This window comes from Hyla sarda, chromosome 4, assembly GCF_029499605.1.
Source record: "Hyla sarda isolate aHylSar1 chromosome 4, aHylSar1.hap1, whole genome shotgun sequence".
In the NCBI taxonomy this organism is placed as follows: domain Eukaryota; kingdom Metazoa; phylum Chordata; class Amphibia; order Anura; family Hylidae; genus Hyla; species Hyla sarda.
In genome coordinates, this window is record NC_079192.1 from 355,730,412 (window position 1) to 356,018,769 (window position 288,358).

The following is a 288,358-nucleotide window of genomic DNA, read 5'->3' on the forward strand; positions in this document are numbered from 1 at the left end:
TCTGCACTATAAATTCATGCTTAAATCCTATTACTCCGCTCTTCATCTCGCCAAACAAACATATTTTACCTCCCTCATCTCCTCTCTGTCTAGCAACCCAAAACGCCTTTTTGACACGTTCAACTCTCTCCTTCGGCCTAAAGTACAGACCCCAATCACTGATCTCTGTGCTGAAGACCTGGCCAAATGCTTCAAAACTAAAATCGATGACATTCGTGATGAAATCCTCTCCCAGTCCCCTAAAAGTTCTGATCCAATTCCCAGCCACGTCTCCTCTTCATCACTCTCAGTTTTTGAGTCTGTAACGCAGGATTAGGTTTCCAAGCTCCTCTCCTCCGCCCGCCCCACTACCTGCTCTACTGACCCCATGCCTTCACACCAGTCTCTCTCTCCTGCTATCAGCTGTCACCTAAAATCTTTAACCTCTCCCTCTCTTCTGGGGTCTTTCCCTCCTCCTTCAAGCACTCTATCATAACCCCACTATTGAAAAAACCATCTCTGGACCCATCCTGTGCAGCCAACTATCGACCCGTCTCAAATCTCCCCTTTATCTCCAAACTCCTGGAACGCTTGGTCTACTCCCGCCTTATCCGCTATCTCTCCGAGAACTCTCTCCTTGACCCCTTACAGTCTGGTTTCCGCTCCCTTCACTCCACAGAAACGGCCCTAACCAAAGTCACTAACGATCTTCTGACGGCCAAATCAAATGGCAATATCTCTTTACTGATTCTCTTGGACCTGTCTGCGGCTTTTGACACTGTGGATCACCAACTCCTCCTCAGTAGTCTCCGCTCCATCGGTCTCAAGGACTCTGCTCTCGCCTGGTTTTCCTCCTATCTCCCTGGCCGCTTCTTTAGCGTCTCATTTTCTGGCTCTACTTCTTCTCCTCTTCGCCTTGCTGTCGGGGTTCCCCAGGGATCGGTCCTGGGTCCTCTACTCTTTTCACTCTTCACATCCCTCATTGGAAAAACAAATCAGTAGATTTGGTTTCCAGTACCACCTCTACGCTGATGACACCCAACTCTATACCTCCTCCGCCAACATCACCCCTGCACTCCTACAGAATACCAGTGACTGTCTCTCTGCCGTCTCAGACATCATGTCCTCTTTATATCTGAAACTAAATCTTTCTATCTTCTTGTCTTTTCTCCATCAACTGATACTGTACCTAACCCTGACATTTCCATCTCGGTATGTGGTACTACCATAACTCCTGGGCAGCAGGCTCGCTGTCTTGGAGTTATACTTGACTTTGATCTTTCTTTCACTCCCCATATTCAGTCTCTTTCACGTTCTTGTCACCTGCAACTCAAAAACATTTCAAGAATCCGCCCGTTTCTCTCTACTGAAACTGCTAAAACTCTCATTATTGCTTTGATTCACTCCCGCCTCGACTACTGTAACTCTTTACTAATAGGCCTTCCTTTATCCAAACTTTCTCCTCTCCAGTCCATCCTTAATGCCGCAGCCAGACTCATCTTCCTCTCCAGCCGCTACACCGATGCCTCCTCCCTGTGCCAGTCACTACACTGGTTACCAATTCAGTCCAGAATACAGTACAAAATCCTCAGTCTCACACACAAAGCTCTCCACAATGCTGCACCTCCTCTCTCATCTCCGTCTACCATCCTACACGTTCAATCCGATCTGCTAATGATCTTCTATAATTCGAACTTCTCGCTCCCGTCTCCAAGACTTCACTCGTGCTGCATCGGTTCTTTGGAATGCTATCCCTCAATCCCTCAGACTCAACAACAACATCCATAGTTTCAAACGTGGCCTAAAAACACATCTATTCAGACAGGCCTATAACATTCTCTAATTGGACTCAACATATCCTCAATATATCCCCACACCTCTTGTTTGAATAGTTATTGTGTAATTTTATGTCTGATACTTGTTTTTGTTTGAACCCCAATTATTGTAAGCGCTATATAAATAAATAAATAGAAGGTGAGTGAGACACAGGCTTGCCCAAATCCTATGGTAGCAAATCCTGGATAGGTCTTTGCCCTTGGTTTGGGGAGTATCCAGGGGGCTCTTGAGTGCCATGTGGGCCATTGGGTTGTTGGTATTGGTAATTGGGCAAGTATTGACCTTGTTGGTATCCAGATCTTCTTGGGGACCTGCAAACATGTTTATAGTGGCCAGGCTTGAGGAAGTTGTAGCAGACTACAGGATGGCGCCCTCCTGGCAGCGGGCGGTTGGTGGGGAGATCCCCAGTCATCATAAGAGGGGTAGGTTTCTTGGTGAGAGCTTGGCTATCTGTGCGTGCTAGAACAAGGCCCTTGTTTACCGGGTCTTTTAGGCCATTAACAAATGCAGAAGATAACATTTATGAATGTGATTTGTTGGATGCGTCAAATCCAAGATCATGAAAGAGTTGCTTGAGTCGGGCATAGTATTTTTCAACAGATCCACCTTTGTCCTGGCCAATATCATGGACACTAGTTGCTTGATCTACTAATCTGTCTTGGGCCCATTTTTATAGGTGCACACAGAAGTAGGTACCTGACTGGTAGGTAGTTTCCTCAGGGTAGTGTCCTTTCTCGAGATGCGGTTCCATAATTGGCCAGTAAGCATCACCAGCCTTAATCTGACATAGGCTCCGTAGATCCTTAACTCCTTCAGGATGTAGGGTGTACCTGTACACCCTACGCCCAGCCCCGGTGTTTAAAACGGGGTCACACCATGACCCCGCATCACACTGGGTCGGTCCCAGCTGCTAACGATAGCCGGGACCCTGGGCTAATAGCATGCGGCACCAATCGTTGTGCCGCGTGCTATTAACTTTTTAGACATGGCGATCAAAGTTGATTGGTGCATCTAAAAATTTAAGTAAACGCTTCCCGGCAGCTCAGTCGGGCTGATTGGGACATCGCGATAAAATCGCGAGGTCCCCATCAGCTAGGATGCGAGCGGAGACCCCCTTACCTTGCTCTGTTGCGTCCGATCAGCGTTTGATTGCTCCAAGCCTGAGCTACAGGCTTGAGCAATCGAGCACTATCTCGCTGATCCATGCAAAGCTATGGCTTTGCAGGGATCAGGGTAAAAGATCAGTCTGTGCAGTGTTATAGCCCCCTATGGGAGCTATAACACTGCAAAAAAAAAAAAAAAAGTGGAAAAAAAAAAAGTTAACAAAAGGTCACTTAACCCCTTCATGACCCAGCCCATTTTCACCTTCATGACCTGGGCATTTTTTGAAAATCTGACCACTGTCACTTTAAACATTAATAACTTTGGAATGCTTTTACTTATCATTCTGATTCCGAGATTGTTTTTTCGTGACATATTCTACTTTATGTTATCGGTAAAATTTCACTGATATTTGTATCCTTTCTCTGTAAAAAATCTAAAAATTTCATGAAAATTTTGAAAATTTAGCATTTTTCTAACTTTGAAAGTCTCTGCTTGAAAGGAAAATGGATATTCCAAATAAATTACATATTGATTCACATATACAATATGTCTACTTTGTGTTTGCATTAAAAAATTGACAAGTTTTTACTTTTGGAAGACACCAGAGGGCTTCAAAGTTCCGCAGCAATTTTCCAATTTTTCACTAAATTTTGAAACTCGCTTTTTTTCAGGGACCAGTTCAGGTTTGAAGTGGATTTGAAGGGTCTTCATATTAGAAATACCCCATAAATGACCCCATTATAAAAACTGCACCCCCGAAAGTATTCAAAATGACATTCAGTAAGCGTTTTAACCCTTTATGGGTTTCACAGGAATAGCAGCAAAGTGAAGGAGAAAATTCTAAATCTTCATTTTTTACACTCGCATTTTCTTGTAGACCCAATTTTTGAATTTTTACAAGGGGTAAAAGGAGAGAAATCACCCTAAAATTTGTAACCCAATTTCTCTCGAGTAAGGAAATACCTCATATGCGTATGTAAAGTGTTCGGCGGGTGCACTACAGGGCTCAGAAGGGAAGGAGCGACAATGGGATTTTGGAGAGTGAGTTTTTCTGAAAGGGTTTTTGGGGGGCATGTCCCATTTAGGAAGCCCCTATGGTGCCAGAACAGTGGACCCCCCCCACATGTGACCCCATTTTGGAAACTATACCCCTCATGGAATTTAATAAGGGGTGCAGTGAGCATTTACACCCCACTGGCGTTTGACAGATATTTGAAACAGTGGACTGTGCAAATCAAAAATTTAATTTTTCATTTTCACAGACCACTGTTCCAAAAATCTGTCATACACCAGTGGGGTGTAAATGCTCACTGCACCCCTTATTACATTCCGTGAGGGGTGTAGTTTCCAAAATGGGGTCACATGTGGATATTTATTGTTTTGCGTTTGTCAGAACTGCTGTAACAATCAGCCACCCCTGTGCAAATCGCCTCAAATGTACATGGTGCACTCTCCCTTCTGGGCCTTGTTGTGCGCCCCCAGAGCACTTTGCGCCCACATATGGGGTATCTCCGTACTCAGGAGAAATTGCGTTACAAATTTAGAGGGTCTTTTTTCCCTTTTACCTCTTGTGAAAATGAAAAGTATAGGGCAACACCAGCATGTCAGTGTAAAAAATTTATTTTTTTACACTAACATGCTGGTGTAGACCCCAACTTCACCTTTTCATAAGGGGTTAAAGAAGAAAAAGCCCCCCAAAATTTGTAAGGCAATTTCTCCCGAGTACGGCGATACCCCATATGTGTCCCAAAACTGTTGCTCTGAAATACGACAGGGCTCCAAAGTGAGAGAGCGCCATGCGCATTTGAGGGCTGAATTAGGGATTTGCATAGGGGTGGACATAGGGGTATTCTACGCCAGTGATTCCCAAACAGGGTGCCTCCAGCTGTTGCAAAACTCCCAGCATGCCTGGACAGTCAATGGCTGTCCGGCAATACTGGGAGTTATTATTTTGCAACAGCTGGAGGCTCCGTTTTGGAAACAGTAGCGTACCAGACGTTTTTCATTTTTTGGGGGGAGGGGGGCTGTGTAGGGGTATGTGTATATGTAGTGTTTTTTACTTTTTATTTTAGGTTAGTGTCAGTGTAGTGTAGTGTTTTTAGGGTACAGTCGCATGGGCAAAGGTTCACAGCAAGTTTGCCGCTGTAAGTTTGAGCTGCAGCGCAAAATTTGCGCCATCTCAAACTTGCAGCACTCACTGTAAACCTCCGCCCATGTGAGTGTACCCTGTACATTCACATTGGGGGGAGGGGGCAAACATCCAGCTGTTGCAAACTCCGAGCATGCCCTTGAGCTGTCCGTGCATGCTGGGAGTTGTAGTTTTGCAACAGCTGGAGGAACACTGGTTTGGAAACACTAAGTTAAGTAATAAACTTTCAAGTGTTTTGCAACCAAACTTAGTGTTTCCAAACCAGTGTGCCTCCAGCTGTTGCAAAACTACAACTCCCAGCATGCATGGTCTGTCAGTGCATGCTGGGAGTTATAGTTTAGCAACAATTGCAACAGCTGGAGGCACTGAGGTAGGAAACGGACAATGTTTCCCAACTAGTGTGCCTCCAGTTGTTGCAAAACTACAACTCCCAGCATGCCCAGACTGCCAAGGCATGCTGGAAGTTGTAGTTCGGCAATATCTGAAGGATCAGATGTTGCCGAACTACAACTTCCAGCATGCTTGGGCAGTCTGGGCATGCTGGGAGTTGTAGTTTTGCAACATCTGGAGGTCCACAGTTTGGAGACCACTGTATAATGGTCTCCAATCTGTGGTCTTCCAGATGTTAGAGAACTACAACTCCCAGCATGCCTGGACAGACTGAGCATGCTGAGATTTGTAGTTTTGCAACATCTGGAAGAGCACAGATTGGAGACCATTATACAGTGGTCTCCAAACTGTGGACCTCCAGATGTTGCAAAACTACAACTCCCAGCATGCCCAGAAAGCCAAAGGCTGTCTGGGCATGCTGGGAGTTGCAGTTTTGAAACTCTCAGAGGCAGCAGTGAGATCGCTTTACGGCGATCTCACTGCTGCCAATGAAGATGCTGCACTGCTGCCGGAAACTCACCTCCGGGACGCAGCGCAGCCGGGACCGCACGGAGGACGCTGGGACCGCTCGGGACACCGCTCCGACGGGTAAGTGACGCCGGGGGACGGGTCAGGGACACTTAGCAGAGCGGTGTGTGTCCCGATCCCCGTGATCGGGACTTACACACCGCGCTGCTAAGTATTCTGATAGCGAAACGCTGCTATCAGCTAGTCAGATTTGACCAGCTGATAGCAGCGATCGCTGGGGGGGGGGTGGGGGACGAAACCCCCCGTGGTCGCACGGTAAGATGGCTGGCTATCAGTGATAGCCACCATCTTTCCGGGCGCTGCGGGGTGCCGCGAGTAGCGGCAGTAATATCCATGACGTACCTGTATGTCATGGGTCGGGAACACCTTGCCACCCATGACGTACAGGTATGTCATAGGTCGGGAAGGGGTTAACCCCTTAGGGACCAGGCCATTTTACACCTCAGGACCAGAGCGTTTTTTTGCACATCTGACCACTGTCACTATAAACATTAATAACTTTGGAATGCTTTTAGTTATCATTCTGATTCCGAGATTGTTTTTTCATGACATATTCTACTTTAACATAGTGGTAAAATTTTATGGTAACTTGCATCCTTTCTTCGTGAAAAATCCCAAAATTTGATGAAAAATTTGCATTTTTCTAACTTTGAAGCTCTCTGCTTGTAAGGAAAATGGATATTCCAAATAAAAAAAATTTTGATTCACATATACAATATGTCTACTTTATGTTTGCATCATAAAATTTACGTGTTTTTACTTTTGGAAGACATCAGAGGGCTTCAAAGTTCAGCAGCAATTTTCCAATTTTTCACAAAATTTTCAAACTCACTATTTTTCAGGGACCAGTTCAGGTTTGAAGTGAATTTGAAGGGTCTTCATATTAGAAATACCCCACAAATGACCCCATTATAAAAACTGCACCCCCCAAAGTATTCAAAATGGCATTCAGTCAGCATTTTAACCCTTTAGGTGTTTCACAGGAATAGCAGCAAAGTGAAGGAGAAAATTCACAATCTTCATTTTTTACACTCGCATGTTCTTGTAGACCCAATTTTTTTATTTTTACAAGGGGTAAAAGGAGAAAATTTATACTTATATTTGTAGCCCAATTTCTCTCGAGTAAACACATACCTCATATGTCCATGTAAATTGTTCGGCGGGCGCAGTAGAGGGCTCAGAAGCGAAGGAGCGACAAGGGGATTTTGGAGAGTACGTTTTTCTGAAATGGTTTTTGGGGGGCATGTTGCATTTAGGAAGCCCCTATGGTGCCAGAACAGCAAAAAAAAAAAAACACATGCCATACCATTTTGGAAACTAGACCCCTTGAGGAACGTAACAAGGAATTAAGTGAGCCTTAATACCCCACAGGTGTTTCACGACTTTTGCATATGTAAAAACAAATTATTATTTTTTCACTAAAATGTGTGTTTCCCCCCAAATTTCACATTTTTGCAAGGGTTAATAGCAGAAAAGACCCCCCAAAATTTGTAACCCCATCTCTTCTGAGTATGGAGGTACCCCATAAGTTGACCTAAAGTGCACTACGGGTGAACTACAATGCACAGAAGAGAAGGAGTCATATTTGGCTTTTTGAGAGCAAATTTTGCTCGGGGGGCATGTCGCATTTAGGAAGCCCCTATGGTGCCAGAACAGCAAAAAAAAAAACAAAAAAAAAACATGGCATACCATTTTGGAAACTAGACCCCTTGAGGAACGTAACAAGGAATAAAGCGAGCCTTAATACCCCACAGGGGTTTCACGACTTTTGCATTTTTAAAAACAAATTTTCACAAAAATGTGTTTCCCCCCAAATTTCACATTTTTGCAAGGGTTAATAACAGAAAAGACCCCCCAAAATTTGTAACCCCATCTCTTCTGAGTATGGAAATACCCCATGGACGTCAAGTGCTCTGCTGGCGCACTACAATGCTCAGAAGAGAAGGAGCGCCATTGAGCTTTTGGGAAAAAAATAGTTTGGAATGGAAGTCAGGGGCCATGTGCGTTTACAAAGCCCCCCGTGGTGCCAGAACAGTAGAACCCCCCACATGTGACCCTATTTTGGAAACTACACCCCTCACAGAATTTAATAAGGGGTGCAGTGAGTATTTACACCCCACTGGCTTTTGACAGATCTTTGGAACAGTGGGCTGTGCAAATGAAAAATAAAATTTTTCATTTTCACGGACCACTGTTCCAAAAATCTGTCAGACACCTGTGGGGCGTAAATGCTCACTGTACCCCTTATTACATTCCGTGAGGGGTGTAGTCTCCAAAATGGGGTCACATGTGGGTATTTTTTTTGGGGGGGGGGGGGGTTTATGTCAGAACCGCTGTAAAATCAGCCACCCCTGTGCAAATCACCAATTTAGACCTCAAATCACCAATTTAGACCTCAAATGTACATGATGCGCTCATTACCACTCCGCAATAGGCATAAAAAGGCTTTGTTTTTCTATGGACATAATCATATACAGGCCTGATTTTTGAGGGACAAAGATGTGCTTTTTAATGGCACCCTTTATTTTACTATATAATGTGTTGCAAAGCAAAAATAGAAAAATTATGTTGTTGTGAAACAACAACAGTTTAGGTCAACAATGCATTCCAAAAGACTTCCGACCCTTTTACTTTTTTTATATTTTGTTGAAGCCTTGTGCTAAATTAAAATAATCAACCTCACCCCCCCAATCAATCTGCAGGTAATACCCCATAATGGCAATGTGAAAACAGAATGTTAGACCTTTTTACAAGTTTATTAAAAAGAAAAAACTAAAGTTTTGCATTGCCATAAGTATTCAGTATTGTTTTGTCACCTGAAAGTTAGCTCTGGGGCCTTCCATTTCTCTTGACCATATCTTGATCATTTGTTTCCGCACCTAGTTTTACATGATTTGTAAAGAAACAACCATCAATGTACAGGTCTTGCAGGTGACAATGCAGATCAAAGCAAAAACCTAGCCATCATGTAAAAGAACTGACTGTAGAGCTCAGGCAGATGATTGTGGGAAGGCACAGATCTGGAAGCAGGGCCGGATTAAGAGAATCATGGGCCTGGTGCTGAAGATTTTGGTGGGCCTAAAGTTGACACGACACAACAGCTGGGTTGCGGCTATTTGTGGGTGGTAGTGCGATGCCATTTACTTACATTATGTGCAAACAGCATGATACACAGAGTGTGACGTAGGTATGTATTTAATTAAGTTGTTGACTAGGTAGGTAGCTGGGTAGGTTGTAAGCTTGCTGGGTAAATAGTTAGGTAAGTAGGTAGCTAAGTAGCCATGTAGGTAGCTATCCATGTACGTAGGTAGGTAGATAGGCAGGTAGGTTGCTAGCTATCTAGCTAGCTATAATCCCTATCAGAGCCATTTTTACACATTGGTGGGCCCAGCGCAAAACTGTAGAGGAATAGTGGTGCAGTTGCCCATAACAACCAATCCGACTGCTTCTTGCCTTTTGAGAAATGAAAGAAGCTATCTGATTGGTTGCTATTGGCAACTGAACCACTCTTCCTCTACACAGGTTTTCACAAATCTTCCCCAGAATGTTGATAAATGGGTTTTAAACCCATTCAAGATGCATGTAAAAATGTGTGCATCTTGATCACACAAAAAAAAAATACAACACATTTTTACATGCACGCTGCAAAGATGCTACATGTAAAAGCTCTTACATTGGTAAAATGGTTTTGACTCACAGGAGACGTCTTCTCTGATCAAAGTCATCCTCTGTTCTTTTCCATCTGGCTCAAACCATTATGGCAATATCTTCCAGCAATGACTTGTTTCTGCAGAATTGTCAGGCAAACATTTTAGGAGCAGTAATGCAACCTTGGCACCTCCATAGAAAAACTCCATCTATAGTGCCCAGAAAAGTAATAATGCCCTTTTTGTACCCCCATACAGTAGGTAGGCAGACCACCACATAGTAAATAGACCCCCCCCCCCCATTGGGTAAGCAGGTATGAAAAGCCTGGATTATTGATCCCACTGCGCCAATAATTCCGCCGTGGAGGAAGTAGGCCCTTCCTCCACCTTAATAGTGCCCCCTTTGCAATACCACTTTTCCCCACAAAAGACAGATAGGTAGATCTACACAATGGTGACACTTATCAATGTTGGTGTGAGAGGTAAAACATTGTGATAGCTTTGTGTAAAAATTGTGCACACAAAGAAATAAAATAAAATAAAAACACGAAAGCCGCAACTTTGGCAACTGCGCAGAATTTAGAACTAGAGTTAACCCCTTCCTGATCTATGACGTACCGGTACATTATGGGACAGGTGAGGGGAATATGGCGCAGACCCGCATCGGCAGATTCTCGCTTCTATCAGCTGGTGGTAATGGCTTATGATAGCCCCCTGGGGGGTGCTGATTTTTGGTCACACCATGTCTCAAAAAAAACGACTAAAAACTGAAGAAAAAGTCACATATGTGCACAAATGTGGCACCATTAAAAACTACAGTTAATGGTGCAATAAATATACCAAAATAAACACACACAAAAAATACAAGTTATAGAGGTCAGAACACGCCATTGAACAATTATCTTTTTTTATTTATTTTTTTTACCTTAAAAAACAAAAATATCCATGTTTGGTAATTTTAATTAAATTATTGCCCCATAAAATTGCGCAGTTTCATATATTTTTTTTATTTTGCCATACATATTTTTTTTATATGACAAAATAGTGTGGCAATAAAAAGTACAACTTGTCCTACAAAAAAAAGCTCTTGTACAACTTTGTTAGTGAAAAACACTAAAAGTTACAGACTTAGAATGTGAACAAAAAAAATAAATAATAAATTTGCTGGGTCATAAAGGGGTTAACACCAGAAAAATGGTTTACATCCATTTATAAATGTCCCGCATTGTGGCCCTGCTATAAAGATGATATGATATATGAACAGAAGCTTGGAAATCACACCTAGCTTCACATTTAGCTTTTCTATGCTTCTAAATGACATATCTTTTTTTTTTTTTATATTTTTATTGGTTTGTAATAGCTGATCTTTTATAAGCATATATGCCATTCAGGAGCTTGGAAAAGCTAGGTGAGAAATTGTTGCCTAGCTTCTCCATGCTCCTGAATGACATATCGGTTAATAAAACTTTTATAAGCAGATGTGCCATTAAGAAGCGTGGAGGTATATCTGCTTATAGGCATACTGTATGTTTATAATTGATGATTTATGATATGTCATAATAGCTGATCTATTATAAAACACATGCCTATAAGCAGATATGCCATTCAGGATCATAGAAAAGCTAGGCGAAAATTTTTCACCTAGCTTTTCCGAGTTTCTGAATGGCATATCTGTTTATAGGCATAAATATTTATAATAAAATATATTTTATAAGCAGATATGCCATTTAGGAGCTTGGAAATGCTAGTTGAGAACTTGTTGCCAAGCTTTTCTTTGATCCTGAATGGCATATCTGCTAATAGGCATGAGGTTATAATAGCTGATCTATTATAACATATAATGAATCAGCAATTATAAACATATGCCTATAAGAAGATATGCAATTAAAGAGCATGGAAAAGCTAGATGAGAAATTGTCACCTAACTTTTCCATGCTCCCAAATGGCAGCTTGTTGATAACAGCTGACATCATAAGTTCTATTAGTAATAATAGATCAGCTATTATAAACAGATATGTCATTCAGAAGCATGGAAAAGTTAGGTGACAATTTTTTTAACCTAGCTTTTCCAAGCTCCTGAATGGCTTAAAGGCATATATGGTTATAATAGCTGATCTATTATAACTTATAATTCAGCAATTATAAACATATGCCTATAAGCAGATAGGCCATTCAGGAGCATGGAAAAGCTAGATAAAAAATAATCACCTATATTTTCCATGCTCCTGAATGCCGGCATGCTAATAACAGTTGAGCCCATGCTGACTTACCTCTCTAGGAGCTTTTCCAGCAGTATCTTCTGTCACAGAAGCGCCACTTCTGGACTCACAGCGATTTCCCAATCACAACGCGATTTCCCAATCGCAGCTTTTAATTTACTGCACGGCAGGGCCCAGGGGAGGAGTATGTACTGCCCGTGCAGTACGGAACGATGTGTGGCAGCGCTGCGCACTGCCGCGTGTCACATGACCTGTCACATGACCTGTCAGTTCTGTGAAGGAAAGGGCCGGCCTGCAAGATCTCTTCTTGTGGTGCCGGCCCTTTCATGAGGCGCTGGCCCTTTCATGATAGGATCTCTGTTTAGGGGTGCGGGAAGGGTACTGGGAGCGGCCTATGCAGGGCTGGCACTGGGCCTATTTTCACGTAGGGGCCTGGAGCTGCAGCTCCCTCCGGCCCTACGTTAATCCGGCCCTGTCTGGAAGGTACAAACACTTCTTCTGCACTCAAGTTCCCAGGAGCACAGGACTTCCATAATCCTTGAAGAAGATTGTACAACAGGACTCATAGCTGCGCCACCATGCTAAGCAAATTAGGGGGAAGGGCCTTGATAAGCAATCTGACAACCTAATGGTCACTCTGGCTGAGCTCCAAAGATCCTGTGTGCAGATGGGAAAAAGTTCCAGAAGGTCCACCAATGGCCATCAATCTGGGCTCCATGGCAAAGTGTCCAGAAAGAAACCTCTCATTAGTGAAAGACGCATGAAGGCTGCCTAAAGTTTACAAAAAAAGAGTAAACATCTTAAAGGGGTCCTCCACTGGTTAACATTTTTTTTTAAATCAACTGGTGCCAGAAAGTTAAAGTACTTTTCTTTTTTAATTTCTTCTGTCTGACCACAGTAGTGGCAGCACCATGCTGTCTGAGTGATTTTCAGTGGCTGGGATAGTCGACCTAATGCTGCCGTAATTGCCCACTGGCCCCTGTTTTGCTTATCACGCACAGGTAGGTTTAGCGCTAGGTCCCGTGCCATTTGAGAAACCTTGGCATTGGTGTGCGGGCTCTGTTATGTCCTTCATATAAGGATATACTGGCGAATGTCTCAAATTTTAACATTAGTGTTGAGAGATAGCCAACATCACTGTATACATCTACCACAGTAGTGCACCTAAATTCCTGTATTGTATTGTTCTAATTGTTACACATCCACACCGTCTATCTGGTGTAGGATTCTATTGTGGCACTTTTAGTTCACTGCAGGCATCCTCCATTGTATGCATTTTTATGCTGGGGATCGCCCCTAGCAACAGACTACAAGGGCAGGATCTGCTCCCCCAGTTTGAATGCACAACAGCATTTAAGGTTGAGCACCTCCAGCCATTTGAGACCACGTTTTTTGTTGTTGTTTAAATTTTATACTTGGAGCTGTGTTAACTCCATATGTAATGCGCCTTGAACATTTTCCAGGCAGCATTATGGTAGCACCTGTGAGGCCATGCACCTATATTAGCCAACCTAGGTGGGGCTTGCAGTTTGCCTCCCTCCTCCCATTGTATGTGTGCTTAGCCATGCTGGAGGGTACCTGGGAGGACTCTGTAAGTCGACCTAATGATGCTGTAATTGCCCACTTGCCCATGTTTTGCTCATCATGCACAGGTAGGTTTAGCGCTAGGTCCCGTGCCATATGAGAAACCTTGGCGTTTGTGTGCGGGCTCTGGTAGGTCCTTCATATAAGGATATACTGGCAAATGTCTAGGGATAGCCAATGTCACTGTATACATTTACCACAGTAGTGCACCTAAATTCCTGTTTTGTAGTGGCTGGGATTGGTAGACTGGTCAGGGTTGAGAGAAATCTAAATAGAGCTAAGTACAGAGGCAGGGATATTCTTAACTTCTTAAGGGTATGTTCACACTGCCGAATACCCGCGGAATTCCGCTAGTAAAATTCCGCACAGCGAACGTTAGCATCTTTGTGAATGGGTCTTCCGCGAGACCCGTTCACACTGCGGAATTTCAGCGGCGGACAATTCCGCCACTGAAATTGTTCAGCGTGAAGAAAGAACATGTTCATTCTTTGCGCAGAAGTCTGTGAGCACTGCATAGCCATTAATGGTGACGGCGCAGTGCCGCGTGGTCCTACCGCCGCCGCCGGCTGCCAGGCTGAATCTCCGCTCGCTGAATTTCGTGAGCGGAGATTCAGCTACAGTTCCGCAGTGTGAACATACCATAAGGACGCAAGGCGTACCTCTATGCCCTGCGCCCAGTCCTGGTATTTAAAACGGAGTGACCCCGTATCATACCAGGTCGGTCCCGGCGGCTTATGATAGCGATCGTTGTGCCGCGTGCTATTAACCCTTTAGACGAATCCCGTTATTGAATAATCTCCTGATTCGTTATCTGCGGCAGTGCATGAATAAATGAAGCTGACATGTCCCGCATGTCATTCATTTACCGCCGCCCCCGACATGTCCCTGATGCTGCTCTACTCCTAGTGCAATTAGTGCAGCACCGGGACATGTCTATTCTTTGCTGCTCATCTCTGTACTCGACGGAGATGAGCAGCAGAGAATAGACATGTCCCGCCGCTGCGCTAATTGCGCTAGAAGTAGAGCAGCAGGGACAAGTCGGGCGGCGGCGGTGAATGGAGGAATCGGGCCAATACTAGCAATTTGCATGGTATTGGGGACTCGTTCAGAGTCCCCGATACCAAAACCGATACCTGCTTCTCCCGTTCTCCTGTCCGCATCCCGTCTCATGGAGGAGCATGCGACACACACATCACTCCCAGCGTAATGCTACGGAGGAAGCAGAGTGACGTGTATGTCACATGCTGCTCCATAGGACGACATGATGCGGACTGGAGAACGGGGCAGAGGACAGCCGCAGGTGAGTGCTATCTACAAGGGTGGGGGCTGCAGTCTACTGGAGGGGCTGCTACTAATGGCTGTAATGGCTGTGCATGGGAGGTATCTGCAGAGCATTGCACCCTAGTGTCATCTACAGGCACCCGGATGCAATGCTCTGCATATACCCCCATGTGTATAGTAGTGCAAGTGTGTACTACATGCACACTGCTATACACATGGTAGTATGTGTAGAGCATTGCATCCTAGTGTCTGTACTACAGACACAAGGGTGCAACGCTCTACATATACCCCTATGTGTATATCGGTAAGCAGTGCACACCGCTCTACCAGTGGGGGTTTGTGCAGAGCATTCCACCCTTGTGTCTGTAGTACAGACACATGGGTGCAATGCTATGCACATACCCCCATGGGTAAAACAGTCTGTATGTAGTACATATACACTTATAAACACATGGGGGGTGCAGAGCATTACATCCTAGTGTCTGTACTACAGACATGGGTCGGGTGCAATGCTCTGCAGTCTGCAAATACCCCCATGTGTATAGGAGTGCTATAGAAAAAAGTGTAAAGTAAAAACAAATGAAATGTAAATAAACCGCCCCCCAATAAAAATTAGCTCCACCTTTTCCTATTGCTATAGAAAAATTGTAAAAAAAAAAAATCACATATGTGATACTGCCGAATGGCTAATTGTCTGAACTATTAAAATTAAATGTTAGTAAATAATTAACATTTTATTTTAATAGTTCAGACAGTTACCCATGCAGCAGTATCAAACTTACGATGGTTTCTGTACAGGATCATTAATAATGACCCTGTATAGCAATGGGGTAAACCTAAACAAAAAAACAAAAACAAGTCAAAAATTGTTGTTTGGTCACATGCTGGAATACTTTTAATTGTATTGTATTATTGTATTGTACATAATTCTTCAAGTAGAATCAGCTGAACCCCTTATTTTGGCATTTTTACGTTTTTTCCGATTAATCGAAAAATAATCGACAACTAATCGATTATTAAAATAATAGTTAGCTGCAGCCCTACTAATATGGCATAATTTATATGGCTGCAAGTCCTATCCCGTTCAAGTGATCAGAGTTGCGGTCAGGCCAGAGCTTGCAGATGAAACATGCCCTTATTAGGCTAGGGAAAAAGTATTAGACTAAGAGAGAAAAGTTGGGTCGTCTTTAATCTGTGTGCAATGTTTAGGTTACTTGAGTCAGCAGGCCATATTTGCTGTGCAGGGGTTATGCTACCCGACAGCTCCATGTGAAAGGTTGCAGTTCTGTGTATCCCTATCATGTTTGTCTCAAGCCGGATTGACACTGACAACAGCGAAGGTGAACAGCATTTTGGTAGTAGTATAGGATTTGTACTGTTAAAAGAAACAATGAAATATATCACACACAAAAGCCATAATTGGGAATGTTTTAATGACTAAGCTTAAAATGGAGAGGAAAAAAAAAAGTATATTACAAAAAATATAAAACAAAATGCACAACAAAATGAAATTACATGATCAACTCACTAAGTATGGGTCCATAAAAGAAACATTTTGTCTCAAAATACAATGAAGATATACACATACATACCTGATTTATAGCTCTCACAACTCCACAATGAGAACATAGGAAATTATGACAATTCATATCTTTACTATACATTGTTAATGTGCTCATAAGTTTATCTGTGAATGTGCATTTATACTTTGAAGATATAACATCTATTAGGTTCTCTACAGCATTCACAGAGATTTGACATTTAAAAATATCAATGATAAAATGGCAAAAGAGAACATGTTAAGCCAGAAATGTGGAGGGAATAAAAGTAAAGGTTCAACAATATCTTATCAAATGTAACATTTTATTTGTTTGAGGCCCCTCAGGATTGTTGTCAAGGCCTAGAAAGATTGTCCAGAGACTACTGGGTTTATTAGGCTGAAACCAACAATGAAATATTTGTAGACCATAAAAAGGTACAACATGATAAAGTGAACCATTCTGTGCCAAAACTTAAAGGGGTACTCCCATGGAAAACTTTTATGAATTTTTTTTTTTTTTAAAGGAACTGGTGCCAGAAAGTCAAACGGATTTATAAATTACTTCTATTAAAAAATCTTAATCCTTCCCATACTTTTTAGGGGCTGTATAATACAGAGGAAATGGTTTTCTTTTTGGATTTCTGACGTCTTGACCACAGTGCTCTCTGCTGACCTCTGCAGTCCATTTTAGGAACTGTCCAATAAGAATAGCATTTCCTCTGTAGTATATAGCCCCTTAAAAGTGGCTTAAAATGGTTTAAAAAAATGGTTTTTAAACTAACTGGCAACAGAAAGTTATACAGATTTGTAAATTACTTCTATTTAAAAATGTTATGCCTTCTAGTTGTAATCAGCTTCTGTATGCCAGGGAGACATGTAGTCTTTCCAGGTAGACAATGTGCTCTCTGATGCCACCTACGTATAGGTCAGGGACTCTCCAGAGCAGTTCAGATTTACTATGAGGATTGGCCCATGTTCTAGACAGTCACAAACAAAGATGGCAGGAGAGAGCATGTCTCTTTCTGGAAAGACTACATGACTTTCTTCAGGGAATACAGCAGCTCATAAATAGAAAGACTTGATATATTTTTAAACAAAAGTCATTTAAAAAATCTGTATTACTTTCTTTTACCAATTGATTTGAAACTTTTTTTTCTCTGGAGTAGGAGTACTGCTATAAATTGCTATAAATGTGTTTTAACAATGCTTACAGCGGGAAACTGGATTAAAAAAAATGCTTTGAATTTTTGCCCAAAACACAGGGAAATGTGCAAATTTTTTTTGCCAAAATGTGGTTTGTATAAAACATTGTGAGACTTTTACAGGCCAGAAAACTGACATGTAAGCTTTGATAAAATTTCCTCATAATTTTCAAAATGTGTGTCAAAAAGTTAATTTATATTAATGTCTTCCCTTGGTAGACCACAGACATTAAAGAGGACATGTCGGCTCTACTGACATCTTCATTTTAGTGAATACTTTACTTAAAACACTGCATTATATTGTCTTTTATTACTCCTGGAAATGCCCTTGCCAATAGGATTTGTTCCTGCACACTATCAGCACTGACTGTACTGTGTGCAAAAGATTCGGGACAAATCTCATTGATAAGTAAAATGAAAGCAACCAATACTTTTTACTACAGAATAAAAAAAAGTTAAAGTCTGTCAAAAAGATATAAAAACAAAAAGAAATGTGCCTAACAGAATTGTATAAAAATACATAAGCGAACACACACACAATATTAACCCCTTAAGGACTAAGCCCATTTTCACCTTAAAGGGGTACTCCGGTGAAAAACTTTTTTTTTTGAACTGGTGTCAGAAAGTTAAACAGATTTGTAAATTGCTTCTATTAAAAAATCTTAATCCTTTCAGTACTTTTTAGCTTAGTTTGCTACAGAGGAAAATCTTTATTTTTTTTATTTCTTTTTTGGGTTGCCCACATTTCTCTCTGCTGACACCTGATGCCCGTATCGGGAACTGTCCAGAGCAGGAGAAAATCCCCATAGCAAACCTATGCTACTCTGGACAGTTCCTTACATGGACAGGTGTCAGCAGAGAGCACTGTGGACAACACAAAAAAAATGTAAAAAAAATTCATAAAGATTTTCCTCTGTAGCAAACAGCTGCTAAAAAGTACTGAAAGGATTAAGATTTTTAATAGAAGCAATTTACAAATCTGTTTATCTTTCTGGCACCAGTTCATAAAAAAAAAAAAAAGTTTTCCACCGGAGTACCCAAAACTATTTTCGTTTTTTCCTCCTCCCCTTCTAAAAATCATAACGCGTTCAATTTTTGCACCTAGAGACTCCAATAAAGGCTTGTTTTTTTGCGTCACCAATTGTACTTTGTAATGACATCAATCATTTCATAACAAAATCTGTAGCAAAATAAAAATAAACGTATTTGTGGGGTTACATAAAAAAAAAAAAACACCATTTTGCTACTTGAGCTTCCGTTTCTACACTGCACTTTTCAGTAAAAATTACACCTTATCTTTATTCTGTAGGTCCAAGCGGTTAGAAGGATACCCAATTTGTGTAGGTTTTATTGTTTTTTACTACTTAAAAAAAAAAATTATCTACAGGCACCAAAATTAGTATTTTTAAAATTGTCATCCTCTGACCCCTACAACTTATTTTTTTTATTTTTCAGCATACAGGGCTTTTTGAGGGCTCATTTATTTGCGCCGTGGTCTGCAGTTTTTATTGGTACCATTTTTGTTTTGATTGGACTTTTTGATTGCTTTTTATTATTATTTTTATGGTATATGAAGTGACCAAAAATCGAAATTTTTGGAATTTGGCATTTTTTTTTACGTGTACGCTATAAACCCTGCAGTTTAACTACCCCTATATTTTAATAGTTCGGCCATTTATGCACACGGCGGTACCACATATGATAAATTTTGTTTTTTATTACATTAATTTTATTTAAAAAATTGGAAAAAAGGGGGTAATTTAAACTTTTATTAGGGGAAGGACTTATTCACATTAACTTTTTTCTTTTTACACTTTTTACAATTTTTTTTAGCCCTCTTAGGGGGAGATACTATGCAATCTTCTGATTGCATATATGCCATAGCATAGCATTGATAAGTGTCTGCATGGCAGGCTTGGAGCAATAGGTCACCGATCAGAATGCATGGAGCCAGGTAAGTGCCCTCTCAGCTGACTGAGACTTCGTCGCGATAGTCCCGATCAGCTGCCGGGATTCTTTCACTTTCATTTTAGATGCCGCAATCAACTTTGAAACTTTGATCGTGGCATCTAAAGGGTTGATGCCGAGCATTGGCCCGATCGGTGATGCCCGGAATAAACCCTGGGTTAGGACCCACTGGGTTTAAAGCATTCTCTCGTGAGAACACTTTAAACCCCGGTAAAAGGGACTCAGGACGTATAGATACGCCCTTAGTCCTTAAAGGGGTACTCCGATGAAAAACTTTTTTTTTTTTTTTAAGTCAACTGGTGCCAGAAAGTTAAACAGATTTGTAAATTACTTCTATTAAAAAATCTTAATCCTTCATGTACTTATTAGCTGCTGAATACTACAATGGAAATTCTTTTCCATTTGAAACACAGAGCTGTCTGCTGATATCACAAGCACAGTGCTCTCTGTTGACATCTCTGTCCATTTTAGGTACTGTCCAGTACTAGGAGAAAATCCCCATAGCAAACATATGCTGCCCTGGGCACTTCCTAAAATGGACAGAGATGTCAGCAGAGAGCACTGTGCTTGTGATGTCAGCAGACAGCTCTGTGTTTCAAAAAGAAAAGAATTCCCGCTGTAGTATTCAGCAGCTAATAAGTACAGGAAGGATTAAGATTTTTTAATAGAAGTAATTTACAAATCTGTTTAACTTTCTGGCACCAGTTGATTTAAAAAAAAAAGTTTTTCACCGGAGTACCCCTTTAAGTACCAGGACTCCCTGCATCCATAAGTGGTTAAGGCTGCTAAAGCGCCTCAGTAGGAAGAACTAACCTGTTAACTCCTGGAGGACAAAGACATTTCTGGTTTTAAGGGAACCTGTCGTCACTTTCATGCTGACTGAACAACAAGTCATTGGGGTGGTCCCTGGTGGCTTCTTTCCACCCCACCAATGTTTATTGAAAGACATATCCATTAGCTAAACCGGGAGAGATGTATCAAAGACAGAGGGGAAGTGAGGAGCCACCAGGGAAAGCCCCAATAACTTGTTTCAGGCAGCATGAAAGTGATGACAGGTTCAATTTAAAGGGGACTTGTCACAGTGATTCAAGGATTGGGGAAATTTCTTAAATCTATTTAATAAAAAAAATAAAAAGTTGCCCATGGCAACCAATCACTGCACAGTTTTCATACTCATTGAGAGGCATAGGTGTTTACCAATCAAAACACCCATGTTAAAATTGCAACACAGAGATGCGCACAACAGAGATCTGCTGGATGCTATAACAAACCAAGGCAGCCTCTTTTAGACTGCTTTTAAAAATGAGGCTCACCTTTTGTTTCAAAGCTATGCATTATCCACCAACCCCCGGCACCATCTTTTCAGAAATACAGATATTTTACTATGTGTAATCTTCCCTCAATGTATGTCAGGTGGGTGGAAACTATTTCAAAAAGGGGTGTGATTAATATGCTCAGGGGGTGTCTGAATAAGAGGCTGAAGGGGAGTAAACCAGACTCCATTCACAAAAGCAATTCAGCCAGTGAAGAACCATTTTTTTTTTTTTAACAACAAACATCTTATTTGAGGCTTTTAACTTAATTTTAACATAAAAACATGAAGTGTGAATTATGACAGTTCATTACTGCCTGTGTATTTAAAACTTAAGTTATGCCCTATGAGACACTGTGACTAGCCAGTCCTAATGCACCTCATCATCTCGTGATCTCATGCCAGCTCCGATAGGGACAGTGTAAAGCAAATCTTCTGTGTGTGGGGGGGGGGGTTAAACCTCTGGGAACAGCATTTTCTCCAGCTGTTATACCAGAGAAATAGAGTTCACACACTTCTTACCTTTATAAATTATAGTTTATTATTCAATTAAAACATGATTACAATACTATATGCATGATTAACGAAAAAGTGCACAGAGGAGAAGAGTGCAAATGCCTGTGTAATATTTATCACTTTGTACAGACACTTTCCCTGGATTGTGCAGATGTAATGTACTAACTGATAAATAGGCAATACTAGGATGTTACACGATAATAATAATGTTAAGAGTACATTGATGCACCATCCAGTATAAGGGGTAATCACTATAGGGGAGATTTATCAAAACCTGTGTAGAGGAAAAGTTGACCAGTTACCCATAGCAACCAATCAGATTGCTTCTTTCAATTTTTTAGAGGCCCTTTTCTAAAACGTAAGAAGCGATCTGATTGGTTGCTATGGGCAACTGGACCATTTTCCTCTACACAGGTTTAGATAAATCTCACCCTATATTTTTATATTGTATATGTAGTGGCATTTCTTGCATTGTAGAATCTTTTTTGTTAAATATATTTTCTATTGATGTGGTTTTGTATGTCTTGCACTAGCACTTTGTGGTGGTAACTACAGAACAGTTAAATATTATGAGCCTGGAAATATACTTACTAGATCTGAGACAACATGATTTAAAAAGTACCTGTCACCAAATAAACTTTTCTAAACTAAGGGTGGGTTCACACTACGTTTTCAGTGTAAGGGTGCCAGATCCGGTTGGGGGGAGTGAAAACCGGGCATCCCATATCCCAGCCGAACCCGGTCCGTATCTAATGCATTTCAATGAGCCGACCGGAGTCAAACTGTGACTCTGGTCGGCACATTTTTGCCCCGTATCCGGTTTTCTGACCAGATCTAAAACGTGATATACCATGGTTTTAGGTTTGGTCAAAAAACCGGATACGGAGAAAAAATGTGCCGACCGGAGTCACAGTTTGACTCTGGTCGGTCATTGAAATGCATTCGATAAGGGCCAGGTCCGGCTGGGAAACGGGAGTGCCCGGTTTTGCTACCCCCAACCGGATCCGGCAGCCGTACAGTGGAAACAAAGTGTGAACCCACCCTAACTCAGGCTATGTTCCCTAAGTACTCCTAACACTCCTCCCACACTTAAAAAAAAAAAAAAATCAACAGCTTTAAAAAGCTGTGTATCTTACCTCACATAGTGCAATCTCCCAGCAGAAGAAAGGGGATGTTTCCCAGCAGGCATGACATCACTGAAGCTTGTAGGGGGACCACTTCCGCCCTCACATCTTTTTAGTGCTGTAATGAATAGAAGACCTCAGGCTCTGTGCATGTTTCAGTGGGCCTCTCTGCATCTTTCAGTGAGGCTCTGTGCCGCTGTCAATCAAGCTCAGTGCAGAGAAGCACTTCCTGAGTTTGGTCTCCTGCCAGGCCGGGAGGAGACCAAACTTACTGTATTAATTGTGGCAGGGAACAGAACAGAGCCTCCTAGTGGCCATTTTTTCTATTACATTTTAAAAATATTTATGTTGAAAATTTTAACGCCTTAAAGGGGTATTCCGCCCCTAACATCTTATCCCCTATCCAAAGGATAGGGAATAAGATGTCTGACCCCCGGGATCTCAGCTGCAGCACCCCGCTGTAATTACTGCACAGAGCAAACTTGCTCTGTGCGTAATGACGGGCGTTACAGTGTTCGTGCATAGAGACATCATGGCCCCTTCTATAGACTTGCATTAAGGGGACAGGCTGTGACGTCACGATGCTCTGGCCCCTGTATTGCCTGCCATTATGCAAAGAGCGAGTTTGCTCTGTGCAGTAATGACAGCTGGGTGGTGCAGCCGAGATCCCAGGGGTCCCCAGCAGCGGGACCCCCATGATTAGACATCTTATCCCCTATCCTTTGGAGAGGGGATAAGATGTCTAGGGGCGCAGTACCCCTTTGAGGACCGGGCTATTTTTCATTTTTGCACATTAGTTTTTTCCTCCTCACCTTCTAAAAATCATAACTTTCAATTTTCCAAATACAGACCCATATGAGGGCTTGATTTTTGCGCCACCAATTTTACTTAATCTACGGCAAAACCAGAAAAATAAATAAAAATGCCAATTTGTAACTTTTGAGGGATTAAGATTCTACGCTGTGCACTGTTCGGTAAAAAATGACACCATATCATTATTCTGTAGGTCCATATGGTTACAAGGATACCTAATTTATTTAGATTTTATTTTACTACCTAAAACAAACAACAACTACATGCACCAAAGTTAGAATGTTTAAAATTGTCATCTTCTGACCCCTATAAATTAATTTTTCCATATACAGGGATGTATGAGGGCTAATTTTTTGAGCCGTGATCTGAAGTTTTTATTGGTACAATCTTTATTTTGATGGGACTTTTATGGACTTTGGTATTTTTCTTACATAAACGCCATTGACCGTGCGGTTTAATTAACGTTATATTTTTATAGTTCGGTCATTTGCGCACGCGGCAATATGAAATGTTTATTTTTATTATGTTTACATATTTTTTATATTGAATTTTGGAAAAGGGGGGTGATTCAAACTTTTAATATGGAAGGGGTTAATTTTTTATTTTTTTTTTACACATTTTATTAGTCCCCTTAGGGGACTTTTAGGAAGAATCATTAGATTCCTCGTACAGATCAGTGTAGTTCCATAGAACTACACTGATCTGTGTGCTCTGCGTTCGATTGATATAGCCTGGTTCAGACAGGCTCTATCAATAACAAGGCCGCACTCCCCCACGATCGTTCTGTGGGGGGGCGATCCACTCCACTGGACCATCAGGGACTGATTAAAGGTCCCTTAAGAAGCTGCTGTCAGCTTTCACAGCGGCAACCTAAAGAGTTAATTGCTGGCCACAGCGATCGCCGCATGTCGGCTATTAACGGCAGCCCCCAGCTACAGGAATCAGCTGGGTGTCGGCCAGTATGGTGCAGGCTCGAGTCATGAGGCCATGCCATACACTGGTTGCTGCCTCAGGGCGAGCCAGCTCGTCCTTAGACGGCAACCGGTTAAAAACAAGTGAATGGGAAAGTGCCTGCTAATTACACAAGGAACACTATATTAAAAGTTTTATTTGGTGAAAGATACTAAAGATGAGCGAACTTACAGTAAATTTGATTCCTCACGAACTTCTCGGCTCGGCAGTTGCCGACTTTAGTCTGCATAAATTAGTTCAGCTTTCAGATGCTCCTGTGGGCTGGAAAAGGTGGATACAGTCCTAGGAGACTCTTTCCTAGGACTGTATCCACCTTTTCCAGCCCACCGGAGCACCTGAAAGCTGAACTAATTTATGAAGGATAAGTCAGCAACTGCCGAGCCGAGAAGTTTGTGACGAATCGAATTTACTGTAAGTTTGCTCATCTCTAAAGGTCCTCTTTAAAGGGGTACTCCACTAGAATACATTTTATTTTAAATCAACCGGTGTCAAAGTTAAACAGATCTGTAAATTATTTCTATTAAAAAAATCTTAATCCTTCTAGTACTTATCAGCTGCTTAATGCTTCAGAGTAAGTTCTTTTCGAATTTTTCTGTCTGACCACAGTGCTCTCTGCTGACACATCTGTCCATTTTAGGACCTGTCCAGAGCAGCATATGTTTGCTATGGGGATTTTCTCCTGCTCTGGACAGTTCCTAAAATAGACAAAGGTGTCAGCAGAGAGCCCTGTGGTCAGGCCGAAAGGAAATTCAAAAAGAAAAGACGAAACAAGGCAAAGAGTGGATCCTGCACTGCAAACCACCTAAATCCCGTTGCGGGAAATGTCTCTGCCGGCAACAATATACCTGCGGGGGTACACTGAGGGTGCACTCCAAAATGAACAGGCTGCTCCTCTGCGTCTACCCGCTGTATGTTGTAACGGATACTGAATAAAGACTTTGTTTGGCAAGAATACCTGAGTGAGTGCATCTGCCTTTTTTTCCTTTATTGCATCAAAAAGAAAAGAACTTCCTCTGTATACAACAGCTGATAAGTACTGGAAGGGTTAATTTTTTTAATAGAAGTAATTTACAAATCTTTTTACCTTTCTGACACCAGTTGATTTAAAAGAAAATATTTTCCAGGAGAGCACCCCTTTAACTATTCAGAAGAGCACTGTAAGCATTCTCTGTTTTGGTATACTAATGTGGGTGAGACAGCTTTGGAAGAGTTAAGGCTTCCAAAATGATGCGCCAGTCCTTACCAGCGCGCACATGATGTACCTGAAGGCGGCTCATAATTGCTGCTCAGAGGTCCGTTAGTGAAGAGACACGTGGCATCACAGTGAGCTGCCGAGGGAGCTGCGTACATGCGCCGCGGGGTAGCGGCACCGGAAATTACGGACATACTATAAGGCCACAGGGAACAGCCACATGCACGGCCTCTTAAAAAAGATCCCAGAAACAGAAGTCAGAGTGCACTGGCTGTTCCCTATTATGTGTAAAAATCTTCATAACACTACCTAACCCCTTAAGGACTCAGCCCATTTTGGCCTTAAAGGGGTACTCCACCCCTAGACATCTTATCCCCTATACAACAGATAGGGGATAAGATGTCTGATCGCGGGGGTCCTGCCGCTGGGGACCCCTGCAATATAGCATGCGGCACCCACCTGTTTTTCTCCTCGCCTTCAGCAGCCTGGACCTGCCGCGAATGATCCCGAGCATGGCTCAGATGCTCGCGGTTATGTATAGGATGAAAATGTACATCCTCGTGCATTAACCCCTTAAGGAGGAAGCCCATTTGTGCCTTAAGGACGCTGACAATTTTATTCTTACGTTTTAATTTTTTTGCTCCTCGCCTTCAAAACATCATAACTCTTTTATATTTTCATCCACAGACTAGTATGAGGGCTTGTTTTTTGCGCAACCAGTTGTCCGTTGTAATGCCATCACTCACCTTACCATAAAATGTATGGCGCAACCAAAAAAAATACTATTTGTGTGGGGAAATTAAAAGAAAACCGCAATTTTGCAAATTTTGGAAGGTTTCGTTTTCACGCCGTACGATTTACGGTAAAAATGACATGTGTTCTTTATTCTTTGCAATTTTTTTTTTAAGCGCAACAGTAATAGAAAAGTATATTATATGGGTATCATTTTAATCGTATTGACCCAAACAGTTTAACTAAACTAGTACGTTTAAAATCCCCCTATTTTGAAGACCTATAACTATTTCATTTATCCGTATAAGCGGCGGTATGAGGGCTAATTTTTTGTGCAGTGAGCTGTACTTTTTATTGATACCATATTTGCTCATAGAAAACTTTTAATACTTTAAAAAAAAAAATTATTGGAATAAAATGTTATAAAAAAGCAGCTATTTTGGATTTTTTTTTTACGTTCACGCTGTTCCCCGTACGGTATCATTAACATTTTATTTTAATAGTTGGGATATTTACGCACGCGGTGATACCAAATATGTATATAAAACATTTTTTTTTTTTTTTTTTACACTTTTTGGGGGTGAAATAGGGAAAATGGGACAATTTAAGTTTTTATTGGGGGAGGGTTTTTTTCAAATTTTCTTCACTTTTATTTTTTACTTTTATTTTTACACTTTAATAGTCCCCATAGGGGACTATTCATAGCAATCAGTTGATTGCTAATACTGTTCAGTGCTATGTATAGGACATAGCACTGATCAGCATTATCGGTCATTTTCTGCTCTGGTCTGCTCGATCGCAGACCAGAGCAGAAGACCCCGGGTGACGGCCGGAGCAAGGTGAGGGGACCTCCAGCCGCCATGATGGATGATCAGATCGCTGCGGGCGATCCGATCATCCATTAAAAGTACCGCGATGCTGCAGATGCCGTGATCTGTATTGATCACGGCATCTGAGGGGTTAATGGCGGACATCCGTGCGATCGCGGATGTCCTCCATTACGGGCGGGTCCCTGGCTGCTATCAGCAGCTGGGACCTGCCATGTATGACGCGAGCATGGCTCCGATGCTCGCAGTTATGCATAGGACGTAAATGTACGTCCTGGTGCGTAAAGTACCACCTCACCAGGACGTACGTGTATGTCCTACGTCGTTAAGGGGTTAAGTACCAGAACATACATTTAAGTCATGTGTCGTTAAAGGGGTACTCCGCTGGAAAACGTACTTTATTTTTATTTTTTTAAATCAACTGGTGCCAGAATGTCGAACAGATTTGTAAATGACTTCTATTTAAAAATCTTAATCCTTTAAGTACTTATCAGCTGCTGTATACTACAGAGGAAGTTATTTTCTTTCTGTCTGTCCACACTGCTCTCTGCTGACACCTCTGTCCATGTCAGGAACTTTACAGAGTAGAAGCAAATCCCCATAGCAAACCTATCCTGCTCTGGACAGTTCCTGACATGGACAGAGGTGTCAGCAGAGACCACTGTGGTCAGAGAGAAAGGACATTCAAAAAAAATAAATAACTTCCTCCGTAGTATATAGCATCTGATAAGTACTAAAAGGATTAAGATTTTTTTTTATAGAAGTCATTTACAAATCTGTTTAACTTTCTGACACCAGTTGATTGGTGAATGGGGGACCTCAGTATGAGGAAATATATGCTCTACTCAATAAATATATATATGTCCAAGAGTAAATAGAGTTCAATAGTGCCTCACCTATTGTGATACAGCATAAGGATATTTATAACAGTCATTTGCACTTTCTTCTCTGTGCACTTTTTAATTTTGGATATTGTCATTTTGGAACTTTAATCATGCATATAGTATTGTTGTAATCATGTTTTAATTGACTAATACACCATAATTTTTACCGGTAAGCAGCGTGTGAACTCAATTTCTCTGGTATAACATATTTCAGAGTTCTGCTAAATACATAATGATAAGATCTTAATTAAAAGATGCCTCCAGGATGTAACAACCTATCCTCTATCCTAAGGATAGGGGATAAGTGTCAAATCAGAGGGAGTCCAACCGCTGGGGCCCCCCGCGATCTCCCGAATGGCCCCCCCGGCTCCCTGCATGGAACAAGCGTTTTTGACCACAGCACGAAGCTGCGGCCGCCCCTCCATGCAGTTCTATGGCAGAGCCAGAGATTGCCAAAAGCAGCGCTCCGGCTCTCCCATAGAGATGCATGGAGGGGGAGTGTCGGCCGCCACTTCCTGTGGTGTTCAAAAATGCTCGTTCCGTGCAGGGAGCCGCAACGCCGTTCGGGAAATCGCGGGGGCCCCAGCAGTTGGACCACCCGCGATCTAACACTTATCCCCTATCCTTAGGTATCCTTTAAAAGGATGCCACAGGTTTAATTAATGTAATATACAACATTCATGTTGATTGGCACACATTTTTATAGAACTACAGTATTTTTATTTTTTCCAGCTGTTAGCATTGGAAGGCAGCTGTCAATCACAGCCACTTCTGAGTTGATGACGCACCCTCATCATCATGTACAAGTATACAGTGATGCAGGAAACAGAACTTTAACGTGTATGTGACAATGCAAAAGAGGTTGAATATTAGAATAAAAACCTCTAAGTATATTAGTGACAGGAAAATAAAACTGAAAAATTATAAAAAGCAGTAATATGGTAAATAATAATATTCATGGAGGTAAGGTCCACTTGAATATCTACTTTTGTTCAATATTTGCAGATTAGCCTTACCGCTAGTTGATGCTAATATTTAGGTGAATTTGCACAACTACAAATAAAAAAGGGAATGGGTCCAGATGGTACTCTGATTTGTGACTGCTACACCAGATTGTTAAAAAAAAAAAAAAAAAAAAACGAACTACGGCAAAATAATTTATTTCATTTCTATGAGAGCGCCGATGATGGCAGAGTGCTGTACACGGGTAATGCCGGGTCCCCTACTGGTGATTGCGCGGGGGGGTCCCCTGAATTCAGCGAGCAGAGATTCCGTCTGGCGGCTGCCGCCAAAAGATACTTTGGCGCTAGGTCCGCGGGGCACTGATTGACGGCTATGCAGTGCTCGCGGAATCCGTGCAAAGAATTAACATTTTCAGTGGCGGAATTGTCCGCCGCTGAAATCGCGCAGTGTGAACTGTGGTCACTAGTCCTATGTCAAACTTCTTAAACATTTCCAGGAGGAAGAAGAGAAATATGTAACAATACAGAGTTCTAAGAAAAAAAATTCTAGAATGTTTTTAATATGGGGAATTTAAGTATTTACTCAAACTGATATGTGATGAGAGACAACAGCTCCACTTTAAAACATCTGAAAAACTAGAGCCACCAAGTGTAAAAATTAAGCGCTGGGATAAATACATTAGAATTTCAATAGAGTTTTCACATATTCTTGTGAAATATGTAATTTGTGATAAAATCTGGCTTCATAGAAGGCACATTAACCATCCTCCTATACCCCATAACATATACATATCATAAATAATGCTCACAACTTAGGTTGCTCATGGAAATTACACAACACCAAGGTGGATGTGTTGTATTACAAAAAAATTTTTTTTAGATATATGAGGAGAACAACAGATTTTCTGTCAGTGGAAATATATTGCAATGCTTTCAATCCATTCAGCTCCCAGAAGGTGACAAAACAAAGAGTAGACATCCAGTTGAGCATAACTACTAGGAAGTATGATCAGCATGTGAGGTTGGAAAGGACATTTCCTTAGTTGCATGTGACGTGATAAAGGTCCAAATTGTACACATGAACAACTGTCCAGACCATTGTGTCCTATGCATCGCTGGCACACATGAAGGCTTGCTGCTTTTTTCCTAATAAGAAAAGCATGAAACATGATACACGTTCATAATTTAAAAAAATTCCTTTATAAGAAAACAAACAAAACACAATGGAATTCAACCTCATGCGAGATGAAGATACAGTAACACAACCATTTAGGAACTTAGAAGACACAGGTTAGGAAAATTGCCTAAAAGAAACCACTGTGCCCTGTGCTTGCATAGGAATGTTTTCATAGCCTTACTGAATTTCTACATCAGTTTGTCAATATGTCACCTATGGACCCAATAAGCTCAAAGAAGTTACACAATTGTTGTAACAGCCTTGCCCAGATAGATTGTAAATGAGTAGAGGCAAATTGTTGACATAAAACCTAAAACATAAAATAAAAAAAATAAAAAAAACAACAAAGGTTAATCAAAGAACTGTTAAGATTGTTGTGCCCTTTAAAAGGAAATGTGTAGTCTAGATTTTTTTTTCCATCGATTACAGCTAGAAACTGAAACATGTTCTTTTTTCTAATTAATAAAAAAAAAAAATGTGTACATTATTATGCCATCTTGCCTAAGATGTTTTTAACAACATTTAGAGATATGATTTACAGTAAGCCCCATGGACATAACCACCAATAGACAGAAGCTGTCTTTGTAATATGAATAGGAAAGACTAATGGACATGCTCTGTGTCCTTTACTGAGGTCATTCCACAGGCATGGGGAGGTAGAGTTCTCAGCTTCAGCTAATGACACTACTTGTACACTACTGCTGGAAAACTGAAAATGTCTGGCTGGTCCACATATGACTCTGCAACATGCACTTACACTTTCTAGCACCACTGTATGTCTGCAGTGTGACCAAAGTGATTACTATTCAAAAGTGGAAAAGTGAATGTAGTAAAAGCAAAATTAAAGCATAACTCCTGCAAAATCGTCAGACTGAGCAACCCAATTGATTTGGAATGGGCTCGTGCAATGAACTTGCAGAACGTTGGATGGTTGCCTTGGCAACTGTACTGCCCAGTATAGAATGCATCTTTCAACACCTGATTTAAAAAGCAGGCAGAAACTTAACTTTACTGTTATGCTTTAAAGACAAAAGTTTATATTTTTTAGATAGTCGTGCTCATTTATTTAGATGTTGGATTCAGAAGTCCTTGTACAAAGATTCTTTTAAAATTATTTATATTACTTTTATTATTACAACCTTACAGTTGTGGCATGGATGAAGACATTGATTTGAACTTTAAAAAAAAAATAAAAAATAAATAAAAATAGAAGCTATCTCAAAACCTCCCTTTCCCTTTTCAAAAGGAAAGTAAGACTATACCATGCTGCTAAATTCTTTATTTCCTTTTTTTTTTTCAGATAAAATACAAAAAAATTTAAAAAGATAGTCCTGAAAATGCACTAGATGTATCAGAGTGGTTCATTCTGTTTGATGAATTTAGTGCATCTTTAGATGATCTAGTGTAAGCTGGTTTAAGTTTTAAACCATCTATTAGTGGGCCTACTTTACAAAGCTAAATGCACCAGAATTTTAGCATGTGTGTCACATTTATGTTTCCACCCCCATTTCAACTAAGCCACATCCACTTTTTTTTAAATTTGCATTTAATGTAAGCATTTTATATTTTTTTTTTGGTTGCACCAGAATGCAATAGTAAGTCTATCCCAAAGAATGCAGGATGTTAAAAAGGGTTATCCAGGAATATAAAAACAGAGCAAATTTCTTTCAGAAATAGTTCCACATCTGTCCCCTGGTTGTGTGTGGTATTACAACTTGGCTCCATTCACTTCAACTGGAACTGAGCTGCAGAACTACACCCAACCTGGAGACAGACAGGGAGTGGTTTTGAAAGAAATTAGCTCTGTTTTTCTATTCCTGGATAACCCCCTTAACATATGAACGATGTCTTAATGTCAACTCCATTGTAGGAAACAAGAATGTTTTATATTAGGAAAATGTAAAAGATTAAAAATATGCAAATTAGTTCTATCATAACACAACGGCAGTCATTTACTAAGGGTGTTGGGTTTTTACTAGTTTGAAATGCTGTTTCCAACTTGCAGGATTCCACTCTATTTACTATGGAGATTCCCAGATTTACAAGTCAGGAAAATTTTCACCAATGGTAAATATGTCGAGTTGTGAAGCCATGCCCTCTTTCCAGTCAACCATGCCCCCTTTCCAGTCAACCATGCCCCCTTTCTGACAGACCACACACCCTTTTTAAAGGTTGACGATCTGTAGGTTTATTTTGGCGTGTTGCACCAAATAAATCTTGGCCAGACAATTTGTGGCGCAATGCACCAAATTGTGGGGCACGACCAAAGCAAAGCAGTCGGGTTTACAATAGTAAATGAGGGCCAATATTATAACTAAATGGCCAATTCATCATCTGCAAGATCGCTCTGAAAATTGGTCACAAATCCATGCAAGTAAACTTCATACACTGTGGTCTCTACGTGAAAGATGTGTGCAAGCTTGTTTAAAAAAATAAAATAAAGATTCCTAACCTAACTAGTTGCTATAGACATGTAAACATGTTTGCTTGGGCACTAGTATTTAGAAATGTCTCCCATCATTTACTCGGAATAAACCAAAGTTATTTTAAAAAGTTACATTGATCTATATACAAAAGTGCTACGAATGGGATGAAGTTTTACATGTAAATGATTAGGTCAAGCTGCCTGTGTATATAATTATATGTTTGGCATATGTTACATTTTTTGGCTACATAATATGACCATAAATTGATTTTACGCCACATTAGTTACTATTTGGTGTTATCCTTCATCTACTTAGTATACTCTTGGAACAAAACTGTAAATGCTATATATAACGGTTTCTATATAAAGGAGATCACAAACACTGCATGCAACGGTTAATAAAATAAGGCAATCCCTTTTACCGCAAAAAAAAGTTACACAAGCCAGCAAAAAGACGCATAAGAAAACTGAAAAGATAAAGTTACCAAATCTGTATGGCACAAACTCATAGTAATAAGCTAATAGACGGACTTCTTGTAAAAGAGTGAACAGAGTATCTAATCTAAGTTTTAGAGAAACCTAGGCGATCATACAGACATTTGATATTTTCTTCTATTTATGTATACACATACATAAAACTGTGACGTCCATCTACTCGACAGGATGTTTGACGTCTGTATCCACAACAGAATGGAGGCCCCTGCTAAGTGCTGTGGGGTAAGGAAAAGCTGCATTGTTGCTTGTGTAACCTAGATTTGCAAGCCGTGATAGAGCTTTTATGCTACCTGGAGGTCTTCCTGGGCTGACTTTGTATCCAGCAGCTTTGGTTGTGCCCAATGGTCTGCCAGGACTTGTTTTAAAGCCAGCAGCTTTGGTGGTTCCCAGAGGTCTGCCAGTGCTGGTTCTGTAACCGGCCAATTTGGTGGTACCAGATGGCCTCCCACGTTTGCCAGATCTGCCAAGGGTCTTCTTTTTCTTTAAATCACTTTTTGTGTCCAGGTCCCTGCTGCTTGTGGTCTGCAAATGTGCCTCATTGATGGTTTCCTGTGTCTGACAGGAGATGTTCTTGTGGCTAACGGTATGGCTGTATTTACTTGGCTGAGTGGCGTACAAGCCAAATTGCTCCACACTTCTCATGCTGTCTTGACCAAGGCAGGAAGACTTGCCACTTCCACAAAAAGCCACACTGTTATTTGTGACAGGACGCATCATTTTCTATTAAGAAAGAGCAAACAAATCTTGTAACACTAAGCAATTATACAACAGAACATTCAGAACCACACCGTACAAATTAACTCAGTCTGCATCAAATAGGAATTTACTTATTTGTGTGTACAGTGAAACCTCCCAAAAAGACCAACGAGAGGGGGATCTAGACCACTTGTTTTTCTCCCACAGATTACCCCTTTATCTGACAAAAACACACTTTAATGAACAAATATTCCAGCTACTACCCCTTAAGGACAGACCAAATTTTTACCTTAATGACCAAGCTCTTTTTTTTTTTTTTTTGTCATGCGTCTCTTTAACCTCTTAAGGACTCAGGGTTTTTCCGTTTTTGCACTTTCGTTTTTTCCTCCTTACCTTTTAAAAATCATAACCCTTTCAATTTTCCACCTAAAAATCCATATTATGGCTTATTTTTTGCGTCGCCAATTCTACTTTGCAGTGACATTACTCATTTTACCCAAAAATGCACGGCGAAACGGAAAAAAAAAATCATTGTGCGACAAAATCGAAAAAAAAAACGCCATTTTGTAACTTTTGGGGGCTTCCGTTTCTACGCAGTGCATATTTTGGTAAAAATCACACCTTATTATTCTGTAGGTCCATACGGTTAAAATGATACCCTACTTATATAGGTTTGATTTTGTCGCACTTCTGGAAAAAATCATAACTACATGCAGGAAAATTTATACGTTTAAAAATGTCATCTTCTGACCCCTATAACTTTTTTATTTTTCTATGTACAGGGCGGTATGAGGACTAATTTTTTGCGCCGTGATCTGAAGTTTTTATCGGTATGATTTTTGTTTTGATCGGACTTTTTGATCACTTTTTATTCATTTTTTTAATGGTATAAAAAGTGACCAAAATACGCTTTTTTGGACTTTGGAATTTTTTTGCGCATACGCCATTGACCGTGCGGTTTAATTAATGATATATTTTTATAGTTCGGACATTTACGCATGCGGCGATACCACATATGTTTATTTTATTTTTATTTTTACGGGAAAAGGGGGGTGATTGAAACTTTTATTAGGGAAGGGGTTAAATGACCTTTATTAACACTTTTTTTTTACATTTTTTTGCAGTGTTATAGGTCCCATAGGGACCTATAACACTGCACACACTGATCTCCTATGCTGATCACTGGCGTGTATTAACACGCCTGTGATCAGCATTATCGGCGCTTGACTGCTCCTGCCTGGATCTCAGGCACGGAGCAGTCATTCGTCGATCGGACACCGAGGAGGCAGGTAAGGGCCCTCCCGGTGTACGGTCAGCTGTTCGGGACGCCGCGATTTCACTGCGGTGGTCCCGAACAGCCCGACTGAGCAGCCGGGTCACTTTCAGTTTAGAAGCGGCGGTCAGCTTTGACCGCCGCTTCTAAAGGGTTAATACCGCACATCGCCGCAATCGGCGATGTGTGGTATTAGCCGCGGGTCCCGGCCGTTGATGAGCGCCGGGACCGACGCGATATGATGCAGGATCGCGGGAGCCGGCGCAGGACGTAAATATATGTCCTGCGTCGTTAAGGGGTTAAATGGTAAAAACATTAGAATGCTTTTACTGAGCAGAACGATTCTGAGTTTTTTTTGTGACATATTGTACTTTATATAAGAGGTTCATTTTGTTGACCCATGCAGCATTTTTTTGTGAAAAACTCATATAGGGAAAAACTGGAAAATTTCTGGCTTTTTAAATTATTTTTTTTATGGTGCTCACTGTGCGGTAAAAGTGATGTTATATTTATTCTGTGGGTTGGTACGATTATGGCAATACCCATTTTATATAGCTATTTATGTTCTTTTTCCTTTTATGAGCAAAATAATTTTTTCCCCTTTTTGTGTTATTTTCCGACAGCCGTAACTTTTTTATTTTTGTCCAATGCCATTGAGTAAGGGCTTATTTTTTGCAAGACAAGCTATACTTTTCATTGGTATCATTTTTGCAATACATGCTACCTTTTGATCTTTTTTATACCGCTATTTGTACCAAGTTGGTGAATTTTTTTTTTTTACGGTGTTCACCATGTACGATAATTTACATTATAGCTTTATAGTACATGTCATTATGGACAAGGCAATACCTAGTATGTATATGATTTTTTAAATGATAATACAGGGCTTTTATTGGGAAAGGGGCATTTATTTTAATTTTTTTTACACTTCATACTTTTATTGAAGAACCTTTTATTATTTTTCACTTTTTACAGGTTATGCTATGCTGCAATACATTTGTACTACAGCAAAGTATAACCTGATGAGCTGCACACACTACAGCCTGTGCGATCCAGCCTGTGGCTGGATCTCACAGGCTTCAGTAGCTGACAGACAGAAGGCCATCAGCTGGCCTCCTGCTGCCATAGCAACCAATGGCAACCCACGATCGTATCGCGGCACAGCCATGAAAACTGATCATGGCATCTATAGGATTAATGGCAGAAGCGGCGGGACCCCGGGCTGTGATTGACAGCTGGGTCCCGCTGCTGATCTCCTGAGCTGCGCACGGCAAAGCAGGAGATCTGCAGGACATATGCATACGTCCCAGCGCTCGAACGTGTCGGGTAATGGAACGTATGCATACCTCCTGTAGCGGGAAGGGGTTAAAAAAAAAAAAAAAACACATACTAATAATAATAATAATTTTAATTGTACTTGTGATTCATATTTTCCAAAATAAATTGTCCTAAATTATAGAATTAGTAAGGGACATTCCCCTCTGCATAGCCATCAATAATTTATATGTTCTAATCAAGGCAAAGTTTCATTCATAATATCTCTAAGCGGGAAAAAACATATCTTGTATTTATTATACTCATGGTTATGTATACCAACTGCATATATGCTATATACTGTTGATATCTATACTGCCATCTTGTGGACAATTTTGCATACCATTGTGAACAAGGGCTGTATACTCCCATCTAGTGGGTAAATTTAGGTATTACTGTTACATCATATTGATCTGCATATTTTATCGTGTTTTATATTTCTATATTTTAATTAATAAATTGTATATCTATTTTTACATATTTTATTGTTGAGGTCTTATTTGTGCAACGATCTTCCTATGTTCCAAATATTAACAAATAATAGAGGCATTTATTGTGTCGGCCTCTGAGTATCTCACTTGTTTAAATTTTTTTATCCGTGGTCCTCATATTTTTATTTTTGAGATATAACGTTTATTACTTTATCTTCCTCGCGTAAAATTAAACGACAAAGCAGAAATAAAAAAATAAACCAATTTTTGCTATTTTAACACTAATAGGTTGCATATATTTATAATTTCTGACCAAATAGTTTATAAAACTTCTACTTTCAGATGTCTACTTTATTTTGAAAGCATTTCTTTTGTTCTTAATCAACATTTTAAATGAATTAGAAGCCTAACAATTTAACTTGAAATTTTAAAAATTTGAAAAGAACATCTTTATGTGCTATGCAATGTTTTAAGAAATTTGAATGTGGTACAACTGCCCCCCCCCCCCAATGACCCTGTTTTAAAAACTAGACCCATCAAGTTGTTTGCTAGGGGGTACAGTGAGTATTTTAACACCATAGTTTTTTGGCAGGAATTATTACAAAGTCAGTTTTTTTTTAATTTGAAATTAGCTTTTTTTCACAAATGAATCATTTGTGGGACATCTTTTTTTGTACATAGCTTCTGATATTGAAAGAAATGCACCCTATATTTTATTGAGCTGCTCGATCCGTGTTTGGAAATACCCCTGCTTAGGCCATATTTGGTTCCTTGGCTGAGTGGTAGGACCTAGAAGAAGAGGAGTGCCATTTGGCTTTCAGGGCATCATTTGAGGCCAAATGGATTATAGGCCGCAGTTCATGCCTGCAAAGGGTTTTGGCTGCCAGAACCATAAACAACCCCTACAAGTGACCCCATTTTGGAAACTACACCCCCTAAAGTATTCACCTAAACCAAAAGTGAGTACTTTGAGTCCTTTTTGTGTGGCTGGAATGGTTACAAATTCAGTGGAAAAATTTTAATTTTCTTTCTTTTTTTTTTCACAAATGCATCATTTGTGGGACATATTTTTTGTACATTGCATCTGAAAAGTAGAAAATGCGCCCGATATTTTATTACGCTGTTCGTCCCGTGTTCGGTAATACCCCCGCTAAGGCCATATTTGGTTGCATGGCTACATGGTGGGAGCCAAAAGGAGAGGAGCACCATTTGGCTTTCAGGATATCATTATACAAATTATAGGCTGCACTTCATCTTGCAAAGCATTCTGTCAGAACAAGACTGCATCCCCAGAAGTGTCCCAATTTCCGAAACCATGCCCCCTAAAATATTCACCTAGGGCAAAAGTGAGTAAGTTGAGCCCTTATTGTGTGGCTAGAATTATTTCAAATCAGTGGAAAAAAATAGCAATTAGCTTTTTTCCCCACAAATTCTTTATTTGTGGGACATCATTTTGGTACGCCACTTCTGAAATGGAGGAAATGCACCCATATTTTATCATGCTGTTCGTCCTGGGCTGGGCAGTACCCCTACTTAGGCCATATCTGGTTGACTGACCGCCTGGTAGGACCAAGAAAGAGAGGAGCCCCCTTTTTCTTTCAGGGCATCATTATATGAATTATAGACCCCACCTCATGCCTGCAAAGGATCAGAGCTGTCAGAACAATACTGCATCCCTACAAGTGTATTGCTGGACCAGTGACCGCTCTGATTGTTCCTTGGTCGGTTGTGGGAATAAGCACCCACTCATGGCCAATATACATCCATCACTGGGCATTAAAAAAAAACAAAAAAAAAAAACTGGTTTATTTCATTTCTGCAGTATAGGTGTCTGTTGCCATGTCAAAAAAAAGATGCCAATGTATACTATAGCAGTCTCAGTATATGTCAGTATCACTTTTTTTGACATGATGCTTGCGGATACCTCTAGCATACTGTTGAAACGCAGTATGAACAGGATGCAGTGTAGGGTCACATAGAGCATATTCGCTGCATATTTCACACTGCGGCAGCCACAAGAGCGAGATCACTGCTGCGGCTTATTTATTTATTTATATTTTTACACTTACCGTATATACTCGAGTATAAGCCGACCCGAGTATAAGCCGAGACCCCTAATTTTAACCCAAAATCCCAGGAAAAGTTATTGACTCGAGTATAAGCCTAGGGTGGGAAATACATCATCCCCCCTGTCATCATCCAGACCCGTCATTAACATCCTCATCATCATCACCGCCTGTCATCATCCAGACCCTCATCATCATCACCTGTCATCATCCCCTTGTCATCATCCCACACATCCCCCCTTCATCATCCCCTTGTCATCATCCCCACCCCCCTTCATCATCCCCTTGTCATCATCCCCACCCCCCTTCATCATCCCCTTGTCATCATCCCACACCCCCCTTCATCATCCTCTTCTCATCATCCGCCCTCAGTGGTCTTCAACCTGCGGACCTCCAGAGGTTTCAAAACTACAACTCCCAGCAAGCCCGGTCAGCCATCGGCTGTCCGGGCTTGCTGGGAGTTGTAGTTTTGAAACCTCCGGAGGTCCGCAGGTTGAAGACCACTGCGGCCTTCGACATCATCCAGCCCCCTCTCACCCCCTTTAGTTCTGTACAGTACTCACCTCCGCTCGGCGCTGGTCCGGTGCTGCAAGGCTGTCCGGAGAGGAGGTGGTCCGGTGGGATAGTGGTTCCGGGCTGCTATCTTCACCGGGGGCGCCTCTTCTCCGCGCTTCCGGGCCCGGAATAGAGGCGTTGCCTTGACAATGACGCAGAAGTACGTTGGCAATGAACGTACCTCTGCGTCGTTGTCAAGGCAACGTGACTATTCTGGGGCCGGGGCCGAAGCGCTTAGAAGAGGCCTCCCCGGTGAAGATAGCAGTCCGGAACCACTATCCCACCGGACCACCTCCTCTCCGGACAGTCCTGCAGCACCGGACCAGAGGTGAGTACTGCACAGAACTAAAGGGGGGTGAGAGGGGGCTGGATGATGTCGAAGGCCGCAGTGGTCTTCAACCTGCGGACCTCCGGAGGTTTCAAAACTACAACTCCCAGCAAGCCCGGACAGCCGATGGCTGCCCGGGCTTGCTGGGAGTTGTAGTTTTGAAACCTCTGGAGGTCCGCAGGTTGAAAGACCACTGCGGGTGGAGAGTTCACTCGAGTATAAGCCGAGGGGGGTGTTTTCAGCACGAAAAATCGTGCTGAAAAACTCGGCTTATACTCGAGTATATACGGTATCTATTTAATTTTTTTTTACAATTTTTTTTTTTTTTTATGCTTTGGAATACTTAGTATTCCAAAGCATTGCAGTTATATGCTGCCTGCCAGTTTTCCACTGGCAGGCAGCATATCAGGACGTGCCTTGTCCTGACAGGCAATAACAGGGGCAGACCTGGAGGTCCTTGTAAAGACCCCCAGCTGCCCAGTTAACTAGCAGCACCCTGTGATCGTTGCGGGGTGCTACAGGAGAGAGTGACAGAGGGAGCCCCCTCTCTCTGTCAAAACACTTACAGCCCATGGTCACTTCCGACTGTGGCTGTAAGGGTTAAACAGCCGGGACCGAAGTTTACTTTAATTAGAGGGAAGCCAAGCTGTGGGCTATGAGTGAGATGGGAAGCCATGCTGGGGACCAGGGCTGAGATGGGAAGCAATGCTGAGGATTCAAAGTGAAATGGTGGGGTCTAGCTATAAAAATAAGACAGGAACAAAATAGGGAGCAATACTGAGAAAGAAATTGAGCCATGCTGGGGACAAGGAATGAAATGGGAAGCCATGTTGGGGACAAGGACTAGAATGGGGAGTTCTACTTGAGAACATGAATTAAATGGTAAGCCATGCTAAAGACAATGAATGAAATGGGGTGCCATGCTAGGGAACAGGAATGAGATGGGGAGCCATGCAGGGACTAGAAATACAATTGGAAGCCGTGCTGGGGAACAGGAATGAGATGGAGGGACGCACAGGGTCAAGAAATAAAATAGGAAGACATGGAGAGGACAAGGAATGAGATGGGAGGCCATGTTAGGGACTGGAAAATGAATGAAATGGGCAGTCATGCTGTCAACAAGAGATGAAATGGTAAGCAAAAAAAAAATGGGGAACAAAAATGAAATGGGGAGCCATGCAGGGACTAGAAATACAATGGAAAGCCATAACCCCCCCAGCCTACTCATGATAGTGAAATAAATAACATACTACAGCACACTATTCCATACAAAAGGTATACAGATTTTTTTTTTTTTAACAAAAAAACCTATTAGAGATATATCCCACTGTATGCTTAAAGGGGAACTCTGGTGGAACAAGTGGAAAACAAATGTTTTCAAATCTACTGGTTTCAGAAAGTTAAACATTTGTAAATTATTTCTATTTCAAAATCTGAAGCCTTCCAGTACTTATCAGCTGCTGTATAGTATAGAGAAAATTGTGTCTTTCTTTCCCGTGTGACAACAGTGCTCTCCTCTGTCCGTGTCAAGAATTGTTCAGATTAGAAGCAAATCTCCATAGCAAACCTCTCCTGCTCTGGACAGTTCCTGAAATGGACAGATGTGTCAGCAGAGAGCACTGTCAGACAGAAAAGAAGTACACAAATTTCTCTGTAGTATACAACAGCTGATAAGTAATTGAAGGGTTAAGATTTTTAAATAGAAGTAATTTACAAATCTGTTTTTTTCCACTGGAATTCCCCTTTAATCCCTAAACGGGTATATCAGAAGTATATGTTGGGAGATCTTTCCAACATTCTTCTTCAGTATAAGGCTCTTAACATGATGTTAACAGAGCCTGAGGGATAATGAAAAACATCATTCAAGTATGCATATCAGGCAAACAGTATGTATCTACAAAAGCATAAAAGAATCCTATAACTCTCCAATAATTATAACTAATTATAAATGGTGCTATTCGTAGGAATCAGATTACCACTGACATCTGTATATACTGTAGAGAAGAGCAAGGACCTTTGGTGATGTCACATGAGGGAGGAGTTACACGTGTAAAATGTATTTTTCCTCCAGACCACCTCTTTAAAGGGGTAGTCTGGAGGAAAAATAAATTTTACACGCGCAACTCCTCCCTCATGTGACATCACCAAAGGTCCTTGCTCCTCTCTACAGTATATACAGATGTCAGTGGTAATCTAATTCCTCAAAATAGCACAATTTATAATTATTGGAGAGTTTTAGGATTCTTTTATACTCCCCAACTTCTCTGTTTCGGAATGTCACATTGTAGTGATTGACAGGTCTAACTCTCGCCGGGAAACCACGAGGCAGTGACCTTTACAGTGGAGATTCTCAAAGACACAGAGTGGTGATATTACCAGACACCCTGCCGATCCTGTAACACAACCAAAACCCCAGTCGTAAAAATACAGTAATCTGGACGGGACTGAATATTGCAACCCCGTCCCTGCACATCGCTTGAAGTACCTGCAGCGCGTTGCTAACTGGCCGAGATTAAATATGATAACCTGGTCCCTGCATATGGCGCTCTGTGCACTTTGGATATCTGCAGCACCATCACAAACTTATTGGCACTAGAGAGGTACACAGTATCCTGTGCGAAAGAGGGGGTAAGAGGTGTTCGAGTGATTTCTATATCTCCTTATAATATGAAAATGGAACTGCCTTTTTCTATTCTGGAACTTTTATATCTATTTGAAAAGAGACTACACACGGCAAATAAAGACCCTTTCACACTACAGGTATCATCCTGTAAAAAACATTATTAAAAAAGTCCTGAAAACGGCAGTCAAAGAATCCCATTCATGTCAATGGGATTTTTTGAACATCCTTTTGCATCAGGCATGTCTGTTTTTACTAATGTCCGTTGTGGTCAGGTTGACGTGTGGATGTGATAATGTGTAATAATAATACAATACAAAAGTGAAGATAATAGTAATGATACTACAATACAATTATGTGTAATAATAATACAACTTAATAAGCCTGAGGTGTGCCTGGGAGGCCGTATAAGGTAGCCTGAAAGAAGAGGGCCACCCCAAGGGATAATATGAGAAGTGAAACCCTGAAGAAAAAAAAAAAGAGGGAGGGAGAGTGGGATAAGCACAGCGATGCCGGAGAAGAGATCTAAGCCCCAAAGTCTCTGCTTAAATAACGCCCAGACCCCTCCCACAAATCAGGTTAACTGTTTTCAGCTAACCTCCACTTGTGGTCGGATTAACATGTGTGGATGTGTCATAATGTGCAATAATACAATACAAAAGTGAAGATAATAGTACTGATACTACAATACAAATATGTGTAATAATAATACAACTTAATAAGCCTAAGGTGTGCCTGGGAGGCTGTATAAGGTAGCCTGAAAGAATAGGGCAAAAAAAATAAAAATAAAATAAACTGCTGCTGGTAGAAGAAAGTATTTATTTAAACAGTGAACTTACACATTAGCCAACTGGCTGAAAGCTCTAGCCATTTCTACCTGCGGATCGGGAATGTAACTATGAAAGCAAGGTGAGCTCCGCAGACCCAACTTTTTGATAATATGAGATGGGATAGCATGCCTTGATGCAGAAGATGCAGCCCCGATCCTGAACAAATGACCAGACACCGTGGCTGGATCCATACCTGCACTGCGGGCTAATATACGGACATGCTTCACGAAATCCTTGGAAGTCATTGGCGAGACTGGGAAGGGGAGTAACGGAAAATCAGGAGATTTGTTGTGAAGTAATCTTAACAGTTGCTGGAGAACCTTCACCGGGCACCACTGGTTAAAGGTTGGATAGCTGCTGATTTCGACACATTTTAGTTGCTGCGTTTTAGTGTGGCCTAATGATCGCTTGAACCCCGGCCCGGCAGGTGATAAGTGTTTGATTTGTAGTGTCCCAGAGTTTTATGTAATCTTGGTAAACTCACCCGGTCTAAGGAACCCATAGAAGGCCAAGTATATAGCCGCCATCAAGGCTATAGTATATAGCACAATCAAGGATATTGCTGAAGAGTTGGAAATCAGCGGCAGATACAGGGACTCTGGAGGGTGGCCTCAGTTTCTCTGATATTTGGATCCCATTCAAGGCTGCCTTGATCGGGTGAGCCCCAAGGATAGAGGGAAGACTAGGATAACAGAGAACGGAAGTGTTGTATGCCGGCTAAATATAATCTAATGGAACTATGGGACAATTTGAGGGATGAGTGGCAAAATGACACAAAAGCTACTGTATATCAAAAGGGGAGGTAGATGGATACTTGTGTAAAATTTTTATAAAAGCATTCCATTCAACTTTGTAGGATCTAGCTGTGTTTGTGGCTAGTGAACGGTTGATCAGGTTTATGGCCCCTAAAACATGACCGCTTAGTCCAACATAAATGAGCTGAGAGGGGGGGGGGGGGGGGGGGGGGGGGCCGTGTGGCCACTCTGTCCACCTCTGGCGTAACTTAATTCCTACTCCCTTCTATGTAGACACATTCTATATGAAACTCCCTCATGAGAGCCGCGTGCACTAATCTGCGAAAAAAATACATGATGGTGAGAGACCTAGATCTTCCCTTGCAGATGATGTCCCAGGTGGACATGCTGTCAGTATGGAACATGACTGACTTTCCCTGCCACAAATGACCCCACGTTTGCACAGCTGCGACTATTGGCACAATCTCTAAAAGGGCCGAAGTGGTGGAAAAATTGGGTAGAGCAAGGAACTCAGGGGACCACAACTAAGCTAACCAATGTGTACCGAAAATGGCCGCGCAACTCACCGAGGCTGCTGCGTCAATGACCACCACGAGTTAAAATTGGTCGGCTAATAAGATGAACATTGAAACCCTGTCCCAGCCTGTCAAGAACTGGTCCCACATTATCAAGTCAGCTCTAGCTGCCTGGTCAAGGACAACCGGGGAATCCATCTCGGGGCTGAAGGCAGCAAGGCAAGTAACCTGGCAACAAAAGCCCTGCCCTGAAGAATAATCCTCAAGGCGAAGTTCAGCATACCCAAAAGCCTCAAGAGCTGATGTCTGTCCGGGAACGAGTCATGCTGTGTATCACTGCCTGGATGTGTTCTAAGTTCTCTCGGGGAAGTCTAGCCACCATGTCGACAGTATCTAGTATTACCCCCAAAAAGGTAAGAGACGTAGCAGGACCCTCAAGTTTCTTCTCTGCCACCGGAATATTAAAAAACTGACAGAAGAGCCTGTAAATCTTTGGGCTCACTATTCAGACTTTCCAGCATCATCAAAATCGTTCAAATAATGTAAAACGTTGGCACAGAACCATTGGTTAATCAAAGACCATTCTAATGCCGTGGCAAAGGTATCTAACAGCCGGGAATTGCTCTTGGCACCGAACGTGAGGCGAGTGGCAAAATAATAACGTTCCCTCCCCACTTTATACCGTGCCATTGCCATAACTCAGGGTGTATTGGCAATAACTTGAAGGCATCAGAAATATCCACCTTTGACAGCCAGGTACCAAGATTCAATATTCGCTGGATGGCTACATCCACAGATGTGTACTTCATTGTGAATTCCTCAGAAGGTATCAAGGGATTTATGCTAGGAATGAACAAAGAATGGGGAGAGGACAAGTCATAAATCAGACAGTATTTATTAGAAAACTTCCCGCAAGCTATGCCAATGGGACTAACCCTCCACTGGTTGAAAGGAGCCCTGGAAAATGGTCCAATTACAAAACCTTTTGAAACTTTGTTCCTTAACAACTCAGCCACAACTTCAGGATTTCTGGATGCTGACTGTAAATCTTGACACTCAACTGAGAACCTGGGTATTGACCCCATCTAGTCATGCCTCTGATCCTGATTTTTTAGGGAACTGTGTAATAAATAAAGTGGCAGCGGCCTTGGCAGAAAAGGAACCATTATAATCGTAAAAGGCAAATCCTCCATACTTGTAACCCAAGTCTACCAATAAGTGGAGGTACTGGTCTAATTCTATGCGTCTGTTGGGGCTAACTGCGCATACCACATCCCGATAGAGAACAAATGCTAAAACAAACTCAGGGATGTTTTGTTTCCTATTAAGTCTAGGGTCTCTGGCTTTGACGATAACCGAAACGTCGCCGCAGGCAAAAGTCTTGTTATCCAGGACATCTTGCGAAGCCATCAGGAGAGAGGGCAAGTTGACATATTTTCCCTCAAGGATGTCTTTCCTGATGGCTTCGGGTATAAAAAGAGCCGGGATAAGACTGACCGATGGAGAGGACGTACCTAGGGAGATTAACCCAAAGGACTGCTCGGTGGTGGATACAACGTTCCCTGACCCTGACAAGACAGGGGCAGCTGTGGGAATAGTAGGCATAGCAGGGGAGGCAGGTGCAGTGTTTGTACCGGGACCTGTGGAACCGGCCACAACAGCGGAAACCGCTAGTGTAGCGGGCACCGTAGATCCAGGAGAAGCCGCTGGTGCTGGGGTGGTAGTGCGAGATTCCAGGGCTATCAATCTATCCTGCATTTCCTGCACAGAAGTGGATAGTGAATTTAGGATCGTGTGAATCTGAACTAAAGACACAGGGTCATGGTCGGGCCGATCTTGAGGATCTGGAGTCCCCTGAGAGCATAGCATTCTAAACAATTCGGCTTTCCTTGCCGTAGCAGGGAAAGGGATCCCCCGATGACGGAGTTCAGCCGTGATTTTTGGGATAGTCCAGGTTCTGAGCGACATCACACTCCCACAAGCTGAAGATTGAGCAGCTGCCCCTTCCATGCTCTCAGAGACGTGAGACATCCCCTAGAAAACAATAATGCGCTATCAGAAAATGACCTACCCTAGGAACCCACTAAAAGACAGGAAGAAGACAAACATGAAGCGCATGGATTGAAACTCAATCTGCCTCGAGAAGTGCTCGGGGACAAGACAAGGCAACTATAAATACCAGAATATGAGGTGCGAGGACTGTCCAGGGCAGTCCACCTCTACTGGCACTGTGAGCCCACCCCCTTTATATTTAACTAACCACACCCTGAAAGAGAAAAGAGGCAATAAGCCTCTGAAAGACGTAAGAAGCGTGCCTAAAGATAACGCCCTTATTTGTATGTATTTTATTTTATTTTTTAAATCACCGCAACGGGGCTAGTATAGCCCTGATACTTACGATTCACACTTGGGCACACTAAGAAAGGATATAAAATAATACTCCGTATCAATCGCTGGACCGACCGGCATCAATATCAATAATAAAACCTTGAAATAAAAGCTGGTAATAGACCTCTAAGCTGGGAATGAAGATAGGAAAGGGTGACCTATAAATGATAAGAAAGGTAGAAGGAAACCATGAAACAAGCTGTCCGCAATGCATATCTCAGAGATCAATAGACCTCCTTAAAGAGGTATTCCAGGAAAAAACTTTTTTTTTTTTGATATATCAACTGTCTCCAGAAAGTTAAACAGATTTGTAAATTACTTCTATAAAAAAATCTTAATTCTTTCAGTACTTATGAGCTTCTGAAGTTAAGGTTGTTCTTTTCTGTCTAAGTGCTCTCTGATGACACGTGTCTCGGGAACCGCCCAGTTTAGAAGCAAATCCCCATGGCAAACCTCTTCTAAACTGGGCGGTTCCCGAGACACGTGTCATCAGAGAGCACTTAGACAGAGAAGAACAACCTTAACTTCAGAAGCTCATAAGTACTGAAAGGATTAAGATTTTTTTTTTATAGAAGTAATTTACAAATCTGTTTAACTTTCTGGAGCCAGTTGATATATAAAAAAAAATAAAAAAAAAAGTCCTGGATAACCCCTATATCCCCTACAGGACCCATGACGTAACGGTACATCCCAACACCCTGGGTCTTAAGGACCAGGGACGTACATTTACGTCATGGGCAGTTCTAGTCCCCGCCGTGCGCCGGCAAGCATCCCGTGCAAATGCCCAGGGGGGTCATCAGACACCCCCCCCCCCCCGTGTCGGCGATCACGGCAAATCGCAAGTGAATTCACACTTGCGATTTGCGCGATTCCGGGTCATTATGGGTCTATAGTGACCCGGAAAGTAAGGCGGATCGCGGGTGTCTAAGACACCCAGGATCCCCCTGAAGCGATAGGAGTGAGGTGGCAGGGTTGCCACCCCTCCTATCCCTGCTATTGGTGGTCTAGACGCGACCACCAATAGCAGATCGGGGGCGGGGGGGGGGGGGGGGTTTACTTTCGTTTTCCCCGTCCTGCCCTCCCACAATAGGCGGGGCAGGACGGGGAAACAACGGGGACTGGCGCCGAATATCCACTTACCGATCCAGGCGGGCGACCGAGATCGGCGGACGGCGATGACGTGCGGCTGGATCCGACGGAAGCCGGTGAGTTGCCTAGCAACATCTGGAGGGTACGGTTTGAGACCATTATACAGTGGTCTCTAACTGTAGCCCTCCAGATGTTGCAAAACTACAACTCCCAGCATGCCCAGACAGCTGTTTGGGCATGCTGGAATATGTAGTTTTTCAACAGCTGGAGGGCTACAGTTTAAGACCACTATATAGTGGTCCCTAAACTGTAGCCCTCCAGATCTTGCAAAACTACAACTCCTAGCATGCTCAAACAACTGTTTGCTGTCAGGGCATGCTGGGAATTGTAGTTTTGCAACAGCTGGAGGACCACAGTTTGGAGATCACTTTGCAGTGTTCTCTAAAACTGTAGCCCTCCAGATGTTGCAAAACTGCAAATCCCAGCATGTTCAAACAGCAATCAGCTGTCTCGGCATGCTGGGAGTTGTAGTTGCGTACCTCCAGCTATTGCATGACTACATCTCCCAGCATGCCCTTCGGCAATCAGTACATGCTGGGAGTTGTAGTTTTGCAACAGCTGGAGGCACACTGGTTAGAAAATACTGAGTTAGGTAACAGAACCTAACTGAAGGTTTTCCAACCAGTGTGTCTCCAGCTGTTGCAAAAGTACAACCCCCAGCATGCACGGTCTGTCAGTACATGCTTGGAGTTTTAGTTTTGAAACAGCTGGAGGTTTGCCCCCCCCCCCCCCCAATGAGAACGTACAGGGTACATTCAAACGGGCGGCAGGCTTACAGTAAGTTTCCTGCTTCAAGTTTGGGCTGCGGCAAATTTTTCGCTGCAGCTGAAACTTCTAGCGAGAAACTCACCGAAACACGTCAGTGTGAATGTACCCCAAAAACACTACACTACACTAACACATAATAAAGGGTAAAACACTACATATACACCCCCTTACACTGTCCCCCCCCCCCCCCCCAATAAAAATGAAAAACGTATTGTATGGCAGTGTTTCCAAAACGGAGCCTCCAGCTGTTGCAAAACAACAACTTCCAGCATTTCCGGACAGCCACTGACTGTCCAGGCATGCTGGGAATTTAGCAACAGCTGGAGGCACCCTGTTTGGGAATCACTGGTGTAGAATACCCCTATGTCCACCCCTATGCAATCCCTAATTTAGTCCTCAAATGCGCATGGCGCTCTCTCACTTCGGAGCCCTGTCGTATTTCAAGGAAACAGTTTAGGGCCACATATGGGGTATCTCCGTACTCGGAAGAAATTGCACTACAAATTTTGGGGGGCTTATGAAAAGGAAAAGTTGGGGCTACACCAGCTTGTTAGTGTAAAAAAATAAAAAAAATTTACACTAACATGCTGGTGTTGCCCTTTACTTTTTATTTTCACAAGCGTTAAAAGGAAAAAAAGACCCCCAAAATTTGTAACGCAATTTCTCCTGAGAACAGAAATACCCCATATGTGGGCGTAAAATGCTTTGCGGGCGCACAACAAGGATCAGGAGTGAGAGCGCACCATGTACATTTGAGGTCTAAATTGGTGATTTGCACAGGGGTGGCTGATTTTACAGCGGTTCTGACATAAACGCAAAAAAATAAATACCCACATGTGATCCCATTTTGGAAACTACACCCCTCACGTAATGTAATAAGGGGTACAGTGAGGATTTACGCCCCACAGGTGTCTGACAGATTTTTGGAACAGTGGTCCGTTCCCAAAGGGGAACAAATATAAACGATTAAAATTAAATCCTACATGGCTGACACATGATGTTAAAAGAGCAATAAACAACAAAAAAATTGCCTTCAAAAAATACAAATCTGATGGGTCAGCGATAACATTTAAACAGTACAAAGAGCTTAATAAAATCTGTAAAAATGTAATAAAAACAGCAAAAATTCAAAACGAGAGACAGGTGGCCAAAGAAAGCAAAACTAATCCGAAATATTTTTTTAGATATATAAATGCAAAAAAAAAAAGGACAGAGCATGTAGGACCCCTTAATAATGATAATGGGGAGGTTGTCACAGGCGATCAAGAGAAGGCGGAGCTACTGAATGGGTTCTTTAGTTCTGTATATACTAGGGAAAAAGGAGCTGACATTGGCCAGGTCAGTGCTGGTAACACATCATGTAATGTACTGAACTGGCTTAATGTAGAGATGGTACAAGGTAAGTTAAGTGATATAAATGTAAGCAAATCCCCAGGACCGGATGGATTACACCCAAGAGTTCTTAGAGAGGTAAGTTCAGTAATATCTGTACCCCTGTTCATGATATTTAGAGATTCTATGGTGTCTGGTATTGTGCCAAGGGACTGGCGCAAGGCGAATGTGGTGCCAATCTTCAAGAAGGGCTCTAGGTCTTCCCCAGGAAACTATAGACCGGTAAGTTTAACGTGCATTGTGGGTAAATTGTTTGAAGGACTTATAAGGGATTACATACAGGAATACATAGGGGATAATTGTATTATAAGTGATAGCCAGCATGGGTTTACTAAGGATAGAAGTTGTCAAACCAATCTAATTTGCTTTTATGAAGAGGTGAGTAGAAGCCTTGACAGAGGAATGGCTGTGGATATAGTGTTTCTGGATTTTGCTAAAGCATTTGATACTGTCCCTCACAGACGTCTGACAGGTAAGTTAAGGTCCTTGGGCTTGGAAACTTTAGTTTGTAACTGGATTGAACACTGGCTCATGGATCGTACCCAGAGAGTGGTGGTCAATGATTCGTACTCTGATTGGTCCCCGGTAATTAGTGGTGTACCCCAAGGTTCAGTACTGGGCCCGCTATTGTTTAATTTATTTATCAATGATATAGAGGATGGTATTAACAGCTCTGTTTCTATCTTTGCAGATGACACCAAGCTTTGTAGCACGGTACAGTCTATAGAGGATGTGCATAAGTTACAGGATGACTTGGATAGACTGAGTGTCTGGGCATCCACTTGGCAAATGAGGTTCAATGTGGATAAATGTAAAGTTATGCATCTGGGTACTAAGAACATGCATGCATCGTATGTCTTAGGGGGGATTAAACTGGCAGAGTCACTGGTAGAGAAGGATCTGGGTGTACTTGTAGATCACAGACTACAGAATAGCATGCAATGTCAGGCTGCTGCTTCCAAAGCCGGCAGGATATTGTCATGTATAAAAAGAGGCATGGACTCAAGGGACAGGGACATAATACTCCCCCTTTATAAAGCATTGGTACGGCCTCACCTGGAATATGCTGTTCAGTTTTGGGCACCTGTCCATAAAAGGGACACTGCGGAGTTGGAAAGGGTGCAGAGACGTGCGACTAAACTAATATGGGGCATGGAACATCTTAGCTATGAGGAGCGATTAAAGGAGTTACAATTGTTTAGTCTTGAGAAGAGACGTTTAAGGGGGGATATGATAAACGTATATAAGTATATTAATGGCCCATACAAAAAATATGGAGAAAAACTGTTCCAGGTTAAACCCCCCCAAAGGACGAGGGGACACTCCCTCCGTCTGGAGAAGAAAAGGTTTAGTCTCAAGGGGCGACACGCCTTCTTTACCGTGAGGACTGTGAATTTATGGAACGGTCTACCTCAGGAACTGGTCACAGCAGGAACAATTAACAGCTTTAAAACAGGATTAGATACATTTATGGAACAAAATAACATTAATGCTTATGAAGAAATATAAAATCCCATCCCTTCCCCAATATCGCGCCACACCCCTACCCCTTAATTCCCTGGTTGAACTTGATGGACATATGTCTCTTTTTTCGACCGTACTGACTAAAATGAAAAATTTTATTTTTCAATTGCACAGCCCACTGTTCCAAAGATCTGTCAAACGCCAGTGGGGTGTAAATACTGCACCCCTTATTAAATTCTGTGAGGGGTGTAGTTTCCAAAATAGGGTCACATGTGGGGGGGGGTTCCACTGTTCTGGCACCACGGGGGGCTTTGTAAACGCACATGGCCCCTGACTTCCATTCCAAACAATTTTTTGTAGTGCGCCAGCAGAGCACTTGACGTCCACACATGGGGTATTTCCATACTCAAGAGATGGGGTTACAAATTTTTTTAAATTTTTTTTTTACATATGCAAAAGTCGTGAAACCCCTATGGGGTATTAAGGCTCGCTTTATTCCTTGTTACGTTCCTCAAGGGGTCTAGTTTCCAAAATGGTATGCCATGTGTTTTTTTTTTTTTTGCTGTTCTGGCACCATAGGGGCTTCCTAAATGCGACATGCCCCCCAAGCAAAATTTGCTCTCAAAAAGCCAAATATGACTCCTCCTCTTCTGAGCATTGTAGTTCGCCAGTAGTGCACTTCAGGTCAACTTATGGGGTACCTCCATACTCAGAAGAGATGGGGTTAAAAATTTTGGGGGGTCTTTTCTGCTATTAACCCTTGCAAAAATTTGAAATTTAGGGGGGAAACACACATTTTAGTGAAAAAATAATAATTTTTTTTTACATATGCAAAAGTCGTGAAACACCTGTGGGGTATTAAGGCTCACTTAATTCCTTGTTACGTTCCTCAAGGGGTCTAGTTTCCAAAATGGTATGACATGTGTTTTTTTTTTTTTTTTTTTTTGCTGTTCTGGCACCATAGGGGCTTCCTAAATGCAACATGCCCCCCAAAAACCATTTCAGAAAAACGTACTCTCCAAAATCCCCTTGTCGCTCCTTCGCTTCTGAGCCCGCCGAACAATTTACATAGACATATGAGGTATGTGCTTACTCGAGAGAAATTGGGCTACAAAAACAAGTATACATTTTCTCCCTTTACCCCTTGTAAAAATAAAAAAATTGGGTCTACAAGAACATGCGAGTGTAAAAAATGAAGATTGTGAATTTTCTCCTTCACTTTGCTGCTATTCTTGTGAAACACCTTAAGGGTTAAAACGCTAACAATGTCATTTTGAATACTTTGGGGGGTGCAGTTTTTATAATGGGGTCATTTGTGGGGTATTTCTAATATGAAGACCCTTCAAATCCACTTCAAACCTGAACTGGTCCCTGAAAAATAGTGAGTTTGAAAATTTTGTGAAAAATTGGAAAACTGCTGCTGAACTTTGAAGCCCTCTGGTGTCTTCCAAAAGTAAAAACATGTCAATTTTATAATGCAAACATAAATTAGACATATTGTATATGTGAATCAAATTTTTTTTATTTGCAATATCCATTTTCCTTACCAGCAGAGAGCTTCAAAGTTAGAAAAATGCAAAATTTTAAAATTTTTCATCAAATTTGGGGATTTTTCACCAAGAAAGGATGCAAGTTACCATAAAATTTTACCACTATGTTTAAGTAGAATATGTCACGAAAATACTATCTCGGAATCAGAATGATGACTAAAAGCATTCCAGAGTTATTAATGTTTAAAGTGACAGTGGTCAGATGTGCAAAAAACGCTCTGGTCCTAAGGTGTAAAATGGCCTGGTCCTTAAGGGGTTTAATAAGAAGGAATACATACTCAGGTGGCCCTAAAGCAGCTGAAATGGAAAATGGGTCAATCTTGAAGTGCAAAATATTGACAAGGAAATCTGAAATAAAAGATGCTGAGTGTATAATACCATGAAAAAAATTTACTACATCACATGACTAACTCAATAAGAACTGCCGTGTGTACTAAACAAAGCAACATCACTATAACTCCCAGCCCCACAACAGTTGACCGCGCGGAAAACCCTAACCAGATGAGAAATTTAGGGTAACACCAGAATTTTAGTGAAAATTTTTTTTTCTTCATTTTCCCATCCAACTTTAACAAAAATTCGTCAAACACCTGTGGGCACACTATACCCCATGTTACATTCCGTGAGGGGTGTAGTTTCCAAAATGGGGTCACATGTTAGCATTTATTTTTTGCATTTATGTCAGAACCAGCCACCCCTGTGCAAATCACCAATTTAGGCCTCAAACGTACATAGTGCACTATCACTCCTGATCCTTGTTGTGCGCCCGCAGAGCATTTTATGCCCACATATGGGGTATTTCTGTATTCAGGAGAAATTGCGTTACAAATTTTGGGGGTCTTTTTTTCCTTTTAATGCTTGTGAAAATAAAAAGTAAGTAACAATGTAGGGGAGTATATATGTAGTGTTTTAACCTTTATTTTGTGTTAGTGTAGTGTAGTGTTTTTAGGGTACATTCGCACTGGCGTGTTACGGTGAGTTTCCCGCTAGGAGTTTGCGCTGTGGCGAAATCTCATTGTAAACTCGCCCGTGCGAATGTACCCTGTACCTTCACATGGGGGGGGCAAACCTCCAGCTGTTTCAAAACTACAACTCCCAGCATATACTGACAGACCGTGCATGCAGGGAGTTGTACTTTTGTGACAGCTGGAGGAACATTGGTTGGAAAACCTAAAGTTTGGTTCTGTAATCTAACTCAGTATTTTCCAACCAGTGTGCCTCCAGCTGTTGCAAAACTACAACTCCCAGCATGTACTAATCGCTGAAGGGCTTGCTGGAAGATGTAGTTATGCAACAGCTGGAGGTACGTAACTACAACTCCCAGCATACAGAGACAGCTGTTTGCTGTTTGGAGATCAGTGTGCAGTGGTTTCTAAACTGTGGCCCTCCAGGTGTTGCAAAACTACGAATCCCAGCATGCCCACACCGCATACAGCTGTCTAGGCAAGCTGTGGGTTGTAGTTTTGCAACATCTGGAGGGCTACAGTTTAGAGACCACTGCATAGTGGTCCCAGACTGTAGCCCTCCAGATGTTGCTAGGCAACTCACCAGCTTCCGTAGGATCCAGAGAGCCGCATCGCCCGTCCTCTTCTGCCGCCGATCGCTACCCGCTGCCGCAACCGATGGGTAAGTGGACCTTTGGCGTCGGTACTCCTCTGTTTCCCCGTTCTGCCCTGCCTATTGTGGGTGGGCAAAACGGGAAGAGACGAAAGTTAACCCCCTCCCGCCCCCGATCTGCTATTGGTCGTCGCTTCTATACGACCAATAGCAGGGATAGGTGGAGTGGCACCGCTGCCACCTCACTCCGATCCCTTCAGGGGGATCTTGGGTGTCTTGGACAACCGCGTTCCCCCTTATTTTCCGAGTCACCATGAATTCACCGGCGATTTGCGGTGATCGCCGACATGGGGAGGGTCTGATGACCCCCCTGGGCATTTGTGCGGGGTGTCTGCTGATCAATATCAGCAGTCACCTCGGTCCGGTCCCCACCTGGCGGGGACCGAAATTCCCACGGGCGTACAGGTACGCCCTTGGTCCTTAATTACCAGGGAGCGAAGGCGTACCTGTATGCCTGTGGTCCCTAAGTGGTTAATATGAGCTTACCAAAAATCACCAATAATTCAATTTGGTAATGTTTTGCATTTCAACTGATTTCTTGTATTGTTTAGATTTTAAAAAATATATATTTTTAGTAAATAAGTCACTTTCTAAATGTTTACATTGCTCTATCTTTTGGACTAATTGATTCCTATCCCCCTCCACAGTTTATTTTTCTAAGCTGTCCCACCTACTATTTTTTTTTTCAAGTGTTTTACAAAGACCTCCACCAAGGAGCTTAAAGGGGTACTCCGGTGGAATTTTTTTTTTATCAACTGGTGCCAGAGAGCTTAACAGATTTGTAAATTACTTCCAATTAAAAATCTAAATCCTTCCAGTAAAGTGGTCCCTCAACATCCGTTACAAATGAACCATTATTTGTTGAAACCATCGTATGTTGAAGGATCCGTGCAATGTAAAGTATAGGACAGTGGTCTACAACCTGCGGACCTCCAGATGTTGCAAAACTACAACACCCAGCATGCGGACAGCCAATGGCTGTCCGGGCATGCTGGGAGTTGTAGTTTTGCAACATCTGGAGGTCCGCAGGTTGAAGACCACTGGTAGAGGAAGTTGTACTTCCCTGTCCCCGCCACTCTGGACCGTTACCGCTGCCCTGGATGTCGCCCTCCATCGCTGTCGCCGCGTCCCCGGGGTGTCCCCGACGCTCCGGTAAGGCCTCTGCTTCCCTGGCATCTTCTCTCTCTGTCGCCGCCATCACGTCGTTAAGCACGCCACTCCTATTGGATAACGGGACGGCGTGCGCAGCGACGTGATGACGACGGAGAGCGCTGACCATGCAGGGGATCCCAGAGAGGATGCGCCGGAGCCGCGAGGACAAGTAAGAGACCCTCACCGGATCACAAGGGGCACCGTAAACGGCTATCCAGCAGCAGCTGAAGCAGTCTGCGCTGCCGGATAGCCGTTTATGTGATGGCCCCGACATAGAAAAGCATCGTATGTTGATGCTGCCTTCAACATGCGATTGCCCCTGAGAGGCCATCGTATGTTGAAATGATCGTATTTCGGGGCCATCGTAGGTCGGGGGGGGGTCACTGTACTGGAATTCTGCTGCTGCTGAATTCTCCACAGGAAGTTGTATTTCATCCTAAAATGATTTTCAGTCTGACCACAGAGCTCTATGCTGACACTTGTGTCCATGTCAGGAACTGTCTAGAGTACATGAAAATCCCCATAGCCTACCTCTCCTGCTCTGGACAGTTCCTAATACGGACAGAGGTGTCAGCAGAGAGCACTGGGGTAAGGCAGAAAAGAAATTCAAAAAGAAAAGAACTTTCTCTGGAGCATACAGCAGCTAATAAGTACTGGAAGGATTAAGATTTTTAAATAGAAGTAATTCCCAAATCTGTAACTTTCTGGCGCCAGTTGATAAAAAAATAAAAAAATAAATTGTATTTCCACCAGAGTACCCCTTTAAGATCCCACTTCTATTTTGAAGGCCTTTTCTTGCCCCTCAGGATCATTAATCATTGTTTTCTGTTCAATATACTGAGTTTGATTAACTGTTATGATTGAAGTAGTGCATCAATATATCTAAGGGTATGGGCTGGTTTACGGCGATTTTTTTGGCTGCGAGGCTGAGCCATGGAAGATTATCTGCAGCAGATTACAGTGACTTATAGTGATATACAGTGAATAAATTCTGCTGCGGAAAATAAAGATGCGTAAAACTTGCTGTTAACTCGCCTGTGTGAATGTAAAGCTACTTTCACACTATGGTTCATAAATCCGTTATAAAACATCCGTTATATTCAATTCTATACTGATTTAACAAATGTTATATAATGGATGAATAAAACGATTATAACGGATGAATAGATTTCTAACGCCCGTTAATTAAACGGATAAATGTTTATCCGTTAATACCTTATTATTAACGTCCGTTATATTCACCTTTGTATGACCTCTCCCTACCTGCACACCTTGCAACAGCTGAAGCTCCTCCTCCTACCTGAAGGGGAGGGTATAAAAGGATGCCACAATGATCCTGCCGCAGTCTGCATTTCAGCATTGAGAGGGTGAGTACTATCGGTTGCTTTGGGGGGGGGCAGGAGGGTGCACTACTCTGCCTCCTGGAGGGGGGGGGGGGTGCAGGAGGGTACACTGCTCTGGTTCTTGGGCTGTTAATAGAGCGCTGTTGAAGTGCTATCAGGGGTGCTATCAGGCGGATGGCGGCGGATGAGTACGGATACCCAGAACAGACCATACTGCTGCCTCCTGCTGTCTGACCAGGAAGTAGAGGGGGTGTGACAGGGAGTGTGAGCACTACTCAACTTTCCCATGTGACTTCAGTAGTGTTTAGTCTCTACTGAGCATGCTTAGTAGCACTAACGGACATGAAAAACTAAAATCTGCATTCTCATTTGTGTAGGGCTTTAGGGGTGCTGTACTGACTTTAGTTTTTTTTCACATCTTCTACACTGTGGCATTTTTTCTTTAAAGATTTCTTTAATGTCTTTATAAACATACAGAAACTGTACAAATGGCAGTAAACTTATAACTCATAATACCAAATTACAAAATGCAACTTATAACTGTTAAATAAGAATTACAAAAATCAAACAGTGGTATCCTCTAAATGGTAACCTGCCTTGATATTTTGTTCATCCAGAAAAAATGGATCGCAAAAACCAGGGTGGGTAAATGATTCACGTACATGCACTCCAGGCAGATCCTGACGTCGAAACATGGCAATGTCAAATAGACTGTAGTTAGAAGAAATCCAGAATAATGTACACGCCCACAGTCTGATGTTCTAATGAAGTGCAGTCAGCAAATGGCCACATAAAATGCATAAGGGCAACCAACTTCTGGGTACAGATTTCAACCTGTATAAAAAAGAGAAAAAATGTTTAATTTTATTTTTTTATTTTTATAATTAACAACTGCAATATACTCTATACTAAAAGCACATTTTATATACATATATATATATATATATATATATATACACACATATATATATATATATACACACATATATATACATATATACACACATATATATACATATATACACACATATATATACATATATACACATATATATATACATATATATACACATATATATACACATATATATACATATACATATATATACATATACATATACATACATATACATATACATACATATACATATACATACATATACATATACATATACACACATATATATATATATACATATACACATATATATATATATACATATATATATATATATATATACACACCGTATATACTCGAGTATAGGCCGAGTTTTTCAGCACGATTTTTCGTGCTGAAAACACCCCCCTCGGCTTATACTCGAGTGAACTCCCCCACCCGCAGTGGTCTTCAACCTGCGGACCTCCAGAGGTTTCAAAACTACAACTCCCAGCAAGCCCGGGCAGCCATCGGCTGTCCGGGCTTGCTGGGAGTTGTAGTTTTGAAACCTCCGGAGGTCCGCAGGTTGAAGACCACTGCGGCCTTCAACATCATCCAGCCCCCTCTCACCCCCTTTAGTTCTGAGTACTCACCTCCGCTCGGCGCTGGTCCTGCAGGACTGTCCGGTGAGGAGGTGGTCCGGTGGGATACTGGTTCCGGGCTGCTATCTTCACCGGGGAAGCCTCTTCTAAGCGCTTCGGGCCCGGCCTCAGAATAGTCACGTTGCCGTGACAACGACGCATAGGTGCGTTCATTGCCAACGTACTCCTGCGTCATTGTCAAGGCAACGCCTCTATTCCGGGCCGGAAGCGCGGAGAAGAGGCGCCCCCGGTGAAGATAGCAGCCCGGACCACCTCCTCACCGGACAGCCCTGCAGGACCGGACCAGCGCCGAGCGGAGGTGAGTACTCAGAACTAAAGGGGGGTGAGAGGGGGCTGGATGATGTTGAAGGCCGCAGTGGTCTTCAACCTGCGGACCTCCGGAGGTTTCAAAACTACAACTCCCAGCAAGCCCGGACAGCCGATGGCTGCCCGGGCTTGCTGGGAGTTGTAGTTTTGAAACCTCTGGAGGTCCGCAGGTTGAAGACCACTGAGGGCGAATGATGAGAAGAGGATGATGAAGGGGGGGTGTGGGGATGATGAAGGGGGGTGGGGATGATGAAGGGGGGATGTGTGGGATGATAAGGGGATGATGAAGGGGGGATGTGCGGGATGATAAGGGGATGATGAAGGGGGGATGTGTGGGATGATAAGGGGATGATGAAGGGGGGGATGTGTGGGATAAGAGGATGATGAAGGGGGGATGTGTGGGATGATGACAAGGGGATGATGATGAGGATGTTAATGACGGGTCTGGATGATGACAGGGGGGGATGAGGTATTTCCCACCCTAGGCTTATACTCGAGTCAATAACTTTTCCTGGGATTTTGGGTTGAAATTAGGGGTCTCGGCTTATACTCGGGTCGGCTTATACTCGAGTATATACGGTATATATATATATATATATATATATATATATATATATATATATATATATATATATATATATACGGTATATATATATATATATATATATATATATATATATATATATATATATATATATGGGAATATGCAAATCAGCTCATTACATCACCTTTTCAGGCGATGTTCCCTGGTATCAGCTTAGCTCCAGTTACGGAATATCAAGAGCTAATCGGGATTAATGCCAAGCCAGAACTCTCCCTCTCTCTCGGGATTAATGCCTACCCAGAATGTCTGCGGAGTGCTTAGTGGCCCTTGAAAGCTCCGTCACACCAGGAGTGGTGAACTCTCCCTGAGTTAAATACTCATCCCGTTTAGTTTATATTATTATATACACACACACACACACACCACTAACTGGTAAGTCATCTGACAATTCATGCATTCAGAATTATTTCTGCACTCAATACTCCATATTAAGAATGTGAAAATATAATTTTCGAAATTTTTGCCAATTTATTAAAACTTTAAAACTAAAACTTGCATGGACATGCCGAAGCACTGCAAAGATAATCATCCGTAAATGTTGGCACCCCTGAAATTTTTCAAGAAAATTAATAATTTTTTACAGAAAAGGACTGCAGTAACACATGTTTTGTATACACGTTTATTGCCTTTGTGTTTATTGGAACTAAACCAATAAAGGGAGGAAAAAAGCTAATTGCACATAAAGGCCCTCACTTACTATTGCAAACCAGACATGTTTTGTCAGGTTTGTGTGCCAGATTCTGGCGCATTGCGCCAGAAATTCTGTCTGCACCAGAATTTGCGCCAGAATTGAAAAAATAAACCCTGATTAAGGCTGGGTTCACATCACTTTTTCTCCCATACAGGAGCACATACGGCAGGGGGGAGCTAAAACCTCGCACTGCCGTATGCCTTTCTATGCGCTCCCGTATGCAATTCATTTCAATGAGCCGGCCGGAGTGAAACGTTCGGTCCGGTCGGCTCATTTTTGCGCTGTATGCACTTTTTCGCCGGACCTAAAACTGTGGTCAATACGGCGCAAAAATGAGCCGACCGGACCGAACGATTCACTCCGGCCAGCTCATTGAAACTAATTACATACGGGAGCGCATAGAAAGGCATACCGGAGCGCAAGGTTTTAAGCTCCCCCCTGCCGTATGCGCTCCCGTAGGGGAGAAAATGTGATGTGAACCAGCCCTAACTCTCCATTTTGCATGAAGAAAACTCGAAAAAGGGGGACATGGCTGTCGGGGAAATGGGGCGTGGTCACAAAAAGGGGCGTGTTCCCGACATTTTTCACACAAAGCCAACATATTTAGGCTAAGTTTCCACTTGTTTTTTTCTGGCAGTTTTTGGAAAACTGTCACTGCAGTTTTAGAGCCAAAGAGAGAAATGTATTCAAAAGGAATAGGACATTTAAAGGAAGGACTTACACTTCTCCTCCCTTATGGATCCACTTCTGACTTTGGCTCAAAAACTGCAGTGGCAGTTTTTCAAAAACTGCCAGAAAAAAACCCAAAAACAAGTGGAAACTTATATGAAAATTGGGTATATACAATGTATATACTGTGTACGAGTTTCCTCAAATCTGGGCTTATGTATTGTATTAAATACTAGAATTGGGTTTGTGTGATATGGATAAATATGTATGGACCATATAAATATGTGATGATGTCTATATGGATTTTAATGTGTGTATAGAAGTGTGTATGTGTGTGTAAATGTTATGTTTCGAGATATATATATATATATATATATATATGATATATTGTGATATTAAAAAGATTGTAGGAGATTCAGTGTGATCATAAGACATTTATTAACCCCTTAAGGACACAGCTCATTTTCACCTTAAGGACGCAGGCCTTTTTTGCAAATCTGACCACTGTCACTTTAAGCATGAATAACTCTGGGATGCTTTTACCTTTCATTCTGATTCAGAGAAAGCTTTTTCGTGACATATTCTACTTTATGTTAGTGGTAAAATTTCGGCGATACTTGCATAATTTCTTGGTGAAAAATTTCAAAATTTCATGAAAAATTAGAAATTGTTGCTTTTTTTTTTTTTTACTTTGAAACTCTCTGCTTATAAGGAAAATGGAAATCCCAAATAAATTATATATTGATTCACATATACAATATGTCTACTTTGTGTTTGCATCATTAAGTTGACATGTTTTTACTTTTGGAAGACATCAGAGGGCTTCAAAGTATAGCAGCAATTTTCCAATTTTTCACAAAATGTTCAAAATCGGAATTTTAAAAGGGACCAGTTCAGTTTTGAAGTGGATTTGAGGGGTCTTCATATTAGAAATACCCCACAAATGACCCCATTATAAAAACTGCACCCATCAACGTATTCAAAATGACATTCAGTAAGTGTGTTAACCCTTTAGGTGTTACACAGGAATAGCAGCAAAGTGAAGGAGAAAATTCAAAATCTTCCTTTTTTCCACTCGCATGTTCTTGTAGACCCAGTTTTTGAATTTTTACAAGGGGTAAAAGGAGAAAAATCTTCCTAAAATTTGTAACCCAATTTCTCTCGAGTAAGGAGATACCTCATATGTGTATGTCAAGTGTTCTGTGGGTGCAGAAGGGAAGGAGTGACAATAGGATTTTGGAGGGTGAATTTTTCTGAAATGGTTTTTGGGAGGCATGTCACATTTAGGAAGCCCCTATGGTGCCAGAACAGCAAGAAAACCCCCACATGGCATACTATTTTGGAAACTACACCCCTCAGGGAACATAACAAGGGGTCCAGTGAGCCTTAACACTCCACAGGTGTTTGACTACTTTTCGTTAAAGTTGGACGTGTAAATTAATTTATTTATTTTTCTCACTAAAATGCAGTTTTTCCCCAAATTTTACATTTCTACAAGGGGTAATAGGAGAAAATGCCCCCCAAAATTTGTAACCCCATTTCTTCTGAGTATGGAAATACCCCATGTGTGGACTAAAAGTGCTCTGCTGGCGCATTACAATGCTCCGAAGAGAAGGAGCGCCATTGAGCTTATGGAGAGAGAATTTGGTTGGAATAGAAGTCGGGGCCTTGTGCATTTACACAGACCCTCGTGGTGCCAGAACAGTGGACCCCCCACATGTGACCCCATTTTGGAAACTACACCCCCCACAGAATTTAATAAGGGGTGCAGTGAGCATTTACACCCCACTTGCTTTTGACAGATCCTTGGAACAGTGGGCTGTGCAAATAAAAAATAAATGTTTTCATTTTCACAGACCACTGTTCCAAAAATCTGTCAGACACCTGTGGGGCGTAAAAGCTCACTGTACCCCTTATTACATTCTGTGAGGGGTGTAGTTTCCAAAATGGGGTCACATGTGGGGGGGGGGGGTCCATTGTTCTGGCACTATAGGGGCTTTGTAAACACACATGGCCTTGAATTCCGGACAAATTTTTTCTCCAAAATCCCAATGGCACTCCTTCTCTTCTGAGCATTGTAGTTCGCCCGCAGAGCACTTTACATCCACATATGGGGTATGTTCTTACTCAGAAGAAATGGGGTTACAAATTTTGGGGGGCTTTTTTCCTATTTCCCCTTGTGAGAATGAAAAATTTAGGGTAACACCAGCATTTGTGTGAAAAAAATTTTTTTTTTCATTTTCCCATCAAACTTTAATGTAAATTCGTAAAACACCTGTGGGGTGTTAAGGCTCACTATACCCCTTGTTACGTTCCGTGAGGGGTGTAGTTTCCAAAATGGGGTCACATGTGGGTATTTATTTTTTTGCGTTTATGTCAGAACCGCTGTAAAATCAGCCACCCCTGTGCAAATCACCAATTTAGGCCTCAAATCTACATAGTGCGCTCTCACTCCTGAGCCATGTTGTGCACCCGCAGAGCATTTTACGCCCACATATGGGGTATTTCCGTACTCAGGAGAAATTGCATTACAAATTTTAGGGTCTTTTTTTCCTTTTAATGCTTGTGAAAATAAAAAGTATGGGGCAACACCAGTATGTTAGTGTAAATGGTTTTATTTTTTTTACACTAACAAGCTGGTGCAGCCCCCAACTTTTCCTTTTCATAAGGGGTAAAAGGAGAAAAAGCCCACCAAAATTTGTAGTGCAATTTCTCCCGAGTATGGAAATACCCCATATGTGCCCTAAACTGTTTCCTTGAAATACGACAGGGCTCCGAAGTGAGAGCTCCATGCGCATTTGAGGACTAAATTAGGGATTGCATAGGGATTGCATAGGGATGGACATAGTGGTATTCTATGCCAGTGATTCCCAAACAGGGTGCCTCCAGCTGTTGCTAAACTCCCAGCATGCCTGGATAGTCAGTGGCTGTCCAGAAATGCTGGGAGTTGTTGTTTTGCAACAGCTGGAGGCTCTGTTTTGGAAACACTGCCGTACGATATGTTTTTTATTTTTATTGGGGGGACAATGTAAGTGGGTGTATATGTTGTGTTTTACCCTTTATTTTGTGTAAGTGTAGCATTGTGTTTTACAGTGAGTTTCCCGCTAGGAGTTTGCGCTGCGGCAGAAAATTTGCCGCAGCTCAAACTTGAAGAAGGAAACTTACTGTAAACCTGCCTGTGTGAATGTACCCTGTACAGCTGTTTCAAAACTACTTTTGCAACAGCTGGAGGCACACTGGCTGTAAAACCTTCAGTTAGGTTCTGTTACCTAATTCAGTATTTTCCAACCAGGGTGCCTCCAGCTGTTGCAAAACTACAACTCCCAGCATGTACTGATTGCCGAAGGGCATGCTGGGAGATGTAGTTATGCAACAGCTGGAGGTACGCAGCTACAACTCCCAGCATGCCGAGAAAGCTGTTTGGGCATGCTGGGATTTGCAGTTTTGCAACATCTGGAGGGCTACAGTTTAGAGACTACCGCACACTGATCTCCAAACTGTGGCCCTCCAGATGTTGCAAAACTACAAATCCCAGCATGCCCAGACAGCAATTGGCTGTCTGGGCATGCTGGGAGATGTAGTTTTACAACAGCTGGAGGCACACAAGTACAACTCCTAGCATGCCCAGACAGCCGTTTGCAGCCGGGCATGCTGGGAGTTGTAGTTTTGCAAGATCTGGAGAACCACAGTTTGGAGACCACTGGGTAGTGGTCTCCAAACTGTGATCCTCCAGATCTTGCAAAACTACAACTCCCGGCATGCCCAGACAGGCATTGGCTGTCTGAGCATGCTGGGAGTTGTAGTTTTGAAACATCTGAAGGATCAAAGTTTGGCAACCACTACACAGTGGTCTCTAAACAGTGGTCCTCCAGATGTTTCTAAACTACAACTCCCAGCATGCCCAGACAGCCAATGCCTGTCTGGGCATGCCGGGAGTTGTAGTTTTGAAACATCTGGAGCATCACTCACCGGCCAGTCAGATCCCGCCGCAGCCTGCAGGATCCTCCACCGGGTAAGCAAGGACTTATTCCCTCTGTGCCCCGCTCTCCCCGGACTTCCACATGTGGGCGGAGGTCTGGCAGCGGCGATTGAGCGTGCGTGGCGATGGCGTGCGTGGGCATTTACCCCCGCCATCGCCGCTGCCAGACCTCCGGATCGCCGCTGTCGGACACTGTATTAATTCCTGGCCCCTGCAAGGGCCCTGCCGGGGTAGGTGATTATAACTGTATTTAATAAATGTTTTATGATCACACTTTGAGATGAGCGAACTTACAGTAAATTCGATTTGTCACGAACTTCTCGGCTCGGCGGTTGCTGACTTTTCCTGCATAAATAAGTTCAGCTTTCAGGTGCTCCCAGATACAGTCCTAGGAGACTCTTTCCTAGGACTGTATCCACCTTTTCCAGCCCACCGGAGCACTGGAAAGCTGAACTAATTTATGCAGGAAAAGTCAGCAACTTCCGAGCTGAGAAGCTCGTGAAGAATCGAATTTACTGTAAGTTCGCTCATCTCTAATCACACTGAATCTTCTACAATCTTTTTAATATCACATTTACATACACACACTTCTATACACACATTAAAATCCATATAGACATCATCACATATTTATATGGTCCATACATATTTATCCATATCACACAAACCCAATTCTAGTATTTAATACAATACATAAGCCCAGATTTGAGGAAACACGTACACACAGTATATACATTGTATATACACAATTTTCATATATTTATCCAGGTAGTACGGGCTACACAACCTTCACGCTAGTACTCGGCTGGCAAATATCCCATATAATCACTGTCTTGGTTGTAGCTACCTACTTTTTTAAATTTATTTACACATTTTTAAGTGGAAACTTAGCCTAAGGTTTCCACAGAAAATGTGGTCGATTTCAGCTGAGGAAAACCTTACAGATCAGAGAATGTGTAAAAAAAAAATAATAAAAAAAAAAGCAAAATGTAGGGAAAGTGGAAAATGTAGGGAAACCTTAGTAAATACTGTGGAAAATAAATTTTAGGGAATTAACCCCTTAAGGAAGCAGGGTTTTTCAGTTTTTGCACTTTTGTTTTTTCCTCCTTACCTTTTAAAAATCATTACCCTTTCAATTTTCCACCTAAAAATCCATATTATGGCTTATTTTTTGCGTCACCAATTCGACTTTGCAGTGAGTCATTTTACCCAAAAATTCACAGCGGAACGGGAAAAAAATAATAATTGTGCGACAAAATCAAAAGAAAAAACGCCATTTTGTAACTTTTGGGGGCTTCCATTTCTACGCAGTGCATATTTCTGTAAAAATTACACCTTATTATTCTGTAGGTCCAATGGTTAAAATGGTACCCTACTTATATAGGTTGGATATTGTCGTACTTCGGAAAAAAAATAACTACATGCAGGAAAATGTATACGTTTAAAAATGTCCTCTTTTGACCCCTATAACTTTTATTTTTCTACGTATAGGGCGGTATGAGGACTCATTTTTTGCGCAGTGATCGGAAGTTTTTATCGGTACCATTTTTGTTTTGATCAGACTTTTTGATCACTTTTTATAAATTTTTTAATGGTATAAAAAGTGACCAAAAATACGCCTTTTTGAACTTTGGAATTTTTTTACGTGTACGCCATTGACAGTGCGGTTTAATTAACAATATATTTTTATAGTTCGAACATTTACGCACGCGGCGATACCACATGTTTATTTTTATTTACACTGTTTTATTTAATGGGAAAAGGGGGGTGATTCAAACTTTTATTATTAGGGAAGGGGTTAAATGACCTTTGTTAACTTTTTTTTTTTGCAGTGTTATAGCTCCCATAGGGACCTATAACACTGCACACACTCATCTATGCTGATCCCTGCAAATCCATAGCTTAGCACGGATCAGTGAGATTGGGGCTTGATTGCTCAAGCCTGTAGCTCAGGCTTGGAGCAATCAATCGACGATCGGACGAAGCGGAGACAAGTAAGGAGACCTCTGCCTGCGTCCCAGCTGATCGGAACATCGTGATTTTATCATGATGTCCCGATCAGCCCAACTGAGCTGCCGGGAAGCATTTACTTTCGCTTTCAGATGCGGCGGTCAACTTTGATCGCTGAAGGGTTAACAGCGCGCGGCACAACGATCGATGCCGCGCGCAGTTAGCCCAGGGTCCCGGCTATGATAAGCAGCCGGGACTGACCTGGTGTGATGCGGGGTCCAGGTGTGACCCCGCTTTAAACACCGGGAACGGGTACGCCCTACGTCCTTAAGAGGTCAAAAAAAACACAAAGAAACCTACACTCCACTCTTAGTAAATAAGGGCCAATGTCACACCAAACTCCAAAAATGGGCTGGACAAAATTATTAGCACCCTTAACTTAATATTTGGTTGCACACCCTTTGGAAAAAATAATTGAAATCAGTCGCTTCCTATAATCATCAATAAGCTTCTTACACTTCTCAGCCGGAATGTTGGACTGCCTTTGCAAACTGCTCCAGGTCTCTCTTATTGGAAGGGCGCCTTTTCCCAACAGCAATTTTAAGATATCTCCCAAGGTGTTCAATGGGATTTAGATCTGGACTCATTGCTGGCCACTTCAGAGCTCTCCAGCACTTTGTGGGAAATTTATCAAAAACTGTCCAGAGGAAAAGTTGCCCAGTTGCCCATAGCAACCAATCAGATCACTTTCATTTTGCAGAGGCCTTGTTAAAAATGAAAGATGATATCTGATTGGTTGCTATGGGCAACTTTTGATAATTATCCCCCTTTGTTTCCATCCATTTCTGGGTGCTTTTTGATCTATGTTTGGGTTTACTGTCTTGCTGGAAGACCCAAGATCTTGGACACAAACCCAGCTTTCTGACACTGGGCTGTACAGTGCGACTCAAAATCCGTTGGTAATCCTCAGATTTCATGATGCCTTGCAAATATTCAAGACACTCAGTGGCAGCAAAACAACCCCAAAACTAGGGATCGACCGATATCGTTTTTTTAGGGCCGATACCGATAATCGCTGCAGGTTAGGGCCGATAGCCGATAGCTTATACCGATATTCTGGTATAAGTTATCGGCTATTTATCCCCCCGCGACACCGCTGCAGATCATTGATTTAAAGCGGGCACTTTAAATCAATGAACTGCAGCGGCTTTTGCAGTGCCATAGACCGCCGCCGCCACCCGCTTCTCTCCCCCTGCCTGTCCGGAGGTCCTCCTGAGTCCCATCACTGCGACCGCCCCGCCCCCCCCCCCCCGGCCCCATTGCCTCCCCCATCCCCGGTTTTATAATTACCTGTTCCCGGGGTCCACTCTACATCTGGCTCTGGTGGCGTTCTCCTGAGCTGTCACTGTGCGCACTGACGGTGAAGTCACGTCGCGTCACTCATCATTGCGCACAGCGACGCAGCAGGACGCAGCAGGAGCCAGAAGTAGCGTGGACCCCGGGAACAGGTAATTATAAAACCGGGGATGGGGGAGGCAATGGGGCCGGGGCGGTGGGGGGTGCGATGCGGTGCGGTGGGCGGGACATTATCGGATTATCAGCAAGGTAATTGCAGATACCGATAATGCCCAAAATCGTGATTATCTGCCGATAATATTGGCCAAACAGATAATCGGTCGATCCCTACCCAAAACATAATTGAACCTCCACCATATTTCACTGTAGGTACTGTGATCTTTCCTTTGTAGGCCTCATTCCGTTTTTTGGTAAATAGTAGAATGATGTGCTTTACCAAAAAGCTCTATCTTGGTCTCATCTTTCCACAAGAAGTTTTCCAAGAAGGATTTTGGCTTACTCAAGTTCATTTTGGCAAAATGTAGTCTTGCTTTTTTATGTCTCCTGCCATAGAGTTTCATTTAAATGTCGACGGATAGTTTGTGCTGACGCTCCCTGAGCCTGCAGGACAGCTTGAATATCTTTGGAACTTGTTTAGGGCTGCTTATCCACCATCCGGACTCTCCTGCATTGACACCTTTCATCATTTTTTCCTCTTTCGTCCATGCCCAGGGAGATTTGCTACAGTGCTATGGGTTGCAAACTTCTTGATAATGTTGCGCACCGTGGACAATGGCAAATCTAGATCTCTGTAGATGGACTTGTAAATCTTGAGATTGTTAATATTTTTCCACAATTTTGGTTCTCAAGTCCTCAGACAGTTCCCTTCTCCTCTTTCTGTTGTCAATGCTTAGTGTGGCACACACAGACACACAATGCAAAGACAAAGTGAACCTCTCTCCTTTTTATCTGCTTTCAGGTGTGCTTTTTATATTTCCCACACCTGTAAGGGTGCCAATAATTTTGTTCTGCCCATTTTTGGAGTTTGGTGTTACATTGTGTCCAATTTGCTTTTTTTCCTCCCTTTTTGGTTTAGCTCCAATACACACAAAGGGAATAAACATATGTATAGCAAAAAATGTGTTACTGCAATCTTTTTCTGGGAGAAATACTTCAGGGGGTGCCAACATTTACGGCCATGACTGTATGTGGCCAACTGTGTTCAGACCCTTGCGAAGACACTTATTTCTCGTGATCATTTTTAAGATGCTATAACTAATTGAATTGATTGTACATGGTTTGGTAAAAAAAAACGCCCAAGCTGGGAAAGAAAACAGGAAAATAACTGCCTATAGAGCTTAGGTACAGGATTGTGTGGAGCCACGGATCTTGAGAAGGTGACAAAAAAATTATTCTGCACTGAAAGTTCTCAAGAGCACAGAGGCCTCTAAATTTTCTGGAAGAAGTTTGGAAAAAAACAGGACTCTTCCTAGAGCTGGCTGCCCCACCAAACGAAGTATCCTAAAGGAGGAACAAGATTCTCTGTTAAGACGAAACCAAGATTAAAGTTTTTGCCCTCAATTTTAAGAGTTATTTCTGGAGGAAATCAAGCAAATCAGGCACTGCTTATCACCTGCACAATACCATCCCTACAATAAAGCATTATGGTGGCAGTATCATGCAGTGTTTTTCAGTAGCTGGGACAGAGAGACTGGTCAGGGCTGAGGGGAAGCTATATGAAGCAAAACAGAGAGTGCTCTGCACTACAAACTGGGCTAAAGGTTCACCTTCCAACAAGACTCACAGTAGCAGCTTAAAGGGGTACTCCGGTGCTTACACATCTTTTCCCCTATCCAAAGGATAGGGGATAAGATGCCTGATCGCGGGAGTCCCGCCGCTGGGGACCCCCGGGATCTTGCACGCAGCACCCCGTTTGTAATCAGTCCCGGAGCGTATTCGCTCCGGGTCTGATTACAGGTGACCACCGGGCCGGCGGCGTGTGACGTCACGCTCCACCCCTCAATGCAAGCCTACGAGAGGGGGCTTGACAGCTTTCACGCCCCATCCCATAGGCTTGCATTGAGGGGCGGAGGCGTGACATCACACGCTGCCGGCCCGGTGGTCGCCGGTAATCAGACCCGGAGTGAACACGCTCCGGGGACTGATTACAAACGGGGTGCCACGTGCAAGATCCCGGGGGTCCCCAGCGGCGGGACTCCCGCGATCAGGCATCTTATCCCCTATCCTTTGGATAGGGGAAAAGATGTGTAAGCACCGGAGTACCCCTTTAACAATTCTGAATGTCCTTGTTGTTGTTGTAATTAAATGTAAGTATGTTGTTGTCAATGTAATAATTATAAGTGATAAAAATTTTAGAAAAAATGATAAGTTTATTGTTCATTGCAAAAGAATTTACATTTTCCAGTATCCCGTTAGGTTGTCTCGAGCCTGGATACACTATGAGATACGGTGTTAAAGGGGTATTCCAGAAAAAAAAAAATGTTTCATATCAACTGGCTCCAGAAAGTTAAATTACTTTCATTAAAACATATTAATCCTTCCAGTACTCATCAGCTGCTGAAGTTGAGTTGTTATTTGCTGTCTGACAACAGTGCTCTCTGCTGACACCTGTCTGTCTGTCTCAGGAACTGTCCAGAGTATGAGAGGTTTGCTATGGGGATTTTCTCCTATTCTGGACAGTTCCTGAGACAGAGATGTCAGAAGAGAGCACTGTTGCCAGACAGAAAACAACAACTCAACTTCAGCAGCTGATAAGTACTGGAAGGATTACGATTTTTTAATAGAAGTAATTTAACGTTCTGGAGCCAGTTGATATGAACATTTTTTTTTTCACTGGAATACCCCTTTAAGCACAGAGGCATACAGGTTCTGTATAGCATCCTGCAGCCCATTTGCCCACAGATGTTGCAACTGGACCTGCTGATCCTGCACACTCACTGGCTGACTAAGCTGGCTCACCAAAAATGCTAGATTGGCGATAAAATCTGCTGACCAGGCCGGCCAAGGAAGTATTGCAATTTGGAGGAGGCATCCCTTGGAAACCCTTTCTGGTGTGGTCAAGCATTATCCAGCTGAAAAATGCCATTTAGAAGGAAACATGTAGCCGCATGATGTCCTACACATATCGCTGACCTGTTAGTGTCTCTTGTAGCACTACTAGTGAAGAGAAACAAAAATAGAAAAACAGAAACCTAGCCACACATCCACCATTTGTATTTAGATCTACTTGCTTCTCGGCATAATTTCTAAAACTAACAGGTTGTTAGTATACATTTTGTTAAAAAAAGTACAAGCCCACTTGCCATGTCAAGGCCACCGAGTGGGTCCTTAACCTAACACTGGCGTAACACCGGGCGGCAACCACTGCCTCTGCGACACCAAGCCAATAGGGGGAATGACCCAGTGACCAAGCCCCCGACTCCGAGCCACACCACCCCACAGACAAAGAATCACAGTAACAATGGCTGCCACAGAGCACCACATCAGCTTGAACACCTACCATGTGCTCGCTGCCAGAAGGCTGGGAGAATGCTAGAAGGAAACCCATATGCAGTCTCCAAATTAAAAACACCCCGGCCGAATGGATGTAGTAGAGTGCTGGCTATGAAAGAAAGCAGAGACTACAATGTACAACAAAATTAGAGAAACATAGCCGACATCCACCATTTGTATTTTGATCTACTTGCATCTCAGCATTATTTAAAAAAACTAACAATTCATATTGATCAAAAAGTGCAAGCCCACACGCCACATCAAGGCAGAGTGGGTCCCTAACATAACACTGCCTCTGCGCTGTGGCGGCCATTGTTGCTGTAATGCTTTGTCTGTGAGGTGGTGTGGCCCGGAGCCAGGGTCGGGCAGCAGTGGGGCTGCCTGGCCACTGGGTCATTCCCCCTGTGGGCTTGGTGTTGCGGACATGGTCGTCGCCAGGAGCTACGCCAGTGTCAGGTTAGAGACCCACTCTGACTAGGTGGCCTTGGCGTGGCGAGTGGGCTTGTACTTTATGATCAAATTGTATACTAACACCCTGTTAGTTTTTTTTTATTAAGCTGAGAAGCAATTAGATCAAAATACAAATTGTGGATGTGCGGCTATGTTTCTGTATTTTTGTTTTATACTACTTGGGGTTACCAACTGTCATATTCAGTGGCTCCCCAGATCACTACACCAGCAGTTCGGGTAGTGTGTCACGCCACAGCAAAATAAAGATTTAAGTGCTCAAAACGTGGTCTTCATACTTGAACCTGAATGCTGTCAGATTCTAAGAGAGGTTCTCCAAAGAAAACCTTGATTTGTGAATAAAGACAATACAGTTCAAGTCTGTAGCAGTCCAGGTTTCTCATTCACAACAACACTGTGGCGATGGTGGCAGGTAGTCAATGGCCGGACACGTAATGAGAACTGTGACACCAAATTTCCTTCTGCTAAGCACCAGGAAATGGTCCAGGCAAATACATAGTCACATAGTTTATAAGGTTGAAAAAAAAAAAGCAGACAAGAGTACATCAAGTTCAACCTAAAATCTTACTGTGTTAATCCAGATGAAGTACAAAAAAAACCTGCAAAAAAAACAAAAAAAGACCCATAATAATTATTATTATTTATACAGTGCTCACATATTCTGCAGCACTGTACTCTCAAATTGGTCCCTGTCCCCATTGAGGCTCAGAATCTGTGTGTGGAAGGAGACTGGGGGGGAAACTCACCCGAAAATAACATACAAACTCTTTGCAGATGTCGACCTGGGTGAGATTTGAATCCAGGACCCCAGCGCTGCAAGGCAACAGTGCTAGCCACTGAGCCTGATGCAAATGGACACCAAAATAAAGAATAAAGCCATAGATCAACGTTTATCCCCATAAATCTAAAATCCATAACTTGTAAAATTTTTCAAGAAAAACATCCAGACCATCACAACATCATGTCATCTTGCCCATAGTAACCAATCAGGTAATTTATTAATTAAAAATAAAAGAAGCAATATATACTATGGGCAACTGTTCATCTTATTCTCTGCACAGCTTTCAAAAATTTCCTCAACTGCTCTTTCAGTAAACAATTCCCTTCTGTGCTGATGGTGAAACCTTCTTTCCTCTAAACATAGAGGATGCGCCTTGTCATGGTTACCGGCCTAGGTATAAAAAGATCACTAAAAAGATCTCTGTACTGTCCATTCATACATTTGTAAATGGTTATCAAATTGCCCCAAAGATTTGTTTTCTTCTAACTAAAAAAGACTCAAGCTGGATAACATGTCTTGGTATGGTAATCCACCCATACCATAAGTTACCTGGGTTGTCCTCCTCTACACTAGTTCCAGTTTAGTCATGTCCTTCCTATATACAGGTGCCCAAAATAGGACACAATACTCTAAATGGTCAGACTAATGATTTATACAGAGACAAAAATATGTTCCTGTCACAAGCCTCTATGCTTCTATTGAGGCATCCCATGACTTTATTAGCCTTGGCAGTTGATGAGGTCTGTAACTGGTCACTAAAGTTGAGTTTACCCTTTTTGGTAGTAGTTATACCTAGTGTTTTATTATTTAGCACCTAAATGTGTCCAAGCCTCCAGCTTCTCCGGACCCCTCTGCGATAATATGTTATCCTCCTCTGTGGTGATCACCTTACCCAGTTTAGTGTCATCTGCAAGTATTAAAATTACTCAGTAATCCATCATCATACATAAACATACAGAAAAGAAGTGGCTCCACTTATAACTGTTACTCAGTTACAGAGTGTGTAATAAAGGTGCCACCTGTGTCCAGATGGTGGACAACAAAACTGTGGGAACTGCTTTTGCTTGTCGGCAGATCAGATCAAGCAATCCTCTACTGGTGGTCTGTTATCCATGTGTACATGACTTACGTAAACCGCTGTTCCTAGCACCTCTTAACAGCTTTATTAGAATTGCCTGGATTCACCGTAGATGTTTGGATACAATGACTGATGTCACTGCAAAGTAGAATTGGTGGTCATATGGCCCTGCACTCACAGCTGTCAATCAAGGAAGTGGGTCCATGACATAGGTGATGACACAGCAGGACTAGTATGTGTCCAAGCAGGCAGGGGGGCAGTTGTTTGACTGGCTTTTTCAGTTTGAAATATTGAAAATTTTCTAATGAAAGCAATTGAAAAACCTATTGGTTTAGCATGCTTTTCAACATTTAAGGTAGATAGACGTAGCAGCTTATTTTTTTTACTTTTCATTAAAGTATCTATTAACCTACTAGAGATACCTTTCTCTCTAGAATCCTCCTTTAAAGGGCAAGGCAGCTAACTGAAGTTTCTCTAGTCCCTTATAATATAAAGGGACCCCGAATCAGCAGGTCGTCTCTTAGGCTGCATTCTAGGGATGTAAGAAAAAATCGATTCTCGCGATAATCGCAATTTTTTCATTTGCCGATACTGAATCGATTCAAAATATTTTTGAATTGATTCTTTTAGGGATGTGGAATTTTTATCTCCTGATGCCTGGAACAGCATGTCCTGTCCTGGGCATCAGGAGATAAAAGTTCCACATTTGTGGAGCCGGGCAGGCCGGATCTGACACGGCGTCGCTCTGGGTGTATGGAGCGGGCTCCGACTCGTGCCCGCTCCGTACTATGCGACCCCCGGCTGATTTCAGTAGCCGGGGGCCGCCGCTAATAGCCAGCATGCGGCGATCGCCGTGGTTGGCTATTAAAGGAGTACTCCGGTGCACACTTTTCTCATGTTATCCCGTCCGGGCTGCAAAATAAAAGAAAACGCACTTTATCTTACCTCCCAACGAGCCCCCGGAGCTCCGGTACAGGTGTTCGGTCCCCAGGCTGTATTCTTCTTACTTCCTCTTAGCCCGGCATGTCACATGGAGCTTCAGCCTATCACTGGCCGCAGCGATGTCCCGCCTCTGCTGGTGATAGGCTGAAGCTCCGTGTGATGTGCCGGGCTAACAGGAAGTAAGAAGAATACAGCCCGGGGACCCAACACCTGTACCGGAGCTCCGGGGGCTCGTTGGCAGGTAAGATAAAGTGCGTTTTCTTTTATTTTGCAGCCTGGGCGGGATAACATGAGAAAAGTGAGCACCGGAGTACTAGATCGCCGCTGTCAAAGCTGACAGCGGCGTCTATTGGGATCTATGAATGCTCCCAGGTGGGCGATGTATCGGGATATATCGCGATGTATCGTCACCTAGACGGTATCACGATATATCGGGATATATCGAATCGCCACACTGGTATCGCGATTCGAATCGAATCGCCAAATTCTTGGCGATTCACACCCCTACTGCATTCACACTTCGTTTTTACATAACGGCTGCCGGATCCGGCTGGGGGAGGGGCAAACCGGGCTCTCTCGTACCCCAGCCGGACCAGCGCTGAACTCCATTTATTTTAATGAGCCAACCGGAGTCAAACGGTGACTCTGGTCGGCTCATTTTTTTTACCTGTATGCGGTTTCCTGATCGGACGTAAAACTGTAGTATACTACGGTTTTAGGTCCGGTCACAAAACCGGATACGGGTCAAAAATGAGCTGACCGGAGTCACCGCTTGACTCCGGTCGGCTCATTAAAGTAAATGGAGTTCAGCGCTGGTCCTACTGGGGTACGGGAGAGCCCGGTTTGCCCCTCCCCCTTCCGGATCCAGCACCCGTAATGTAAAAACGAAGTGTGAATGCAGCCTTAGAGGAAGCAGAACTGGTTCAGTGGGGTATAGATGTTTGAACTGACTAAAAAAAAACTTTTCGGCCATATAGGTACTATAAAATTTCTTGTACATTCTCCATCTGAATCTTCTGAAGGGATCTAAGAATCAGAGGAAGAGGAGAAAAACAATAGGCCAGATAGAAAGTCCTTTTTTGTTGTTGTAGAGCATCCACCGCGTCTGGACCATCTGTTGGATTGAGAGAAAAGAAACAAGGAATCTTTCCATTCTTTTTGCTGGCAAAGAGTTTAATTTGGGGATCGCTTCACTTTTCCACTAATGACTAAAACACTTCAGGCTTTAAATTCCCACTCTCCTAGGTCTACGCCGTGTCAACTTAGGAAGTCTGATCCGAGTTGTCCACATACCTAAAATAGACTATTGAGAGAGAAACAATGAATTTTTTGGGCAAAGAAAAATTTTCTCTGACAAGGAATTTAGTTAACTGTGCCTTGTCCGTATTTTTTTATTTGATCTAAATTAAAGTCTGGAATTTTAATCCAAGTTGGGAGCCTTTTCCTGTGCCTTGTCCCCCTTGGTGGTTGTGATGTTGTCTGCGTAGATTTTCAAATGTTTTAATTAGATCTTTTAAAGCCTTAAAAACAGCTTTCAGTTCTCGATAATTTGAGGAGCGACCCATGAGACTCTTGGGACCAGGTCCCCTGAAGCTGGAGGTCCTTGACATGAGCTCTCCAACCCCAAAGGCTGGCATCTGTTATATGGTAGATATGGCTGGAGAGAGGAGCCAGTGTACAACCTGTGAGAGATTTTCCTTCTTTAACCACCAAGTCAGGGAGGCTTTTACCTGGTAGGACATTTGTTTTCTTTTCTTGGGAAAATAAGCATCTGTGCTAGACCTTTAGGATCTGGCTTTGAAGGGTTCTGGAATGACTGACACCACAGAACCGTCAGTATGTCATTGACCCCAAGATTGACCAGGTTTGACTTCTGAAAATGTATTATCTAGTCTAGATCCTGTACTCTAAGGATGGTTTTTTGACATGATCAAGAAGAATAGCCTTGCACTAAGGTATTATAAGTAAATTGTCCAAATAGGGGATTATTGTAATCCTCTTTAGCCTCAGGAACACCACCACCTCCACCATAACTTTTGTGAATATCCTTGGGGCTGAAGATATTCCAAAAGGCAGGGCCATGAACTGATAGTTAAGAGTATTGTTGATGTGGACAGCAAAACTTAAATATTTCTGACAGGAAAGAGAATCGGGTGGTTGAAATGATAGTCATGGCAGTAAATGTTGAAATTTTTCAAGAAAATTCTCACAGAAAAGGATTGCAGTAACACACGTTTTGCTATACACATGTTTATTCCCTTTATGTGTATTGAAACTAAACCAAAAAAAAGTGTGTAAAAAAAAAGCAAAATTAGACAATGTTACACCAAACTCAAAAAATGGGCTTGACAAATTATGGCACCCTTTCAAAATTGTGGATAAATAAGATTGTTTGATGTGATGTTCCTTTAAACTCACCTGGGGCAAGTAACAGATAAAAAGGAGAGAAGTTCACTTAGTATTTGCATTGTGTGTCTGTGTGTGCCACACTAGAGGAGAAGAGAACAGTCTGAGGACTTGAGAACCAAAATTGTGGATGAATATCAACAATCTCAAGGTTACAAGTACATCTCCAGAGATCTAGATTTACCTTTGTCCACAGTGCGCAACATTATTAAGATGTTTGGAACCCATGGCACTGTAGCTAATCTCCCTGGGCGTGGACAGAACGGAAAAATTGATGAAAGGTGTCCAATCAGGATAGTCCAGATGGTGGATAAGCGGACCCAAATAAGTTCCAAAGATATACAAGCTGTCCTGCAGGCTCAGGGAGCATCAGTGTCAGAGCGAACTATCCGTCGACATTTAAATGAAATGAAACACCATGGCAGGAAACCCAGGAGGACCCCACTGCTGACACAGACATAAAAAAGCAAGACTACATTTTGCCAAAATGAACTTGAGTAAGCCAAAATCCTTCTGGGAAAACATGTTGTTGACAGATGAGACAGAGATGGAGCTTTTTGGTAAAGCACATCATTATACTGTTTACCGAAAAGGGAATGAGGCCTACAAGGAAAATAACACAGTACCTACAGTGAAATATGGTGGAGGTTCAATGATGTTTTGTGGTTGTTTGGCTGCCTTTGGCACAGGGTGCCTTGAATGTGTGCAAGGCATCATGAAATCTGAGGTTTGCGTCCGAGATCTTTGTTCTTCCAGCAGGACAATGACCCCAAACATATGTCAAAAAGCACCCAGAAATGAATGGCAACAAAGCGCTGGAGAGTTCTGAAGTGGCCAGCAATGAGTCCAGATCTAAATCCCATTGAACACCTGTGGAGAGATCTTAACCCCTTAAGGACTGAGCCCTTTTTCACCTTAAGGACTCGGCCATTTTTTGCAATTCTGACCACTGTCACTTTAAATATTAATAACTCTGGAATGCTTTTAGTTATCATTCTGATTTCGAGATTGTTTTTTCGTGACATATTCTACTTTAACATAGTGGTAAAATTTTGTGGTAACTTGCATCCTTTCTTGGTGAAAAATCCCTAAATTTGATGAAAAATTTGAAAATTTTGCATTTTTCTAACTTTGAAGCTCTCTGATTGTAAGGAAAATGGATATTCCCAAAAAATTTTTTTTATTCACATATAAAATATGTGTACTTTATGTTTGCATCATAAAACTGATGTGTTTTTACTTTTGGAAGACACCAGAGGGCTTCAAAGTTCAGCAGCAATTTTCCAATTTTCCACAAAATTTTTAAACTCACTTTTTTTCAGGGACCAGTTCAGGTATGAAGTGGATTTGAAGGGTCTTCATATTAGAAATACCCCATAAATTACCCCATTATAAAAACTGCACCCCCCCCCCAAAGTATTCAAAATGACATTCAGTCAGCGTTTTAACCCTTTAGGTGTTTCACAGGAATAGCAGCAAAGTGAAGGAGAAAATTCACTATCTTTATTTTTTACACTCACATGTTCTTGTAGACCCAATTTTTTAATTTTTGCAAGGGGTAAAAAGGTGAAAATTTTTACTTTTATTTGAAACCCAATTTTTCTCGAGTAAGGACATACCTCATATGTCTATGTTAATTGTTCGGCGGGCGCAGTAGAGGGCTCAGAAGGGAAGGAGCGACAAATGGTTTTTAGGGGGCATGTCACCTTTAGGAAGCCCCTATAGTGCCAGAACAGCAAAAAAAAAAAAAAAAAACACATGGCATACCATTTTGGAAACTAGACCCCTCGGGGGAACATAAAAAGGGGTAAAGTAAACCTTAATACCCCACAGGTGATTTACAACTTTTGCATATGTAAAAAAAAAAAAAAAAAAAAAAATTTCCCTAAAATGCTTGATTTACCAAAAGTTTTACATTTTAAAAAGGGTAATAGCAGAAAATAGCCCCCAAAATTTGAAGCCCAATTTCTCTCGATTCAGAAAACACCCCATATGGGGGTGAAAAGTGCTCTGCTGGCGCACTACAGGTCTCAGAAGAGAAGGAGTCACATTTGGCTATTTTGAAGGAAATTTTGCTCTGGGGGCATGCCGCATTTAGGAAGCCCTTATGGTGCCAGGACAGCAAAAAAAAAAAACCCACATGGCACATTATTTTGGAAACTAGACCCCTTGGGGAACATAACAAGGGGTAAAGTGAACCTTAATACCCCACAGGGGTTTCACAACTTTTGCATATGTAAAAAAAAAAAAAAAAAAAATTTTACCTAAAATGCTTGGTTTCCCCAAAAATTTATATTTTTACAAAGGGTTAAAGCAGAAAATACCCCCAAAATTTGAAGCCCAATTTCTCCCGATTCAGAAAACACCCCATAAGTGGGTGAAAAGTGCTCTGCTGGCGCACTATAGGTCTCAGAATAGGAGGAGTTACATTTGGCTTTCTGAAAGCAAATTTTGCTCCGGGGGCATGCCGCATTTAGGAAGCCCCTATGGTGCCAGAACAGCAAAAAAACGCCACATGGCATACTATTTTGGAAACTAGACCCCTCGGGGAACGTAACAAGGGGTTAAGTGAACCTTAATACCCCACAGGTGTTTCACGACTTTTGCATATGTAAAAAAATATATATATTTTTTTTACCTAAAATGCTTCTTTTCCCAAAAATTTTACATTTTAAAAAAGGGTAAAAGCAGAAAATACCCCCCAAAATTTTTAACACAATTTCTCCCGAGTACGGCGATACCCCATATGTGACCCTAAACTGTTGCCTTGAAATACGACAGGGCTCCAAAGTGAGAGCGCCATGCGCATTTGAGGCCTAAATTAGGGATTGCATAGGGGTGGACATTGGGAATCACTGGCGTAGAATACCCCTAACAGGGGGCCTCCAGCTGTTGTAAAACTCCCATCATGCCTGGACAGTCAGTGGCTGTCTGGTAATACTGGGAGTAGTTGTTTTGCAACAGCTGGACGCTCCGCTTTGGAAACCGTGGCGTACCAGACGTTTTTCATTTTTATTGAGGAGGGGAGGGGGGCTGTGTAGGGGTATGTGTATATGTAGTGTTTTTTACTTTTTATTTTATTTTTTGTTAGTGTAGTGTTTTTAGGGTACAGTCACACGGGCGGGGGTTCACAGGAGTTTCTCGCTGGCAGTTTGAGCTGCGGCAGAAAATTGGCCGCAGCTCAAACTTGCAGCCGGATACTTACTGTAAGCCTCCGCCCATGTGAGTGTACCCTGTACATTCACATTGGGGGGAACATCCAGCTGTTGCAAAACTACAACTCCCAGGTTGTACGGTCTATCAGTGCATGCTGGGAGTTGTAGTTTTGCAACAGCTGGAGGCACACTGGTTGTGAAACACCGAGTTTGGTAACAAACCAGAACGTACATTTATGTCCTATACATAACCGCAAGCATCAGAGAGATTAACCCCTCAGATGCCGTGATCAATACAGATCCCGGCACCTGCAGCATTTTGGTCACTAAAATGGATGATCGGATAGCCCGCGGCGCTGCTGCAGCGATCCAATCGTCCAGAACGGCAGACAGAGGTTCCGTCACCTGCCTCCGCTGCCTTCCACAGGTCTTCTGCTCTGGTTTGCGTGCGATCAAGCAGACTAGAGCAGAAAATGACTGTCACGAACCAAGACGTGCGGGTGGAAGGGTTCTCTAAAATCACTATTTGTCTACACTAGACCGAAAATAATGATAAAAAAAATAATCCCTCTTACGCCACCCAATTTAACGGTATTGCTGCCACCACCTGTCAATTTCAAGCCGACAGGAAGCTATCAATCCAATCTGGGATATGCTACAATTCCCAAATATAATCTACTATCTCCAGTAGTATATAAAAACAGGAAAAAGATTAATCCAAATCTATAATGTAGCCGAACAGGTAAGTAAATTTAAGACTATAACTTCAATCTCTTCAAGGACAATGTGAGTCCGTTTTACCAGACATAAGGCGGTGCTTAATAAATGAATGATTTATTATGAAAGAAAAATATTCACAGTACATGTAAAAACAAGACAAAGTTTCACCACACAGAAAATAAAATAACTGGGAAAAACATAGAATCCTTACTTACAGAAAGTTACAGAGTTCTAGTCCATGGGGTCTGGTAGGAAATGGCGTCTGGCATCCAAAATTAGATCTTGTCCCCCATGCAAGCACCCCTAGTCCCCCCAGGTCTGCAGTTTTATATCCTGCTATGGACAAGAGACACCTCTATGTTCAGCCCCTGGGCAGGACAAGGAGAAGAGGTAGATGTTGCCACTCCCTTATGATCCCTATGCCCAAAGAATAGGAAATGTCTTCTATCTTCTATCATGGGCCAGGCACCCACATAATTTTGTTATATTTGGGTTCTCCATCAAATCCTCTTTCTAGGGGTACCTGACATGACCCCCTTATTGTGTATAATTTACCCAGTGCATACAGTTCGGGCAGGGATCAATACACAAGGTTCATGTGAGGACTCATTTTAAAGGTAGTATGATGGAGAATCCAACCATATATAATAGGGCCAGGGACGCACTTCCCTGACCCCCATATTTAATATTGAAAAATATAGGATTTTCCAATTGGGTCAATTTCATACATCTCTTTCATCTATTGACACCCAGGCTGGTGTCTTGCTGGCTAAAATGGTGTTACCTTTCCTGTCATAGAGCAGCTGTGTTAATGAACCCCCTGCTAGGATTAGTCAAACCTATACCCAAGGCTGGATAGACATGTAGGCTCCATGGTGCCCTGATCCAAAGAGAATTAATTATTGTTGAAATGCTAAACTCACAGGTAAGGGTAATTGAATTTACAAGATGTACATACAAATGGACATTTTACAGGACATATATCCCAAATGACAACAATCACCCTGCAACATGGATACATATTTTGCCATGGTATATGACAATGACCTATAATGATGATCAGTGCATAGCACTGAACAGTATTAGCAATCGAATGATTGCTATAAACAGGAGCTGCTTTTATTCCCCCCAAAAAATTATAAAAAAATGTATTAAAAGTTTTATATAAGCAAATATGGTATCAATAAAAAGTACAGATCACGGCACAAAAAATGAGCCCTCATACCATCGCTTATAAGGAAAAATGAAAAGTTATAGGTCTTCAAAATCGGGGGATTTTAAACGTACTAATTTGGTTAAAAAGTTTGCAAATTTTTTTTTTTAAGCGCAACAGTAATAGAAAAGTATGTTATCATGGGTATCATTTTAATCATATTGACCCAAAGAATAAAGAACACATGTCATTTTTACCGTAAATTGTACGGCGTGAAAACGAAACCTTCCAAAATTGCGGTATACAAATTGTATTTTTATTGGTTGCGCCATACATTTTATGGTAAAGTCTAGAGAGGAGCGAATTTACAGTAAATTCGATTAGTCGCGAACTTCTCGGCTCGGCAGTTGATGACTTATCCTGCGTAAATTAGTTCAGCCTTCAGGTGCTCCGGTGGGCTGGAAAAGGTGGATACAGTCCTAGGAGACTCTTTCCTAGGAATGTATCCACCTTTTCCAGCCCACCGGAGCACCTGAAGGCTGAACTAATTTACACAGGATAAGTCATCAACTGCCGAGCCGAGAAGTTTGTGACTAATCGAATTTACTGTAAGTTCGCTCATCTCTAGTAAAGTTAGTGATGGCATTACAACGGACAACTGGTCGCGCAAAAAAACAAGCCCTCATACTAGTCTGTGGATGAAAATTTAAAAATTTTTTAAAAAAAGTTATGATTTTTTTGAAGGCAAGGAGGAAAAAACGAAAACGTAAATATAAAATTGTCTGAGTCCTTAAGGCCCAAATGGGCTGAGTCCCTAAGGGGTTAAAAATGGCCTCTTCTGACCCCTATAAGTTTTTTTATTGTTCCCCATACGGAGCAGTGTGAGGGCTCATTTTTTGTGCCGTGATCTGAAGTTTTTATTGGTACTATTTCTGCTTTGATGGGACTTTTTGATCTCTTTTCCTTTATTTTCTTTTTAGGGTATAAAAAGAGACCAAAAATATGCAATTTTTTCCTTTTTTTTTTCACATATCCGCCTTTGACCGTGCGGTTTAACGAACATTAGATTTTTATAGATCGGACATTTACACACACAGCGATACCACATATGTTTATATTTTTGTTTACACACACACACATGCCATACCAGAAGCCTTGAGCCTACCTAAGCTAAGCAGCTTGAGTTGTGCCATAACTGCTGCGACAGATACACCTTAAAAAAGAGGGCAAAGACATCATTAGGTTATGAATACGGATCGACAGAATATCGGTCTGGTCGATATTATCGGCCGATATTCACGATTTTGGACGTTATCGGTATCTGCAATTACCTTGCAGATATGCCAATAATGCCCCCCCCCTCCAGCCAGAGACCTCCTCCATCTCCGGTTTTATAATTACCTGTTCCCAGGGTTCGTGCTTCTTCTGGCTCCTGCGGCATCCTGCGCTATTGCTGTGCGCTGCGCTGCACAATGACGAGTGACGTCCTCAACGCGACGTCACCGTCAGTGCGCACAGCGGCAGCTCAGGACGCCGCTGGAGCCAGAAGTAGCGAGGACCCCGGGAACAGGTAATTATAAAACCGGGGATGGGGGAGGCAATGGGGCAGCGGTGGTGGTTGGACTCAGGACCAGCAGGGGGAGAGAAACGGGCGGCAGTGGTCTCTGGCCAGAGGATAGGCAGGAGGGGGCAGCGGTGGTGGTGGTTGGACTCAGGAGGACCCCAGGACAGACAGGGGGAGAGAAGCGGGTGGCGGCGGCCTCTGGCCCCACAAAAGCCGCTGCAGTTCATTGATTTAAAGCGCCCGCCTCAATGGTCGATAACTTATACTGATATTCTGGTATAAGTTATCGGCTATCGGCCTCGAAGTTCACAGATTATCAGTATCGGCACTATAAAAACAATATCTGTCGATCCCTAGTTATGAAGCAGGAAATATTTATTGTATGAATGGAGTACAATCACGTGACCAAAAACTTAAATTCTAATGACATTTCACAATGTGGATATGGAATGCATCTGAAGTAACATGAGGATCTCCACCTGCCCAGTTTCTTTATAATGTGTACTGGCGTAATGTTTTTAGAAGCTGCTCCTATCCTAAATGAGTGGCCAGAAATGGACATCGGGTTGACCCCCGTATTTCTCAGTAACACACGAACATATTTCATGAACACAGCAGTTGTTAAAGGTACCCCCGACAAAGAGAACAATGGGGAATCCGGCGCCATACTGTCAATGACACGTAACCACTCTTGAATTATTATAACAGGACACCATGCATTACCAGTAGGGAAATACTTGATCTGGTTAACTTTCCCAGGTGTAAATGTTTTGGGGGAGTATAGTGTTAGGACAAAAAAGGAGTCACACCATATTATCTGTGACTTCTTTAAGAAGGTGGAAGAGGCATGAGTCCTAGAAAATTTCCCTGGCCTTAGGAAGATATAATATGCTAGATACATGGCCATTTTTAACAGTAAACTAAGGGTATGGCCAAAGGGCATGCCAGACAAGGCTTGTGACAAAGAACTGAAAAGCTGCCCGGACACTGGTTGACATATGGTGCCTGGTTCCCTGTTAACCTTACTAATCCCTTTGAGGAGAGCTCGGATAGGAAGGGTGAAGAACAATGAAGGATTGTCTGGACACTCTAAGGACTTAAAGTGCTGGATACCAGAGGGGTAGAGTTTAATTGTATTGTGAGAGAGTTTGAGGTTTGAATTGCAGAAAGCAACAAAGTAGGTATTTGAGGTTACTGAGATGCCAAATATGCCTCCATGCTGTGTTATATGACTTGAGTGTGTTGAATGAAAGTGATTGTGAAATAAGAGTCTTTGCACTGCTTATGTGTTGTATCAATCCATCATCAACGATCTGAGATGAGGAGGGGGAACAGCATCGGCTTCTGGGCACACCTGGAAAAAAAACTATCAATATTAAGCCGGGAAAGGCATCTGCCACAACATTCCTCTGCCCACTAATATGTTCAAAGAAATGAAACTTATAAAATCAAAGACAGCTAAATAAACCTTCTGACAAAGGACATGATCTCTTTGGAAGTAGACCGACCACTATTCAAGATGCTGTGAGGAAAATGACAGTAGAATTGGTTAGGGATCGACAGATATCGTTTTTTTAGGGCCGATACCGATAATCGGTAGAGGTTAGGGCCGATAGCCGATAACTTATACCGATATTCCGGTTTATCGGCTATTTATCCCCCCGCGACACCGCTGCAGATCATTGATTTAAAGGGGGCGCTTTAAATCAATGCACTACAGTGGCTTTTGCCGATACCGATAATGCCCAAAATCGTGATTATCGGCCGATAATATCGGCCATACCGATAATCGGTCGATCCCTAGTATTGGTCCATTCCCTGCCCCAGACCTGCGTGGCTACCACCACCGAATACATTTCAAATAATGAAGACACTATGGGCTTTTTGGCTAACTATCGGTCTCCTAGGTACCTAGGCAGGCTAACCAACTCCTCAGGCCAGGCAATGGCCATCCAATGAGACCAATAGTTAGCCGCAAAGACCATAGTGGAAGCTGCATCGGTGTGGACACATGGAGACTGTTGTGAGGCCTTAGGTGTAAAGAATCATATGCCATTCCACTGGGACAAGAATATGTTCCACATGGCTAAGTCAGTTAGCGCTTCTCTACCTAGTCAAACCGCGCTGTCTTGATCAGGGGCTGTGGGTAACAATTGCAGTAGTCTGGAATCAAAGGATCTACCTTGTGGAATTACACTTGTGGCCATAAATGTTGGCACCCCTGAAATTTTTCAAGAAAATGAAGTATTGCTCCTCTCTTTGGACGCTGAAAAGGCGTTTGACCGGGTGAGTTGGAGGTTCATGGAGGCCGCATTGCAACAAATAGGCTTGGGACCCACTATATTACATTACATTATGGCCCTTTATACTGACTCTCCAGCGCAAGTTAGGATCAACGGATCTCTGTCCTCCCCTTTCCCCATCCGCAACGGCACGTGGCAGGGATGTCCGCTCTCCCCCCTCCTCTACGTGTTATGTATGGAACACCTCCTGAATGCTCTGAGGAGGAACCCGACTGTTACGGGCCTCCATGTGGGGGGGGGGGGGGGGAGCGAGCACCTCTGTTTGGAGTTTACGGATGACCTTCTCCTTTTCGTCACCTCACCGTCCTCCTCTCTACCTGCCATTTCTCAGACCCTGCACACATTCTCCCAGCTTAGCAACCATAAAATTAATATGACCAAGAGCATGGCTTTAAACATAACGTTACCATCTTCCGATCAGTCTACCATATGCGTATACCATATGAGTATAACACCTTTCAATTCAGCATATGAGACCTCTTTATCCTGCTGCTAACATTGCCATCTACTGGATGTTTTTGGTATAGCACACGTCACTTTGTCATGTAATATACTAAGAAGGAGTATTGTTTCTTTTTGATGCCATACAGGTCATATGTGATACCAGAACTGACTTAGAGTGTATATGTATTTTATTCGTTAAATTTTATAACCATTTTTAAATTAAGTCCTGACTCCTTTGCACACGGCTTTCTCAGGTATTCCGGAAGTAGTCATCTTTTTTTTAAATCTTTACCGTATAAAATGAAGTCCTTTTTATGCTGTACTTTATGCCTGGTGAAGATCCCCGTCCGGGGTCGAAACGTGTTGCTCTATATGTTAAGATAAAAAAGATTCAAAAGTGCCTATGGACCAGCGCCTTAATTGAGGAACACGTTTCCATTCATTCGCCTTCTGTTCTGCTACAGGTTAGACTGACGTCACTCCGGGAAGTTCCTCGTGGCAGCTGTCCGGCTTTCCTCTATCCCTATAGAGGTAGCTGGAGGGCTTACCTCTGATTCTCTTGTGCCCGTGGCTCTGTCATTGATAGAGCCTGTCTGGACTAGGCTCTATCAATAGAATTCAGAGCACACCAATCAATGGAGTTCAATAGAACTCAATTGATCTGTATGAGGAATCTAATGATTCCTCCTACAAGTACCCTAAGGGACTAATAAAGGATAAAAATTGTACGAACTATTAATATATAACATTATGTATCCCGTACGGTAAATGACAAATGTAAAAAACAAATACCAAACCATAGAATTGCAATTTTTATAATATCCCAGATACAGTTAAAAGCGATTAAAAAGTCAGGTCAATACCAAAGTATTACAGATACAAAAAAACTAATTATGTCGCAAAAAAATTGCCCTCATACAGCCTCGTATGCGGAAAAAAAAGAAGCCTTTAAAAAAAAAATTTGAAAAGTTCAGAATTTTTTTATTTATTAGTAAAACATGACGGAAATTATACAAATCTGGTATTGCCGTCATCAGGCCGACCTAAAGTATCAAAATAACATGTTAACTCAACCACAAGGTAAAATGACAGAAAAGAAAAACATCAAATTTGCTAAATTATCTTTTACTATTTCAATTTCACTTCAATATTTTTTTTCGTTTCAGAGCTTCTGTTGTTAAGGAAAAATTAAAAGGCATCATTATAGTAGTTCGTTATGGCTATTATAGGGCGTGGAGGGGAAAAAAACGTGAGTGTAAAAGCGAAAATTGGCCTGGACAAGTGGATTATCATGAGGAACAAGTAGATTTTGCTCCATTTTAGTCCTCTGGACAAGTAGTTTTATTTCCACACCCCTGAGCTTGCATCTTTACTGTATCTAGGCGTAACCCCAGAAAGGTTATCTTAGTCCAAGGGCCCTCAACCTTGTTTGGTGCTACCGGAACGTTTAAGTTGGAAAAAATGTTCCGTAATGTATCAAGGTCCCGAGGGACTGGTGCAGGATGCTCGATCAACAGAAAGTCATCAAGATAGTGTATTACACAGTTACAATGACCTCTGTGGAGTAACAACCAGTGGAGGGCCTGAGAAAACTGATCAAATATCTACAAGGCTGCTTTTGGAGAAAAATGTCAGTTTGCTAGCAAAATAGATCTGGCCGTTCCACTTGATGCCATGCGACTGCCATAAACTGGGTTTGATGGGGAGAAACTTAACTTTTTGGGGATGGAGGGAGTATGGATAAGGACGGAGGGTGTACCTGTACGCCCTTCGCATTTCCGATCACCGCAGCTCACCGGGGAACAGCTGGAGGGGTACAGTTTGGAGATCCCTGTGCAGTTATCTCTGAACTGTGGCCCTTTAAATCTTGCAAAACTACAACTCTCAGCATGCCCACACAACAGTTTGCTGTCTGTGCATGCTGGGATTTGTAGTTTTGCAACATCTGGAGGGCCACAGTTTGGCTATCACTGTGAGGTGGTTGCTAAACTGTAGCCCTCTAAATCTTGCAAAACTACAACTCCCAGCATGCACAAACAGCAAACGGCTTTCTCGGCATGCCGGGATTTGTAGTTGCCTACCTCCAGCTGTTACATAACTACATCTCCCAGCATGCCCTTCGACGACCAGTACATGCTGGGAGTTGTAGTTTTGCAACAGCTGGAGGCACGCTGGTTGGAAAATACTGAGTTAGGTAACAGAACCTAACTGAAGGTTTTCAAACCAGTGTGCCTCCAGCTGTTGCAAAACTACAACTCCCAGCATGCACGGTCTGTCAGTATATTCTGGGAGTTGTAGGTTTGAAACAGCTAGAGGATTGCCCCCCCCCCCCATGTGAATGTACAGGGTACATTCACACGAGTAGGTTTACAGCGAGTTTCCTGCTTCAAGTTTGAGCTGCGGCAAACTCCTAGCGGGAAACTCACCGTAAACCGCCGCCAGTGTGAATGTACACTAAACACACTACACTACTACAAAATAAAGGGTAAAACACTACATATACACTGCCTTACACTGCCCCCCCCCCCCAATAAAAATGAAAAAAGTATCGTACGGCAGTGTTTCCAAAACAGAGCCTCCAGCTGTTGCAAAACAACAACTCCCAGCATTTCCGGACAGCCACTGACTGTCAAGGCATGCTGGGAGTTTAGCATCAGCTGGAGTCACCCTGTTTGGGAATCACTGGCGTAGAATACCCCTATGCAATCCCTAATTCAGTCCTCAAATGTGCATGGCGCTCTCTCACTTCGGAGCCCAGTCGTATTTCAAGGAAACAGTTTAGGGCCACATATGGGGTATTTCCGCACTGGGGAGCAATTGCGAAATTTTGGGGAGGGCTTTTTCTCCTTTTACCCCTTTTGAAAAGGACAAGTTGGGGTCTACACCAGCCTGTTAGTGTAAAAAAAAAAAAAAAAAAAATGTTTACATTAACATGCTGGTGTTGCCCCATAGGTAAAAGGAAAATTTTTAACGTCATTTCTCCTGAGTACGGAAATACCCCATATGTGGGCGTAAAATGCTCTGCGGGTGCACAACAAGGCTCAGGAGTGAGAGCACACTATGTATATTTGAGGCCTATATTGGTGATTTGCACGGGGGTGGCTGATTTTACAGTGGTTCTGACATTAACGCAAAAAAATAAATACCCACGTATGACCCCATTTTGGAAACTACACTCCTCATGGAACGTAATAAGGGGTAAGGGGTATAGTGAGCCTTAACACCCCACAGATGTCAGACGAATTTTCGTTAAAGTTGGATGGGAAAATGAAGAAAATAATAATTTTTCACTAAAATGCTGGCGTTACCCTTAATTTTTCATTTTCACAAGGGAAAATGGGAAAAAAAGCCCCCCAAAATTTGTAACCCCAAGTCTTCGGAGTAAGAAAATACCCCATATGTGGATGTCAAGTGCTCTGCAGGTGCACTACAATGCTCAGAAGAGAAGGAGCACATTGGAATTGGAGAGAAAATTTGTCCGGAATTGAAGGCCACGTGTGTTAACAAAGCTTGCATAGTACCAGAACCAGGGCTGTGGAGTCAGTAGATAAATGTTCCTACTCCCAACGTTTTTTGTACTTCCGACTCAGACTCCTCTGTATTAATATGCGAATGTATTTTATACATTCCTTGAAGGAAAGAAAGGTAACATACATGTCATTACCACAGGACTATTGGCTGGGAAGCCAACAGTCTACTGTATTGAACAGTTTGTGTGCTGATCTGCTGCTGAAGATAGGGGAGCGGGAGGATCCAGGAAGGGGCATTTATTATAAAACATGATTTCCCTAGTAGAATCCCATAGTCATGTTTAAAGGGGTACTCCGCCCCTAGACATCTGATCCCCTTTCCAAAATAGCCATGTGCTTTTTTTGCTGTTCTGGCACCATAGGGGCTTCCTTAATGTGATATGCCCCCCAAAAACCATTTCAGCAAAATTCACTCTCCTAAATCCCATTATTGCTCCTTCACTTCTGAGCCCTCTACTGCGCTCGTCGAACACTTCACATATATAATTATTTAAAATGACCTTACAAGTTTTCCTTACAAGCAGAGAGCTTCAAAGTTAGAAAAATGCACAATTTTAAATTTTTTCATCAAATTTTGGATTTTTTCACCTAGAAATTATGCATGTATCGACAAAAATTTACCACTAAAAAAGTAGAATATGTCACAAAAAAAAAATCTTGGAATCAAATTTATAAGTAAAAGCCTCCCAGAGTTACTAATGCATAAAGTGACAGATTTGCATAAAATGCTCCCGTCCTTAGGGTCGAAATGGGCTCTGTCCCCAAGGGTTTAAAGGCATCTGTAATGTCTGCCTTAGATAAAATGGACCCTTTCCCTAAATTAATGACTTCTATGGCCTCCTCTATGGATGAGTACTTCATGGAGAACTCCTCCGATGGAACCAATTGATTTATACTGGGGATGTGACAAGAATGAGGCGAAGAAAAGGTCATAAATTAACCTTTTATTCAAAAACTTTCTACACACCACTCCCACTGGACAAATGGCGGGAAAGACAAAAGGACCAATGAGAAAGCCCTTCATTAGCTCTACTCCCAACAGGGTGGTGACAGTGACTGGGTCCCTAACAACTGACAACAAATATTTACATTAAAAAGATGATTGGGGAAGTAACACTAGACCGGTGTGAAATCCCTCCATCAACCCACTGGTTAGAAACTGGACCCATGCTGTATCAGGATAACCCTATAATTAGTCACTCAACAGCCCTGTATGCACCACGCTTGGTCATGCAGCTGAATCCTTTTTCGGGACATGACACTTTTGGGTTAGCACAAAAGCAGACTGAACATAAGTGAAGAAGCCTGCACTGATAATAATGGCAGAAGGTGTAATTAAAATTGTTGCAGATCTGTGACCTGCCGAAGTACCTTATGGGGTGACCTAACTTATCCAGGGCTACTGCCGGCTTAGGGACAACAGAAGCAGATGGAGCATTGGTATGTCTGGGCTGCGCCACCTGTGAAGCTAAGCTCAATTCATTACACCAATCAGTAGTGTGGAACATGGAGTGGCACTGGTTACAAGCAGGAGCTCAGAGACCAGCAAAGTGCAGCAGAAGAGTTCGGTATCTGCGTTGGCCCAGTTGGTGACATGGTCAAACTGGACCGAGGCTGCGTACGCCCTATGATATTCATAGAAGGCAGAGCCTACGTACATGTAACACAGATCCACTACCTTGTACATGTACAGGTCTACATGTACCCTTCTGTTAGGACTGGCAGAACAACCAACGTCCCGAAAAAAGAGTAAAGGCCGGCACAAATTCCGGCAAGGTGAGTTTACGGTTTAAACTAGCATCCTTGGACTTCCAGGATGATGGAGACTTCTCCACACGCTATGATCTTGTTGTCTGGGGCTTCGTGAGATGCGACCAGCAAAGATGCTAGGTTAACCAGTCTCCCTTCAAGTATCTCTTTCATTATGTTACTTGGAACAAAGTGTGATGGAGCAACGTTTAGAAAACTGCCCAACCCACCTGGCATGCTAGTCTGAGAAGTACTAGGAGTGTGATTGGCCTGCAAAGTTGGAGTAGGTGTATCTCTATACTCAACAGCTTCTAACCTGTATTCTATTCTTGAGATGGATGATGACATACTAATTAACATGACATGCAATTGTGACAAGGAGGTTTGAATAGTGTCTGGAGGTGCTGTCTCATGACTTGGACCTGCCACGTCCACAGAAAGGAGAGAGAAAATTTCAGCTTTCCTAGCAGCAGCGGGGTATGGAAGGTGTCTCGTGCAACTCTGTCAACTTGGGGATGGTCCATGCTCTAAGTGACGGTTTGCTGTCATGCTCGGATTGCTGACCCACATTATCTGACAGAGACGCAGTTTCCTCTATGTCTCATACGCGAGACTTGCTAACTGTGAACAAATCAGAAAAAGGAGGGACCAATCATAATTATGATGAAACTGAGTCAAGGAAACCCCTACATACCGTTTGCCAACCATAGAACTACTGATACTTCCCCGTCTAAGCCCTTGAGCCGGTGTGAATATGCTGTGAGCCAGAATGCTGTGGATGTGAAAGCAAGAAGTAGACAAAGTCCAGCGCAGTCTCAGAGCAATTTCGGCTACGGTAAGTAGCCTTAGTCATACAATGAACAGACACTTGTGAATTGTATTTATAGGGGAAGACACGTTGTCATGTTTATACCTGTCACAAACTACAGGCATGTTGGTTATGTTTATACCTGTCACAAACTACAGGCATGTTGGTTATGTTTAAACCTGTCACAACTACAGGCACAATCTATTACGGTGATACCTGTCACAACTACAGGCACGTTGGTTACGTTCAAACCTGTCACGACGGTTACGTTTAAACCTGTCACGAATACAGGCACAATGGTTACATTAGACTTTCACCGAAGCTTATCGGTACAGCTCACCCACCAGCCTGCACTGCGACACGGACGAGACCGGACCCGGATCTTTTGGGATATATGGAAGAAGTAGACAATGTCCAGCGTAGTCTCAGAGCAATGCATGTTAGTTTATTCCGCAATTAGCCAACATAGAGAAAGGTGACGCGTTTCGGCTATGGTAAGTAGCCTTAATCATACAATGAACAGACACTTGTGAATTGTATTTATAGGGGAAGAAGGGGGTCACCAACCAAAGAAAATCTCCTAATGATTAACCCCATCGCTTCCACTTTTACAACAAAGATAAAGACAGCAATGGTAAATGCATATAATGTGAATACAATTGTACATGTTTTTAATGAGAAAATATTTTCTCTTTAGTATAATATTATCTTTGTTTCTTCTAATGATTCTTGAACTACATATATATTGTTTTCACTTATCGGGCAGTGTCAAACAGAATTTTGGCCTATGGTTAGCTCTTCTGGATACACATTTGTATCTGGATTCAAATGCCTTTATATATTGGCATATCATAGGAATATATTTATCTATTATTTTACCTAAGTCTTTAAAATTCTGACTGTAAGAAGTGGAGAATATTAAAGGTTTTACACTGTTTTTTTTACAGTATGTTTATGGGCACTCCAAAATACCAATTTCCTCCTGTTCCTATGTCTAGCAATATTTTTGTCTCTCTCTAGAGCCCATGTTTGAATTTAAGATTACATGGGTTATAATTCAAATATTCCTCAATTTGCTGTATTAGCATAGCATTCTTCCATATATCCCAAGAGATCCGGGTCCGGTCTAATCCGTGTCGCAGTGCAGGCTGGTGGGTGAGCTGTACCGATAAGCTTCGGTGGAAGTCTAATGTAACCATTGTGCCTGTAGTCGTGACAGGTTTGAACGTAACCAACGTGCCTGTAGTTGTGACAGGTATCACCGTAATAGATTGTGCCTGTAGTTGTGATATACCACATGTACCGACCAATGTCATTAATGTAGATGTTATTATGTGTTAACAAATATTCTTTTTCCCGCCAACACATTATTTTTATATATATATATATATATATATATATATATATATATATATATATATACACACACACACACACATAATGTGTATATGTGTGTATATATTTGCTAATGATGGTGAGAATTTGGCACCCATGGAAGCTTTGGTGACTTGCAGGGAGAACTTACTGTCAAACATAAATTACCAAAGTGTTTCCGTACTGTAATAGAGCGAACGAATTGGTAGACTTTGGAATGGAAAAGAGGCAAACTATATCAAAATACCACACCCTATTTTGTCAATATTTCATTCACTACCTAAAATACACAAAGACACCTACCCCCCCCCCCCCCCCCCAATGCATCCCATAGTTGCTGGTAGGGATCAACCGATATCGTTTTTTTTAGGGCCAATACCGATAATCGGTGGAGGTTAGGGCCGATAGCCGATAACTTATACCGGAATATCGGTATAAGTTATCGGCTATTTATCCCCCTGCGACACCGCTGCGCTTTAAATCAATGCACAGCAGTGGCTTTTGCGGTGCCGTAGGCCGCCGCCGCCGCCCGCTTCTCTCCCCCTGCCTGTCCGGGGGTCGTGAGTCCTATCACCGCCACCGCCGCACCGCATCCCCCACCGCACTGCCCCGGCCCCATTGCCTCCCCCATCCCCGGTTTTATAATTACCTGTTCCCGGGGCCTGGGGTAGACTCTACATTTGGCTCCGGTGGCGTCCTCCTGAGCTGTCACTGTGCGCACTGATGGTGACGTCACGTCGCGCACGTCACATCACTCGTCATTGCGCACAGCTTAACGCAGGACGCAGCAGGAGCCAGAAGTAGCCAGAAGTAGCGTGGGCCGCGGGAACAGGCAATTATAAAACCGGGGATGGGGGAGGCAATGGGGCCGGGGCGGTGGGGGGTGTGACGCGGTGCGGCGGGTCGGTCGCGGTGACGCGGATCGGGGGGGGGGGGGGGAGTGGTTCTGCATTATCGGCAAGGTAATTGCACATACCAATAATGCCCAAAATCGTGATTATCGGCCGATAATATCGGCCAAACCGATAATTGGGCGATCCCTAGTTGCTAGGATAGGATCCTTGAATGAAAGATTGTGTGAGTGGGTGGACTCCAGACTGTAGCCTTTGGTCCCCCTCATGCCGGGTTTTCTACAAGACACCAAAGATGTTCTGGTTGCCATGGACAACATCAAGTGGGAACCCGGCATGAGGTAGATCACTGCACATGTGACTGCACTATATTCATTAATTCCACATTAAGACACTATTGTAGCTCTCAAATGGTTCCTTTCAACCTATGCCCCTTACTCCGATGACTTGCAGGAATATATATTTGGTGGTGGAGTATTTACTACAACACAATTTTTTTTAATGTTTGACAGTAAGGTCTTCCTGCAAGTCACCAGAGCTTCAATGGGTGCCAAATGCTCACCATCATTAGAAAATATACGAGTTGGTGGGAAAAGGAATATTTGTTCACACATAACATCTACATTAATGTGTGGTATGGTCAAGTACATAGACAAACTGTTTATCGGGGGGTCGTCTATGCCGACCATACAGCAATTTGAGGAATATTTGAATTATAACCCATGTAATCTTAAATTCACTGTACACAGCCATCCTCATGAAATTAGTTTTCTGGGCCTAAAATTAAGGGGAAATATTGAGCAGGCTAATATTACTACTTCTACTTGCCACAAAAAATTATCTGCAAATTCCATATTACAAGCAGGATCATGTCACCCGCCACATGTCATTAAAAATCTCCCTGTTGGGGAAATGATAAGGGCTAAACTCAATTGTTCTTCTGACATATTATTTGAAAATGAAGTGGGTGACATAACCAAAAGAGGTTATCAAACATTGGCTCTAGAGAGAGCCAAAAATATTGCTAGACATAGGGACAGGAGAGAATTGATATTTGGGAGTGCCCATAAACATACTGTAAAAAAGAACAGTGTAAAACCTTTAATTTTCTCAACTTCTTACAGTCGGAATTTTAAAGACGTATGTAAAATAATAGACAAATACATTCCTATGATGGCTAATGATAGACAACATATAAAAGGCATTTGAATCCGGATACAAATGTGTATCCAGAAGAGCTAAAACCATAGGCCAATTTATCTCACCAAGCCTCTTTTGTTCTAAGAGTGAAAATAAAACCACATGGCTCAATGTCAAGGGAAACTACAGGTGCGGACATCCAAAATGTATTTGTTGCAGTTTAATGAAAAATAGTAAAATGTTTTCTTCATCTGTAACCAACCAAACAACAATACAATATTAAACATTACATTAACTGCAACACTGCAAATGTAGTGTATCTCTTGACATGTGAAACAAGTGCAATATGTAGGATGTACCTCCAATGCCCTGAAGGTTCGCATAAGAAAGCATTTATCAGATATTCTACACTTTTCGTCGAGACATGTATTTATGTCCAGTAGACACTGCGTTGAAAGACATGGTGGAGATTTTTCCTCTTTAAAGGGGTACTCCGCCCCTAGACATCTTATCCCCTATCCAAAGGATAGGGGATAAGATGTTAGATCGCCGCGGTCCCGCTGCTGGGGACCCCGGGGATCGCTGCTGGAGCACCCCGCCATCATTACTGCGCAGAGCGAGATCGCTCTGCACGTAATGACGGGCAATACAGGGGCCGGAGCATCGTTACGTCACGGCTCCGCCCCTCGTGAAGTCACGGCCCGCCCCAGTCAATACAAGTCTATGGGAGGGGGCGTGGCGGTCATCACGCCCCCTGCCATAGACTTGCATTAAGGGGACGGGCCGTGATGTCATGAGGGGCGGAGCCATGACGTCACGCTGCTCCGGCCCCTGTATCGCCCGTCATTACGCACAGAGCGAACTCGCAGCGGTGATCCCCGGGGTCCCCAGCAGCGGGACCGTGGCAATCTAACATCTTATCCCCTATCCTTTGGATAGGAGATAAGATGCCAGGGGCAGAGTACCCCTTTAAGCCTCAAGGGAATTGAAAAAAATTGCAACTTCCAGAGGAGGTAGATTAAAACTAAAATTACTAGATAGAGAAGTGTATTGGATAATACAATTACAAACACGATACCCAAAATCATTTAAATAAAGAAAGGGTGTAATCCTGCATTATTAAAAATAAATACTTTTATCGTCTGCTATAAAAAACAAAAAAATGATAACACATAAAAAAGTACAGTGGATATGGCATTACATATATGTATATAAAAATGTATTTTTTTTTTTTACACACACGCACACAGGTTTCATTTGTGGTAAAATATATTTTGATTATTGTACTATGAATAATTTAGTCTGATGCTTTGGTCATGCATTCTAAGTCCGGGCCTTTACCCGTAAATAGAGATGAGCGAACTTACAGTAAATTTGATTCGTCACGAACTTCTCGGCTCGGCGGTTGCTGACTTTACCTGCATAAATTAGTTCAGCTTTCAGGTGCTCCCGTGGGCTGGAAAAGGTGGATACAGTCCTAGGAGACTCTTTCCTAGGACTGTATCCACCTTTTTTCAGCCCACCGGAGCACCGGAAAGCTGAACTAATTTATGCAGGATAAGTCATCAACTGCCGAGCTGAGAAGTTCGTGACGAATCAAATTTACTGTAAGTTCGCTCATCTCTACCCGTAAATATGGGACATATCATTAGGCATAATGGGAAATTCTGTTTAACCCCTTGGGGACGGAGCACATTATGACCCTAAGAACGGGAGCATTTTTTGCAAATCTGACCATTGTCACTTTAAGCATTAATAACTATGGGATGCTTTTACTTACAAATTTGATTCAGAGATTGTTTTTTCATGACATATTCTACCTTATGGTAGTGGTAAATTTTCGTCGATACTTGCATCATTTCCCGGTGAAAAATTCAAAAATTTGATGAAAAATTTGAAAATGTAGCATTTTTCTAACTTTGAAGCTCTCTGCTTGTAAGGAAAATAGACATTCCAAATAAATGATATATTGATTCACATATACAATATGTCTACTTTATGTTTCTATCATAAAGTTGACATGTTTTTACTTTTGGAAGACATCAGAGGGCTTCAAAGTTCAGCAGCAATTTTCCAATTTTTCACAAAATTTTCAAAATCGGAATTTTTCAGGGACCAGTTCGGTTTTGAAGTAATTTGAAGGGCCTTCAAATTAGAAATACCCCACAAATGACCCAATTATAAAAACTGCACCCCTCTAAGTATCCAAAATGACAAAATGACATGCAGTAAGTTTATTAACCCTTTAGGTGTTTCATAGGAATAGCAGCAAAGTGAAGGAGAAAATTCAAAATCTTCATTTTTTACACTCTTATGTTCTTGTAGACTTAGTTTTTGAATTTTTACAAGTGGTAATAGGAGAAAAAGCCCCCCAAAATTTGTAACCCAATTTCTCTCGATTAAGGAAATATCTCATATGTGCATGTCAAGTGTTCGGCGGGCGCAGTAGAGGGCTCAGAAGGGAAGGAGCAACAATGGGATTTTGGAGAGTGAATTTTGCAGAAATTGTTTTTCGGGGGCATGTCACATTTAGACAGCCCCTATGGTGCCAGAACAGCAGAAAACCCCACATGGCATACTATTTTGGAAACTACACCCCTCAAGGCACGTAACAAGGGGTCCAGTGAGCCTTAACACCCCACAGGTGTTTGACGACTTTTCGTTAAAATTGGATGTGTAAATGAAAAATACATTTTTCTCACTACAGTGCAGTTTTTTCCCCAAATTTACAATTAAAAACAAAAAGGTAATGGGAGAAAATGCCCCCCAAAATTTGTAACCCCATATTTTCTGAGTATGGAATACCCCATATTAGGACGTAAAATGCTCTGCTTGCTCACTACAATGCTCAGATTAGAAGGAGCGCAATTGAGCTTTTGGAAAGAGAATACGTTTAGAATGGTAGTCAGGGGCCATGTGCGTTTACACAGCCCCTGTGGTGCCAGAACAGTGGACCCCCCACATGTGACCCCATTTTGGAAACTAAACCCCTCATAGAATTTAAAAAGGGGTGCAGTGAGTATTTACACCCACTGGCGTTTGACAGATCTTTGGAACAGTGGGCTGTGCAAATGAAAAATTTAATTTTTCATTTTCATGGACCACTGTTCCAAAAATCTGTCAGACACCTGTGGGGCGTTAATGCTCACTGTACCCCTTAATACATTACATGAGGGGTGTAGTTTCCAAAATGGCATCACATGTGGGGGGGGGGTCCATTGTTCTGGCCTTCAATTCGTGGCCTTCAATTCCGGTCACATTTTCTCTTCAAAATCTTAATGGCGCTCCTTCTCTTCTGAGCATTGTTGTGGGCCAGCAGACCACTTTACATCCACATATGGGTTATGTTCCGACTCAGAAGAAATGGGGCTACACATTTTGGGGGGGCTTTTTTCCTATTTTCTATTGTGAAAATGAAAAATTTAGGGTAACACCGGCATTTTAGTGAAAATCTTATTTTTTTTTTCCCATCCATATTTAATGAAAATTCGTCAAACACCTGCGTGGTGTTCAGGCTCACTATACCCCTTGTCACGTTCCGTGAGGGGTGTAGTCTCCAAAATGGGGTCACATGTGGGTATGTTTTTGCATTTATGTCAGAACCGCTGTAAAATCAGATATGCTGGCTAGTGATAGAATAAGGAGGCATGCAACCAGATCAACTAACAGTGACTGCCCGGGATAAATAACCTGTGATACTAATCCACCTCTTACGAACGTATGCCATTTCACCGGAGCCTGGAACATGACACCCATCACCCGTCACAGACGGAAGCAAATAACCATTGTACATACTGCATACTCCATGTGTACCTTACCCATTACAACCACCACCTAACCCATGAGGACAAAGCGACAAGTAGAAGTTTACTAAATAACTAGACACCATAACCTACCCGGTTATGTGAGTATACAAGAATATGCTTGAACGAAAAGGAAGCAGCATGAAGTCCAGAACCTGTATGAACACAATGAACATATATATATGTATGTATGTATGTATGTATGTGTGTATATATATTAGGGATCGACCGATTATCAGTATGGCCGATATTATCGGCCGATAATCACGATTTTGGGCATTATCGGTATCGGCAATTACCTTGCCGATAAGCCGATAATGCCCCCCCCCCCCGACCCACCGCACCGCGTCGGACCCCCCCCCACCGTAGTGCTGGGCAGTATATCGGTATGGATTTTTGCCCATACCGCTATACCGGTCGGGCCCCTCCCCCATCCTCCGAGTCAATAAAAATAATTAAACTTACCCGTAATGGGGGTGGTCCGGGCCATCCATCCTTCCTTCCTTCCTGTAGTGTCCGGCGGCATTCCGGGTGGAGGGTGAACCGGTCCGCTACGCCGTGACGTCAGGTGCGTCGTTGCGCACGTGCGTCACTGCGCAGCGACGTCTATGCAGCGTACTAGGCCGGAGCCTGCCCGGAGTGGAGAAGATGACCCCCGGAGAAGAAGGACAGCCCGGACCGATTCACCCTCCACCCGGAATGCCGCAGGACACTACAGGAAGGAAGGATGGATGGCCCGGACCACCCTGACAGGTAGGGGGAGAGAAGCGGGTGGTGGCGGCAGTCTATGGCACCGCAAAAGCCACTGCAGTGCATTGATTTAAAGCGCCTGCTTTAAATCAATGTTCTGCAGCGGTGTCGAGGGGGGATAAATAGCTGATAACTTATACCGGAATATCGGTACAAGTTAACGGCTATCGGCCCTAACCTCCACCAATTATCGGTATCGGACCAAAAAAAACTATATCGGTAGAAAATATATATATACACACACATACATACACACACACATATACACACATTTGATTTTTTACCCGGGAACCCTCTCACCAACAATATTTTTACGCACCCAGACTAGCAGCAGGACTAGTATAATGGATGGAAAACAGAAGGACGGTATTAGTAGAAAATGGCAGTAACAGTAATGAAAAACCCTGCAAATGGGCATAACATATGAATATGTGCACCCTCAGAAAAGGCAGAAGCAGACGACTTGTCGGATATATCCCCTGGGTATTAGGAACTTTGGGGTTATGGCAGAATTGCAGGTTTGAATAATATGGAACCACAAAATAGCGATATGCGTATACCTGTTTTGACAGAAACGTGCCCGTAAACCAAAATTACATACCCTGAGCAGCTGATGAAGTCAAACACACTTCAACATAGATATTGTAGTGGCTATGGGTGCAGTTTATGGAAAGCAGCTGAAAATTATAAAAACCTACTATATACCACAGAAACAGAATTTAAAATATGCAAGATTCACGCACCCTAAACCTTAAAGGGGTACTCCGCCCCTAGACATCTTATCCCCTATGCAAAGGATAAGGGATAAGATGTCAGATCGCGGGGGTCCCGCCGCTGAGGACCCCCGGGATCTCAGCTGCCGCATCCATCTGTTGCGGCTCCCGGAAACGCTGGAGGCTTCGGCTCCCGACCACGGTGACGTGAGATTGTGACGTCACGCCCCGCCCCTCAATCCAAGTCTATGGGAGGGGGCATGACAGCCGTCACATCCCCTCCCATAGACTTGCATTGAGGGGGCGGACGTCACACAGGGCGGAGTTGTGATGTCATGATCTCCAGTCACTGTGGTGGTGAGGCGTTCGGATGAGAGCCTCCAGCGCTGCCGGAAGCCGCAATAGGTGGGTGCTGCAGCAGAGATCCCGGAGGTCCCCAGCGGCGGGACCCCCGCAACCTGACGTCTTATCCCCTATCCTTTTGATAGGGGATAAGATGTTGTGATGGATCCTAGAGTCACCCTACCTACTTGGATGGACTTTAGGACATCACTATTAGTACCTCTCAGTTGATGTTGTCCAGTGACTTAAAAGCTCAGAGTTAAAATACTTTTATTGTTTTCATACACTTTCTGCACACAGTCCACTTTCTGTGCACAATACACCTTTTTGCACATGGTCTACCTTTTGCACACTGTCCACCTCCTGTACACAATACACCTTTTGCACATGGTTCGCATTTTGCACACGGTTCACTTTTTGCACACAGTTCACCTTTTGAACAATACACTAATTCTACACATGCTTCTCCTTTTTGCACACAGTCCAGCTTCTGCACTCAAGGCACTGTATATGGGGAGCTAACCACCTTTATTGGATTATCTCCCAGACTCCCTGTCACCTGTATTGTCTTTACTGACCCTTCCCCCTGTGATGTCCTTCCTATATAAAAGAAGACACTTGTTCCACAATAAAGAGTTCTGATTTTATACCTGAAGATTGGTGTTGCCTGGTTCTTTGGGTACAAGGATGCAATAATCTCTAGTTCTGCCTGGGGATATTGCCTGTGATATGCTGGGGCTTGTCATCCGGAAGGAGAAGTCACTTTTGGCGGAGTCAGTCCGTCACAATTGGTGGCAACAATGGGATCTGACTTCTCCAGGATCGACACTGAGACCAGCCCAGCCCAGCTGGGGGAGATACAGCCGCTGGCTTGACCCTGGTCTCAGCAACTTACCCTGGCGAGGAATAGCCTGTAAGGATGGAGGATTTCCGAAGAGAGGTGCAATGGTTCCTGGGTCTCTTCAAAGATCCTCCACGAGAGAGTGTGAACAGGGTCCTTACACAGCTGACACAACTCCGTATAGCAAAGCTACAGTATGCCATGGAAGAGATGTCCATGCAAGAGAGCCTTAATGCGCTTGCAGATTTGGGAAGTTGTTCTTGAGGAGTCGTTGAGAAGCCGAACCAAAGTCCTGCCCACCCCAGAACAGCGCTTCAGGGAACAGGTCCAAATGCAGCTTCGCTACCTCAGAGAGCAACCCACGGGCAGCGAAATTGTTGAGTTGCACAGATTGGTGCAGAAAGAAATGGAGCTCGAGGCTCATTACCGTGCCCTGTACTGGTGGGCAAGCTGCAGGCAGTCGGAGCCAAAACACAGCCTGTTCTCCGGAAGGGACAGACTTCGGCTGGCCTGGTCTATTGTGGGATGCATTCGAGGAGCGGTACGACTTTGGCCGCTCCGAGGCATACAGACACTGTGACATCCAGGACAAGCGGAGAGAGATGCTGCCGCAGTCAGAGGTGCCAGACCTGGAACCGGATCTATCTTGGCTGACATATCAGGAATGGTACCTCGAGGAAGACTACCTGTCCTTAGTTGAGGGGGATTTCTATGGTCACGAGCAATGTACAGCAGAGGAAATCAGCACAGATGAGACGGCTGATTTCTGTCTTCCCCTTCCCATGGATTGCACACCGGACCGCAACGCTCTAGCAGTATCCGGTCAGGACACCAGGGTGGAAGCGCCGGAATTAGGGCTGAGTTCTGCTACACTCTGTCCAGCATCAGACACCAGTGCCAACTCTACAGCTACAGAGGGGTCAGTGATCCCTGTACCAGTCCACCCTGGATCGCAGGCAGTTGGCCTGGATCCACAAAGACGGTTTAACAGCACAGGAGCAAGCACAGACGGTGCAGCTCCCCAAATGGAGAATTTTACGCTAGGAGATGGAGCGGTCGACTCATCTCCCCAGCGCAAGAGGTTGCAACCGGATGAGGAGGCAGTTGACCTCCCTCTCCACCTACTGAGCACAGCTCCGGCTGAAGCATCGGCTTCAGGGCAGAGTCCTACTATATTCTGCTCAACAACAAATACTGCAGCTACAGAGGGAACAGTGATCCCTACACTGGTACAGCCAGGATCGCAGGCAGTCGGCCTGGATCCCCAGAGGTTGTTTAATGGTACTGGTGAAAGCACAGTTGGTGCAGCTCCCTTCCTCTCCACCTAGTGATCACTTCTCCGGCTGAAGTGCCGGCATCAGGGCAGAGTTTTGCTACAATCTGCCTAGCACTGAAGACTGCCGGCAGGTCTGCAGTTACACATGGGACTGTGGTCCCTGCATCGGTCCAGTCAGGATCCCAGACAGTTGACCCGGATCCCCAGCGACTGTGGAACAGTACAGGGGCTGGCACAGTCGGTGCGGTTCCTCAGTGGCAGATATTGCAACCGAGTGAGGAAGCAGTTGGCCCCCTGCCCCTTCAACTGGTGACAGATGGAGTTTTCCTTCGGGAAATCTTGCTTGGGAGGGGATCGGAAGCTAGCCTTCTCCCCACAGATTACGGGCCAGGCCAGGCCTTCCCCCTCCCCTGGCCGGGGAGGGGGGGGGGGATGAAGCAGAAACATTTTTTGAGGGGAGCCCCAGTAAGCTTCATACAGGGTTTGCTGGTATTGGATTCCATTGTGGCCGCCCACCCCAACCAAGAGGAGGACCAGGACAACTGCGTCTGGTGGTTGAAGCCCGGACAGCCCCAAGTGGATCCGTTGGGATCGCACCGGGTCTGCCGTTTTATTAGGGGGAGCACTGTGACGGATCCTAGAGTCACCCTACCTACTTGGATGGACTTTAGGACATCACTATTTGTACCATTCAGTTGATGTTGTCCAGTGATTTAAAGCTCAGAGTTAAAATACTTTTATTTACTGTTTTCATACACTTTCTGCACACTGTCCACCTCCTTTACACAATACACCTTTTGCACATGGTTCACATTTTGCACACGGTCCAATTTTTGCACACAGTTCACCTTTTGTACAATACAATAATTCTACACATGCTTCTCTTTTTTGCACACAGTCCAACTTCTGCACACCTCCAACTTTTGCACTCAAGGCACTGTATATGGGGAGCTAACCACCTTTATTGGATTATCTCCCAGACTCCCTTTCACCCGTATTGTCTTTACTGACCCTTCCCTCTGTGATGTCCTTCCTATAAAAGAAGACACTTGTTCCACAATAAAGAGTTCTGATTTTATACCTGAAGACTGGTGTTGCCTGGTTCTTTGGGTACAAGGATGCAATAATCTCTAGTTCTGCCTGGGGATATTGCCTGTGATATGCTGGGCTTGTCATCCGGAAGGAGACGTTACTTTTGGCGCAAGCACAGACGGTGCAGCTCCCAAAATGGAGAATTTTACGCCAGGAGATGGAGCGGTCGACTCATCTCCCCAGCGCAAGAGGTTGCAACCGGATGAGGAGGCAGTTGACCTCCCTCTCCACCTACTGAGCACAGCTCCGGCTGAAGCACCGGCTTCAGGGCAGAGTCCTACTATATTCTGCTCAACAACAAATACTGCAGCTACAGAGGGAACCGTGATCCCTACACTGGTACAGCCGGGATCGCAGGCAGTCGGCCTGGATCCCCAGAAGTTGTTTAACGGTACTGGTGAAAGCACAGTTGGTGCAGCTCCCCCGCTGCAGAATTCCATATTGGGAGATGGAATGGTCGGTTTACCTCCCCAGCCCCAGACATTGCAAACAGGTGAGAAGGTAGTCGACCTTCCTCTCCACCTAGTGATCTTCCTCTCCACCTAGTGATATGCTGGGGCTTGTCATCCGGAAGGAGACGTTACTTTTGGTGGAGTCAGTCTGTCACAGATGTCTAGGGGCGGAGCACCCCTTTAAGCTGCCAGTGAAAAAGACAATGTGGTAAGATCTGCCCCTCCGACAAATAGGGCTAACAAATATTAGTCTACCACACACACATAGGGGACTATAACATGCAATCTTCTGATAGCATAGCATTGATCAGTGTTATCGGTGCTCTGCTGCTCCAACCTGGATCGCCATTCGGACAATGGGGAGGAAGGTAGGGACCCTCCTTGCATTTTAGATGCCGCGATCAACTTAATACCGGATACCACCGGGTTAATACCGGATACCACCGCAATCAGTGATGTCCAGTATTAGCCACGGGTCCCAGCCGTTGATAGCCGCCGGGACCGACCCGCTATGATGCAGGGTCAGCTCGTGACCCCGCGTCATAGCAGGCGAGCGGGCATGGTGCGTCCTGAAGAGGTTAAAATAATTCCAGCAACACAATAAGGGCTCAATGTACTCACTACTGCCCTAGGTGAATACTTTAGTGGCTGTATTTTGAAAATGGGGTCACTTCTGAGAGCTAGCATGCTTTGCAGGCATGAAGGGTGGCCTATAATTTGCATAATGATATCCTGAAAGCCAAATGGTGCTCCTCTCTTTTTGAGTCCCAACATGTGGACAAGTAACCAAATATGGCCTAAGCATGGGTACTGCCTAGCATAGGACAAGCAGCGTAATAAAATTTGGGGTGCATTTATTTAATTTCAGACGCTAATAAAAAATAAAAAAAGGGGTGCCACAAACATTGCATATGTGAAAAAAAGAAAGCAAGTTGAATTTTTTTTCCCTTAATATAAGAAGGGATGGAAAAAAAGGATGTCCCACAAATTATGCATTTGTGAAAAAGAGCAAAAATAAATAAAAATTTTTTCACCGGCTTTGAAATAATTCCAGCCACACAAAAAGGAATTCTCACTTTTTGTGTAGGAGTGTAGTTTCCAAAATGGGGTCACTTGTGGGGGGTGCAGTATGGTTCTGCCAGCTAGATTCCTTTGCAGCCTAAAATGATGCTCTACAAGCCAAATCGGGCTCTTCTCATTCCGGGTCCTACCACAAGGCCATGAAACCAAATATGGCCTAAGCCATACAGAACACCGGACAAACCGGTTCAAAAAAATATGTCCCACAAACAATGCATTTCTGGAAAAAAAAGGCATTTTTTTTAAATACTGTCTTTGTAAAAATATTCCTGCAAAAAAATAAAAAATAAAAATATGGCGTTAAAATACACTTTATACGACTTCTCAATTTCTGAAAACCTTGCTTAGCAAATAAAAGAAAATATACTGTTCATGCTGACAAAATAAAGTAGTTATATGAAAGTATAAGTTTCATAAACTATTTGCTCAGTGTGTATATATATATCTATCTATCTATCTATATCTCCCCTCACCTGAAGGATCATGGACGTGTAATACATGTCCAGGCAGGATGCACGTTCCCCCACCAGGACGAGTATACACGTCCATGGTTCTCATGGGTGCTGCCCACCCACGAGATCGTGGCAGGGACTCGGCTGTAACACACACCCAGGACCCTGCCACACTGCCGGGACCGAAGTAAACTTGAGACCCGGCAGTTTTACCCTTACAGCCGCTGTCGGAAGTGACTACGGGCTGTAAGTGTTTTGACAGAGTCTTCCCTGCAGCACCCCGCAGTGCGATCGCAGGGTGCTGTGTGTGATCCCCGGCAGGCCGGTGCATTGCCGTAGAATGAGATTTGCCATAGAATGAGATGGTCCGCCTCCATCACATCCTATTGGCTCACTCTTGTCACGTGACATATTTAAACGTCACGCATCGATGCGCACAGCAGTGTCAGTTTGGCTATCACAGGGAGAGGATCTCCTCTCCCCGTGATAGCTGAAGCTGCACGGAGATCTCATGGCCTCTGTGGCCCGACAGAAGTTCACACATTGACGCAGCTCATACACATTTACTGTTGATCCACAGCGCTATTGGCATCCCGATGGCGCTGTCATCAGTGTGCGTCCCTGCGAGCGCCCCACGCCCGCAGCTCTACTCCCCGTCCCGTTAACGCTCAGGGAGCGGGGAACAGAAAGTAGAGCATCGGGCGCAAGTAAAGTAGTACTGCGCATGCGCAGCACTACGCGAATAACTTAACCTGCGCCCGATGCTCTACTTTCTGTTCCCCGCTCCCTGAGCGTTAACGGGACGGGGAGTAGAGCTGCGGGCGTGGGGCGCTCGCAGGGAGGCACACTGATGACAGCGCCATCGGGCATAGGGATCCCGATAGCGCTGTGGATCGCTCCCTGAGCGTTAACAGGGGACGGGGAGTACAGCTGCGGGGGGACGGGGAGTACAGCTGCGGGGGGACGGGGAGTACAGCTGCGGGGGGACGGGGAGTAGAGCTGCGAGCGTGGGGCGCTCGCGGGGAGGCACACTGATGACAGCGCCATCGGGCATAGGGATCCCGATAGCGCTGTGGATCAAGAGTAAATGTAATAATAGAGTAAATGTGTAACAGCTGCGTCAATGTGTGAACTTCTGTCGGGCCACAGAGGCCATGAGAGCTCCGTGCAGCTTCAGCTATCACAGGGAGAGGAGATCCTCTCCCTGTGATAGCCAAACTGACACTGCTGTGCGCATCGATGCGTGACGTTTAAATATGTCACGTGACAAGAGTGAGCCAAATAGGATGTGATGGAGGCGCACCATCTCATTCTATGGCAAATCTCATTCTACGGCAATGCATCGGGACTGAAGAAAACTTTGGTCCCGGCAATTTAACCCTTACAGCTGCGTTCGGAAGAGACCGCGAGCCCTAAGGAGTTTTGACAGAGGGAGGGGGATCCCTCTGTCTCTCTCCTGTAGCACCCCACAACGATCGCGGGTTGCTGCTGGTTACCTGGGCAGCCGGGGGTCTTTACTAGGACTAAGTAGGGATACTGCCCAGCCCGGGACAAACAGCGTGATAAAATATGGGTGCATTTCCTCCATTTCAAAAGCGACTTACCAAAATGATGTCCCACAAATTATTTGTGGGAAAAAAACGCTAATTCCTATTTTTTTTCCACTGACTTTGAAATAATTCTAGCCACACAATAAGAGCTCAATGGACTTACTTTTGCCCTAGATGAATACTTTAGGGGGCGAAGTTTCAAAAATGGGGTCACTTCTGGGGGTGCAGTATTGTTCTGACAGCTAGAATGCTTAGCAAGATGAAGTGCGGTCTATAATTTGTATAATGATTTCCTGAAAGCCAAATGGGGCTCCTCTCCATTTAGGTCCCACCATGGTGCAACCAAATATGGCCCAAGCGGGGTATTGCCAAACACGGGACGAACAGCGTAATAAAATATGGGGCACATTTTCTACTTTTCAGATGCAATGTACAAAAAATATGTCCCACAAATGATGCATTTATGGAAAAAAAAAATTATGTGTGTATATATATATATATATATATATATATATATATATATATATATATTTATTTATTTATATTTTTTTTTTACACATTTTTCCACTGACTTTGTAACCATTCCAGCTACACAAAAAGGACTCAAAGTACTCATTTATGGTCTAGGTGAATACTTTAGGGGGTGTAGTTTCTAAAATTGGGTCACTTGTGGGGATCTGTATGGTTCTGGCAGCTAAAACCCTTTGCAAGCATGAAGTGCGGCCAATAATCCATCCGGCCTCAAATTATGCCCTGAAAGCCAAATGGCGCTCCTCTCCTTCTGGGTCCTACCACGCTGCCAAGGCACCAAATAAGGCCTAAGCGGGGGTATTTCCAAACACAGCCCGAGCAACTTAATAAAATATAGGGTGCATTTCTTTCAATATCAGAAGCTATGTACAAAAAAAAAAAGATGTCCCACAAATTATGCATTTGTGAAAAAAATCTAATTTTGAATTTTTAAACACTGACTTTGTAATAATTCCTGCCAAAAAACTATGGTGTTAAAATACTTACTGTACACCGTAGCGAATACCTTGAGGGGTCTAATTTTTAGAATGGGGTCATTTGGGGGGGGGGTCCTATATTCTACCACCTTCAGATTTCTGCAAACCTTGCATAGCACATTAAAGAAAAATATGTACTTTTCAAATTTTCAAAATTTCAAGTTACGGTAAATTGTTAGGCTTCTAATTCATTTAAAATGTTAATTAAAATCAAAAGAAATGCTCTCAAAATAAAGTAGACATCTGGAAGTATATGTTTCATAAACTATTTGGTCAGAATATATAATTTTTTTTTAATAAATATTTGCAACCTATTAATGTTAAAATAGCGAAAAATCTTTTATTTTATTTTATGATTTTTTTCATTGAAAAAAAAAAAAACTACAAATGATATCGGCTTACTTTTACTATGTACATGAAGGACAACTTGTGAGAAAAAAAACAATGTCAGAATGATGGTGATTGGCAAACATTACCAGAGTTATTCTCTAATAAAGTCAGACATCCCAGATTAAAAAAAAAAAAAAAACAGGCCTGGTCTTTCAGGGGCATACAGGTTTACTTGTGTTGGCCCTTAAGGGGAGAGAGATAGAGAGAGAGATACACACACATATACACACGTATCTGTGTCTATATCAGTATATCATATATATCAGTGTTAGAAAGGAAATTAACCCCTTAAGGACACAGCCCATTTTCACCTCTAGGACGCAGCCCTTTTTTGCACATCTGACCACTGTCACTTTAAACATTAATAACTCTGGAATGCTTTTACTTATCAATCTGATTCCGAGATTGTTTTTTCGTGACATATTCTACTTTAACATAGTGGTAATGTTTTCTGGTAACTTGCATCCTTTCTTGGTGAAAAATCCCCAAATTTGATGAAAAAATTGAAAATTTTGCATTTTTCTAACTTTGAAGCTCTCTGCTTGTAAGGAAAATGGATATTCAAAATACATTTTTTTATTCACATATACAATATGTCTACTTTATGATTGCATCATAAAATTGACGTGTTTTTACTTTTGGAAGACACCAGAGGGCTTCAAAGTTCAGCAGCAATTTTACAATTTTTCACAAAATTTTGAAACTCATTTTTCATGGACCAGTTCAGGTTTGAAGTGCATTTGAAGGGTCTTCATATTAGAAATACCCCATAAATGACCCCATTATAAAAACTACACCCCCCAAAGTATTCAAAATGACATTCAGTAAGTGTTTTAACCCTTTAGGTGTTTCACAGGAAAAGCAGCAAAGTGAAGGAGAAAATTCAAAATCTTCATTTTTTACACTTGCATGTTCTTGTAGACCCAATTTTTGAATTTTTACAAGGGGTAAAAGGATAAAATGTATACTTAAATTTGTAGCCCAATTTCTCTCGAGTAAGCACATACCTCATATGTCTATGTAAATTGTTCGGCGGGCGCAGTAGAGGGCTCAGAAGTGAAGGAGCAACAGGGGGATTTTGGAGAGTATGTTTTTCTGAAATGGTTTTTGGGGGGCATGTTGCATTTAGGAAGCCCCTATGGTGCCAAAACAGCAAAAAAAAAAAAAACACATGGCATACCATTTTGGAAACTAGACCCCTTGAGGAACGTAACAAGGAATTAAGTGAGCCTTAATACCCCACAGGTGTTTCATGACTTTTGCATATGTAAAAAAAAAAAAAAAACATTTTCACTAAAATGTGTGTTTCCCCCCAAATTTCAAATTTTTGCAAGGGTTAATAGCAGAAAATACCCCCCAAAATTTGTAACCCCATCTCTTCTGAGTATGGAGGTACCCCATAAGTTGACCTGAAGTGCACTACGGGCGAACTACAATGCTCAGAAGAGAAGGAGTCATATTTGGCTTTTTGAGAGCAAATTTTGCTCGGGGGGGCATGTCGCATTTAGGAAGCCCCTATGGTGCCAGGACAGAAAAAAAAAAAAACACATGGCATACCATTTTGGAAACTAGAGGAACGTAACAAGGGATAAAGTGAACCTTAATACCCCACAGGTGTTTCATGACTTTTGCATATGTAGACAATTTTTTTTTTTTTTTTACCAAAAATGCTTGGGTTTAGCAAAAATTTTAAATTTTAAAAAAAGGTAATAGCAGAAAATACCCCCCAAAATTTGAAGCCCAATTTCTCCCGATTCAGAAAACACCCAATATGGGGATGAAAAGTGCTCTGCTGGCGCACTACAGGTCTCAGAAGAGAAGGAGTCACATTTGGCTTTTTGGAAGCAAATTTTGCTCTGGGGGCATGCCGCATTTAGGAAGCCCCTATGGTGCCAGGACAGAAAAAAAAAACCACATGGCATACCATTTTGGAAACTAGACCCCTTGGGGAACGTAACAAGGGGTAAAGTGAACCTTAATACCCCACAGGTGTTTCACGACTTTTGCATATGTAAAAAAAAATATATATTTTTTTACACTAAAATGCTTGTTTTCCCCCAAATTTTACATTTTTACAAGGGATAATAGCAGAAAATACCCCCCAAAATTTGTAACCCCATCTCCTCTGAGTATGGAAATACCCCATAAGTGGACGTGAAGTGCACTGGGGATGAACTACAATGCTCAGAAGAAAAGGAGCATCATTGAGCTTTTGGAGAGAGAATTTGGCCATGTGCATTTCCAAAGCCCCCCGTGGTGCCAGAACAGTGGACCCCCCCCACATGTGACCCCATTTTTAAAACTACACCCCTCACGGAAGGTAATAAGGGGTGCAGGGAGAATTTACACCCCACTGGCATTTGACGGATCTTTGGAACAGTGGGCTGTGCAAATTAAAAATTTTATTTTTCATTTTCACAGACCCGTTTCAAAGATCTGTCAGACACCTGTGGGGGTGTAAATGCTCACTGTACCCCTTGTTACATTCCGTGAGGGGTGTAGTTTCCAAAATGGGGTCACATGTGGGTATTTATTGTTTTGCACTTATGTCAGAACCGCTGTAAAATCAGCCACCCCTGTGCAAATCACCAATTTAGACCTCAAATTTACATGGTGCACTCTCCCTTCTGAGCCTTGTTGTGCGTCCCCAGAACACTTTGCGCCCACATATGGGGTATCTCCGTCCTCAGGAGAAATTGCGTTCCAAATTTTGGAGGCTTTTTTTCTTTTACCGCTTGTGAAATTTTAAAGTATGGGGCAACACCAGTATGTTAGTGTACAAAAATGTTTTTTTTTTTACACTAACATGCTGGTGTAGACCCCAACTTCACCTTTTCATAAGGGGTAAAAGGAGAAAAAGCCCCCCAAAATTTGTTAGGTAATTTCTCCCGAGTACGGCGATACCCCATATGTGGCCCTAAACTGTTGCCTTGAAATACGACAGGGCTCCAAAGTGAGAGCGCAATGCGCATTTGAGGCCTGAATTAGGGATTTGCATAGGGGTGGACATAGGGGTATTCTACACCAGTGATTCCCAAACAGGGTGCCTCCAGCTGTTGCTAAACTCCCAGCATGCTTGGACAGTCAATGGCTGTCCGGAAATGCTGGGAGTTTTTGTTTTGCAACAGCTGGAGGCTCCGTTTTGGAAACACTGCTGTAGAATACGTTTTTCATTTTTATTGGGGGGGGGAAGGGGGGGTGGTGGGGGGGGGCAGTGTACGTGTGTATATGTAGTGTTTTACTCTTATGTAAGTGTAGTGTAGTGTTTTTAGGTTACATTCACACTGACGGCGGATTACACTGAGTCTCCCGCTAGGAGTTTGAGCTGCGACTGCAGCTCAAACTTGAAGCAGGGAACTCGCTGTAATCCGCCGCCAGTGTGAATGTAACCTGTACATTCACATGGGAGGGGGGGGGGGCAAAACTACAACTCCCAGCATGCACTGACAGAACGTGCATGCTGGGAGTTGTAGTTTTGCAACAGCTGGAGGCACACTGGTTGGAAAATACTGAGTTAGGTAATAGAAACCATTACCTAACTCGGTATTTCCCAACCAGTGTGCCTCCAGCTGTTGCAGAACTACAACTCTCAGCATGTACTGATTGCCAAAGGGAATGCTGGGAGATGTAGTTATGCAACAGCTGGAGGCACGCAAGTACAACTCCCAGCATGCCGAGACAGCCATTTGCTGTTCCTGAATGCTGGGAGTTGTAGTTTTGCAAGATTTAGAGGGGTTCAGTATGGAGATCACTGACAGTGGTCTCTAAACTGTGGCCCTCCAGATGTTGCAAAACTACAAATCTCAGCATGCTAAGACAGCAAACTGACTAATTATTTGTCAGAAAATGCTGAAAATTACTATATAACTACAACTCCCAGCATGCCCTGATACAGCCTATGGTTGTGTGGGTGTTGCAGCATGTTGCACTGTATAGTAGTCCAGTTAAGGTTATTGTGCAACATGCTGGGAGTTGTAGTTTTGGTTCGGGCGTGTTTGCGTGCATCCGTGGGGCTCTTGTTCAGCGGAGTATGAAGGGGGTGGGATTTTGGGGGTGCAATTTAGTACGAGTGGCCAGAAGCCACGAAAAATAAAATTAGATAGCACAACTGGCAGCAACACTTGTCAGTCCGCCCCTGAACAAAAACATACATGCATACAAATATCGTACACATATAAACACACCAGCCACTGCCCCCTATATTATACATTACATACATACAGACACATCATACATACATACACCCGCCGCTGCCCCCATCATACATTACATACACACACACACACCATACACATACATTCATCACACACACACAGACAGACATCATACACCCGCCGCTGCCCCCCCATCATACATTACATACACACACATCATACACATACACCGGCCACTGCCCCCTATAATCATACATTACATCATACATACAGACACATCATACATACACCTGCCCCCCCACATCATACATTACATACATACACATCACACATACACCATACACATATCATATATACACATACACTCACACCATAAATATACACCGTACATATGCACACATTATACATACACCTGCCGCTGCCCCGTATATATCATACATTACATACACACATACACGGACACCATACACATATACACGACACATACACCATACATATGCACACATTATACATACAGACACCATACAGACATCATATATACACATGACACATACACCATACATATGCACACATTATACATACACCTGCCGCTGATACACCCCACATCATACACACATTACACATACACGGACACCATACACATATACACACATGACACATACACCATACATATGCATACATCATATATACACATGACACATACACCATACATATGCACACATCATATATACACATGACACATACACCATACATATACACACATCATACAAACACCCGCCACTGATACACCCCCCCCAATCATACATTATATACATATACAACCTTCCCGCCGCCTGCATGCTCGGCCTCCTCACCTGAACCAGTGTGAGGTGAAATCCCCTGCCCGTGCAGTGCAGTCTCCTCACACACGTCCTCTCCCCGCTCTGTATTTACCCCGTGAATACTTGAAACCACCCCGTGACAAATTAGGTCCTGTGTAGACAGAGCAGGGGGAAGGGAGAGGCTGTGTGTGGGGGAGGGAGGAGCTGTGTACGTCCTCATTCTCCCCGTCTTCTTGTATTATGCACAGCTGCGCTCTCCATCCTCTGGGAGCGGGGAGGAGGGGGCATGGCTTAATCATCTCCTGCAGACGTGCCACCTTGGTCTCTGCCCTCGCTCCTGAGATCCCCTCACACCGGCTGGGTGGCTCTGAGCAGCAGCCCCCGGCTAATGAAATCAGCTGGGGGCCGCCACTGCCCCCTCCATACACCCTGAGCACCGGTGTGAGGTGCAGACTTGCATCGGCTCCTGCACCTCACACCGGCATAAAGAAAAATAAGGTAGAAGTCTGTCTGTCCCTGCTAGGCCGATACAGGGCTAAATCTATAAAAAAAATTCACCTGCCCGGCACCCAAAACTACTTTTCCCGGGTGTCGGCCGATAGGATTTCCACATCCCTGTAGTAAACAGGAGTGCTACCGTGTGTACCATGTAATAGTCAAAGCAAAAAAAAAGTACACCATGTAGCGCACACCCAATCAATGAACAAAAAAACTTTATTAGAAAATGCATAAATCACTTTAGACATCAAGAAGCCCCCATAAAAACATTTAAAAGAGGCATAAACATGCCCTCCCACAACAGGGGGGAGCCCGTAGCACCCCTCCCAAGAAACCAGTGTAAATATATAAGTTCTAACACCGCCTCTAAATATACATCCAAATAGCAAGATAGTTCAATATCTATACAATCTGCATATGTTACCACAGACTTCCTGCCAAATACAATATACAACCTGATTAACCCCTTAAGGACGTAGGGCATACCTGTACGCCCTACGCCCGGTCCCTGTGTTTAAAACGGGGTCACGCCGTGACCCCGCATCACACAGAGTCGGTCCTGGCTGCTAATCATAGCCGGGACCCTGGGCTAACAGCGCGCGGCATCGATCGTTGTGCCGCTGTTAACCCTTCAGACGCGGCGATCAAAGTTGACCACCGCATCTGAAAGTAAGCGCTTCCTGGCAGCTCAGTCGGGCTGATTGGGACATGGCGATAAAATCGCCATGTTCCGATCAGCTGGGACGCAGGCGGAGGTATCCTTACCTGTCTCCGCGGCGTCCGATCGTCGATTGATTGCTCCAAGCCTGAGCTACAGACTTGAGCAATCAAGCCCCTATCTCACTGATCCATTCAAAGCTATGGCTTTGCAGGGATCAGCATAGGAGATCAGTGTGTGCAGTGTTATAGGTCCCTATGGGAGCTATAACACTGCAAAAAAAAAAAGTGAAAAAAAAAAAAGTTAACAAAAGTCATTTAACCCCTTCCCTAATAAAAGTTTGAATCCCCCTTTTCCAATAAAAAAAAAAACGGTGTAAATAAAAATAAAATATATCGTTAATTAAATCGCATGGTCAATGGCGTGCACGCAAAAAAATTCCAAAGTCCAAAATAGTGTATTTTTGGTCCCTTTTTAGATCATGAAAAAAATGAATAAAAAGTGATCAAAAAGTCCAATCAATACAAAAATGTTACCGATAAAAACTTCAGAACACGGCGCGAAAAATGAGCCCTCATACCGGCCCTTACGCAGAAAAATAAAGTTATAGGGGTTAGGCCTCTTTCACACTATGAAATAGTTCCGTTTAGGAACTTCCGTCACTATATCGGGGAAACCCTGACGTTCCAAAACCCCTGACGGCCGTGACTAAATCGCAATGCAGCCTATGGGGTTCTGTAACTGTCCGTTTGCACCCGTATATGCCCGTAATTAATTACGGACGTGATACACTGACGAGACATCGTGGCGGAAAAATTACTGCATGCAGTAATTTTTCCGCCACGATGTCCCGTCACTGTATCACGTCCGTAATGAATTACGGGCATATACGGGTGCAAACGGACAGTTACAAAACCCCATAGGCTGCAATGCGATTTAGCCACGTCCGTCAGGGGTTTTGTAACGGCCGGTTTTCCCCGATATAGTGACTGAACTAGTGACGGAAGTTCCTAAACGGAACTATTTCCTAGTGTGAAAGGCCTTAGAAGATGAGAATTTTTAACATATAAATTTTCCTGCATGTAGTTATGATTTTTTTTCCGAAGAACGACAATATCCAACCTATATAAGTAGGGTATCATTTTAATCGTATGGACCTACAGAATAAAGAGAAGGTGTAATTTTTACCGAAAAATTTACTGTGTAGAAACGGAAGCCCCCAAAAATTACAAAATGGAATTTTTTTTCAATTTTGTCTCACAATGATGTTTTTTTCCGTATTGCCGTAGATTTTTGGGTAAAATGACTGACGTTGTTACAAAGTAGAATTGGTGGCACAAAAAATAAGCCATCATGTGGATTTTTAGGTGCAAAATTGAAAGAGTTATGATTTTTTTAAAAGTAAGGAGGAAAAAACGAAAATGCAAAGCCTATGGGAGGGGGCGTGACAGATGTCACGCCTCTACCCATAGGCTTGCATTGAGTGGACATCACACAGGGGTGTAGCCATGACGTCACAACGCTCCGGCCCCGTGATCGACAGTAATCAGACCCGGAGCGAACACGCTCCGGGGACTGATTTTAACGGGGTGTGGCGTGCAGGATCACGGGGGTCCCCAGCGGCGAGAACCCCGCGATAAGGCATCCTTATCCCCTATCCTTTGGATAGGTGATAAGATGTCTCAGCACCGGAGAGTCTATGAGTTATGATTTTTTTAAAGCAAGGAAGAAAAAAAACAAATGCAAAAACGGAAAACCCCCGGGTCCTTAAGGGGTTAAAGGAAGGTCTCCGTCTGGAGTTTGTCAGTCTCCCTCTGACTCACCTAAGAGTGACTTCAAGTCACTTGGGACCCACAGGATTAGTGGCACTTCAAAAAGAGGCCCTTTCCCTACTAGAAAAACAGGTTCTTCTTCCCGTACCTCAGGAAGAAGAAGGGTTGGGTTTTTATTCTACCCTTTTTTTGGTAAAAATAAAAAAAAATAAAAACACAATACTTACCGTTCCATTATAAGCTTAAAACCTCTAAATCAATACCTTGTTTACAAAAAGTTCAAAACGGAGACAATAAAATAAACAATAAATCTGTTAACAAAAGACTGCTTCATGGTCTACATCCAGACCATCAAAAATACTTACGTATAGCCATAAATTTGCCTTTTGAGATAGCCGTAGCCCCCAGGGTTTTTACCAAAATAATATCCGAAATGAAAGCACACATCCAGAAGTGCTGTCTTGCCAGTCAATTTCCATAAGGAAGGGGATGTAGTTGGGTCTATTCACGGCAGCAATCAAAGGGCCCTTCAGAAAAATTTGCTCAGTTGTTGGAATGGGACAATAGAAAACCTGGACATGATGTTTCCCATGTCTCACAAAACAAGCAATTCGCTTCTCTGGTGGCTAGTAGAAAGTAATCTAAGCATAGGACTGGATTGGGTCCTGGAAAGTCCAAACGTTCTTTCCACAGACACAAGTCCTTGGGGATGGGGGGCTCATACCAGAGACCTAAGTATTCAGGGTCGCTGGGATCCTCAAGAGTCCTCCCTTTCCTCAAATGCAAAAGAACTTCTGGCAGTCTACTATTCTCTAGGAAGAGCAAAAAAAATCACCTACACTATGTAAACATAAAACATTTCTCAGACATTACAACCGACAGGTGACTACAAGAAGCATATCACTTGTGCAAATTTGGAGAGAAAATGTTTTGCAGAGCGATATCTACATTCTTTAACCCCTTAGGGACTCAGCCCATTTTCACCTTAAGGCTAGGTTCAGACTACAGAATTTCCGCCGGAATTTTCGCTTTGAAATTTCCGGCAGAAATTCTGCTTACTATAATGCATAGTGAAGTGAATGGTTTTCCGTTCACAAATTCACACTTCGGAATTTGTGAAGCGGAAAATCCGGATGAAAAATCCGCTAGAAAATTTCCGCCTGAAGAAAGGGGTTGCTCTTTCTTCAGGCAGAAATCCGAGCGGAACACATAGCAGTCTATAGGAGACTGCAGTGTCCGCGCGGTCCTAGTGCCGACTAATTCAGTCGGCGCAGGCGGAACTTGGAATCTCCGGGCGGAAATTTCCTGTCCGGAGATTCCGTAGTCTGAACCTAGCCTAAGGGCTCAGCCCTTTTTTGTAATTCTGACCACTATCACTTTATGCATTAATAACTCTGAGATGCTTTTACCTCTTATTCTGATTCAGAGTGAGTTTTTTCGTGACATATTCTACTTTAACATACTGGTACATTTTCGTGGTTACTTGCATTCTTTCTTGGTGAAAAATCCCCAAATTTCATGAAAATTTTGAATTTTTCTAACTTTAAAACTCTCTGCTTGTAAGGAGAATGGACATTCCAAATAAATTATTTATTCACATATACAATATGTCTACTTTATGTTGGCATCATAAAGTTGACATGTTTTTACTTTTGGAAGACGTCAGAGGGCTTCAAAGTATAGCATCAATTTTCAAAATTTTCACAAAAAATTCAAAATTAAGTTTGAAGTTGATTTGAGGGGCTTTTCTGTGAGAAACACCCCATAAATTACCCCATCACAGAAACTGCACCCCTCAGAGTATTCAAAATGACGTTCAGAAAGTTTGTTAATCCATAAAGGGGTACTCCGGCGCTTAGACATCTTATCCCCTATCCAAAGGATAGGGGATAAGATTGCCTGATCGCAGGGGTCCCGCCGCTGGGGACCCCCGTGATCTTGCACGCCACACCCCGTTAAAATCAGTCCCCGGAGCGTGTTCGCTCCAGGTCTGATTACTGTCGATTACGGGGCCGGAGCATTGTGACGTAACGGCTCTGCCCCCGTGTGACATCACGCTCTGCCCCCTCAATGCAAGCCTATGGGAGGGGGCGTGACAGCTGTCACGCCCCCTCCCATAGGCTTTGCATTTTCGTTTTTTCCTCCTGACTTAAAAAAAAAAATTATAACTCTTTCAATTTTGCACCTAAAAATCCATATGATGGCTTTTTTTTGCACCACCAATTCTACTTTGTAACAATGTCAGTCATTTTACCCAAAAATCTACGGCAATACGGAAAAAAAAAAATCATTGTGAGACAAAATTGAAAAAAACCAAAACGCCATTTTGTAATTTTTGGGGGCATCCATTTCTACACAGTACATATTTCGGTAAAAATTACAACTCTTTATTCTGTAGGTCCATACGATTAAAATGATACCCTACTTATGTAGGTTTCATTTTGTCGTACTTCTGGAAAAAATCATAACTACATGCAGGAAAATGTATACGTTTAACCACTTAAGGACCCAGGGCGTATCCATACGCCCGTGGGAATTTCGGTCCCCGCCGCGCACCGGGTGGGGACCGGACCGGAGTGACTGCAGATATCGATCAGCAGGCACCCCGCACAAATGCCCAGGGGGGTCATCAGGGACCCCCCCCCCCCCCCCCATGTCGTCGATCGGCGCAAATCGCAAGTGAATTCACACTTGCGATTTGCGCTTATTCTGGGTCATACGGGTCTATGGTGACCCCGAAAATAAGGGGGATTGCGGATATCTAAGACGCCTACGACTTCCCTGAAGGGGGGGGGGGTTAACTTTCGTTTCCCCCGTCCTGCCCACCCACAATAGGCGGGGCAGAACAGGGAAACGGAGGGGACCGAACGCCGAAGTCCACTTACCCGTCTAGAGGCAGCGGGCGATGGCGATTGGCGGGCGGCGATGTCGTGCGGCAGAAGAGGACGGCTCCCTGGATTCTACGGAAGCCAGTAAGTTGATCTGGAGGGCTATAGTCTGAGACCACTGTAAAGTGGTCTCTAAACTCTAGCCCTCCAGATATTGCAAAACTAAAAAGCCCAGAAAGCTGTTTGGGCATGCTGGAATATGTAGTTTTGCAACAGCTGGAGGGATACAGTTTGAGACCATTATACAGTGGTCTCTAAACTATATCTCTCCAGATCTTGCAAAACTACAACTCCTAGCATGCCCACATAGCTGTTTGCTGTCTGGGCATGCTGGGATTTGTAGTTTTGCAACATCTTGAGGTCCACAGTTTGGCGATCACTGTGCAGTGGTCTATAAACTGTAGCCTCCAGATGTTGCAAAACTGCAAATCCCAGCATGCACAGACAGCAAACAGCTGTCTCGGCATGCTGGGAGCTGTAGTTGCGTACCTCCAGCTGTTGCATAACTACATCTCCCAGCATGCCCTTGGTGATCAGTACATTCTGGGAGTTGTAGTTTTGCAACAGCTGGAGGCACACTAGTTGGAAAATACTGAGTTAGGTAACAGAACCTAACTGAAGGTTTTCCAACCAGTGTGCCTCCAGCTGTTGCAAAAGTAAAACTCCCAGCGTGAATGGTCTGTCAGTAATGCTGGGAGTTGTAGTTTTGAAACAGCTGGAGGTTTGCACAAACTCCTAGCGGGAAACTCACCGTAACACGCCAGTGGGAATGTACCCTAAAAACACTACACTACCATATAATAAAAAGGTAAAACACTACATGAACACCCCCTTACACTGACCCACCCAATAAAAATGAAAAACATCTTGTACGGCAGGGTTTCCAAAACGGAGCCACCAGCTGTTGCCAAACAACAACTCCCAGCATTTCTGGACAGCCACTGACTGTCCAGGCATGCTGCGAGTTTTGCAACAGCTGGAGGCACCCTGTTTGGCAATCACTGGCGTGGAATACCCTTATGTCCACCCCTATGCAATCCCTAATTTAGTCCTCAAATGCGCATGGCGCTCTCTCACTTCGGAGCCCTGTCGTATTTCCAGGAAACAGTTTAAGGCCACATATGGGGTATTTCCGTCCTCGGGAGAAATTGCACTACAAATTTTGGGGGGCTTTTTCTCCTTTTACCCCTTATGAAAAGGAAAAATTGGGGGCTACACCAGCCTGTTAGTGTAAAAAAATAATAATAATTTTACACTAACATGCTCGTGTTGCCCCCATACTTTTTATTTTCACAAGCGGTAAAAGGAAAAAAAAAAAGACCCCCTAAATTTGTAACGCAATTTCTCCTGAGTACGGAAATACCCCATATGTGTGCGTAAAATGCTCTTCGGACACACAACAAGGCTCAGGAGTGAGAGCGCACTAGGGATCGACCGATATCGTTTTTTTTTTAGGGCCTATAGCGATAACCTGTGGAGGTTAGGGCCGATAGCTATTAACTTATACCGATATTCCGGTATAAGTTATCGGCTATTTATCCCCCCGCGACACCGCTGCAGATCATTGATTTAAAGCGGGCACTTTAAAACAATGAACTGCAGGGGCTTTTGCGATGTCATAGGCCACCGCCACCACCCGCTTCTCTCCCCCTGCCCGTCCGGGGGTCCTCCTGAGTCCTATCACCGCGACCACGACCCCCCCCCCCCCACACACCGCTCCACGTCGCGTCGCACCCCCCACCGCACCGCCCCCATTGCCTCCCCCCATCCCCGGTTTTATAATTACCTGTTCCGGAGCCCGGGGTCCACTCTACATTTGGCTCCGGTGGCGTCCTCCTGAGCTGTCACTGTGCGCACTGACACTGACGTCACGTCACTCGTCATTGCACACAGCGTAACGCAGGACGCAGCAGGAACCAGAAGTAGCGTGGACCCCAGCCCCCGGGAACAGGTAATTATAAAACCAGGGATGGGGGAGGCAATGGGGCCGGAGCGGTGCGGGGCATTATCGGATTATCAGCAAGGTAATTGCCAATACCGATAATGCCCAAAATCGTGATTATCGGCCGATAATCGGTCGATCCCTAGAGCGCACTATGTACATTTGAGGCCTAAATTGGTGATTTGCACAGGGGTGGCTGATTTTACAGCGGTTCTGACAAACGCAAAAAAATAAATACCCACATGTGACCCCATTTTGGAAATTACACCCCTCACGGAACGTGACAAGGGGTATAGTGAGCCTGAACACCCCACAGGTGTTTGACAAATTTTCATTAAAGATGGATGGGAAAATGAAAAAAAAATAATTTCACTAGAATGCTGGTGTTACCCTAAATTTTTCATTATCACAAGGGAAAATAGGAAAAAATCCCCCCAAAATTTGTAACCCCATTTCTTCTGAGTATGAACATACCCCATATGTGAATGTAAACTGCTCTGCTGGTGCACTACAATGCTCAGAAGAGAAGAAGCACCATTGGGATTTTGAAGAGAAAATTTATACAGAATTGAAGGCCACGTGTGTTTACAAAGCCCCCATAGTGCCAGAACAATGGACCCCCACCACATGTGACCCTATTTTGGAAACTACAACCCTCATGTAATGTAATAAGGGGTACAGTGAGCATTTACGTCCCACAGGTGTCTGACAGATTTTTGGAACAGTGTTCCGTGAAAATGAAAAATGTAATTTTTCATTTGCACAGCCCACTGTTCCAAAGATCTGTCAAATGCCAGTGGGGTGTAAATACTCACTGCACCCCTTATTAAATTCTGTGAGGGGTGTAGTTTCCAAAATGGGGTCACATGTGGGGGGGGTCCACTGTTCTGGCACCACGGGGGGCTTTGTAAATGCACATGGCCCCTGACTACCATTCCAAATGAATTCTCTTTCCAAAAGCTCAATGGCGCTCCTCCTCTTCTGAGCATTGTAGTTTGCCAGCAGAGCACTTGACGTCCACACATGGGGTATTTCCATACTCAGAAGAAATGGGGTTACAAGTTTTGGGGGTCATTTTCTCCTATTACCCCTTGTAAAAATGTAAAATTTAGGGGGAAAAATGCATTTTAGTTAAAAAAAAATATATATATATTATTTACACATCCAACTTTAACAAAAAGTCATCAAACACCTGTGGGTAGTTAAGGCTTACTGTACCCCTTGTTACATTCCTTAACCCCTTAAGGACGCAGGACGTAAATGTACGTCCTGGTGAGGTGGTACTTAACGCACCAGGACGTACATTTACGTCCTAAGCATAACCGCGGGCATCGGAGCGATGCCCGTGTCATGCGCGGCTGATCCCGGCTGCTGATCGCAGCCAGGGACCCGCCGGCAATGGCCGACGCCCGCGATCTCGCGGGCGTCCGCCATTAACCCCTCAGGTGCCGGGATCAATACAGATCCCGGCATCTGCGGCGGTTTGCGATTTAAATGAACGATCGGATCGCCCGCAGCGCTGCTGCGGGGATCCGATCATTCATAACGCCGCACGGAGGTCCCCTCTCCTTCCTCCGTGCGGCTCCCGGCATCTCCTGCTCTGGTCTGTGATCGAGCAGACCAGAGCAGGATATGACCGATAATACTGATCTGTTCTATGTCCTATACATAGAACAGATCAGTATTAGCAATCATGGTATTGCTATGAATAGTCCCCTACGGGGATTATTCAAGTGTAAAAAAAAAATGTAAAAAAAATGTAAAAGTAAAAAAAAAGTGAAAAATCCCCTCCCCCAATAAAAAAGTAAAACGTCCGTTTTTTCCTATTTTACCCCCCAAAAAGCGTAAAAAACATTTTTGATAGACATATTTGGTATCGTCGCGTGCGTAAATGTCCGAACTATTAAAATAAAATGTTAATGATCCCGTACGGTGAACGGCGTGAACGAAAATAAAAAAAGTCCAAAATTCCTACTTTTTTAATACATTTTATTTTAAAAAAATTATAAAAAATGTATTAAAAGTTTTTTATATGCAAATGTGGTATCAAAAAAAAGTACAGATCATGGCGCAAAAAATGAGCCCCCATACCGCCACTTATACGGAAAAATAAAAAAAAGTTAGAGGTCATCAAAATAAAGGGATTATAAACGTACTAATTTGGTTAAAAAGTTTGTGATTTTTTTTAAGCGCAACAATAATATAAAAGTATATAATAATGGGTATCATTTTAATCGTATTGACCCTCAGAATAAAGAACACACGTCACTTTTACCATAAATTGTACGGCGTCAAAACAAAACCTTCCAAAATTAGCAAAATTGCGTTTTTTCGTTTTAATTTCCCCACAAAAATAGTGTTTTTTGGTTGCGCCATACATTTTATGATATAATGAGTGATGTCATTACAAAGGACAACTGGTCGTGCAAAAAACAAGCCCTCATACTAGTCTGTGGATGAAAATATAAAAGAGTTATGATTTTTAGAAGGCGAGGAGGAAAAAATGAAAACGTAAAAATTAAATTGTCTGAGTCCTTAAGGCCAAAATGGGCTGAGTCCTTAAGGGGTATAGTTTCCAAAATGGTATGCCATGTGGGTATTTTTTGCTGTTCTGGCACCACAGGGGCTTCATAAATGCGACATGCCCCCCAAAAACCATTTCAGCAAAATTTGCTTTCAAAAAGCCAAATTTGACTCCTCTTCTGAGCATTGTAATTTTACGTCCTAACATGGTATTTCCATACTCAGAAGAGATGGGGTTACAAATTTTGGGGGGCATTTTCTCCGATTACCCTTAGTAAAAATTGTAAATTTGGGGGGAAAACTGCACTTTACTGAATTTTTTTTTTCAATTTACACATCCGATTTTAACGAAAAGTTGTCAAACACCTGTGGGGTGTTAAGGCTAACTGGACTCCTTGTTACGTGCCTTGAGAGGTGTAGTTTCCAAAATGGTAGGTCATGTCGAGTTTTCTGCTGTTCTGGCACCATAGGGGCTTTCTAAATGTGACATGCCCCCCAAAAACCATTTCAGCAAAATTCACTCTCCAAAATCCCATTTTTTCTCCTTCCCTTCTGAGCCCTCTACTGCGCCCGCTGAACACTTGACATACACATATGAGGTATTTCCTTACTCGAGAGAAATTGGGTTACAAATTTTGGGGGCTTTTTCTCCTATTATCCGTTCAAAAACTAAGTCTACAAGAACATGCGAGTGTAAAAAATGAAGATTTTGAATTTTCTCCTTCACTTTGCTGCTATTCCTATGAAACACCTAAAGGGTTAATAAACTTACTGCATGTCATTTTGGATACTTTGAGGGGTGCAGTTTTTATAATTGGGTCATTTGTGGGGTATTTCTAATTTGAAGGCCCTTCAAATTACTTCAAAACAGAACTGGTCCCTGAAAAATTCCGATTTTGAAAAGTTTGTGAAAAATTGGAAAATTGCTGCTGAACTTTGAAGCCCTCTAATGTTTTCCAAAAGTAAAAACATGTCAACTCTATGATGCAAACATAAAGTAGACATATTGTGTATGTGAATCAATGTATAATTTATTTGGAATATCCATTTTCCTTATAAGCAGAGAGTTAAAAAAAAAAAAAGCAGCAGTTAAAAAAAAATTCTAAATTTTAAGTTTTTCCATCAAATTTTGGAATATTTGGGCTGGGTCCTTAACCCCTTAAGGACTCAGCCCATTTTGGCCTTAAGGACTCAGACAATTTAATTTTTACGTTTTCATTTTTTCCTCCTCACCTTCTAAAAATCATAACTCTTTTATATTTTCATCCACAGACTAGTATGAGGGCTTGTTTTTTGCACGACCAGTTGTCCTTTGTAATCACATAACTCATTATGCCATAAAATGTATGGCGCAACCAAAAAACACTATTTTTGTGGGGAAATTAAAACGAAAAAAACGCAATTTTGCTAATTTTGGAAGGTTTCGTTTTCACTCCATACAATTTACGGTAAAAATGACATGTGTTCTTTATTCTGAGGGTCAGTCCGATTAAAATGATACCCATTATTATATACTTTTATATTATTGTTGCGCTTAAAAAAAATCACAAACTTTTTAACCAAATTAGTACGTTTATAATCCCTTTATTTTGATGACCTATAACTTTTTTATTTTTCCGTATAAGCGGCGGTATGGCGGCTCATTTTTTGCGCCATGATCTGTACTTTTTTTTTATACCACATTTGCATATAAAAAACTTTTAATACATTTTTAAAAAATTTTTTTAATAAAATGTATTAAAAAAGTAGGAATTTTGGACTTTTTTTTTTTCGTTCACGCCGTTAACCGTACGGGATCATTAACATTTTATTTTAATAGTTCGGACATTTACGCACGCGGCGATACCAAATATGTCTATAAAAAAAAATTACGCTTTTTGGGGGTAAAATAGGAAAAAACGGACGTTTTACTTTTTTATTGGGGGAGGGGATTTTTCACTTTTTTTTACTTTTACTTTTACATTTTTTAACATTTTTTTTTACACTTGAATAGTCCCCATAGGGGACTATTCATAGCAATACCATGATTGCTAATACTGATCTGTTCTATGTATAGGACATAGAACAGATCAGTATTATCGGTCATCTTCTGCTCTGGTCTGCTCGATCACAGACCAGAGCAGGAGACGCCGGGAGCCGCACGGAGGAAGGAGAGGGGACCTCCGTGCGGCGTTATGAATGATCGGATCCCCGCATCTGTATTGATCCCGGCACCTGAGGGGTTAATGGCGGACGCCCGCAAGATCGCGGGCGTCGGCCATTGCCGGCGGATCCCTGGCTGCGATCAGCAGCCGGGATCAGCCGCGCATGACACGGGCATCGCTCCGATGCCCGCGGTTATGCTTAGGACGTAAATGTATGTCCTGGTGCGTTAAGTACCACCGCACCAGGACGTACATTTACGTCCTGCATCCTTAAGGGGTTAAAGGGGTACTTCGGTGATCAACGTGTTTTTTCGTTTTTGACTTACCCTATTTGTTTTGTTTCATTTCTATTCTTGTTGTTTAGCCTACTCTATGTCCGTTCTTTGTTGTCTTTTTATCCCCCACTTTGTTTTCCTATCTTTGCTTCTATTTCCTGTTTCTTGCTGTGCTGAAAACTACAAATCCCAGCATGCCACATGCCGTGCTGGTTTGTGGCGGCTCCTTTTTTTTTGTGTTTGTTTGTTCCACCCTTTACACACCCTACTATTTTCCCGGGTTAGCCCCTTTACACACAGCACACTAATATTATCAGCCTTGGTTGGGATACACTGTCATACCCACACAAAAGGGACTACAGCTCCCAGCATGTGTCATTCAGGAGTCTTCAGTCTGTGGTATATCACCAGCATGCTGCCTCTGTAGTCTCCTGGGGGTTGTAGTTCACCACACCTCTGTAGGGCATACACCAGTGTTTCCCAACCAGTGTGCCTCCAGGTGATGCAAAACTACAACTCCCAGCATGCCCTGACAGCCTTTGGGCATGATAGGAGTTGTAGTTTTGCAACAGTTGGAGGCACACTGGTTGGGAAACACTGGTGTAACATGATGTGTATGCTGAATAGGCTAGAACAGTGTTTCCCAACCAGTGTACCTCCAGCCGTTGCAAATCTACAACTCCCAGCATGCCCAAAGTCTGTCAGGGCATGCTGGGAGTTGTAGTTTTGCAACAGCTGGAGGCACACTGGTTTGTAAACACTAGCATACACACACACACACACACACAAACAGGGACTACAACTCCCAGCAAGTGTAATTCAGGAGTCCCCCCTCCCCCTTCACATATAAATAGAGATCATTCCCAGTATTAGATTTATTTCCCTGCAGTCCATACATCCACAGCCTGTGCACCTTCTCATCCTCCCCTTCAGATAACACTTATCTTTTCTGTGTTCCTTCTCCTGTGCAGACCTGCGTCCTTAGAATACAGAGCAGGGGGGAGGGGAGGTGAGGAGATGTGTACTCAGCTGGATGAGATGAGGGGGCGTGGCTTATTCCTCTCATGAAGACAGAAAAAAAAAAAAAAAAGCTGTGAAATCTTGTCCACAACAGACTCAGAACTGCGGACAACAGTAAAAGAAAACACACTGAACTACAGAACTTCCTGCCCAACAAAGGTAAGAAAAACACACATGCTGCCAAAACATATAACACATGTATATTGCAAAAAAACAAAAAAAAAAAATAACTTACAAAGATGCCATATAGTAAAAAAAATAAATAAAAAATAAATAACCACCGGAGTACCCCTTTAAAGGGTTAAAATTGTCATCTTCTGACCCCTATAACTTTTTAGCGGTACCATTTTTGTATTGATCAGACTTTTTGATCACTTTTTATTCATTTTTTCATGATATAAAAAGTGACCAAAAATACACTATTTTGCACTTTGGAATTTTTTTTGTGCGTACGCCATTGACCGTGCGGTTTAATTAATTATATATTTTTAAAATTTGGACATTTCCGCACGCAGCGATACCACATGTTTATTTTTATTTACACAGTTTTTTTTTTAAATGGGAAAGGGGGGGGGGGTGATTCAAATGATCTTTATTCACTTTTTTTTTTTTTGCAACGTTATAGCTCCCATATGGGGCTATAACACTGCACACACTGATCTTTTAAATCGTTCAATGGTTTCTCATAGGAAACCATTGATCGACGATTCTGCCGCTTGACTGCTCATGCCTGGATCTCTGGCACTGAGCAGTCATTCGGCGATCGGACACAAGGAGGCAAGGTAGGAGATCCTCCTTGTGGCTAACAGCTGTTCGGGATGCCGTGATTTAGCCGCGGCTATCCAGAACATTTTAGTTTCACTTTAGACATGGCGTTCAAAGGGTTAATAGCGCGTGGCACCGTGATAAGTGCTGCACGCTATTAGCCCGACCCGCGCCCCCGAGTTATAGAACGGGAGCGGACTCATGACGTATATGTACGTCATGGGTACTTAAGGGGTTAAAAAGGTATTTAACACCCTGGAATTGTTTGATATCTTTTCCCATTTCATCTCAAAGCTTCCCAGCCTGTCCCCGACTCGCCCCAGACTGTCATTGCTGACTAGATTTTTTGGAACTGGTGGAGGCTTGATTGAAGATATACCCTTTATTTATTTATTTATTTATTTTAAACGCTACCTCTGAGAATCCTCTGACCTATGCCGTTGCCCCCTAGATCTCCTATTGGGGGAGTAACATCTGGATTTGTAAGGGGAATAGGGAAACATTTTCTTCCTGACCCCGGCCTTATCTAAGATGCCAGCTAACACAGGCCCAAACAATAACTTTCCCTCACGGCGAAGGGCACAAAGTTTGATTTTAGAAGTAATATCACCCGGACAGGTTTTTAGCCATAAGGCCCTATTAGACAGTGCGGCAGTTCTGGCAGATAACCTAAGAGCATTCGAAGATGCATCTGCTAGAAATGCTGCTGATTTTTTTAATTAGAGGAATAGAATTTAGCAACTCTTCATGAGGGACCCGATTCTGAATGTCTGAAGATAATTGTTGCATCCAAAGAATCAAAGACCTGGCGACCCAAGAAGCTACTACATTAGGTTTCAAGGAAGCTGTGGCGGTCTCCCAGGTTCAATGCAAAAAAGGCCTCTGATTTTTTTACCATTGGGTCATGTATAATTCCCAAGAATTCCAAAGGCAAGGCACCTTTCCCAGAGACCTTAGAAATGGCTAAGTCTATTTTTTGGTACTTTCCCCCATTCAGTTAAGGCTGGGTTCACACTACGTTTTCTCCCATACGGGAGCGCATACGGCAGGGGGGAGCTAAAAGCTCGCGCTCCCGTATGTCACCGTATGCGCTCCCGTATGTCATTCATTTCAATGAGCCGGCCGGAGTGAAACGTTCGGTCCGGTCGGCTCATTTTTGCGCCGTATGCGCTTTTACAACCGGACCTAAAACTGTGGTCAACCATATGGGAGAAAACGTAGTGTGAACCCAGTCTTACTCAGTGTTGTCAAAAGTCTTACTCAGTGTTGTCGCGGGGGAGCGATCCACTACTGAGGTAGCCTGAGGGCTTACCTCTCCCGTTGCGGCGGCTCCGGTGCTCTGAATGATAAAGCCTGGCAGGGCCAGGCTTTATCAATCGAGCGCAGAGCACACAGATCATTGTGGTTTTATGAAACCACAATGATCTGTATGAGCAATCTAATGATTCCTCCTAAAAGTCCCCTAAGAGGACTAAAAGTGTAAAAAAAATAAAAAATAAAAGTTTAAACACACACACACACACACTTACCCCTTACTTATTAAAAGATTAAATCACCCCCCTTTTCCAAAATTCCATATTAAAAATACTGTAATCATAATAAAAATAAACATGTGGTATCGCCGCGTGCGTAAATGTCAGAACTATAAAAATATATAATTAATTAAACCTCACGGTCAATGGCGTACACGCAAGAAAAATCCAAATTCCAAAATAGCGTATTTTTGGTCACTTTTCATACAATAAAAAAAAAGGAATAGCGATCAAGAAGTCCGATCAAAATAAAAATGGTACAGATTAAAACTTCAGATCACGGTGCAAAAAATTAGCCCTCAAACCACCCTGTATGCGGAAAAATAAAAGTTTTAGGGGTCAGAAAAGGACAATTTTAATTGTATAAATTTTCGTGCATGTAGTTTTGATTTTTTCCAGAAGTACGACGAAATCAAACCTATATAAGTAGGGTATCATTTTAATCGTATGGACCTACAGAATAAAGATACAGTGTCATTTTTACCGAAAAATGTACTACGTAGAAACGGAAGCCCCCAAAAGTTACAAAATGGTGTTTTTTCTTCAATTTTGTCGCACAGTGATTTTTTTCTCCGTTTCGCCATATATTTTTGTGTAAAATGACTGATGTCATTTTAAAGTAGAATTGGTGGCGCAAAAAATAAGCCCTCATATGGATTTTTAGGTGCAAAATTGAAAGGGTTATGATTTTTAAAAGGTAAGGAGGAAAAAACGAAAGTGTAAAAACAGAAAAATGCTTTTTTTTTTTTTTTTTTTTTTTTTTTTATGAACTGGTGCCAGAAAGTTTAAACAGATTTGTAAATTACTTCTATTAAAACATCAATCCTTTTAGTACTTTTTAGCAACTGTATGCTACAGAGGACAGGGATGTGGAAATCCTATAGCCCGACGCCCGGGACAAGTAGTTTTGGGTGCCAGGCAGGTGAATTGTTTATAGATTTAGCCCTGTATCGGGCTAGCAGGGACAGACCGACTTCCCCCATATTTTTCTTTAATGCCGGTGTGAGGCGCAGGAGCGGATGGAAGTCTACACCTCACACCGGCGCTCAGAGTGTATGGAGGGGGCGGCTGCCTCCAGCTGACTGCAGAGTCCCCTTATCTCCCCTCCCGGAGGATGGACGGAGCTTAGAAGTCACAGCAGGGTGAGAGAAAGGATGTAGACAGCTCCGTACACAGCTCCTCCCCTCCCCCGCACACAGCTCTATCCCTCCCCCTCCCCCTGATCTGTCTCCACAGGACCTAATCCACCACGGGGAGGTTGCTAGTTTGCACGGGGACAACAGCTCTGATGTCCACTCATGGCGTCTCAGGTGAGGAGGCTGAGAATGCAGGCGGTGGCAGGAAGGGTGGTTGTATATGTAGGGTGTGAGTGTATGTGTGATGTGTGTATGTAATGTATGATTGGGGGGGTCGCAGCGGCAGGTGTATGTATGATGTGTGCATATGTATGGTGTATATCAGTGTTTCCCAACCAGGGTGCCTCCAGCTGTTGCAAAACTACAACTCCCAGCATGCCCTGGGCATGCTGAGAGTTGTAGTTTTGCAACAGCTGGAGGCACCCTGGTTGGGAAACACTGGTGGATATGTATGGGGTTAGTGTATGTGTGTATGATGTCTATGTGTGATGTGTATGTAATATATAATGTGTGTATGATGTCTGTGTGATGTGTATGTAATGTATGATGTGTGTATAATGTCTAAGTGTGATGTGTGTGTGTATGTGATGTATGATGTGTGTATGATGTCTGTCTGTGTGTGTGTGTGAGTGTATGTGTGATGTGTGTATGATGTCTGTCTATGTGTGATGTGTGTATGTGATGTATGATGTGGGGGGGGGCAGCGGCAGGTGTATGTATGATGTGTGCATATGTATGGTGTATATGTATGGTGTGAGTGTGTATGTAATGTATGATGTGGGGGGGGGCAGTGGCGGGTGTGTGTGTGTGTATGTATGATGTGGGGGGGGCAGCGGCGGGTGTATGTATGCATATGTATGATGTGGGGGGGCAGCGGCGGGTGTATGTATGCATATGTATGGTGTGAGTGTATGTGTGTATGTAATGTATGATGTGGGGGGGGGGCAGTGGCGGGTGTGTGTGTGTGTATGTATGATGTGGGGGGGCAGCGGCGGGTGTATGTATGATGTGTGCATATGTATGGTGTGAGTGTATGTATGATGTGTGTATGATGTCTGTCTGTGTGTGATGTGTATGTAATGTATAATGTGTGTATGATGTCTAAGTTAGATGTGTGTATGTATGTGATGTATGATGTGGGGTGGGCAGCGGCAGGTGTATGTATGATGTGTGCATATGTATGGTGTGAGTATGTGTGATGTGTGTATGATGTCTGTCTATGTGTGTATGTATGTAATGTATGATGTGTGGGGGGCAGCGGCGGGTGTATGTATGATGTGTGCATATGTATGGTGTATATGTATGGTGTGAGTGTATGTGTAATGTATGATGTGGGGGGGGGGGGCAGTGGCGTGTGTGTGTGTGTATGTATGTATGATATGGGGGCAGTGGTTGGTGCATGTATGATATGTGTATGCATGAATGTTTTGTATAGGAGCGGACTGTCACGTCGGGCATTAGGGCAGTTGTGCCATCTAATTTTATTTATTTTTAGTGGCACCCGCACTAAATTGCACCCCCAGAATCCCCCCCTTCATACTCATACCTGCCAACCAAGAGCCCCACGGATGCACGCAAACACGCCCGAACCAAAACTACAACTCCCAGCATTTTGCTCCATAACCTAAACTGTAGAACTATAAAGTGCAACATGCTGGGAGTTGTAGTTTTGGTTCAGGTCAGCTGCAGAGCCATAGGCTGCATCAGGGCATGCTGGGTCTTGTAGTTACTAACTGCAATTCCCTGTATTCCTTGACACATCCTATGGCTCTGCAGCTGACACAAACCAAAACTACAACTCCCAGCATGTTACACAATAACCTTTACTGTCCTACTATACAGTGTAACATGCTGAAACACCCACAGAGCCATAGGCTTATCAGGGCATGCTGGGTGTTGTAGTCATCTAGTAACTAAATGCAACTTCCAGCATTTTCTGACACAAAATGCAGCACATAAACTGGAGAAGCAGAAACCCCCCCCCCCCCCCCCCCCAGTAACACATAAGTCCCTATTGAGACTGAAAACTAGTGATTAAAATATTTTAAAAAGTGCGTATTTATGTGAATAAGCACTAATTTCCAATTTTCTTTAAATAAAAATAATGTACAAAAATAAACATAAGTGGTATCGCTACATGTGGAAATGTCCAGACTATTAAAATATAATGTTAATTAAACCGTACGGTGAACGGTGTAAATGTAAATAATAGTCCAGAATTGCTCATTTTTGGTCACTTCATATTAGAAATTTTTTATAAGGTGATCAAAAAGTTACATCTAGACTTTTCTGGGCTTCCCTCGGGTGTAAAAGGAGCTACAGCTCTCCCGCCGCTAATAGCCTGGCATACTGCGATCACCTATTAAACCATTAGATCACCGCTGTCAGCAGTGTCTAAGGGGATCTTATATCCATCCCTGGTGGTCTAGTGGGGGGGGGGGGGAATCAGACTATTTTGGTTGAAATTATTTTATCTACCAGGACAAATGGATTTTCTTGAGGGACAAGTAGATTGTGTTCAGCTTTAGTCCCTTGGACAAGTAGTTTTTTTTTTAAATTTCCACACCCCTGGAGGAAATTCTTTACTTTTTGAATTTCTTATTTGTGTTGTCCACAGTGCTCTCTGCCGACACCTCTGTCCATGTCAGGAACTGTCCAGAGTAGCATAGGTTTGCTATGGGGATTTTCTCTTGCTCTGGACAGTTCCTGATATGCCATCAGGTGTCAGCAGAGAGCACTGTGGAAAACACAAAAAGAAATTCGAAAAAGAGATTTCCTCTGTAGCAAACAGCATCTAAAAAGTACTGAAAGGATTAAGATTTTTTAATAGAAATAAATTACAAATCTGTTTAAACTTTCTGCCACAAGTTCATTTAAAAAAATAAATAAATAAAAAAAGTTTTAACCCCTTAACCCCTTAAGGACGCAGGACGTAAATGTACGTCCTGGTGAGGTGGTACTTAACGCACCAGGACGTACATTTACGTCCTAAGCATAACCGCGGGCATCGGAGCGATGCCCGTGTCATGCGCGGATGATCCCGGCTGCTGATCGCAGCCAGGGACCCGCCGGCAATGGCCGACGCCCGCGATCTCGCGGGCGTCCGCCATTAACCCCTCAGGTGCCGGGATCAATACAGATCCCGGCATATGCGGCAGTTCGCGATTTAAATGAACGATCGGATCGCCCGCGGGGATCCGATCATTCATAACGCCGCACGGAGGTCCCCTCACCTTCCTCCGTGCGGCTCCCGGCGTCTCCTGCTCTGGTCTGTGATCGACCAGACCAGAGCAGGAGATGACTGATAATACTGATCTGTTCTATGTCCTATACATAGAACAGATCAGTATTAGCAATCATGGTATTGCTATGAATAGTCCCCTATGGGGACTATTCAAGTGTAAAAAAAATGTAAAAAAATGTAAAAGTTAAAGTAAAAAAAAAGTGAAAAATCCCCTCCCCCAATAAAAAAGTAAAACGTCCGTTTTTTCCTATTTTACCCCCAAAAAGCGTAAAAAACATTTTTTATAGACATATTTGGTATCGCCGCATGCGTAAATGTCCGAACTATTAAAATAAAATGTTAATGATCCCATACGGTGAACGGCGTGAACGAAAAAAAATAAAAGTCCAAAATTCCTACTTTTTTAATACATTTTATTAAAAAAAATTTTATAAAAAATGTATTAAAAGTTTTTTATATGCAAATGTGGTATCAAAAAAAAGTACAGATCATGGCGCAAAAAATGAGCCCCCATACCGCCACTTATACGGAAAAATAAAAAAGTTAGAGGTCATCAAAATAAAGGGATTATAAACGTACTGATTTGGTTAAAAAGTTTGTGATTTTTTTTAAGCGCAACAATAATATAAAAGTGTATAATAATGGGTATCATTTTAATCGTATTGACCCTCAGAATAAAGAACACATGTCATTTTTACCATAAATTGTACGGCGTGAAAACAAAACCTTCCAAAATTAGCAAAATTGCGTTTTTCGTTTTAATTTCCCCACAAAAATAGTGTTTTTTGGTTGCGCCATACATTTTATGATATAATGAGTGATGTCATTACAAAGGACAACTGGTCGCGCAAAAAACAAGCCCTCATACTAGTCTGTGGATGAAAATATAAAAGAGTTATGATTTTTAGAAGGCGAGGAGGAAAAAATGAAAACGTAAAAATTAAATTGTCTGAGTCCTTAAGGCCAAAATGGGCTGAGTCCTTAAGGGGTTAAGGACCCAGCCCATTTTCACCTTAAAGGAGTAGTCCAGTGGTGACTCAGTGGTGAGCAACTTATCCCCTATCCTAAGGATAGGGGATAAGTTGCAGATCGCGGGGGGTCTGACCGCTGGGGCCCCCTGCGATCTCCTGTACGGAGAAGGGGGCGTGTCGACCTCCGCACGAGGCGGCGGCCGACACGGCCCCTCAATACAACTCTATGGCAGAGCCGAAGCACTGCCTTCGGCAATCTCCGGCTCTGCCATTGAGATGTATTGAGGGGGCGTGTCGGCCGCCGCTTCGTGCGGGGGTCGACACCCGCTGTCTGGCCGGAGAGCCTGGCCCCCGTACAGAGAGATCACAGGGGGCCCCAGCGGTCGGACCCCCCCCCCCCCCCCCGATCTCAAACTTATCCCTATCCTTAGGATAGGGGATAAGTTTTTCACACTGGACTACCCCTTTAAGGACCCGGCCATTTTTTGCACATCTGACCACTGTCACTTTAAGCATTAATAACTCTGGGATGCTTTTACTTTTCATTCTGATTCCGAGATTGTTTTTTCGTGACATATTCTACTTCATGTTAGTGGTAAATTTTTGTCGATACTTCTTGGTGAAAAATTCCAAAATTTGATGAAAAATTTTAATTTTGCATTTTTCTAACTTTGAAGCTCTCTGCTTGTAAGGAAAACAGACATTCCAAATAAATTATATATTGATTCACAAATACAATATGTCTACTTTATATTTTCATCATAAGGTTGACATGTTTTTACTTTTTGAAGACATCAGAGGGCTTCAAAGTTCAGCAGCAATTTTCCACAAAATTTTCAAGATCAAATTTTTCAGGGACCAGTTCAGTTTTGAAGTGGATTTGAAGGGACTTAATATTAGAAATACCCCACAAATGACCCCATTATAAAAACGGCACCCCTCAAAGTATCCAAAATGACATTCAGTGTGTTAAACCTTTAGGTGTTTCACAGGAATAGCAGCAAAGTGTAAAAGGAGTAAAAGGAGAAAAAAAGTCCGCCAAAATGTGTAACCCAATTTCTCTCGAGTAAGAAAATACCTCATATGTGTATGTCAAGTGTTCGGCGGGCGCAGTAGAGGGCTCAGAAGGGAAGGAGCAACAATGGGATTTTGGAGATTTTTCTGAAATGGTTTTTGGGAGGCATGTCGCATTCAGGAAGCCCCTATGGTGCCAGAAAAGCAGAAAACCCCCACATGGCATACCATTTTGGAAACTACACCCCTCAAGGCACATAACAAGGGGTCCAGGGAGCCTTAACACCCCACAGGTGTTTGACGACTTTTCGTTAAAGTCGGATGTGTAAATGAAAAAAATATAATAATAATTCTCACTAAAGTGCCTTTTTTTTCCCCATATTTACCATTTTTACAAAGGGTAATGGGAGAAAATGCCCCCCATAATTTTGAACCCCATCTCTTCTGAGTATGAAAATACCCCATCTTAGAACGTAAAAAGCTCTGGGGGCGAACTACAATGCTCAGAAGAGAAGGTGTCACATTTGGCTTTTGGAAAGCAAATTTTGCTGAAATGGTTTTTGGGGGCCATGTCACATTGAGGAAGCCCCTGTGGTGCCAGAACAGCAAAAAAAAAAAAAAATAAATAAAACATGGCATACTATTTTGTAAACTACACCCCTTAAGGAATGTAACAAGCAGTAGAGTAAGCCTTAACACCCCACAGGTGTATAAATATATACAATAACCCCAATGGGTAACTGATCCCACACTAGCTTAGAATAGCAAACAAGAGATGAGAATGCGTATATAGATCAAAGATTATCTTTATTGAATACAAGAAACATTAAAAAGCCCACAAGGGGTAAAGGAGATAGAAAATACAATAATGCAAATAGTCACCATGGACCAGACTAAAAAGCGGCGGCTAAAGACACAGTAAAAATTCACATATGATAAAGTGCAAGGGAAGGCATGCTATGAACAATCCCTGATTTTTGGGACTAAGCCCATACTACACACTACAATACAATATAGTAAACACTCCACAAATGTAAAAGAATATAAATCCAAAGTTGTATATAAAAGGGTATAGAGCCACAGTGGGACGGAGTATACCTGAGTAGCCACACACTCAACCCAAGGTTTCGATACTATTTCATCCAGGGCGCCCCGGATGAAGCATGGAAGTACCCCATGTGTGGAAGTCAAGTGCTCTGCTGGCGCACTACAATGCTCAGAAGAGGAGGAGCGCCATTGAGCTTGTGGAAAGAGAATTTGATTGGAATGGAAGTCAGGGGCCATGTGCGTTTACAAAGCCCCCCGTGGTGCCTGAACAGTGGACACCCCCCCCCATGTGACCCCATTTTGGAAACTACACCCCTCACAGAATTTAGACCCCACTGGCGTTTGACAGATTCTTGGAACAGTGGGCTGTGCAAATTTAAAATTACATTTTTCATTTTCACGGACCACTGTTCCAAAAATGTGTTAGACACCTGTGGGGGGGGGGGGGGGGGGGTAAATGCTCACTGCATCTCTTATTATATTACGTGAGGGGTGTAGTTTCCAAAATGGGGTCACATGTGGGGGGGTCCACTGTTCTGGCTTTGTAAACACACAAGACCTTCAATTCCGGACAAAATGTTCTCTTCACAATCCCAATGGCGCTCCTCTTCTTCTGAGCATTGTAGTGCACCCCGCAGAGCCCTTTACATCCACATATGGGGAATTTTGTTACTCAGAAGAAATGGGGTTACAAATTTTGGGGGGCTTTTCCTATTTTCCCTTGTGAAAATGAAAAAATTAGGGTAACACCAGCATTTTAGTGAAAACATTTTTTTCTTCATTTTCCCATCCAACTTTAAAGGGGTTCTCCGGTGCTTACACATCTTATCCCCTAGCCAAATAATAGGGGATAAGATGCCTGATCGTGGGAGTCCCGCCGCTGGGGACCCCCGTGATCTTGCACGCGGCAGCCCATTTGTAAATCAGTCCCCGGAGCGTGTTCACTCCGGGTCTGATTACCGGCGACCACCGGGCAAACACGCGCCGGGGACTGATTACAAACAGGGTGCCGCGTGCAAGATCACGGGGGTCCCCAGCGGCGGGACACCCACGATCAGGCATCTTATCCCCTATCTTTTGGATAGGGGACAAGATGTGTAAGCACCGGAGAACCCCTTTAATGAAAATTCTTCAAACACCTGTGGGGTGTTAAGGCTCACTATACCCCCTGTTACGTTCCATGAGGGGTTTAGTTTCCAAAATGGTGTCACATGTGGGTATTTTTTTTTTTTGCGTTTATGTCAGAACCGCTGTAAAATCAGCCACCCCTGTGCAAATCACCAATTTAGACCTCAAATGTACGTTGTGCACTCTCACTCCTGAGCCTTGTTGTGCGCCCGCAGAGCCTCTTACACCCACATATGGGGTATTTCTGTACGTTACAGATTTTGGGGGTCTTTTTTTTGCTTTTAGCTCTTGTGAAAATAAAAAAGTATGGGGCAACACCAGCATGTTAGTGTAAAAAAAATAAAAATAAAATTTTTGCATTAACATGCTGGTGTTGCCCCATACTTTTCCCTTTCATAAGGGGTAAAAGGAGAAAAACTCCAGCTGTTTCATAACTACAACTCCCAGCATGCACTGACAGACCATGCATGCTGGGAGTTATACTTTTGCAACAGCTGGAGGCACAATGGTTGGAAAACCTTCAGTTAGGTTCTCTTACCTAACTCAGTATTTTCCAACCAGTGTGCCTCCAGTTGTTGCAAAGCTACAACTCCCAGCATGTACTGATTGCCGAAGGGCATGCTGGGAGATCTAGTTATGCAACAGCTGGAGGTACGCAACTACAACTCCCAGCATGCCAAGACAGCTGTTTGGGCAAGCTGGGAGTTGTAGTTTTGCAACATCTGGAGGGCTACAGTTTAGAGACCACTGACTCACTGACTTCCGTAGGATCCAGGGAGCCGCATCGCCGTCCTCTTCTTCCATTGATCCCCACCCCCGATCGCTGCCTGCTGCTGCCACTGATTGGTAAGTGTACTTCGGCTCCGATCCCTGTCGGGTTTCCCCATTCTGCCCCGCCTGTTGTGGGTGGGAAGATCGGGGAAACTGAAAGTTAACCCCCGCCCCCCCCCCCCATCTGCTATAGGTCGTCGCTCCTATAGCAGGGATAGGAAGGTTGGCACTAGGGATCGACCGATATCGTTTTTTTAGGGCAGATACCGATAATCGGTGCAGGTTAGGGCCGATAGCCGATAACTTATACCGATATTCCGGTATAAGTTATCGGCTATTTAACCCCCTGCGACACCGCTGCAGATCATTGATTTAAAGCGGGCGCTTTAAATCAATGATCTGCAGTGGCTTTTGCGGGGCCATAGACCGCCGCCACCACCACCCGCTTCTCTCCCCTACCTGCCAGGGTGCTCCGGGCCATCCATCGTTCCTGTAGTGTCCGGGGGCGTTCCGGGTGAAGGGTGGTCCGGTCCGGGCTGTCCTTCTCCTACGGTCTTCTTCTCCACTCCGGGCAGGCTCCGGCCTAGTACGCTGCATAGACGTCGCTGCGCAGTGACGCCCGTGCGCAGCGACGCACCTGACGTCACGGCGTCTATGCAGCGTACTAGGCCGGAGCCTGCCCGGAGTGGAGAAGAAGACCGTGGGAGGACAGCCCGGACCGGACCACCCTCCACCCGGAACGCCCCCGGACACTACATGAAGGAAGGATGGCCTGGACCACCCCCATTACGGGCAAGTTTAATTTTTTTATTCACTCGGAGGGTGGGGGAGGGGCCTGACCGGTATAGCGGTATGGGAAAAAATCCATACCGGTATAGCGCCTAGCATCACGGTGGGGGGTGCGACGCGGTGCGGTGGGTCGGAGGTGCGGTGCGGCAGGTCGAGGGGGTGGCGGTCGCGGTGCGGTGGGGGCGGTGCGGGGGGCGGGGCATTATCGGCTTATCGGCAAGATAATTGCCGATACCGATAATGCCTAAAATCGTGATTATCGGCCGATAATATCGGCCATACCGATAATCAGTCGATCCCTAGTTGGCACCCATGCCACCTCACTCCTATCCCTTCAGGGGGATCGTGGGTGTCTTGGACAACCACGATCCCCTTATATTCCGGGTCACTGGGTCACCATAGACCCGGAATCGGCGCAAACCGCCGGTGTGAATTCACCGGCGATTTGTGTCGATCGCAGACATGGGCATTTGGGCGGGGTGCCTGCTGATAGATATCAGCAGTTGCGGCGGGGACCGAAATTCCCACGTGCGTATGGATACATCCTGGGTCCTTAAGTAATAGGAAGCAAGGGCGTATTCATACGCCCTAGGTCCTTAAGGGGTTAAAACATTTTTCACAGAATTCGCCAACCTAATTAAATCTTGCATGGAAGATAACAAAGAAAGCACTTTGGCTGAAAAAACTTTTGCTACACATGATGGGCAAGTCATCTTTTCATAACCCTGTGGTAACTTTGATATATAGTGGGGATCAAAAGTTTGGGCACCCCAGATAAAAATTTGTATTAATGTGCATAAAGAAGCCAAGGAAAGATGGAAAAATCTCCAAAAGGCATCAAATGACAGATTAGACATTCTTTTACAGTGGTCCCTCAATATACGATGGTAATTCATTCCAAACGAGCCATCGTTTGTCGAATCCATCGTATGTTGAGGGATTCGTGCAATGAAAAGTATAGGAAGCTGTACTCACCTGTCCCTGCCACTCGAGATGGTGTCCCCGCCGCTCCCGATGGTGACCCCGGCCTCTGCTGTCTTCTCCGGTCCTCTTCTGTCTTCTCCGGTCCTCTTCTGTCTTCCGCAAGGCCTTACTGGGCCTGCGTAGCGACGTCATTACGCTGCTGCGTACGCCATTCCTATTGGATGACGTGCGCAGCAGCGTATTGACGTCATCGGAGAGGGCCGAGAAGACACCGGAAGACCAACACTGGACCCGGAGGGCACCCCGGAGCATCGTGGAGGGGTAAGTAATACTTACCGCACCAAGCGGGGAACATTAAGCTGCTATCAGGCAGCAGCTTAAGCATTTGGCGCTGCCGTATAGTACTTAATGCGATGGCCCCGACATAAAAAAGCATTGTATGTCGATGCTGACATCGACATGCGATGGCCTCTGAGAGGCCATCGTATGTCGATTTCATCATATTTCGGGGCCATTGTAGGTCGGGGGGTCACTGTAATATGTCAACAAAACGTAGATTTCCATAATTTACACTTTCAAAACAACAGAAAAAAAAAATGGCGTCTGCAAAAGTTTGAGCACCCTACAGATCTAATATCTTGTACTGCCCCCTTTGGCAAGTATCACAGCTTTGTAGCCAGCCAAGAGTCTTTCAATTCTTGTTTGAGGTATCTTTGCCCATTCTTCCTTACAAAAGTCTTCCAGTTCTTTGAGATTTCTGGGTTGTCTGTCACCCACTGCTCTTTTAAAGTCTATCCATAGATTTTCAATTATGTTGAGGTCAGGAGATTGTGAAGGCCGTGGCAAAACCTTCAGTTTATGCCTCTTGATGTAATCCTCCGGGGATATCAAGGTGTGTTTAGGATCATTATACATTTGCGGTGCGGCGGGTCGGGGGGGTGCCGGTCACGGTGCGGGCGGTCGCGTTGCGGGGGATTATCGGCTTATCGGCAAGGTAATTGCCGATACCGATAATGCCCAAAATCGTGATTATCGGACGATAATATCGGCCATACCAATAATCGGTCGATCCCTAATCCCCACTGTACATGTGTTACAATTTTCAAGATGTTAGATTTTCTTAGATGATGATTTTCTAGGTACATCCCCCTAAAAAAATTAAATAAACCAAACCAGATATTACAAAAAAGATCCCTGAAATGTAATTGATACACTCACTCAGAAACACTGGCTACCCATGACGCAGTCTTTACTGGTGACTCAGCAGTATCACGTCAGGGGTCCTCCTTGGAACTCATGCTGGCATCCACTACGAAGGATGCAATCCTTTGCAGCTGCAGTCTAAATACTATTAGACCGCACTTCAAAACGCCTCCGCATCATTCAATGCACCCAGAGGACAGGTAGGACCTCCTCTGTTACTCCGCCGCCCGCCCAGACCCAGGCACAAGCAGAAACATCAGGTACGGGAAGGCAGAGCGAAACCAGGCTCAAAACTCGCAGACTAGGGAAATTAGTTAGGATTGCCTGAACCCTGAGACTAAGGTGTTTTATAACAGCTCCGGCGTGCCGTCAGCACTTTTATCCATACCTGGGATAGGGACCCCTATCCTCAGACAGGGTTCCTTAGGGGACAGGAAACACACTGGCCCTCATTTACTTATAAAATCGGGTTGTAAGTCTATCTTGCTTTCTTACCCGACTGCTTTTTTCCCCTGGTATTTATTATTATGTCTCATCCTGTTTGTCGCACGTGGGTTTTGTAGGTTTTGGTTTCCCACTCCTCTGAGTTGTCGGGAAAAAATCCACATTTCAACAAATTCGGGTTGGAAACCTTTATAAATATGTGGGAAAGCTCAGAAATGTAGGGTTACGCCCCTTTTTCGGGTTTGGGAGAATCCACATTGGGTCCGTCGGGAAAAAATGTTGCATCGTGTCGCAGACTAGCGCACGATGTCTGTGACATGTCGCAGACAAAGATGCGACAAAAAAAAACACGACAAAACAAGTCGGGTTTAGAATAGTAAATGAGGGCCCCTGAGGCCGAGGAGGAGTGTTCTTTTTAGCCTCAGGTTTCTTGTCCCTAGGGGCTGAGTTCCTCTCTCAGGTGGTGCTGTCATGGCGACAGGGAAAGAACAACTCATATTCCTCTGGAGTATACAGCAGCTGATAAGTACTGTAAGGTTTAAGTTTTTTTTTTAATAGAAGTAATTTACAAATTTTACACAGTCTGATAAAGAGTAGCTTGGCACAACTAAATTGTATCCTTAGGATGGAAAACCCATAGGCACCTGGTAAATCCCCTTGCAACTGCTGGAGGTACTTCGTTGGTGCTACCACGCTTAAAGAGATAGAATCTCGTATATCCACAGAAGAGAAAGAAAGCAGAGCACTCACCAGCTTCCTCTCTTGCAAGCAGCTTTTATTTCGGTGTGCAGATAACAACCATCAGGTCTCAGATACACATCGGGGGGGTACAGACAGGAGACAGGGGAGTGCGACAGTGGGACGCGGGGGTATCCTCTAGGTGACGGGCCGTTGCCCGCCGAATCGCTTCTCCAGACCAGGGATCCCTGGTCTGGAGAAGCGCTTCGGCGGGCAACGGCCCGTCACCTAGAGGATACCCCCACGCCCCACTGTCGCACTCCCCTGTCTGTACCCCCCCCCCCCCCCGATGTGTACCTGAGACCTGATGGTTGTTATCTGCACACCGAAATAAAAGCTGCTTGCAAGAGAGGACGCTGGTGAGTGCTCTGCTTTCTTTCTCTTCTGTGAATTTACAAATTTGTTTAACTTTCCTGCACCAGTTGATTAAAAACATTTTTTTTTTCCACCAGAGTACCCCTTTAAAAGGCACCCAGGGGAGTACAGCAAGTCGGCTCCCTGCCTCCATTGCGTACAACAGCACAACAACAATAGGAAGTTAAACCTACATAACTCTGGCAATACTGTACCTATTAAAGTAAATGAATGCTCATGTTAATGCTGCTCACTTGCACTTTAACTCAGTACAGTATATTGGGTTTAGTGCAGGTGAACAGTCTGTACCTTTCCCTTGAAGTGTGATGCAGGCTGCACAACACTGATCTGTGAGACACCTGTCCTGACCAGAGTTGCACTGTAGCCCCTTAGCTAACAGAAAGGTGCGACTATCAGGTACACCCCACATATTAGACAACTAATACGATGGTCTCATCCGTGCTGCTGCCACAATCCCTTGAGCATCAAGCTGGGAGTCACCATATCACCTACATCATGGGCTAATAAAAAAATATATATCCTAAGATAATATCAGGGCAGACTATATAAAGCATGAACCATGGAGCTTCTATAAAATCTATAGCATATCTATAAAATCACCTTCATACCATACTTCCAAGAAAGCGACTACTGAGTGTCACCCACCATACAGTTCCCCTGGTTTACCCGTGATCCAGCCCTTACAGTTGTGCAGGTAAACTCAACAACCTCATTGTAAACAGGGAAGCCAAAGCAGAAAGAAAATATATTAACAGGGCAAAAATTGTAAGAGCCAGAAGGTGCCCCATGTCACAAGACCATCCCTTGGGCAAGGGAGTGTGAAGGATGTCACAACACAGCGACCCATGGACGAACGGCAAACAGAATGGTGTGTCCATAAAGTGCTGGGGCACATTGTTACGATATGGCATCAGCTAAAGCATACAAATGACCTGGGATTGGCATCGTCCATACAGGAGCTTGTATCACACATCATCATACATGACAACTATGTATTCACACAACCAGCCAGGCTCCGCTCCCTCTATTGTCTCTGCACAGCCAGGACAATGGCCGAAGCCATCGCTGCCATCACACACGTTTCACCTTGTTCTCCAGGCTCTGGACGGCGGTAACGGGGCAGACACCTTGTGGACCGGACCTTCAGTTTCCAGGCCGTCGGTGAGGAGGATGGAGGAGAGGAGAGGAGAGGCGGGGCAGGGCTGGAAAGATGTCAAAATTCCCAAATGTCAAGGATTCGGCGCGGCGGCCATTTTGCGGTTGTGTATCCGGAAGTAAAAGAGGGCGGGGCCTGGCTCCATGTTCTTTGAGGGAGGCGACTGCTACCATGTATACGTATGCTGTGTTCCTGCACGATACATTTATGTGTAGGAGCCGTGCAGTCTTGTACTCGAGTCATATTACCTCTTCAACCAAATCATGTCATGTCGGGTAGAGGTCGGTACTGCTCAATCTGAACAGGGCAGCAGTAAGTCACCCACATCACTGCAGGGGAAAAGTTCTAGAATGACTTTTCCAATGTAACTATACTCATCCTCTAAAATGCATTACCTTAATATTGACCCCAATGCTCAGAGTAATCTTCTATACAGAGTGCATTGCCTTTAGTATACAGTATTAACCCCAGTGCACGAAATAGCGTCCTATGCAGAGTTCATTGCCTTTACGTTAGCCCCAATGCTCAGAGTAACGTTTTATACAGACTGAGCATTGGGGCTAATAGAGGGTAATGCACTCTGTATAGAACAGTACTCTGAAAATTGGGGCTAATAGTAAAAGAAATACAGAGTGCATTAACTTTAAAGGAGAACTCCGGAATATAAAAATTGTCCCCCATACTGCCAGCAGTAAAAAAAAATTAAGATGTACATACCTTCCTTTGCTTCCCCGGGCCTCCGGGAACTGGCTCTGGTCTCCGCCGTGATACTCTTCCTGGTTGCCGATGGTCGGCGAGTCATACTGCGCTCAGCCAATTACCGGCCGCAGTGAAGTCCCGACTCGGCCGGCGATAGGCTGAGCGGCAGTGAAAGTACGCTTTAGGACACAAAATTCTTCACTACATCGGTACCTGCAGCCGGGCCGAAAAAGTCACACTGTCGCTCAGCCTATCGCCGGCCGAGTCGGGACTTTGCTGCGGCCGGTGATTGGAGTATGACTCGCCGACCACCAGCAACCAGGAAGAGGATCACGGCGGAGACCTGAACCGGTAACCAGAGGCCCCGGGGGAGCGGAGGAAGGTATGTACGTCTTTATTTTTTTACTGCCGGCAGTATGGGAAACAATTTTTATATTCTGGAGTTCTCCTTTAAATTAGCCCCAATGCTCAGAGTACTGTCCTTAACAAAGTGCAATACCTTTACATTACTCCCCAACAGAGCCGGATTAAGAGCAACATGGGCCTGGTGCTGAGAATTTTGATGTGCCCCAGACCCAATAGCTGGGTTGTTAGTTAACTATGTAGAAAGACAGGTAGGTAACTTGCTAGCTAATTCAATTGTTTGCTATCTAAGTACGTAGATAGCCAGGTAGCTAAACAAGTATGTATATGTAGAAAAACAGCATCACTCCAAGGTATACATGAATAATGTGTGGCTTTATTCACCAAAACATCACAAGTTGCGACGTTTCAGCCTTCTCACAAGGCCTTTGTCAAGTACAAAGCTTGAGAAAGGCCTTGTGAGAAGGCTGAAACGTCGCAACTTCTGATGTTTTGGTGAATAAAGCCACACATTATTCACGTATACCTTGGAGTGCTGCTGTTTTTCTACATATATATTTGGGACTTGGGACCGAGTCAACCAGTTAGCACCACCTTCAATCCGGCTGTGTTGCCCGTTTTTCTTTTTTTCTAAATATGTAGCTAGATAGTGCTCACTTCCCCTGAACACAATGCCCAGGCCCGGCTGCCCTATATAGTAGGCCCCAGCACTGACGCCTCCAGCTCCTGCAGATGATGCCATCCCCAGGTGACAAGGCTGGCTGTAGAGCGGGAGCACTAGGAAGGCTTCAGTCCTTCTTTCTGTGCTGTCGGCCACTTCCCCACTGTGCTGCCTGGGTTTGAGAATAAAATGCTGCCCCTCTCCCTCTATGCTATAAAATAACACCAACCAGAACGCCTTTATATACGTTATTTTATATAATTAAATAGACTAGCAACACTTTGGGCCCCCGGATCAAATAAAGCAAGGGTCCCCTGTGGTACTCTGGTAAGTGGGCATATCCCCCACAATAGGCAGGTAGTTTCACCATTAGTTATGTATGTCCCACAGGATTTAGATAGTTCCCATATTAGGTACCTCCCTCCCCATAAGCAGGTATGGCCTCAGGGAGGATGCCCTTCCTCAATAGGTAAATATAACCTTAGGTAGGTAGATCGACCCCTCTCCCCAAGTTGATAAATATAATGGTAGGTAGTTAGTTAGCTAGGTGGATAGATTGTTAGGTAAATAGCTAGGTTGTTAACTATTTAGGTAGGTTTCTAGCTAGGTATGTTCTTCGGTAGCTATGTAGGTTAGCTAGCAACAAAAGAATACAGCAGCACACTGCTAGCACAATGATACAGATAAAGCATGAACTATACAGCTATAGTGCAAAAAAATATAGCTCACAATTTGGTGGCCAAATAGTTTGGACCATCCCACCACGGTAAGGTGACCTCATTGGAACGGACCCTACACTGTGAATATGCCTCTGTGTAATCAGTTCAACAGGCATTGCAATGTCTGAGACGTCCAAGCACCTTATATACACCTACCGTACTAGAGGTGGGTGGGGTACAGGAGCCAACATGGAGGTAGCCACCAACCCCGTATGTATAACACAAACAAGGATAAGTTAGCCAGCACTACTGACACCAAACTATTATATGGACCTGGCGTACAGGTGCACGCTGCTAGGCTAAATATACAGAAGCACACTGCTAGCACTATGATACAGATAAAACATGAACTGCTATACAGCTATAGTGCAAAAAATGAAAAAGTGGGAGCTATAACATTGCAAAAAAAAGTGAGTTAAGACCATTTAACCCCTTCCCTAAAAGTTTAAATCACCCCCCTTTTCCCATTAACCCCTTAACGACGCAGGACGTATATTTACGTCCTGCGCCGTCTCCCGCGATATGAAGCGGGATCGCGCCGCGATCCCGCATCATATCGCGTCGGTCCCGGCGCTCATCAACGGCCGGGACCCGCGGCTAATACCACACATCGCCGATCGCGGCGATGTGCGGTATTAACCCTTTAGAAGCGGCGGTCAAAGCTGACCGCCGCTTCTAAAGTGAAAGTGACCCGGCTGCTCAGTCGGGCTGTTCGGGACCGCCGCGGTGAAATTGCGGCGTCCCGAACAGCTTACAGGACACCGTGAGGGCCCTTACCTGCCTCCTCGGTGTCCGATCGGCGAATGACTGCTCCGTGCCTGAGATCCAGGCAGGAGCAGTCAAGCGCCGATAACACGGATCACAGGCGTGTTAATATATGCCTGTGATCAGGATGAGAGATCAGTGTGTGCAGTGTTATAGGTCCCTATGGGACCTATAACACTGCAAAAAAAAAGTGTTAATAAAGGTCATTTAACCCCTTAAGGACACAGCCCATTTTCACCTCTAGGACGCAGCCCTTTTTTGCACATCTGACCACTGTCACTTTAAACATTAATAACTCTGGAATGCTTTTACTTATCAATCTGATTCCGAGATTGTTTTTTCGTGACATATTCTACTTTAACATAGTGGTAAATTTTTGTGGTAACTTGCATTCTTTCTTGGTGAAAAATCCCAAAATTTGATGAAAAAATTGAAAATTTTGCATTTTTCTAACTTTGAAGCTCTCTGTTTGTAAGGAAAATGGATATTCCAAATATATTTTTTTTTGGATTCACATATACAATATGTCTACTTTATATTTTCATCATAAAATTTATGAGTTTTTACTTTTGGAAGACACCAGAGGGCTTCAAAGTTCAGCAGCAATTTTACAATTTTTCACAAAATTTTCAAACTCGCTATTTTTCATGGACCAGTTCAGGTTTGAAGTGGATTTGAAGGGTCTTCATATTAGAAATACCCCATAAAAGACCCCATTATAAAAACTACACCCCCCAAAGTATTCAAAATGACATTCAGTAAGCATTTTAACCCTTTAGGTGTTTCACAGGAAAAGCAGCAAAGTGAAGGAGAAAATTCAAAATCTTCATTTTTTACACTTGCATGTTCTTGTAGACCCAATTTTTGAATTTTTTTTTTCAAACATCTTTTTATTTGAATTTACAAACTTCCATAACCGTCTGAGTATCATCAGACGTGACATTAAACATATCATAGAACAAAGTTTCAATACAAACATGCGAATTACAGATAGTAGCAGAACATCCCCCCCCTCAACCCTCCCACCCTCCCCCCAAACCCAACTATCACATCACTAAAATTCCAGTCCTCAGGGAATGTCTGATGTGAGGCCTCACACCAAACCTATATACTTCCTAGGCCTGTACTTCCTGCACCTATCATATTTACCATCTCTTAAGAGTATTCATCACTTAAGTAGAAACTATACACGGTCCCCCTCATCTCATGTGTACAAAACGGTACAGTTTGGTTACCTATCTTCCAGAATATTTAATCTGCCCAACGTGCCTGCTATACTGTGCGACAAATACCATGTGGTGTCGCGAAAGGGTGTAATCACCTCACGCATCTCAGCTTCTGACAAGAAATGTGTAACAAACAGTTTCCATTTTTTAAAGAACCCCTTTGCCGACTTTTCTTTTGTTTTCCTAACTTCTGCAAGATCATAAAACATATATTTCTTAACCGACTGTATCACCTCAGTGATTGCAGGCATATCAGGCGTAAGCCAATGATTCAAGAGACATCTTTTTGCAACCAGTATGATGAGATGTAACAACAATGACACCCTCGTCCCTTCTGGCTCTATATGTAATAATAGCAACTGAGTATTATAAGGTAGGGATAAATGGATTGTTGTTGATATGTACATCGAGAGCGAACTCCAGAAGGATTGCACACGTGGGCACATGATCAAACAATGTAACAGGTCTGTCAGCGGAGCATCACAGTTAGGGCAGCAATCTATCCGGTCTGGGTAAGTGGGGGTTTTGGGTAGGTTGAAACCATAAGTAGCATGGTGGATTATTTTAAATTGTGTCTCCCTCCACGTTTCATTAATCACTGCTTTCCTGACCTTAAGCCATCCTTTCAAAATGTCACCTGTTAAATTATCTATATCCAACTTTCTCTCCCAATAGGAGAACAGTGTAGCACTCGTCATCTCAACGCCCTTTCGTGTTATAAAGCGGTAGAGGTGGGACAAAGAGTGACTAGGAGTGTCAGCAGTTATTAAGGAGTCAAAGGTAGTCTGGGTCCTTTCCTTCGACACATCCCGCAGTCGGGGCTTAAGGAATCCCATGACCTGAGAGTATGGAAGGAAGTGACTCTTACTCAAGGAGAATTTGGTGCATATTTCCTCAAAGGTAAGGTATCTATTTTCGGATTCATGAAATAAAGAGCCCACCCTATGTATGCCCGCTCTCTTCCATGTCCCAAACATTGCATTACTACTCCCTAACTTGAATTCCCGGTGTGTCCAAAGGGGCATATGTTTACTTAAGAAGATTGGTAAGTCTAAGGCCTTCCTACAAGCCTTCCATGCTGCCACGGTGTCTCTCACTATCAGGGTACCTTTGAGTTCCTTCGGAATGGCCCCATACGCAGTATGAAGCAGCGCGTTCAGAGACCAAGGGGAAACGAGGGCAGACTCAAGGTCATAATTTGAGTATTGATTGTCACCACGTACCCAATCTACACAGTGCCTAAATACACAAGTAAGATTATAGTGTCTCAAGTCCGGGAAACCTACTCCTCCACTCTCTTTGGGCAACATTAATTTGCGTAGGGCTATACGCGGGCGTTTGTTGGACCACACAAACTTGGTGAATGCAGACGTCAAGCTAGAGACGTCAGAGTGTTTCAGTAGCATTGGGATGGTTTGTAGTGGATATAACAATTTGGAAAAGGTAAGCATTTCCAAAAGATGACACCGTGCCAGCATAGGGAGAGGCAATGTAATCCACCTTGATAATTCCTGCTTCAGCTTATGAAACAAAGGGGGGTAATTTAAAGTATATAATGAATGAGCCGTTCTTCCTATTTCAATACCTAAATACTTAAATTGTTGTCTAGTCACCTGCACAGGCAGACGTAGGGAGGACGTCCGGAGGGCATGCTCGGGAGGAGAGAGGTCAAACAGAATGCTCTTAGTTATATTCACTCTAAAACCAGATAGATCCCCGAACTCCTTCAGAACTCTAAAAATCCCCGTCAGGTCTCTATTGGGATTACCCAGGAAAATCAATAGGTCATCAGCATATAATGCATGGGTCACGGAGATGGTGCCGACCTTAATTCCATCAAACTCCCCATTAAGAGATAAATAGCGGGACAGTGGCTCTATGGCTATGTTGAACAAGAGGGGGGATAGGGGGCATCCCTGACGGGTACCCTTTTGTGGGGAAAAGCCACCCGACAAAAAGCCCGGTGTATGTACCCTGGCGATAGGCGTGGTATAAAGAGTTTCGAGGTACTGTAAAAATGGACCCGAGAAATGCATCTTCTCCAGTACCGTCCACAGCCATCCCCAGGATACATTATCGAACGCTTTCTCAGCGTCGATGGATAGGATGGCGTCAGATCTATGATGTTGGGGTCGTAATTTAACATCATCCAATATCGAAATTAACCTGCGGATATTGGCAACCGCTGAGCGGTGCTTAACAAAGCCCACCTGAGTAGGGGAAATCAGGCATGGCAGCACCATGGACAGCCTGTCAGCCATGATCTTGGAGATAAGTTTAAGGTCTACGTTGATAAGTGAGATTGGTCTGAAACCATCAGGGTTAGTGAGATCCTTGCCTGGCTTCGGGATGACTTTAATATATGCAGTGTTTACCGTAGTAGGAATGGTCGCCCCCTGTAAGTAAGTGTTGTATAAAGTCAGTAATATCGGTGAAACTTCTTGTTTTAGTATCTTGTAGAAATCCCCACTAAACCCGTCAGGGCCAGGGGCCTTGTCGGCTTTTAGACCCTTTATAGCTCCCTCTAACTCCAGCTCCCTTACCGGCGCGTTCAGAGAAGCTAGTTCTTCCTGAGTCAAAGTAGGTAGATTTAAGGACAATAACCAATCTGGAGTTACAGCTGGTTGCGTGTCTGAGACAGAATATAGCTTCTCAAAATGCTGCTGTAATAAGGAGTTAATCTGCCTAGGGTGAGTGTGCAAGACCCCGTCATCTCCCTTTAACGCTAGTATAGGGGATGGAAATAAAGTACCTTTGGCGAACCTAGTCAACAATTTCCCCGGTTTATTTCCAAAACGGAATAGAGAGGCTTCATAAGAGCGACGATGTAAGTCATCTCTCCTGGAAAGCCAGAGTTCATAGGCCGTCTTGGCAGCTATCCAGGACTGTTTAGTATCTGCATTTGAAGAATCCAGGAAAGCAGTGTAGGCTTCCTGTAGTTTGGTGCTAAATTCCCTAAGTTGGGTCGCTATACGTTTTTTCAGGGAAGCAGTGTAACCCATGATCCTCCCGCGCAGGACTACTTTGGCTGTATCCCAGAACAGCTGTGACTCAGATAAATGCTGTTCATTGCTACTCAAATATTCTAGCCACCACCCTTTTAGCAGTGAGTGAAAAGATTCATCTCTGGCCAGACCTCTAGGAAATCTCCAGAGAAAATCTGTCCCTTTCGGGAAAGTATCCTGTATGTCCATAAGTAAAGGGGCATGATCAGAGATCACCATCTCCGTGAACTGAACCTTTTCTAGTCTAGAAAGCAGTCTATCTGATAAAAAGCCATAATCTAGTCTAGACCATGAGTCTTGGGAGCAAGAATAATGGCTATACTCCCGATCCTCAGGGTGTAACAGTCTCCAGGAATCAGTCAAGTGTAGCTGCGACATACACTGATACAACAGAGTGTCATAGAGTCTAAGCGAGGGTTGTACCTGCCGATTACTACGTCTGTCCTCCCGAGCATGCATCACCGCGTTGAAATCTCCAGCTACAATTTTATGGGAAACAGAAGAGTGCATTATGGTGCCAGAGATATTAGTAAAGAACGTCCCATCATCCCCATTAGGGCCATAAATGTTATGTAGTTCTATGAACTCGTCAGCTTGCTTAATAACGGCTGTACACATTCTCCCCACTGAATCGTGCCGTATAGAAATTAATTCGTATGCAAAATTTTTATGGAACAGTATCAGGACGCCTGCTTTGCGGTCTACTGAGGGTGAACCAATTACTCTCTCTACCCACCATTTGCGCATCCTTAAGAAGTCAGTTTCCTCCAGGTGCGTCTCCTGTAAGAACACCACATCTGGGGAAAGTTTCCTCAAGTGCCGAAGTACCTGACTCCGTTTTTGGGGGGACCGCAAGCCCTTAATATTCCAGGATATTACTCTCATAAAGTGGTTCTAATAGGTATAAGTAATTCTGCGGTGCACTAGGTCCTACACACAAATATGTAGTGGATGTGATAAACCCTCCCCCCCCTCATAAACAAACAACCCAAAATAAACGAAACAATGAGCGAGTGTCCCACAGGACCACCTACGGTAGGGACACTCTTCACTCCCTTGACTTCCCTCATCCCATGGTGCGAGTGCACAACTTCCATCACAGATAAACAACCATCGGCAATCAGCTCCTCTGAATGCAAAGGGACTAGTATCGAGGGGGCTGTGTCTACAAAAACAATCACACTGAAGTATGGTGAACACTGTTAAAACAATTAAGAACAATGGCGGAAACATGGGTCAGATGTTGTATATGACCGTCACCGCAGGGATAGTCTCCTTCACCCACTAAGGAGTCCAGTTGGACAGAGCAACACATAATGAGAGGGGAAGGAATGAGGAGGGAGAAATAGGGGAGAGGGAATCAAAGAGGAAGGGAGGACAAAAGGTCAGGAAAAAAGGGAGAGAAGGGAGGAAAAGGGAGAAGGGAGGAAAAAAAAAAAAAAAGGGGATATGATAGAAGAAGATCAGTGGAAGGAGGGAAAGTAATAAAGGGAGAGCAATAATCGTGAAGTAAAAGGAAACGTACGATGAGGAGGACGTTTAAGAAAAAGGGAAAAGAAGGGGATGAGGGGAGAGGGAGGAAGTAAAGGAAGGATGGGTAAGGCAGGTAGTGAGAAGGGACAAGAAGGAAGCAGAAAGGAGGAAGTAGAAAAAAGGGGAGAAAAGAAAAGCGGAGCCAGGGCGAAAATACTAGGCATAAGTAGCAACACAACAAAGGAGCATAGGACCACAGTAGCATATAACCCACAATATAACTATGTCCCTCTAGGCGGAAAAGCGAAACAGTGAGCTATATTCAGTTCTCACAGGAGGTCTTGCTGGTCATTAAGGACCAGTATCCCTTTTTAGAAAGGCTCTACAAGAAGCCAGCGCCAATGTCATGATTGTGCAATCCGAGCACATCTGTTAGGATAGTTCGATAACCAAGGGAGAACAGTGCGCAAGAGGGACAATTGACCTTGGCGTCCAGTAGGGTATAAACATAGTAGAAGTTCAAAGTCTCGATGAAGTCCCTCAACCAGATAAGTTAACGGTTGTAATGACAGGTCAAGTCTCTCTAGGGTCCCACAGTAATAAGCAACATAAGTGGCAGCCCTCCCCCCTCACTTATCTGGTAATGAGGATCGGCGGCGTCTCTGGTCTCTCGGGGCCGCAAACCATGGAACATCTGCTGCCGTGGGAGAAGACGGGGGTTGCATGCCATTCTCCAAGTTGGCGGTATGTGAAGGGGAACTTCCTGGATCTCGAGTCTTTGCTGCAGGAGATCTGCATGTCGAAGAACGGTCCGTTCTGTTGTCCCGAAGGTCCGACTCCGCCTGCTCAGGAGTAAGGTAGGTAGTTACCGGGCAATTGACCGGGAAAACTTTCAAGACAGCAGTGCAGTGCAAATTGGTGCAAATAGTTTTCTTTTTCTCGCAACTTCGGCTGAGTAGTCTCCGAACAGTAGTAATTTGGCACCCTCAAATGTAAGATCTTCACGTCTTTTCCGGAAAGTGCGGAGCAGGGCCACTTTGTCAGTGAAGTCCAGATATTTTACTATGACCTGTCTAGGTCTGTTCCGCAAGTCTCTGCCATGAGAGCCGGATCGTTCAGGTGCCGCTCTCAAATCTGGGCCCAGCCGGTGTGCCCGTTCCACTTTGCAGTAGGAGCGCAGCCCCAACAACTCTGGCAAAGTGTCCTCACAGAAGCGTAAGAGCTGGGGGCCTGGCACAGATTCTGGGATACCCACAATGCGCAAATTGTTTCTGCGGGACCTATTTTCTAGGTCATCTATCTTGTCCCTCAGACGTTTACATTCATTTTCTATCATAGATGCCTTGGTCAGTGCTGCATCGGCTGTTGCATCTGTCTCCTCATACCTGGCCTCCAGCGAAGTGAGTCTGCCTTCCTGCTGCGTCACCGAGGATTGCAGGTCTCTCATAGCAGTGTTCACGGTCATCGCCAGTATTTCCTGCACCTTCGGTGCTATTCGTTTCGCCACTTCCGCTGCTAATTTGTCATAGTCCAGTCCGCCATATGTGGACATTCAGCTGTGCCCTCTCTACCTGCCGCGGAATGTGCCGGGGAGGAGGCTCCGCTGGACGCCTGGGAAGCCGCCATGCTTGATGAAGCCACGTGTGAGTTCACTCTCTTTTTCTTGCCCTTTCTCGCTGTTGAGCGGCCCGTTCTGAGCAGATATCGCTCCATACACTGTTCCCCACTCCGTAGGAACAAAGGAGGCTAGTTGTCCGATCAATTATATGCAGATTCTGGGCCAGTGAATAGGAAGGAACGAGGAGCCTCTGCGTCTTGCGACCTCACACCATGGCGCCGGAACCGGAAGTCCAATTTTTGCATTTTTACAAGGGGTAAAAGGATAAAATTTATACTTGAATTTGTAGCCCAATTTCTCTCGAGTAAGCACATACCTCATATGTCTATGTAAATTGTTCGGCGGGCGCAGTAGAGGGCTCAGAAGCGAAGGAGCGACAAGGGGATTTTGGAGAGTACGTTTTTCTGAAATGGATTTTTGGGGGCATGTTGCATTTAGGAAGCCCCTATGGTGCCAAAACAGCAAAAAAAAAAACATGGCATACCATTTTGGAAACTAGACCCCTTGAGGAACGTAACAAGGAATTAAGTGAGCCTTAATACCCCACAGGTGTTTCATGACTTTTGCATATGTAAAAAAAAAAAAAAAAAATTTCACTAAAATGTGTGTTTCCCCCCAAATTTCACATTTTTGCAAGGGTTAATAGCAGAAAATACCCCCCAAAATTTGTAACCCCATCTCTTCTGAGTATGGAGGTACCCCATAAGTTGACCTGAAGTGCATTACGGGCGAACTACAATGCTCAGAAGAGAAGGAGTCATATTTGGCTTTTTGAGAGCAAATTTTGCTCGGGGGGCATGTCGCATTTAGGAAGCCCCTATGGTGCCAGGACAGCAAAAAAAAAATGACATGGCATACCATTTTGGAAACTAGACTCCTTGAGGAACGTAACAAGGGATAAAGTGAACCTTAATACCCCACAGGTGTTTCACGACTTTTGCATATGTAAAAAAAAAAATTTTTTTTTACCAAAAATGCTTGGTTTAGCAAAAATTTTACATTTTTAAAAAAGGTAATAGCAGAAAATACCCCCCAAAATTTGAAGCCCAATTTCTCCCGATTCAGAAAACACCCAATATGGGGATGAAAAGTGCTCTGCTGGCGCACTACAGGTCTCAGAAGAGAAGGAGTCACATTTGGCTTTTTGGAAGCAAATTTTGCACTGGGGGCATGCCGCATTTAGGAAGCACCTATGGTGCCAGGACAGAAAAAAAAACACATGGCATACCATTTTGGAAACTAGACCCCTTGGGGAACGTAACAAGGGGTAAAGTGAACCTTAATACCCCACAGGTGTTTCACGACTTTTGCATATGTAAAAAAAAAAAAAATTTTTACACTAAAATGCTTGTTTTCCCCCAAATTTTAAATTTTTACAAGGGATAATAGCAGAAAATACCCCCCAAAATTTGTAACCCCATCTCTTCTGAGTATGGAAATACCCAATAAGTGGACGTGAAGTGCACTGGGGGCGAATTACAATGCTCAGAAGAGAAGGAGCATCATTGAGCTTTTGGAGAGAGAATTTGGCCATGTGCATTTCCAAAGCCCCCCCGTGGTGCCAGAACAGTGGACCCCCCCACATGTGACCCCATTTTTAAAACTACACCCCTCACGGAATGTAATAAGGGGTGCAGGCAGAATTTACACCCCACTGGCATTTGACGGATCTTTGGAACAGTGGGCTGTGCAAATTAAAAATTTTATTTTTCATTTTCACAGACCCCTGTTTCAAAGACCTGTCAGACACCTGTGGGGGTGTAAATGCTCACTGTACCCCTTGTTACATTCCGTGAGGGGTGTAGTTTCCAAAATGGGGTCACATGTGGGTATTTATTGTTTTGCACTTATGTCAGAACCGCTGTAAAATCAGCCACCCCTGTGCAAATCACCAATTTAGACCTCAAATTTACATGGTGCACTCTCCCTTCTGAGCCTTGTTGTGCGTCCCCAGAACACTTTGCGCCCACATATGGGGTATCTCCGTCCTCAGGAGAAATTGCGTTACAAATTTTGGAGGCTTTTTTTCTTTTACCGCTTGTGAAATTTTAAAGTATGGGGCAACACCAGTATGTCAGTGTACAAAAATGTTTTTTTTTACACTAACATGCTGGTGTAGACCCCAACTTTACCTTTTCATAAGGGGTAAAAGGAGAAAAAGCCCCCCAAAATTTGTTAGGCAATTTCTCCCGAGTACGGAAATACCCCATATGTGGCCCTAAACTGTTGCCTTGAAATACGACAGGGCTCCAAAGTGAGAGCGCCATGTGCATTTGAGGCCTAAATTAAGGATTTGCATAGGGGTGGACATAGGGGTATTCTACACCAGTGATTCTCAAACAGGGTGCCTCCAGCTGTTGCTAAACTCCCAGCATGCTTGGACAGTCAATGGCTGTCCGAAAATGCTGGGAGTTTTTGTTTTGTAACAGCTGGAGGCTCCATTTTGGAAACACTGCTGTAGGATACGTTTTTCATTTTTATTGGGGGGGAAGGGGTGGTGGGGGGGGGGCAGTGTACGTGTGTATATGTAGTGTTTTACTCTTTATTTTATGTTAGTGTAGTGTAGTGTTTTTAGGTTACATTCACACTGACGGCGGATTACACTGAGTCTCCCGCTAGGAGTTTGAGCTGCGGCTGCAGCTCAAACTTGAAGCAGGGAACTCACTGTAATCCGTCGCCAGTGTGAATGTAACCTGTACATTCACATGGGAGGGGGGGAACTACAACTCCCAGCATGCACTGACAGAACGTGCATGCTGGGAGTTGTAGTTTTGCAACAGCTGGAGGCACACTGGTTGGAAAATACTGAGTTAGGTAATAGAACCTATTACCTAACTCGGTATTTCCCAACCAGTGTGCCTCCAGCTGTTGCAGAACTACAACTCTCAGCATGTACTGATTGCCAAAGGGAATGCTGGGAGATGTAGTTATGCAACAGCTGGAGGCACGCAAGTACAACTCCCAGCATGCCGAGACAGCCATTTGCTGTTCCTGAATGCTGGGAGTTGTAGTTTTGCAAGATTTAGAGGGGTTCAGGCTGGAGATCACTGACAGTGGTCTCTATAAACTGTGGCCCTCCAGATGTTGCAAAACTACAAATCTCAGCATGCTAAGACAGCAAACTGCTGTCTGGGCATGCTGGGAGTTGTAGTTTTGTAATATCTGGAGGGCTACAGTTTAGAGACCACTGTCAGTGATCTCCAGCCTGAACCCCTCTAAATCTTGCAAAACTACAACTCCCAGCATGCCAACACAGCAAACAGCTGTCAAGGCATGGTGGGAGTTGTAGTTTTGCAACATCTGGAGGGCGACAGTTTAGAGACCACTCTCTAAACTGTCGCCCTGCAGATGTTGCTAGGCAACAGACTCTGGACACGCGGCGTCATACTTACCTCCACCGCCGCCGTGATCACAGCCTCCGCCGCCGGGTAAGTGACCGCTGCTGCCGCCGCCGCTATGACACGGTTCCCCCCCCCGGACACCGATGGGTGGGCATAGCGGGGGGAATCGAACTTTAACCCCCCGCCCCCAGTCTGCTATTGGTCGGCCGCTCCGCCGATCAATAGCAGGGATAGGAGGGGTGGCAACCCTGCCACCTCACTCCTATCTCTTCTAGGGGGATCGAGGGTGTCTTGGACACCCCCGATCCCCCTTATTTTATCGCGGCGCCGCGATTGATGGGCAGGGGGAGAGCGCTCCCCCTGCAAACACCGTAGATGCCGTGATCAGAACTGATCACGGCATCTATGGGGTTAATGCTGCCGGGACTGGCGCGATCGCGGCCCCGGCAGCTGCGGTGGGACTCCGGCTGTGATTGACAGCTGAGTCCCACCCGCGATCTCCTGCGCTGCCCGCGGCAGAGCAGGAGATCGCTTGGACGTATGCATACGTCCATTTGCGCGAACATGTAATTCGCCTGGACGTATGCATACGTCCAATAGCGGGAAGGGGTTAACCCCTTCCCTAATAAAAGTTTGAATCACCCCCCTTTTCCCATAAAAAAAATAAAACAGTGTAAAAAAAATAAAAATAAACATATGTGGTATCGCCGCGTGCGTAAATGTCCAAACTATAAAAATATATCATTAATTAAACCGCACGGTCAATGGCGTACGCGCATTTTTGGTCACTTTTTATACCATTAAAAAATGAATAAAAAGTGATCAAAAAGTCCAATCAAAACAAAAGTCATACCGATAAAAACTTCAGATCACTGCGCTAAAAATGAGTCTTCATACCGCCCTGTTGGTGGAAAAATAAAAAAGTTATAGGGGTCAGAAGATGACATTTTTAGCCCCTTAACGACGCAGGACGTATATTTACGTCCTGCGTCGGCTCCCGCGATATGAAGCGGGATCGCGCCGCGATCCCGCATCATATCGCGTGGGTCCCGGCGCTAATCAACGGCCGGGACCCGCGGCTAAGACCACACATCGCCGATCGCGGCGATGTGCGGTATTAACCCTTTAGAAGCGGCGGTCAAAGCTGACCGCCGCTTCTAAAGTGAAACTGAAAGTATCCCGGCTGCTCAGTCGGGCTGTTCGGGACCGCCGCAGTGAAATCGCGGCATCCCGAACAGCTGATCGGACACCGGGAGGGCTCTTACCTGCCTCCTCGGTGTCCGATCGACGAATGACTGCTCCGTGCCTGAGATCCAGGCAGGAGCAGTCAAGCGCCGATAATGCTGATCACAGGCGTGTTAATACACGCCTGTGATCAGGATGAGCGATCAGTGTGTGCAGTGTTATAGGTCCCTATGGGACCTATAACACTGCAAAAAAAAAGTTTAAAAAAAGTGTTAATAAAGGTCATTTAACCCCTTCCCTAATAAAAGTTTGAATCACCCCCCTTTTCCCATAAAAAAAATTAAACAGTGTAAAAAAAAAAAAAAAATAAACATATGTGGTATCGCCGCGTGCGTAAATGTCCGAACTATAAAAATATATAATTAATGAAACCGCATGGTCAATGGCGTACGCGCAAAAAAATTCCAAAGTCCAAAAAAGCGTATTTTGGTAACTTTTTATAACATAAAAAAATGAATAAAAAGTGATCAAAAAGTCAGATCAAAACAAAAATCATACCAATAAAAACTTCAGATCACGGCGCAAAAAATGAGTCATCATACCGCCCTGTACGTGGAAAAATAAAAAAGTTATAGGGGTCAGAAGATGACATTTTTAAACGTATACATTTTCCTGCATGTAGTTATGATTTTTTCCAGAAGTGCGACAAAATCAAACCTATATAAGTAGGGTATCATTTTAACCGTATGGACCTACAGAATAATGATAAGGTGTAATTTTTGTAATTTCCTGTTTTTTGCTGTGCTGAAAACTACAAATCCCGGCATGCCACATGCCTTGCTGGTTTGGGGCGGCTCCTTTTTTTTTTCCCCCCCCGCCCTTTATCCACCCTACTATTTTACCGGGTTGGCCCCCTTATACACAGCACACTAATATAATCAGCCCTGGTTGGGATACACTGGCATACACACACAAAAGGGACTACAACTCCCAACATGTGTCATTCAGGAGTCTTCAGTCTGTGTTATAACACCAGCATGCTGCCACTGTAGTCTCCTGGGGGTTGTAGTCACCTCTATAGGGCATACACCAGTGTTTCCCAACCAGGGTGCATCCAGGTGTTGCAAAACTACTACTACAATCATGCCCAGACAGCCAAAAGCTGTCCGGGCATGCTGGGAGTTGTAGTTTTGATACAGCTGAAGACGCCCTGGTTGGGTAACAATGCATTTTGTTTGTAATATACTGAATAGGCTAGGCCAGTGTTTCAAAGTCAGTGTGCCTCCAACTGTTGCAAAACTACAACTCCCAGCATGCCCAAAGGCTGTCAGGGCATGCTGGGAGTTGTAGTTTAGCAGCAGCTGGAGGCACACTGGTTTGGAAACACTGGTGTAACGTGATGTGTTTGCTGAATAGGCTAGGCCAGTGTTTCAAAGTCAGTGTGCCTCCAGCTGTTGCAAAACTACAACTCCCAACATACCCAAAGGCTGTCAGGGCATGCTGGGAGTTGTAGTTTAGCAACAGCTGGAGGCACACTGGTTTGTAAACACTAGCATACACACAGATAACTGGGACTACAACTCCCAGCATGTGTCATTCAGGAGTCCCCCCCCCTTTCACACATAGAAATCATCCCCAGTCCGAGATTTATTCCCCTGCAGTCTATAAATCCCCAGCCCGTGCACCTTGTTATCCTCCCCTTCAGATAACACTCTTATCTTCTCTGTCTTCTTTCAGTGCAGACCTGCATCCTCAGAAGTATGTCCTCTCTCTCCCCCTGCTCTGGCTTCTTTCTCTCATGCACACCTGCATCCACCAGGAGGGGGAGATGAGAGGGCGTGGCTTCTTCCTCATGCAGTTCTGAAAGAACAGAGAGAAAAAAGCCCTGACGTGTTATCCACAGCCTAATCCTAACATGGCCGACGCTTTGGACAACAGTAAGAGATCCAACACAGAACTGCAGAACTTCCTGGCCCACAAACACATAAGAAAAAAATACACATGCTACATAAACATATAATACATGTCAATTGCAAAAAACATGAACATTAAAAGAATATGCAATATAGCCAAAAATCTTAACCGCCGGAGTACCCCTTTAAGGATCTAGCCATTTTTTGCACATGTGACCACTGTCACTAATAACTCTGGGATGCTTTTACCTTTCATTCTGATTCTGAGATAGTTGTTTCATGGCATATTCTACTTTGTTAGTGGTAAAATTTTGTCGATACTTACATAATTTTTCTGTAAAAAATTCCAAAATTTGATAAAATTTGAAAATTTTGCATTTTTTTTTACTTTGAAACTCTCTGCTTATAAGGAAAATGGACATCCCAAATAAATTATATATTGATTCACATACACAATGGGGGAGATTTATCAAAACCTGTGCAGAGGAAATGTTGCCCAGTTGCCCATAGCAACCAATCAGATCGCTTCTTTCATTTTGCAGAGGCCTTATTAAAAATGAAAGAAGCAATCTGATTGGTTGCTATGGGCAACTTTTCCTCGGGACAGGTTTTGATAAATCTACTTTTTCTACTTTATGTTTGCATCATAAGGGTACGTTCACACGCGCGGATTTTCGCAGCGGATTTAGCTGCGGATCCGCTGGTAAAGGCCCTGCTGTATGCTGGCTGCCACTACGAGCAGACACAGTACAGCGATGTGCGCGGCTTACTCGCACATCGCGGCCGCTCTCCCTGCTCTGAGCTAGGCAGAGGCTCCCGCGATGTGCGAGTATACTGCAACTCGCACATCGCAGTGTGCCTGCTGGTAGCGGCGTATTGTCGCTACGAGCAGGCACTTGTTAAGCTAGCCTAGAACGGGCCTTCACCAGCAGATTTGCAGCGTAAAATACGCTGTAAATCCGCGCGTGTGAACGTACCCTTAAGTTGATATGTTTTTACTTTTGGAAGACATCAGAGGGCTTCAAAGTTCAGGAGCAATTTTTCAGTTCTTAACAAAATTTTCAAAATCAGAATTTTTCCGGGACCAGTTCAGTTTTGAAGTGGATTTGAGGGGCCTTTATATTAGAAATACCCCATAATTGACCCCATTCTAAAAACTGCAGCCCTCAAAGTATTCAAAATGACATTCAGTAAGTGTGTTAACCCTTTAGGTGTTTCACAGGAATAGCAGCAAAGTGAAGGAGAAAATTCAAAATCTTCATTTTTTACACTCGCATGTTCTTGTAGACCCATTTTCTGAATTTTTACAAGGGGTAAAAAGAGAGAAATCCCCCTACAATTTGTAATCCAATTTCTCTTGAGTAAGGAAATACTTCATATGTGTATGTCAAGTGCTCTGTGGGTGCACTAGAGGGCTCAGAAGGGAAGGAGCGACCATGGGATTTTGGAGAGTGAGTTTTTCTGAAATAGTTTTTGGGCATCATGTCACATTTAGGAAGCCCCTGTAGTGCTAGAACAGCAGAATTTAATCAGAGTGCAGTGAGCATTTACACCACACTGGCATTTAATAGATCTTTGGAACAGTAGGCTATGCAAATGAAGAATTACATTTTTCATTTTCACAGACCACTGTTCCAAAAATCTGTGTGGCGTAAATGCTCACTGTACCCCTTATTACATTCTGTGAGGGGTGTAGTTTCCAAAATGGGGTCACATGTGGCCCCATTTTGGAAACTTCACCCCTCACAGAATATAATAAGAGGTACAGTGATCATTTACACCATTGTTCTGGCACTATGGGGGCTTTGTAAACACACGTGGCCTTCAATTCCGGACAAATTTTCTCACCAAAAGTCCAATGGCGCTCCTTCTCTTCTGAGCATTGTAGTTTGCCCACAGAGCACTTTAAATCCACATATGGGGTATTTACATACTCAGAAGAAATAGACTTACAAATTTTGGGAGGCTTTTTTTCCTATTTTCCCTTGTGAAAAATGTAGGGTAACACCAGCATTTTAGTTAAAAAAAAAAAAATATTTTTTTGTTTTTCCAGCCAACTTTACCAAAAATTCGCCAAACACCTGTGGGGTGTTCAGGCTCACTATACCCCTATACTATACCAGCGCATATACGGGGAGGGCAAGTTCAGCCTATCCAGCGGCAGCACGGGCACGTCAGGCCTTTTCTCAGCCTCTCCCGTGCTAGCGCGCGCGCATGGAAACTCCTCCCCTACGGGATCACGTGACGCTGCTCCGGAGTCCAGCACTGCTCCCTCACAGACGCTGCTGCACTCTGCTCCTGTGGGTCTTCTTTTTCTTCTGCTGCTGCATATCTGCTTAATCCAGCCGACTTTCCTGCATTCCTGAGGCTACAGGGACGTCAGTACAGGAACCTGGGTGAGCTTGTTCCATTTTTTTCTTCTGTCACTAGGTAGCTGTGCTTTGGCAATGTCCGCCCCCAGCTTTGAACCTTCTTTCAGACAGGCGGCCCCATGCTCCGATCACTTACTATGCTTGTACAGGGTGTAAGGTAAAATTTTCGGGGGGTTCGGCCGAACCCACTTGTTCTGCCTGCTCTTCCTCGCGCCCTACTCCCCCTACCCAAGATGGCCCTTCGGTGCATGTGGCCCCTGACCCTGCCCTGGTTTTGGGTGTCTTCCCTCTCCCAAACTATCTCATTCTTGGCGCAGGTTTCCAAGGAGGTGGCTACGGCCTTAAAGTAGTCCTCCTTGCGTCCCCCTCGGGAGACAAGTTCGGCGTCTTCGGACCGTCGACGCTCCCACAGACGTCCATGGGTCATTTATCCTGACTCATCTCCTGAAAACAGGCGCCGCTCGCGCTCCAGGTCTCCCGCTCCTAGGCAGCGTCCTCGGTCACTTGGCCGCTCTCCTATGGGCCGTTCTCATTCCTCGAACCGCCTTACCAGATCCCGGTCACCTAGATCGGGAGCCTCCACTAACCGTTCCCAATCTCCGGGTGAACTAGCGGACTCAGACCCGGCTCCGCATTCGGATTCTGAAGAGCTGTCATCCATGTCTGACTTGGTGGACAGCTTGGTATCTGCGGTCAGGGACACCTTCCATCTACAGGACTCTGGACCTTCGGACCCTGCTCCTGAAGTTTCCTTTACATGTACTGATCGCTCTCCCAACGTTTTCCATCCTCATAAGGAGTTTGATGACCTTCTGGAGACCGCCTGGAAGCTTCTGGAGAAGCGCTTTCAAGGCACTAAACGGTTAAAGACTCTGTGTGCATTCCCTCAGGATCTTATCTCTAAATGGACCGTTCCACCATCTGTGGACCCCCCAGTCTCCAGTTTATCCAAATCCACCATTCTACCATTGGCGGATGCCGCTTCCTTCAAGGATCCCGCGGACAAGCGGGTCGAGAATTTGGCCAAGTACGCATTTGAGGCAGTGGGATCCTCCCTGCTCCCAGCCTTCTCTTCAACCTGGGTCGCGAAGGCCTTATCGGTGTGGGCTTCACAGCTCCGTCAAGGGCTGTTGTCCGGGGCCTCCTCTGATGATCTGGCTGTGATTGCTCTCCAGGTTTCAAACGTAGGTGAATATTTATGCCAGGTTTCATTGGAGTCTGCTCGCTGTGGGGCTGTTGCGTCTGGCAATCTAGTCGCCATTCGCCGCTCTATGTGGCTTAAAGCTTGGAACGCCGATTCGGCTTCCAAGAAATCCCTGAAGGAAATGGCCTTTGCTGGTGGCTGCCTTTTTGGGAAACGGCTAGATGACATCATTTCTGAGGCTACGGGCGGTAAGAGTTCTTTGCTTCCCCAGAACAAGGCGCGCTGCCCTGCGGCTCGTGGGTGTTTTCGTAAGTCGACTTCCTTTCAGTCCTTTCGCTTCCTGGGCCCTTGCCGCCAGGATAAATCGTGCTCCTAGCAAGGTAGGCAGGGCCTGTCCTTCAAACTTCGCCCCTCATTGAAGCAGGATAGCCATTCCAATCAAATACCCGCAAACCTTCCTCGACCTGAAGGGGCGCATCCGAATCGAGTTTGCTTCTTTTCCCTGAGATCGTTTTTTTTCGGTCCCGGCCTCCTCGTTCACCTGCCCTGGCTGCAGGTTTTCACTTTGCCATTCGCACTCTGCTACAACAGGGTGTCATTGTGCCCGTTCCATCTCAGGACCGTTTCAAGGGTTTCTATTCAAACCTCTTCGTTGTCCCCAAAAAGGAGGGTTCGGTCCGTCCGATTTTGGACCTAAAACTCCTCAATCGACATCTTCGACTTCGCCACTTCCGAATGGAGTCGCTACGGTCGATTGTTGCATCCATGGATAAGGGCCAATTTCTGTCTTCAGTGGACATTCGGGATGTGTATCTCCACATCCCGATTTTTCCTCCTCATCAACGTTTTCTGCGTTTTGCCGTTCTACAGGGTCACTTTCAGTTCGTGGCCCTGCCCTTCGGCCTGGCCACAGCCCCCAGAGCCTTTACCAAGGTCCTGGCGGCTGTTATGGCCGTTCGCAGGTCCTGGGGGGTCTCTGTCCTCCCTTACCTGGACGACCTGCTTATCAAGGCTCAGTCCCGGGTCCAGAGCGAGGAGAGTCTCCACATCACTCTGCTGACCCTAACCAGCTTCGGGTGGCTGATCAACGAGGAGAAGTCCCATCTTTCTCCCTCCCGGTCTCTAGTTTCTCTGGGCCTCCGATTCAATACCGAGAGCGTCCAGGTTTTCCTCCCTTCGGACAAACGGAGCGCTCTGCTGTCCGGTGTTCGTCACTTGAGACGCCCTCATCCGGTGTCCATTCGTTCCTGCATGGCAGTACTGGGCAGGATGGTGGCGGAGGTTCCGTTTGCACAGTTCTGTTACTGCCCACTTCAGTGGGCCATTCTGTCCCTCTGGGACGGATCCCCTCTGTCCTTGGATCACCGGATCCGTCTGCCCACCTTGGCTCGCCAGTCACTTCTTTGGTGGCTCCGCTCTCCTCTCCTTCTGAGCGGCCGCTCGTTTCTACCGTTGGACTGGCTGGTACTGACGACGGACGCCAGCCTCCTCGGTTGGGGGGGGGTGTTCTCCTGGACCGGACGGTCCAGGGCCGGTGGTCTTCTCAGGAAGCCAGGCTCCCTATCAATGTCCTGGGGATCCGGGGAAACTTCCTTGTCTCCGGCACTGGGAGCCCCTTCTCCGAGGGCGCCCAGTCCGCATTCAGTTGGACAACGCCACGGCCGTGGCGTATGTCAACCGCCAAGGGGGCACTCGCAGCAGCCATGACCGAGGTGTCCAAGATCTTAATCTGGGCGGAGCGCATGGTCCCCTCTCTATCAGCGATCCACATCCCGGGGGTGGACAACTGGGAGGCGGACTTTCTGAGTCGTTCTTCTCCCTTCACCCAGAGGTGTTCACAGCCGTTTGCCATCGCTGGGGGACTCCAGACGTGGACCTCTTTGTGTCCCGCCTAAGTCGTCAGGTTCCAACCTTCGTGGCAAAGTCAAGAGATCATCTGGCTCTGGCCGCGGATGCCCTCGTTATTTCCTGGTCTTGGTTCACTCTCCCGTACCAGTTTCCGCCTCTTCCTCTCCTTCCCCGGGTGCTCAGGAAACTCAAGGCATCTCGGCCATCCTGGTGGCTCCAGATTGGCCCCGCCGCTCTTGGTACGCCAACGTGGTTCGGCTCGTGGTGGACGTTCCCTTTCGTCTCAGGGGCCTCTTTGCCACCCCAATTCACAGCTGCTGCGTTTGACGGCGTGGCGGTTGAAACCGCGGTATTGAAGGCGCGCGGTTTCTCATCTGGGGTTTTTCGCACTATGTCGGAATTGGCAGCTCTCTCATGTCAACCTCCTTTCCTGATTCTTCATAGAGACAAGGCTGTTCTTCGGCCAGTTCCTTCTTTTCAACCGAAGGTGGTCTCGTCTTTTCATCTGAACGAGGATATTGTTCTTCCTTCCTTCTGCCCTGCTCCGTCCTATCCCAGGGAGCGTTCTCTCCACAATCTGGATGTGGTCCGGGCTTTGCGAGTTTACCTTTCGGCCACCTCTTCCTTCCGACGGTCGGAGTCATTGTTTGTCCTTCCAGAGGGCAGACGCAAGGGGTTGCCGGCTTCTAAAGCTACCATCTCCAGATGGATCCGGTCCGCCATTTCTGAGGCGTATCGTTCCAAGGGGAAGGATCCTCCCTTCCGGGTTACGGCTCATTCCACTCGCTCTGTGGGGGCCTCTTGGGCGGTCTTTAACAGGGCTTTGGCCCTACAGGTGTGTAAGGCGGCCACTTGGTCTTCGGTGCACCAAGTTCTACCAAGTGCACACTTCTGCATCCGCCGACGCCTGTTTGGGGAGTAAGGTTTTGCAGGCAGCGGTGGCTCTGCCGTCCGCTTGATTCCGGGTTGCGTTGTTTTTTCCTCCCCGGAGACTGCTTTGGTACGTCCCACGGTTCCTGTGTCCCCCAATGGAGCTGAATGAGAAAAGGAGATTTTTTACACTTACCGTAAAATCTTTTTCTCAGAAGCTCCATTGGGGGACACAGCTCCCACCCAGTGTTTTTAGTTGTAGTCTGGGAGTCGGTCGCCTGTCAGTCTGTTGGTTCAATTGTTTTGTCTGTGCTCCCTACGGACTCTGTTCCTTTCGGTTCCTCCTATTGCTTTGGGACTAAAACTGAGTGTCTCTAGTCAGTAGGTGGGATATATCCTGCTGGGAGGAGCCGACCCTTTTTGTTTTTGTAATGCCTAGTGTCAGCCTCCTAGTGGCAGCAAGATATACCCACGGTTCCTGTGTCCCCCCCAATGGAGCTTCTGAGAAAAAGATTTTACGGTAAAAATCTCCTTTTACCTCTTGTGAAAATAAAAAGTATGGGGCAACGCCAGCATGTTAGTGTAATAATTTTTTATTTTTTTTTTACACTAACAGGCTGGTGTAGACCCCAACTTTTGCTTTTCATAAGGGGTAAGAGGAGAAAAAGACCCCAAAATTTTTAATGCAATTTCTCCCGAGTACGGAAATACCCCATATGTGGCCCTAGACTGTTTCCTTGAAATACGACAGAGCTCCAAAGGGAGAGAGCACATGCACATTTGAGGACTACATTAGGGATTGCATAGGGGTGGACCTAGGGGTATTCTACGCCAGTGATTCCCAAACAGGGTGCCTCCAGCTGTTGCTAAACTCCCAGCATGCCTGGACAGTCAGTGGCTGTCCAGAAATGCTTGGAGTTGTTGCTTTGCAACAGCTGGAGGCTCCGTTTTGGAAACACTGCCGTACGATACGTTTTTCATTTTAATTGGGGGGGGTGTATATGTAGTGTTTTACCCTTTATTTTGTGTTAGTGTGTTGTAGTGGTCTTAGGGTACATTCGCACACAGGCGGTGGTTAACTGTGCGTTTGCCAGGAGTTTGCGTTGCGGCGGAAAATCTGCCGCAGCTGAAACCTGAAGCAGGAAACTCACTGTAAATCAACCCGTGTGAATGTACCCTGTACATTTATATGCGGGGGCAAACCTCCTGCTGTTGCAAAACTACAACTCCCAACATGCACTGACAGACTGTGCATTCTGGGAGTTGTACTTTTGCAACAGCTGGAGGCACACTGGCTGGAAAACCTTCAGTTAGGTTCTGTTACCTAACTCAGTATTTTCCAACCAGTGTGCTTCCAGCTGTTGCAAAACTACAACTCCCAGCATGTACTGATCACCAAAGGGCATGCTGGGAAATGTAGTTATGCAACAGCCGGAAGTACGCTACTACAACTCCCAGCATGGCAAGAAAGCAGTTTGCTAGGAGTTGTAGTTTTGCAAGACCAAACTGTGATCTCCAAACTGTGGCCGTCCAGAAGTTGCAAAACTACAAATCCCAACTTGCACAGACAGCAAAAAGCTGACAGACAGGGCATGCTAAGAGTTGTAGTTTTGCAACATCTGGAGGGTTACAGTTTAGTGGTTACTGTATAGTTGTCTCAAACTGTAGCCCTCCAGCTGCAAGTCACCGCCAATCGTCACCGCCGATGGTAAGAGGACCTCCGGCACCGGTCACCGTCAGTTCCCCTGTTCTGTCCGGACTACTGTGGGTGGGCAGAATGGGGGAACCGAACATTAAACCCCCCCCCGCCGCCGCCGATCTGCTATTGGACATCGCTTCTGAACGACCAATAGGAGGGGTGGCACCCCTCCCGCCTCACTCCTATCCCTTCAGGGCGGATCGTGGGTGTCTTGGACACTCCCGATCCCCCTTATTTTCCGGGTCACCGGAGACCTGCATGACCCGGAGTCGCCGCAGATCGCCTGTCTGAATTGACTGTCGATTTCCGGCGATCGCCGACATGGGTTGGTGGTCTTAGGATCCCACTGGGCATTTGTACGGGATGCCTGCTGATAGATATCAGTAGTTATCTCGGGCGGGGACCGAAATTCCCACGGGCGTACAGGTACGCCCTGAGTCTTTAACCTCTTAAGGACGTGGGGCGTATGCATACACCCCTGGGAATTCCAGTCCCCGCCGCTAACCGGTTGGGGACGGGACCGGAATGCCTGCTGAAATCATTCAGCAGGCATGCTGGCACATCGCCGAGGGGGGTCCTGACCCCCCCCCCATGTCGGCGATCGCAGAAAATCGCATGTCAATTCATGTCAGGGACAGCCCTGATCATCCTGAGGGCTAGGAGTGAGGTCACAGTGCTGCGATCTCCTCCTATCCCCTGCCATTGGTCAGAACTGATTCTGACCAATGGCAGGGCAGGACAGTGGGTTGCCATGGAAACCCCCCCATTCTGCCCACCCCTGGATGTCGAGGGGAAGATGGAGAGAAGATGGAGGCCATTACCTGGAGGAGAAGAGGCCTGTGGAGCCACGATCGTCGCTAGAGACTGCTGGATCCTGTCTCAGGTAGGGGAACTACAGTGTGTGTGGGGGGGGGGGAAATGAAAGTGAAAGTAATGTGATCTTTACTGTGGCAACCACTAGGAAGGCCAAACTGCAACTCCCAGCATACCAAGACAGCCAAAGGCTGTCTGGGCATGCTGGGAGTTGTAGTTTTGCAACATCTGGAGGGTCACAGTTTGGAGACCACTGTTACAGTGGTGCCCAAATGGTAGCCCTTAAGATGTTTCCAAACTACAACTCTCAGCATGCCTAGACTGCCCAGGCATGCTGGGAGTTGCAGTTCTTTAACATCTGTCCCTTCAGATTTAGCAATTTTCATGACATTTTTGAATATTGCTGCTCTACTTTGAAGCTCTAATTTTTTCAAAAAGCAAAAATATGTCAATTTTATGATGACAACATAAAGTGGGCATATTGAGGGGCATTTACTAATCTTTTACTATGTAGTCTGGTTTTTACCCTGTTTTTTTCTACTTCATTTTTGACTGTGCGACAAATTTACTTAATTGTTGCACGGTGTTAATAAATTTGGCACACATGGGAAAAGTGGGAAATTTACTTCATGTAGTAGAAAAAATAGTCTGTTCCTTTTTCCGGCTGTCTGAATAGGTTTGGCTGCTAGGTTTCCTTCTGGAGCTTTCGTTTTTGATTTTTTTTTTTTTAGCTTTTTCACCACATCTAAATAATTCAATAACTAAATTGTAGTCATGGCTCAGAATAGTGGTAAACGGCGTTTAGTGTGTGTGTGTGTGTGTTTATTACATTTTTATAACACTGTTTTTTCTCCCTAAATGTACTTACACTTTTTTTTATTAATTTTTTTGTTACTACTTCTACAGATCCGTGTATCCTGTGGACTCCTTCGGATTCGGTGGACTACTTCGATGAACAGCGTTTTTCTTTGCTTGATGCAATAAAATGGTTAACGAGGGCTTGTGGGGGAGTGTTTTTTTGTAATAAAATTGTTTTTTAAACCTGTTGTGTTTTTTTTTACTTTACTAGACAGGCTTAGTAGTGGAAGCTGTCTTATAGACGGAGTCCATTACTAAGCCGGGCTTAGCGTTAGCCGCAAAAACTGCTAGCGCTAACCCCCAATTATTACCCCGGTACCCGACGCCACAGGGGTGCCGGGAAGAGCCGGTACCAACAGGCCCGGAGCGTCAAAAATTGCGCTCCTGGGCCTAGGCGGTAACAGGCTGGCGTTATTTAGGCTGGGGAGGGCCAGTAACAATGGTCCTCGCCCACCCTGGTAACGTCAGGCTGTTACTGTTTGGTTGGTATTTGGCTGAGAATAAAAATAGGGGGGACCCTATGTGTTTTTTTTTTTTTATATTTAATTATTTATTTAAAAAAAAAAAACGCATAGGGTCCCCCCTATTTTCATTCTCAGCCAAATACCAACCAAACAGTAACAGCCTGAAGTTACCAGGGTGGGCGAGGACCATTGTTACTGGCCCTCCCCAGCCTAAATAACGCCAGTCTGTTACCGCCTAGGCCCAGGAGCGCCATTTTTGTTCTCCCTCTCCGGACTCGGCGGTCTCTGCGCTGGTGGCTCCACTCCCCTCTTCTTCTTCAGGGGCGTTCGTTCCTCCCCCTCCACTGGCAGGTGGTCACGACGGACGCCAGCCTATCGGGCTGGGGGGGGGGGGTTTCAGGGATCAGACGGTTCAGGGCCTCTGGCCTCCCCAAGAAGCCCTTCTTTCCATAAACATTCTGGAACTGAGGGCGATTTATCTTTGTCTGAAGCATTGGGAGTCCCTGCTTCTGGGTCACCCTGTCCGTGTCCAGTCGGACAATGCCACAGCTGTGGTATACATCAATCGGCAGGGCAGCACTCGCAGCTCAGCGGCCTTGTCCAAGGTGTCAAAGATCCTCCTCTGGGCGGAACAAGTGGTTCCAGCCATTTCGGCAATTCACATTCCCGGAGTTCTCAATTGGGAAGCAGATTTCCTCAGTCGGTCCTCAGCTGACCCAGGAGAGTGGTCTCTTCTTCCGGAGGTGTTCACGCAGATCTGCGACCTCTGAGGGACCCCGGACGTGGATCTCTTCCTGTCTCGACACAACCGGAAAGTTCCGAAGTTTGTGTCAAAGTCTAGGGACCCCCTGGCTCTAGCCGTGGATGCCTTAGTAATTCCGTGGTCGGGCTTTGTCCTGCACTACCTGTTCCCTCCTCTCCCTCTCCTTCCCAGGGTTCTGAGGAAGCTCAAGGCGGAAGGAGTCCCCGCCATTCTGGTGGCTCCAGACTGGCCTCGAAGGGCATGGTACGCCGACGTGGTCTAGCTTCTGGACGATGTTCCGTTCAGCCTTCCTCTTCGTCCAGACCTACTGTCACAGGGTCCCCTTTGCCACCCCAATTTACAGTTGCTGCATTTGACGGCGTGGCGGTTGAGACCGCGGTTCTAAGGGCCCGCAGCTTCTCTTCCCAGGTAATTTGCACCATGCTTAGGGCTCGCAAGCCCTTCTCTTCGAAAATTTACCACCGTACCTGGCAGTCTTACTTTTGTTGGTGCGAAGCTCAATCTTTTTCTCCAGTTACCTTTTCCGTGCCCCGTCTCCTTTCCTTTTTACAGTCGGGGTTGGAACTAGGGCTAGCTCTCAGTTCCCTTAAGGGTCAGGTTTCGACCCTTTCTATTCTTTTTCAGCGTCCTCTGGCTTCCAATTATCATGTTTGGACCTTCCTCCAAGGAGTGGCACATGCGGCCCCTCCTTACCGGTCCCCTTCTCCACCTTGGGACTTTGTTCTAGGCGCTCTCCAGGGCGCACCCTTTGAGCCCCTTGGGGAGGTTCCCCTTCGCCTCCTTTCCTGGAAAGTGGCCTTTCTTATAGCTATTACCTCCATTAGGAGAGTTTCTGAACTGGCAGCTCTCTCCTGCCGTTCCCCTTTCCTGATAATTCATCAGGACAAGGTTGTTTTCCGACCAGATCCATCTTTCTTGCCTAAGGTCGTTTCGGCTTTTCATCTCAACGAGGACATCATTCTTCCGTCCTTTTGTCCCGCTCCTTCTCATCCCAGGGAGCACCTGCTTCACAAGTTGGATGTGGTTCGAGCGGTTCGTACTTATCTTTCCGTCACCTCTTCCTTTCGTCAGTGCGATTCTTTTTTCGTCCTTACGGAAGGCCATCGGAAGGGACAGCCTGCTTTTAAGGCCACCATTTCTCGGTGGATCCGATGTGCTATTTCGGAAGCTTACCGCTGCAAGGGGAGGACCCCACCTTTCAGGGTTTTGGCTCATTCCACCCGCTCTGTGGGAGCATCCTGGGCTCTCCGAAACAAGGCCTCGGCCTCGTATATCTGTAAAGCGGCCACTTGGTCGTCTTTGCACACTTTTTCGAAATTCTATCAGGTTCATACCTTCGCGTCGGCTAGTCTGGGCCGTAAGGTGTTGCAGGCGGTGGTGGTACAGCCGACTGCCTGACCTTTTTATTCTCTGCCCACCCAAGGGACGGCTTTGGTACGTCCCAGAGTCTGTGTCCCCCAATGGAGCCGATAGAGAAAAGGAGATTTTTTTAGACTTACCGTAAAATCTCTTTCTCGAAGGATCCATTGGGGGACACAGCTCCCGCCCCTTTTCTGGGGTTCCTTTTTCGGTTATCTGCCCGAGGGAGTGGTCAGTTATTGTTTCTTCGGGTTCTCAGACAGTTCATGTTTTTTTTCCTTTGACCTGTCGGTCTCCTCCTATTGCTCTGAGACTAAACTGAATTGCTCAGTGGCCTGGAGGCGGGTATATCCTGCTGGGAGGAGCCGACTTTTTGGTTACCATAGTGTCAACCTCCTAGAGACAGCAGCATATACCCAGAGTCTGTGTCCCCCAATGGATCCTTCGAGAAAGAGATTTTATGGTAAGTCTTAAAATCTCCTTACAATAATTTTCATAATTTAAAATTTTTCATAATTAATGATTTTTATGACCATAATTCATAATTGACTTATTACCGCACGACAATTACCCCATATGTGGATGTATTTCCATAGTCAGGAGAAAAATCCCTCCAAAATTTGTAACCCAATTTCTCCCATTACCCCTTGAGAAAATGATAAAAATTGGGTCACCCCGGAATTTGTGTAAAAAATAAAAATTTTTATTTTATGGCCTACTGTTAAAAAAAAAACAAAAAAAACAGTGAGGTGTAGGTACTCGCTGTACCTCTTGTGACCTTCCTGGAGGGGTGTAGTTTCTAATATGGTGTCACATGTGGGGGGTTTCTGCTGTTCTTGCACAATGGGGGCTTTTTGCACAACTTCTCTCTCCAAAAGCCCAATGGTGCTCCTTCTATTCTGAGCATTGCAGTGCGCCCGCAAAGCACTTTACATCCACATATGGGGTATTTTCTTTATCAGGCGAAATTGTTACACAAATTTTGGGGGCGTTTCAAAGTTAGAAAAATGCAGGGGGACAGATCATGGGGGAATCCTCCCCAGTTCTGCCCGCAGACTTTGCTGTATTATATGCTCCCTGGGTCTATTTAACCCAGGGAGGCATTCATAGCTGTTCACTCACAGCCGGAACTTCTGAACTGTGTGCGCACACAGTTAAGAGAAGGCCGTGACCTCTTCCCAGAGCAGGCGCCGATGACGTCAATCATCAGCGCCTGCACTGTGGAGAAGAGAGAACGCGGCCCGGCTCTTCTGGAGATCGCTGTGTGGGACTAGGTACGTTTTTTTTGTTATTTTCTTTGGTACTCTGGGATGGGGAATCATGTGGGGTGGTGACTCGGGGGGGGGGGGCTTTTAGTCACAATACACTGTGTTACTTCACACTTACTCTACTGCAGTTTTTCCCAACCGGGGTGCCTCCAAATATTGCAAAACTACAACTCCCAGCATGCATGGACAGCCTGTGGCTGTCCAGGCATGCTGGGAGTTGTAGTTTTGCAACACCTGGAGGCACCCTGGTTGGGAAACACTGCTCTACTGGACCCTTTTCACATAGACACGCTATTATGCAGTTACTTCAGTTAATGTTTATTACTGCTCTTTATTTTGCAGTCCAATTATGTGAGTTAATGTCCTTTGTATGTTTAGTTCACAAATAGAGCAACTGATGGAGTGCACTTCATACAATCATAGATACAGAGCCTCTAGTGCAGTGGTCTCCAACCTGCGGACCTCCAGATGTTGCAAAACTACAACTCCTAGCATGCCCGGACAGCCAACGGCTGTCAGGGCATGCTGGGAGTTATAGTTTTGCAACATCTGGAGGTCCGTAGGTTGAAGACCACTGCTCTAGTGTTATTCAAAGTGCATATATAATTAGGTGTTACTGTTTTTTTGTGTAAACTGCGCACTCATAAACAAAAGATGCATATCTTTGCCTTGATGTCAGGACCCTTCTTGTATAATTGCACAAAGTCCTGTGTATTACATGGGGTCCCTATATTAGCACCAGGTAATGTATTCACTGTTCACTTTATTGCAGATGTCCCAACACTGCGCTATTGCACTAGTGCCCCTCACTCCATTTCCTAATCCACTCATGTACACAGCTTCCTTTGTTATGCATTGGCTGCAGATTGTATAACACTATGCCATTGCACATCACTGTTTCCTAGGTAGTGGTAGCTGGTTTCAAGTGTTTGGGCTCCGTTCACATTGCCATAGGTGATCCTACATGCTTCAATTAATCAGGGATCATGTTGTAGCGTGTATTCTTCTAATATCGCTTCACTGGCCACCAGTGACGGGCACTAATGCAATAGCGCAGTGTTGGGACGTGAACAGTGAATACATTACCTGGTGCTAATATAGGGACCCGATGTAATACACAGGATTTTGTGCAATTATACAAGAAGGGTCCTGACATCAAGGCAAAGTTATGCATCTTATGTTTATGAATGCGCAGTTTACACAAAATGTGAAACAGTAACACCTAATTATATATGCACTTTGAATAACACTAGAGGCTATGCATCTATGATTGTATGAAGTGACTCTATTTGCTCTATTTGTGAACTAAACATACAAAGTGTGAAGTAACACTGTGCATTGTGATCTGACTTTGCCTACATGCTATCTACCTAGCTATCAACTACCAATCCACCTAGCTACCAACTGACCTAGCTAGCTAAAAACCAACCTACATACCTTATAGGCACTGATTTAAATAGGGACCTTCCATATGATAAAATATACCTTTTATTAAGTTCCATTTAACCCCTTAACGACGAAGGACGTAAATGTACGTCCTGATGACGTGGTACTTAACGCACCAGGACGTACATTTACGTCCTAAGCATAACCACGGGCATCGGAGCAATGACCGGATCATGCACGGCAGGTCCCAGCTGTTGATCGCAGCCAGGGACCCGCCGGTAATGGTGGACATCCGCGATTCCGCGGATGTCTGCCATTAACCCCTCAGATGCCGTGATCAATACAGATCACGGCATGTGCAGCATCGCGGTCACTTAAATGGATGATCGGATCGCCCTCAGCGCTGCCGCGGTGATCCGATCATCCAGCACGGCAGACGGAGGTCCCGTCACCTGGCTCCGCTGCCTTCCGGGAGTCTTCTGCTCTGATCTGCCTTCCCGCAGAGACCTATAATACTGATCAGTGCTGTGTCCTATACATAGCACTGAACAGCATTAGCAATCGAATGATTGCTATTAAAGTGTAAAAATAAAGTAAAAAAATAAAGTTAAAAAAATTTGAAAAACCCCCTCCCCCCAATAAAAACGAAAATTGTCCAATTTTCCTTATTTCACCCCAAAAAAGTTAAAAAAAATAAAACTTTATATACAAATTTGGTATCGCCGCATGCGTAAATATCTGAACTATTAAAATAAAATGTTAATGATACCGTACGGTGAACGGCGTGAACGTAAAAAAACAAAAAGTCCAAAATAGCTGCTTTTTTGTAACATTTTATTCCCAAAAATTTTTTAGAAAAAATGTATTGAAAGTTTTATATAAGTAAATATGGTATCAATAAAAAGTAAAGATCATGGCGCAAAAAATGAGCCCTCATACCACCGCTTATATGGAAAAATGAAAAAGTTATAGGTCTTCAAAATAGGGGGATCTTAAACGTACTAATTTGGTTAAAAAGTTAGATTTTTTTTAAGTGCTACAGTAATAGAAAAGTATGTTATCATTTTAATCATATTGACCCAAAGAATAAAGAACACGTCATTTTTACCGTAAATTGTACGGCGTGAAAACAAAACCTTCCAAAATTAGCAAAATTGCGGTTTTCTTTTTAATTTCCTCACACAAATAGTATTTTTTTGGTTGCGCCATACATTTTATGGTAAAGTGAGTCATGGTATTATAACGGACAACTTGTCACGCAAAAAACAAGCCCTCATATTAGTCTGTGGATGAAAATATAAAAGAGTTATGATTTTTTGAAGGCGAGGAAACGAAAACTTAAAAATAAAATTGTCTGCGTCCTTAAGGCCCAAATGGGCTGCGTCCTTAAGGGGTTAAATATTGACTTACACTACAAAATAAACAGGCTGTCACCTATGGTTTAGCATGCATTTATCATTGCACTTGAGTATACGTAGTCTCTCAGGATAAACTCCATATAAAGTGCAAAAACAGTGTGTGTATATCTTCTGTGTTTTTATACAAAGAATTCCAACGGGAGGTATGGTCCAGGTCTATCTTATATTCTGTTCTCAAAGCTGAGTTTTTTTTTTTTTTTATGTTACATGACAAATTCCTTTATGTATCAATGTTCTCATTTATGCCACTGTTCACATTTAACTCTGTTTATTTGCTGTATCTGACTACATTCATTCTGGGGATAAAGGAATTTATGTCATGTACAGAACAGAAGATAAACCTGGACCATACCTCCTGTTGGAATTTTTTGTGTGTATATTTTGTGTGTTTTTATACACTGTTTTTGCGCTTTATATGGAGTTTATCCTGAGAGACTACTTTATACTCAAGTGCAATAAGATAAATGTGTGCTAATCCATAGGTGACCAGTGGCAGCCTGTATATTTTGTAGTGTAAGTCGATATTTTATTGGAACGTAATAAAAGGTATATTTTATTGTATGGAAGGTCCCTATTCAAATCAGTGTCTATATTATTAATGTACTGGGAGACCCACCATTTTAACCTGAAAAGTGTTAATACCTAACAATCTAGCTAACAACCTACCTACCTGGTCACCTACTTCCCTGGCTATCTAACTACCTGGCTACCTACGTAGCAAGCTAGCTGCCTGCCTACCTACCTGGCTATCTAGCAACCTGAATATCTACCTACCTAACTATCCATCTACCTACCTACCTAGCTATCTACCTAGCAACCTAACTACCTACATGTATGGCTATCTACTTAGCTAGCTAACAATCTACCTAGAAACTTAACAAGCTATCTAGCTAACAACCAACCTAGCTATGAACATACCTAGCTACTGACATAGTTGCAACCTACCCATGTAGCTAGCTACCTACTTACCTGCCTACCTACCTATCTAGCTAGCTAACAACCTACCTACTATCAGACGTATTTATCTACTGAGGGGGTCTATGGTGGGGGATAGGCCTACTTAATGGGGGACCTACTATCCTTATTATGAGAGGCGATTGCACTGGAAATATGCAGAGTCAAACATGTTTTTCCTGCAGATGCTAAAGAGACGATTTTTACCTGGAAGAAGTTGACATGTCAGTCTGATCCAGATGCACAAGAAAAGGAAAGAGGACATCACTGATCAGAAATGATGTTACCTGTGAGTCCCTAGATGTAACTATAATCACCTATATGGTATACAGATCCTGTGTACAGCTGGTATCTACCTTTTTTATGATCCTGGATACAATTACTTATATGGTATACAGGTCCTGCAACAAAGTCCAAGACCACAGCACCAAAAATTATAAACTGATATGTGCAAAAGAGCTGTAGTTTATTGGTTCCCCAAAAAGTGTTTTTTGAGGAACCAATAAATAATAGCTCTTTTTTCCAATTTTGGTGCTGTGGTCTTGGACTTTGTTGCATGTTTGGTATCCGGATTGGCTATGTGGATGACTGCGGGGACAATGGATTTATCTAGTGCTGTCTTATCTGTTTATGTATGTGTGCATGCAAGCAAGAGTGTATTTTTGTGTGTGTGTGTATATATATATATATATATATATATATATATATATACGCACGCGTGCAGAGTGAGCTTGTGCTTTAGGGTGCACACCCTAATGCAATAGGCTGCGCACGCCTATGCTTAGGCCCTGTCAGGTTGAGTCCCTCAGTGATCTGGGGGCTCTCCTGAAGTGTCTACCTTGCTGTTATTATAAGTGTAATTTATTGTCATAGGATTATAGTGAGTGTATTAATGTATAGCTAGTGTAAAGGACCTGTGAGGACCTGTGGAATGTCACATAATGTTACCCAGAGGGCACCAGTTTAACACATGACCCGCAGCTTGACCAATGGGCTTAGGCTCAACCCCCCTCTATATAAGGGGGCAGCCATTACAATTCTCTCTCTTTCTGCTGAGGACAGCAAAGCACAGATATCACAGATCCTGAGTCTAGTACACCTGGAGGCCACAAAGCCTGCACACCAGCCACATTGTCAGTAAGTCATCTCATCTATGTCTGCTGTCTCTACTAAAGTCAAGACTTTGTTCAAGTCTAATCTAGTCTGCGTGGCTGAAGTATATTACAATAACTACAAGTCCTAGCAAGCTGCAGGGCCCTTTCCGTGTTATTGGTCTACTCTCTGGGATTCTGGCCTAGCTGTAAAGATAACACCTGTCTTAATTCCTGTGTTAAACCATAACTTGATTGTGGACTCTCCTTTCACTGCCTAGCCATTGGAATGGCTGAGATACCGTTCGTGTGGTTCCGGTACCCAAAAACCACTCTGGCATCATGAACATTAGGGGTTAATAACACCTTGCCTTTGGGGTTAATACAATCTTGCCCTATCCACCTACACCGCTACACCCCGTGGTCCTGCCATCACCATAAATCACCACAATATAATTCCAGAACTGTATCTTGTTTTGTTGGAGGAGGAGTCACCCTGTAGATTCTATTCACTGACTTGTGGGGAGAAATTGTGGAAAAAAGCCGGTACAGTGGAGGTGCTGCTCAGGTGGTGAAATGACAGGAAAAACTCAGGCGGTGCAGGATAACTATTTTTATTCAAAGTATTGGGACAACGCGTTTCGGCATCTGCTGATGCCTTCCTCAGGTCCACTTAAAAATTCTAGAACAGTAAAAAAAGATATATCTGTATATCTAAACCTAATTGTATACATATATCTGGATTAAAAAACATATGAATGGTGTAAGGTCTGGTACAGAAAAAATATATATAGTATAAAAATATATATATATTTTTGAAAACAATAAATTAATATTTCTCTATACATGCCTAAGATCTCGCCAACAGGTATAGAAGGCAAATAAAATACAGATAAACAAATAAATAAATACATATAAATGGATCAGCAGTGTCACAATGGATGGTCCATGAGCTGACAGATAAATGAATAAATACCTGAATAAAATGACATGCATAAGACATGGATGGTAAAAAGGATTTTTTCATGTGATAAAAACGATCAAAAGTATGGTCCATAAAAAATTGGAATGCAAAAATAGTTGTGCTGTCAGAAATAATGGAAAATGTATGTACATATACAGATTATGTGGCTTATGTTGCATATATGTCACGATTCGGCTGGCAGGTGGTGGATCCTCTGTGCCAGAGAGGGATTGGCGTGGACCGTGCTGGTGGACCGGTTCTAAGTTGCTACTGGTATTCACCAGAGCCCGCCGCAAAGCGGGATGGTCTTGCAGCGGCGGTAGCAACCAGGTCGTATCCACCAGCAACGGCTCAACCTCTCTGACTGCTGAAGATAGGCGCGGTACAAGGGAGTAGACAAGAGCAAGGTCGGACGTAGCAGAAGGTCGGGGCAGGCAGCAAGGATCGTAGTCAGGGGCAACGGCAGGAGGTCTGGAACACAGGCTAGGAACACACAGGGAAACGCTTTCACTGGTACAATGGCAACAAGATCCGGCAAGGAAGGGAAGGGGAAGTGAGGTTATATAGGGAAGTGCACAGGTGAATTCACTAATTAGAACCAGGCGCCAATCAGCGGCACACTGGCCCTTTAAATCGCAGAGACCCGGCGCGCGCGCGCCCTAGGGAGCGGGGCCGCGCGCGCCGGGACAAGACCGACGGAGAGCGAGTCAGGTACGGGAGCCGGGATGCGCATCGCGAGCGGGCGCCTGCCACATCGCGAATCGCATCCCGGCTGGGAGAGGTATCGCAGCGCACCCGGTCAGCAGGTCTGACCGGGGCGCTGCAATTGCGAGAATGTTGCGAGCGCTCCGGGGAGGAGCGGGGACCCGGAGCGCTCGGCGTAACAGTACCCCCCCCTTGGGTCTCCCCCTCCTCTTGGAGCCTGAGAACCTGAGGATAAGACTTTTGTCTAGGATGTTGTCCTCAGGTTCCCAGGATCTCTCTTCAGGACCACAGCCCTCCCAATCCACCAGGAAATTTTTTTTTCCTCTGACCGTCTTGGAGGCCAGAATCTCCTTCACGGAGAAGACGTCAGAAGAGCCGGAAACAGGAGTGGGAGAAACAAATTTGGGAGAGAAGCGATTAATGATGAGTGGTTTAAGGAGAGAGACATGGAAGGCATTGGGAATACGGAGAGAAGGAGGAAGAAGGAGTTTGTAAGAGACAGGATTGATCTGGCACAAGACTTTGAAAGGACCAAGATAGCGTGGTCCCAGTTTGTAACTGGGGACACGAAAGCGGACATATTTAGCGGAGAGCCATACCTTGTCTCCGGGCGCAAAAATGGGGGGAGTTCTTCTTTTCTTATCGGCAAACCTTTTCATGCGGGATGAAGCCTGTAAAAGAGAATTTTGGGTCTCTTTCCATATGGTGGAAAGATCACGAGTCACTTCATCCACAGCGGGCAAACCAGAGGGCAAGGGAGTAGGGAGGGGGGGAAGAGGGTGACGGCCGTACACCATGAAAAATGGGGACTTAGCAGAAGATTCTGAGACTCTGAAGTTGTATGAGAATTCGGCCCATGGTAGAAGATCTGCCCAGTCATCCTGGCGGGAGGAAACAAAATGCCGTAAATAGTCACCCAGGACCTGGTTAATTCTTTCTACTTGCCCATTGGATTGGGGATGATAAGAAGAAGAGAAGTTTAATTTAATCTTGAGCTGTTTACAGAGGGCCCTCCAGAATTTAGACACGAATTGGACGCCTCTATCCGAGACGATCTGTGTGGGCAAACCGTGAAGACGAAAAATGTGTACAAAAAATTGTTTTGCCAACTGAGGCGCTGAAGGGAGACCAGGAAGAGGAATAAAATGTGCCATCTTGGAAAATCGATCAACGACCACCCAAACAACGGTGTTGCCACGGGATGGGGGTAAGTCTGTAATAAAGTCCATACCAATCAGTGACCAAGGCTGTTCGGGGACAGGCAGGGGATGAAGGAGACCAGCAGGTTTCTGGCGAGGAGTCTTATCCCGGGCACAGACAGTACAGGCCCGCACAAAATCAACAACATCCGTCTCCAGAGTCGGCCACCAATAGAAACGAGAGATGAGTTGCAAGGATTTTTTGATGCCCGCATGGCCTGCGAGGTGGGAGGAGTGTCCCCATTTGAGAATCCCGAGACGTTGGCGTGGAGAAACGAAGGTCTTCCCTGGAGGAGTTTGCCTGATGGAGGCTGGAGAAGTGGAGATCAGACAGTCAGGAGGAATGATGTGTTGCGGAGAGACCTCTACTTCCGAGGCATCCGAGGAACGAGAGAGGGCATCGGCCCTAATGTACTTGTCGGCAGGACGAAAGTGAATTTCAAAGTTAAAACGGGCAAAGAACAACGACCACCTGGCCTGGCGAGGGTTCAGCCGTTGGGCAGACTGGAGATAGGAGAGATTCTTGTGATCGGTGTATATGATAACAGGAAATTTTGATCCCTCCAGCAGATGCCTCCATTCCTCAAGCGCCAATTTAATGGCCAGTAACTCTCGATCCCCGATGGAGAAGTTCCTCTCCGCCGGAGAGAAGGTCCTAGAAAAAACCCCACAAGTAACAGCATGCCCGGAAGAATTTTTTTGTAGAAGGACAGCTCCAGCTCCCACTGAGGAGGCATCTACCTCCAATAGGAAGGGTTTAGATGGGTCAGGTCTGGAGAGCACGGGAGCAGAAGAAAAGGCAGACTTGAGACGTTTAAATGCGTCTTCCGCTTGGGGAGACCAGGACTTGGGATTGGCATTTTTCTTGGTTAAAGCCACGATAGGAGCCACAATAGTGGAAAAGTGTGGAATAAATTGTCTGTAATAATTGGCGAACCCCAAAAAACGTTGGATAGCACGGAGTCCGGAGGGGCGTGGCCAATCTAAGATGGCAGAGAGTTTGTCTGGGTCCATTTGTAATCCCTGGCCAGAGACCAAGTATCCTAGGAAAGGAAGAGATTGGCATTCAAACAGACATTTCTCCATTTTGGCATAAAGTTGATTGTCTCGAAGTCTCTGAAGAACCATGCGGACATGTTGGCGGTGTTCTTCTAAGTTGGCAGAAAAAATCAGAATATCGTCCAGATAAACCACAACACAGGAATATAAGAGATCACGAAAAATTTCATTAACAAAGTCTTGGAAGACAGCAGGGGCGTTGCACAGGCCAAAGGGCATGACCAGATACTCAAAGTGTCCATCTCTGGTGTTAAATGCAGTCTTCCATTCGTCCCCCTCCCTGATGCGGATGAGATTATAAGCACCTCTTAAGTCCAGTTTGGTAAAGATGTGGGCACCTTGAAGGCGATCAAAGAGTTCTGAGATAAGAGGTAGGGGGTAGCGGTTCTTTACCGTGATTTTATTAAGTCCGCGGTAATCAATGCAAGGACGTAGGGAGCCATCTTTCTTGGACACAAAGAAAAATCCAGCTCCGGCAGGAGAGGAGGATTTGCGGATAAACCCCTTTTTTAAATTTTCCTGGATGTATTCAGACATAGCAAGAGTCTCTGGAGCAGACAGAGGATAAATTCTGCCCCGGGGTGGAGTAGTACCCGGGAGGAGGTCAATAGGACAGTCATAAGGCCTGTGAGGAGGTAAAGTCTCAGCTTGCTTTTTGCATAACACGTCAGCATAGTCCATATAAGCCTTAGGAAGACCGGTTACAGGGGGAACCACAGGGTCACGGCAGGGAGTACAGGGAACCGGTTTAAGACAGTCCTTGAAACAAGAGGTACCCCAGCTCTTGATCTCTCCTGTGGACCAATCAAGGGTTGGAGAATGGCGTTGAAGCCACGGTAATCCAAGAAGAATTTCGGAAGTGCAGTTGGAGAGGACCAAAAACTCAATTTTTTCGTGATGAGGTCCGATGCACATTAGGAGAGGTTCCGTGCGGTAACGCACGGTACAGTCCAATCTTTCATTGTTAACAGAATTGATGTAGAGGGGTCTGGCGAGACTGGTCACTGGGATGTTGAACCTGTTGATGAGAGAGGCCAAAATAAAATTTCCTGCAGATCCGGAATCCAAGAAGGCCATAGCAGAGAAGGAGAAGGTAGAGGAAGATATTCGCACAGGCACAGTAAGGCGTGGAGAAGCAGAGTTGACATCAAGAACTGCCTCAGCTTTGTGCAGAGTCAGCGTACGTCTTTCCAGGCGGGGAGGACGGATAGGACAATCCTTCAGGAAGTGTTCGGTACCAGCACAGTACAGGCACAGATTCTCCATGCGGCGTCGTGTCCTCTCTTGAGGTGTCAAGCGAGACCGGTCAACTTGCATAGCCTCCACGGCGGGAGGCACAGGAACGGATTGCAGAGGACCAGAGGAGAGAGGAGCCGGGGAGAAAAAACGCCTTGAGCGAACAAAGTCCATATCCTGGCGGAGCTCCTGACGCCTTTCGGAAAAACGCATGTCAATGCGGGTGGCCAGATGAATAAGTTCATGCAGGTTAGCAGGAATTTCTCGTGCGGCCAGAACATCTTTAATGTTGCTGGATAGGCCTTTTTTAAAGGTCGCGCAGAGGGCCTCATTATTCCAGGATAATTCGGAGGCAAGAGTACGGAATTGGATGGCGTACTCGCCAACAGAAGAATTACCCTGGACCAGGTTCAGCAGGGCAGTCTCAGCAGAAGAGGCTCGGGCAGGTTCCTCAAAGACACTTCGAATCTCCGTGAAGAAGGAGTGTACAGAGGCAGTGACGGGGTCATTGCGGTCCCAGAGCGGTGTGGCCCATGACAGAGCTTTCCCAGACAGAAGGCTGACTACGAAAGCCACCTTAGACCTTTCAGTAGGAAACTGGTCCGACATCATCTCCAAGTGCAGGGAACATTGCGAAAGAAAGCCACGGCAAAACTTAGAGTCCCCATCAAATTTATCCGGCAAGGATAATCGTAGGCCGGAAGCGGCCACTCGCTCGGAGGAGGTGCAGGAGCTGGCGGAGGAGATGATTGCTGAAGCTGTGGTAGTAGCTGCTGTAACATCACGGTCAGTTGAGACAGCTGGTGGCCTTGTTGCTCTATCTGTTGCGACTGCTGGGCGACCACCGTGGTGAGGTCGGCGATAACTGGCAGTGAGACTTCAGCGGGATCCATGGCCGGATCTACTGTCACGATTCGGCTGGCAGGTGGTGGATCCTCTGTGCCAGAGAGGGATTGGCGTGGACCGTGCTGGTGGACCGGTTCTAAGTTGCTACTGGTATTCACCAGAGCCCGCCGCAAAGCGGGATGGTCTTGCAGCGGCGGTAGCAACCAGGTCGTATCCACCAGCAACGGCTCAACCTCTCTGACTGCTGAAGATAGGCGCGGTACAAGGGAGTAGACAAGAGCAAGGTCGGACATAGCAGAAGGTCGGGGCAGGCAGCAAGGATCGTAGTCAGGGGCAACGGCAGGAGGTCTGGAACACAGGCTAGGAACACACAGGGAAACGCTTTCACTGGCACAATGGCAACAAGATCCGGCAAGGAAGGGAAGGGGAAGTGAGGTTATATAGGGAAGTGCACAGGTGAATTCACTAATTAGAACCAGGCGCCAATCAGCGGCACACTGGCCCTTTAAATCGCAGAGACCCGACGCGCGCGCACCCTAGGGAGCGGGGCCGCGCGCGCCGGGACAAGACCGACGGAGAGCGAGTCAGGTACGGGAGCCGGGATGCGCATCGCGAGCGGGCGCCTGCCGCATCGCGAATCGCATCCCGGCTGGGAGAGGTATCGCAGCGCACCCGGTCAGCAGGTCTGACCGGGGCGCTGCAATTGCGAGAATGTTGCGAGCGCTCCGGGGAGGAGCGGGGACCCGGAGCGCTCGGCGTAACAATATATATGTACATTTGGGAGGTTCCAGGGGGTGAAGGGTTAAAAAATTATCTACTAGCATTTGCATGAAAAAGACTTACCCCAAAACTCCATTGGTGTCCAATGTGAGAGAGCTAGGGGAGGAAGGCAGAAGGTTGAGGGTTAAGGATAGGACCGAGCTGGTGAATATATGCAGTGGAGTGGGGAGGCAGAGCATTGCTCGTTTCTGAAAAAGGAACGGATACCTGAAAGATGATCCTGTCCGGCATCTGCACCGCTGCTGTTATGAGCAGTGTGCCGGGAGCGCGCGCATATGACTGCTGGTGCCGGCGCGTCACTTCCGGTAGGTTGCCTCAGCAACCACAGACGCTAGGCTGGAGCGATGCGCTCCTGTCAGCTGGTGAGCTGTCAGGAGGATCGCGGATGTGTAGTGCAGACCGCTGGGAGTGTCCACTGTTACAGTTTTTTTTTTATACTATATATATTTTCTGTACCAGACCTTACACCATTCATATGTTTTTTTATCTAGATATATGTATACAATTAGGTTTAGATATACAGATATATCTTCTTTTACTGTTCTAGAATTGTTAAGTGGACCTGAGGAAGGCATCAGCAGATGCCGAAACGCGTTGTCCCAATACTTTAAATAGAAATTGTTATCCTGCACTGCCTGAGTTTTTCCTGTCATTTCACCACTTGAGCAGCGCCTCCACTGTACCGGCTTTTTTCTACAATTTCTCCCCACATTGCATATCGGCTTCTTACTTAGGAATCCGATGCCGGTGGGAGAGCTGCAGCTCATCCAACATTAGGGCTGCACAGGTCCCAGTGCGGCTCTTCCAAGGTCGGTATATCACTGTTGGTGTGGTGGAGGGTGCACATCAGTAAATACACTTTCTCAGGGAGCGCCCCCTGCACCTTTTTCTCTCCCCTCGTCTTCTGTTCACTGACTTGTAGCAGTGCTGGTCTTTTAAGGAATTCCAGTTAAAGGGGTACTCCGCCCCTAGACATCTTATCCCCTATCCAAAGTATAGGGGATAAGATGTCAGATCGCCGGGGTCCCGCTGCTGGGGACCCCGGGGATCGCTGCTGCAGCACCCCGCTATCATTACTGCGCAGAGCGAGATCGCTCTGCACGTAATGACGGGCAATACAGGGGCCGGAGCATCGTTACGTCACGGCTCCGCCCCTGGTGGTCGTCACGCCCCCTGCCATAGACTTGCAATAAGGGAACGGGCCGTGATGTAATGAGGGGCGGAGCCATGATTTCACGCTGCTCCGGCCCCTGTATCGCCCGTCATTACGCACAGAGCGAACTCGCTCTGTGCAGTAATGATGGCAGGGTGCCGCAGCGGCGATCCCCGGGGTCCCCAGCAGCGGGACCGCGGCGATCTAACATCTTATCCCCTATCCTTTGGATAGGGGATAAGATGCCAGGGGCGAAGTACCCCTTTAAGCACACCCCTCCCTGCCTGAAACATCCGTTATTGTGTTCTTTGCACAAGATGAAAAAAATTTACCTTGAATACAATACATTTCTTTCTGGTTGAGAATGTCTGGATTCAGGGGAGGGGGATCATTTTAGACAAACTCTTTTCGGAAAAAAAAAATGAATGACTGTCTAGAACTAATGTTACAAGAGACAGCAGGGTTCTCACACATAAAAGACACGTTGCAGAACCCACACGTTCAATTCTTTGTAGATGGGAGCAGATGTCCGGAGGATGGCAGATTCTTCATTAGGTATGCAGTAACTCTACATTACACCAAGTAGTCAAAGCTGAACCACTCCTACCTTATTGCCCAGGACAAAAAGTAGAGTTGGCTGCACTAACTGATGCCTGCAGACTGGGTTAAACCACTAACATTTACACAGATTTATCTGGAAGGCTTTTCTCACCTCTTCATGTTAACCAATCAAAGATGCAGAGGGTTGGAGCATTGTCAACATTAGGACCCATACCAAGGCCAGTACTCTAGAAGCCAAAAGTATGAGTTGGCTGACATAACTGCAAAGGCCATTGCGGCACTGCCATGGAAAGGGAAGGACAAGCCAGTCCTAGTGATATCTGCCAGAGACGTGGAAATAAGCGTGTTAAAAACTCTTCCACAACAGGCAGATGTTGCTGTAAAGGAATCTTGAAAGAATTTAGGGCAGAGGAGGAAAGACTGCACATGGAGGACTTCCGCAAAAGTTTGCCTGCCTAGATCTCTGTTCCCAATGATGGCCCAAGTAATACATGATAAAACACATTTGTCCAAAGGGACCATGATGCAAGTCTTGGATAGACTAATCTTGGATAGCCCCTGGTATCTCCATCACCGTAATAGCTCTTTGAGCCTGTATGACCTGTGCTCTACGCAATCAAGGGAGGACTGTAACAGTCCCCCGAAAGCATATCCAAAGCCATTCGTCTGCTTTAGAGAGTCCAGGTAGATTACATAAGCTTGACCCCTTGTTCAGGCTATGAGTATGTCTTGGTGTGTGTTGATCTCTTTTCAGGCTGACCTGAGGCCTACCCCATGAGGAGGATGTACTACATCTACAACACCAGTATGGGAATCTGACCTCTTATGTGCAGACCTTGCATAAACATTTAAAACTAACACATGGACAAGTGTTTTCTTCCATTCCATATCCAGATAGCCTTAAAGGAACTCATAGTCTCCAGCCTGGTGATTGGGTGGTGATAAAGAGACACGTCCAAAAATCTTTGGACCCCCGATTTGATGGCCCATAACAGGTGTTAGTGACTAACAGTACCTCTGTAAAGCTAGAGGGAAAGGCTGATTGGATCCATGCCTCACACTGCAAGAAAGTGCTTCCTCTAGTGGGAGAATTAAGATCTGCATTTATATCCTTTTCATGTTGTGTCTAATAGTAACAGGAACATACAAAAATCTACACCAAGAAATGGAAGTTGATGATAAGTCCCTCAAACACTGCTAGGTCAAGAACTAAATGTGCGAGACTGCTGGATGTATACCCACTCCCTTGTATCAGCTTCCAGCATGCCGTATCTGGCAATCCCAGTACCCACAGAAGAAATATCAAACTGGAGAACTTGTTCTGACACTAGCTAATAATGATACCCAATATGTAAGAAATCAGAACACCTCTGTGGGGATTCCAATTGTAGAGTGCGAAGAAGCCCCCTGCCCAACTTGAATGAAACTGGTACTGTATTTTCCAGCATATAAGATGACTTTTTAACCCAGGAAAATCTTCTCAAAGTCAGGGGTCGTCTTATACGCCGGGTGTCGTCTTACAGGGTGGGTGCTGCAGTCAGCCAGGACGCCCGGGGTATGGATAGAGATAGAGACAGTGGCAGATCCGGGGGGGAATGGGATTTCCCATTAAAACGAGATTCATTTCCCCCCATCACATTCGGGGCATCCCTGTGTCCCGAAAGATCTTTTCGGGACACAAGGATATCCTGGTTACCTTTCTGCAGCCCCGCGTTAAATTAAAAATGCAGGGGCTGCTGGTAAGTAGCACACGCAGGGAAGCACTGATGTCCTGTGTGTGCACCCATGGAAACAGAGCAGAGTGGAGCAGCTAGGTGGAGGACATGGTAAGTTACCAGTGGCACGTCATCTTCGGTGCTTCAACCACCGCTCCTCCGGTCTCAGGACCTACTGCTATGGCCTATATGCCATAGTAGAAGGTCATGACCCCTGACCAGAGAAGCAGTGGTCGGAGCACTGAAGTGGGGCAGTACACAGTACACCGTATATGGCTGAAGGCTGTATGTCTGTGGGGGCCACTGCCTAACAAATGTGGGGGGAACTATACTGCCAAACTTATGTGGGGGGAACTATACTGCCAAACTTATGTGGGGGGAACTATACTGCCATCCTAATGTGGGGGAACTATACTGCCAATCTTATGTGGGGGGAACTATACTACCAACCTAATGTGGGGGGAACTATGCTGACAACCTAATGTGGGGAGAACTATACTGACAACCTAATGTGGGGGGAACTATGCTGACAACCTAATCTGGGGGGGAACTATGCTGACAACCTAATGTAGGGGTAATCCACTGCCCCAGCTCTCGGAACATTTTGTTCCCAACTCTGGGTGCAGGCTGTGGGGGTTTTGATGTCACAGCAATGCCTCTTGTGACATGCACTATGCACACAGCCATTTGTCCACTCAAACTACCATGTGGCTTAGTTTCCACATGTTTTTTCTTCTGGCAGTTTTTGGAAAACTGCCACTGCAGACTTTGAGCCAAAGCCAGAAGTGTATTCAAAAGGAATAGGACATATAAAGGAAGGACTTGCACTTCTCTTCCCTTATGGATCCACTTCTGGCTCAAAAACTGCCAGAAAAAAAAAAACAAATGGAAACTTAGCCACATGGAAGTTTGAGTGGACAAAAGGCTGTGTGCATTGTGCATGTCACAAGGGGCGGAAACTTAGCCTATCCAAAATCACTAAGGAACATTCTTTAGGAGATAATGAGACAACCAATCCTACTCAACAACTTAAAGGAAATCTGTCATCAGAATCACCCGCACTAAATCTGTTACACAAGCTTGTAGTGCGGGTGATCCTGATTAAAACGCTTCTTACCCGGTTAAAAATGGTTCAGCGGTTCTTAAGATATCTATATCTTTAGTTTTCTGTTATTCCCTGGCTTGGGACTCAGTGGGAGGTCTTATCATCTCGGACTCGGCTACACGTCATTCTAGCTGGATGGAGCGGCCTCCCGGCTCATGAATATTCATGAACTTATCCTCGAGGTCTAACTCCTTTTTCTAGGTCTGGTGGGGAGGGACGTGCATGTGCCGCGTTCCGTACACCCGGAAGCGGCGTTCTCCCCCCGGCTTCACTCGAGCTGCGGCCCTATACAAGTAAGAAGACGGGCTGCATGAGTGAAAAGCTTGTTCCTTCAGTTTGTGAATAAAAACACCCTCCGTCCCTCCCTTCCTCCCACCCCTGGCTTTTCACTTATGCAGCCCATCTTCTTACTTGTATAGGGCCGCAGCTCGAGTGATGCGTGGAGAACGCCGCTTCCGGTTGTACGGAACACGGCGCATGCGCGGCCCTCCCCACCAGACCTAGAAAAAGGAGTTAGACCACGAGGATAAGTTCATGAATATTCATGAGCCGGGCTGCCGCTCCACCCAGCTAGAATGACATGTAGCCGAGTCCGAGATGATAAAACCTCCCACAAAAATTTGAAAGTTTTGCATTTTTCTAACTTTGAAGCTTTCTGCTTGTAAGGAAAATGGATATTACGAATACATTTTTTTTGGTTCACATATACAATATGTCTACTTTATGTTTGCATCATAAAATTGATGAGTTTTTACTTTTGGAAGACACCAGAGGGCTTCAAAGTTCAGCAGCAATTTTCCGATTTTTCACAAAATTTTCAAACTCGATATTTTTCAGGGACCAGTTCAGGTTTGAAGTGAATTTGAAGGGTCTTCATATTAGAAATACCCCATAAATGACCCCATTATAAAAACTACACCCCCCAAAGTATTCAAAATGACATTCAGTCAGCGTTTTAACCCAATGTATCACAGGAATAGCAGCAAAGTGAAGGAGAAAATTCACAATCTTCATTTTTTACACTCACATGTTCTTGTAGACCCAATTTTTGAATTTTTACAAGGGGTAAAAGGAGAAAATTTTTACTTGTATTTGTAGCCCAATTTCTCTCGAGTAAGCACATACCTCATATGTCTATGTAAAGTGTTCGGCGGGCGCAGTAGAGGGCTCAGAAGGGAAGGAGCGACAAGGGGATTTTGGAGAATACGTTTTCTGAAATGGTTTTTGGGGGGCATGTTGCATTTAGGAAGCCCTTATGGTGCCAGAACAGCAAAAAAAAAACAAACACATGGCATACCATTTTGGAAACTAGACCCCTCGGGGAATGTAACATGGGATAAAGTGAGCCTTTATACCCCACGGGTGTTTCACGACTTTTGCAAATGTAAAAAAATAATAATAATTTTTACCTAAAATGCTTTGTTTTCCCAAAAATGTTACATTTTTAAAAAGTGTAATAGCAGAAAATACCCCTAAAAATTTGAAGCCCAATTTCTCCCTATTCAGAAAACACCCCTTATGGGGGTGAAAAGTGCTCTGCTGGCGCACTACAGGTCTCAGAAGAGAAGGAGTCACATTTGGCTTTTTGAAAGCAAATTTTGCTCTGGGGGCATGCCGCATTTAGGAAGCCCCTATGGTGCCAGGACAGCAAAAAAAAAACACATGGCATACCATTTTGGAAACTAGACCCCTCGGGGAACGTAACAAGGGGTTAAGTGAACCTTTATACCCAACAGGTGTTTCACGACTTTTGCATATGTAAAAAAAAAATTATTTTTTTTTTACCTAAAATGCTTGTTTTCCCAAAAATTTTACATTTTTAAAATGAGTAAAAGCAGAAAATACCCCCCAAAATTTGTAACACAATTTCTCCCGAGTACGGCGATACCCCATATGTGACCCTAAACTGTTGCCTTGAAATACGACAGGGCTCCAAAGTGAGAGCGCCATGCGCATTTGAGGCCTAAATTAGGGACTTGCATAGGGGTGGACATAGTGGAATTCTACGCCAGTGATTCCCAAACAGGGTGCCTCCAGCTGTTGCAAAACTCCCAGCATGCCTGGACAGTCAACGGCTGTCCGACAATACTCGGAGTTATTGTTTTGCAACAGCTGGAGGCTCCGTTTTGGAAACAGTGGTGTACCAGACGCTTTCATTTTTATTGGGGAGTGGAGGGTGGCTGTGTAGGGGTATGTGTATATGTAGTGTTTTTTTACTTTTTATTTTATTTGGTGTTAGTGTAGTGTAGTGTTTTTAGGGTACAGTCACACGGGCGGGGGTTCACAGTAGTTTCTCGCTGGCAGTTTGAGCTGCGGCAGAAAATTTGCCGCAGCTCAAACTTGCAGCCAGATACTTGCTGTAAACCTCCGCCCATGTGAGTGTACCCTGTACATTCACATGGGGGGGGGGGGGGGTAACATCCAGCTGTTGCAAAACTACAACTCCCATCATGCGCTGACAGACTGTACATGCTGAGAGTTTTAGTTTTGCAACAGCTGTGGGCACACTGGTTATGTATCACTGAGTTTGTGACCTAACTCAGTGTTTCACAACCAGTGTGCCTCCAGCTGTTGCAAAACTACAACTCCCAGCATGTACGGTGCATGGTGTACATTGACTGCTGAGAGTTGGAGTTTGCAACAGCTGGAGGCACACCGGTCGTGAAACACTGAGTTAGGTAAAAAAAAAAACTGAGTGTGCCTTCAGCTGTTGCAAAACTACAACTCTCAGCAGTCACCGACAGCCAACGGGCATGCTGGGAGTTGTAGTCATGCAACCAGCAGATGCACCACTACAACTCCCAGCATGCACTTTAGCTGTTTGTGCAAGCTGGGAGTTGTAGTTATACAACAGCTGAAGGTACACTTTTCCATAGAAAAAATGTGCCTCCAGCTGTTGCAAAACCATAAGTCCCAGCATGCCCATAAGGGAATGCTGGGAGTTGTGGTGGTCTGCCTCCTGCTGTTGCATAACTACAGTTCCCAGCATGCCCTTTTTGCATGCCGGGAGCTGTTTCTAACAGCAGGAGGCTGTCCCTCACCTCCAACGATCCACGCCGCGCAGGTCAGTCCCTCGTTGTCGCCGCTGCTGGAGACCCGATTGACCCGGAATCGCCGCAGATCGCTGGACTGAATTGTCCAGCGATCTGTGGCCATCGCCGACATGTGGGGGCATAATGACCCCCCTGGGCGATATGCCAGGATGCCTGCTGAACGATTTCAGCAGGCATCCGGCTCCGGTCCCCAACCGGCTAGCGGTGGGGACCAGAATTCCCACGGGCGTATGGATACGCCCTCGGTCCTTAAGGACTCTGAATGCAGGGCATATCCATACGCCCTATGTCCTGAAGAGGTTAAGAACCGGGTAAGAAGCGTTTTAATCAGGATCACCCGCACTACAAGCCTGTGTAACAGGTTTAGTGCCGGTGATTCTGATGACAGATTTCCTTTAATTTACAACACAGACACAGTTTTGAAAATTCTTTGCACACTCTGCACACTCATTTACACACTCATACATCCTTCCCTTTGCACAGCTCAGTCACCCATTTCTTCAGAGATAAAACATTAGGGCTCAATTAACGGACACATTTAACACCTTAAGGACGCAGCTCATTTTCCCCTTAAGGACGCAGGCCTTTTTTGCAAATCCGACCACTGACACTTAAAGCATTAATAACTTTGGGATGCTTTTACTTTTCATTCTGATTCCGACATTGTTTTTTCGTGACATATTCTACTTCATGTTAGTGGTAAAAATTTTGCCGATACTTGCATCATTTCTTGGTGAAAAATTCCAACATTTATGAAAAATGTTGCATTTTTTTATTTGGAAACTCTCTGCTTATAAGGAAAATGGACATCCCAAATAAATGATATATTGATTCACATATACAATATGTCTACTTTATGTTTGCATCATAAAGTTGACATGTTTTTTTCTTTTGGAAGACATCAGAGGGCTTCAAAGTATTGCAGCAATTTTCCAATTTTTCACAACATTTTCTAAATCAGAATTTTTCAGGGACCAGTTCAGTTTGGAAGTGCATTTGAGGGGCGTTCATATTAGAAATACCCTACAAATGACTCCATTATAAAAACTGCACCCCTCAAAGTATTCAAAATGACATTCAGTAAGTGTGTTAACCCTTTAGGTGTTTCACAGGAATAGCAGCAACGTGAAGGAGGAAATTCAAAATTTTCATTTTTTACACCTGCATGTTCTTGTAGACCCAGTTTTTCAATTTTTACAATGGGTAAAAGGAGAAAAATCATCCTAAAATTTGTAACCCAATTTCTCTTGAGTAAGGAAATATCTCATATGTGTATGTCAAGTGTTCGGCAGACACAGTAGAGGGCTCATAAGGGAAGGAGCGACAATGGGATTTTGGAGAGCGAGTTTTTCTGAAATGGTTTTTGGGGGGCATGTTACATTTAGGAAGCCCCTATGGTGCCAGAACAGCAAGAAAACCCCCACATGGAATACTATTTTGGATACTACACCCCTCAGGGAACGTAACAAGGGGTCCAGTGAGCCTTAACACCCCACAGGTGTTTGGCGACTTTTCGTTAAATTTGGATGTGTAAATGATTTTTTTTTTTCACTAAAATGCAGTTTTTTCCCCAAAATTTTACATTTACATTACGGCTAGCGGCAGGGACCGGAATTCCCACTGGCGTATGCATACGCCCCACGTCCTTAAGGACTTGGGTGCAGGGCGTATGCATACGCCCGGCGTCCTGAACAGGTTAATAAGGGGAGCAGTGAGTATTTACACCCCACTGGCGTTTGACAGATCTTTGGAACAGTGGGTTGTGCAAATTAAAAATTTAATTTTTCATTTTCACGGACCACTGTTCCAAAAATCTGTCAGACACCTGTGGGGTGTAAATGCTCATTGCACCCCTTATTACATTCTGAGAGGGGTGTAGTTTCCAAAATGGGGTCACATTGTTCTGGCACTATAGGGGCTTTGTAAACACATGGCCTTCAATTCTGGACAAATTTTCTCTTCAAAATCCCAATGGCGCTCCCTCTCTTCTGAGCATTGTAGTTCACCCACAGAGCACTTTACATCCACATATGGGGTATGTTCTTACTCAGAAGAAATAGGGTTACAAATTTTGGCGGGCTTTTTTTTCCTATTTTCCCTTGTAAAAATGAAAAATTTAGGGTAACACCAGCATTTTAGTAAAAAAAACTAAACATTTTTTCTCATTTTCCCATCCAACTTTAACAAAAATTCGTCAAACACCTGTGGGGTGTTCAGGCTGAAAATGGAAAGTATGGAACAACACCAGCATGTCAGTGTAAAAAAAAATATTTTTTAACACTAACATGCTGCTGAAGACCCCACTATTTCATTTTCATAAGGGGTAAAAGGATGAAAAGCCCCACAACATTTTTAACACAATTTCTGCCGAGTACGGAAATACCCCATATGTGGCCCTAAACTGTTGCCATGAAATACGACAGGGCTCCGAGGTGAGAGAGCGCCATGTGCATTTGAGGCCTAAATGAGGGATTTGCATAGGGGCGGACATGGATGTAAGTGTTACTCTTGCTTCCTCCACCGCAAATACCCTACCCTTGTGTTTCCCAAACAAGGTGCCTCCAGCTGTTGCAAAGCTCCCAGCATGCCTGGACAGTCCAGAAATGTCGGGAGTTGTTTTTTTGCAACAGCTGGAGGCTCTGTTTTGGAAACGCATTGTTATTTTTGGGGGTGGGGGTGGAATTGTGTAAGGGTGTATATGTAGTGTTTTACTTTTTATTTTGTGGTAGTGTAGTGTAGTGTAGTTAGTGTTTTTAGGGTACATTTACACGGGCGTGGCTTTACAGTGAGTTTCCCGCTGGGAGTTTGAGTTAGGGTGGAAAATTTGCCGCAGCTTAAACTTGAATTGGGAAACTCACTGTAAAGCTCCGCCCGTGTGAATGTACCCTGTAGATTCACATTGTGGGGGGGGGGGGGGTAGGGGGTGTTTACGGGCTCAAACCTCCGACTGTTGCAAAACTACAACTCCCAGCATGTACTGACAGCCGCTTGTTGCCGGGCATGCTGGTAGTTTTGCAAGATCTGGAGGGCCACAGTTTAGAGACCGCTGCACAGTGATTTCCAAACTGTGGTCCTCCAGATCTTGCAAAACTACAAATCCCAGCATGCCCAGATGGTAATTGGCTGTCTGGGCATGCTTGGAGTTGTAGTTTTGCAACAGCTGGAGTCACATGACTACAACTCCCAGTATGCCCAGACAGCCGTTTGCAGCCGGGCATGCTGGGAGTTGTCGTTTTGTAACATCTGGAGGACTACAGTTTGGAGACCACTGTGTAGTGTTCTCCAAACTGTGATCCTCCAGATCTTGCAAAACTACAACTCCCGGCATGCCCAGACAGTCTGGGCATGCTGGGAGTTGTAGTTTTGCAACTTGTCAGGGGGAGGGCACTTTCCCCCGTCATCTCCGCGCACCCGCCATCGCCACCACGCCAGACCTCCAGATCTTCGCGCACCCGCCATCGCTGGACCTCCAGGTTCTCCGTGCACCCGCCACACACCGGCCACCACGGGTGTCGCGTGAGAGTGGTCTCCTGCCGGACACCCTGGGACTTTAGCTAATTAACCCGATCAGCGCCGCGGGAGCACGCACTTAACACGCAAAGGTATCGCGTTATCCGCCATATAAATGCGGCGTTCTGCATGAAGGGGTTAAGCAGAACTTCTCACCTGCCGGAGACAACCGGAGGTGAAAAGTTCAACCCCCGGGATGCAGCAGCTGCAAATATGTGAACGAGGGGTATACCCGTCGCTCTGTGCGAACTCACTTCAGCAGCCAACGGGTATACCCGTCGTCCTGCGTTAAGGGGTTAAATACAGTTCTACCTTTCCATCTAAGTCTGGCTTTAAAGTACAGAAAAATATACTGGACTGGTACAATAAAAAAAAAAAAGGTATTAGATAACTCCGATACAGCACAAAATTTACCAGCAGTACGATACAAAAATCAATCATCATCATCAGTAAAATCATTCTTAACGGTATCATCATTAATAAATATCATCGTTAACGGTATCATCATCATCATCATCAAAAAAATATAATTTTTAACCCCGTGGGGATGGAGGGTTTTCCAGTTTTTGCACTTTCGTTTTTTCCTCCTTGCCTTTTAAAAATCATAACCCTTTCAATTTTGCAGCTAAAAATTCATATGAGGGCTTATTTTTTGCACCACCAATTCTACTTTGTAATGATATCAGTCATTTTACTCATAAATCTACGGCGAAATGGAAAAAAAAAATCTTTGTGCGACAAAATTGAAGAAAAAACACAATTTTTTTCTTTATTCTGTAGGTCCATACGATTAAAATGATACCCTACTTATATAGGTTTTATTTTGTCGTACTTCTGGAAAAAATCATAACTACATGCAGGAAAATTTATAGGTTTAAAATTGTCATGTTCTGACCCCTATAACTTTTTTATTTTTCCACGTATGGGGTGGTATGAGGGCTAATTTTTTGCACCGTGATCTGAAGTTTTTAGCGGTACCATTTATATATTAATAGGACTTTTTGATCACTTTTTATTCATTATTTCATTATATAAAAAGTGACCAAAAATACTCTATTTTGGACCTTGGAATTTTTTGGGACGTACGCCATTGACCGTGCGTTTTAATTAACAATATATTTTTTATAATTCGGACATTTCCGCACACGGATATACCACATATGTTTGTTTTTATTTCCACTGTTTTTTTTTTATTGGGAAAAGGGGGTGATTCAAACTTTTATTAGGGAAGGGGTTAAATGATCTTTAATCACTTTTTTTTCACTTTTTTTTGCAATGTTATAGCTCCCATTGGGGCTATAACACTCCACACACTGATCTTTTACATTGATCATTGGTTTCTCATAGGAAGCCACTGATCAATCATTCTGCCGCTTGACTGCTCATGCCTGGATCTCAGGCACTGAGCAGTCATTCGGTGATCGGACAGCATGGAGGCAGGTAGGGACCCTCCGGCTGTCCTGTAAGCTGTTCAGGATGCCACGATTACGCCGCGGCAATCCCGAACAGCTCCCTGAGCTAACTGGCAGTGCTTTACTTTCACTTTAGACACGGCGTTCAACTCTGAACTCCGCGTCTAAAGGGTTAATAGGGTACAGCACCGCGATCAGTGCCGCACCCTATTAGCCACGGGTCCTGCCCATTGTTAGAGGCCAGGCCTGACCCGCTATGACACTGGGCCACGGCGTGCCCCACGTTATAGAAAGGGAGTGGGCTGAGGGCGTATAGGTAAGCCCTCCGTCCCCAAAGAGTTAAAGATATCATCATCATCATTAAAAAATATCATCGTTAACGATATCATCTTTAAAAAATATCATCATTAACGGTATCAAAAATCAAGGAGGAAAGAGGGAAAGAAAAAAAACATTTTACTGGTTCTCTCACAATTTCTGCCGAGTTTGCTAAACTGTGGATTAAAATTTAAGCAGCAGCAATCAATCAACTACCACAAGAACTCCTCTGTGAAATTCCCTGTCGCTAGGGCTAGTCCTAGAGGGTCAACAAAAGCCATCTCCCAGGCCTGCCCAAAGAACACAGATAAGCTACAGTTCCATAAAGAAATAAGCAGACTTAACGTGTTCTTGTGGAGATTAGACTCCTAGTTTGGACAGTTCTCGGTTGCCCTGGACAGCCGGGAAGGTGTTGGTCCAACAGACTTGGCTTTTCCCTCGAGTGTGGTCCAGGGAACAGAATCCCACTTCTGACACTTCTGACACCAACTGTCAAGGATGGGTACGGATAAGGCCTTAAAATGTGTGTGACTGCTGCTGTGCATACTGCTGAGTGTCGACACAAGAAATATACACCAGACAAAAAAGTTGGTATAAAACTCTCTCAGGAAGAAACCTAGGAACTGTTCCCAAGAGTTCTCAGAGAATTCTGTTTATTATATGGAAGTACATTGGTTTTTAAATTTGACAAAAAGGGGAGGTTATTTATCGCGTCAAAATCATCATGTTATATATTTGTTTTGTGTCTATATACATTAGCATATTATCATTAATTTCTCTCTTGGCCATATTTTGTCTCTAAACTTCCAACTCCTTCTTATCTCGCTTCTCTTGGCCTCATTCCAAGGTCTCCATCTTAGTCACGAGCAGATAGCAAGCTGGATATATAAGTTAAGGGTAACAAATATCTTTTTGCAGCATTAGCAATGATCTATAAGTATTAATATATATTGATCGGCAGTCAAAATCATTTTAATCAACTTGTCAGTACCATGTTATAAACTGGGTCCTCGCTATTTGGGTCCTTACAAAATCAAAAAACACTTAAACCCTGTAGCTTATTCTCTCAATCTACCTTCCTCTCTCCGGATCTCAAATTCTTTTCATGTATCCCTCTTAAAACCATAACCGCTTCTCTAAAAAAGTCACTCCTACTCCCATCTCTGGTACCTCTCTAATATCACTGAAGAGATAGATGTTCGGCTTCATAAACAAATAGAGAGGGCCGCCCGGGCAGGTACAGTGGTAATAATGGGAGATTTTAACTATCCAGATATAGATTGGGGTCCGGGGTTGGCTAAAACTACAAAGGGGCGACAATTCCTAAATTTATTGAAGGATAATTTTATGGGCCAGTTTGTGGAGGACCCATCAAGAAGTGATGCCTTGTTGGATCTGATCATTTCCAACAACGCAGAGCTGATTGGTAATGTAACTGTGCGGGAAAACCTTGGTAATAGCGACCACAATATAGTTACTTTTGACTTAAAATGTAGAAAACAAAGACAGGCGGGGAAGGCAAAAACATATAACTTTAAAAGGCAAACTTCCCTGGGCTGAGGGCTGCACTACAGGACATAGACTGGGGGGAGGTGTTCTCAAATACTGATACAGAAGGTAAATGGGACATCTTTAAATCAACTCTAAATAACTATACATCTAAATATATACCAAAGGGGAACAAATATAAACGATTAAAACTAAATCCTACATGGCTGACACATGATGTTAAAAGAGCAATAAACAACAAAAAAATTGCCTTCAAAAAATACAAATCTGATGGGTCAGCGATAACATTTAAACAGTACAAAGAGCTTAATAAAATCTGTAAAAATGTAATAAAAACAGCAAAAATTCAAAATGAGAGACAGGTGGCCAAAGAAAGCAAAACTAATCCTAAATATTTTTTTAGATATATAAATGCAAAAAAAAAACAAGGACAGAGCATGTAGGACCCCTTAATAATGATAATGGGGAGGTTGTCACGGGCGATCAAGAGAAGGCGGAGCTACTGAATGGGTTCTTTAGTTCTGTATATACTAGGGAAAAAGGAGCTGACATTGGCCAGGTCAGTGCTGGTAACACATCATGTAATGTACTGAACTGGCTTAATGTAGAGATGGTACAAGGTAAGTTAAGTGATATAAATGTAAGCAAATCCCCAGGGCCGGATGGACTACACCCAAGAGTTCTTAGAGAGGTAAGTTCAGTAATATTTGTACCCCTGTTCATGATATTTAGAGATTCTATGGTGTCTGGTATTGTGCCAAGGGACTGGCGCAAGGCGAATGTGGTGCCAATCTTCAAAAAGGGCTCTAGGTCTTCCCCAGGAAACTATAGACCGGTAAGTTTAACGTGCATTGTGGGTAAATTGTTTGAAGGATTTATAAGGGATTACATACATAAATACATAGGGGATAATTGTACTATAAGTGATAGCCAGCATGGGTTTACTAAGGATAGAAGTTGTCAAACCAATCTAATTTGCTTTTATGAAGAGGTGAGTAGAAGCCTTGACAGAGGAATGGCTGTGGATATAGTGTTTCTGGATTTTGCTAAAGCGTTTGATACTGTCCCTCATAGACGTCTGACAGGTAAGTTAAGGTCTTTGGGTTTGGAAACTTTAGTTTGCAACTGGATTGAACACTGGCTCATGGATCGTACCCAGAGAGTGGTGGTCAATGATTCGTACTCTGATTGGTCCCCGGTAATTAGTGGTGTACCCCAAGGTTCAGTACTGGGCCAGCTGTTGTTTAATTTATTTATCAATGATATAGAGGATGGTATTAACAGCTCTGTTTCTATCTTTGCAGATGACACCAAGCTTTGTAGCATGGTACAGTCTATAGAGGATGTGCATAAGTTACAAGATGACTTGGATACACTAAGTGTCTGGGCATCCACTTGGCAAATGAGGTTCAATGTGGATAAATGTAAAGTTATGCATCTGGGTACTAATAACCTGCATGCGTCGTATGTCTTAGGGGGGATTAAACTGGCAGAGTCACTGGTAGAGAAGGATCTGGGTGTACTTGTAGATCACGGACTACAGAATAGCATGCAATGTCAGGCTGCTGCTTCCAAAGCCGGCAGGATATTGTCATGTATCAAAAGAGGCATGGACTCAAGGGACAGGGACATAATACTCCCCCTTTATAAAGCATTGGTACGGCCTCACCTGGAATATGCTGTTCAGTTTTGGGCACCTGTCCATAAAAGGGACACTGCGGAGTTGGAAAGGGTGCAGAGACGCGCGACTAAACTAATATGGGGCATGGAACATCTTAGCTATGAGGAGCCATTAAAGGAGTTACAATTGTTTAGTCTTGAGAAGAGACGTTTAAGGGGGGATATGATAAACGTATATAAGTATATTAATGGCCCATACAAAAAATATGGAGAAAAACTGTTCCAGGTTAAACCCCCCCAAAGGACGAGGGGGCACTCCCTCCGTCTGGAGAAGAAAAAGTTTAGTCTCAAGGGGCGACACGCCTTCTTTACCGTGAGGACTGTGAATTTATGGAACGGTCTACCTCAGGAACTGGTCACAGTAGGAACAATTAACAGCTTTAAAACAGGATTAGATACATTTATGGAACAAAATAACATTAATGCTTATGAAGAAATATAAAATCCCTTCCCCAATATCGCGCCACACCCCTACCTCTTAATTCCCTGGTTGAACTTGATGGACATATGTCTTTTTTCGACCGTACTAACTATGTAACCTCCAATGTTTATGTCGTCAAAGAAATTTTAGATTCCAAGTTGGTCAGAGGAAAACGTTTTTTCGTTGTAGATTGGGAAGGATTTGGCCCGAAGGAAAGATCTTGGGAGCCGCAGGACAACATTCTAGACCGTGACCTTATCCACAAGTTCTTGTCCTCAAAGGGGGGGGGGGGGGGTACTGTTACACTCTGCGTTCACAGCTGGTGCTTGCGGCTGGAGGGCAGAGTCCCTGTGTCCCTGTCTGCTGGCGGGGCAGGATTCACATCGCGGGACTTGCCCACATGCGAATCTCGGCCTGTCACTCACCATGCTCCGCTGCCGCCTCCACCCCTGTGTCTCAGCTCCGTCTCCTAGGGCACGCGCGCCGGAGCTCTGAAATTAAAATGGCCAGTATGCCCATAATTACATACACATACATACACTACATTATAAAGTCCCTGCACCTCCCACACTTTCCTGCCAGATCTTCAGTGCCCCTGACCTGAGATTAAGCATCCCTTATAGCCTGTTAGCCTTACCCGTGTATCCAGACTGTTACACTGAGCGCTCCGGGTCCCTGCTCCTCCCCGGAGCGCTCGCGGCGTTCTCTTCTCTGCAGCGCCCCGGTCAGACCCGCTGACCGGGAGCGCTGCACTGTCACTGCCGGCGGGGATGCAATCCGCGTAGCGGGAGGGTCGCATCCCAATCCACTCACCTGTCCTGTTCCCCGGCTGTCACGTCCCGGCGCGCGCGGCCCTGCTCTCTAGGGCGCGCGTGCACCAGCTCTCCGAGATTTAAAGGGCCAGTGCACCATTAATTGGTACCTGGCCCAACCAGTGTCAATCACCTCCATTGATATAAAAACCCACTTCCCCTTCCTGTCCCTGCCGGATCTTGTTGCCTTAGTGCCCTGAGAAAGTGTTTTAGTGTGTTCCCAAGCCTGTGTACCCAGACCTTCTGCTGTTGCCTCTGACTACGACTCTTGCTGCCTGCCCTGACCTTCTGCTACGTCCGACCTTGCTCTTGCCTTGTCCCTGTGTACCGCGCCTGTCTCAGCTGTCAGTGGGGTTGAGTCGCTATCGGGTGGAACGACCTGGGGGTTACCTGCCGCTGCAAGTCCATCGTGCTTTGCGGCGGGCTCTGGTGAAAACCAGTAACCCCTTAGATTCCGTTCCCCTGGTACGGCCCACGCCATCACCTCACTGACACAGCGGATCCACCTCCAGTGTCCTCGCTGCATACCAGTCCGGATCCTGACACAGACCTTTCGCTTTATTATTACACTCCGCACCTTTGCTGCCTGCCTTGACCTTCTGCTACATTTGACTATGCTACTGCCTTATCCTACAGTACCTCGCCTTGCCCAGCTACCTGTGTGGTCAAGCCATGTCGGGGGTAGCGACCTGGATGTCGCCTGCTGCAGCAAGCCCATCCTGCCAATTGGGTGATCTGGCTCTGTGGAAGGTTGAGCGCCTTCTTCTTTATGCTAAAGAAGGATTTTATGAGAAGGGTAATAAGGCCCACACTATGCTTGCCAGACCCTTACGTGATCGTACTGCTGCCTAGTCCCCCTCGGCCCTGAGGGATGCTACGGGTACTCTTCACTACCATCCTGATGCTAGCTCTCATCTTTTTCTAGACTAATACTCAAAACTGTACTCACTTCTTCACAGCTTCCGTCTGACCTGGGCAATCTTTATGCTGCCTTCAGCTCTCTTTTGTCACGCTGTGACTTGCCATCCCTATCGGCTGCTGATCGTGATGTCTTGAATGCTCCGATCACTTCCGAAGAGGTAGCGGAGGTTTTAAAATCTCTTCCTAGCGTGCGCTTCCCTGGTCTGGATGGCTTTATCTATCTATGCTATAAGACTTTTGCTTCTCTTTTGTCTCCCAGGCTTGTTTCTTTGTTGAATTCCTTTCTGGGGGGGAGGAGATTCCGCAATCCTTTTTACACTCTCTGATTGATTACTCTTATCCCCAAGCCGGGTAAGGACCCCCATGATTGCGCTCGGAACAGTCCCTGCTTCTTATCCTTGATGCTGAAAAGGCCTTTGATAGGCTCAGATGGCCATTTCAGTTTGCCACTCTTCGGAAATTTGGGATTACTGGGCCTTTTCTGACTGCCTTGAGCGGCCTTCACTCCTTCCCTACTTCTGCTATTAAACTCCCTCATGTGACTTCTTTGAGTTTTCCCCTGTTTAATGGGACTCGGCAGGGATGTCTCTGGTCTCCTTTGATCTTTGCTCTTTGTATTTAGCCCTTTGCTGCTTTGGTCTGGGAAGACCCGGGTGTTTCTTGGGTCAAGCTGCATGATAGGGACTTTAAAATCTGCCTATTTGCTGATGATGTTTTCCTGACTCTTACTCGTCCTCTCCTCTCCTTCCCTGCTTTGTATAGAATTCTGCATTCTTATGGGGTGGTTTCGGGCTACAAGGTCAATCTGTCTAAATCTGAAGCTATGCCTTTGAATCTTCCTCCCTTCCTTTCCTCTCTGCTTCGGGCTAACTTTTCCTTCAAGTGGTCTCCCTCTGTTCTTAAATATCTTGGGGTTCTGTTAACTCCCACTAATGCTTCCTTCTATTCTGCTAATTTTCCCATCGTTACTTATTTTTCTTATGGAAAAATAGTGGACTCAATATATTTCCTTTTTTGGTCGCATAGCGGCCGTTAAAATGATGATCCTCCCTAACTTGTTGTACTTTTTTTATAGACGCTTCCGGTTAGGGTCCCTCTCTCTACCCTTCGCTCCTTTCTCCTTTCAGCGGCTATTTTCCACTTTATTTGGGATGCTAAGAGACATCGATTGCCGATGTCCATTATGCTGGCAGGTCAATCTTGTGGGGGTCGGATGTAGTGAAGTATTATTGGGCAGCCCATCTGCGACACCTGGCAGCTTGGTCGTCATACCACGCATTCAGTCAATGGATAGAACTTGAGAAGCTTTGTTTTTCCCCTGTTCACAAGAACTCTCTCCTCTGGACTCCCCTGCTGTCTTCCCCTTTTCTGGGTCCTCTCTTGGGCCTGATTACTTTTTCTCGATATGTCTGGGGTTACTGTTCTGTTAAGTTTAAACTCATGTGTTTTTCTTCCCCCATGCGGTCCTTCTTGTATCACCCTGATTTCCCGTCTGGGCTGACTTCTGGTATGGTGAGGAAATGGGGTTCCCGGGGGCTTTTCTGTTGGGCTGATGTAGTGCGTTCACGCTCTTGTTCCCTCTTGCCCTTTGATCAGCTGATGTCTAGGAATGGTCTTCCCTCCTCCGAGCGGTTCCATTATCTCCAATTTAGTCATTTTATGCTTTCTACATAGGGATCCACGGTTCTTTCTTGGCCTACGGGCTTTGAGCAACTGTGCCGTCAGGGGCCACAGGTGAAGGGCATCCTTTCGGCTATTTACTCTATTCTTAATTCTCCTTTGGGTGTTGCTGACCCTGCACACGTCTATATGGGCCGTTGGAAGAAGGTTTTGAATACTAGTATTACTATTCCACAGTGGCGGGTGATTTGGGAGCGGGCCTCTATGGCCTCGATTTGTACAGCCTATATGGAAACCCAGTACAAAATGCTTATGGGGTGGTACCATACACTTGAACTCCTTAACAGGCTGGACCCTTCTATCCTTCCGCAATTCTGGCATTGTGGGGTGGGGATTAGGTCTACATTTCATATTTTTTGGTCTTGCCCTCTCATAGTGGGATATTGGAGGATGGTGACCCATCTTTTGACATCAGTGTTGGGGGTCTCTGTTCCCCCTTGATCCCATGGTATACCTTCTTCACTTGTCTCCTAGGGTCCTGACCCAAAAAAATGTTTAGACTCTTTATGCATACTGTTTTGGCGGCCAAAACACTGATCGCTAAACACTGGAAGCAAACGCTTCCACCGACAGAGAATGAGCTTTTGGCCCGAGTCCGTGAGATCTGATCCCTCGAGTCCCTGACTGCTTCCGTGAATAATACTATACCACACTTTACAGGTGGTCCATACCCTGTCAAATTTCTTAGGGCACTTATGACTCACATATAGAGCCTGGTACAACAGGACGTATTTGTTTACCAAAGTTAGCCAACGAGACAGCGGGAGAGTGGATGTACCCTTCCATGTCATTAATACTACTTTACTGTCACAGAAGAGCAGGAAACGAATCAGCAAGCGTCTATGTGAACTCAGGGGTGTGGAAATAAAAAAAAACTACTTGTCCAAGGGACAAATCTACTTGTCTCTCAAGAAAATCCACTTGTCCTGGTAGATGAAATAATTTCAACCAAAATAGTACGATCCACCCCACTATACCACCAGGGATGGATAGACGATCCATTTAGACAATGCTGTCAACCTAGACAGCGGTGATCTAATGGTTTAATAGCGGCCACGGTGATCGCAGCATGCCAGGCAATTAGCGGTGGGAGAGCTGTATCTAGCTCCTTTTACACCTGAGGCAAGCCCCCCCCCCCCATCTGACCCCTATAACGCCAATTTTTCCATATACAGGGATGCATGAGGGTAATCTTATGTGCTGTGATCTGTAGTTTTTAATGGAACCATTTATTATCAGAACTTTTATTAGGAAAGGGGCTTATTCGAATATATACGCACTTAAAATATTTTAATCACTATTTTTCAGTCTTCATAGGAGTCTTTTCATTGGAAACCACTGAACAACGCTGTGTTACTGGAGGGGGGGGGGGGGTTCTGCTTCTCCAGTTTGTGTGGTGCATTTTATTTACTCTAATTTATGTGTCAGAAAATGCTGGAAGTTGCATTTAGTTACTAGATAACTACAACTCCCAGCATGCCCTGATGAAGCCTATGGTTGTGTGGGTGTTGCACTGTATAGTAGTACAGTTAAGGTTATTGTGTAACATGCTGGGAGTTGTACTTTTGGTTCGTGTCAGCTGCAGAGCCATAGGATGTGTCAAGGAATACAGGGAATTGCAGTTAGTAACTACAAGACCCAGCATGCCCTGATGCAGCCTATGGCTCTGCAGCTGACCCGAACCAGAACTACAACTCCCAGCATGCTACACTTTATAGTTCCACAATTTAGGTTATGGTGTAACATCCTGGAAGTTGTAGTTTTGGTTCGGGCGTGTTTGCGTGCATCTGTGGGGCTCTTGGTCGGCGGGCGAGTATGAAGGGTGGGATTCTAGTGCTGCAATTTAGTGCGAGTGGCCAGAAACCACTAAAAATAAAAATTAGCACAACTGGTGGCAGCACTTGTCAGTCCGCCCCTGTACAAAGCATACATGCATACACATATCATACATACACATTTACATACACTGGCCACTGCCCCCTATTTTATACATTACATACATACATCATACATACAGACACATCATACATACACCCGCCACTACCCCCCATCATATATACACAGACATCATATTTACACAGACATCATACACACATATATACACACAGACATCATACACATACACACATACACTCACAACATACATATACACCATACATATGCACACATCATACATAAACCCGCCGCTGATACACCCCCCTAAATATACATTACATACATATACAACCACCCTTCCCGCCGCCTGCATGCTCGGTCTCCTCACCTGAGCTTCACACCCCCCGCTCTACATTGCACATGAAGCAGGGGGAGAGCGAGGACGAACACAGCTTGGTACACAGCTCCCTCCCCCACACACAGCTCCATCCCCCTCCCCCGGCTCTGTCTCCATAGGACCTCATCTACCACGGGGAGGCTGCAAGTTTGCACGGGGAAAACACAGAGCAGGGGAGGGAGAGGAGAGGATGCACTGCACGGGGCTGGGGAGGATTTCTGTGTGTGAAGGAGGACAGACTGCACGGGCTGCACAGAAATCTCACCTCACACCGGCGGGGGGTTCTCTGAGCAGCGGCTACTGAAGATCCATGGTGCCCAGGAGAAGCTCCACATCAGAAAACACAGGGGTAAACGTCAGGGAGCCAAACTGCGCCTGAACCGCATGCCTAAGCTGAAGATACCTATAAAAGGCATGACCAGGGATGTCATAACGTTCCTTCATGTCCGATAAAGGAAAACCTGATCATCCCCAAACAAGTGGATCTCAAATTTGACACCGTGAGAACCCCAGAAACTGGCCTCCCTCAACCCATGTAGGTGAGGTAAATGTACATTCCCCCACAAGGGTGCCCTAGGAGATACCAGAGGCTGTGGAAATTGATACCATGGACCACACTTTAGCTATAGTTTGAAGAGGAGTAGGAAAGGAAGAACAAGAGTGATACCTGTAGAGTGTATTAGTGAGAGCTTCATAGGAACCCATAAGTGCACCAGCCAGGGCTGTCGCCGAGTTTTACAGATCCAGATTGAGCCACCATGCTGCATAGACCAGTTGGGAGGCAAGAAAATAGTTACATACATCAGGGACAGCCAAGCCGCCATGCCGGGGCCCGACCAAGTCTGGGAGGTTTTCCCTACCAGTAGAAGGATCCCAGAGCACAACATAGGAGGTTTATCATTCTTTTCAAATGTATGGCTTTTGTATGACACACATTTTTTTTTTACTTACTTTTGCTTACATGCGACCTATTTATCAAATAGTCGCAAGACCTTGATAAATAAATCGCACGTAAGCAAAACCCGGGAAACAAGCTTACAAAAGCATTTTTAAAAGCAGAAATGTTTACTCTTATGTTAATAGCCAAAGTTTGTTATCTACCCTTTATTATCAGTAGCGTTGCTAGATAGTGGGGGGCATACTGCATCAGGTGTGTCACGATGCCGGCTGGCAGGTAGTGGATCCTCTGTGCCAGAGAGGGATTGGCGTGGACCGTGCTAGTGGACCGGTTCTAAGCCACTACTGGTTTTCACCAGAGCCCGCCGCAAAGCGGGATGGTCTTGCTGCGGCGGTAGTGACCAGGTCGTATCCACTAGCAACGGCTCACCTCTCTGGCTGCTGAAGATAGGCGCGGTACAAGGGAGTAGGCAAAAGCAAGGTCGGACGTAGCAGAAGGTCGGGGCAGGCAGCAAGGATCGTAGTCAGGGGCAACGGCAGAAGGTCTGGAAACACAGGCAAGGAACACACAAGGAACGCTTTCACTGGCACTAAGGCAACAAGATCCGGCAAGGGAGTGCAGGGGAAGTGAGGTGATATAGGGAAGTGCACAGGTGAACACACTAATTGGAACCACTGCGCCAATCAGCGGCGCAGTGGCCCTTTAAATCGCAGAGACCCGGCGCGCGCGCGCCCTAGGGAGCGGGGCCGCGCGCGCCGGGACAGAACAGACGGAGAGCGAGTCAGGTAGGGGAGCCGGGGTGCGCATCGCGAGCGGGCGCTACCCGCATCGCGAATCGCATCCCGGCTGGCAGCGGAATCGCAGCGCCCCGGGTCAGAGGACGTGACCGGAGCGCTGCCGCGGGGAGAGTGAAGCGAGCGCTCCGGGGAGGAGCGGGGACCCGGAGCGCTCGGCGTAACAGTACCCCCCCCCCTGGGTCTCCCCCTCTTCTTAGAGCCTGAGAACCTGAGGAGCAGACTTTTGTCTAGGATGTTGTCCTCAGGTTCCCAGGATCTCTCTTCAGGACCACAACCCTCCCAGTCCACTAAAAAAAAATTTTTCCCTCTGACCTTTTTGGCAGCTAAAATTTCTTTGACCGAGAAGATGTCCGAGGAGCCGGAAACAGGAGTGGGAGGAACAGATTTGGGAGAAAAACGGTTGAGGATGAGTGGTTTGAGAAGAGAGACGTGAAAGGCATTAGGGATACGAAGAGAGGGAGGAAGAAGAAGTTTATAAGAGACAGGATTAATTTGACACAAAATTTTGAAAGGACCAAGATAGCGTGGTCCCAACTTGTAGCTAGGGACACGGAAGCGGACATATTTAGCGGAGAGCCATACCTTGTCTCCAGGGGAAAAAACGGGGGGAGCTCTTCTTTTCTTATCCGCGAACTTCTTCATGCGTGATGAAGCCTGTAAGAGAGAATTTTGGGTCTCTCTCCATATGATGGAAAGGTCACGAGAAATTTCATCCACAGCGGGCAGACCAGAGGGCAAGGGAGTAGGGAGGGGGGGAAGAGGGTGACGGCCGTACACCACGAAAAATGGGGATTTGGAGGAAGACTCAGAGACCCTGAAGTTATACGAGAATTCGGCCCATGGGAGGAGATCTGCCCAGTCATCCTGGCGGGAGGAAACAAAATGTCGCAAATAATCACCCAAGATCTGGTTAATCCTTTCTACTTGTCCATTGGACTGGGGATGATATGCAGAAGAAAAATTTAATTTAATCTTGAGTTGTTTACAGAGAGCCCTCCAGAATTTAGACACGAATTGGACGCCTCTATCCGAGACAATCTGCGTAGGCAACCCGTGAAGACGAAAAATGTGTACAAAAAATTGTTTAGCCAACTGAGGCGCAGAAGGAAGACCAGGAAGAGGGATGAAATGTGCCATTTTGGAGAATCGATCAACGACCACCCAAATAACAGTGTTGCCACGGGAAGGGGGTAAATCAGTAATAAAATCCATACCAATCAGAGACCAAGGCTGTTCGGGGACAGGCAGAGGATGAAGAAAACCAGCGGGCTTCTGGCGAGGAGTCTTATCCCGGGCACAGATAGTGCAGGCTCGCACAAAGTCCACAACATCCGTCTCCAGAGTCGGCCACCAATAGAAGCGGGAGATGAGTTGCACAGATTTCTTGATACCCGCATGACCTGCGAGATGGGAGGAGTGACCCCATTTGAGGATTCCGAGGCGTTGGCGAGGAGAAACAAAGGTCTTTCCTGGAGGAGTCTGCCTGATGGAGGCAGGAGAAGTGGAGACCAGGCAGTCAGGTGGAATGATGTGTTGCGGAGAGAGTTCAACTTCTGAGGCATCCGAGGAACGAGAGAGAGCATCGGCCCTAATGTTCTTATCGGCAGGACGAAAGTGAATCTCAAAATTAAATCGGGCAAAGAACAGAGACCACCGGGCCTGGCGAGGATTCAGCCGTTGGGCAGACTGGAGGTAGGAGAGGTTCTTGTGGTCGGTGTAGATAATAACAGGAGAACTTGATCCCTCCAGCAGATGCCTCCATTCCTCAAGTGCTAATTTAATGGCTAGAAGCTCTCGATCCCCGATGGAGTAGTTCCTCTCCGCTGGAGAGAAGGTCCTAGAGAAAAAACCACAAGTGACAGCATGCCCGGAAGAATTTTTTTGTAGAAGAACAGCTCCAGCTCCCACTGAGGAGGCATCAACCTCCAATAGGAAGGGTTTGGAAGGGTCAGGTCTGGAGAGGACGGGAGCCGAAGAAAAGGCAGACTTGAGTCGTTTAAAGGCGTCTTCTGCTTGAGGAGGCCAGGACTTGGGATCAGCATTTTTTTTGGTTAAAGCCACGATAGGAGCCACAATGGTAGAAAAATGTGGAATAAATTGCCTGTAATAATTGGCGAACCCCAAAAAGCGTTGGATAGCACGGAGTCCGGAGGGGCGTGGCCAATCTAAGACGGCAGAGAGTTTGTCTGGATCCATCTGTAGTCCCTGGCCAGAGACCAAATATCCTAGAAAAGGAAGAGATTGGCATTCAAACAGACATTTCTCAATTTTGGCATAGAGTTGGTTGTCACGAAGTCTCTGAAGAACCATACGGACATGCTGGCGGTGTTCTTCTAGATTGGCAGAAAAAATTAGGATATCGTCCAGATATACAACAACACAGGAGTATAACAGATCACGAAAAATTTCATTGACAAAGTCTTGGAAGACGGCAGGGGCGTTGCACAGTCCAAAGGGCATGACCAGATACTCAAAGTGTCCATCTCTGGTGTTAAATGCCGTTTTCCACTCGTCCCCCTCTCTGATGCGGATGAGGTTATAGGCGCCTCTTAAGTCCAATTTAGTGAAGATGTGGGCACCTTGGAGGCGATCAAAGAGTTCAGAGATGAGGGGTAAGGGGTAGCGGTTCTTAACCGTGATTTTATTAAGACCGCGGTAGTCAATGCAAGGACGTAGGGAGCCATCTTTTTTGGACACAAAGAAAAATCCGGCTCCGGCAGGAGAGGAGGATTTACGGATAAAGCCCTTTTTTAGATTCTCCTGGACGTATTCGGACATGGCAAGAGTCTCTGGGGCAGAGAGAGGATAAATTCTGCCCCGGGGTGGAGTAGTGCCCGGGAGGAGGTCGATAGGGCAATCATAAGGCCTGTGAGGAGGTAGAGTCTCAGCTTGTTTTTTGCAGAAAACATCCGCGAAGTCCATATAGGCCTTAGGGAGACCGGTTACTGGAGGAACCACAGAGTTACGGCAAGGGTTACTGGGAACCGGTTTTAGACAGTTCTTGGAACAAGAGGACCCCCAACTCTTGATCTCCCCAGTGGACCAATCCAGGGTAGGGGAATGAAGTTGAAGCCAGGGAAGTCCAAGGAGAATTTCCGAGGTGCAATTGGGGAGGACCAAAAGTTCAATCCTCTCATGATGAGATCCGATGCTCATAAGAAGGGGCTCCGTGCGGAAACGTATAGTACAGTCCAATCTTTCATTATTTACACAATTGATGTAGAGGGGTCTGGCGAGACTGGTCACCGGGATGTTGAACCTGTTGACGAGAGAGGCCAAAATAAAATTTCCTGCAGATCCAGAGTCCAAGAAGGCCACTGTAGAGAAGGAGAAGGCAGAGGCAGACATCCGCACAGGCACAGTAAGACGTGGAGAAGCAGAGTAGACATCAAGGACTGTCTCACCATTGTGCGGAGTCAGCGTACGTCTTTCCAGGCGGGGAGGACGGATAGGACAATCTCTCAGGAAGTGTTCGGTACTAGCACAGTACAGGCAGAGGTTCTCCATACGGCGTCGTGTCCTCTCTTGAGGTGTCAGGCGAGACCGGTCGACCTGCATAGCCTCCACGGCGGGAGGCACAGGAACAGATTGCAGGGGACCAGAGGAGAGAGGAGCCGAGGAGAAGAAACGCCTCGTGCGAACAGAGTCCATATCTTGGCGGAGTTCCTGACGCCTTTCGGAAAAACGCATGTCAATGCGAGTGGCTAGGTGAATAAGTTCATGTAGATTAGCAGGAATTTCTCGTGCGGCCAGAACATCTTTAATGTTGCTGGATAGGCCTTTTTTGAAGGTCGCGCAGAGGGCCTCATTATTCCAGGACAATTCTGAAGCAAGAGTACGGAATTGTACGGCATACTCGCCAACGGAAGAATTACCCTGGACCAGGTTCAACAGGGCAGTCTCAGCAGAAGAGGCTCGGGCAGGTTCCTCAAAGACACTTCGGATTTCCGAGAAGAAGGAGTGTACAGAGGCAGTGACGGGGTCATTGCGGTCCCAGAGCGGTGTGGCCCAAGACAGGGCTTTTCCGGACAGAAGGCTGACTACGAAAGCCACCTTAGACCTTTCAGTGGGAAACAGGTCCGACATCATCTCCAGATGCAGGGAACATTGGGAAAGAAAGCCACGGCAAAACTTAGAGTCCCCATCAAATTTATCCGGCAAGGATAAGCGTATCCCAGGAGCGGCCACTCGCTGCGGAGGAGGTGCAGGAGCTGGCGGAGGAGATGACTGCTGAAGCTGTGGTAGTAACTGTTGTAGCATAATGGTCAGTTGAGACAGCTGTTGGCCTTGTTGCGCTATCTGTTGTGACTGCTGGGCGACCACCGTGGTGAGGTCAGCGACAACTGGCAGAGGAACTTCAGCGGGATCCATGGCCGGATCTACTGTCACGATGCCGGCTGGCAGGTAGTGGATCCTCTGTGCCAGAGAGGGATTGGCGTGGACCGTGCTAGTGGACCGGTTCTAAGCCACTACTGGTTTTCACCAGAGCCCGCCGCAAAGCGGGATGGTCTTGCTGCGGCGGTAGTGACCAGGTCGTATCCACTAGCAACGGCTCACCTCTCTGGCTGCTGAAGATAGGCGCGGTACAAGGGAGTAGGCAAAAGCAAGGTCGGACGTAGCAGAAGGTCGGGGCAGGCAGCAAGGATCGTAGTCAGGGGCAACGGCAGAAGGTCTGGAAACACAGGCAAGGAACACACAAGGAACGCTTTCACTGGCACTAAGGCAACAAGATCCGGCAAGGGAGTGCAGGGGAAGTGAGGTGATATAGGGAAGTGCACAGGTGAACACACTAATTGGAACCACTGCGCCAATCAGCGGCGCAGTGGCCCTTTAAATCGCAGAGACCCGGCGCGCGCGCGCCCTAGGGAGCGGGGCCGCGCGCGCCGGGACAGAACAGACGGAGAGCGAGTCAGGTAGGGGAGCCGGGGTGCGCATCGCGAGCGGGCGCTACCCGCATCGCGAATCGCATCCCGGCTGGCAGCGGAATCGCAGCGCCCCGGGTCAGAGGACGTGACCGGAGCGCTGCCGCGGGGAGAGTGAAGCGAGCGCTCCGGGGAGGAGCGGGGACCCGGAGCGCTCGGCGTAACAGTGTGACACCCTGGCTGTCCTGCCTGGCACTAAATAGCTGCACTCCAACTATCCCGCAACAACCCTCCTCAGAAATTAAAAAAATATTAAAAACATACTATGCACCATGGAGGCTTTGTTGTTTAATTTGAGCCCGCATTTTGGGACGTTGGTGGGCGGAGTCTTGCGTGGCTGCGCTGAGGCCAGAGTTTATGACAGGAAGACAGCACAGCACCAGCAGGCACATAAACAATAGTTTAGCCACACAAGAAACAAAAAAATGTGCAGCTGTATTACTATGGATGTTTCTGGTTTTTTTTTAAGGAAAAGTTTTAGTGCAACACATAGGTTATTTAGGTAGTCTGTAAAAATTCTTACACAATTATTTTGTACCTTATTATATTTTAACACAACATTAATTTTAAAATTTAGTGGGTACAGCATGTACGTTTCCTAAAATTAACAAGGTGTGCAGTGTGTATTTTCAACCTTAAAATGTATAATTTTTTTCTATAATTAACACTAACCTGTTGGGGACCAGGGGCGTATGGATATGCCCTTGCGTCCTGGTACTTAAGGACCAAGGGCATACCTGTATGCCCGTGGGAATTTTGATCCCCGCCACTAGCGGACGGGGATTGGAATGGGATGCCTGCTGAAATCATTCAGCAGGCCTCCCATGCAAATGCCTGAGGGGGTCCTGAGACCCCCCATGTTGGCGGTCACCACAAATCGCCGATCAATTCAGATCGGCGATTCCGGGCTGATGGGGTCTCTGATGACCCGATAGCCCGGAAAATAGGGATGATCGGAGCTGTCAGAGACAGCCCCAATCATCCTAAAGGATAGGAGTGAGGTGGCAGGGGTGCCACCTACTCCTATCCCCTGCGACTGGCCGATCAGGACTGATCGGCAAATCGCAGGGCAGGGGCGGGGTGAACGTTCATTTCCCCCGCTCTACCCGCCTGGATGTCGGGGATGAGCAGGGGAAGATGGCGGCAATGTGCGGGGGGCCTGTGGATGCGGTGGGAACCACCGGCGCCGGCTACCTGGCTTCACGTGGGGACCAGTGACCATGGACTGGCGGCTGACGGGAGGCGCAGGTAAGTGGAGGCGGCAGCGGCGGCGGTTTCCCAGATGCAGCAGTGAAGATTGCCGTAAAATGATCTTCACTGCTGTATCTAGGAGTTTCAAAACTACAACTCCCAGCATGCCCAGACAACCTTTGGCTGTCTGGGCATGCTGGAAGTTGTAGTTTTGCAACATCTGGAGGGCCACAGTTTGGAGACCACCTTCCAGATGTTACAGAACTACAACTCTCAGCATGCCCAGACTTTCCAGGCATGCTAGGAGTTGTAGTTCTGTAACATCTGGCCCTTCAGATGTTGCAGAACTACAACTCCCTGCATGCTTGGACGGTCTCAGCATGCTGGGAGTTGTAGTTTTGCAACATCTGGAAGGGCACTGTTTGGAGACCACTATACAGTGATGTTCAAACTGTAGTGCTCCAGATGTCAATTCAAAGCATGCCGAGACTGTCCAGGCATGCTGGGAGATGTAGTTCGGCAACATCTGGCCCTTCAGATGTTGAACTACAACTCCCAGCATGCCTGGGCAGTCTGGGCATGCTTGGAGTTGAAGTCTTGCAACATCTTGAGGGCTACAGTTTGGAGACCACTACACAGTGGTCTCCAAATTGTTCTCCTCCAGCTGTTGCATAACTACAACTCCCAACATGCCCTTCGGCTGTGCTGGGAGTTGTAGTATTGCAACAACTGGAGGCACACTGGTTGGGAAACATTGTCTGTTTCCTAACTCATTGTTTCTCAACCCGTGTGCCTCCTGCTGTTGAAAAACTATAACTCCCAGCATGCACTGACAGACCATGCATGCTGGGAGTTGGAGTTTTGCAACAGCTGGAGGAGAACAATTTGGAGACCACTGTGTAGTAACACATGGGTTGGGAAACACTGAGTTAGGAAACAGACAGTGGTGCGGAAACACTGCGGTTGTCTGTTACCTAACTCAGTGTTTCCCAATCCCAACCAGTGTGCCTCTAGCTGTTGCATAACTATAACTCCCAGCATGCACGGTCTGTCAGTGCATGCTAGGAGTTGTAGTTTTGAACCCCCCCCACCGGAATGTACAGGGTACATACACATGGGCGGGGGTTTACAGCAGGTTCCCCGCATCAAGTTTGAGATGCGGCAAATTTTCCGCTGCAGCGGGAAACTCACTGTAAACCCGGGCCCGTGTGAATGTACCCCAAAAACACTACACTAACCCTAAATAAAGAGTATACACACTACACCCTTACACACCCCCCCCCCCAAATAAAAATTAAAACCATCTTGTACGTCAGTTTTTCCAAAACTGAGCCTCCAGCTGTTGCTTTGACTGTTCAGGCATGTGGGAAGTTTTGCAACAGCTGGAGGCACCCTGTTAGGGGAAAATTGACGTACAGTATTTTTGGTGGAGGAGGCAAGTGAAACGCTTGCATCCGGGAACACCCCTATAAAAATCCCTAATTTAGGCCTCAAATGTGCATGGCGCTCTCTCAATTCAGAGCCCTGTCTTATTTAAAGGCAACAGTTTAGGGCCACATATGGGGTATCTCCGTACTTGGGAGAAATTGCGCTACAAATTTTGGGGTGCTTTTACAAAATTTCTCCCAAGTACGGAAATGCCCCATATGGGGTGTAAAATGCTCTGTGGGCACACAACAAGGCTCAGAAGTGAGAGCACCATGTACATATGAGGCCTAAACTTGTGATTTGCACAGGGGTGGCTGCTAGTTTCAGCGGTTCTGACATAAATGCAAAAAAATAAAAAATACCCACATGTGACCCCATTTTGGAAACTAAACCCCTCACAGAACGTAACAAGGGGTATAGTGAGCCTTAACACACCACAGGTGCCTGACAGATTTTTTAAACTGGTGCAAGAAAATGAAAAATGACTGTTACAAAGATCTGTCAAACGCCAATATGGTGTTAATGCTCACTGCACCCCTTGTTACATTCCTTGAGGGGTGTAGTTTCCCAAATAGTGTGCCATGTGGGGTGTTTTTCGCTGTTCTGGCACCATGGGGGCTTCCTAAATGTGATATGCCCCGCAAAAACCATTTCAGCAAAATTTGCTTTCCAAAAGCTCAATGTCGTTTCCTCCCTTTTGAGCCCTCTAGTGCACCCGCAGATCACTTTACATCCACATATGAGGTATTTCCTTACTCGAGAGAAATGGGGTTTAAAATTTTGGGGGGACATTTTCACCTATTACCCTTTGTGAAAATGAAAAATTTTGGGTAACATCAGCATTTTAGTAAAAAAAAATAAATTTCATTTTCACGTCCAACTTCAACGCAAAGTCGACAAACACCTGTTCGGTGTTAAGGCTCACTGTTCCACTTGTTATGTTCCTTGAGGGTTGTAGTTTCCCAAATAGTATACCATGTGGGGTGTTTTACGCTGTTCTGGCACCATAGGGGCTTCCTAAATGTGACATGCCCCCCAAAAACCATTTCAGCAAAATTCGCTCTCCAAAATCCCATTGTCGTTCCTTCTCTTCTGAGCCCACAAAGCACTTTACATCCACATATTAGGTATTTCCTTACTCGAGAGAAATTGGGTTACATATTTTGGGGGGGCTTTTTCTCCTTTTACCCCTTGTAAAAATAAAAAATATGGGTCTACAAGAACATGTTAGTGTAAAAAATGAAGATTTTGAATTTTTGCCTCCACTTTGCTGCTATTCCTGTGAAACGCCTAAAAGATTAACAAACTTTCTGAATGTCATTTTGAATGACATTGAGGGGTGCAGTTTTCATAATGGGGTCCATTATGGGGTATTTCTAACATAAAGATCCTCAAATTCACTTCAAAACTGAACTGGTCCCTGAAAAATTCAGATTTTGAAATTTACTTGAAAAATTTGAAAATTGCTGCTATACTTTGAAGCCCTCTGATGTCTTCAAAAAGTAAAAACTTGTCATCTTTATGATGCCAACATAAAGTTGACATATTGCATATGTGAATCAATATATAATTTAAAGGAGTAGTCCAGTGGTGAACCCAGTGGTGAACAACTTATCCCCTATCCTAAGGATAGGGGATAAGTTTGAGATTGCGGGGGGTCCGACCGCTGGGGCCCCCTGCGATCTCCTGTACGGAGCCCCAACAGCCCGCGGGAAGGGGGCGTGTCGACCTCCGCACGAAGTGGCGGCCGACGCGCCCCCTCAATGCAACTCTATGGCTCTATGCCCTTCGGCAATCTCTGGCTCTGCCATAGAGATGTATTGAGGGGGCGTGTCGGCCGCCGCTTCGTGCGGAGGTCGACACCCGCTATATGGCTGGAGAGCCTGGCCCCCGTACAGAGAGATCGCAGGGGGCCCCAGCAGTCGGACCCCCCGCGATCTCAAACTTATCCCCTATCCTTAGGATAGGGGATAAGTTTTTCACCACTGTACTACCCCTTTAATTGGTATGTCAAGCAGAGAGCTTCAAAGTTATAAAAATGCTAAAGTTTAAAAAATGTAATGAAATTTTGGAATTTTTCACCAAGAAATTATGTATCGATGAAAATTTACCTCTAAAATTTACCTCTAACATAAAGTAGAATATGTCACGAAAAAACTCTCTCGGAATCAAATTCGTAAGTACAAGCCTCCCAGAGTTATTAATGCTTAAAGTGACAGTGGTCAGAATTGCAAAAAATGCTCTGGTCCTTAGGGTCAAAATGGGCTCGGTCCCCAAGGGGTTAATGAAGTAGCTTTGTTTCATGATGCAGAACAAGAACAGTTGTTAAAATGTGTTAATTTCCTTTTCTGTGGACGTATATGCACTTCAAGCCAAGTTAGACCTGGAATACATATGCGACTTTTAAATGGAGATGCAACTTTTTTTCTTCATAAATAGCGACTATCACATTTGATAAATACGCACTGCTAAGTAAAAAAAATTACCACATGAGCAGATTTCAGAAATATGCTTTGGAAGAAGCAAAAATCTAAAAAAAAGTCGCAGCATGTATAGAAAAGTCCCATGTGTGCAAGTATGTGTGACTTTTTTTACGCAAAAAAAATCTACTACGGAGCTTGATAACCAGGACCAGGGAGGGCAGAGCACTGGGACCACACACAACCAACAGAAAGAGAAACAAGGCACAGACACAAAACATATGTGATGTCCCAGTATGGGATATAGTCCCGCACAGTACTTAGGTACCTGTCAGGTTGAGTCCCTCTGTGTCCTAGGGGCTCTCCTGCAGTGTCTCCCCCATAGTAATATTTATTATGTAAAATGTTATGTGTGTTATGGATAAAGGACCTTTAGGGACCTTTGAGTTAGTCACATGATAATGTGTTCACATGATGTGTTTGTTACCCAGAGAGATCCAGCTAACCAGGTGACCTGCAGCTTGACCTATGGGCTTCTGGCTCAGCCCCCCCCCCCCCTTTATAAGAGGGGCAGCCATTACAATATCTCTATTCTACCACGCTTCCTACTGAGGCACAATAAAGACCAGACGCCTCAGAGCTAGTGTCCAGCACACTTGGAGGCCTCAAGCCTAACCTACAGCCACATGCCAGTAAGTCAAGTCGTCTATGTCTGCCGTCACTACCTACAGTCAAGTCTATAGTCAAGTCTATTCTAGTCAGCGTTGCTGTCCTAAAGTCTGTCAAAGTCAGTACAAGTCCCAGCAAGCTGCGAGGTCATTCTGGGTTACTGGCCACCTCTCTGGGATCCCGACCTAGCTGTAAAGACTATTTCCATCTGTCTAACTCAGTAAAGCTACCGTTAACCCTAATCTGCCCTAATCTGGTCTTGGACTATTATTGCCTGCCTTGGGATAGCGGAGCTACCTTCGGGTGGTTACTTAGGAAAACCACGCCCTGGCGTCAAGAACATTTAGGGGTTAACACCATCGGCCCCTGGGCTATAACATCTGCCCCATACACCTCACCTTCACACCCCATGGCTCACCACACGTATATTAAAGGAGATGCCTGGTGCGGACTTTTCCATCCGGCCCGGGCTGCAAAAAAAGAGAAAACAAACTTTCACTTGCCTTCCTACGTTCCCCCGGAGCTCCGCAACAGCTGATCGGGCGGGCCGGGGTGTCTATTGCCTACTTCCCTTAGCCCGGTACGTCACACGGCACTTCAGCCTATCACCGGCCGAGGCGGGATAACGCTGCGGCCGGTGATAGGCTGAAGCGCCGTGTGACGTACCGGGCCAGATGTTAGCTGTAAATCAATGGAAAATCGCTAAATTCTTTTTCCACTTGGCGTTTTTCAGTTTGCCATTTTTTCACTCTATGGGAGTAAAAAAACGCCAAGAAAAACACCATGTGGGTTTTAACTTTGGCGTTTTTTCAGTCAGTTTTATTCTCTTTTTGAAAAAAAAAGTGATAGAGATACCTTTTTTAATTAAATTTCATAGGGTACCATTAAAAAAAAAGAATAAAAAACATACAGTAGTTATGTAAAAAAATTTATTTAACGAAATGTATCTTTTTTATAACAACATTTTTATAAATTTTTAAACAGGGATCAATTTATGTGGGCAGCAGGGCACTAAAAATGTAGCCGACTCCATGATGGGAGTAGTAGTACCTGCAGTTAAGGAAAGATCACAGCGGGTGTCACTCCTGACATCCACTGTGATCATCCTATCTATTGCAGAGATGCAGAGCGGCTCTATACAGCGCTCGCATCTCTGCACTATACTCCGGCCAGTGATATGAATAGAACATCACTCATTCATATTTCCCGCTAAGAGCGGCCGCAACCATCTGGCCAATCCCCCCTCTGGACAGAAAATATGAATGAGTGATGTTCTATTCACATCACTGGCTGGCCGGAGTATTGTGCAGAGATGTGAGCGATGTATTGAGCCACATTATGGATGATCGCATCAGGGGATATGTCTATTAGTCCAGGTACTACTACACCCATCATGAAACAGTGTGTTCCATGCTGGGAGTAGTAGTACTACCTAAAAAATTTCAAAAATAGAGAGAGAAAAAAAAAGTGAAACACACACTAAAAATTTATTACAATTTGGTCATAAAAAATATAAATGTAATTAAATATATATTTTTTTCAAATACTACTGCATCCTTTTTTTTTTTGGTACCGAACAAATTTTGGGTACCAAAAAAAAAAAAACCCAAAGGGGCCAAAAATGCAGTTTCCACACAAATGAAAGAATGCCAGACACAGGAAATTGCACTGCCGTTTTTCAGGTGTGTTGTTTCTTGTGTTTTTTTTCAAACCAAAAAGTGCAGGACAAAAAACCAAGTAGAAACTTAACCCCTTAAGGACGCAGGACGTACTCAAACGACCCCTTTTCCGAGTCCTTAAGGACTCAGGACGTTTGAGTACGTTCTGTCCATTCCCGGCCCCCCGCCGCTAGCTGGAGGGGAGTCGGTGCCCGATGCCTGCTGAAATCGTTCAGCAGGCATCGCGGCATATCGCACAGGGGGGTCATGATGATGCCCCCATGTTGGCGATGGCCGCAGATCGCTGGACAATTCAGTCCAGCGATCTGCGGCAGATTCCGGGGCAATCGGGTCTCCAGTGACCCGGTGACCCGGAATTACAAGCTGTTCGGGGCCGTCTCTGACGGCCCCGAACAGCCATAGCCAGCAGGGGTGAAGTGGCACTGGTGCCACCTCACGATCGCCCTGATTCGTCGGCCGGTTTCCCGGCCAACCAATCAGGGCGCCTGCTGCGGGTGTCACTCCCGCAACCGGCTCCGCCCCTCTTCCGGAGGACGTGAGCGGGTGCGGGACGTGCACCCCGGGAGCTGGGAACCCCGATCCCCGGCGTGAATGTTGAGATCGGGGCCCCAGGAGCAGCGGCGGCGGCAACGACGAGGGACTGACCTGATGCGGCGTGGATCGTTGGAGGTGAGTGACAGCCTCCTGCTGTTGCTTAGCAACAGCTCCCAGCATACAAAGAGGGCATGCTGGGAGCTGTAGTTATGCAACAGCAGGAGGCAGACCACCACAACTCCAAGCATGCCCTATGGGCATGCTGGGACTTATAGTTTTGCAACAGCTGGAGGCACATCTTTCTATGTAAAAGTGTACCTTCAGCTGTTGTGTAACTACAACTCCCAGCTTGCACAAACAACTAAAGTGCATGCTGGGAGTTGTAGTGGTGCATCTGCTGGTTGCATAACTACAACTCCCAGCATGCCCGTTGGCTGTCGGTAACTGCTGAGAGTTGTAGTTTTGCAACAGCTGAAGGCACACTGAGTTAAGTAGCAAACCAGTGTGTCTCCAGCTGTTGCATAACTACAATCCCCAGCATCCCCAGCCAAAGTAGTATGCCTCCAGCTGTTGCATAACTACAAGACCCAGCATGCCCTTCCGCTGTCTGTACATGCTGGGGGTTGCAGCTTTTGCAACAGCTGAAGGAACACTGGTTGCAAAACACTGAGTTTGTTACCAAACTCGGTGTTTCACAACCAGTGTGCCTCCAGCTGTTGCAAAACTACAACTCCCTGCATGCACTGATAGACCGTACATGCTGGAAGTTGTAGTTTTGCAACAGCTGGATGTTCCCCCCCCCCCCCCAATGTGAACGTACAAGGTACACTCACATGGGCGGAGGTTTACAGTAAGTATCCGGCTGCAAGTTTGAGCTGTGGCAAATTTTCTGCCGCAGCTCAAACTGCCAGCGAGAAACTATTGTGAACCCCCGCCCATGTGACTGTACCCTAAAAACACTACACTAACAAAAAATAAAATTAAAAGTAAAAAACACTACATATACACATACCCCTACACAGCTCCCCTCCCCAATAAAAATGAAAAACGTCTAGTACGCCACTGTTTCCAAAACGGAGCCTCCAGCTGTTGCAAAACAACTACTCCCAGTATTACCAGACAGCCGTTGACTGTCCAGGCATGCTGGGAGTTTTACAACAGCTGGAGGCCCCCTGTTTGGGAATCACTGGCGTAGAATACCCCTATGTCCACCCCTATGCAATCCCTAATTTAGGCCTCTAATGCGCATGGTGCTCTCACTTTGGAGCCCTGTTGTATTTCAAGGCAACAGTTTAGGGTCACATATGGGGTATCGCCATACTCGGGAGAAATTGTGTTACAAATTTTGGGGGGTATTTTCTGATTTACCCTTTTTAAAAATGTAAAATTTTTGGGAAAAGAAGCATTTTAGGTAAAAAAAAAATTTTTTTTTTACATATGCAAAAGTCGTGAAACACCTGTGGGGTATTAAAGTTCACTTTACCCCTTGTTACGTTCCCCGAGGGGTCTAGTTTCCAAAATAGTATGCCATGGTGTTTTTTTTTTGCTGTTCTGGCACCATAGGGGCTTCCTAAATGCGGCATGCCCCCAGAGCAAAATTTGCTTTCAAAAAGCCAAATGTGACTCCTTCTCTTCTGAGACCTGTAGTGCGCCAGCAGAGCACTTTTCACCCCCATATGGGGTGTTATCTGAATCGGGAGAAATTGGGCTTCAAATTTTGGGGGGTATTTTCTGCTTTAACCCTTTGTAAAAATGTAAATTTTTGGGGAAACCAAGCATTTTAGGTAAAATTTTTTTTTTTTTTTTACATATGCAAAAGTTGTGAAACCCCTGTGGGATATTAAGGTTCACTTTACCCCTTGTTATGTTCCCCAAGGGGTCTAGTTTCCAAAATTGTATGCCATGTGGGGTTTTTTGCTGTTCTGGCACCATAGGGGCTTCCTAAAGGTGACATGCCCCCCAAAAACCATTTGTCGCTCCTTTCCTTCTAAGCCCTCTACTGCTTCCGCCGAACAATTAACATAGACATATGAGGTATGTCCTTACTCGAGAAAAATTGGGTTTCAAATACAAGTAAAAATTTTCTCCTTTTTACCCTTTGCAAAAATTCAAAAATTGGGTCTACAAGAACTTGCGAGTGTAAAAAATGAAGATTGTGAATTTTCTCCTTCACTTTGCTGCTATTCCTGTGAAACACCTAAAGGGTCAAAACGCTGACTGAATGTCATTTTCAATACTTTGGAGGGTGCAGTTTTTATAATGGGGTAATTTATGGGGTATTTCTAATATGAAGACCCTTAAAATCCACTTCAAACCTGAACTGGTCCCTGAAAAAAAGCGAGTTTCAAAATTTTGTGAAAAATTGGAAAATTGATGCTGAACTTTGAAGCCCTCTGGTGTCTTCCAAAAGTAAAAACACATCAATTTTATGATGCAAACATAAAGTAGACATATTGTATATGTGAATAAAAAAAATTATTTGGAATATCCATTTTCCTTACAAGCAGAGAGCTTCAAAGTTAGAAAAATGCAAAATTTTAAAATTTTTCATCAAATTTTGGGATTTTTCACCAAAGAAAGGATGCAAGTTACCACAAAATTTTACCACTATGTTAAAGTAGAATATGTCACGAAAAAACTATCTCGGAATCAGAATGATAACTTAAAGTATTCCAGAGTTATTAATGTTTAAAGTGACAGTGGTCAGAATTGCAAAAAATGTCCGAGTCCTTAAGGTGAAAAAGGGCTCAGTCCTTAAGGGGTTAACCTAAGGCCCCCGGCTGCCCAGGTAAGCAGCAGCAAGCACCCTGCGATCGTTGCGGGGTGCTGCTGGAGAGAGACAGAGGGTTAAACTACTGGGACCGAAGTTACTTCGGTTCTGGCAGTGTGGCAGGCCCCCGCCTGCCGGAGATCACACACAGCACCCCACACAGCTTTAAAGGAGATATGTGGAAAAAATTATTTAACTATTCCTGTGTCTGGGCTGCAAAAAAATTAAATAAAAATACTTTAATTCACTTTACTGTGTTCCCCTGTTGCGGAGATTTTGGTTCCTGTTCCTACGTTGCTGCAGGTCTTCTGGCTTCTATAGGCTCAAAATGTCAAAGAGCCATCAGTGTATTGCCGGCCACAGCAATGTCCTGCCTCGCCCGGTGATAAGCTGAGCGAACTGTCGGGGGATGTAGATTTTACCCCAACACCCCCAAGTAAACTCAGGAACATATATCGTATCAGAAGTATGCATAGGGTGATTTTCAATTAATAAGTTCACCATGTCCTTGAGGCAGTCCAATTTACATTGTGAGGCTTCACTGATTACAGAAAAACGTAAATGTCTGATATTAACCGGGATTTCTCCTTCAGTTCTCATGTGATGGCTAGATTTATTATGAAATAATTTACGTAAACTTGCGTAAAAAAAAAAAAAAAAACTGGTTCTTAATACAGAACGACATTGACCTGAGAGAATATACCATCAGTAACCCTTTAATAACTTTCAAAAAATGCAAGAACATTAAAGATGTATTAGTGCAGCGTACGTTTAAGCAGACTCTCATAAAGAAACCTGGCTGAGTAAACCCTTGAGCCCAGGCAATCACAGGTGCTGGTGCTCTTACATTTGTACAGATAAAAATTTGAAATTAAGGGGCGAGACATTATTCTTTAGAGATAGCATGTGTTGTAGGAGCAAATTTGTGGTTTGCGCCATAGTCTGTGAATGTAAACAATTCTATGTAGGGTGCACTACCAGAGCCATGAATGTGTGGTTCAGGGAACACATAAACTCTGTAAAAACATAAAAAGGTTCGCCCACATAAAAGAAGAACCGGGAAAAGAGAGTTGCAGGTTGCCCTTGAGTCAGCAAGGCGGAAGCACGGTTGGCAGTCAGCGTGGTGTGGCAGTAGTGGAAATTCTGGAGCCAAACGTGCCCGGGGGAGACCACCTGCTTCCCGGCAGCTTACCTTTCCGGGAGTTAGCGGGTTACCCGCACCGATTGATGAAAGATAGAGACACGCTAATCCATTCAGTGGAGCGCGCCTGCGGCCCCAGAAATCTGAGGGCATAACACACCTGGTATTGCTCGATCTCGCAATTGATCGTGCAAAGGTAGGGGGTTATTAAAGCCTCTTGGGTACTGCTGAGGCTACTCTTGACTGCTCCTGGTGCAATGTATGGGGTAATTAAACACTCTTGTGTAGTGTTTTTTTTTTTATTTACTGATAATTTTATCAGTAATAAAATAGAATTTTCCAGAATGCTAATCGTTACACAACGGGTGTGTACTCTTGCATCAGCCAACTCCAGGCTGTGTCATGCAGGCAATATATGGGTTACTGATGCCACAGGGGTGGGGCCTGGTTCTGGAAATTTAAAATTTTTGGATAGCGGGTGCTACCAATAAGAAATCTTTGACAAAAATTTCTCATTGTGTTGATTTTGGAGGGGGGGATTGTGAAGCCCTGGTGTGTACTGGTGCATCAGCCAACTCCAGGCTGTGTCCTACAGGCAATATATGGGTTCCTGATGCCGCAGAGGTGGGGCCTGGGTCTTGAAATTTCAAATTTTTGGATAGCGGGTGCTACCAATGAGAAAACTTTGACAGAAATTTCATATATTGTGTTGGGTTTTTTTTTTTTGGGGGGGGGGGGGGGGGGGATTGTGAAGCCCTGGTGTGTACTCTTGCATCAGCCAACACCAGGCTGTGTCATGCAGGCAATATATGGGTTACTGATGCCGCAGGGGTGGGGCCTGGTTCTGGAAATTTCAAATTTTTGGATAGCGGGTGCTACCAATGAGAAATCTTTGACAAAAATGTCATATATTGTGTTGTTGTTTTTTTTTTTGGGGGGGGGATTGTGAAGCCCTGGTGTGTACTCTTGCATCAGCCAACTCCAGGCTGTGTCATGCAGGCAATATATGGGTTACTGATGCCACAGGGGTGGGGCCTGGTTCTGGAAATTTCTAATTTTTGGATAGCGGGTGCTACCAATGAGAAATCTTTGACAAAAATTTCTCATTGTGTTGATTTTGGAGGGGGATTGTGAAGCCCTGGTGTGTACTGGTGCATCAGCCAACTCCAGTTTGTGTCCTACAGGCAATATATGGGTTACTGATGCCGCAGAGGTGGAGCCTGGGTCTGGAAATTTCTAACTTTTGGATAGCGGGTGCTACCAATGGGAAATCTTTGTCAAAAATTTCATATATGGTGTTGTTTTTTTTGGGGGGGATTGTGAAGCCCTGGTGTGTAGTGTACTAGTGCATCAGCCAACTCCACGCTGTGCTATTCAGCCACTAAATGGTCTCCTCTTGCCACGCTATGTCCACGCTATGTCATTCAGTCACTAGATGGTCTCCTGACACTGATGCCACCACCAGGCTCTGTCATTGTGCTGCTGTGCGGCAGTGATTCTAAGAGCGATGCCGGTAATCTGCATGCTATTCTGAATAACAGTATTATTTCACTACCCCAGCACACTCCATATGCGTTTTACGACACAGCAAAGTGTTCTACACCCCTACAGAGGCTGTATGTAGGCTAGAAATAGCCTTTTTTAACATCAATTCGCTGCGAATAAATTCGGATCGAAACAAACTTTTCGGGAAAATTCGGCAAATCGGCCGAATCGAATTTTTGAAAAGTTCGCTCATCTCTAAAGATTATATTCAAGTTGGTTACTAATTTGCTATCCAGTGCTAGTGTAATCACATGTTCTTGCAAAGTTTCTAATTTTTGTGTATGATTCAAAATTGCGTGTAGAAGATATGTTTACCCCAAGAAGGGGGAGATGTTTCTAATTTTGACTATGTTTCAGAACCAAGTCCAAAGTAGGTTCACTCTTTTAACCACTTGGGGTATGCCTTCGCTCCCTGGTACTTAAAGGGGTACTACCGTGGAAAACTTTTTTTTTTAATCAACTGGTGCCAGAAAGTTAAACAGATTTGTAAATCACTTCTATTAAAAAATCTTAATCCTTCCAGTACTTTTTAGGGGCTGTATACTAAAGAGAAATCCAAAAAGAAATGCATTTCCTGTGATGTCCTGACCACAGTGCTCTCTGCTGACCTCTGCTGTCCATTTTAGGAACTGTCCAGAGAAGCATATGTTTGCTATGGGGATTTTCTCCAGTAAGTGATTTACAAATCTGTTTAACTTTCTGGCACCAGTTGATTTAAAAAAAAAAGTTTTCCACAGTAGTACCCCTTTAAGGACCCAGGGCATACCTGTACGCCTGTAGGAATTTCCGTCCCTGCCACGCGGGGACCGGATCGGGATGACTGCTGATATCTATCAGCAGGCATCCCCTACAAATGCCCAGGGGGGTCCTGACACGGTGAATTCACACTGGCGATTTGCGGCGATTCCGGGTCATACGGGTCTCCGGTGACCCGGAAAATAAGGGGGATCGGGGTTGTCCAAGACACCCACGATCCCCCTGAAGGGATAGGAGTGAGGTGGTAGGGGTGCCACCCATCCTATCTCTGCTATTGGTCGTTCAGAAGCGACGACCAATAGCAGATCGGGGGCGGGGGGGGGGTTTGACATTCGGTTCCACCACTCTGCCCACCCACTGTAGTCCGGACAGAGCAAGGGAACCGACGGTGAACAGCGCAGAAGGTCAACTTACCATCTTACCATCGGCGGAGGCGATGATCGGTGGCGGTGAACAGCGGGCGGCCATGACATGCGGCTGGCTCCTGGTGCGGGGTGCTGCAGACTACAGAAGCCGGTGAGTTGCCTAGCAACATCTGGAGGGCTAGTTTGGAGACCACTATACAGTGGTCTCTAACCTATAACCCTCCAGATATTGCAAAACTACAACTCTCACCATGCCCAGACAGTTGTTTGCTGTGTGGGCATGCTGGGATTTGTAGTTTTGCAACAGCTGGAGGGCTACAGTGTGGAGATCCCTGTGCATTGATCTCTAAACTGTGGCCCTCTAGATCTTGCAAAACTACAACTCCTAGCATACCCACACAGCAGTTTGCTGTCTGTGCATGTTGGGATTTGTAGTTTTGCAACATCTGGAGGGCCACAGTTTGGAGATCACTGTGCTGTGTTTTCTAAACCGTGGCCCTCTAAATCTTGCAAAACTACAACTCCCAGCATGCACGAACACCAAACGTCTTTCTCGCCATGCAGGGAGTTGTAGTTGCATACCTCCAGCTGTTGCATAACTACATCTCCCAGCATGCCTTTTGGCGACCAGTACATTATGGGAGTTGTAGTTTTGCAACAGCTGGAGGCACACTGGTTGGAAAATACTGAGTTAGATAACAGAACTTAACTGAAGGTTTCCCAACCAGTGTGCATCCAGCAGTTGCAAAACTCCCAGCATGCACGGTCTGTCAGGGAATGTTAGGCGTTGTAGTTTTGCAACAGCTGGAGGTTTGCCCCCCCCCCCTGTGAATGTACAGGGTACATTCACATGGGGGGGGGGGTTTACAGTGAGTTTCCTACTTCAAGTTTGAGCTGCGGCAAACTTCTAGCAGGAAACTCACCGTAAACCCCCCCCCCACGTGTGAATGTACCCTAAAAACATTACACTACACTAACACATAATAAAGGGTAAAAACACTAAATATACCCTCCCCCCTTACACTGCCCCCCCCCCCCCCGAATAAAAATGAAAAAGTATCGTACGGCAGTGTTTCCAAAATGGACAGCAACAACTGGAGGCACCCTGTTTGGTAATCACTGGCATAGAATACCCCTATGTCCACTGTCATGCATTATGTGGACACACCAAAAATGAATCACTATGTTTAATATGCTTTATAGTATAAGAACATCAGTAGGCCAATTTCTGAGTTTCATCTAAAATCCTTCCCAGTGTAGGACTCCACTGAGATTTTTGTCCTGCGATTTTTGTGGCATAAAAACACCAGAAAAAACGCCAGAAAAACTGCCACAGTTTTTCCCTGCGTTTTGGCGTTTTTTCTGGCGATTTTACCTTTGTGTGGAATTTGCTGTTTTTGGCCCCTTTTGCTTTTTTTTTTTTTTTTTACAAAATAGTTGGGTAACAAAAAAAAATAAATAAAAAGGATGCAGTAGGGATGTAAAAATGTATTTAACTAAATGTATAAAGTGTGTGTTCGTTTAACTTTTTTTTTCTCTTTTTTTTCACATTTTTTATGTAGTACTACTACTCCCAGCATGAAACAAGATTGTTCCATGATGGGAGTAGTAGTACCTGTACTATAGACATATCGCCCCGCGTGTCAGTCTGACACCTGATGCGATCGTCCATAATATAGCAGTGATGTGGCTCTAAACAGCGCTCCCATCTCTGCTCTATTCACATCACTGGCCATTCATATTTCCCACCCAGAGCTGTGATTGGCCGGATGGTTGTAGCTAGAGATGAGTGAACTTACAGTAAATTTGATTCGTCACAAATTTCTCGGCTTGGCAGTTGATGACTTATCCTGCGTAAATTAGTTCAGCCTTCAGGTGCTCCGGTGGGCTGGAAAAGGTGGATACATTCCTAGGAAAGTCTCTCCTAAGACTGTATCCACCTTTTCCAGCCCACCGGAGCACCTGAAAGCTGAACTAATTTATGCAGGAAAAGTCATCAACTGCCGAGCCAAGAAGTTCGTGACGAATCGAATTTACTGTAAGTTCGCTCATCTCTAGTTGTAGTCAATCACAGCTCTGAGGGAGACATCAATGAATGAGTGGCCGGCCCGGAGTACAGTGCAGAGCGGGGATGCGAGCGATGTATACAGCCGCTCTGCATCTCTGCTATAGACAGGACAGTCAAAGCGGGTGTCAGTAGTGACACCAGCTGTGATGTGTCCTTTAGCAGGCACTACTACTCCCAACATGGAGCACACTCTGCTCCATGCTGGGAGCTGTAGTACCTGCATTAATAGACAGATCGCAGCGAGTGTAACTTCTGACACCCGCTGCGATCTGTCTATTAATGCAGGTACTACAGCTCCCAGCATGGGGCAGAGTGTACTCCATGATGGGAGTAGTAGTACTTGTAGTTAAGGGAAGATCACTGCAGGTATCACTCCTGACACCCGCTGTGATGCTCCTGTATGGATGCAGCGCCCGGCGCTCTCCTATGGTCCCCTGCACGCCATATATATATACACATTCTGATTTCTCACAGAGAGCTGTGATTGGCTGGAACCATCTGACCAATCACAGCTCTCTGCGGGAAATATGACTATATGTGTATATATACGTCAGTGCAGGGGACCAGAGAAGAGCGGCTGCCGCATCTATACATTATACAAGAGGATCGCAAGGGACGATCTGTCAATTAGTACAGGTAACTACTGCTCCCATCATGGAACAGTGTGTTCCATGCTGGGAGTAGTAGTACTACCTAAAAAAAAAAAGTGAAAAACACGCACACACACTGCATTTTTATTATTGTCGGCTACATTTTTAGCGCTTTACCCGCTCACATAAATGGATCCCTGTTTAAAAATTAATAAACATTTTGTAATAAAAAAGATACATTTCGTTAGGTACAATTTTTTCCATCACTACTATATCTTTTTTATTATTATTTTTTATGGTACCCTACGAAATTTTAATAAAAAAGGTATCTCCATATTTTTTTTGGTTCACTAAAGTCCAAAAAAGAATAAAAAACTTTTCCAAAAACGCAAAATTTAAAACCAACATGACGTTTTTCTTGGCGTTTTCGCTCTCCCATACACTTCTATGGGAGGAAAACGCCACGATTTCAGGGCAAAAAGGCCAAACTAGGTTTTTGCAGGGCGTTTTGAAAATCCAGCCTCTGAGCCAGAAATTGCTGAAAAACGCCAAAAGGATAAAAAAAAACCGCCAAACTGAAAAATGCCAAGTGAATCTGGCATTTTGACTTGCAGCTAACATCTGGACGCAGATGTTCAGTGAAAAAACGCCGTGCGGGAAAATTGGCGTTTTTGACGGCATTTTTGCAAAAAAAAAACTCTGTGGATTTCCAGCCTAAATGCCAGTCTGGGAGTACAATGCTGCTTGTATATTCAGCTTATTTATGGTGTTTAGACAAGAGACTGATAAGGGGTCTGGTTACATTCTCTAAAAGATTCACACATCTGTGAAAGAGACCTACATCAAATCATATTTACCTGCAGAAGAATCAAGACTCATAATCTATCAAAGCATTAAATAATTGCTTAGACATTGATAGAATTCCTACACACCAAGCTAAGTGTTATAAATATATTTCCCACAAAGGAAACTTGTTTCAAGTTCTTCCTCCTAAAATATAGAGCAAGATCATATATCTCTGCTATTGTCTTAATGTCTTACCATAGTAATTTATAGAAAATAGTCCAGAATGGGGGGGAGGAAGTATATCATAGTTCTTCCATGTATATATCTTAGATGGATTTCCCCATTCTTGGAGTCATGTGATTTGTAGTGGTTAGAAGGGGGCCGGGAGTGAATTTAGCATTCCATATTGATATGTCTATGATTAAGGATACATGACGTACCGGTACGTCATGAGTCCACTCCCGATCTATGACGCGGGGCCACGGCGTGGCCCCACGTCATAGCGGGTCGGGCCCGGCCTCTAATAACGACCGGGACCCGTGGCTAATAGCGCGCGGCATTGATCGCGGTGCTGCGCGCTATTACCCCTTTAGACGCGGCGTTCAAAGTTGAACGCCGCGTCTAAAGTGAAATTGAAAGCATGTCGGTTAGCTCAGGGAGCTGTTCGGGATAGCCGCGGCATCCCAAACAGCTTACAGGACAGCTGGAGGATCCCTACTTGCCTCCTCGCTGTCCGATTGCTGAATGACTGCTCAGTGCCTGAGATCCAGGCATGAGCAGTCAAGCGGCAGAATCATCGATCACTGGTTTCCTATGAGAAACCAGTGATCAATGTAAAAGATCAGTGTGTGCAGTGTTATAGGTCCCTATGGGAGCTATAACACAGAAAAAAAAGTGAATAAAGATCATTTAACCCCTTCCCTATTAAAAGTTTGAATCACCCCCCTTTTCCCATAAAAAAAAAAAAACACAGTGTAAATAAAAAGAAAAGTAAACATATATGGTATCGCCCTGTGCGGAAATGTCCAAATGATAAAAATATATCCTTAATTAAACCGCACGGTCAATGGCGCACGCGCAAAACAATTCCAAATTCCAAAATAGTGCATTTTTGGTCACTTTTTATATCATGAAAAAATGAATAAAAGCAATCAATAAGTCCTATTAATGCAAAAATGGTACCGCTAAAAACTTCAGATCACGGCGCAAAAAATGAGCCCTCATACCGCCCCATATGCGGAAAAATAAAAAAAGTTATAGGGGTCAGAAGATGACAATTTTAAACGTATTAATTTTCCTGCATGTAGTTATGATTTTATCCAGAAGTACGACAAAAGCAAACCTATATAAGTAGGGTATCATTTTAATCGTATGGACTGAAAGAATAAACCTAAGGTGTCATTTTTACCGAAAAATTCACTACGTAGAAACAGAAGCCCCCAAAAGTTACAAAACAACGTTTTGTTTTTTTTTCAATTTTGTCTCACAATGATTTATTTTTCCGTTTTGCCGTAGATTTTTGGGCAAAATGACTGACGTCATTACAAAGTAGAATTGGTGGTGCAAAAAATAAGCCATCATATGGATTTTTTGGTGCAAAATTGAAAGAGTTATGATTTTTTAAAGGTAAGGAGGAAAAAACGAAAATGCAAAAACGGAAAAACCCTCGGTCCTTAAGGGGTTAATATCATGAGGTTCCTTTGGATAGAGTGATATGTAACCTTTTTCTTATATGATATTCTAACCTTGTAGCTTTTGTTTATGTAACAAGTTACCAACTACACACATGTATTGTTCTACTATATGTAGTCAATTAACAATCTTGTACTGTTTACTAATATCTAATTGATATTCATTTGCATATATCATTGTGTTTATTAATCATTTATGTTTATAATCATATAACCAATAAATCTGCATACTTTATAATACCTGTGTATTATTGTATATTGCAAAACTACATCTTTAAGCGTTACTGTCATCCCGTCATAAAAAGAACTTGTTAGTATCTGAGGAAATAGTCGGACTCAGGTGTGAATTGTATTGATTAGCTTTGTCTACAATTCACCAGGTCATAATTTAGATATTTTTAATAATTTTCATAATTTTTTATTTTTCATAATTAATAATTTTTATGACCATGCTTAACCCCTTAAGGACCCAGCCCAAATATACCTTAAGGACCCGGCCATTTTTTGAACATCTGACCACTGTCACTTTAAGCATTAATAACTCTGGGATGCTTTTACCTTTCATTCTGATTCCGAGATTGTTTTTTCGTGACATATTCTACTTTATGTTAGTGGTAAAATTTTGTCGATACTTGCATCATTTCTTGGTGAAAAATTCCAAAATTTGATGAAAAAATTGAAAATTTTGCATTTTTTTAACTTTGAAGCTCACTGCTTGTAAGGAAAATGGATATTCCAAATAAATTATATATTGATTCACATATACAATATGTCTACTTTATGTTTGCATCATAAAATTGACGTGTTTTTACTTTTGGAAGACACCAGAGGGCTTCAAAGTTCAGCAGCAATTTTCCAATTTTTCACAAAATTTTCAAAATCGGAATTTTTCAGGGACCAGTTCAGTTTTGAAGTGGATTTGAAGGGCCTTCATATTAGAAATACCCCACAAATGACCCCATTATAAAAACTGCACCCCTCAAAGTATTCAAAATGACATTCAGTAAGTGTGTTAACCCTTTAGGTGTTTCACAGGAATAGCAGCAAAGTGAAGGAGAAAATTCAAAATCTTCATTTTTTACACTCGCATGTTCTTGTAGACCAAGTTTTTGAATTTTTACAAGGGGTAATAGATGAAAAATCCCCCCAAAATTTGTAACCCAATTTCTTTTGAGTAAGGAAATACCTCATATGTGTATGTCAAGTGTTCGGCGGGTGCACTAGAGGGCTCAGAAGGGAAGGAGCGACAATAGGATTTTGGAGAGGGAATTTTGCTGAAATGGTTTTTGGGGGGCATGTCACATTTAGGAAGCCCCTATGGTGCCAGAACAGCAGAAAACCCCAACATGGCATACCATTTTGGAAACTAGACCCCTCAAGGCACGTAAAAAGGGGTCCAGTGAGCCTTAACACCCCACAGGTGTTTGACGACTTTTCGTTAAAGTCGGATGTGTAAATGAAAAAAAAAAATTTTTCACTAAAGTGCAGTTTTTCCCCCAAATTTACCATTTTTACAAAGCGTAATGGGAGAAAATGCCCCCCCAAATTTGTAACCCCATCTCTTCTGAGTATGGAAATACCCCATGTTAGGATGTAAAATGCTTTGCGGGCAAACTACAATGCTCAGAAGAGAAGGAGTCACATTTGGCTTTTTGAAAGCAACTTTTGCTGAAATGGTTTTTTGGGGGCATGTCGCATTTAGGAAGCCCCTGTGGTGCCAGAACAGCAAAAAATACCCACATGGCATACTATTTTGGAAACTACACCCCTCAAGGAACGTAACAAGGGGTCCGCTGAGCCTTAACACCCCACAGGTGTTTGACGACTTTTCGTTAAAGTTGGATGTGTAAATGAAAATATTTTTTTTTTTTACTAAAATGCAGTTTTTCCCCAAAATTTTACATTTTTACAAGGGGTAATAGGAGAAAATGACCCCCAAAATGTGTAACCCCATTTCTTCTGAGTATGGAAATACCCCATGTTAGGACGTAAAATGCTCTGCTGGCGAACTACAATGCTCAGAAGAGGAGGAGCGCCATTGAGCTTTTGGAAAGAGAATTAGTTTGGAATGGTAGTCAGGGGCCATGTGCGTTTACAATGCCCCCCGTGGTGCCAGAACAGTGGAACCCCCCACATGTGACCCCATTTTGGAAACTACACCCCTCACAGAATTTATTAAGGGGTGCAGTGAGTATTTACACCCCACAGATCTTTGGAACAGTGGGCTGTGTAAATGAAAAAGTTTATTTTTCATTTTTACGGACCACTGTTCCAAAAATCTGTCAGACATCTGTGGGGCGTAAATTCTCAATGTACCCCTTATTACATTACGTGAGGGGTGTAGTTTCCAAAATGGGGTCACATGTGTCGGGGGTCCATTGCTCTGGCACTATGGGGGCTTTGTAAACACATGTGGCCTTCAATTCCGGACAAATTTTCTCTACAAAATCCCAATGGCGCTCCTTCTCTTCTGAGCATTGTAGTTCGCCCGCAGAGCACTTTAAATTCACATATGGGGTATGATCTTACTCAGAAGAGATGGGTTTACAAATTTGGGGGGGCTTTTTTCCTATTTCCCGATGTGAAAATGAAAAATTTAGGGTAACACCAGCATTTTAGTGAAAAAATATAATTTTTTTCATTTTCCCATCCAACTTTAATGAAAATTCGTCAAACACCTGTGGGGTGTTCAGGCTCACTATACCCCTTGTCACGTTCGGTGAGGGGTGTAGTTTCCAAAATGGGGTCACATGTGGGTATTTTTTTTTTTGCGTTTGTCAGAACCGCTGTAAAATCAGCCACCCCTGTGCAAATCACCAATTTAGGCCTCAAATGTACATGGTGCACTCTCACTCCTGAGCCTTGTTGTGTGCCCGCAGAGCATTTTACGCCCACATCTGGGGTATTTCTGTACTCAGGAGAAATTGCGTTACAAATTTTGGGGGTCTTTTTTTCCTTTTACCGCTTGTGGAAATAAAAAGTATGAGGCAACACCAGCATGTTAGTGTAAAAAAATAAAAAAAATTTACACTAACAGGCTGGTGTAGCCCCCAACTTTTCCTTTTCACAAGCCGTAAAAGGAAAAAAAGCCCCCCAAAATTTGTAGTGTAATTTCTCCCGAGTACGGAGATACCCCATATGTGGCCCTAAACTGTTTCCTTGAAATACGACAGGGCTCCGAAGTAAGAGAGCACCATGCGCATTTGAGGACTAAATTAGGGATTGCATAGGGGTGGACATAGGGGTATTCTACGCCAGTGATTCCCAAACAGGGTGCCTCCAGCTGTTGCTAAACTCCCAGCATGCCTGGACAGTCAGTGGCTGTCCAGAAATGCTGGGAGTTGTTGTTTTGCAACAACTGGAGGCTCCGTTTTGGAAACCCTGCCATACAAGACGTTTTAAATTGTTTATTGGGGGGGGGGGGGGGGGGGACAGTGTAAGGGGTGTATATGTAGTGTTTTACCCTTTATTAGGTGTTAGTGTAGTGTAGTGTTTTTAGGGTACATTCACACTGGCGGGTTACGGTGAATTTCCCGCTAGGAGTTTGCACTGCGGCAAAAAATTTGCCGCAGCCCAAACTTGAAGCAGAAAATTTACTGTAAACCCGCCTATGTGAATGTACCCTGTACGTTCACATGGGGGGGCAAACCTCCAGCTGTTTCAAAACTACAACTCCCAGCATGTACTGACAGACCGTGCATGCTGGGAGTTGTAGTTTTGCAACAGCTGGAGGCACAATGGTTGGAAAACCTTCAGTTAGGTTCTGTTACCTAACTCAAAATTTTCCAACCAGTGTGCCTCCAGCTGTTGCAAAACTACAACTCCCAGCATGTACTAATCACCGAAGGGCATGCTGGGAGATGTAGTTATGAAATAGCTGGAGGTACCCAACTACAACTCCCAGCATGCCGAGACAGCTGTTTGCTTTCTGGGCATGTTGGGAATTGCAGTTTTACAACATCTGGAGAGCTACAGTTTTTAGACCACTGCACAGTGATCTCCAAACTGTGGACCTCCAGATGTTGCAAAACTACAACTCCCAGCATGTCCAGACAACAAACAGCTATGTGGGCATGCTAGGAGTTGTAGTTTTGCAAGATCTGGAGGGATATAGTTTAGAGACCACTGTATAGTGGTCTCAAACTGCAGCCCTCCAGCTGTTGCAAAACTACATATTCCAGCATGCCCAAACAGCTGTCTGGGCATGCTGGGAGTTGTAGTTTTGCAACATCTGGAGGGCTACAGTTAGAGACCATGGTCTCAGACTGTAGCCCTCCAGATCTACTTACCGGCTTCCGTAGGATCCCGGCAGCCGTCCTCTTCAGACGCACGTGACGCCGCCCGCCGATCAACGTCGCCGCAGCCTCCGGACGGGTAAGTGGACGTCGGCGCCCGGTCCCCTTCGGTTCCCCGTTCTGCTCCGCCTATTGTGGGTGGGCAGGACGGGGAAAACGAAAGTTAACCCCCCCGCCCCCGGTCTGCTATTGGTCGTCGCCTCTGACGATCAATAGCAGACCAATAGCAGGGATAGGAGGGGTGGCAACCCTGCCACCTCACTCCTATGCCTACAGGGGGATCGTGGGTGTCTTAGACAACCGCGATCCCCCTTCTATTCCGGGTCACCGGGTCACAATAGACCCGTATGACCCGGAATCGGCGCAAATCGCAAGTGTGAATTCACTTGCGATTTGCACCGATCGCCGACGGGGGGGGGGTCTGATGACCCCCCTGGGCATTTGCATGGGGTGCCTGCCGAAATTCCCACGGGAGTATGGATACGCCCTGGGTCCTTAAGTACCAGGACGTCAAGGCGTATCCATACGCCCTAGGTCCTTAAGTGGTTAATAATTCATAATTGAGTTATTACCGCACGACAAGTCCCTATGCATTCCCTAATTTAGTCCTCAAATACGCATGGTGCTCTCTCACTTTGGAGCCCTGTCATATTTCAAGGAAACAGTTAAGGGCGACATATCGGGTATTTCCGTTCTCGGGAGAAATTGCGATACAAATTTTGGGGGGCTTTTTCTCCTTTTACCCCTTAGTAAAAGGAAAAATTGGGGTCTACACCAGCCTGTTAGTGTAAAAAAATAACATTGTTTACACTAACATGCTGGTGTTGCCCCATACTTTTTATTTTCACAAGAGGTAGAAGGAACAAAGACCCCTAAAATTTGTACAGCAATTTCTCCCGAGTACGGAAATACCCGACATGTGGGCGTAAAATGCTCTGCGGGCACACAACAAGGCTCAGGAGAGAGAGCGCACTATGTACATTTGAGACCTAAATTGATGATTTGCACGGTTGATTTTACAGCAGTTCTGACATAAACGCAACAAAATAAATACCCACATGTGACCCCATTTTGGAAACTACACCACTCACGGAATGTGAGAAGGGGTATAGGGAACCTTAACACCCCATAGGAATTTGAGGAATTTTCATTGAAGTTGGATGGGAAAACAACATTTTTTTTTTTTACTAAAATGCTGGTGTTACCATACATTTTTCATTTTCACAAGGGAAAATAGGAAACAAAAGCCCCCCAAAATTTGTGACCCCATTTCTTCTGAGTAAGAACATACCTCATATGTGGATGTAAAGTGCTCTGCGGGCAAACTACAATGCTCAGAACAGAAGGAGCGCCATTGGGCTTTTGGTGGGAAAATTTGTCCGGAATTAAAGGCCACGTGTGTTTAAAAAGCCCCCATAGTGACATAACAATGGACCCCACATGTGACCCCATTTTGGAAACTACACCCCTCATGGAATGTTATAAGGGGTACAGTGAGCATTTACGCCCCACAAGTGTCTGACAGATTTTTTCACTTGCTTGGCCCACTGTTCCGAAGACCTGTCAAAGGCCAGTGGGGTGTAAATGCTCACTGCACCCCTTATTAAATTCTGTGAGGGGTGTAGTTTCCAAAATGGGGTCACATGGTGGGAAAGTCCACTGTTTTGGCACCACAGGGGGCTTTGTAAATGTACAAGGCCCCAGACTTCTATTCCAATTAAATTCTCTCTCCAAAAGATCAATGGCGCTCCTTCCCTTCTGAGCATTGTAGTGCGTCAGCAGAGCACTTGATGACCACACATGGGGTATTTCCATACTCAGAAGAAATGGAGTTACAAATTTTGGGGGGCATTTTCTCCTATTATCCCTTGTAAAAATGTAAAATTTGGGGGGGAAATCTGCATTTTAGTGGAAAGAAAAATTCATTTACACATCCACATTTAACGAAAAGTCGTCAAACACCTGTGGGGTGTTAAGGCTCACTGGACCCCTTGTTATGTTCCGTGAGGGGGGTAGTTTCCAAAATAGTATGCCATGTTTTTTTTTTTTTTTTTTTGCGGTTCTGGCACCACAGGGGCTTCCTAAATGTGACATGCCCCCCCAAAAACCAAATCAGAAAAATTCACTCTCCAAGATCCCATTATCGCTCCTTCCCTTCTGAGCCCTCTAGTGCACCCACAGAGCTCTTGACATACACATATGAGATATTTCCTTACTCAAGAGAAATCGGATTACAAGTTTTAGGGTAATTTCTCTCCTTTTACCCATTGCAAAAATTCAATAACTGGGTCTCCAAGAACATGCGAGTGTAAAAAAAATGAAGATTTTGAATTTTCTCCTTCATTTTTCTGCTTTTCCTGTGGAACAGCTAAAGGATTAACACACTTTCTGAATGTCATTTTAAATACTTTGAGGGCTGCAGTTTTTATAATGGGGTAATTTATGGTGTATTTCTAATATGAAGGCCCATCAAATCCACTTCAATACTGAACTGGTCCCTGAAAAATTCAGATTTAGAAAATGTTGTGAAAAATTGGAAAATTGCTGCTGAACTTTGAAGCCCTCTGATGTCTTCCAAAAGTAAAAACATTGTATATGTGTAGACATATTGTATATGTGAATCAATATATATTGTATATGTGAATCAATATATAATTTATTTGGGATGTCCATTTTCCTTATAAGCAGAGAGTTTAAAAGTTAAAAAAATGCTACATTTTCTAATTTTTCATGAAATTATGGAATTTTTCACCAATAAATCATGCAGGTATCAAAAAATTGTTACCACTAACAAGTAGAATATGTCACACACAAAAAAACTCTCGGAGTCAGAAGGAAAGGTAAAAGCATCCCATAGTTATTAATGCTTAACCCCTTAAGGATTCAGGGTTTTTCCGTTTTTGCACTTTCGTTTTTTCCTCCTTACCTTTTAAAAATCATAACCCTTTCAATTTTCCACCTAAAAATCCATATTATGGCTTATTTTTTGCGTCGCCAATTCTACTTTGCAGTGACATTAGTCATTTTACCCAAAAATGCACGGCAAAATGGAAAAAAAAATCATTGTGCGACAAAATCGAAAAAAAAAACGCCATTTTGTAACTTTTGGGGGCTTCTGTTTCTACGCAGTGCATATTTCGGTAAAAATTACACCTTATCATTATTCTGTAGGTCCACTTATATAGGTTTGATTTTGTTGCACTTCTGGAAAAAATCATAACTACATGCAGGAAAATTTATACGTTTAAAAATGTCATCTTCTGACCCCTATAACTTTTTTTCCACGTACAGTGCGGTATGAGGACTCATTTTTTGCACCGTGATCTGAAGTTTTTATCGGTAGGATTTTTGTTTTGATCGGACTTTTTGATCACTTTTTATTCATTTTTTAATGGTATAAAAAGTGACCAAAATACGCTTTTTTGGACTTTTTTTGCGCGTACGCCATTGACCGTGCGGTTTAATTAATGATACATTTTTATAGTTTGGACATTTACGCACGCGGCGATACCACATATGTTTATTTATTTTATTTTTTTTACACAGTTTTTTTTTTTTATGGGAAAAGGGGGGTGATTCAAACTTTTATTAGGGAAGGGGTTAAATGACCTTTATTAACACTTTTTTTTACTTTTTTTTGCAGTGTTATAGGTCCCATAGGGACCTATAACACTGCACACACTGATCTCTCATCCTGATCACAGGCGTGTATTAACACGCCTGTGATCAGTGTTATCGGCGCATGACTGCTCCTGCCTGGATCTCAGGCACGGAGCAGTCATTCGTCGATCGGACACGAGGAGGCAGGTAAGGGCCCTCCCGGTGTCCGGTCAGCTGTTCGGGACGCCGCGATTTCACCGCGGCGGTCCCGAACAGCCCGACTGAGCAGCCGGGTCACTTTCACTTTAACTTTAGAAGCGGCGGTCAGCTTTGACCGCCGCTTCTAAAGGGTTAATACCGCACATCGCCGCGATCGGCGATGTGTGGTATTAGCCGCGGGTCACGGCCGTTGATGAGCGCCGGGACCAATGCGATATGATGCGAGATCGCGGCGCGATCCCGCTTCATATCGTGGGAGCCGGCGCAGGACGTAAATATACGTCCTGCGTTGTTAAGGGGTTAAAGTGACAGAGGTCAGATGTGCAAAAAATGTCCTTAAGGTGGAAATGGGCTGGGTCCTTATGGGGTTAAGAACTCTCAAGCAGGTATCGGAGACCAACGCGATAGTGTAAACAAGTGGCAGAGCTGTATACTTTAACACCTAAGAGCTCTATAATCTAGAGGGGGCATAGACACAGAGCAACGGAGAACCTGCCTGTCACATCTTTGCAGCTTCATGTAAACATTTCCTTTTTCAGCTCACTGTGAACATCTTATCAGCATCACAGAGCAGAGTGTACCAAATCAAGGTCAAATGTACTTCTTAATAATAATAATTAGAATTGTAACTGAAGTGAAAAGTTTTTTCTACCGTGGTCATCTAGATAATTGTTGTTATCGTTAGCACACAAATTCACTATAATCCACATTAATACTCTGAAACTGAAGTTGCATAACTATATTTTCACATTGGGTATGTGTCGTAAAAGTACACACAATTTGTGGTCCATTTATTTTATTTTAAATTAAAGGTATGTTCTCAAGTATATGATAAAGGGGAGCACTTTACCTTTTCTTCATTTCAGTTGAGTTAATTTCCTGTTGACTCACGAAAATGAAGGGGGGGAGGATATGTTATGCATTCTGATTGGATCAGAACAAAGCAGAGAGACATGAGTTTAAGTAGATGCATTCAAAACTTAACCCTAAATACCAAAATGATAAATGTTATTTTATTGGATATGAAATGGTGCATTACACAAACATATTTTATATTCAAACTCTGTATATAATCAGCTGTGCACTGGATTACCCATAACACATGTGATTCTAACATTTAATAGATTTTTAGAGTTGCACATAGTTTATTCTATCATTCCTCATAAATATTCCACATGTTCTTAATTTAACCTCTTAAGGACCCAGGACGTACGTACCCTGGCGTTTTCCGGTCCCTGCCGCGCGCCGGGCAGAGATCGGAACTGGATGCCTGCTGAAATCCTTCAGCAGGCATCCAGGGCAAACGCCGAGGGGGACCATGTAGGCCCCCCATGTCGGCGATCGCCACAAATCACAAGGGAAATCGCCCTTGCGATCTGCGGCGATACCGGGCTGACCGTCCCCTACACTTACCTCGTCCCTGAAGACCCGGATCCCGGCGACGGAGACGGCGGCGGCGACAGATGAGTTGATCTTCAGCCGCGGTCGGGCCCTTTACAGCAATGCACGTCGCCGTAAAGCGACATGCATTGCTGTAATGGGACCCTGTAAACTACAACTCCCAGCATGCCCAGACAGCCCTTGGCGTCTGGGCATGCTGGGAGTTGCAGTTTTGCAACTTCTGGAGGTCCACAGTTTGGAGACCACTGTGCCCTTCCAGATGTTGCAAAACTACACATCCTCAGCATGCCCTTACTGTCCAGGCATGCTGGGAGTTGTAGTTCTGTAACATCTGGCTCTTCAGATGTTGCAGAACTACAACTCCCAGCATGCCTGGACAGTTTTGGCATACTGGGAGTTGTAGTTTTACGACATCTGGAAGGGCACAGATTGGGAACCACTGTATTAGTGGTCTGCAAACTGTAGTCCTCCAGATGTTGCAAAACTACAACTCCAAGCATGCTGGGAGTTGTAGTTCGGCAACATCTGGCTCTAAAGATGTTGCCGAACTACTACTCCCAGCATGCCTGAGAATGTTTGGGAGTTGTGGTTTTGCAACAGCTGGAGGCACACTGGTTGGGAAACATTGTCTGTTTCCTAACTCAGTGTTTCCCAACCCTGTGTGCCTCCAGCTGTTGCAAAACTATAACTACCAGCATGCACTGAGACTGTGCATGCTGGGAGTTGTAGTTTTGCAACAGCTGGAGGCCCCCCCCCCCCCCCCCCTGTGAATGTACAGGGTACATTCACATGGGCAGGGGGCTTACAGTGAGTATCAGGCTGCAAGTTTGCCATGCAGCAAATTTTGCGCTGCAGCTCAAACTCGCAGCGGGAAATTCGCTGTAATCCCCGGCCCATGTGACTGTACCCTAAAAACACTACACTACACTAACACAAAATAAAATAAAAAGTAAAAAACACTACATATACACATACCCCTACACAGCCCCCCTCCCCTCCCCAATAAAAATGAAAAACGTCTGGTACGCCACTCTTTCCAAAATGGAGCCTCCAGCTGTTGCAAAACAACAACTCCCGGTATTGCTGTCCAGGCATGCTGGGAGTTTTGCAACAGCTGGAGGCACCCTGTTTGGGAATCACTGGCGTAGAATACCCCTATGTCCACCCCTATGCAAATCCCTAATTCAGGCCTCAAATGCACATGGCGCTCTCACTTTGGAGCCCTGTCGTATTTCAAGGCAACAGTTTATGGTCACATATGGGGTATCGCCGTACTCGTGAGAAATTGCCTAACAAATCTTGGGGGTCTTTTTCTCCTTTCACCCCTTATGAAAAGGTGAAGTTGGGGTCTACACCAGCATGTAAGTGTAAAAAAAATAAACTTTTTACACTAACATGCTGGTGTTGCCCTATACTTTTCCTTTTGACAAGAGGTAAAGGGGAAAAAAGTCCCCCAAAATTTGTAACGCAATTTCTCCCAACTACGGCGATACCCCATATGTGGGCGCAAAGTGCTCTGGGGGCGCACAACAAGGCCCAGAAGGGAGAGTGCGCCATGTACATTTGAGGTGATTTGCACAGGTGTGGCTGATTGTTACAGCGGTTTTGACAAACGCAAAAAAAACAAAACCCCACATGTGACCCCATTTCGGAAACTACACCCCTCACGGAATGTAATGAGGGGTGCAGTGAGAATTTACACCCCACAGGTGTCTGACAGATCTTTGGAACATTGGGCTGTGCAAATTAAAAATTTTGTACAGCCCTCTGTTCCAAAGATATGACAGATTCCAGTGGGGGGTAAATGCTCACTGTACCCCTTGCTACATTCCTCAAGGGGTCTAGTTTCCAAAATGGTATGCCATGTGGGGGTTATTTTGCTGTCCTGGCACCATATGGGCTTCCTAAATGCGACATGCCCCCCGAGCAAAATTTGCTCTCAAAAAGCCAAATATGACTCCTCTTCAGAGCATTGTAGTTCGCCCGTAGTGTACTTCAGGTCAACTTATGGGGTACCTCCATACTCAGAAGAGATGTGGTTACAAATTTTGGGGGGTATTTTCTGCTATTAACCCTTGCAAAAATGTTACATTTGGGGGGGAAACACACCTTTTAGTTAATTTTTTTTTTTACGTATGCAAAAGTCGTGAAACCCCTGTGGGGTATTAAGGCTCACTTTATTTCTTGTTACGTTCCACAAAGGGTCTAGTTTCCAAAATGGTATGCCATGTGTTGTTTTTTTTGCTGTCCTGGCACCATAGGGGCTTCCTAAATGCGACATACCCCCGAGCAAAATTTGCTCTCAAAAAGCCAAATATGACTCCTCTTCAGAGCATTGTAGTTCACCCATAGAGCATTGTAGTTCACCCATACTCAGAAGAGTTCACCCATAGAGCATTGTAGTTCACCCATACTCAGAAGAGATGGGGTTACAAATTTTGGGGGGTATTTTCTGCTATTAACCCTTGCAAAAATGTGAAATTTGGGGGGAAACACACATTTTAGTGAAATTTTATTTTTATTTTTTTACATATGTAAAAGTCGTGAAACCCCTGTGGGGTATTAAGGCTCACTTTATTCCTTGTTACGTACCTCAAGGGGCCTAGTTTCCAAAATGGTATGCCATGTGGGGGATTTTTGCTGTTCTGGCACCATAGGGGCTTCCTAAATGCAACATGCCCCCCAAAAACCATTAAAAAAAAATTACTCTCCAAAATCCCCTTGTCGCTCCTTTGCTTCTGAGCCCTCTACTGTGCCCGCCGAACAATTTACATAGACATATGAGGTATGTCCTTACTCAGAGAAATTGGGCTACAAATATAAGTATAAATTTTCTCCTTTTACCCCTTGTAAAAATTCAAAAATTGGGTCTACAAGAACATGCGAGTGTAAAAAATGGAGATTGTGAATTTTTTCCTTCACTTTGCTGTTATTCCTGTGAAACACCTAAAGGGTTAAAACGCTGACTGAATGTCATTTTGAATACTTTGGGGGGTGCAGTTTTTATAATGGGGTCATTTGTGGGGTATTTCTAATATGAAGACCCTTCAAATCCACTTCAAACCTGAACTGGTCCCTGAAAAATTGTGAGTTTGGAAATTTTGTGAAAAATTGGAAAATTGCTGCTGAACTTTGAAGCCCTCTGGTGTCTTCCAAAAGTAAAAACACGTCAATTTTATGATGCAAACATAAAGTAGACATATTGGAAATGTGAATAAAAATTAAAATTATTTGGAATATCCATTTTCCTTACAAGCAGAGAGCTTTAAAGTTAGAAAAATGCAAAATTTTCAAATTTTTAATCAAATTTGGGGATTTTTCACCAAGAAAGGATGCAAGATACCACAAAATTTTACCACTATGTTAAAGTAGAATATGTCACGAAAAAACTGTCTCAGAATCAGAATGATAAGTAAAAGCATTGCAGAGTTATTAATGTTTAAAGTGACAGTGGTCAGATGTGCAAAAAATGGCCGGCTCCTAAGGTGTAAAATGGCTGGGTCCTTAACCCCTTAAGGACCCGGGCTTTTTCCGTTTTTTCATTTTCAATTTTTCCTCCTTAACTTTAAAAAATCATAACTCTTAAAAATTTTCACCTAAAATTATATATGATGGCTTAATTTTTGCGTCACTAATTCTACTTTGTAATGACATTAGTCATTTTACCCAAAAATCTACGGTGAAACGGGAAAAAAAATCAATGTGCGACAAAATTGATGAAAAAACACTATTTTGTAAGTTTTGGGGGCTTCTATTTTTACGCTGTACATTTTTTGTCAAAAATGATACCTTATCTTTATTCTGTAGGTCCATACGGTTAAAATGATACCCTACTTGTATAGGTTTGAATTTGTATCACTTCCGAAAAAAATCATGAATACATGCAGGAAAATTTATACGTTTAAAATGGTCATCTTTTGACCCCTATAACTTTTTTATTTTTCTGTGTTCAGGGCGCTTTGAGGACTCATTTTTTGGCCGTCATCTGAAGTTTTTAGCGGTACCATTTTTGTTCTGATCAGACTTTTTGATCACTTTTTATTCACTTTTTTGTGGTATAAAAAGTGATCAAAAATGCGCTATTTTGGACTTTGGAATTTTTTTGCGCGTACGCCATTGAACGAGCGGTTTAAAAAGCGGTATATTTTTATAAATCGGACATTTCCGCACGCGACGATACCACATATGTTTATTTTTATTATTATTTACATAATGTTTTTTTTATTTTTGGAAATGCCGGGTGATTTAAACTTTTATTAGGGGAAGGGATAATTGAAAGGGTTAATGATTTTTTTACACTTTTCTTATGCAACATTATAGCTCCCATAAGGGGCTATAACATTGCATTTACTGATCTTTTACACTGATTGATCCATCTCCATAGGAATGGATCAATCAGTGTTTTAGGCGATTGAATGCTCAAGCCTGGACCTTCCTCCTGTGCTACAGCTGTTCGGGATGCCGCGATTATACCGCGGCGATCCCGAACAGCTCCCTGAGCTAGCCGGGCACTTTTACTTTCGATTTAGCCGCGCGGCTCAGCTTTGAGCGCGCGGCTAAAGGGTTAATAGCGCGCGGCACAGCGATCAGTGCCGCGCGCTATTAGAGGCGGGTCCCGGCTTCACTATGACGCCGGGCCCGCCGCGATATGATGCGGGGTCACCGTGTGACCCCGCGTTATATCGCAGGACCGGGACCCATGACGTATGCATACGTCATGGGTCCTTAAGAGGTTAAGGGGTTAAAGGGGTATTCCAGGAAAAAACTTTTTTATATATATATCAACTGGCTCCAGAAAGTTAAACAGATTTATAAATTACTTATATTAAAAAATCTTAATCCTTTCAGTACTTACGAGCTTCTGAAGTTAAGGTTGTTCTTTTCTGTCTAAGTGCTCTCTGATGACACCTGTCTCGGGAACCACCCAGTTTAGAAGAGGTTTGTTATGGGGATTTGCTTCTAAACTGGGCGTTTCCCGAGACAGGTGTCATCAGAGAGGACTTAGACAGAAAAGAACAACCTTAACTTCAGAAGCTCATAAGTACTGAAAGGATTAAGATTTTTTAATAGAAGTAATTTACAAATCTGTTTAACTTTCTGGAGCCAGTTGATTTAAAAAAAAAAAGTTTTTTCCTGGAATACCCCTTTAACGCAACAGCAGCCATTTTAATGGATCTGTGATATTGCACAAACTAACCTCTATTCTCATAAACCTTTTTTCACAACAGCAAAATGTTCTCAACCACCATATCAGCTTTGTTTGGTGTATCTCTTAAGGTTCTAGCTACAATGCCCTTCATAGTCAAACATTGGCTATAAACAATATTTTTTCTTATATTTTGTTAAAACAAAATTGAACCACTTGATTGTCATATTATGATCACAGGCATGATTTGTGGTATGAATTTGTCACTACCCCCAAGGGGGATTTTCAATGTCCATATTGGTCAAGAGTCTTCATACCCAGGGGCATATGGCACATTCATCTTCTCTTTCCCATTACTTAAAGATAGAGGCCTCACATATATCTGATAATGTACTAGTACTTATTTGATTGTGCTAATTTTACAATGTGGTTGAAAATTATATCAATTAGTACGTATGGTGAAAGATCGATTCTAAACACCTAATAGAAGTAATAGAAGTAAAGTAAACACTTGCGATTTGCGTCTTTTCCAGACCCCCCCTTCCAGTGAACCTGTCTGGAGACCCCCAGAGGCTTAACAGCCACGGGTTCCGGAGTTTGATGGCGACTCTGGAATCCAGATTGACAATTCTGGATTATCTGAAATTGACTATTTCAGTTATTTTTTCAGTGACAGTTTTGTCAATCTGATGGTGGAGCAGATGAATCTGTATGCCCAGCAGTTCATCGCCCACCAGCCTGATTCTTTTTTTGCCAGGCCCAATGAATGGTACGCCATTGATACAGCAGAAACGAGGACATTTTGGGGCCTCGTGCTGCATATGGGCCTGGTCAAAAAGCCAAGTGTCAGGCAGTACTGGAGTGGGTACTTACAGTATGGTCATGACACAGAAGAGGTTCAAGGCCATTCGGAAATGCCTGCATTATGCAGATAATGAGGCATGTCCCCCCGAAGTGATCCCGCCTATGACCGGCTTTACAAAGTGATCGATCACTTTGGGGCCAAATTTTTGGAGGCCTACGTACCGCTCAGGGAGCTCTCAATAGATGAGTCTCTTATCAGTTTTAAGGGGAGACTCATGTTCCGCCTGTATATTCCCTCGAAGCGGGCGCAAATCTCTATAAACGTTGTGAAACCTCCGGGTACACTTACAAGTTTAGAGTGTATGAGGGACAAGATTCCCGTATTGAACCCCCAGATTGTTCCCCCACTCTGGGTGTTAGCGGGAAAATCATTTGGGAGCTTGCACACCCATTGCTGGATAAGGGTTACCACATGTACGTGGACAACTTTTATTCCAGCATCCCTCTGTTCACATCCCTTGCCACCAGATCCACGTCCATTTGTGGGGTCAGGCGGAAAAACCAGAGAGGCCTCCCTCTAAATTTGATCCAGACACCTATGCCTAAAGGTGAGTCATGTGCCCTTACCCATGAAAACCTGTTGCTGGTCAGGTATAAGGATAAGAGGGATGTCCTTATGGTGACCACTATTCATGGTAATGGCAGCTTACCTGTCCCTGTGCGAGGTATCACAACACCGGTCCTCAAGCCCGATTGTATTCTGGACTACAATCGGTATATGGGTGGAGTTGATCTTTCTGATGAAGTCCTCAAGCCATACATGGCCATGCGGAAAACACGGGCATGGTACAGGTTGCCATGTACAATTCTTTTGTACTGTCCCAGTACGCTGGCAACACAGAGACATTCCTCCAGTTCCAAGAAGAAGTCCTAAAGGTCCTGATCTTTGGTGACCGGGAAAGAGCAGGCCGGAGTTCTGAAGGAATTAGAGTTATAGGTGCCAGGATCGTCCCAGGCCAACACTTTCCAGGTGAAGTTCCCCACACTGGAAAGAAGGGACGATCCCAGAAAAGATGCAGAGTGTGTCACAAGAGGGGGATACGGAAGGATACCACCACTCAATGTGACACTTGCCCCAATCAGCCGGGCCTCTGCAATAAAAACTGCTTCAGGGAGTATCACACTTCCATGCAGTACTAAATTGTCCCTATTCATTTTAATTTCCCATAATTTGACTCCAATGTACCAAATCCAGAGTACATTCCAAATTTTAACCCCACAAAACCACTAAATTGCCCAAAAACTCTTTTAGAAAAAAAAAAAAGCGATAAGACCTCTGGGGGTATTTTTTCCAAAAATGGGTCATGGGTCACTGAGTCACTATTATCGGGGACTTTTTATGTTGCCTCAAATGCGCAGCGCTCTCTCTCCACCTGAGCGGGGTGCGCATCGGAGACAACAGGTTAGGGACGGCCACACACATCACATTCCCAGAATGATGATTCAGAGCATAGGGTTTGGGGTGGGCATATTTTTTAGTTTGGCTACGCTCTGGATCATCATTCTGGGAACATAACCTTTTTTATGATTTTGCGTCCCACTGTACCCCATTTTAGTTATTTAGTGTACCCCAGTTATTTAACCCATGTAATGCCCCTTGAGGGAGGGTCCCACTGTTCTGGCTCCATAGGAGAAATACAAAGCTCAAGGACCCTGACTGCACTTCTGAGACCAGTGTGCATGCTGTTTACGCCCAGACATGAGGTTTGTCCTTACTCCAAAGAAATGTATTTACAGATTTACAATGACATTTTCTCCTTTTACCACTTATGAAAATGAAAAATTTTGGGGTAACCCCAGCATTTTAGTGTAAAAAAAAATCTAATATTTCCTTTTCACATCCCACTTAACCAGAAATAGCGTGTAGAAAAATAGATGGGTAACACGAATAACCTAAATCAGAATATTGTCACCTTGGAATCAGAAATGAAAATAGAGTTTCCCAATGGAAAAATGTGCTTAAAACATAGCTTTTACTAGAAATATATCATAAAAATTACACCTACATAAACTTAACGTGGAGACCAACTAGTGATTATAATAAACTAACTCACTATATACCAATAACAATGTCCACCTTGGACAAAATAAAACCACTACTCCGCAATTCGGTGGTCCACTTATGGTTATCACTTTAGGATCAGAATATAAGATAAAGCTACTGATTATTCAATAATTACTCTACTTATTCTCACAAATGAGATTCATAAACCATAAAACATGATATAGTAAGCACATGACCCACAGTCATATTCATGAATCTGTGTCATGCAGACAATCCCCTCATCCCGACGCGTTTCTGCGGGTGTCACTGTGCACAAAATATGGCACCTGCTTCCTCAGGGGAATTTGCTAGGGAAGACAAGCTAGATATAGCAACAGTTATTTATTCTTTCTTATACCATTGCTCATGTGTTTTATAGAATAAACAATAGATGCGAGGACTTTCCATACATATCAATCTTAAATGGATCCCTCGTAAAAACATCAAGAAACCTCACAGATCAGCGTCATTAGTATCCTTTTTCCTGCAGGTTACAGTCCCATTATGGTAATCTTTCCAGACCTAGAAAAAAGCACAGGTAGAAAAAAAGGGGTGTGGGCAACAAGTAACATGTATCTAATGTCATGATAGGCAAGCTTACCCCATCAGAGATACACAGGCTTCAAATACTTAAGCCATCCCTACTTACATTGTTGCCGGGGGTACTATAATACCGGCGCTGTCTCTGCAAAACAACACGCCAATGGTGGACTGAGTATCTATCTATAATGCTAAATTCCAAACACAGCTTTCCAAAGTACACTTACGTTTAGAGAAGGTTTCTAAGATGCTGCAATAGCAGCGCTCCTGTCTCATTATCGGAGCTGCGCGCTCGATTTGCACGCCGGCGTCCTTATGATCACATGACCATCTGTGTATACGCCCCTTTGTTTCCGCCTCCTCAGACGCCGTGCTGGGAGGCGGAACTCTCTACTGAGCATGCGCTCTAGTTACTTCGTATGGGCGTCAGTATGTCAGGATCAAAGTTATGTTAGTAATATTAAAAATACACTGATTTGAGGCCAGTTGTAATGGTAATCCTTATGATATCAAGTATGAGAGGACGAAAAGTGAAAATTTTATGTATATGGGCAAAAGGATCTAATACTGAACCATGATTGCGTACCTATCGCTAAACTTCATGGTCTTCCAATTTAAAGGGGCAGTAGCCAATTTCCCAAAAATGCTAAAAAGCAGCATTGGGATAAGAGAGAAGTTAAGATAGCTTCTCCCAGGGCTCATGTAGTACAGGAGATTTAAGCGGATACTGCCTATACTCCTTTTGACCATTCCAAGGAGCAATGTATGGATTTCCCATACCTCCATAAGATGGTAGTCCAGTAAGTCCCAAGTCCCTCAATGGTAAAGGCAAGGGGATTTATTATTGCGCTATGCTGGATGATGGTCTAAGAATGCTGAATACACAATTTAAAGGGATACACAATTTAAAGGGACATTACCTATTGTCTTATTACCTATGTAGAATGCTAATATGAAAAATGCCAAGTGCAAAAGCACCGGACTCTAGAATTTCCCACTCTAGTGTACAAAAATATGGAATCTTCAAAAAGTACACCAAAAAGTGGTTAAAAGAGACAGACAAGAAGTGTAGTGCCTAATTAAGTAAATATCTTCACTGGGAACAAGAGCTGAGAGTTGTTCCTCAGATGGACAGGAAATTCCATCCCAGATCATCTATTGGGAATGGGATAGAACTGGAACTATGCAGGGCCCACTACTCCCCTCCTCATATAGTAAAAAGGTAAGGCTGTATATATCTGTACTTACTCTTGTGTGTCCTACTATCAGAACCCTCCACCTAAGTGGCGCTTAAAAGGGCGGTACTGTAAGTCTCGTACCTCCTATTGTCCCCTGTAGTGCCCTATACTAAGGGTGGTGCTAGCTTAGTAGGTCCACTGGGACCTCCCCTCACTACCTAATTAACCACCCATCTCCACAGGTTAGTACACAAGAGGAGGGAAGAGGGGGTATTTATTAGTTGAGATGTGGGGGAGACAGCGAGAGGGGGGGGAACGGAGAGGACAAGGATGTTGACTTGTAATAATGATGGTGTTTTGGGTATACTCAAGGGTGCATGATAGTATATATTAGAGGAAGGGGGCAAAGCAGAGTTGTTGATTCAACCCTCTAGGGGTCAAGCTTTGGAGGCGATATACCCATCTACATTCCTTCTGGAGCAGAATTTTATCTAGATCACCCCCTCTCTGTGTAGGGGGTCACCTGTTTGACTCCAATGAATTTAATGAGCTTTGTGTCACCCTGGTGATAAGTATTCATGTGAGTAGCCACTGATGTTTTGCGTCTGTTTCAAACACCACCAAGGTGCTCCAAAACCCTCCTTCTAAATTCACGGGTGGTTTTGCCCACATAGTATTTGTTGCATGTACAGATCGCCACATAAATAATTCAAGTCGAAAGTACATATAATTCTTGTAGGTTGTGGGCCTTCAGTGGATCTTCTCTGGGGTATCAGGAGCTGTGCTCTCTCTTGAGATATTGATAGGCAGGTCTAAGGGTAGAATCCAGGTAGCCACGTTGGCGGAACCTGGGTCTCAAATCCTGGGCCTGTTGTTTAAATTCTTTTGTGTCCGAACAGTTCCTCCTGAGGCGGAGGTACTGCCCCCTCGGTATGCCCCTTTTAAGGGGCACTGGGTGGATGCTTTCCCACCTCAGGAGGCTGTTCGTTGAAGTACTCTTCCGAAAAACAGTAGTTTTTAGTCCTCCCTGTCAATCTTTTGAAATATGTACATCCATAAATGCCAGGGAGTCTGTGTGGACTTCAAAAGTGAACCCAAGTCCAACCCAATGTCATTCTTGTTGAGAGATTCAAAGAACCTCTCAAAGTCCCTTTTGGTCCCGCCCACAGCACAAAAATGTCGTCAATGTAACGTAACCAAAAGATCGTGTTTTCCGATATCTCCTCCCTTTCACCCACAAATGCGATGGTAGCCTCCCACCAACCCAGGGTCAGGTTCGCATACGATGGGGCACATGGATTCCCCATAGCGGTACCCCTGAGTTGGTGGAAGTATCGCCCATTGTAGATGAAATAGTTGTGGGTGAGGATGTATCGGAGGAGGTTGACGACAAATTGGCTGTGGGTATGATGGTGGGTACCCCGGATGACAAGAAGTGAGCGACTGCATTAAGTGTAAGGGATTGAAGAATAAAGTGCCTCCACATCTATGGAGGCCAACAAAGTATCTTCCTCAATGGTGAGTCCCTCCAATTTACTGAGTAGATCAAGAGTGTCTCATGTATATGACGGAAGAGATAGCACAAATCCCCTTAAGATTTTATCCAAATAGATTCCCACATTTTGCCCGAGACTCCCTATAACAGACACTATTGGTCTACCTTTTAGCGGTGTAGTGCCTTTGTGAACCTTAGGTAAGGCATAAAATGTCGGTATTATGGGAGACTCGGGCAACATGAATTCCAGCTCATCATCGCTGATGAGATTATCTTGTCTGGCCGCTACAAGGATATCCCTCAATTCTTCACGGTATTTCGCAGTGGGATTACCAGGTAGAATTTCATAAGTAGTGCGGTCATCTAGCAGACGATGGCACATTTCCAGGTACTCACCTCGGTCAAGGAGGACACATTCCTAAATGTGACATTCCCCCCCCCCCATTTCAGCAAAATTTGCAAATGTGGCTCCTTCCCTTTTGATCATTGTAGTTCATCTGCAGTGCACTTGACGTCCACACATGGGGTATTTGCATACTCAGAAAAGATGGGGTTACACATTTTGGGGGGGCATTTCTCCTATTACCCCTTGTAAAAATGTAAAATTTGGGGGAACCAGCATTTTAGTTGAAAAAAAAATCATTTACACATCCAACTTTAACGAAAAGTCGTCGAACACCTGTGGGGTATTAAGGCTCATTGTACCCCTTGTTCCTTGCCTTGAGGGGTGTAGTTTCCAAAATAGTATGCAATCTGGTTTTGTTTTTGTTGTCCTGGCACCATAGGGGCTTCCTAAATGGGACATGCCCCCAAAAAACCGCTTTGCAAAAGCCAAATGTGACTCCTTCTCTTCTGAGCATTGTAGTACGCCAACAGAGCACTTGACGTCCACACATGGGGTGTTTCCATACTCAGAAGAGATGGGGTTACTCATTTTGGGGGGCATTTCTCCTATTAACCCTTGTAAAAATGTAAAATTTGGGGAAAAACCTGCATTTTACTGAAAAAAAACAAAAAAAAAATCATTTACACATCCAAAGTCGTCAAACACCTGTTAAGGCTCACTGTACCCCTTGTTAAGTTTCTTGATGGGTGTAGTTTCCAAAATAGTATGCCATGTGGTTTTTTTTTTTGCTGTCCTGGCACCATAGGGGTTTCCTAAATGGGACATGACCCCCAAAAACCATTTCAGCAAACTTTGCTTTGCAAAAGCCAAATGTGACTCCTTCTCTTCTCAGTATTGTAGTGCGCCCGCAGTGCACTTGACCTCCACATGTGTGGTGTTTCCATACTCAGAAGGGATGGGGTTACAAATTTTGGGGGGCATTTTCTCCTATTACCCCTTGTAAAAATTAAAAACTTTGGGGGAAACTAGCATTTTAGTGAAAAAAAAATCATTTACACATCCAACTTTAACAAAAAGTCATGAAACACCTGTGGGGTGTTAAGGCTCACTGGAGACCTTGTTACTTTCCTTGAGGGGTGTAGTTTCCAAAATAGTATGCCATGTGTTTTTTTTTTTGCTGTTCTGGCACCATAGGGGCTTCCCAAATGCGACATGCCCCCCAAAAACCATTTCAGAAAAACACTCTCTCCAAAATCCCACTGTCACTCCTTCCCTTCTGAGCCCTCTAGTGCACCCGCCGAACACTTGACATACACATATGAGGTATTTCCTTTCTCAAGAGAAATTGGGTTACACATTTTAGGAAGATTTATCTCCTTTTACCCCTTGTAAAAATTCAAAAACTGGGTCTACAAGAACATGCCAGTGTAAAAAATGAAGATTTTGAATTTTTTCCTTCAATTTGCTGCTATTCCTGTGAAACACCTAAAGGGTTAACAAACCTTTTGGATATCATTTTGAATACTTTGAGGGGTGCAGTTTTTATAATGGGGTCATTTGTGGGGTATTTCTAATATGAAGGCCCTTCAGATGCACTTCAAAACAGAACTGGTCCCTGAAAAATTTCGATTTTGAAAAGGTTGTGAAAAATTGGAAAATTGCTGCTATACTTTGAAGCCCTCTGATGTCTTCCAAAAGTAAAAACATGTCAATTTATGATGCAATCATAAAGTAGACATGTTGTATATAGAAATCAATATATAATTTATTTGGAATATTCATTTTCCTTATTAGCTTTCACCAAGAAATGATGCAAGTATCGACAACATAAAGTAGAATATGTCATGAAAAAACAATCTCGGAATCAGAATGAAAGGTAAAAGCATCCCAGAGTTATTAATGCTTAAAGTGAAAGTGGTCAGATGTGCAAAAAATGGCCGGGTCCTACAGTGTTGGTGCTTATTAGTAGCTTCAAACCAGTGAAACATCCCATACACCTTTTCCCCCCTCAAACTGATAATATTAGGCGGAAAATATTGTAGGGAAAGATGTTGTTTAATAAATATCTTTAGGGGGGGATTGTTGAAATTGATTATAATGATTCTGACTGTTGATCAATATATTAATACTTATATGCCATTGCTAATGCTGCAAAAAGATATTTGTTACCTTTAACCTATATATCAGCTTGCTATTTGCTTGTAACTAAGATGAAGACCTTGAAGAAGCAAGATAAAGAAGAGGTTGGAAATTGGAGACAAAACATTTGAAGAAGGATAGACTGTGCAGAAGGACAGATACATCCAGAATTTTCTTGTAGAATAGGGAGATGGCAACATAAGTGACCTATGGCTAAGAAAGAAATGAATGCTTAATATGCTAATATATACAGACAAAATACTCAAATAACCAATCAAAAAATAACCATAATTTTGACGTGATAACTAACTTCCCCTTTTTGTCCAATGTAAAAACCAATGTACTTACGTATAATAAACAGAACTCCTTGGGACAGCTCCTTAACTAGTATGAGAAGGAGATATATACCAACATTTTGTCTGGTGTTTATTTGCTGTGTCGACACTCAGCAGTATACAGCGGCAGTCACACCAACCTTAACATATTTATTTTGGATCTTGCTTATAGGAATTTTCTAACTTGTGTCACTTTTATTTAGATAGGTTTAGTGTAACATGATGCAATTTCAATTCTTGTGCTGTACGATCTCTGCTATACAGGAGCCCACCATCACCTATTCAACTCCGATGATGGGTTCTCTATGTTCTGGATCTCACTGACAGGTCAGCGTCGGTGGTAACCCGGGAGACAGACAGCTGAAGATTCAGAGTATATAATCGCGAGACTGCGGTCGCATGATGCACAGACATACCAGACTTTCCAGCGCATGCGCAGTGTGATTTGCACACGCCGCTGTAGCCATTACATGCAATCAGAGACGGTAAGAGTCTTCATCCTCACATATTATGGTAACATGGTAATCTTTTTTAATGCAGGAGGTATATATTAGAATTAATTAATACAATGAATATGGACCTTTGTATATTATGCATTTTTAACAGTTTTTTGCACAGATCTATTATTGTCACTATGAATACATGTGTGGATACTGTGATATTCACTATAAATATTTTGCACTTCATGAAAATGTTGGCTTACATGATATATGCACTTTATGAGATGATTGTTTTCACTTCATGAGCACCTGATATTGTACTGTGTAATGAGCACTGAGTTGGGAATTTAAACCCCTAATACTGTGTGTTACCTAAGCTTGAAAATGGCTCCATAGAGAGCAGAAACATTGCTTGTTAACTTGATATGATGGAATAAATACACGTTTGCTGATCCCTGAAGTGTTGCGTCTCTTGGTTGGATATAAATACACAGCTCAAAAAAATAAAGGGAACACTTCAACAACAAAATTTAACTCCAAGTCAATCACACTTCTGTGAAATCACACTGTCCACTCAGGAAGCAACACTGACAATCAATTTCACATGCTGTTGTGCAAATGGAACAGACAACAGGTGGAAATTATAGGCAATTAGCAAGAAACCCCCAATAAAGGAGTGGTTCTGCAGGTGGTGACCACAGACCACTTTTCGGTTCCTATGCTTCCTGGCTGATGTTTTGGTCACTTTTGAATGCTGGCGGTGCTTTCACTCTAGTGGTAGCATGAGACGGAGTCTACAACCCACACAAGTGGCTCAGGTAGTGCAGCTCATCCAGGATGGCACATCAATGCAAGCTATGGCAAGAAGGTTTGCTATGTCTGTCAGCATAGTCTCCAGAGCATGGAGGCGCTACCAGGAGACAGGCCAGTACATCAGGAGACATGGAGGAGGCCAGCAACCCAACAGCAGGACCTCTGCCTTTGTGCAAGGAGGAGCACTGACAGAGCACTGCAAAATTACCTCCAGCAGGCCACAAATGAGGTGTCCACTCAAATGGTCAGAAACAGACTCCATGAGGATGGTATAAGGGCTCGACATCCACAGATGGGGGTTGTGCTTACAGCCCAACACCGTGCAGGACGTTTTCCATTTGCCAGAGAACACCAAGATTGGCAAATTCGCCACTGGCACTCTGTTCTCTTCACAGATGAAAGCAGGTTCACACTGAGCACATGTGACAGCCATGACAGAGTCTGGAGACGCCGTGGAGAAGGTTCTGCTGCCTGAAACATCCTTCAGCATGACCAGTTTGGCGGTGGGTCAGTAATGGTGTGGGCGGCATTTCTTTGGGGGGTCGCATAGCCCTCCATGTGCTTGCCAGGGGTAGCCTGACTGCCATTAGGTACCGAGATGAGATCCTCAGACCCCTTGTGAGACCATATGCTGGTTTGGTTGGCCCTGGGTTCCTCCTAATGCAAGACAATGCTGGACCTCATGTGGCTGGAGTGTGTCAGCAGCTCCTACAAGCGGAAGGCATTGATTCTATGGACTGGCCCACCTGTTCCCCAGACCTAAATCCAATTGAGCACATCTGGGACATCATGTCTCGCTCCATCCACCAACGCCACGTTGCACCACTGACTGTCCAGGAGTTGGCTGATGCTTTAGTCCAGGTCTGAGAGGACATCCCTCCGGAGACCATCCGCCACCTCATCAGGAGCATGCCCAGGCATTGTAGGGAGGTCATACAGGCACGTCGAGGCCACACACACTACTGAGCCTCATTATGACTTGTTTTCAGGACATTACATCAAAGTTGGATCAGCCTGAGTGTGTCTCCATATCCAGAGCTCTCTGGGTTCATAAATTTGATTTCCATTGATAATTTTTGTGTAATTTTGTTGTCAACACATTCATCTATGTAAAGACGAAAGTATTTCATACGATTAGTTCATTCTTTCAAATCTAGGATGTGTTATCTTAGTGTTCCCTATACTTTTTTGAGCAGTGTGTGTGTGTATATATATACACACATACACATATTTTTACTCACACACACTAGCTGAGTACCTGGTGTTGCCCATTTTTTCCTACCTTATCTTCATATCCTGACCCCAAATCCCCTCCTCATATCCTGAACCCAAATCTGCTCTTCATATACCTACCCCAAATCCCCTCATATTCCGACCTCATATTTTGTCCTTTTATCTTGTCCTCAGGTGGGGCTGAGCTGTGATGAAGATATTGTAAGCTGAAAATAGAAGGGGGCTTGGCTTTGGAGTGGGTGTGATTTGAAACCAGACCGATACACAAAAAGGGTAGAAAATAAAAGGGGTGTGGTTTACATTGTGGGTGTGTCTCTGTAAGATGGGGTGTGGCTTCCAAGCTGGACTGACGCATTCAGCAGAAGGTGCACAGCAGAGCTTTGAGTAAGGTACTGGAAGTCCCATATACTTGCATAGGACTTGAATCAAAAACCCTTTCGTAGGACCGCGGAGTGCTAATGGCCTTTTTGAATCTCTGTTTTACACCGGAAGCGGTGTTCCTCTCCCTGAGGAAAATACTTGATCCCTTAAACTAGTCACAGGTCTCTCATCCTCAGCTAAGCCAGAACACCCTGCTCTGTACTGGCGAGGGGCAAGCACCCCGAAACAGCTTTCTGCAGATGGGTCCTCTTCCCTTCTGGGGAGAATTCTGGCTTGGCATAAATCCCAATCAGCTTCTGAGACTTTGTAACTGGAGCCAGAGCTGATCTTAGGACACGCTACCTGAGAAGGTGGTGTGATGAGTTACTTTGCATACATGTGTGTGTGTGTGTGTGTGTGTGTATATATATTACACACACACAGTATTTATGTTGAAGGTTGGTTACAACCAGTGTTTATGGGAGGGGCCTGGATGGTATAAATACTAGCAGGTTCAGGGGCACATCGGACATCTGGCTGTCATCGTGAAGTCACACTGTGGGTGGCGTTTCAGCTTCGCTTGGCACCTGGACACATGCGGGCTTGCCTAATGGCTGGTGGTGTTTTCAGTTTGTCAGGTAAAGTATGGTGCCAGCCCTGCCCGCGACGTTAGGGGGATCCAGGGACGACGGCAATGACTGCTCAGCGTCGGCACTGGGCTGTTTAGACTGGGGTATGCTTATGCAACCTGTGCAGGGGAGGACCCATGGTCGGGGAAGTGTGATTATTTGTAAATCCGCGATTGGATGCATCGGCTTGGATTGTAGGTGGGAGTTGGTATGGGTCACCCTGCTTATGTGATTTCGGTTTGGGGGTCAGGCTAGAACTCTCCCCTCAGATGTGCTTCTCGCACGTCATGCCGCTCCCCTCTTTTCCCTCATTTCGGCTCCATTAACTCTCTACTCCCCCTCCATTCCCTTACTCTCTATTCCCCCTTTATGCCGTTTCCCAAAAAAGTAGGCAGCTCTGTTGCCCGAGTCCCCCAGCTTTCTGAACAACAACGGATGCAGAGTGTCTCCTGCTGCCGGCGCTGCCCGCCGTCATCGGGAGACACTGCAAATTACGGGGCAGGTCAGGTATTGTGGCCCTGTTTGCTTTTCCAGCCAGCTTACTGCGTCGGCAGTACCTGGCAACCAAGCAGTCAGGGGGAAAGGGCAGGAGTAATGTTTTGCAGTAATATTGATAGGCTCTGAGTGCAGCATACAGAACGGGGGCCAGACACAAGACCAGGGCAGCTCACAGCTGCGGCTCGCAGTTTGCCACTGGACCTCGTATCCATGGCTGGTGAGCAGGACAGGTGCCACGGTTTTTGAGGACTCCGCTTGCATCATGGGGTTCAGGGCTCTGATCAGCGGGACATGGGAGCTGGGTGGTAACAGGGGGCAGAGCGGGGCAGATAGCATGGTGCAACTGGGTTGGTGGCGTCTCTTCGCCGCAGTGTACATGCCCAGGTACTGTATCTCCCTAGTAAGAGGCATTCAATTTTCGGTGAGTTGTTTTCCCCCGGGGCAGTTGGGTCCAGCGGTATCCCTTTGCTACTAAGTCAGTGCTAATGGTAGTCTCACCCATTTTGAACCATGCTCCGGTATACAAAAGCGCTCATGAGCCCATCTCCACTGTTAAAGGAGCACAGACATCCCCCCCCCCCCACACACACACACAGATGTTTTGTGCTACTGCTGTCATGCTGATGTTGCTACATGTGGTACATTCCATATTGCATATTTCTGTGTTGCAAGCACTGATAAGTGCTGAAGGGAATTCTGTTATTTGTAGTCTGCTTGGTGGTATGCTAGCATCCTGCCAACGCTCATGTTCCATCCAGTGTATTCATTCCTATACGGTCAATGCAGTATGTTACATTTACGCTTTATACAGTATTACACGCTTATGTTTCAGCTTAGAACGCGCATGTTTTTCTATACAGTATGACACACTTATGTTTCCCATACAATGTAACACGCTTATATCCCATACAGTATAACACGTTTATGTTTCCCATACAGTATAACACGCTTATCTTTACCATACAGTATAACACGCTCATGTTTTTCGATACAGTATGACACACTTATGTTCCCATACAATGTAACACGCTTATATCCCATACAGTATAACACGTTTATGTTTCCCATACAGTATAACACGCTTATCTTTACCATACAGTATAACACGCTCATGTTTTTCGATACAGTATGACACACTTATGTTCCCATATAATGTAACACGCTTATGTCCCATACAGTATAACATGCTTATGTCCCATACGATATAACACGCTTATGTTTCCCATATGGTATAAACACACATTTCCCATACAGTATAACATGCTTATATTTACCATACAGTATAACACACTATATATCCTATAATAACCAAAAAAGGGGGGCACAAAATACTGACCTATGGTCCAACCTTGTCTCTGGCATACAGAGAAATACAAATAATACCCAAGAAAAATACACAGAGACATAAAATAGTGAAAAAGTATATATAGTCTTTATTAGTAGTGACTGATTTTAAAAACAGAATTTAAAAGGAACGACAGTGGACAGACTACTGAGGCGTCTGGATGAGGGATAGAAACAAAACTGGGCTACAGAACATCAATAAGAAATGGGAGATAACAAAGTGACCCCCATCCGGGTGTATATACATGTAAAAGGTATAGGCTGTACAAAAATATACTAGCAATTAAATACCAACATATGTAAACATATACACTCAGAATAGCTATATAGATGTAAATCCCGTATTGCACAATGCCCAGAGACAAAAAGTTTTTTTTGTGACCGCACCATGGAATAAGAAAGTGAGTAAAGTATGCAATTATGAGAGTGATAAACGGGTGAAGGGATAGAGAGTCCCAGGAACCGGGATAGAAGCATACACCAATGTTCAACAATCACCGGAATCCTGGAAAATATGACTCAAGTATAAATCACCCATCTCACATCACAAGAGCATACAGCGGACATCTTACCCTAATACAGAACGCCACCCCTACAACGTTGTTTCGCAACAAGCTTCCTCAGGAAGTATATGGTATAAAAAGGAGGTAGATATTTATATACATGTGTAGCCAATAAGAATGTAAAACAAATACAAAGCAATCAGGGCACCTGAGAGGAGAATCCAATGTGAACCAGCGTCCGAACGCCATTACAGTCATCACTGCGCATGTTCGGCGTGATGATGATGCAGTGCGTCCACTGCGTCACCACACCGAAAGCTCATAGCGCAGCTCCGTACTCACGGAAAGGTGTGGGATGTGCGGCGAAATCTCGCGCATGCGTATCACGCTGAGACAGCACATAACGGCCATCTTGGATGTGGGAAACAGAGCTGGCAGCATTATTGCAGACATCCTTAGGAAAACATACAGCAAATAGAAGTGAGGTGTGTGCGAAAACGTGAGAGAAAGCAGTGACATGCAAGAGTGAAATGTGCAAAACCAAAGTGCCATGCCGTGATTGTTGTACATAAGTGCAATACATATATTACAGTGACAACCAAATATAACATTATGGAAATATGTAAGAAATATATCTATAAGAAGATATATATATAAAAATAAAAACTATATTTATATAGATATAAAGATGTGTGACAAGTGCAAATATGTGTGTGAAATATGCGGATACATAGAAAAAACAAATGTGAATAAATATTAATCGATATGTGCAAACACATTAATGTGAAATACAAAGGGCTCACTATAAAAATATATATGAGGTGATAGAGGGTACATGTAGATGAATATTCACCAATAAATTAATGTGAGCCACAAAGGACTCACTGGAGAATATATAATATTCAAATGATGTGATAGAGGATACGTCTACTGACATATTTATATGAAATGTGAGAAATATACTATATGCATGTATCGGTGAATTTTTTGAATGTTGAATAAAACCAGCCATTTCCTGGACTGCTGCAAGGATAATTTCATAAGTTCGTATCTTCCATCGGATCCGGTTAGGGTGCCCTGAAGTAAGGAAAGGGGACAAAAAGAAAAGAGGTAGGGAAAAGAAGGGAAAGGGGAAAAACAAAAAGGAGAAAACAGGGGAGGATAGAGACAAGCAAAAGGAAAAACAAAGGAAGATGAATAAAAACAAGGGAAAAAGAGAGAAAAAGAAGGGAGAAAAAAGGGGGGAGGCCAAGAAAAATAAATAAGAGCAAGGGAAAAAGAAAGAAAGAAGGGGGAACCAAGAAAAGACAACAAAAAACAAAAAAACAAAATAAGACATAATGACTACAAAAAAACAAGTTAAAATCAATTAAAACCATATTAAAGTAGAAAAATTAAAACCGGACCAGGTGGCAATACCAAGGGAATAGAAACAAAATAAATCATGTACGTAGAAAGGGCGCAAAACTATTGTGCTCATTGAGCCCATACGGGGTCACAGTTTTCAAGGTAAAAATCCACCTTGATTCCTTCTGTGCGTGAATTTGGCGCCAGTTACCACCCCTAGGGCCAACCAAGACCCTGTCTATGCCTCTTACCTTGAGGAGTTTGCTGTCACACCCATGATGTTCTCGAAAATGACGAGGTATTGTTTTCAAAGTAGATAGATCTTCAATGTCTCTTGCAGCCTCAATCCCCAGGACATGTTCACGTACCCTTCTCCTCAGTTCTCTAGAGGTGAGACCAACATATATTAGGTGGCAGGGGCAAGTGGCATAATAAATTACACCAGATGTGCAACAATTGATGGTGTGTGTTATAGTAAACTTCTTTTCCCCAGAGGAATTAAAAAATTCTTCAGCTTTCTCTACATTCGGGCATGCTACGCATCCCCCGCAGGGCCTACAGCCCCATTTGGAACCCTTAGAGCCAAATAGGCCAGTGCTCTGTCTGCTTTTATGGTGACTATGCACCAGTAAATCTCTCAGATTTTTGGCTCGGCGATATGTGATAGAAGGTTGATTGGATAGATATGATTTTAAGACCGGATCCATTGTCAACACCGACCAATGTTTTCTAAGTGCCCGTTGTACTTGTCTCCACCTAGTGTTGTACATAGAAATGTACCTCACCTGTGTGTCTGATTTCTGTTTCTTTCTCTGGGTCAGCAGAGTAGGTCTTGAAGTGGATTTTGCTCTGTTGTATCCCCTTTGGATGTCAGCACTTCTATAGCCACGTTCCTGGAAGCGGTCTTTAAGGTCCTTGGCTTGCTGTTCGAAGAACTCCTCATTAGAACATATTCTCCTCATTCTGAGGAATTGACCTATGGGAATATTGGAAATCAGTGACTTCGGATGGGAGGAGGATGCATGGAGCAACGAGTTAGTTGATGTTTTTTTGCGAAACACATTTGAGTGGATAAATCCACTGTCATCCACGTTCAGGGACACGTCCAGAAAATCAATGTTTTGTCTCCCATATTTATATGTCAATCTGATATTATAGATATTATCATTCAGATTGGACATAAAGATAGACAGCTCATCTGGAGTCCCATGCCAAAAAAACAACACGTCATCTATGTAACGTCCCCATAAGGATATCCTCTCAATTAGGGGTACCGGGTCGATCATGAAGATCCTCCTCTCCCACAACCCCAGAAAGAGGTTGGCATATGAGGGCGCACAAGCCGCCCCCATTGCCGTTCCCTGGAGTTGCAGGTAGAGGAGGTCCTTAAATAGAAAGAAGTTATGAGTAAGTGCATACTGTAATAAGTCCAGTATCAACTTACATAGGTCTGGATCCAGGTCCGTCATCGAGAGAAAGATTCGTACCGCTTCCATGCCATCGGTGTGTCGAATGGATGTGTACAGAGATTCAATGTCACATGTGACTATTAGGGTAGACTCATCCAGCTGTATACCATCAAGTCGCTTGAGGACATCTGTCATATCCTTAAGATGTGAGGGGAGGGATTCCACAATCGGTTTCAAGTAGTAGTCAATATACCTGCAAATCGGTTCAGTTAGAGAGTTATTACCAGACACAATCGGTCTCCCAGGGGGATTAACTAACTGTTTATGAACCTTAGGTAAGAGGTAAAGGGTCGCAATCATGGGATGGGTTGGTAACAAACTTTCCACTTGTTTCCTGCTTAAGACCCCATTCGTATAAGCCTCATCCAGGATACAAAAAAGATCCTCCTTGTATTTAGTTAATGGATTAAAAGTTAGGCGCTTGTAGCACACACCATCTTTTAATTGTCGCAATGCCTCCTTCTCATAAAGGGACCTGGGCCAGAGGACGACATTTCCCCCTTTATCAGAGGGTTTGATGACAATGTCGTCCATTCTGCCCAGGTCCCTTAATGCTTGACGTTGTTTAAACGTCAAATTGTCATGTGCTTTTGTAAAGGGAATTTTTTCAAACTCCGCTGAAACTAATTGTACAAAGATGTCTATATTAGGATACTGAGACAGTTGGGGGAATGATCTGGATGGTAATAGTAAGTTTTTTGGGAACTTACCTGTAGCTGTGTCATCCTGTTCTTCCAAAAGTGAATTAAGTGCATCAATTGCTTCGATCTCATCAGCGGTGTGAAGTTGGGCTCCCATTTGGGATGAATGAAATATCTTTTTAAACATCAGCTTTCTCGCGAACAGATGTAAGTCCTTTACTGCTCTAAAGCAATCAAAGGAGGATGCCGGTGAAAAGGTTAGACCTAAGGATAAAACCTCTTCCTGTTCTTTAGTAAGTACAGTTTGAGACAAATTAATTACCTTCCGATTGTGGGTGGTACTTCTGGTCCTTGCCCCATCGCTGCGTGTATCAGTTGTACGTGATCTGTTCCGCTGGTAATTTCTCCTGGTGTCCCGTCTAGGGCTCCTATCAGTGGTTCTGGAGGAGGTAGTGGATTCTGTTCCAGTTGACCTCACTGATGAGACGGAAGGAGAGCGTACACGTCGTTCGGCACTAGATTGTTTCCATTTGTACATCCTGTTGTTGACAGCATCATTCAAATCTCTCTGGAATTTTTTGGATTTAGTTAATTTAATCTGCTTCTCCCACATCTTGGCCGTTTCTTCTAACTCTTGTTTAAAAGTAGCAAATTCTTCATTAGAGACCATTTTTTTAATATCACTCTCAACCTTTTCGATCTGTGTGCTCAATTCCATCAAGGTCTTGGTATTATACTCCATGATGGTAATCATAAATATTTTGGAACAGGTGTTACAAGCCTCTTCCCATTTTTTGACACATTCCTCATTATCAAGGCTAAAAGAAGGATAAGTCTGAACTCTCAAGCCCCTCGGGATCAAAGATTTGGTCACATAATTATCCAACGATGCCCGATTCCACCATACCTTCATCTGACGGTGGAGGAGATTACGCAGTGAAAGCTTGAGTTCCCTTAAATTGCACTGGTCCGCTCCTAAACTGTCCATTGTCGTTCCGGAGAATAAAAGATTAGCTTGCTCCAACCAGGAGACTTCTCTGGCCCGAAAATCCATAACTTACTATTACCATTGTTACGCCTAGCGCTCCGGGTCCCCGCTCCTCCCCGGAGCGCTCACGGCGTCTCTTTCCCTGCAGCTCCCCGGTCAGTCCCGCTGACCGGGAGCGCTGCTCTCTCATGGCCGTTGGGGATGCGATTCGCACAGCGGGACGCGCCCGCTCGCGAATCGCATCCCAGGTCACTTACCCGTTCCCGTCTCCTGCGGTCATGTGCTGGCGCGCGCGGCTCCGCTCTCTAGGGCGCGCGCGCGCCAGCTCCCTGAGACTTAAAGGGCCAGTGCACCAATGATTGGTGCCTGGCCCAATTAGCTTAATTGGTTCCCACCTGTTCCCTGCTTATATCTAGTCTCCTCCCTTGCACTCCCTTGCCGGATCTTGTTGCCCTAGAGCCTAGTGAAAGCGTTATTGTGTGTTTAATAGTCTGTGTACCAGTACCTTTGCTATCTCCCCTGACTACGAACCTTGCCGCCTGCCCCCGACCTTCTGCTACGTCCGACCTTGCTACTGCCTACTCCTTTGTACCTCGCCTATCTTCAGTATCTTCAGCAGCCAGAGAGGTGAGCCGTTGCTAGTGGATACGACCTGGTCACTACCGCCGCAGCAAGACCATCCCGCTTTGCGGCGGGCTCTGGTGAAAACCTGTAGTGGCTTAGAACCGGTCCACTAGCGCGGTCCTCGCCATCCCTCTCTGGCACAGAGGATCCACTACCTGCCAGCCGGCATCGTGACAGTAGATCCGGCCATGGATCCCGCTGAAGTTCCTCTGCCTGTTGTCGCCGACCTCCCCACACTGGTCGCCCAGCAAGCCCGACAGATTGCCCAACAAGATCACCAGCTGTCGTACTTGACCACCATGACTCAGCAACTCCAGTCGCAGCTACAGCAGATTCAGTCTCAGCTACAGCAGCAGCAACCATCTCCTTCGCCAGCTCCTGCACCTCTTCCGCAGCGAGTGGCCACTCCTAGCCTCCGCCTGTCTTTGCCGGACAAATTTAATGGGGACTCTAAGTTTTGCCGTGGCTTTCTTTCCCAATGTTCCCTGCATCTGGAGATGATGTCGGATCAGTTTCCTACTGAAAGGTCTAAGGTGGCTTTCGTAGTCAGCCTTCTGTCTGGAAAAGCCCTGTCATGGGCCACACCGCTCTGGGACCGTGATGACCCCGTCACTGCCTCTGTACACTCCTTCTTCTCGGAAATTCGAAGTGTCTTTGAGGAACCTGCCCGAGCCTCTTCTGCTGAGACTGCCCTGCTGAACCTGGTCCAGGGTAATTCCTCCGTTGGCGAGTACGCCATACAATTCCGTACTCTTGCTTCTGAACTTTCCTGGAATAATGAGGCTCTCTGCGCGACTTTTAAAAAAGGCCTATCCAGCAACATTAAAGATGTTCTGGCCGCACGAGAGACTCCTGCTAGCCTGCATGAACTCATTCATCTAGCCACTCGCATTGACATGCGTTTTTCTGAGAGGCATCAAGAGCTCCGCCAGGAAAAAGACTTAGATCTCTGGCCACCTCTCCCACAGTCTCCACTGCAATCTGCGCCTAGGCCTCCCGCCGAGGAGGCCATGCAAGTGGATCGGTCTCGCCTGACCCTGGAAGAGAGGAATCGCCGTAAGGAAGAGAATCTTTGTTTGTACTGTGCCAGTACTGAACATTTTCTGGTGGATTGCCCAATCCGTCCTCCACGTCTGGGAAACGCACGCTCACACTCAGCTCTCGTGGGTGTGGCGTCTCTTGATGCCAAGTCGGCTTCTCCACGTCTCACGGTACCTGTTCGGATTTCCACTTCAGCCAGCTCTCCCCTCTCAGCCGTGGCCTGTCTGGACTCTGGAGCTTCTGGAAATTTTATTCGGGAGTCCTTTGTGAATAAATTCCATATTCCGGTGACCCGTCTTGTCAAGCCACTCCGCATCTCCGCGGTCAACGGAGCCAGGTTGGACTGTACCATACGTTTCCGCACAGAGCCCCTTCTTATGAGCATCGGATCTCACCACGAGAGGATTGAACTTTTGGTCCTCCCCAATTGCACCTCGGAAATTCTCCTTGGACTTCCCTGGCTTCAACTTCATTCCCCAACCCTGGATTGGTCCACTGGGGAGATCAAGAGTTGGGGGTCCTCTTGTTCCAAGAACTGTCTAAAACCGGTTCCCAGTAACCCTTGCCGTAACTCTGTGGTTCCTCCTGTATCTGGTCCCCCTAAGGTCATTAAGGACTCTGCCTGCCACAGGAAATGCCCCTCCCCCCCTCCCAGTTCCATCAGGCAAGCTTCTGTGTCCCCTCATGGCCCTCCTCCTGGTGTCACACTGCCCCGTGCCAGGTCCCGCCCTCTGCCCTCTCTCCCCATTCCTACTCCTGCGGTTCTGCCTGCCGTTGAGGAATCCCTCCATCCTTTCCCGGTGTCCTCATCCCAGGGGAGGCAGTTACCCGATAAAGAGAAGGGGAGACCTAAGGGGGGGGGTACTGTTACGCCTAGCGCTCCGGGTCCCCGCTCCTCCCCGGAGCGCTCACGGCGTCTCTTTCCCTGCAGCTCCCCGGTCAGTCCCGCTGACCGGGAGCGCTGCTCTCTCATGGCCGTTGGGGATGCGATTCGCACAGCGGGACGCGCCCGCTCGCGAATCGCATCCCAGGTCACTTACCCGTTCCCGTCTCCTGCGGTCATGTGCTGGCGCGCGCGGCTCCGCTCTCTAGGGCGCGCGCGCGCCAGCTCCCTGAGACTTAAAGGGCCAGTGCACCAATGATTGGTGCCTGGCCCAATTAGCTTAATTGGTTCCCACCTGTTCCCTGCTTATATCTAGTCTCCTCCCTTGCACTCCCTTGCCGGATCTTGTTGCCCTAGAGCCTAGTGAAAGCGTTATTGTGTGTTTAATAGTCTGTGTACCAGTACCTTTGCTATCTCCCCTGACTACGAACCTTGCCGCCTGCCCCCGACCTTCTGCTACGTCCGACCTTGCTACTGCCTACTCCTTTGTACCTCGCCTATCTTCAGTATCTTCAGCAGCCAGAGAGGTGAGCCGTTGCTAGTGGATACGACCTGGTCACTACCGCCGCAGCAAGACCATCCCGCTTTGCGGCGGGCTCTGGTGAAAACCTGTAGTGGCTTAGAACCGGTCCACTAGCGCGGTCCTCGCCATCCCTCTCTGGCACAGAGGATCCACTACCTGCCAGCCGGCATCGTGACAACCATCCAGATCATTCCCCCAACTGTCTCAGTATCCTAATATAGACATCTTTGTACAATTAGTTTCAGCGGAGTTTGAAAAAATTCCCTTTACAAAAGCACATGACAATTTGACGTTTAAACAACGTCAAGCATTAAGGGACCTGGGCAGAATGGACGACATTGTCATCAAACCCTCTGATAAAGGGGGAAATGTCGTCCTCTGGCCCAGGTCCCTTTATGAGAAGGAGGCATTGCGACAATTAAAAGATGGTGTGTGCTACAAGCGCCTAACTTTTAATCCATTAACTAAATACAAGGAGGATCTTTTTTGTATCCTGGATGAGGCTTGTACGAATGGGGTCTTAAGCAGGAAACAAGTGGAAAGTTTGTTACCAACCCATCCCATGATTGCGACCCTTTACCTCTTACCTAAGGTTCATAAACAGTTAGTTAATCCCCCTGGGAGACCGATTGTGTCTGGTAATAACTCTCTAACTGAACCGATTTGCAGGTATATTGACTACTACTTGAAACCGATTGTGGAATCCCTCCCCTCACATCTTAAGGATATGACAGATGTCCTCAAGCGACTTGATGGTATACAGCTGGATGAGTCTACCCTAATAGTCACATGTGACATTGAATCTCTGTACACATCCATTCGACACACCGATGGCATGGAAGCGGTACGAATCTTTCTCTCGATGACGGACCTGGATCCAGACCTATGTAAGTTGATACTGGACTTATTACAGTATGCACTTACTCATAACTTCTTTCTATTTAAGGACCTCCTCTACCTGCAACTCCAGGGAACGGCAATGGGGGCGGCTTGTGCGCCCTCATATGCCAACCTCTTTCTGGGGTTGTGGGAGAGGAGGATCTTCATGATCGACCCGGTACCCCTAATTGAGAGGATATCCTTATGGGGACGTTACATAGATGACGTGTTGTTTTTGTGGCATGGGACTCCAGATGAGCTGTCTATCTTTATGTCCAATCTGAATGATAATATCTATAATATCAGATTGACATATAAATATGGGAGACAAAACATTGATTTTCTGGACGTGTCCCTGAACGTGGATGACAGTGGATTTATCCACTCAAATGTGTTTCGCAAAAAAACATCAACTAACTCGTTGCTCCATGCATCCTCCTCCCATCCGAAGTCACTGATTTCCAATATTCCCATAGGTCAATTCCTCAGAATGAGGAGAATATGTTCTAATGAGGAGTTCTTCGAACAGCAAGCCAAGGACCTTAAAGACCGCTTCCAGGAACGTGGCTATAGAAGTGCTGACATCCAAAGGGGATACAACAGAGCAAAATCCACTTCAAGACCTACTCTGCTGACCCAGAGAAAGAAACAGAAATCAGACACACAGGTGAGGTACATTTCTATGTACAACACTAGGTGGAGACAAGTACAACGGGCACTTAGAAAACATTGGTCGGTGTTGACAATGGATCCGGTCTTAAAATCATATCTATCCAATCAACCTTCTATCACATATCGCCGAGCCAAGAATCTGAGAGATTTACTGGTGCATAGTCACCATAAAAGCAGACAGAGCACTGGCCTATTTGGCTCTAAGGGTTCCAAATGGGGCTGTAGGCCCTGCGGGGGATGCGTAGCATGCCCGAATGTAGAGAAAGCTGAAGAATTTTTTAATTCCTCTGGGGAAAAGAAGTTTACTATAACACACACCATCAATTGTTGCACATCTGGTGTAATTTATTATGCCACTTGCCCCTGCCACCTAATATATGTTGGTCTCACCTCTAGAGAACTGAGGAGAAGGGTACGTGAACATGTCCTGGGGATTGAGGCTGCAAGAGACATTGAAGATCTATCTACTTTGAAAACAATACCTCATCATTTTCGAGAACATCATGGGTGTGACAGCAAACTCCTCAAGGTAAGAGGCATAGACAGGGTCTTGGTTGGCCCCAGGGGTGGTAACTGGCGCCAAATTCTCGCACAGAAGGAATCAAGGTGGATTTTTACCTTGAAAACTGTGACCCCGTATGGGCTCAATGAGCACAATAGTTTTGCGCCCTTTCTACGTACATGATTTATTTTGTTTCTATTCCCTTGGTATTGCCACCTGGTCCGGTTTTAATTTTTCTACTTTAATATGGTTTTAATTGATTTTAACTTGTTTTTTTGTAGTCATTATGTCTTATTTTGTTTTTTTTGTTTTTTGTTGTCTTTTCTTGGTTCCCCCTTCTTTCTTTCTTTTTCCCTTGCTCTTATTTATTTTTCTTGGCCTCCCCCCTTTTTTCTCCCTTCTTTTTCTCTCTTTTTCCCTTGTTTTTATTCATCTTCCTTTGTTTTTCCTTTTGCTTGTCTCTATCCTCCCCTGTTTTCTCCTTTTTGTTTTTCCCCTTTCCCTTCTTTTCCCTACCTCTTTTCTTTTTGTCCCCTTTCCTTACTTCAGGGCACCCTAACCGGATCCGATGGAAGATACGAACTTATGAAATTATCCTTGCAGCAGTCCAGGAAATGGCTGGTTTTATTCAACATTCAAAAAATTCACCGATACATGCATATAGTATATTTCTCACATTTCATATAAATATGTCAGTAGACGTATCCTCTATCACATCATTTGAATATTATATATTCTCCAGTGAGTCCTTTGTGGCTCACATTAATTTATTGGTGAATATTCATCTACATGTACCCTCTATCACCTCATATATATTTTTATAGTGAGCCCTTTGTATTTCACATTAATGTGTTTGCACATATCGATTAATATTTATTCACATTTGTTTTTTCTATGTATCTGCATATTTCACACACATATTTGCACTTGTCACACATCTTTATATCTATATAAATATAGTTTTTATTTTTATATATATATCTTCTTATAGATATATTTCTTACATATTTCCATAATGTTATATTTGGTTGTCACTGTAATATATGTATTGCACTTATGTACAACAATCACGGCATGGCACTTTGGTTTTGCACATTTCACTCTTGCATGTCACTGCTTTCTCTCACGTTTTCGCACACACCTCACTTCTATTTGCTGTATGTTTTCCTAAGGATGTCTGCAATAATGCTGCCAGCTCCATTTCCCACATCCAAGATGGCCGTTATGTGCTGTCTCAGCGTGATACGCATGCGCCAGATTTCGCCGCACATCCCACACCTTTCCGTGAGTACGGAGCTGCGCTATGAGCTTTCGGCGTGGTGACGCAGTGGACGCACTGCATCATCATCACGCCGAACATGCGCAGTGATGACTGTAATGGCGTTCGGACGCTGGTTCACATTGGATTCTCCTCTCAGGTGCCCTGATTGCTTTGTATGTGTTTTACATTCTTATTGGCTACACATGTATATAAATATCTACCTCCTTTTTATACCATATACTCCCTGAGGAAGCTTGTTGCGAAACAACGTTGTAGGGGTGGCGTTCTGTATTAGGGTAAGATGTCCGCTGTATGCTCTTGTGATGTGAGATGGGTGATTTATACTTGAGTCATATTTTCCAGGATTCCGGTGATTGTTGAACATTGGTGTATGCTTCTATCCCGGTTCCTGGGACTCTCTATCCCTTCACCCGTTTATCACTCTCATAATTGCATACTTTACTCACTTTCTTATTCCATGGTGCGGTCACAAAAAAACTTTTTGTCTCTGGGCATTGTGCAATACGGGATTTACATCTATATAGCTATTCTGAGTGTATATGTTTACATATGTTGGTATTTAATTGCTAGTATATTTTTGTACAGCCTATACCTTTTACATGTATATACACCCGGATGGGGGTCACTTTGTTATCTCCCATTTCTTATTGATGTTCTGTAGCCCAGTTTTGTTTCTATCCCTCATCCAGACGCCTCAGTAGTCTGTCCACTGTCGTTCCTTTTAAATTCTGTTTTTAAAATCAGTCACTACTAATAAAGACTATATATACTTTTTCACTATTTTATGTCTCTGTGTATTTTTCTTGGGTATTACACTATATATCCTGTGTGGTGTGGTGCGCTCATGTTTTCCCATACGGTGTGACATGCTTGTGTTTTCCTGTGCAGTAGAAGACATGTTCCCGTATAGTAGAACACACGTTTCTCGTATAGTGGAACACACATATGTTTCCCATATAGTGGAACACACGTTTCCCGTATAGTGGAACACACGTGTTTCCCGTACAAGATACACGCTTATGTTTCCTTTTTTAGTATAATATGCTTATGTTTTCTTTACAGTATGATACGCATGCTTTCCGTACAATAGAGTGCGATTATGTTTTCCCATATAGTAGAACGCACTCATGTTTCTCGTGTAGTGGAACTCGTTTATGTTTCGCATATGATAGGACACACTGATGTTTTCTGGATGGTGGAACACTCTTATGTTTCCAACTCTCCCTGCAGTATTGTGACATACGGATCGCCTAGCAGTCGAGCAAGGAGGTTGGCATCACACCCACAGAAGCATATAACACGCTTGTGTTTTCCATGCAGGTTATCACGTTTGTATTTTCAATGCGGTATATTACGCATGTGTTTTCCAGTTTTCATATGGTATTACATGCTCACGTTTCCATGCGGTATTACATACTCGCGTCTTTCCATACGGTAGTACACACTAAAAATTTTTCCCATACGGTATTGCACTCTCACGTTATTCCATACGATATACGTTTAGGTTTCCAAACTGTATAACTTGTTAGGTTTCCATACGGTATCATATGTTTAGGTTTTCATATGGCAGAACACGCTATGTTTTACATTGTATTTATTAGCCTATGTTGCCCTTCACGTTTATGTTTCATATAGTACTAAGCATATGTTCACTATGGAATCGTTACTACTCATCTGTTAAGTTTTGTTGTCATAGCGTTGGTAATGTGCATATGTTACGGTGATTGTTGCTATGCTCGTGTTACAATAGCTTCTGCGCATTTGCTGTTATAGCATTGTTACTACGCATATGTCTCTTTGGTACGTTACCATAGCGTTATCACCCCCCCCCTCATGTTAGTGTAGCAATACTATCTCACATATAGGACAATAGCATTTGATACTATGCATGTTACTATGGCATTGTTACCGTGTATACTTACCATGGCTTTGTTACCAAGCTCTGGTTACTTCAGCATTATTACGCAGGTCTTATACCTTTGTTGTTACGCAGTTTTGGTACGCATTGTTACTTTGGTATTTGTTACTACACTTTGGTTAATATTAGCATGTGTTGCCATGACGTGTGTCGTCAGTTACTGTGACATTTTGTTACCGTAGTATTGTTGCTAGATCATAGGTTCTGAAGAGTCATTATTTCACATATGGCACTGTAGCGTTTGTTACCATAGCGTTTGTTGCCGTGGCGTTTAGTTGCTGTGGCGTTTGGCTACTGTAGCATTTAGTTGCCTTAACGATTGGTTACCATAGTTTTTGTTACTGTAGCGTTTGGTATCATAGAATTTGTTACTGTAGCATTTGGTATCATAGAATGTTACTTCGGTGCAATGTACAATGGCGTTAGTCGCCATGATGATTGGTTGCCACCATGGCATGTGCTTACCATAGTGTTTGTTACTATACGTTATCATAGCATTCTGGCTTTGTCACAGTATCGAGGCTAGCACAGCTTTGTTACTATGCATATGTGTTCATTGTTGGTTACTTTAGCATGCGTTACTTTGTACATAGTTACTATGTTTATGCTATTGTAGCATTGTTACTTTAGTTCTCGTTTTATCTGTCAACTTTTTTTATGTTGTTTCTTCATTATAGCTTACATCTTCGCATACTTTACAGCTTGTATTCTATTGTCGCTCATCACTATGCATGTTATGATATATTACCAAACAATCGCATTTATCATAATTTGGTTATGATAGCATGGTTACAGTGATGCTATTGGTTATAGCTTTATTGCTGGGGGTAGCCTCGTTGGTTGTCCTTTATTAGTGTTGTCATTATGGTATTGCCATCACGATTGTCACTACACATCACGTTACGTCAAGTCTTGTATTACGTACACGTTAATTTTCTAGCATTGTCACTGCACATACGTTACATATGTTACTATGATATTGGGTTTATTGCATGTTTGTTATGGCATCACAATAGTGTACATTTAATAGGGTACTTGAGTCTTTATTCTACACTTATGTTACGACAAGGTTATATCATGATACTATAACATTGTTATAGCTAGCTTTTATTTTGCAGACGTTATGTTAGCATTCATAACTTTTTTTGAAGTTTTTAGGGAAAGGCATGTCATGAATTTACGTATTATGGTGATTAAGCGGCTATTCGCTGTGTTGTTTCAAGTATAGTTTCGCTTAGCGGGGTCAAGTAAGTATTTCCTCACACATATGTTACTATGTGCTATGTGGCACAGTGCTTTTACCACACTTCTTGGTTACCAAGCAAGTGTCTATACCCATTCATTCTCTTATGTCATTGCTACTATTGCTGCGTATATGTTACTACATGCATTTCACAATGCTTATCTCCCCACACTTCTTGGGTACCCAGCAAGTGTCGCCATACTCATTCGCACACTTTGTTTTTCCTAGTATTGTGACATATTCGTTATTATGGGGTTATTACTATTTTCACGCTATCTAATGTGCTTTGTGCATATGAGTTAGCATGGTTATGTTTCATCTGCGTTTGTGTTTCAAAGGTTGGTTAGGAGGGTTCGCACTTGTTACTCTGCATTTTCTCCAGCTTTGGTGTTGGTATGTATTGTTACTGTAGTTTGTGGCTGCATTAACCTGTTGGGGACGAAGGGCGTATGCATACGTCCTTGCGTCCTGGTACTTAAGGACGAAGGGCGTATCCATGGGTCCCCGCCGCGCTGGGTGACTGCTGATATCGATCAGCAGGCCCCCCGTTCAAATGCCCAGGGGCGGGTCATCGGACCCCCCCCCCCCCATGTCGGCGATCGGCGCAAATCGCCGATTTCGGGTCATACGAGATCTATGGTGACTCAGAATATAAGGGGGATCACTGTTGTCTAAGACACCAACAATCCCCCTGAAGGGATAGGAGTGAGGTGGCAGGGGTGCCACCCCTCCTATCCCTGCTATTGGTCGTCAGAAGCGACGACCAAAAGCAGATTGGGGGCGGGGGGGTAACGTTCTTTTTCACCGTCCTGCCCACCCACAATAGGAGGGGCAGAACGGGGAACCGAAGGGGACCAGGGACGAAGATCCACTTACCCATCCGACAGCAGCGGGCGACGGTGATCGGCGGGCCTTGAAGTCGGGCGGAAGAAGAGGACGGCTCCCTGGATCCTACGGAAGCCGGTAAGTTGCCTAGTAACATCTGGAGGACTACAGTCTGAGACCACTATACAGTGGTCTCTAACCTGTAGCCCTCCAGATGTTGCAAAACTACAACTCCTAGCATGCCCAAACAGCTGTTTGCTGTCTGAGCATGCTGGGATTTGTAGTTTTGCAACATCTAGAGGGTCACAGTTTGGAGATCACTGTGCAGTGGTCTATAAACTGTAGCCCTCCAGATGTTGCAAAACTGCAAATCCCAGCATGCCCAAACAGCAAACAGCTGTCTTGACATGCTGGGAGTTGTAGTTGCGTACCTCCAGCTGTTGCATAACTACATCTCCCAGCATGCCTTTCGGCAATCAGTACATGCTGGGAGTTGTAGTTTTGCAACAGCTGGAGGCACACTGGTTGGAAAATACTGAGTTAGGTAACAGAACCTAACTGAAGGTTTTCCAACCAGTGTGCCTCCAGCTGCTGCAAAAGTAAAACTCCCAACATGCACAGTCTGTCAGTAATGCTGGCAGTTGTAGTTTTGAAACAGCTGGAGGTTTGCTTCCCCCCCCCCCATGTGAATGTACAGGGTACATTCACATGGACAGGTTTACAGTAAGTTTCCTGCTTCAAGTTTGGGCTTCGGCAAATTTTTCGCCGCAGCGCAAACTCCTAGCGGGAAACTCACCGTAACACCCCAGTGCGAATGTACCCTAAAAACACTACACTACATTAACACATAATAAAGGGTAAAACACAACATATACACACCCTTACACTCCCCCCCCCCCCAATAAAAATGAAAAACATATTGTACGGCAGTGTTTCCAAAATGGAGCCTCCAGCTGTTGCAAAACAACAACTCCCAGCATTTCTGGACAGTCCCTGACTGTCCAGGTATGCTGGGAGTTTAGCAACAGCTGGATGCACCCTGTTTGGGAATCACTGTCATAGAATACCCCTATGTCCACCCCTATGCAATCTCTAATGCGCATGGCGCTCTCTCTTTTCAGAGCCCAGTCGTATTTCAAGGAAACCGTTTGGGGCCACATATGGGGTATTTCCATGCTCATGAGAAATTGCACTACAAATTTTGAGGGGCTTTTTCTCCTTTTACCCCTTTTGAAAAGGAAAAGTTCGGGGCTACACCAGCCTGTTAGTGTAAAAAAAAAAAATATTTTGACACTAACATGCTGGTGTTGCCCCATACTTTTTATTTTCACAAGCAGTAAAAGGAAAAAAAGACCCCCAAAATTTGTAACGCAATTTCTCTTGAGTACGGAAATACCCCATATGTTTGGCGTAAAATGCTCTGCGGGCGCACAACAAGACTCAGGAGTGAGTACATTTGAGGCCTAAATTGGTGATTTGCACAGGGGTGGCTGATTTCACAGCGGTTCTGACAAACGCAAAAACATAAATAACCACATATGACCTCATTTTGGAAACTACACCCTTCACTGAATGTGACAAAGGGTATAGTGAGCCTTAACACCCCACAGGTGTTTGACGAATTTTCGTTAAATTTGGATAGGGAAATGAAAAAAAAAAATGTTTTCACTAAAATGCTGGTGTTACCCTAAATGTTTCATTTTCACAAGGGAAAATAGGAATAAAGCCCCCCAAAAATGTGTAACCCCATTTCTTCTGAGTAAGAAAATACCCCATATGTGGATGTAAAGTGCTCTGCGGGCGAACTACAATCCTCAGAAGAGAAGGAGCGCCATTGGGATTTTGAAGAGAAAATTTGTCTGGAATTGAAAGCCACACGTGTTTACAAAGCCCCCATAGTGCCAGAACAATGGACTACACTCATGTAATGTAATAAGGGGTGCAGTGAGCATTTATGCCCCACAGGTGTCTGGCAGATTTTTGGAACAGTGGTCCGTAAAAATGAAAAATGTCACTGTTTGACAGATCTTTGGAACAGTGACATTTTTCATTTTTACGGACCACTGTTCTAAAAATCTGCCAGACACCTGTGGGGCATAAATGCTCACTGCACCCCTTATTACATTACATGAGTGTAGAGTGTGGGGTGTAAATACTCACTGCACCCCTTATTAAATTCTGTGAGGGGTGTAGTTTCCAAAATGGGGTCACATGTGGAGGGGTCCACTGTTCTGGCACCACGGGGGGGGGGGGGGGGGGGGCATTGTAAACGCACATGACCCCTGACTACCATTCCCAACGAATTCTCTTTCCAAAAGCTCAATGGCGCTCCTCCTCTTCTGAGCATTGTAGTTTGCCAGCAGAGCACTTGACGTCCACACATGGGGTATTTCCATACTCAGAAGAAATGAGGTTACACATTTTAGGGGTCATTTTCTCCTATTACCCCTTGTAAAAATGTAAAATTTGGGGGGGAAACTGCATTTTAGTAAAAAAATTAAAATTTTTTCATTTACACATCCAACTTTAACAAAAAGTCGTCAAACACCTGTGGGTAGTTAAGGCTCACTGTACGCCTTGTTAAGTTCCTTAAGAGGTGCAGTTTCCAAAATAGTATGCCATGTGGGTATTTTTTGCTGTTCTGGCACCACAGGGGCTTCCTAAATGTGACATGCCCCCCAAAACCCATTTCAGCAAAATTCACTCTCCAAAATCCCATTGTTGCTCCTTGCCTTCTGAGCCCTCTTCTACGCCCGCCGAACACTTGACATATACATAGGAGGTATTTCCTTACTCAAGAGAAATTGGGTTACACATTTTGGGGGTCTTTTTCTCCTATTACCACTTGTAAAAATTCAAAAACTGGGTCTACAAGAACATGCGAGTGTAAAAAATGAAGATTTTGAATTTTCTCCTTCACTTTGCTGCTATTCCTGTGAAACACCTAAAGGGTTAACACACTTACTGAATGTCATTTTAGATACTTTGAGGGGTGCAGTTTTTATAATTGGGTCATTTGTGGGGTATTGCTAATATAAAGGCCCTTCAAATCCACTTAAAAACTGAACTGGTCCCTGAAAAATTCCGATTTTGTAAATTTTGTGAAAAATTGCTGCTCTACTTTGAAGCCCTCTGATGTCTTCCAAAAGTAAAAACATGTCAACTTTATGATGCAAATATAAAGTAGACATATTGTATATGTGAATCAATATATCATTTATTTGGAATGTCTATTTTCCTTACAAGCGGAGAGATTCAAAGTTAGAAAAATTCAAAATTTTCATATTTTTCATCACATTTTTGAATTTTTCACCAAGAAAATGCAAGTATCGACGAAAATTTGCCACTACCATAAAGTAGAATATGTCACGAAAAAACTATCTTGGAAAGTAAAAGCATCCCAGAGTTATTAATGCTTAAAGTGACAGTGGTCAGATTTGCAAAAAATGCTCCCGTCCTTAGGGTCATAATGGGCTCCATCCCCAAGGGGTTAAACTTCATCCTTATTTTAGTACCATGACTTCTCATATGATATTTTTACATGTTGGTACAGTGTAGTCACTGTACTTATTTTCGCAAATGCTTTCACTGATTTACATGCATAACTTGCTCTAGCTTTGTTAGGTGCTTTGGACAAACGTGGTGTCACTTCGCATCACACTGCCTTAGTATTGGTACTGTACACTTTCCAGTTTAGGGTTTTATGTTTTGTAATGTCAGTTTTGCTTGCTGCACATATGGTGGTCACGAATGTGTTATTCTAGCTTGGTTACTGAGGCACCATTAGCAATGTTACATCTTGGCTTACTTGCGTTAAAACAGGTTCCTTAGTTCCAGCATCATTGCATCTCATTTGTTCACTGTTGTTTTGGTACAGTGTGATCACAGTGCTTAATTAATTACCCATAACGATCATAGGCATCAGGTACAGATCTTCATTATCAAGCATTTGGTCATGACACACAGGGCATCTGCATAGTCCTTAACATTTTCATCTGGCCTGCTACGTCCGCAGGAGAGTTCACTACTTGAGCTATTGTTTCTGACATGTTTTCAGAGCAATAGCAGCAGGACACATAGGTGGTTGTATACTTGTTATGCCTGTCATGTTTTCAGGTGGTGGGATACACCGCTAAATTATTGTTGCTGACATGTTTTCAGAACAATAGCATCACTTCACATAGGCAGTTGTATACCTGTTATGCATGTCATGCTTTCAGGTTGGATGCACTGCATAGTCGTATGTTCTGTTATTGATAAGGGGTTATTACCTGTTGCGTCCAAATACACCTGTATACAATATCTACTATCTGCATCCCCAACCTAGCCAAGGGTCTACCAGGAAATGCTGGTGTAGGCCCAGGTCACAAGGACGGGACCTACAGTTTTTACAGGCAGGCATCTCAGATAGGGATAGGATCAGATCTCCTCACCTGACTTGTTCCTTGGCTGTTAATTGAGTGATATTACTTATCTGTTTACAAATTGTCCTGAACCACATTTATTATTATTATTATTAAGTTGAGAACTAATAAATAATTTTTCATTGGAAAATGTTTTCGTATGTTCTGACACATTTTTCAGTACATTACTGCCATGTTTTTCACAAACTTTCTCCTCTGCATGTGACATATTCACGCAGGGTGACATGGTTCAGTTAGTCGTTTCTTCCATATTTATAGTCACTTTGAGGTAATTGTTAGCGGTCATTCTTTTCAGGTTTCTCTGCCTTAGGATTCAGGGCATAGTCCGTCATGTAGACAGCATACTCTTGTAATGTTCTATTTCCTGACTCTTGGGTTCCTTATTATTGTCTCTCCCTACGGTTTGTCAGGTTTTGACCCATATTTATAGAAGCAGCATACAATGATTTTGAGAGTTGGTTCATGCGGTACAGTACGGCAGGGAACCTGTTTGTTCAGTGCATCTGGCAGGTTATAGTGAACATGCATGTGGTGTTTAGGGGGTAGCAATTGCATCTGGTGAGTTAGATGCAATGGCAGGGGTGTCCTCAGTTCTTCTGGGAATTCACTGTGGGCGGTTTGTGGGCCATGGCCTGTGTGCTTGGTTGGCAGCTGGTGCCTTGGTTCTTATGTCAAGGGGATATAATATACTACTTCCTCAGGCATGCTGTTTTGGCCCTCAAGGTGTACCCCCAACGGCGGCCTGGGCTCTTATCTAGCCGCAGATTAGGTGAGATAGGTTTATGTCTCTTTCCTCCTTGGATATAGGTTTAGGCAAGTAGTGATGTGTTTTTCTCTCATTGTTTGTTAGGTAGGCTGGCTTACTTTCCAGATGCACTGGAAGGCCTGGACCATAAGTTGAAGGTTGGTTACAACCTGTGTTTATGGGAATGGCCTGGGTGGTATAAAATACTACCACATTCAGGGGCTGTCCCCACCCATTATCTGTCCCTCATTTCAGTATCTTTCCTTCAGTCTAATTCAGGGTATGTCCTCTTAAGGTGTCCCCCCCGAAGGCGGCCTGGGCACACATCTAGCCACAGATTAGGTGAGGTAGGTTTATGTCTCTTGCATCCTTGGATACAGGTTTAGGTAATTACTGATATATAGGCTTACGTTCCATACGCACTGGAAGCCCATGAATATATATTATATTTTTTTTTTCCATTTTCATTTGTGGAGTCTTTTAGCTAATCTTGCTATGAGCTGTGTTTTTTCTCGTATGATGCTTTCTGCCTGGATATATCTGTGAAAGGATCTGAGGAATGAACTGTGCTCTCTACCCCAGTTGAAGTGGATGTTTGGATTAGATTTGATGCCTCTTCTTGGCCTGAAGGTGTCGTGGAGTGTAGCTGGATTATTCCTATTAACAAACTTATTTGTACATCTTCACCTTTGTCTAGATGAATGGTGAATTTAGCTTTTTTCCTTGTATGATGGACAGTTTGTATCGATAGACTCTCCAAGCCTTGACAAAATTTGAGGCATGCACATGGGGATTGCAGTGCATGCATGCGGAGCTTGACTGCTCTGGTGGCTGTGCAGCTCACATCAGCCACTCCTCTTTGACTCTTTGGTGCAGCAATAAAAAGCATTTTTGTATTCTGTATACAGATACCATTATCCAAAATTTTATTTTTTTTAGAGCTGAGGTACGTGCTCTCAGTTCACCCAAGTGCAAGTAATAAGTGCAAGTGTTCACACAAACGTGCATGAGGATGCAGTCCATCACAAGCTCGGCAGGAGGGACACCCTACGTTTAGAGGAAAGAAGGTTTCTACACCTGCACAGATGGGGGTTCTTTACTGTAAGAGCAGTAAGACTGTGGAACTCTCTGACTGAGGGGGTGGTCATGGTGAACTCTGTAAAAGAGCCAAAAATGGGCTAGATGCATTTTTGGAGAATAACAACATCGCTGATTGTGTATACTAGATTTATAGGGACAGAATGTTGATCCAGGGATTTATTCTGACAGCCATATTTGGAGTCGGGAAGAAATTTTACCCCTAGTATGAGGGTTTTTTGCCTTCCTCTGGATCAACTCAGTAGGGACTCATTAGGGTTATAGGTTGAACTTGATGGACTCTGGTCTTTTTTTCAACCTTATGAACTATGTTAATGTTACCCCGAAAAGCGACCACACCCTGACCAAATCCCTGTGAACATAAAAAGAACAAAAATGCGACTACAGTGACAAAACAAATAGGTAAATAAGGGGATGTGCACAGTGTGATACTGCCCAGACATCCGGCCTGATCTATAAATATTCCTCTGCAGATCAACAGCCAGAAGGCCAGATTGCGGTGCGTGCTCAGAAGAGTGAGTAAAGTGCGTGCTGTGTTTCATCATTCAGGTGGGGTTGCAACTCCCAAGTGAATTCCGGCACCCTGGGGTCACCACTCCCAGGGCACTTTTGCACCTTGGCGCTTACCTTACCCGAACTTTAGGGTGAGATCCAGAAAGAACAGGTCGCTTCAGGGTCTGCCGCCAGGCCATACAGCTGACCCTAGTACACCTGCACACTCTATGTGGTTCCCTATGGTGCTTTGGCCTACAACATCGCCAACTAACAGGAAAGGTACAACACTTAATCTTAGCCAAGGGTAAAGATCCAAACCAAAGAGGGGGGGGGGGGGGGTTAATAGATGTGAAGATATAAACATTTGCAGGTTCCTTTCAACTTAGACCTATGATCATTATATAAAGCCAAGATTTTATAGCTTAACCCCTTAAGGACCGAAGCGTTTTTTGCAATTCTGACCACTGTCACTTGAAATATTAATAACTCTGGAATGCTTTTAGTTATCATTCTGATTCCGAGATTGTTTTTTGGTGACATATTCTACTTTAACTTAGTGGTAAAATTTTATGGTAACTTGCATCCTTTCTTGGTGAAAAATCACCAAATTTGATGAAAAAAATGAAAATTTTGCATTTTTCTAACTTTGAAGCTCTTTGCTTGTAAGGAAAATGGATATTCAAAATATTTTTTTTTGGGTTCACATATACAATATGTCTACTTTATGTTTGCATCATAAAATTTATGAGTTTTTACTTTTGGAAGACACCAGAGGGCTTCAAAGTTCAGCAGCAATTTTGAAATTTTTCACAAAATTTTCAAACTTGCTATTTTTCATGGACCAGTTCACGTTTGAAGTGGATTTGAAGGGTCTTCATATTAGAAATACCCCATAAAAGACCCCATTATAAAAACTACACCCCCCAAAGTATTCAAAATGACATTCAGTAAGTGTATTAACCCTTTAGGTGTTTCACAGGAATAGCAGCAAAGTGAAGGAGAAAATTCAAAATCTTCATTTTTTACACTCGCATGTTCTTGTAGACCCAATTTTTGAATTTTTGCAAGGGGTAAAAAGGAGAAAATTTTTACTTGTAATTGAAAC

At 44.2% G+C, this 288,358-nt stretch overlaps 1 protein-coding gene across 9 annotated transcripts; it reads right to left on the bottom strand.

Annotated features, from left to right (window-relative positions):
- Positions 1-15,995: 15,995 nt before the first annotated feature.
- C4H5orf24 (chromosome 4 C5orf24 homolog) lies at positions 15,996-146,212 on the bottom strand. 9 transcript variants are annotated; one of them, XM_056516629.1, is made up of 4 exons: positions 145,727-146,079; positions 57,661-57,898; positions 33,149-33,578; positions 15,996-16,092 (listed from the first exon to the last, which is right to left on the bottom strand). In XM_056516629.1, exons 2-4 carry the CDS (start codon positions 57,757-57,759, stop codon positions 16,016-16,018), a joined length of 606 nt encoding a protein of 201 aa, XP_056372604.1. In that variant the 5' UTR covers positions 57,760-57,898; positions 145,727-146,079; the 3' UTR covers positions 15,996-16,015. The 9 variants fall into 9 exon arrangements, with proteins under 9 accessions (XP_056372604.1, XP_056372601.1, XP_056372606.1 ...); XM_056516626.1 differs by lacking the exon at positions 15,996-16,092 and adding an exon at positions 27,411-29,907 and having other exon boundaries at positions 32,996-33,578; positions 145,727-146,078; XM_056516631.1 differs by lacking the exon at positions 15,996-16,092 and adding an exon at positions 27,411-29,907 and having other exon boundaries at positions 145,727-146,077.
- Between the last annotated feature and the right edge of the window lie 142,146 nt (positions 146,213-288,358).

Coding starts and splice junctions, on each gene's coding strand:
- C4H5orf24 (XM_056516626.1), bottom strand. CDS start 57,759: ATGTTTCGACGTCAGGATCTGCCTGGAGTGCATGTACGTGAATCATTT. Junction 33,579..57,660: donor TGGATGAACAAAATATCAAG/GCAGGTTACCAT, acceptor CTTTCTTAATAG/AAAATGATGCGTCCTGTCAC.